At 30.4% G+C, this 288,358-nt stretch overlaps 23 protein-coding genes across 46 annotated transcripts; 7 read left to right on the top strand and 16 right to left on the bottom strand.

Moving 5' to 3' along the window:
- Nucleotides 1-17,978: 17,978 nt before the first annotated feature.
- Nucleotides 17,979-21,635, bottom strand: LOC127266420 (uncharacterized). Its single transcript, XM_051296665.1, has 2 exons — nt 21,207-21,635; nt 17,979-18,574 (listed from the first exon to the last, which is right to left on the bottom strand). The coding sequence occupies exons 1-2, from the start codon at nt 21,396-21,398 to the stop codon at nt 18,215-18,217; spliced, it is 552 nt and encodes a 183-aa protein (XP_051152622.1). The 5' UTR covers nt 21,399-21,635; the 3' UTR covers nt 17,979-18,214.
- A 2,004-nt stretch (nt 21,636-23,639) lies between these two features.
- LOC127266620 (GDP-mannose 3,5-epimerase 2-like) lies at nt 23,640-27,986 on the bottom strand. 3 transcript variants are annotated; one of them, XM_051296934.1, is made up of 7 exons: nt 27,823-27,986; nt 26,419-26,839; nt 26,008-26,101; nt 25,775-25,904; nt 25,088-25,220; nt 24,101-24,308; nt 23,640-24,012 (listed from the first exon to the last, which is right to left on the bottom strand). In XM_051296934.1, the coding sequence occupies exons 2-7, from the start codon at nt 26,826-26,828 to the stop codon at nt 23,857-23,859; spliced, it is 1,131 nt and encodes a 376-aa protein (XP_051152891.1). In that variant the 5' UTR covers nt 26,829-26,839; nt 27,823-27,986; the 3' UTR covers nt 23,640-23,856. The 3 variants fall into 3 exon arrangements, with proteins under 3 accessions (XP_051152891.1, XP_051152893.1, XP_051152892.1); XM_051296936.1 differs by having other exon boundaries at nt 26,419-26,832; XM_051296935.1 differs by having other exon boundaries at nt 26,419-26,829.
- Nucleotides 27,987-37,822: 9,836 nt separating this feature from the next.
- On the bottom strand, nt 37,823-39,022 carry LOC127266424 (2-hydroxyisoflavanone dehydratase-like). The gene has a single exon (XM_051296670.1). The coding sequence runs from the start codon at nt 38,958-38,960 to the stop codon at nt 37,983-37,985; it is 978 nt and encodes a 325-aa protein (XP_051152627.1). The 5' UTR covers nt 38,961-39,022; the 3' UTR covers nt 37,823-37,982.
- Nucleotides 39,023-41,499: 2,477 nt separating this feature from the next.
- LOC127266629 (2-hydroxyisoflavanone dehydratase-like) lies at nt 41,500-42,826 on the bottom strand. Its single transcript, XM_051296948.1, has one exon. It carries the CDS (start codon nt 42,721-42,723, stop codon nt 41,746-41,748), a length of 978 nt encoding a protein of 325 aa, XP_051152905.1. The 5' UTR covers nt 42,724-42,826; the 3' UTR covers nt 41,500-41,745.
- Nucleotides 42,827-44,625: 1,799 nt separating this feature from the next.
- Nucleotides 44,626-48,763, bottom strand: LOC127266593 (uncharacterized). The gene is made up of 6 exons (XM_051296878.1): nt 48,626-48,763; nt 47,647-47,799; nt 45,835-46,287; nt 45,630-45,755; nt 45,423-45,506; nt 44,626-44,738 (listed from the first exon to the last, which is right to left on the bottom strand). The coding sequence occupies exons 1-6, from the start codon at nt 48,750-48,752 to the stop codon at nt 44,653-44,655; spliced, it is 1,029 nt and encodes a 342-aa protein (XP_051152835.1). The 5' UTR covers nt 48,753-48,763; the 3' UTR covers nt 44,626-44,652.
- Nucleotides 48,764-56,307: 7,544 nt separating this feature from the next.
- Nucleotides 56,308-59,014, top strand: LOC127266488 (protein IQ-DOMAIN 23-like). The gene is made up of 2 exons (XM_051296745.1): nt 56,308-56,649; nt 58,316-59,014. The coding sequence occupies exons 1-2, from the start codon at nt 56,308-56,310 to the stop codon at nt 59,012-59,014; spliced, it is 1,041 nt and encodes a 346-aa protein (XP_051152702.1).
- Nucleotides 59,015-59,460: 446 nt separating this feature from the next.
- On the bottom strand, nt 59,461-61,104 carry LOC127266592 (major strawberry allergen Fra a 1-2-like). The gene is made up of 2 exons (XM_051296877.1): nt 60,787-61,104; nt 59,461-59,936 (listed from the first exon to the last, which is right to left on the bottom strand). Exons 1-2 carry the CDS (start codon nt 60,968-60,970, stop codon nt 59,638-59,640), a joined length of 483 nt encoding a protein of 160 aa, XP_051152834.1. The 5' UTR covers nt 60,971-61,104; the 3' UTR covers nt 59,461-59,637.
- A 7,919-nt stretch (nt 61,105-69,023) lies between these two features.
- LOC127266591 (uncharacterized) lies at nt 69,024-74,128 on the top strand. The gene is made up of 12 exons (XM_051296876.1): nt 69,024-69,155; nt 69,261-69,379; nt 70,246-70,275; nt 70,389-70,525; nt 71,203-71,382; nt 71,468-71,531; nt 71,615-71,722; nt 71,930-72,083; nt 72,839-72,928; nt 73,215-73,270; nt 73,476-73,533; nt 73,704-74,128. The coding sequence occupies exons 1-12, from the start codon at nt 69,074-69,076 to the stop codon at nt 73,841-73,843; spliced, it is 1,218 nt and encodes a 405-aa protein (XP_051152833.1). The 5' UTR covers nt 69,024-69,073; the 3' UTR covers nt 73,844-74,128.
- A 3,431-nt stretch (nt 74,129-77,559) lies between these two features.
- LOC127266514 (protein NETWORKED 1A-like) lies at nt 77,560-84,091 on the bottom strand. 3 transcript variants are annotated; one of them, XM_051296771.1, is made up of 5 exons: nt 83,893-84,091; nt 83,698-83,770; nt 82,718-82,966; nt 78,735-82,600; nt 77,560-78,668 (listed from the first exon to the last, which is right to left on the bottom strand). In XM_051296771.1, exons 3-5 carry the CDS (start codon nt 82,818-82,820, stop codon nt 77,721-77,723), a joined length of 4,917 nt encoding a protein of 1,638 aa, XP_051152728.1. In that variant the 5' UTR covers nt 82,821-82,966; nt 83,698-83,770; nt 83,893-84,091; the 3' UTR covers nt 77,560-77,720. The 3 variants fall into 3 exon arrangements, with proteins under 3 accessions (XP_051152728.1, XP_051152727.1, XP_051152729.1); XM_051296770.1 differs by lacking the exon at nt 83,698-83,770; XM_051296772.1 differs by lacking the exon at nt 83,698-83,770 and having other exon boundaries at nt 77,560-78,620.
- Nucleotides 84,092-109,407: 25,316 nt separating this feature from the next.
- On the bottom strand, nt 109,408-110,104 carry LOC127266579 (uncharacterized). The gene has a single exon (XM_051296862.1). It carries the CDS (start codon nt 110,028-110,030, stop codon nt 109,647-109,649), a length of 384 nt encoding a protein of 127 aa, XP_051152819.1. The 5' UTR covers nt 110,031-110,104; the 3' UTR covers nt 109,408-109,646.
- A 28,350-nt stretch (nt 110,105-138,454) lies between these two features.
- Nucleotides 138,455-144,579, bottom strand: LOC127266552 (type IV inositol polyphosphate 5-phosphatase 7-like). 3 transcript variants are annotated; one of them, XM_051296823.1, is made up of 12 exons: nt 144,174-144,579; nt 144,003-144,084; nt 143,756-143,824; nt 142,479-142,590; nt 142,277-142,381; nt 140,920-141,607; nt 140,640-140,836; nt 140,452-140,560; nt 140,221-140,369; nt 139,460-140,144; nt 139,289-139,368; nt 138,455-138,526 (listed from the first exon to the last, which is right to left on the bottom strand). In XM_051296823.1, exons 1-10 carry the CDS (start codon nt 144,201-144,203, stop codon nt 139,928-139,930), a joined length of 1,758 nt encoding a protein of 585 aa, XP_051152780.1. In that variant the 5' UTR covers nt 144,204-144,579; the 3' UTR covers nt 138,455-138,526; nt 139,289-139,368; nt 139,460-139,927. The 3 variants fall into 3 exon arrangements, with proteins under 3 accessions (XP_051152780.1, XP_051152781.1, XP_051152779.1); XM_051296824.1 differs by lacking the exon at nt 138,455-138,526 and having other exon boundaries at nt 139,255-139,368; nt 143,975-144,084; XM_051296822.1 differs by lacking the exon at nt 138,455-138,526 and having other exon boundaries at nt 139,255-139,368.
- A 5,505-nt stretch (nt 144,580-150,084) lies between these two features.
- Nucleotides 150,085-157,731, top strand: LOC127266600 (DExH-box ATP-dependent RNA helicase DExH16, mitochondrial). Of its 2 annotated transcripts, XM_051296887.1 has the most exons (18): nt 150,085-150,321; nt 151,676-151,799; nt 151,884-152,005; nt 152,104-152,294; nt 152,651-152,791; nt 152,923-153,045; nt 153,596-153,673; nt 154,298-154,466; nt 154,878-154,990; nt 155,083-155,163; nt 155,465-155,530; nt 155,633-155,697; nt 155,881-155,926; nt 156,005-156,121; nt 156,234-156,325; nt 156,418-156,609; nt 156,840-156,865; nt 157,656-157,731. In XM_051296887.1, exons 1-16 carry the CDS (start codon nt 150,273-150,275, stop codon nt 156,521-156,523), a joined length of 1,683 nt encoding a protein of 560 aa, XP_051152844.1. In that variant the 5' UTR covers nt 150,085-150,272; the 3' UTR covers nt 156,524-156,609; nt 156,840-156,865; nt 157,656-157,731. The 2 variants fall into 2 exon arrangements, with proteins under 2 accessions (XP_051152844.1, XP_051152845.1); XM_051296888.1 differs by lacking the exons at nt 156,840-156,865; nt 157,656-157,731 and having other exon boundaries at nt 156,438-156,553.
- Nucleotides 150,281-197,510, top strand: LOC127266602 (phosphatidylinositol N-acetylglucosaminyltransferase subunit C). 10 transcript variants are annotated; one of them, XM_051296894.1, is made up of 6 exons: nt 185,363-185,627; nt 185,739-185,791; nt 186,179-186,217; nt 186,362-186,431; nt 187,382-187,400; nt 187,894-189,844. In XM_051296894.1, exons 1-6 carry the CDS (start codon nt 185,586-185,588, stop codon nt 188,649-188,651), a joined length of 981 nt encoding a protein of 326 aa, XP_051152851.1. In that variant the 5' UTR covers nt 185,363-185,585; the 3' UTR covers nt 188,652-189,844. The 10 variants fall into 10 exon arrangements, with proteins under 10 accessions (XP_051152855.1, XP_051152854.1, XP_051152851.1 ...); XM_051296892.1 differs by lacking the exons at nt 187,382-187,400; nt 187,894-189,844 and adding an exon at nt 196,548-197,510 and having other exon boundaries at nt 185,428-185,627; XM_051296898.1 differs by lacking the exons at nt 185,363-185,627; nt 185,739-185,791; nt 187,382-187,400; nt 187,894-189,844 and adding exons at nt 150,281-150,321; nt 196,548-197,510.
- LOC127266601 (uncharacterized) lies at nt 159,140-167,746 on the top strand. 2 transcript variants are annotated; one of them, XM_051296891.1, is made up of 12 exons: nt 159,140-159,392; nt 159,500-159,716; nt 161,157-161,272; nt 161,358-161,477; nt 161,881-161,968; nt 162,446-162,537; nt 162,616-162,720; nt 163,390-163,499; nt 163,836-163,923; nt 164,019-164,054; nt 164,141-164,251; nt 165,872-167,746. In XM_051296891.1, the coding sequence occupies exons 2-11, from the start codon at nt 159,530-159,532 to the stop codon at nt 164,222-164,224; spliced, it is 1,026 nt and encodes a 341-aa protein (XP_051152848.1). In that variant the 5' UTR covers nt 159,140-159,392; nt 159,500-159,529; the 3' UTR covers nt 164,225-164,251; nt 165,872-167,746. The 2 variants fall into 2 exon arrangements, with proteins under 2 accessions (XP_051152848.1, XP_051152846.1); XM_051296889.1 differs by having other exon boundaries at nt 159,140-159,383; nt 165,872-167,743.
- LOC127266604 (uncharacterized) lies at nt 165,095-171,510 on the bottom strand. The gene is made up of 14 exons (XM_051296904.1): nt 171,414-171,510; nt 170,458-170,551; nt 170,257-170,378; nt 169,543-169,596; nt 168,752-168,874; nt 167,834-167,953; nt 167,619-167,754; nt 167,375-167,545; nt 167,141-167,293; nt 166,866-167,063; nt 166,495-166,636; nt 166,099-166,369; nt 165,883-166,009; nt 165,095-165,640 (listed from the first exon to the last, which is right to left on the bottom strand). Exons 1-14 carry the CDS (start codon nt 171,506-171,508, stop codon nt 165,398-165,400), a joined length of 2,049 nt encoding a protein of 682 aa, XP_051152861.1. The 5' UTR covers nt 171,509-171,510; the 3' UTR covers nt 165,095-165,397.
- A 911-nt stretch (nt 197,511-198,421) lies between the features above and the next one.
- On the bottom strand, nt 198,422-201,688 carry LOC127266603 (vacuolar protein sorting-associated protein 55 homolog). Its single transcript, XM_051296903.1, has 5 exons — nt 201,499-201,688; nt 199,730-199,840; nt 199,590-199,629; nt 198,992-199,076; nt 198,422-198,864 (listed from the first exon to the last, which is right to left on the bottom strand). Exons 2-5 carry the CDS (start codon nt 199,826-199,828, stop codon nt 198,672-198,674), a joined length of 417 nt encoding a protein of 138 aa, XP_051152860.1. The 5' UTR covers nt 199,829-199,840; nt 201,499-201,688; the 3' UTR covers nt 198,422-198,671.
- Nucleotides 201,689-205,471: 3,783 nt separating this feature from the next.
- LOC127266422 (pentatricopeptide repeat-containing protein At4g14820) lies at nt 205,472-208,976 on the top strand. The gene is made up of 2 exons (XM_051296668.1): nt 205,472-206,067; nt 207,228-208,976. Exons 1-2 carry the CDS (start codon nt 205,484-205,486, stop codon nt 208,819-208,821), a joined length of 2,178 nt encoding a protein of 725 aa, XP_051152625.1. The 5' UTR covers nt 205,472-205,483; the 3' UTR covers nt 208,822-208,976.
- A 226-nt stretch (nt 208,977-209,202) lies between these two features.
- Nucleotides 209,203-216,914, bottom strand: LOC127266634 (protein OBERON 2). 3 transcript variants are annotated; one of them, XM_051296961.1, is made up of 6 exons: nt 216,822-216,903; nt 215,453-215,918; nt 214,705-215,252; nt 214,541-214,604; nt 212,470-212,926; nt 209,203-209,521 (listed from the first exon to the last, which is right to left on the bottom strand). In XM_051296961.1, exons 2-5 carry the CDS (start codon nt 215,838-215,840, stop codon nt 212,484-212,486), a joined length of 1,443 nt encoding a protein of 480 aa, XP_051152918.1. In that variant the 5' UTR covers nt 215,841-215,918; nt 216,822-216,903; the 3' UTR covers nt 209,203-209,521; nt 212,470-212,483. The 3 variants fall into 3 exon arrangements, with proteins under 3 accessions (XP_051152918.1, XP_051152917.1, XP_051152916.1); XM_051296960.1 differs by lacking the exon at nt 209,203-209,521 and adding an exon at nt 209,594-210,485 and having other exon boundaries at nt 215,453-215,847; nt 216,822-216,914; XM_051296959.1 differs by lacking the exon at nt 209,203-209,521 and adding an exon at nt 209,594-210,485.
- A 10,479-nt stretch (nt 216,915-227,393) lies between these two features.
- LOC127266565 (putative cullin-like protein 2) lies at nt 227,394-232,045 on the bottom strand. Of its 2 annotated transcripts, none has more exons than XM_051296841.1 (8): nt 231,976-232,045; nt 231,072-231,236; nt 230,413-230,512; nt 229,461-229,646; nt 229,324-229,371; nt 228,688-228,891; nt 228,526-228,603; nt 227,394-227,754 (listed from the first exon to the last, which is right to left on the bottom strand). In XM_051296841.1, coding segments are annotated over exons 1-8 (858 nt in total). In that variant the 5' UTR covers nt 231,978-232,045; the 3' UTR covers nt 227,394-227,679. The 2 variants fall into 2 exon arrangements, with proteins under 2 accessions (XP_051152798.1, XP_051152799.1); XM_051296842.1 differs by lacking the exon at nt 231,976-232,045 and adding an exon at nt 231,846-231,935.
- Nucleotides 232,046-241,047: 9,002 nt separating this feature from the next.
- Nucleotides 241,048-244,903, bottom strand: LOC127266528 (cysteine synthase). The gene is made up of 11 exons (XM_051296788.1): nt 244,758-244,903; nt 244,238-244,294; nt 244,024-244,133; nt 243,637-243,694; nt 243,284-243,547; nt 243,054-243,191; nt 242,873-242,924; nt 242,323-242,402; nt 242,170-242,229; nt 241,996-242,076; nt 241,048-241,502 (listed from the first exon to the last, which is right to left on the bottom strand). The coding sequence occupies exons 2-11, from the start codon at nt 244,277-244,279 to the stop codon at nt 241,410-241,412; spliced, it is 978 nt and encodes a 325-aa protein (XP_051152745.1). The 5' UTR covers nt 244,280-244,294; nt 244,758-244,903; the 3' UTR covers nt 241,048-241,409.
- A 3,551-nt stretch (nt 244,904-248,454) lies between these two features.
- Nucleotides 248,455-249,093, top strand: LOC127266538 (ferredoxin C 1, chloroplastic). Its single transcript, XM_051296806.1, has one exon. It carries the CDS (start codon nt 248,494-248,496, stop codon nt 248,938-248,940), a length of 447 nt encoding a protein of 148 aa, XP_051152763.1. The 5' UTR covers nt 248,455-248,493; the 3' UTR covers nt 248,941-249,093.
- A 4,761-nt stretch (nt 249,094-253,854) lies between these two features.
- On the bottom strand, nt 253,855-257,157 carry LOC127266622 (uncharacterized). 4 transcript variants are annotated; one of them, XM_051296941.1, is made up of 3 exons: nt 255,734-257,157; nt 254,670-254,799; nt 253,857-254,583 (listed from the first exon to the last, which is right to left on the bottom strand). In XM_051296941.1, exon 1 carries the CDS (start codon nt 256,971-256,973, stop codon nt 255,891-255,893), a length of 1,083 nt encoding a protein of 360 aa, XP_051152898.1. In that variant the 5' UTR covers nt 256,974-257,157; the 3' UTR covers nt 253,857-254,583; nt 254,670-254,799; nt 255,734-255,890. The 4 variants fall into 4 exon arrangements, with proteins under 4 accessions (XP_051152896.1, XP_051152898.1, XP_051152897.1 ...); XM_051296940.1 differs by having other exon boundaries at nt 253,858-254,592; XM_051296939.1 differs by having other exon boundaries at nt 253,855-254,813.
- A 1,289-nt stretch (nt 257,158-258,446) lies between these two features.
- LOC127266515 (FRIGIDA-like protein 4a) lies at nt 258,447-262,287 on the bottom strand. Its single transcript, XM_051296773.1, has 3 exons — nt 261,313-262,287; nt 260,114-260,289; nt 258,447-259,205 (listed from the first exon to the last, which is right to left on the bottom strand). Exons 1-3 carry the CDS (start codon nt 262,196-262,198, stop codon nt 258,720-258,722), a joined length of 1,548 nt encoding a protein of 515 aa, XP_051152730.1. The 5' UTR covers nt 262,199-262,287; the 3' UTR covers nt 258,447-258,719.
- Between the last annotated feature and the right edge of the window lie 26,071 nt (nt 262,288-288,358).

The following is a 288,358-nucleotide window of genomic DNA, read 5'->3' as shown; positions in this document are numbered from 1 at the left end:
CGAAATAAAAATTAAGAGCTTTTAAATATATATATATATACATCTATAAATATTTTTTATCAATAATAAAATATAAATAATAAAAAAAATGACATTTAGTATTTTTATGCAAAAAATATCAATAATAATAATAAGGCAAGATTGTCTATAATTGTCATGTAATTTTGAAATTTTAACATAAATTTTTCATATACTTTAAAAATTGTGTGGTGTCCTTTATACTTTAATAAACGTCATATGAAATTCACGGAATGAAAAAAAATATATATATAGATGAAAAAACTTCTCATTATCCAAAAATATATAATAAGGAGTTTCATGCAACATTTTTATTTTTTTTAAAAAAATATAAAAGGGCATCATACAATTTTTAAATTAAAAAACAATTTATGTTGAGTTTCGAAATAACAAGAGAATTATTGACAATTTTGCCTAATAATAATAATAATTTTGTTTAATACTTATTTCCTTTTTAATGCAAAAAAATAAAAAAAGAAATTAAAGACCCCTAAATATATATAAATGATATACTTCTTTTTTCTTTTTACCTATAATATAATATAAATAATTAAATAAAATAATTTTTTTAGCATTTTTATATAAAATATCAATAATAATATTAATATTAATTTTATCTAAACAATTTTAAAACAAAAATTATGGTAGTCTAAATATTTATAAATAATATATATTTTATCTATAATAAAATATAAATAATTGAATAGAATAAAATTTCTAACAATTTTAAATACAAAATATCAATAATAATAGTATTAATATTAACTTTGTCTGGTACATGAAAATAAAATAATATATATAAATATTTTGTATATAACATAAATATATAACGAGCTCCTAATTAGTTTATTGTTTATTTAATATATTTATTAAATAAAAATATTTAATTGTACTATAAGAATGTACTTAATGTGGCGTAGGAATGTATTTAATGGCATACTTAATATGCTCAATTCGTCACATATTTATATATTTATTAGCTTTTTGCACGGAGTTTTAGAAACATTAGTATTATATTGAAATAAAGTAGAAATAAAAATAAAAAGACTAAATTAACTCTATTAGTATCGTATGATATAAATGTAATGACATTTGTGTAATATATTGTAAATTGGAAGGATATTTGTAATGTTAGGTAGATAGTACAATTACTGAAAACAACAAATGACTACTTTGTTACGAGACAGACCAAAATAAAAAAAAAAAATAAATAGATTATTAAGGGACGAAGGAAGAGTACGGTGAAATCAACTTTAAATTATATTATTTTTTACTGTAATATATAATATATGTTGCATATTGTGTTGGCCCCAAATTTATTCAAAACAAAATTACAGAATTAAACACTTATAACACATAAGAGACAGCAATAAAATTGTAATACAAAATAATTGTTAATTCAGTTCAGCCTCCAACTCCAACATATATCCTAAATAAATCTCATACAGGTGAGTTATTTTATAGAATTTTACCTAAAGTCTAGTACTCATAAAGAATTTATCTTCTTCAAAATATCAAATTAAATACCTATTTTTTTATTTTATATATTATACTAAAAAATAATTTTATATTTAAAACATTGCATCAACACATATTTATATCACATCATACAACTATTTAAATTCATTTATATCACATCAGACTATTTACAGATAATATCAATCAAAACCTAAAAACTAAAACAGCCTACAATCAACATATTATGTATATCTCTGCAATATATATATATTTTTTTTGTCCTAAACTCATTGAAGTATTTTCAAATTTAAAAATAATTAATAATATTTATATACATATATATTAATATATACTTCACTTTATTTTATCACATCACTCAAATAAAAAAAACAAATAATCATTTCTCTCTCCAATAACATCACTTAATATCCAAATTATCATACTTAATAATGTCCATCTAATTTTTGTGCTGAACACAAATATTGTACAATATTTGAGACGGAGGGAGTATAAACATAAAACAAGCAACCTACATTATACAACATAAAGCTTTTTTTTTTATGACGTGAAAATCCGCAGCTGCTACCCGAAAAATGCTCACTGGGTAAATCTCCGGCCGAATCTAATATCCTGATGCGGGAGTTTGAACATTTTATATATTATTTTTGTTTATACTATATGTTATTTCTGTGATAATGTATACTATATGTTAATTCTTATGCATAAAATGTGCTGAGATAATTCCGTCTTAATGCAATAGTCTTGTTTACCATTTTTGTTCATCCCAAAACAATAATATCATTTTCATAAATAATCATATCACCATAAAACTATTTTTATTTTTTTATTATTATTACACAATTACTACTATTTTTTACGCTAATATACTCATAGGGACAAAAAAATTATTTATTTTTATTTTTTACTAATTACTAATATAATATCAATATTCCTTAAATCTCGTACCCAACAAGATTATACTTTTATGATGAAAAGAGTATATGTTAATTCTTTTTCATAAAATGTGCTCTCCACCACTTATATCATATTAAATAATACTCTTTTAGTCTCAATTAATGCTAAATAATATTATTTGTCTCAATTCAAAATACTCTCCCTTGATGCTAAACAATATTATTTTCATTTCAATTCGAGAGTACCTTGAAAGTATCTACAAAATCAAATCAGATTTTAGAGCAAAAATATCATTTTTCTATTTTAATAAAAAAAATCATACATCACATCAAAACCTCTTATATACTTTTATAGACTAATAAAATACTAATCTCTCTTTCCATCTCATTTACTGTGTCCATTTTTCATTTATTTTTTTCTCATTTATTTTATTATTAAAAAAAATTAAAAAATTACTCTAATCTCATTTTTAATTTTTTAATTTATATTTTTTAATTTAATTAAACTAATTAATTATTCAATATTAATTTATAATTATTTTTTTATAAAATTAACATTATAATTTTAATTATTTATTTATTAAATTTTTTCTATATTACCATGTCTACAATAAAAAAAACCACACTACCCGGAACAAAAAAAAAAAAAAAAAAAAAAAAAAAAAAAAAAAAAGATTATTTTTTAATTTAATATAAAACTCAAAAGAATATATTCGAGTAAAACGGCAATCTCCAATTGAATTCAACATGTTATATCATAAAGCATTAAAATTATTCAACTTTTTTCTTTGAACAAAATTTTTCTAAGAAAATTAATATATTATATATATATATATATATATTTTCTTATATCACCAGTACAATTTTTCAAATAAAAAATATCAAAATACAGAACAAATACATCCTTAGCATTATATTATGTTTCTCCTTTTCAAAAATCAAAATCAATATTCTAACCGCCTTTATGACAATAAAGTCGGCCGGTAAGAAATGACAAAATATTATAAAATCATAAATTAAAAACATAAAAACATTTAAAATTAAAAAAACTAAATAAATAAAATATTTCTAATAGAAAACAAGCCCATCGGACCCCACAACATGAGGGGGCAGATCCGGCTTTCTCCGGCCAGGCTCCGGCTGTGGAAAGGCCTCCGGAGCAGGCGGAGAAGGCACCGGCGGCCGAGGTCCCTCCGGCTTCGGTGGAGACGGATTTGGCGGGCCAGGGAGCTCCGGTCCTGGGTTTGGCCCAGGCGACAAAGGCGGCGGATCAGCCGGCTTTTCCGTCGGAATTGTACAAATGGCCGGCGGCGGGATCCTTACGGGCAGGGTATGGGTCGTCGGGCTGGAATTGAAGATCCGAAAGAGCTTAGGCCACATTTTTTAGATTCGATTATTATGATCGGATTATAAATTAATGCAAATAAAAATATTAATACTTATTTTTTATTTATATATGTATTTTTCTGTGACGACACGTGGCAGTAAAGAAAACACGTGGCGGAAAACTAATGCTTTTCGTTAATAAGGATTCAATTACACGTGTTGATCCTGTGAAGTGGACACCAAATTCACTATTCTCAAAATTTTCTATCTTCTCTCTTTCAATAAATAAAATTGTAGCACAAGAAGGGACCAAAGAGAAAAGTGAAAGGGAGTGGATATAAAAATGATTTAAAATTTATATATTTTTCAAAAAAATATATTTTTATTATTTATTAATTTTTTTTCTTCAAAATTAATTATATTCAAATTAATTTTTTATTTTTTTATTATATTATTTAAAAATATAATTTAGTTTTTTTCATTCAAATTAATTATTATTATTATTTTATTTTATCATAAAAATATAATTTATTTATGTTTTCAAATATTACTGTCAAATATTATTTAAATATAATTTTATAAATAAAATATTATACAAATTACTATTTTAATTATTTTCTATGCAATATTTAAATCTATTTTATTAAATATATATTCAGTATTTTTTAAAAAATAATATAAACAATATAAAAATTTCACTCAAATTTAATTCATATTATTATTTTTAATTTTTTATTATTTTATTATATAAATTGCAAAAATATATTAAATTTGAATAGTATTTCAAGGGTTTATTTTTTATATTTATTTACTTTTCGTTTCGAAGTAATAAAAAATAGTATATTTGTAAAAAAATATTTAGAATTAATTTTTATTTATGTTATTTAATTCTTTTTATTATTTTAATTTTTGTAAAATTATACTTCCTCCGTCTCACAACAGTTATTTTATTTTTTCATTTTCGTTCATCTCAAAACAATTGTGCGGTTCCTTATTTAGTAACCGTGGTTCATACTTTATAACAAAATTATTCATACTTTTTCATATTACCTCTAATTATTAGTCTAATATATTTTTAAAATCTTTTAAAAACTAAAAGTATTTTAGTCTTTTACATTATATTTTATATCAATTTTCAATTAAATATTATTATTCTTAATTCTCGTGTAACTCTCGAGATAGCAAACACTTCACATTAGGATATGTGTTTATGCTAGCAGGAGAGACAATTTTTTGGAAGTCTACTAAACAAATTGTTAGAACTTACTCTACGTAGAATTTATTATTTGTTATGAGACTTCAAATAACGTGATATGACTATGAAACTTTGTCACGGGGTTGCATGTGATTGATGACATTGAGAGACGATCAAAAATATTTTGTGACAATAACTCAACCATGCGTTACTCCAACAATAACTCAAGTGCTACTAAGTAAAAGTTTATTGACATTAAATTTCTTGTTGTCAAAGAAAAAAAAAAATTGCTATTGAATACATATGAACGAATAATATGCTAGTTGATTCACTAACTAAGGCGTTGGCATTTAAGGTGTTTCATGAACACTCTGCTCACATTGATGTTGCTTCTGATGTTGCTCTATAGGTTAGTGAGAGTCGATGTTCTATGTGAAAAACTGTATTGTCCAGTTTTTTTGAAAATAAAGTTGATGGATTTATTAAGGCCGTAATACCAACTGTTCGAATTCTTAATTTCGCATCAAGGAACTCGATGGATCCAGGTATGTTAATAATGTGGTTTTTATCGTATAAATCGTGATAGAACATATGAATTGGAGATATACTGAGTATATTATCAATGAAATTTTTCCATCAAATGGTATCAGAGCCATCTATAAACGATTTATATGATACAAACCATATTATTAACATATCTGGATCCATCGAGTTCATTGATGTGGAATTGAGAACTCGAACGGTTGGTATTAGGGTCTTCCTCAACTAGATCGCCTAACGGGTCTTTCGTAGTCTATTCCGATGGGGAGAATATAGAACAATGATTAATTTAGTGTATTAGGGACCATAACTGAATGTCTTAATTGACTTGTTCTACAATAAGATCACATAATTTAAGTCAATCAAATAAATAATTAGTTGTTTCTATAGACAAATTTTGTATTTAAGTCGATCAAATAAATTATTGATTATTTTTATAATTAAATTACGTAATTTAAGTCAACCAAATAAATCAAAATAGCTAATATAATTGTAAATTGTAAATTATTATTTTTCCATAAAAATATATAAATTTTCTAACAATATATACCCATGAAGTATCTTTTTATTATTGTAATATATTCTTCTATGTATTGGCAAATCAAAGTATGTGCTTCAGATCCCATTAATTATGATTTTTGTGGACTATGTGTCCAGAATTAATTATGATATTATTTTGCATTTTAACAAACAAAAAAATATCATATAGAGAATATATTAAAGGAAAAAAGAATTTAGAGCTTTTGAAATATGCTTATTCTGAAAAGTTAATTTTATTTAAATACTTATTAGTTTCTTTCCGAAACTACTGTTCATCAACGATAAAAGTATACTCAATCCATTTTATTTTAATTATTTATTATTATTATTTTTTTTGTCTTTCCACGGTGATTTGACATTTTTTTATATTATCGTCAAAAAATTGCCACCGACGACGGTTTAATCGGAAAAGTCTGTCGAAATTGATTTAATCGTAGGGTTCCTCGACCTCCTCAAGAAAGGATCCGGGTTATCTCGCGATAACCGAAAAAATTGGAAAAGAAAGAAAAAGATAAGATAGGAATTAAAGCTGAAAATTAAATTGTAATTAATTGAACTAAACTGTAAAAATCTGAAAAGAATGCAGGAATTAAAAATTGCAGAGGAAAAAATTAATGAAAGAAGAAGATGAATTGATCGAATGTGCGTCTATCAGCCTTCTTAGGCTTTTATTTCCCTAATCTTGTTCGGATAAGAATTTTATCCCTTATTTTCCTTCTAACTTCCCAACTTCTTCTTGTTTTCGAATTGTACCTTATCCGGTCACTTGTTGACCGCGGGTCTATTTACTAATTTGGACATTTCTCTGGGCCGTACCCTCTCGGTACTTGGGCTGCGCTCACTTGGGTCGGCCTGGTCGATTTTGGAGTGTACAAATGGCTCCCACAAACTTATTTGGGTAAAATTAACTTGGTATTTGGATAATTTTGTAAAATCCCCACTTCACAAATTTGGGTCTGCGCGTTTAATCATGTCAGCGCCCATCCAGTCTTTCAATCTCTGGTGTTCCCTTTTATGTCTTCTAAGACGCAGTGACCTCACTTCCCCCCACTTAGTCACGAAAAACCCTCGTCTCCTCCTTCTTCACCGTTGTTCCTCGTGTTTCAGCTCCAGCTCGTTGTCGGCGAGTTCATTTCCTCTGTTCCCAAGACAAACCGTGGTGGTTCCCGGGCGTATTTCAGCGAGGCAATCAGGCGACGCTCTTGGCGACCTAGGCGACCAGCGGCGGGGAATAGCTCCAAGGGTCGTCGGCAGCTTTTTTCCACCACGAGGGGAGCTCCGATGTCTAGGTTGAAATCAGGCTCCCAGACCGGCCATCCTCCCCCGACGCGCTCCGGGAGGGCGACCCCGGCGTCCGGCGGGACTCGATTTGGCCTCGCGCCCTTCGCGAAGGACCGAGACGTGTTGCCTGAGGGTTCCTTCGATGCCCACAGCGGGGGTAAGCTCTTGTTAGCCCAATCTTGGTTTAATCTGAACGTTTTCCCTTCCCGTATATTTCGTTTCCCTAGCGCTATTTCAGTATTTAAATCTTGGAAGGCTAGATTAGATCCTTTATTCGGGGCGCAATTGCGAGCTTGGGGCGTTTGGGACATGTCTTTATGTACTGAGTTTAACCCTCGCGATAATCTCATGGTCAAATCCCTTATGTGTTTCTGGAGCCACAACATAAACGCATTTGTATTCCCCTTCGAGATCTTGGCCCCGACTGTGTTGGATGTGGTAGCGATTTTAGGTCTCCCTCCAAAAGGGTAGAGCCTCCTCTGTCCCTGTCGTATAAGCCCGACCGATTACCGATTCACGTTCCCTTTGACAGCAATACCACTGTGAGTCAGTTCCTTGCATCAAACATGCTTTCTGGTTCAGTTGATCCTTTGGAGCACAATGTGTTCCTTATGTATTGGTTTGCAAGTATTTCGTTTGTTGCGCGTCGAAAGGATTCTTCCGGGAAGTGGAACCGATTGTACATGTTCTTATGTCAGGGGCGAAAATAGATTTAGCCTCGTACTTCCTGGATTTTCTATATCATGGTATAAATGAATTTATGGGGAAGCTTTCTGTGGCCTCTTCCCGTGAACAAGTAGGAGCGGGTCCTCTATGGTTTCTTGAGTTGTAGGTGCGGCTATATTTTCCGAATCTAATTAGCCCGCACCCTGAACTCCCCATCGGCCCGCTCACGGTTCTGGGTCCTCATCTGGCGTCGTATCCTCCTGTTCAAGGTGATCTCCATTCGATCACCTACTCCCTCTTACACGAGACTGATCGATCCTTAACCGGATTCTGCTCTTTGTCTGGTTTCTTTGCACCTCTTGATGCTTCCATCTCCGTAACTACCGACTTCCTTGGTTCCATGTGCTGGAACAAGTGTCTGACTGCTCGAATTTTGATTTGAGGTTTGTCCGTGGGATCCCAATATAATCCGTTACTTGGAGAGGTCTATCAGCCTCAGTACTGTGCGCGCCAATTTGGCCTAGTTCAAGGGATCCCCCTGTTCAGTTTTCTCTTACCGCCCCTCCCCCCCCGGCTCGGGCCAAAGTCTAGGGTCGGCCCTTGTTGATGATTGGAGTTTTTATATCTGTGACATAGAAGAACTTCCGCACTCTTCTTATTTTTCTAACCCGAGCACTTTGTCTTCTTTCGATGACTGGTGGGCTGATTTTCTTATTCACTCGAACCAGGCTGCCCTTCGGCGATTTCTAGTCAAACAGGTTGATGGACATTCGAGTGGCGAGGGATCGCTTGACGCTGTCTCCAAGGAAGTAGAGGAAGTTCCCGTGCCCTCGATTATAGGTATTATATTTATTTTCTACTGCGGGACATATAGTCCGGAGACGTATATGACCGATCCATTTTCTTCCTATCACAGGCACACCTCCGCTAACAGGCGTCCGATCCACACCATTTTCTGTCATTCAGCATTCCCAAAGGCTAATCTCAAAACCGGTTGTGCCCAAGTCGCGGCCAAAGCGTCCTGCTAAACGACTAGCTCCGTCGCCACCTTCCCCTCAGGTAGTTTGAAAACGAGTTTCCCTTACGAAAAGAGGTTCTTATCTCGCTAAAATTTTACAGGTTTCTCCCAAGAGGGCCACGCCTGTGTCCTCTATCGTCCCTCCGGCATAATCATCTTCTTGGACATCTCCTGCTCAGGTATGCTTCACCTCTCATTTTTTTGTTCTTGTACTTATGTGCGGGAAGTATCTTGATAGATTCTGCTTTGTAGATTTTCCACGCGGGAATAGGCTCTGAAGCCGCCGTCAAGTTGGCAGAGCAATATGTCTCCCCTCCATTGCCCTTCCAGGTAAGCGTTTAAAGATCGACGCAAGTTTGCTACTGTGAACTGTCCTGATTTGGTGTAAGCATGAAGGTTTCGCACAAAGCTACGACTCCAAAAGAGGCAGTTGAATCGGCCCGGACTCGCTCCCCAGTCTCGATTAGGCCCGAGAACGTCTGGACGTCCACCTCTCAAGCCGCTCCTTCAGTCCCAAGGTAGTCCCTGCCCACATGGAGGCATATTTCGCCCCCAAGGCCTTGTTACCGATGCCTCTGCCCTTTCCAGCCTCGAGGATCTGGGTCCGGATCCCTTTGATGCGTATCAATCTGTTCTGCCGGAGAATTCGATCGTCTTGGACAACCTAAAGGCATCTGTTCTGACCGCAGCCGCTTCCCTATCGTTGAACCTGCCTCGTCGCAGGTAGTTGGAGGATTTTGCTGACCGCCTGGGTGAAACTTTCAGGCGCCTAAAGATGTTGCAGGGTGTCCGCAATACGAATGACAGTAAACTCAAAGAGTTGGCGGCCTTGGAAGCAGAAAAGGCGGCCTGCGCTCAGAGCTTTCTAGATGAGAAACAACGCACTGAAGATGAAACGGCGTGGCCTTCACGCTAAGAAAGAAGCTCTACGAGCCGAATTGAGCAGAATTGAGGAGCGATTGAAGGAGATCCCACCGGAGTCGGCAAGGGTGGCTGCGAGTCTTGCTTCCAGGACTGCTGAGAGAATGGAGATGTATGATCGAGTGAGGGCTCTGGATGAGCCTTTGTTTGGACTCCACGGCCAGAAGCTCGTATTCGAGAAGAACTTCCAACGGGCTGAGAGAGGGTTAGAGGAACTGCGTTCGGCGTGGCCTAGCATGATGGCCCTATGGAGTTCGTTGCGTCCTGATACTTCGGGGCCAGCCAGCCGTCTTCCCCCCATGCTGGTCACTGTGGCTATGAAGTCATGCTCTGGAGAAGAATGGAGCAATTGGATCTCATATTGGGCCGTAAATGCCTTGACCTTCGCGCCCGTAAATGCGGTACCTTGGTCGGTGGTGATCGTCTTCAGGATGTTGAATCCGTGAATAATATTTGTTGTAATGAAGCGTATGATATGACTCTGTTGTACCTTGGTGAGCGGTATGGCCTCCACCCATTTCATAAAGTAGTCGGTTGCAACGAGGATAAACGAATGTCCTTTGGACGATGAGGGGTGGATCTTTCCAATTAGATCCATTGCCCACCCCTTGAAGGGCCATGGCTTGACGATTGAATGAAGTTCCTCCACGGGGATTTGTCGAAGCGGTCCGTAGCGTTGACATGTTGAACATCCGCGTGCATAATCCACGCAGTCTTGCGAGATCCGTGGCCAGAAATAGCCATAGCGGAATATATCGTCCACCTTATTGCGGGCCCGTCCCTGTGTGCACCCCCCAATGCCTTCGTGGACCTCCATGGCCTTCAATGCCTCTTTGTGACCCAGGCAGCGTGCCAGCGTCCCATCCGACCTCCGTTGGTACAACTCCCCATTGATTTAGGTGTATTTCAAGAGCTTATATCGTGTAGCTTTCGAGGCAGCCTTCTCGGGGTCTGCCAGCCCTTCCAGCAAAGGGGTTCACCAGTCTGAGTCTGGTGTGACGACCTGTAAACATTTGAATCCTTGAGGCATATCTCTCCTTCTGAAACCGGAGGCCCACTGTGCTAGGTCGTTTGCCTCCGCATTCTCGTCTTGGGGTATATCCTCTAAGACTACATCCGTGAGCTGCTGCAAGAGGTTGTGAACTTCACGGAGATGGATCTGGAGTTGTGGATCTCTACACCTGAATTCTTTAAGAGTTTGTTGGATAACTAATTGGGAATCCCCTCGGATGACGACCTTCCTGGCGACAAGAAAACGCAAAGCCAAAAGTAGCACTTCGTATTCCGCTTAGTTATTTGTAACACCTTGCGAAAGCTGATGCGTGAAGTGCCATATTCCCCCCTCTGGGCTATATATTATTACGCCTACTCCGGCTGCCCCCGCGGTGTTGGATCCGTCTAAAGCTACCATCCAGGGTTCTAACCACACATAATCTACGGGCATGACCTGAACCATCCCCGAAAGTTCGGCCAAGAAATCAGCAATGGTTAGTCCTTTGACGGCCTTAAGGGGTTGATATGTCAACGCGAAGGATGCTAATTTTAACGTTCATTTAACCAAACGGCCTCGCAGAATTGGCCTATTTAGGAAATAGCATAGGAGATCAACTTTACATACAACTTTAGTTTCGACTGGCATTAAGTAATACTCTAATTTCATGCAGGCATTATATAAGGATAAACAAAGATTTTCAATGCCCGAATAGTGAGTTTCGGCCTCATTTAAGGTCTTACTAAGATAATAAATAGCGCGTTCCCGACCTTCGTTATCGTCTTGGGCCAAAAGACAGTCGTTGTGTCATCCGTCGCGACTATATATAGTTTCAGCCCCCTTCCGAGGATCGGCGGCATTAACACTGACGGAGATGTTAGTGCCCGCTTAATCTGGTCTAGAGCTTCCTGTTGGGCAGTCCCCCATTCGAATGTATTCTTATTCCCGCGCAATAATACCGAAGGCCCTTATCCTCCCTGCCGCGTTCGCGATGAATCTTCTCAAGAAATTGATCTTCCCTATCAGGTTTTGCAACTCCTTGGTGTTGCGGGGAGGTCCGAGGTCTTGGACGGCCTTGGTCTTGTTTTTATCAACTTCGATGCCTTTATGATGCACCAAAAATTCTAAAAAAATTTCCTGTCTGTACTCCGAAAGCGCATTTCGCCCGGTTCATCTTGAGATCATGCCGCCTAATCCGTGTGAAGGCCTTACGAATATCCAACAGGTGATGGTCGAAGGCCCGAGACTTAACAACTACGTCATCTATATATACCTCCATGCAAGCACCAATTAGGTCGTGAAATATTGCGTTCATCGCCCTCTGGTAGGTTGCTCTGGCATTTATTAAGCCGAAAGACATAACTATCCATTCGAAGATTCCGATCGCTCCAGGGCAGCAGAAGACTATTTTATGGGTATCCTCCTCGGCCAGATATATCTGGTTTTACCCGGAGTAGCCATCCATGAAGGATAGGACTTCGTATCCTGCCGTGGAATCTACGAGCATGTCGGCAATTTGCATTATGTACTCGTCTTTTGGTGTCGCCAGATTGAGGTTCCGGAAGTCAATGCAAATACGGATCTTCCCGCTCTTCTTCAATACGGGAACGATGTTAGAAGTCCATTACAGGTACCTGCACGTGCAAATGAAGTTAGCTTTAAGGAGCTTTTCGACCTCTTTTTTTACCTTTGACAGCAATTCTGGGTTGAAACGCCTGGGGGCCTGTTAATGCGGCCGACACGAAGCCTTAATGGGCAATCAATACTCCACCAAACTTTTTGATAACCCAAGCATCTAATGGTAGTCCCATGCGAAGAAGTCTCTGAACTCATGAATCAAAGCAACCATTCGTTCTTTCGCATCGTCGTCCAGTAGGGCGCTGACTCCTGTCATCCGAGGCGCTGCGTCGCCCTCTAGGTTAAATTATTCTAGGGGATCCCGAGCTTCGAAAGGTGGAGCAGCTCTTCGAATTGGTGGTTGAACATCTTCTTCGTTCAAGTCGTAATCAGGCGGTTCGGGGGCCATTTCCGCTTGCTCGTCGGGCGACGAAGCGGCATGGTCTCCTGCCTATATGAATGGGCAGCCAGACTTGCCAGCCCTTGCCTCCGAGTTCTGCACAATCAGGTCGTCAAGCATGATGACCGTCTGTGTCATCAGGCCGTTTGTTGGCCTCCACTTTGATTTCAAACCCTTTCATGGTTAAATTACATTCTCTTCATATCTCAGCGTCCTCTAGCATCATGGACAACGGGTACACCTCGGGGGAATAATACACGGCTTCTGTGGAATGTACTTCCATAATAGAATCGGTCTCGGCTTCCACCATCTCAACTTGATTTCCATTTCAAAACATGACTTTCTGGTGGAGGGTCGAGGGCACACATTGAGTAGTATGGATCCAGTCCCTCCCAAGAATAGCCGAATAGGTTGGCTTTCCCTCGATGACGAAAAAAGCCATCTGATCCGTCCTAGTTGCGACCGTCACTTTTGCCACTAGAACGTCTGCTGCCATATGCGCATTTCCGGTGAAATCGGTCGTCTGTAAGGACGTTGGGACAAGATCATTTCTGCTTTTCCCGATTTTCCGCAAAGTGGACAGTGTCATGACGTTAACGGATGCTCTTCCATTGCCCAGGACTTTGCTGACCGTCTTCCCATCGAGATGGACGGTAAGGAATAATGGCTTCAGGTGACGTGTATTCTCGTCGGATAATTTATGAAAAATCACTGGTTCTGGAACTCCTCCCGGAACGTCAAACTCCTGTTCTCCCCAATACAATGGACCAGTTTCTTCCAGTAGAACATCTCCCTGGAGATAGTCAGGTTGGGACGGAGGCGTTTCAAATTCCCGAGGTAACACGCCCACTGTCCTAACCTCGAGATTGTCTTCATGTTGTTTGAGGTCTTCGTCGCAGGCGATAATGTCTAAGGTGGTCTCCGATGCTCCATTGCAAGTAAGGGTGTCGATCCTTGGTTCGTCCTTAGGAATCTGACCCCCCCAAGCGTCACCGTAAAATGCGGTTCCTTGGGATATTCGACCCTCGAGAGAACTCCTTTCATTCTCCACTCCCTTCGGGCTTGGATGCGATGGCGTAGGTCCTGACGGCCGGGATTCAGTCTTTCGGTGTTAGTCCCTTCTGAGCTCTGGAGTTGTTGTTTATTATCTCAACCTTTGTAGTATGTAGCTTGCTGCCCACCAGCCTGATGTTCCTGGAAGAGGCGAGCGGCCAGGTGCCGTCGCTGCGCCCTCCTTTTTGGATTATGGTGGGGGTTTGGTTCACTTGTTCCTTTTGATTCCTTGTCCAACTTCCGTCATTAGGGGCCTTCGCCGGGAGTTGGGTCTGATGGGGCATGATTATCACTTGGTCCACGGAAGTTACTCGCCAAACCTCCCCTCATTTTTCGAAACTTACTTCCGCGACCGTATTTTTGGGAGAAAGTCTATCCCATACCGAACTTCTCTTTGGCGGTTTGATCGACCTTCCCAGCCTTTCAAACACGGGTTTTTTGAAATCTGCCCCCTATGACCTGTCCGAAAAACTGTACTTGATCTTCCAAATTTAGATGGACGCACTCCAACAATGTTGATCGGCGCCAGAAACGGCTTCGTATCCACTTTCATATCAGATTTTTCGGCCAGCTTAAGGCGGTCTTCTTTGATCGCCTTCTGAACGGCATTTCGGAAAGCAATACAGTTGCCAACCTGATGACCATATACTCCATGTGATTTACAAAATGATTTTTCATTCAGTTCCTCTTCGGTTGGCATCTTGTGACCTTCCTTAAGGCGGAGCTGGTTTTCTTTCAGCAGGTGTTTGAAGATCTGCTCTGTCTTTGCGATATCGAACGAATAAGATATTCGGATTCGTATCTTTTCGTCGAGGCGGCTTAAGAGTTGGACATAGTATGTCTTCCCTTGTGTTATTTATGCCAGGAAGGTGTTCTCTCGTTCTTCATCCTCCTCGGCAGCCTCTTATTGTGCGAAAACACAATGATTTGCACCCCGATACTTCTGATTTCGAACTGCCTGGGCCTCTCTCACGAGCTGATCGGCCTTCACAGCCTTGGACGTCAACTGCCGAAAATCATGATACTCTTAGAGGGCGAGTTTATCCCGTAATTGATGAGTCATGTTGTCGATAGCCATGTTTACCACCTGATTCTCTGGTATACGAACCTGGCACCTGGTTTCCGATCTTTGAAGCGTTCCAAAAATTGCTCAACGGATTGTCCCCTCGCTGACGTAAGTTGGTCAAGTCCAAGACAGTCACTTCTGGGAGCGGGCTGTAAAATTGCTCGTGGAAGGCTCTTTCCATATCCGCCCAAGTGCGGATAGAATTCGGGGGTAATGAAGTATACTAGGAAAATGCAGGGCCTGTAAGGGACAAAGAGAAGAGTTGGAGCTTGTACCAGTCGTTATTCCCGTACTCCCTTCCGCATTGAGCAGTAAATTGGCTAATGTGCTCGATCGTGGAGCAGGAATCCTCCCCTGAGAATAATGCAAACTCGAGGATTCGAGCGTTGCGAGGCAACGGGTGATCCAAAGGGATATATCCTGGAAAAGGTTGCTGGTAATGAGGCCTGGCCGCTAAACGGATAGGATCACCGTAAATCCTCCGTATTGCATCATCGATCACCTAAGGATTCAGGAGTGGCGGCGGCATTACTTCTGCCTGCCCCCCAGGCTGCTCTGGAGGTGCTTGGATAGGCGGCGGATTCCGGATCGCCGGCTACGGAGGGGCCTGAAGAATCGATTCCTGTGGCAGAAAGCGAAATCTAGAGGCTTCTGCGGCTTCTCTTACCGTCGGGGTTTGCTGTACCGGGAAAGTTTTGGGGGCTGCCTGGGCAACGAATTCGAAATTTTGTTGCGTCTCGGAGCCAGCGGAAAATAGACCTTCTGCAGTGCTAGCTTGCCCCCCAGCGCAATGGGATGCGGTTGGGGCAATCCCCCTAGCCCCCAGGCTGTCCCCGAAGAGACTGAAGCAAACGAATGTGTTGGGGTCGCTGACAGTCCTACCCCTCAAGGTTGCTGGTTCCCTGTCCATCCGTTGAATATCCCTGGAGTGCCGGAACGGGAGGCGGAGCGTTTAACGAAACTCCAGTCGATGAAGAACTCGGGTGCCAACACGGGGCAGATGGTACTGACCCGAAGGTCATGCCAAAACCTCATGCTTGGGACGGCCCAGCAAAAGTCTGCCCAGTCGTTGTGCTGGATTCTCCGAGCTTCCGGACGGTGGCCGGGGGTTCTCCAGATCCGTTCTTGCCGAGGATCGTGACGTGACCATAGCTGAGCGCCTGAGGAGCTGCCCCAGAATTAACCGAGAGGATAGGATTCGGCCAGATTTTGGGCGGATTGGGGCCGATTACGGGAGCCTTACCCTTTCGAGTTTCCTTCTCCCAGAGCAGTGCGAATTCCGTTCGTATGGCGGGCTTGAGTACGTCAATGATATATTTAAACAATTCCAGAGCGGATTCGTGGAGAGAATATTGAATTTCTCTGCAAATTTGTTCACGGAGAACACTGGTCAGGAGGCTGATGATAGGATCGGACTTCCCAGCCGCTGCAGAGGCTTTATCTCGTGGAGTAGCCTCCTGTGCGTGAGGCGATGACGAATCGCCGACGGTTTCCTTGTTCTTCGACATCTTCATGGTCGTCGGCGGCGTCAATTTTTTCTTTCGAAGTTGCATGCAAAAAGTCGCGAGACATTGGTATCCCACTGGGCGTGCCAATCTATTGTCGTAAAAAAAAATCATCACCGACGGCTTAATCGGAAAAGCCTGTCGGAATTGATTTAACCGTAGGGTTCTCCGGCCTCCTCAAGAAAGGATCCAAGCTATCTCGCGATAACCGAAAAAATTGGCGAAAAAAGAAGAATGTAAAATAGAAATTAACGCTGAAAATTAAATTGGAATTAATTTAAAAAAAACTATAAAAATCTGAAAAGAATACAAGAATTAAAAATTGCAGAGGAACAAATTAATGAAAAAATAAGATGAATTGATCGAATGTGCGTCTATCAGCCTTCTTAGGCTTTTATTTCCTAATCTTATTCGGATAAGATTCTTGTCCGTTATTTTCCTTCAACCTCCCTAACCTCTTCTTGTTTTCGAATTGCGCCTTATCCGTTTACTTGTTGACCGTGGGCCTATTTACTAATTTGGACCTTTCTCTGGGCGTACCCTCTCGGGACTTGGGTTGTGCTCACTTGGGTCGGCCCGGTCGATTTCGGAGTATACATTTTATTTTGAGTAAAATTTATTAAATCAAAATATATTTAAAAATATTAATCAACTTAATTAATTATGTAGCATATAACATCATGTAAATTCACTCAAAATTTCTTTATTTTACCTCTTCTAAAAAAAATTAATATTTTTATCTACATTTAAAACTCCACTTCTTTTATAAAAGTTACTTTATACTATTAATTATAAATAAATAAATTTATTTTTTATTTAAATTTTATTTTCTACAAAATAATATTTATATTTACATGTTTTTTATTGTGATATATTTTCAAAAATATTTGAATATATTCTAATTTTTTAATCATATATATTAAATTTATTTTAAAATTACTAATATTATTAATTACATAAAAAATAATAAAATAATATCATAACTTATTATTATTAACTAATGATATCATTACTTTAAATACTATATCACTAATAAAATGGGTCGATTAAACCGGGACGGAGGAAGTATATATATATTACTCTCTCTGTCATTCAATTGTGTGTTCAACTGACAGATAACAAATTTTTAAAAAAATGGGTAAAAATTGAAATTTTTAATTTTTTGGATAAAGAAAAAATAAAAAAAAAAAAATTAGTATTTTTTTACTAAAAAATATTTAATCAGCACGGTGCTGATGCTCCCTCCCTCTTGGTCTAAAGCGGTCATTTGAAATTCTTGAAAAATAATAATATTTTATTAATTAATAATGATATTTTTATAATTTAGGTAAAAATTAAAATAAGTATTTTGGTATTGATGAATAATTATTTTAACTAAAATAGGAAAATAATACTTTAAAATTAGACGGATAAAAATGATAAAAAAAATACTTTGAATTGGAAAAAAAAAAAAAAAAATTATTAATATAAGCGCGACTTCAGAGGAATCTGTACAATTTCAAAGATTTTATGCACCAGCAATGATACATACTTCAGGTGTCTCTAAGCACTTCATGTCCCAAATTGTGCATAAAACAGCTGAAATGAAAGCCTCCCTCATTTCAACAAATAAAAGCAAAAATACAACATAATTAAGCTCAAGAAAATTCTCAGGTGATATATTAGTGGTGAATCGAATGCTCTTTTCCAATGCCACAGGTTCTAATTAACTCGGCGCCTTGCCGGAAACTCGCTCGGCGATCCAGCCCAAGCCATCGTACAGGCCTTCTCCGGTGAGCGCCGAGCAGGCTTGGATGTGCCAATCATGGTTCTTGATGCTGTGTAGGGATAGTGCATCAGTTATCTCGGCGGGCGCCATTGCGCCATTTAGGTCCTGTTTGTTGGCAAAGACGAGTACCACTGCATTTTGGAGATCCTCGTGGGGGAGCAAGTTGAATAGCTCGTCTTTCATTACGGAGATCCTAGCCCGGTCAGTGCTGTCTATCACTACTATGACGGCGTGTGTCCCTCGATAATAAGTTGCCCACGATGTTCTTAGTCTGTCTTGCCCGCCGAGATCCCAAACCTTGGAAATGAGAAGAAAGAGTTTAGAATAAGTCATGGATCATAACAATGGATGGTTAGGATTTTGATTAGGCTTAATTAGTATCATGCTCGTTACCTATAAAGAGTATATGTATTATATATATAAAAAAAGAAAAAAAGAAAAAGACAACATATAGTTTCCAAGTGCGAAGCTTGTTGACAATTTAAGGTTGTGTTTTTTTGTGGATTTTATCGAATATTTTTACTATTCAATTTTTTTTTTCCTCCAAAAATATCAAATTAAACGATTACTGTTTTTTTTTTTTTTTCATATTATACTACAAACTTATTTTATATTCAAAACATCGTATCAACTTCTTTTTATATTACATCAAACAACTATTCAAATTCAACTTTTTACTATTCAAAAATTCAAACCCAAAAACTAAAATCCACAAACAAACACACATATTAAGGTGTACTTTATCGATATATCTCGTGGATTGAAATCATTGATAGTGTGTTGTATGAATTATTGTCATGTACTGTCAGTTCATACTGAAAATATTAATCAGCATTGTAAAAAAAATCATCACAACATGAACAAGGGGAACAAATAGAATATTCTCACTCAAAAGTTGAATAAAAACGCAACATTTTACAACGGTTAAATCCTTAACTCTTAGTAAGGGTCTAACTATATATAGTCATTAACAACAGAAATCACACATTCAAGCATACAAGGACATCGGCACAAACAGAGAATGGAAGGGGTGTTTCGATTTATGATCGGTGCTTTAAATAGGGTGTGACAGGACAAGAACAACGATCATCCAGGTCATCCCTGAATTTTTCCAGATTTGATCAAGTTTTCTAAGGATTAACTATCTATAAGCTGGAAATGTTCAAAAATCAAAAGGCCATAACTCGAGAAGAGGAAGAAGAATGTCTACCTTTGCTTAGGTCGAACGGGCTCAAGGATAACGCAAAACATGTACCACGATCAATGCCAAAATAATGATATAAGAATGATAATAACTTATGCATACTGTTCTGTGCTTTATTCTAAACAACATTTGTATGCTACAATGAATGCTCGGGAAAAGCCAAAGGATCCTTGAATGGGAATGAACGATATGGAAGACATGTTTATATAGTCATTAACCAATTACAGATTGGGATCAAATTTAACATCATTGAAAATAACAAAAACATCACACCCTTGTGAACTTTAATTTCTTAATCATCGACTTTTCCTTACTTCATAGTAAGTGTGCTTCAAGTTACAATCAAGTATATAACCAGAAGTTAAAAAATCAGTATTCTATGTGAAGAACACATTCATGTAATATAATTTGAGAATGCAAAAATAAAAATGAACTCGGTCGCCGTCTATTTCAGATCATTCCGATACCAAACATAAAGACATATATACCTTTACCCTTTTCAACATTATGCACATATTACAGCTCTGATTCTCAATCCTATTCAAAACACCCCATCTGTAATTCTTCTACAAAAGATGATGCCAACTTGCTATCGAACAAATTTAACGGATTGACACATAAGTTGCAATCACCAAAAAACAATGAGAAAATAAAGTGTTCAGAGTATCAATTTCAATGGCATGAAAATTCATTGTTGAAAAGAAATACTTCCTCCGTCCGACCCAAAAGTAGACAACTTGACATTTTCATCTATTCTACCCAAATATATACATTTTCTATTATAATAAAAAATTATTATATTAATGTCAAAATAACTTTAACTTTCACATAAAATTACAAATATACTATCATAATATATTATTATTTTATTATGAACGGAAAAATATTAAAACCTTCTTATACACATCTACTAATTAATAATATTATTATTTTTTAATTTACTAAAAAATTATACTTCCTCCGTCCGCCTTTAATGGGACCCCTTAAAGCCGGACGGATGTAGCATATGAATACATATTGGACTAGGAAAAAGAGAGTATTTGTAAAGCCATTGGTTGTTACTGTGCTGACTAATTATAGTCGGCACAGTATCATATGAGGTATAAATCAACCGTACAAGGTATAACAGGTGTGTTCTTTTATAAAATTTTACTATTATTTATACTGTTCATCAAAAAAAATTTTCTTAAAAAACATCGAATCAAATATTTATTTTTAATTTTTTATATCATATTAAAAATTAATTTTACATTCAAAGCAACTCATTAACACCTATTTAGATCGCATCGTATAATTATTAAAATTCAAAACTTTTACTATTCAAATAACATCCTCAGATCCAAACTCCCAAACAAATACACCCTAAACCAATTTTCCGAAACCAATTAGGTAAAACTTAATGCAAGCAATCAATATCATCGCCATTAAAGATGTTTCTTGAAAACAAGACATAACTAAATCATGAAAACTATAAATTAATAAACAAATTACAGAGATAAAAAAAAATCCTATTGTGTATCACAGTTGTTCTTTTAGGTATTTTTCTAACACACACTTCCAACTCAAGATCCAAATACAGAGTTTGCATCTTTAATCTAAGAATCATAATCAAAATTTCAACCTAATTACCGAGTTTGGAAGATTTCCATAGCCAATCTATCAAAAGCTTCGAAAAATTAAACAAGGTTCAAATCTAGAAAAAGACGATAAATAGCAGTAGGGTACCTCGAATCGAATATTCTTATAGACAAGCTCCTCAACATTGCTGCCAATGGTGGGGTGCGTGGTCACAACTTCCCCCAAATGGAGCTTGTAAAGCGTCGTCGTTTTGCCGGCGTTGTCCAGGCCAACTACCACGATCTTGTACTCCGTCGCCGGAAACAACATGAACCAAAACTTAGACATCAGTGCCCCCATCGGATTGGAATTCTATCCTCTTCTATAAGAAAATTCAGAAATTAAGATTTTGTTCGAGCACACAACACAATACAACAAAATCCCCAAATTGATGGAGACGAGTAGATGGAAAATCGTGTAGAATTAAATTCTCCTCTGGAATGAGAAACGAGAATGAATCGGATTCGCGTGCAGGTGAAATTCACTTTAGATGTTAAGTATGGGTTTTACCGATTTTTGGTTATCTTTATTCTTCTCAAAGAGGTCCAAATAGATTTTGTTTTGTTTGAACGGTGGATCGTAAGATACGGAGCGTTTGGTTTAGATTTAAATTTGAATTTAAATTTTATGTAAATTGATATTTTATAAAAATAAATAAAAATTTTTTTTTCAAGAATAAGTTTTATCTTTCACTTTTGCACATGAATTTAAAGTAAATTAATAAAGTGTTAATATTAAAGTAAAAATAATATTAAAAAAATAATACTTCATTCGTCTCATAATTAGGTATTCGTTTATTTTTTGCACGAAATTTTAGAAATGTTAATATTATATTGAAATATAGTAGGAATAAAATAGAAATGACTAAAATAACCTTATTAGTATGAGGTGATACAAAGGTAATGGTATTTCTATAATATATTGTAAATTGTAAGAGTATTTGTACCGTACTACAATCACTAGAAAAGAAATTGATTTTTTGTTTTGATATTTTGTTATGAGACGGACTAAAATGTAAAAATAAATATTTTGTTATGGGATGGAGGGAGTAATCAAAATTAATTAAAAAAAAAATTGATTTATACATATTAAAATACTAATTTAGACTGAGGGAGGAAATAATATATATATATATATGGTGGCCGCTACAAGTTGGCTGCTACCGGACAGCACATAGTATAAGTTAATATAATACAAATATGACATATGATTTAACAACACAATACATGATATAATCTTATACAAAATATTTTTAGCACATAAATATACTCTTATATACGCTGTAATTATGAACAAACAACACATGTATTTATTACATACAACATATGCTATTTGTAATAAAAATATATGCCATTTTTCTATTTTATGTGTGCTGATTTGAAAATTCAACATAGTACTAATTTTTCAATTTCAACATTGTAACATTCCCCTTTTATATATATGTGAGTCTGTGAATTAGAATCCCCACGAACTAATTTTGAATCCTAGTAAAGTTATATATGAAATTTACTTAACATTAAAAAATAATCTTGCAACTTACAATATATTATACAAATGACATTGCTTTTATATTACACAATATTATTTTAATTATTTTTATTTTATTCCTACTATATGACAATATAATATTAATATTTTTAAAATTACGTCCAAAAAGCAAACCGATATGTAGTTATGGAACAGAGTGAGCACATCAAATGCCCTGAGAATCACTTGGGGGTGTATAGTGTATTTTTATTATTATTTTTTATTTTGGATTGAATTTTAAAAATTTAATTTTATATTAAAATAATATTTGATACGGTAAATTATATAGTACTCTTTATTTTAGTTGTAAAATTGGTAAGAAACATATTGTCCAAAACTGATTTTATACCAATAAAAATTGCTAAGTATCTTAAATAATTCTTTTAATAAAATAAATAAATAAATAAATAATTGATAAATTTTTTATTTTATAGTTGATGGAGACAAATTACTATCTAATTTTTATAAAACTATAAAAATAAATAATTGATCAATTAGAAATAAAATAGAAATGACTAAAATAATCTTATTAGTACGTGTGATATAAAAGTAATACATTTGTGTAATATAATGTAAATTGCAAGAGCATTTGTAATGTTTAAAAAAGAAAATAAATATTTTATTATGGGACAGGGGGAGTATTTAAAATATTTTATATTTTTTATTTGTATATATTTTGCATAATTTAGATCTTTATGTTTCATGTAAACTTTACATTAATACAAATGAATTTCACCCAATAAATAAAACATATTATATTTTGTGCATTTTACTATGCATTACATCACTATGCATCACAATGTATAAACTATGCTTAAACGTTTTTAGAGAACACATCACAACATAGAAGTTTTCTTTTTACCATCCAAACCCAAAATTTATATTAATTGAACTATGGTATTTTCCGAAAAATATACACTTTTTCTTCGCACAACTTTCGGCTAGCTACTGCAAATTTCCACGTTATCAAAAATAAAAAATAAAAATTCATCCAATATATAAATAGGTCGAACCAAAACCGCAACCTTTACTCTCCATTTATACTTATCAATGTTCTTATATTGCCACGGCAAACAAATATGTCGATAACCTATAGATTCTGCCGGCAGATTCCTTTATAAATATCGAACAAAAATAAGTGAGCAGGGGCAATAACGAAGGATAAAAAGCATGCATTCTAAGTCTAATGCATAACGGCGCGCGCAGAAAAATTAAATAACTTTCACCTAACTCATTCTTTGTCGTCAGCAGCGCATAGAGAGCCGAGTTGGACTGGAGCTTGAGTTCCCACGACTTTCGAGGAGCCATAGGCAGACACGTCGACACCCTGAGCTCTCTCGGTCTCCAGCTGCTCCTTGATCCAGAAATACGTGATTCTCAGCCCGTCCTGCGCATGTTCGATAGAAAAACATGGTTGGTTACATGTAATGGGAATGTGTAAAAAGGCAATTAAAGGAAGAATGTGTGTGTGGTGCCTTTAGTTTCATCGAAGGGGACCAGCCGAGCTTTTCCTTTATCAGAGTGTTGTCAGAGTTTCGACCACGGACGCCCTCTGGTCCGGGGATGTGATGGATGGGGAGTTTCTTGTCGTCAAAGCTCAGGACAATCTCGACCATCTCATTCATGCTCACCATCTCGTCACTTCCGATGTTGACAGGCTCACGAAAGTCTGATTTTGTTAACCTGTAAGCATTTGTCACTCGTATTGCACAGAAGCGAACTTCTTAAATGATGAGTTCGTATATACTTATTTTGACATTATAAATCACTAGAGAAGCTGTAGAAAGAATTTGGTAGAAAAACATATTACCTCCGTCCAGCTCTAAAAGTCACATTTACTTTTTGCGTATTGATCATTGAATATTACTTATTATATAAAAAACGTAGTAAAAATAAAGAAAAATAATAAAAATATTTTTATTAGTGTTTTATAATACTAATAGAAAGAAATTTGTATAAAATAATTAGGCAAAAGTTTCAAAACTCATCGTAAATCCCCCTTCTACTTTAAAAATTGCATAGCGGCCCTTATACTTTAAAAAAATATTGCATGAAATGAAACCCCTCTATGGTTTCAAAAGTCAGCAAAAATCCCCATTTTACTTTAAATAATTGCATGCCACCCTTTTATACTTTAAAAAATATTGAATAAAAACCCCCCGTCATACAAAAGATATAGATAGAAAATCATCATATGATCACACGATGAAGGTTTCATGCAACGTTTTTTAAAGTATAAAGGAGTGTCATGCAATTTTTAAAGTACAGAGAGATTTTATGCTGAATTTCGAAACCACAAGGGGAGTCATGAGCAATTTTACCAAAAAATTATATAAATATAAGGACATTTTTAATGTTAAGTACAATGACGTAAAATGTAAATGTAAATGTAATCTTTAGAGGCGGACGGAGGAAGTATCATTTATAACGTGAAAATGATACTATTAATTAAGCAAACGTACCTTAGAACACCCTCGACGCATTCATCAATGAAGGTAAATGATCGAGTCTGCAGGCCATCCCCCCACATCTCAAACTTATCGGCAGAGGTAAGGGCTTTCCTACAGAAAGCAGCCGGTGCTTTCTCCCTCCCACCTGCACAATTGATGAGATCGTATCTTCCTTAGATGATTTAAGAAACGAATATCTAATATTCGTTGAAGATGCGCATATAACATAGTTTACATTATGATAGACAACATATAATATGATGATATATAGCATACCACTTATATTAATATAATACAAATACAGTACATAAACTAACATAACAATAGTCTACACAACGTATATTATAATTGATCTCAACACAAGATATATATATATATGTATGTCCAAACAACACTCCTTATAAATATGAATCGACAACACATTTTCTAATAACACATTTTCAAATAACAAGATATATATGTTATGTTATTTGAAACTATGTATCGTTTGTCATATTTCCATCTGCTTATTCGGACAAATCAGCATTGTTTAACATAACGAATTATTTAGTGACAAATAGAATGAGGCAATTACAGATGGAGCTACGGAAAATATATACATATATATATATATAAGAGTGCCGTCATGATATATACAAAAGTAGTACTCCGCCAAGAGAGTTTGACGACAACATATTGGCACAAGATCATTAAATTTACCTTTCCATGTCCCAAAGGGTCCATAAATGTTATGGAACCTTCCTATTCGGCACTCGATTCCAAAATCCTTAGTGTAGTGCTTACATAACTCCTCAGTCATCAGCTTCTCCAGCCCATAAGCATCTTGTGGCTGAAAATAAAAACAGAGCATAAATAAAAAGATACTGCTGACATACAAAGACGTCGTAAACAAAACACTCAAATCAACGTGGAAAGAATAAAAAGATGGAAACCTCAGCTGGCCATGCGTCAGATTCCTTCAAGCTCACGTTTGTATCTAACTGCTTAAATTCAGGGTAGATGCACGCGCTCGATGCATAGAAAAACCTTAAACAACACCAAATACAAATACAACAATGTTAAGAGATTGTCCCGCAAAATATGTACAGAAAGAAAGAAATAATTATGAATATGCAAGACATCGACATACATTTCTGAATGACTGAAAATGGTTTTTAATCATAAAAGATGCAAATAGGAATTTCACAAAACGTGTTTGATTTGTCGAATAGTGAGTTAAATGTCATCAAATTCCAAATATAAGCACACGCATTGCGCCAATGATATCTTATTTCCAAGTCAAAAACACGCATAAATGCACGACATGGAAGCACAGAATCAGATTCGACTTTAAAGATACTAACCGCTTGACGTCATTGATTCTTGCTGCCTCAAGCATACAAAAGCTGATCATTGTATTGTTGTACATAATAACAGAGTGATTTGACTGGATGAAGCCCATCCCTCCCATGTCGGCTGCCAGGTTGAACACGTGATCAACTCCTTCGGTAACTTTGACGCAGTTTTCCATCAACCTAAGATCAACGAGATGGAACTCATGGCAGAACATATCCTCAGCCATGTGCTCGTTTTTCTTGCAGTCCGAAGCAATAATGTAATGTCCCTCGCTCTTCAAACGCCTCGCTATATGAGAAGCAATGAACCCTCCGGCACCTGTGACAGATATCCGGAGCTTTCCTGAGGGCCAGTAGGGCTCTCTCTCGAGGCTTTCATATGTGAACGATCTGTAATTGGCTCCATCTGAGCTTCCCATTCTGCTATACACTTACCAAAAAATCAAAAGAATGAAAAACAATTAAAAGGAGCTAAAGAAAACCGTATTTCATTTCGCAAAGATTACGACAAAATAAGTAGCCATAGTAGCAGAACTTGCCAAATAAGTAAAACTCGACATTCCACCAAACTAATTAAACTTCAAACAAACGCAGGCAATAATGGATACAAGACAAGGTGTATAAATATAAAATCGAATGTATAAACAAACAAGGAACCGTATACTCCAAATCCGGAAATGCGGCGTATGGAATTATATTCACCAAATCTTATAAAATAACAAACAAAAACAGCTATTGCAGAAAGCAAAACAATGCCGAATTTCACATTTTCTCTTCTCTTAGAGATTGAACTGTTCAATAGTAATTCGATCATCACTCTCAGCCCTAACCAATCTGTTCAATTATATCTACAAAACTCACTAACCTACACATTAAAACTAACTATCAATCTAACATTGATTCACTACATATACCAGAATACTATAATCAATTATACACTTCAAAAATCACCTTCTTCATTGTTCAAGTTCACAAACTATAAGCAACTTCAAAAACTCAAAAAACTTCCAAAAATCATCCGAACAAGGCACATCTCTACAAACAAATCAAATGCGAAAAAAACTCAAATAACAATCAAATTCCCCACGGAACATAAAATTGTTCACAAAACACTCTATATGCATGAAAATTGGTAATAAAACCTTCCAAAACGGATAGAACCACAAGCAAGAATTCCAAACAACAGTCGTCAACCTATATTTAAAAAGAAATAAATATATCAAATTGGCCATTTCCGTTAACGCAGAATGTACAAACTAAACCCTACATTTTCACTGCACAACAAATTAGGTAAAAATTATAACAACAAAAAAAAGGAAAATGGATGTATCTCCGAAAGTTGGGGTCACTGTGTTAGAACAGCAAGTAAATTCTAATAACAAAATTAATCGAGACAGAAACTTGTAATATTACCTCTTAGTAGAAGTAGAGCACAAATCTGATTCTTCGGAATTCCGAAAACTGCGAACCCTGATGCTGAATGGAGAGATTTTGCAGTGATTTTTTCTTATAGCTATTTTGGGTTATAAGAAGGAAGGAACTTCATAGATCCCCCTGTCCTCTTTTCTTTTCTTTGCTGACGCTGTAACTGTAAAAGCCTGTAAGTGCCTCGAAGATAACAATTTATTTATTTTTATTTTTTTTGGTTTTTATTTATTTATTTTTTATATTTTTGAAAATTTTATTTCTAATATTTGAAAAGTATTACCTCCAATAAATTGAAAATTAAATGATATAAACAATAAATATTTGTTATTTTTTTATTTGAACAGTGTGATAAAATAAAATAAAATTATTATTTTTTATTTTTTTAAATTAAAAATTGTATTATTACTTTTATAAAAAAATACTACGAGTGTGCTTGGTAAACAGTTTGAAAACTTTTAGTTATTTGATCTGTCAGAAAAGCTAATTTTAAAAAAACTGTATATATCAATATTTTATATTAGCTTTTTCATTTTAATATTTTTTATTTTTTATTTGCCTTTAAAATTAATTAATTCTTTCATATATATTCATATATTTTTCTATTACACTATTTATCAATTATTTAGATATATATTTTTTTAATAACTTATAAATTCATATTTATAAATTTAAAATAATTATTTTTATATATGCCAATTATCTTATTTATAATTATTTATAATTTTTTGAAATAAAGATAATACAAAAATATTAATATTATTGAATCAATTACATATCATTTTTTATCCATACTATTTTTATTAAAAATGAATATATTTATTTAAAATTATAAATTTAATGTAAATATATAATAATTAAAAATTAATCTTATAAAAATACATATGTTAATAATTTTTACTATTTTATATTTATACTAGAAAATGAAAAAATATATATATTTTTCAATGAATTTGCATTATTTCTTTACAATATATTTTTAAAATAATAAAAATAAATATCTTACTAAAAATTTTCTAATTTTTAAAATTAATAATAAAATTATAAAAAAGTCTACATCCGAAAAAATTCAACTAAATATTTTGAAAATAAAATATAAAATATTCTTAATTGTCATTGTATAAACAGCTAATATCAAACCGTTTGTTTTATCAACACTTTAATACAAATAGTTAATCGAATCAGCTAGTCAAACCAACTAATTGAAATAGCTAATCGAATCAGCTAATCAAACCAACTAATTGAAACAGCTAATCGAATCAGCTAAAAGCTATCAACTAATTATCAAACACACCCTACATTTGTCTCGATCAAAAAGACTTATTTAGTTAGACCTTTTGAATAGTGTACGTTAGTGAATTATTAAAAATAAGTTATAATATTCCCTCCCCTCCGTCTCAGTCTCAGGTATCGTATCCCCCTAAATAATTAACAATGTATTCAGCAAAAATAATTATTATTTACTAAAAAAATAATTTTAAATTAAGATGAAGATAACTAATTATAATTATAATTGAAAAAATTAAATTAAAAATTTAAAAATGAGATTAAAGTGTATAATATTTTTTTTTTTAAAAAAAAAGAAAGTACAGAATAAGTGAGATATACCGAAATAGAAAGGTGAACACGATAAGTGGGACGAAGAGAATATTATTTTACTATTTTTTATATAAATAGTATTATTGGTATTTTAAATATTTTTAGCATTATATCTCAATAAAATATATACAATATATTATTTTTAAATTTTATAGAGAATAAAATTTTATATAATACAAATAAGTAAAAAAGAAATTATTTATTTATCTATAATTAACTTAAAGCTAATTTATAAAAAATGAGAAATTTTAAATATATATAAAAATATTACTATTTATTGATGAGAGAGATAAGAATAAAGAGATTTTTAGTGAGTTGTTCATGTGTCAAAGGTTTGAAATTTAATTAAATTAATTTATATTTATTAAATATGTTTAAAATAAATAAATTTACTAAAAAGTATAAATGGCTCATCTTTGATGAAACAAACAAAAAAGTAAAAATAGATCATCTGTCGCGCGGAATGAAGAAGGTATTTTTTAATGTAATAGACAGAAATACTAAGGGGCTGTTTGGTTCAAGATTTGATGGGATTCCATGAGATTTGGATTTTAAAATCCTATGAAATCCATGTTTGGTTAAAAAAAAGAAGGTGGAATTTAAAATGATGGGATTTGAAAAAATGATCTAAAATCCTACAAATAAGGGATTTTTTTGTAATGGGGATACCCCTGTTACTTTTAAATCCTATTCTTGAAATTTTTAATTTTTACATTTATATTCTCTTATAAAAAAAAAAAATAATAGTATTATATTTATATAAAAAATTAAATAATTTTAACATTAATTATTATTTGAATTATATACTTAATTAAATTTATATTATTTTTTATTGTACAATATTTTTTAAATAAATTAATAAATTTATTGTTTAAATTATTATTTATTATAAATTTTATTTGAATTATAAAATTATAGGGACCACCATAAGTCGGATTCAGTCGGAACTGATATTTATCCCAAATATATATTGTTAAATCCAAGATTCAAATTGGATCCGATTATACTAGATCCGACCGAGACTATACCCGGTAAGACTTGATGGATCCGAAAAATCCATTTTTTTTACAATTCTAAAATTTTAATTTAAAATTACATATGTACCAGATCCAATGTATATTAAAATTTATGTGTTTTATTAGAAAAATATTATAATAAAATAATGAATACGTTAAACTAAAAAAAAAATTAATATAATTATATTATTCGAAATTATTTTTTAATATTTATGGTTGATATATTATTATTATATTACCCCGATCATGATCCAGATCCAGGCCTAATACTTAAATAATTGGACTCAACTTCAAATAAATAGGTCGGGCTCGGTCGGGTCTCGAGTTTACGCGAATCTATTGTCATCCTATAAAATTATTGATATATTTTCAATTTATATTAATAATGAATTAGAGGTTTAATTTGTCAAAATGAATAAAATTCACAAGAGAGGACAATTATGTCATTTAGAATATAAAAAATCCAAATCCACGAAATATAAATCCCACCATATTTTACCAACCAAACATAATATGGGATTCCAAATCTAAATATAATAAATCCCATCACATATAAATCCTACTGTGAAATCTCAATCCTACCAAAAAAGTCCATGAACCAAACAGTCCCTAAAAGAATTTTGTTCGAAGGATTTTGGTGGATTTCTACTATTCACACAATTTTTTCCTCTAAAATATATCAAAGCAACACCTATTTTTATTTGTTATATTATATAAAAAATCAATTTTATATTCAAAACATCACATCAATTGTATCATATCATACAACTATTCAATGCAAATTTTTTACTATTTAGATCTCAATACAAAATCCAAACTCCCAAGACAAACATAGCCCAAATAGAGAAAACTACAGTATACGATACGAAGGAATGGAGTAGTATTTTACTTTTATTTTAAAAGTAAAATAAAAAATAAATATTTAGATTATTACTCCCTCCGTTCCACATACCGTGTCTGCTACACTGTAGACACGATATTTTAGGAGGGGTGTAATTAGTAAATAATTAAGAATGTATTAGTAAAAATAATTATCCGATAATATAAATAATTATAAATTAAGATTAAAATAACTAATTAGTTTAATTAAAATCTTAAAAAAATTAAAAAATTTAAAATGAAATTAAAGTGTGTAATCATTTTCCAAAAAAGGAAAGTGACATGATACGTGGGATAGACAGAAACGGCAACATGGACATGATATGTAGGACGGAGAAAGTACTTTTTTAATATAACCAATACAACATATTTAAGTTATTACTTTGATATAAATATATATATTTTGTTACGTTATTTTAATTAAATATATACCTTTTTCATGTTTTTTTTAAAATACTACTTCCGTCATATAAAAGAATATTATTGATTTTTTGTGCGTAGATATTTAAATATTAATTATTATATTAATATATATTATAAATTAAAAAAATAACAAAAAATATCTCTATTAAATTTTTATAATATATACAATGATATTTACGAAGTAAATTATATAAATATAACAATATATTTAATGTTAAATATAATAATACAAAAAAAAATTGATTTTTTTTTTTTTTTTTGTGAAACGGAGATAATATTTTCATTTTTCATGATTATTTTTTCTTTGTCAGCTAATGTTTGTATAATTTATTTGTAGAAAAGAATTTTATCTATAAATGATTTTACTGTATTACTTCTATTTTAACAAATACTTATAGCTAATTTTCTATTTAACTCATTATTTTTAACAATTTTTTAATAATATATTATATTATTATTTTTTAATTTTTATTTCCAAACATACCAATGTAAAAAGTGAAAATAGTATAGGTTTTTTTTTTCAAAAAAAAATCAAAATATTCTTTTGAAAAAATCAATATACTATGTACGTTCATTATTTATATTATTTATACAATTCTCTATATTTTACCATTAAATTTTTTGTTTTTTTCAATCCTCTATATTTAAAATAAAGAAAGCTTTGTTTCAATAAAGATATATTATATCTTATAAATACGAGTTTGTACGGATCTGCCACTTGAAAAGTCTATCTTACCCCTCATTTAAAAAATGACAATTTAGCCCTTAACCTACTTTGTACTTGCTTGAAAAGACGTTTTGGAACCGTCGTCAACCGCCCAAGACGAAACGTTTTGGAACGTCGTCAGGCCAGTTACATCAACCGCCTCGCCAAACGCCTCCACCAGTTCCAGAACTCAAATAGCCCACCCAACCAATCCAGAGACCAATCGGTAGACCAAAAGACTCCTTGGCCGCACCCACCAAGCGACCTGTCTATCCGCCTGCGGACCAGCTGACTTGCCTTTGCGACCGCAGACCAGCCGACCTACTTTATCCGACCGCAGACCATCAGAAATGTCTGTCCGACCTTCTGACCATCAGACCTGTCTGTCCGAACGCTAACCATCCGACCGAGGACCAACCGACCAGATCAACCGACCGAGGACCTTCCGACTTGCCTATCCGACCGCTAACCAACCGACCTGATCATCCGACCGAGGACCAACTGACCAGACCAACCGACCGAGGACCTTCCAACCTGCCTATCCGACCGCTAACCAACCTACCTGACCATCCGACCAACCGACCTGACCAACCGACCTGAGCGCAAATTTTTCTCCTTTTCCACCCGACTTCGTGTCTAACTTCCTTTAAGATCCTGCTATCCTTATTATTATTATTATTATTATTATTATTATTATTATTATTATTATTATTTGTGCGTAACAATTATCAAAGTTAAAATATCATTGCTATTTTTGACATTTCAAAACTCATAAAGAGATGCAGGGTCACCCTTCTTATCTCAGTCTACCCGCCTGCGGACCAGCTGACTTGCCTATCCGACTGCAGACCACCATCAGACCTGTCTGTCCGACCGCTAACCATCCTACCGAGGACCAGCTGACCATACCAACCGACCGAGGACCTTCTGACCTGCCTATCCGACCGCTAACCAACCGACCTGACCAACCGACCGAGGACCTTCCGACCTGAGCGCAAATTTTTCTCCTTTTCTACCCGACTTCGTGTCTAACTTCCTTTAAGATCCTGCTATCCTTATTTTTATTTTTATTATTATTATTTTTTGTACGTAACAATTATCAAAGTTGAAATATCCTTGCTATTTTTGACATTTCAAAACTCATAAAGAGATGCAGAGTCACCTTCTTATCTCAGTCTATCCGCCTGCGGACCAGCTGACTTGCCTATCCGATCGTAGACCAGCCGACCTACTTTATCCGATCGCAGACCATGAGACATGTCTGTCCGACCGCTAACCATCCGACCGAGGACCAACCGACCAAGGACCTTCCGACCTGCCTATCCCACCGCTAACCAACTGACCTGATCATCCGACCGAGGACCTTCCGACTTGCCTATCCGACCGCTAACCAACCCACCTGACCATCCGACCAACCCACCTGACCAACCGACTTAAGCACAAATTTTTCTCCTTTTTCACCCGACTTCATGTCTAACTTCCTTTAAGATCCTGCTATCCTTATTTTTATTATTATTATTATTTTTTTTTGTGCGTAACAATTATCAGAGTTAAAATATCCTTGCTATTTTTGACATTTCAAAACTCATGCAGGGTCACTCTTCTTATCTCAATCTATCCGTCTGCGGACCAGCTGACTTGCCTATCCGACCGCAGACCAGCCGACCTACTTTATCCGACCGCAGACCAGCCGACCTACTTTATCCGACCGCAGATCATCAGACCTGTCTGTCCGACCGCTAACAATCCGACCGAGGACCTTCCAACCTGCCTATCCCACCGCTAACCGACCGACCAGACCAACTGACCGAGGACCTTCCGACCTGCCTATCCGACCGCTAACCAACCCATCTGACCATCCAACCAACCAACCTGAGCGCAAATTTTTCTCCATTTCCACCCGACTTTGTATCTAACTTCCTTTAAGATCCTGCTATCCTTATTATTATTATTATTATTATTATTATTATTATTATTTGTGCGTAACAATTATCAAAGTTGAAATATCTTTGCTATTTTTGACATTTCAAAACTAGAGATGCAGGGTCACCCTTCTTATCTCAATCTATCCGCCTGCGGACCAGCTGACTTGCCTATCCGACCGCAGACCAGCCGACCTACTTTATCCGACCGCAGACCATCAGACCTGTCTGTCCGACCTGCTGACCATCAGACCTGTCTGTCCAACCGCCAACCATCCGACCAGACCAACCAACCGAGGACCTTCCGACCTGTCTATCCCACCGCTAACCAACCGACCGAGGACCAACCGACCAGACCAACCGACCGAGGACCTTCCGACCTGCCTATCCGACAGCTAACCAACCCACCTGACCAACCGACCAGACCAACCGACCGAGGACCAACCGACCTGAGCGCAAATAATTCGATTGTATTTTTGTTTTACAGTTTATATTTCAAATAAATAATGTTTCACTACATTACATTATAGAATAGTCGCGCGGTATACCGCGCAAGAGCGTGTTCTAGTATATATATAGGGTGTGTTTGTTGGGGGGATTGGATTGGATTTATACTATTCATCTCATTTTTATTTCCAAAAATATCAAATCAAATACCTATTTTTCATTTTTTATATTATACTAAAAATCAATTTTATATTCAAAACATCACATCAACACCTATTTATATCACATCATACAACTATTCAAATTCAAAATTTTTACTATTCAAATTGCAACTCAAAATCCAAACCCCCAAACAAACACACCCTTAAAAGATTTTGGAGTTTGAAAAAAAAAATTAAAAAAAATTGCAATTATACGATATTTTGAAATATATATATATATACTCTCTCCGTCTCACCACAATTAATACTCCCTCCGTCCCATTGGAAGGGTGACGTTTGTTTTTTACACGTAGATTTTTTAATATTAGTATTATATTGAATTGTAGTAAAAAAACAAAAATATCCCTATTAGTATGGTGTAATATAAAAGTAATGACATTTGTGTAATATATTATAAGTTGAAAGAGTATTTATTATGTTAAAGTAGGTAGTACAATTACTAAATTAGAAAATGATAACCTTTTAATGGGACGGAGGGAGTATTATTCTTTTTTGTCTATTCCATAACAATTAACATCTTTTTATTCTAGGCAAAATTTACCAAATTAAAATATAATCAACAAATATAAATTAATTTAATTATCTATATAACATATCATTTAGGAACCACTCAAAATCTTTTTATTTCTATCTCCATCCTAAAAAAGTAAATATTTTTATCTATATTTAAAATTTCACCTATTTAATAAAATTAATTTATATTAACTATAAGTATATTATAGAAAATTTTATTTTTTACCAAATGATATCCATATTGCATATATTTTTATTGCGTTATAATTTTTAAAATATTTACAAATACTTTTTTATTTTTTAATTATATATATAATTTATTTCAAAACTATCAACATTATTAATTACATAAAAAATAATAAAATAATATCATAACTCATTATATTAACGGATTAAATATCATTTTATTAAATACTGTGTACCTAATGAAAGGTGTTAAGTTAGGACGGAGGGAGTATGGGTGACAATTCGTGTTTTCGGGTTGTGTTCGTATCGGGTTGAGCCATTGGATAAACAAAAAAAAATGTCAACCTGAACCTAACTCGAACTCGAAATTTGACCTGAAATCCTAGAGCCGAACATGGCACGAATTCTTTCCGGTCGGGTTCAGGTTGACTTGAATTAGTTTCAGGTCACTCAAAATTCGAACAAACCCGATACGAAATAGATCCAAAATTTTTAATAAAATATAAATTAACCTAATAAAAAATTCATTTTTATTTTATTTTTTTTATTGTAATTAAAAAAATAAGAACGGATCGAAAGATTTGTTACGAAATCGAAAAAGTTTTTACTAGATTTGGTTAGGATCACCATAATTATAACATTTTTTACATTTTATTTGGAGATTACTATAGTCTAAATTTTCGGTATTAATTTCAAATTTATCCAAAATAGATTTTCCAGTATTTAAATAGAACATCTTATTTTCATCGAAAATAACATCTCTACTGATAACAGTTTTAAATTCAGTTTATAGTTTAACCACAATCTATACCATTAACTCCCTCCAGATAATCCAAGAAAATACATTTTTCAGCTCTAGGGTCTAATTTGTTATTATTAACATGTATAAAAACACTCAAACATCTGAATATTTGAACAATCAATTTTTCTATCAGTCTACCTAAATTCAGGACAAGCACCATTCAAAGAATTTGAGGATGATCTATTGACTATATAAACGGTTATCATAACAGTTTCCTCCAAATTTTTTTAAATAAATTGGATGAATCCAAAAGACTTCGAATTCTCTCCAAGAGGGTCCGGTTCATCTTCTCAACAACCCTATTCTGTTCGGGTGTGTAGGAGACATTTATATTATCAACCTCAAATACGAAATTCGAAACTTGACTTGATTTTTATATTTCGGGTTATCAGGTCAACCCGAAATACGACTCGAATACCACACAAATTTTTTTTTTCATTTCGGATTTGGATCGATTCGATTTTTTGCAAACCTGAAATGTTCAAACTCGAATCTAAAAAACTTTAGGTGATTCGATTTTTTAAATCGAGTTTAATTTTAACACCTCTGTTATCTGATAGGGTATTTTAAAATATGATTAAAATATATAATTATTATATTAAAAAAATTGACATAATATGAGAAATACACAAAAATAAAAAATATAATATAATATGTGAGACGTAAGATATATATATTATGATAATGTAAAAAATTGTATAGCAATCAATCACAGTGTATAGTCATCAATCACAAGTAAAAATATTTCCTCTATTCTATAAAAAAAGATACTACGAACTTTTAGCATATTAATTTTTTAATATTAATTTCTCCATCTGTCCTCTAAGTATCAATTTATTTTTTTACACAAAATTTAAGATATATTAGTATTATATTGATATATAGTACTCTCTTCGTTCCATATAACATGGGCGTATGTATTACTGTAGATACCGAAATTTAGATAAAATATAATTAATAAGTAATTAAGAAGTGTATTAGTAAAAATCATTATTATTTAGTAAAAATAATTATAGATTAAAATTAAGATAAATAAATAATTTAATTAAAATTAAGAAAATTATAAATTTTAAAATTTAAAATGCGATTAAAGTGCATAATTATATTTCAAAAAATCGAAATGACAAGTAGGGACAAATTATGTAGGACGGAGGGAGTATGAATACAGGAAAAATAACTAAAATAAACCTTATTTTTATTGTATGGTATAAAAATAATAACATTTATATAATATATTGTAACTTATAATAATATTTATAATGTTAGATAGATAATACGATTACTAAAAACTTAAATAGATATTTTGTTATCAGACCTACAAAAATAAAAAAAAAAATTGACAGTTTGTCAAATGGCGGAGAGAGTATTATATCAAAATACATAATACAAATTAAAAGAAAATATAAAAATATTTATAATAGTTTTTTATAATACCTATTCTAATTTGGAAATGAAAGAAGCGATTTTGGTGATAAGCTTGCAGGCATTGTCAGTGTGAGGATCGTACAATTGAAAGCAGTGATCCTCACCGTCGATTTGGACGGTCACGATCTCTCCTTTCCACCCACTGCTCTTCACTTTCTCAGCGTACGTAATCCCCCCATCCCTTAGCGCGTCCTTCTCCGACACACAAATCTGGATCCTGGAGCACCCCAACCCGGACAAATCCGGAGCCCCATCTGCAACCGGGTTAATCATCGGACTGTCAATTCCGCCGCCCGCCGCCGGCCAAACCATCCGCCACATCCTTTCCAGAAACCTCAGCTTCCAATTCTCCTCCGATTCCGAATTCATCAGAAAGTACGGATGCGATAAAATTGCGCCGCGGATTTTGACGTTTCCCGGCAGAGAATCGGAGCCGGCGCGGAGGGCCATGTGGTGGGCGATGTTTCCGCCGGCGCTGTCGCCGGCGATGAACAGACGGGAGAAGTCGCCGTGGTCGGAGATCCATTGGTCTGTGTTTTGGGATTTGGGATGGCCGCTGCCGGCGACGGCGACGGCGTGGGAGCAGACCCAGTTGAGGGCATCCCAGGCGTCGTCGTACGCCGCCGGGAGGGGGTGCTCCGGCGCGAGGCGGTAGTCGACGGAGACGGCGAGGGCGGCGGCGGCGGCGGAGATGGTGTTCATGTACCGGTGATCGAGGAGAGAGAAGGCGGAGCCGATGCAGAATCCGCCGGCATGGTAGTAAACGAGGATGGGGAGCTTCTGGCCGGCGGCGAGTTTTGGGAGGTGAAGTCTGGCGGAGACGGTGGGGGAGATGACGGCGTCTCTGGTGGAGACACCGGTGGCGGAGTCGTCCGGCAACGGCGACGGAGGGACGTAGGGAGAGGACATGAGCCGGTCGACGGTGCCGTCGGTGTAAAGCTTGATGACGGGGGAGAGATCGGTGAGAACTTCCTTGGTGGCGGCCATGGCGCCGGCGGTGGAAGGCGGCGGCGGTATTGATTATTCAATAATGGAGTGAGACTCGAACTTTATACTTATATCAGTTAGATGTAAAAATATAATGTAAAAATTATATTTAAGTTTTTTTTGTTACCAATTAAATTAAAATATAAAATATTAAAATATTTTATACTTATATCAGTTAGATGTAAAAATATAATGTAAAAATTATATTTAAGTTTTTTTTGTTACCAATTAAATTAAAATATAAAATATTAAAATATTTTATACTTATATCAGTTAGATGTAAAAATATAATGTAAAAATTATATTTAAGTTTTTTTTGTTACCAATTAAATTATTATATTAAAATATTATATAAATTAAAAAAATTATAAATTTTTTTATTAATCTCTTATAATATTAATAGATAGATTTATTATAATATATATACAAATTTAAAAATATTTTTAATATAAATTATAATAACGCAAAAATAAATATGATTTTTAAAGGCCAATGATAAAATATAATATATTAGCTTTTCTCAATTTAATATAGTGAGTATATACTATTTTTTATATATTTTTGCCCACAAGCATTATTCGGTTACAGTAAAAAATAATTATATCAAAATATTAAAATTATTAAGAAATTGTATTATGAATGACAAAAATATAAAATCTATTTTATATATTTTTACCGATCAATAAAATAATAATATTTTTTTAATTTATCACAAAAAAATAAAATTATATAAGAAAAAATATCATTTAAAGAATTAAATTTTACAACATGATACTTTGATCTTTTAATATTATTGATATGGTATCTAGTTACTGCTCCATCAGTGCCGGTAAGAACTCTTATACAATCATAAGTCTTTTCTAATTTCTTTTAAAAACTTTTAAAAATTTAAAGGATATAGGACATAAAAAAAACTAGAGCACTTGTTATTATTTTGAAATCAGCCGTCAACTCTTTATATGGGTGAATTCAATCGAATTTGTGAATCGTCCAAAAAATATTTGCAAAGAATTCTTTGAACTTACACATCTTTATTATGATATTATTAATACTTTTACAATATTGTCTCGTAGTAATATCAACACAGAAAAATTCGCGCTTATATACCGAGCCTCATATCTCTCTTACTTTAAAGAATTTTCTCAATCATTTTCTAATAATATATTATATTTCACCAACATTTCATTCAATTTGTGCGGAAACCATCTTCTTATAACAATCATAAATGCATCTCCGAAAGTCAGTTGTAAAATCTTTATGTTCTTAAATTATTCCACCCAAGTGTATTGCAATATTTTGATAAATATATCAAATATATGTGACAAGTTTTAGGCCACTTTGCAGCCAACGCTATAACACGATTTTGATATTTCATAATAGTGATAAGTTTTTTTCACTAATGATGTCTAAGGAAGGTATTAAACAACAATTTAAGTGAAGATATTGTTTCATCATAGAATCGCCAATGATGATTGACACTAATAAATAAACTAAAAAAATGATACCAAAAAATTAGAGTAAAACTATTTTTAAGCTACTTTTAATTGTCCACTTCAATTCAAATACTCCATCCGTCCCATTGAAATGTTACTATTTTTCATTTTCATTTGTTCCAAAACAAGGTTATCATTTCCTAATTTAGTAATTGTACTACCTGCTTTACGTAAAAAATACCCTTTCAACTTACAATATATTACACAAATGCCATTATTTTTATATTATACTATACTAATAGGGATATTTTTGTCTTTTTTACTACAATCCAATATAATATTACTATTCAAAAATCTACGTGCAAAAAGCAAATGCCACCCTTGTTGCGGGACGGAGGGAGTATTACTTTTCTTAAATTTTGCACTAAAAGTAATGTTACTTATGAATTGGATGAAATAGAGTATTTTATAACACTTTTACAATTTTTAATAACTAATAACAAAAATTTTAAAAATTTCCAGACACAAAAGAACTTAATTGAATATTTTAAAAAACAAAATATAAATGTCTTGAATTATCATTTTATTTTAATACAAATAGCTAATCAACTAGCCAAATTCAACCAACTAGCCAAATCAACTGACACATTTTATCTCTGATGTTTTTATATTGTCAGTTAAACTTATTTGTAATCTATTTATAATAAATAATTTTATTCATCACTAATTTTATTACCTTTTATTTTAGCAAATAATAACTAATTTTTACATATATTTTTGTTAATAATTTTTTACAATATTTTTATTTTTTTTTTATTTAATTCCTTTCTTATATATTAAAATATTACTCCATTCGTCCCAGATACTATGTCAACGTTGTCGTTTATGTCCATCCCACGTACCATGTCACTTTCCTTTTTTAGAAAATAATTACACACTTTAATCTCATTTTAAATTTTTTAATTTTATTTTTTTTAAAATTTTAATTAAACTAATTAGTTATCTTAATTTTAATTTATAATTATTTATATTATAAAATAATTATTTTCACTAATACATTCTTAATTATCTATTAATTACACCCTTCTTAAAATACCGTGTCTATAATGTAGCAGACACGGTATCTAAGACCGAGGGAGTATTATTTTTTAGAAGCAAAATTACATAATTTCTTACAATACTTTTACTCTCACTTTGACAACAATCAATAAAATAAAACATACATCATATAATATCAAACTATATTAGATGTGCCGGTGCTAATGAAGCCCTAGTCAACATTCTAATATATCTTTTATTATTATTATTATTATTATTATTATTATTTGATTAGGACTAAGCACCCTACGGCCTCATTTTGATTTGGAGATGAAAGAAGCGAATTTGGCGATAAGCTTCATGGACTCGTCCGTCTGAGGATCATACAAATGAAAGCAGTGATCCTGGCCGTCCACGTGTACACTCTCGATCTTCCCTTTCCAACCACTCCTCTTCACTCCCTCTTCGTACACTATCGCCCCATCCCTCAGCGCGTCCTTCTCCGACGAACATATCAGGATCCGGGAGCACCCCAACCCGGCCAAACTCGGAGCCCCATCTCCAGCCGGGCTGACCCGCGGGTTGTCCAGACCGCCGTCCGCCGCCGGCCAGAACGTCTCCCAGAGTCTCTCGTGAAACCGCAGAAAGTCATTCTTTTCCGATTCAGGATTCGATCCCCACAGGAAGAACGGATGCGACAGAATTACGCCGTCGATTTTCACGTTTCCCGGCAGAGGATCGCCGCCGTCGCCGGCGCGCAGGGCGATGTAGTGGGCGAGGTTGGCGCCGGCGCTTTCGCCGGAGATGAACAGACGGGAGAAGTCGCCGTGGTCGCAGATCCATTGGTCTTTGTTTTGGGAACCGCCGCCGGCGGCGGCGTGGGAGCAGACCCAGTTGAAGGCGTCCCAGGCGTCGTCGTACGCCGCCGGGAGGGGGTGCTCCGGCGCCAGGCGGTACTCGACGGCGACGATGAGAGCGGCGGCCTCGGCGGCGAGGATGGAAATGTAGCGGTTTTCGAGTAAAGAGAAGGCGGAGCCGATGCAGAATCCGCCGCCGTGGTAGTAAACGACGATGGGGAGCTTCTGGGCGGCGGCGGCGCCGGTGAGTTTTGGGAGGTAAAGTCTGGCGGAGATGGAGGAGGAGATGACGGCGTCTTTGGTGGAGACGGCGGCGGCGGAGTCGTCCGGCGACGGAGGGACGTACGGCGTGGATAAGAGTCGCTCGACGGTGCCGTCGGTGTAAATCTTGATGAAGGGGGAGAGGTCGGTGAGAACTTCCTTGGCGGCGTCCATGGCGGCGGGTAGTCGCCGGCGGAATTGGCTACTGTAGGATGAAGCTAGAGCAATTTGAAGCTTATTTTATTTATTTTATTTCACTTTTAATCTTTTATAAAAATATCGGTTCAGTTTTATAGAGGGTGGTGTTTGTTCCCAAAAAAAAAATAAAAAAAATCAAATATTTATGAAAAAACTGTATTTTTAGTTCAGTAAATTTTAGTCTCTCCATCTACGATTAAAGTTTTATTTTTTTATTTGGAATGTATAATAATTATTGTCCTATTTCTTCTTTTAAACACAAATTTTACTTTTTTTACCATTTATTCATTTACTATTTTTAATTTCTGCCATATCATTAAGGACAAATTTGTCTATTTATAAAAAAAAAAAAAAAAAACTACCTAAAAAATTGTTCAAATATACTTTAGAATAATAAAATTTTAATGAAGGGAGTATTATTTTAATTTTGTAACTAGATTGGTATAGAAATTATTTTGTAAGTAAATTTGTTAAACTTTTAGAATATCTATATAAATAGAGTGAATTTGATTAAGGATGTGTGTTCCATTGAAATTTTATAAATAATAAAATTTTAAATTTAAATATTTTTTTATATAAAAATATAAAGACGTTAATAAAATATTTTAAATGTATAGTAACAAAAATTTTGTGAGAAATTAACAATAGAACAAAATCATTATTATTTTACTTTACAAAATTTATGGATTTCAAAAATTATTATAAATATATATATCAACTAACTCAAAATTAAAATATACTAATTTAAAAAAAAAAAAAAAAAAAAAAAAAAAAAAGAGTTGCAAGATATTATTTTGTCCACAAAAATTGTGGACAGAGCTTGGACGAGTGGATTCACATGTTTATTATATGGATTTGTTTGTTGGCAGTTCTTTGTCCCCTAATGCATATGATTATTATGCAAATTTTTAATCCACAAGAAAAAATTATTTTTCTAACAAAATATTTTTGTTTTTAAATTTATTTTTTCCGTTACTAATGACATTAGAGATGGAATTAGGAATGAAATTACGTTAGCTACGTAAACTTTAGGGATGGAATTCCGTTACAAGTATATTATTTTTTTTGTAGTGATCTTCTAAACACTTTTGTGTATATATAATACTCCCTCCGTCCCAAACAAGGTACAACATTTACTTTTAGCACGGGTTTTTAGGTGGGTAGTATTAAGTAGGATAATTTAGAAATTAGGTGACGTGATGGAGAGAGAAATATAAATTTTATTTTTTTATTTGGATGATGTGAGGGGATAAAGTGTAGGGCAGACATTAAGTATAATTAATTATTTTCTATTTTGGAAATATTGCAGGGTGTTTGGGACATATCAAAACAAAAATGTTGCAGGGTGTTTGGGACGGATGGAGTATTATACTCCAAATATTTCATCTTAATTGACATATTTTTTATTTTTCATATTCGTAGTAATTGACATTTTTTATTTAAAATAAAATTTACTCAATAAAAAATACTTATAATACACTCCTGGTTTGAAAAGTATACATAAATCTTTCTCATGATTTAAATATTACACGAGATTATCTTATATTTTCAAAATATTGCACAAAATATTTTTTTAAAAGAAATTTTATACAATTTTTAGAAAATTTTGTGTAATATTTTTTAAAATGCGAGGGAGTTTAATACAATTTTTAAATCATAAGAAAGTATAATGCAAAATTTTTAAATCACAAGTGAATTATAAACAATTTTACCCACGTAAATTTTTATTTTTATTTTTATTTTTTTAAAAAAACTTTGAGTATTGTAGCCAATACATACATAAATACAACTGTTCAAATAAATTTTGAACTCTGGTAAATGAATAGTAAATGATAAAATCAATAAGTAAAATTTTTGTGCATACACATTATATATATATATATATATTAATATATAGTTCAATATTTAAATAAGTTTAAAGATAATATTAGCCAATGTTGTCACTACAGCAACCAAACAACCAACTTCAGCCCCACCTATCAGATCTTCACCTGCAAAAGAATATACACAAAATATCTTAATCCCTCCGTCCACAAATTAATATCCTACTTTTTTTATTTGGGACGTCCAATAACTATTATCCTATTTCCTTTTTTAAACACAAATTTTACATTTTTATCCTTCATTCATTTATTACTTTTAATCTTTACTATACGCTTAAGGACAAATTTGTCCATTCATAAAAAAAAAGACAACCACCTAAAAAATCGTGCAAATATACTTTAGGATAATAAAAATTGGACGGAGGAAGTATAATTTTGTATATGTAACAAATACAAAGTGATTCCAATTTTGTAGTAAAAGAAGTAAAATTATTTCTAACTTTCTTTAGCCGAGTTTCTCCATATTTTATTATTTGGACTCTTCGTTTTTTAAGAAAATATATATTTTTTCTTTTTATAAAACATTCTATCAAACATTATTGTCATATCAAACCCAAACTAATTTTTTTCAAACTCATCAAAAGAAACGCACGACTATTTCATTTTTATCCTTTACTAGAAAAAAAAATGATTTGAAGTGCAAACCAAACAAAATTTTATTATTCTTAAAGAATTCATGATCATTATGGTGATTATTTAAATTCATCTTATTAGAAAGCAAATTTTTATTATTAGTTTCTTGATTTTTCTTTTTTTCTTTTTTTTTTTTTCTATATTATCGATCATTCTTACCATTGTCTTGTAAAACAGGATTTGGGTCGAGGACCGAGGTTGTTGTGTTGATCCGTAAACCAGAACATCCCGCTCCAAAAGCACCTAACAAGGCATTAAAGACTTTGTCTAAGCCCATAGGTTCTAAAAAAATATTGTTGATGAAAATTTTCAAAAATTTCTTCGGATGTACTAACAACAACATTAACAATATTGTAAAATTCTTACATTCTCGGTAACATGGAAATATTGTTGCATTGAACAAATTGTAAAACCCTTCTCTGCAAATACAACTATGTGTGATCGGAGACATTACGCTGCATAGGCCTCCTCCGCAATCGTTAAACGAGCAAGCTGCACGCGGTATATATTTAGTATAAAGGCAAAAATGCATGTGCCTTGTAGTAAAAACTTATAGTTTGATATTACTTACGATTAAAGAAGTTATTAGGTCCATTGTTGTCAGGATCGTTAGGATATTCACGTGGGAATCCTGGATTATTTGGAGGAAACTCTGGATTGTTTGGAAACCTAGGATTGTTTGGAAATCCTGGATTATTTGGGTTGTTTGGAAATTCACGTGGAAATCCTGGATTATTCGGAGGAAACTCTGGATTGTTTGGAAAAAAACCAGGATTGTTTGGAAACCTAGGATTGTTTGGAGATTCTGGATTATTTGGAAAAAAACCAGGATTGTTTGGAGATTCTGGATTATTTGGGAGAAAACCAGGATTGTTTGGATATTCTCGTGGAATGTTCGGACCATTAGGATTTTCATGTGGAAGGTTCGGATTGTAAGGATAATTAGGGAATCCTCGTGGTATGCTTGGATTGTTGGGGTATTCACGTGGATGATCTGTATCTTCGCATGTGTAGTTTAGTGTACCTGAAAAATAAGTATATAAATATATATATACATTAATTAGGCTGCACGGTAGAGGTGTCGATTCGTATTTTTGGGTCGTATTCGTGTCGGGTTGAGTCATGGAGATAACAAAAAAATTGTCAATCCGAACTCGAAATTTAACCTAAAACCTTAGACTTGAACACGACACGAATTCTTTCAGGTCAGGTTCAGGTTGACCTGAATTAGTTTCAGGTCACCCGAAACCCGAACAAACCCGATACGAACCCGACACGAAACAGACCCGAAAATTTTTAAAAAAATTAAATTGACCTAAAAAATATCATTTTTATTTTAATTTTTCTATTATTTTGTATTTAAAATAATATAAATATTATAAATTAAAATAATAATAATAAAAATTTCAGGTCAACCCGAAACACGAAACCCAAAACTTAACCTGATTTTTATATTTCAGGTTATCAGGTCAATCCGAAACACGACACAAATTTTTTTCATTTCAGGTTCGGATCGACCCGATTTTTTTCAAACCCGAAATACCCAAACTCGAACCTGAAAAATTTCAGGTCGAACGGGTTCGATTTTTCGGATCGGATTTACTATTTAACACGGTGCTAATAGTACTTTAAATATGGATGAATAGTACATAAAATATAAATTACACATATGACAACACCCGATAGTAATCTTATATTGATTTTATAAATATCATAACGTGTGTTTGTTTGTGTTTGGGATTTTTGTTGTTGTTAAGGATATCATAAAATTTTTAATAGAAGATAGATTTTGCATGCAATATCTTCAACTAAATATATATAGCGTGTTGATGCAATATTTTAAATAAAAAATAAAATTATATAAGTAATGTATTAAATAGAAAATACATATTATATACGGTATTTCAACATTCCACTAGGAATTTCGGTTAATTTTAATTTTAATGTATTAGATTTCCACTGTTCATTCCATTTTTTCCCCTAAAAAACATCAAATCAAACACCTATTTTTTATTTTTTATATTATACTAGAAATCAATTTTACATTCAAAATATCACATCAATACCTATTTATATCACATCATACAACTATTCAAATTCAAAATTTTTACTATTCAAATCCCAACTCAAAATCCAAACCCCCAAACAAACACACCCTAAATGTACATTCTTTTTAAAACATAAGACCAAAACCTTTCAAGTTTTGAAGCATCATACTAGAGTTAAAATCAAAATAAATTCTTAAAACATGTTGTTATTGTACTAATATAACAAATTAATGGAGGGTTCCATATTTATGATGTAATTAACAAGTATAAATTGAACAAGATAAATATGAAGAGATCGAAAAACTCGAAAATTATTGAATAAAAAGAATGCTTACAATTGGGAATGACACAAGGGAGGAACTTAAGAAAATTAGCGTCGGGAGCTCGAGCTTGCATCCACCCTTCTTCGCATTCACATTCAAACCCTAAAAGCGTATACGTCGAAGGCACACATTTGCCTCTCCCACAAGCCGCTCCATTGCATCCATCTACTCGAAAAACAAGATAGAAATCGATAAAATATATATATATATATTCGAAACGAAATAGAAAATATCAACACAAGATTTACAGAGAACACTTCACATGAAAACAACACAATACTCATGAAAGTTTAATTTCCACGGAAAAAAAATAAAATATAAAAAGTTCTAGGCAAAATTTAAAAAAGGATCCTTAAATATATAATTTTATATTAATATAATATATAATATATTTTAAAATTTAAATTTAATAATGAATTTAGTTCTTTAATATATATAAAATGATAAAAATATAATATTTCGAAAATATCTATTATTTCAAATAAAGTCTTAATATTTTTAATTAAAAAAAAAAACTTGTTTTAATAAAATATTATCAATAAAGATACTACTAGTACATTTAAATATTTTAAATGGTTATTTTAAATTGTTTGGAGTATACATTTTCACATATTTTTCATTTTAATATTTTTAAAATAAAATAATTGATAAATATAATAATTTAAATAAAAAATAAATGTTCATTTTTTTTTCTTTAGAAAAAAAAAATAGAATCAGCAATAAAAAAAAATGAAAAGAAACAATAAATAAATACAAAAAATAGTAAAATTAATTCAAGCAAATTAAATGGATATCAAAATATTTTATTCAAATAATTATATAAAATTCGAAATATATTTTAGAAATAAGTTTACTAATAAAATATTATATTATATATATATATATATATTTTTGGTCTAAGAACTAACATTATATACGATCATAACTATGCTTTCTCGCGACGAAAATGAAGAAATTATTTGTTAAAAAAAAAAAAACGATAATAGCAAACCCGAAACAAAAGGAGGTCGTTGGTTTTCATCGTCGTCGCGATCGGCGGAGGAAATATAGAATTGGAGGAGAATCAAAAGAATAGCCACAAGAAAAGGTGTGTAATGAAATAAATTTGTTCTTGCCATCGAAAAGTAAATAATAAAATTTATGATATATTTGTAAGATATCATTATTTAGGTGAAATGGAGATGTGGTTTTATATTGAAAAGTGTCAATAGTGATGATCAATGGCAAGGGACAGTTAAGTATTATTAAGGTAGGTTTAGACTTAATTAGTTGTCTCAACTACCATTTCCACCCTCTCTCACTCCTATTTAGAACAATATTAGGGTTTTTTTTTTTTTTTTGATATGTAAGGGTGTTTTCGTAATTCGATATTTTCTGTTCATTAAATATATATTTATCGGAGATGGACACATATCGTCAATAAATATATTAGTAGTATTATACTCCCTACGTTCCATACAAGGTGCAATATTTGCTTTAAACATGGATTTTTAGGTGGATGGTATCAAATATGATGTGATGAAGAGAGAAATGTATATAGTTTTTTTTTTTTTTTTGGTGATATGATGAGGTAAAATATGGGGTAGAGATTAAGTATAATTAATTATTTTCTATTTTAGAAATATTTAAGACATACAAAAAAAAATATTGTAGCATAAAGTATGAATATTTGAAAAATTATATGCACGGTTAGTGGTAAAGTTAGAAGGTCGGGGGCAAAAGAAAAATAAAAGGTCCTAAATATATGTATATATATATATATATGTATATCATCAATAATTAAATAAAACAATTTTCTCATACTTTTAGATGTAAAAATATCAATAATAGTATTATTATTAATTTTATCTAATATTTTATTTTTAATGTACAAATAAATCTATAAAAAATAAAATAAAATAAAACAAAACAAAACAAAATAAAAATTAAGCATTAAAAGTTTGAACTTATAACTTGGTGACCATAAATTCACCCCCACAGATCAAGATCAAGCCATATTACTCTCACATATTTTGGACTTTCGGAGGTGATTAGCAGCCCAGTACGAACGAGTAGATGAGCCAGGCCAAAAAAATCCCAATCCAACCCCAGAACAAGAACAAGTTTTTAATATGAAATAAATTAGATAATAAGAGAGTGAGTTAAAGAATTTTTCTAAACAAAAAATAAAAAATTGGAGAAAATGATGGAACAAAAATGAGAAAGTAAGGATATTACGGACAAGACTCATCAAATGCTATTTAAAGGAGAGCCAAGATATGAGAAGAAAATTCATCCAAAAAATAATACATACGATTCAACTTTTATCTATTTTGCTTTCTTGTTTGCTTTTCTTATTTTTGCTCATAAATTCATATTATTTTTCTAATTATACATTTCATAATCTTATTTCTTTTTGTTTCTACTGATTTTTTTTCGATTCTTTCAATTTAATAGTTTAATTTCCCCGTGCAATTACAATCGTTAACTTTCGTTGCGAGACCAAGCCTAGATACTTTCTTAAGTAGTCCAGATTTCGACTAGCATAAACCCGTTGGACTGTCATCGATGAATTTTAGCGATAATAATATAATAATCTTTATTTATATTGAGTCTTGGGCGGACATCCTTCTCGTTCGAACCCAGACTCGACCCTGACCCTGAATATATGAAAAAATTAATAAGATGAGATTTTTTTTATAAATTAAATGTGTATATATACATAAATAAATATCATGTTGAATGATATAAGCTATAGAATATTTAAGATTTTATTATTATTATTTATTATAATATATTTTTATGAATAAATAAAAAATAAATGACATAGTATGGATGATGTGTGTATTATTTAATTATTAGTTAAGTGAATGCTTTCAATGTAATATAATTAATTGAAGAGAGTAACTTAAAAAAAAATAAAAAATAAAAAAATATCACATTTAATATTTAATTTTATATATAAAATATATATATATCATATTCAACAACAATTATAAATACAAATTGCATTGTAAACTAGCTAGGTCAATTAATTAATATGACTAAATAATGATTGAGGATAACTATACGTTTAGGGTTTGAAAAACAACGGTCTTACAGTTACAATGCCACCAATAATGAGACATAAAAGTTGTGTTTACTTATGATTTATTTATTTTTTTTTTACAAGATTTTTATTATTTATAGAATATTTATTTAAAAAATTATCAAATTAAATTCATATTTTTAACTCTCTTCTTACAAAAGTAAATACAGAAAAAGTAAACACATTTTTGTAAAACAAATTAACTACTATCTTCGTCCGGTTCTAAGAGTCTCGTTTATTTTTTACGTGTTGATATTTAAATATTAATTATTATATCATAGTACAAAGTAAGGGAAAAGGGCAAAAATATTTCTATCAGTGTCTTATAATATTATTATAATGACATTTGTGCAAAAAATTATATAAATATAAGGATATTTTTAGTGTTAAGTAAAATGACACAAAAGGTAAATGAGACTCTTAGAGCCAGAAGGAATGAGTATCATTTATATCAAAAAGGGTAAATTGTTTTTTTAGTTTCGTAACTGGACTCCCTTATCATTTTAGTCCCGTAAGTGGAGCCTGTAGCAAACTAGTCCTATAAGTGAAAATTTTTTGCTGTTTTAGTCCTTCGGCGCCGGAGACGCCCACATGGCTCGTCGGAGGTGACGTGTCCGCCGGGTGTCGCTGACCTGGCGGACACATGGATTTTTTTATTTTTTTTTCATTTTTTTAAAAACTTATTTTTAATTTATTTTAAATTTTATTTGTATTTTTTTATTTTTTTTATTTGGTCCAATTTAAAAAAAAATTAAAAAAAAAATCCACATGTCCGTCAGGTGCCGCTAACCTGGCGAACACGTCACCTCCGGCGAGCCACGGGGGCGTCTCCGGCGCTGGAGGACTAAAACAGCGAAAATTTTTCACTTATGGGACTAGTTTGCGACAGGCTCCACTTACGGAACTAAAATGATAAAGAGGTCAGTTACGGAACAAAAGAAACAGTTTATCCTATTAAAAATTAAAAATAAATTATATATATAACTAATTCAATTTGAATTTTTATATTTTCAATTATAATCCCAATTTCCAAACCCACAGACAAATATTGGATGGATTTTTAGATGGTTTTCTAATTTGATTTTTTTCAGTAAAAGAAAATATATTAAATTATTATATTACACTTTTACATTAACATAATTATTATCTATTAAATCAATATAAATCAAAATCTAAAAAACCCAATTTAAACATACAAATTTAAACAACTCATTTTTAAAATTCAAATATAATCTAAACCCGAACCAGTTTTCCTCAAATTTATCCGAAAGAAACACACTCTCATGTATTTTATTTAAAAATATATATAGATTAAATTATAAAAAGTATATTGTTCTAAAATATATATATTTATATAATATATAAATAGATATGCACATCTGATTAATATAAATTTTATAAGAATAAATTTTTTTTATAGTATAATACTCCCTCCGTCCCACATAATTTGTCCATATTTTCTATTTTCGTCTGTCCCACATAATTTGTCACTTCCTTTTTTGGAAAATTAATTATACACTTTAATCATATTTTAAAATTTAAAATTTAATTTTTTTTTTAATTTTAATTAAACTATTTAGTTATCTTAATCTTAATCTATAATTATTTTTACTAATATATTTTTTAATTACTTACTAATTATACTTTACCTAAATTCCTATGTCTATAGTAATACACCCATATTATATGGGACGGAGATAGTAGAATTTATTCAAGAGAGATTTAAAGATATAAAGATATTATATAAGTTAATTCCAAATATTGACTAATATAAGATGGTATATTTCAATGGTATAGTAGGGTAAATTATATAACATATCTTTGTGTTTTATTAAAAATGCACAAAATACTCTATGTTTTATTTATTGCGTGAAACCCCATGTGTTAATGAAAAATTTGCATGAAACATCATCATTGTCTAAAAATGATGTTTGGTTCGAAATAAAGACATAAATTATGTAAGTTTTATACAAATAAAATATGTAAAATATCTTAAATAATTTTTTATGAATAAAATAAATAAATAATAATTGATCAATCATTTATATTTTATAATTTTTATAAAAATCAAACAACAATTTATCTTCAAAACTATAAATGAATGATTAAAAAATTATTTATTTATTTATTTAATATAAAAAAATTCTTTAAAATATTTTGCGTTTTTTATTTGTATAGAACTTGCGTAACTTAGGTATTTATTTAGAACTAAATATCAATTTTGGATCAAAAGGGTATTTCGTTCCAACTTTACATTAACACAAGGGAGTTTCACGCAATAAATAAAATACAAGATGTTTTGTGCATTTTTACTAAAACACAGAGATGTTATATAATTTACCCTTTAAAATATTATATAAAAAAATATATATTTTATAAAATAAAAAAAAATACTTTCAAAATACATCTGAATATAATCCAAATAATTTTAATTTAATAGGATCTTCTTGAAATCTTCTGGCAGTTTTCAAGATATATATGGTCGGATTTATAAGGAATTTAAATTGCAGAAGGGGGAAACTTATAAAATACTAATTCATATAATTAATGGGTTTTTTTTTTTTTTTAGTTTTGATTTGAGTATGAATTTTTAATTCAAGTTTGATGTGTTTTGTGAAAAATATTACTCCCTCCGTCTCATATATCATACCATGTCCACGTTGCCGTTTCTGTACGTCTCACATACTATGTCACTTTCTTTTTTTGGAAAATAATTACACACTTTAATCTCATTTTAAACTTTTTAATTTTATTTTTTTAAAATTTTAATTAAACTAATTAGTTATCTTAATCTTAATTTATAATTATTTATATTTTCGGATAATTATTTTCACTAATACATTCTTAATTATCTACTAATTACATTTATTCTAAAATATCGTGTCTACAGTGTAGCAGACACGGTATGTAGAACGGAGTAATTTTTTTTTTATTACTGAAAATCATACAATATAAATAGTGAAGATTTTGATTTAAAATAGAAACCAAACACACAAAATGATTATTATTGTTTACTTTGCAGTCTTTTTTTCTAAATTTTTAGTTTAATTATATATATGGTTCATTCACTATGCAATTTTAATTTTATTCTTTAATTTTTAGTTTAGTTATATATATGGTTCATTGACTATGCAATTTTATTTAAAAATAAATAATTAAATTGAGGGTTTGTTTGTTTAGTGAAATTGTTTGAAGATATATGTTTTTATGTAAAGTATAAAAAATTATATAAATAATACTATCTCTGTCCCACAATGGGTGTCTTGGTCACTGTAGACACTATAATTTAGGATAGTATAATTAGTAGATAATTAAGAATGTATTAGTGAAAACAATTACTTATAATATAAATTATTACAGATAAAAATTAAGATAACTAATTAGTTTAATTAAAATTTTAAAAATTTAAAATTAAAAAATTCAAAAGAAGATTAAAATGGGTAATTATTTTCCAAAAAAAGAAATTGACATGAGACGTGGGACGGACAGAAATGGCAACATGGACATGGTAAGTGGGACGGAGAGAGTATAAAAATAATGAATATATATATGATATATTATTTATTTTTGAAGAAATATGTTTTTTTGAGAATTGTGTTTTTCAAAAAAGAACAAACCCTAATATTTATTCAATTTTTATAAAATATCACATTCAATCAATATTTAAAAAATAATTTTAGAAAAATCAAAATGCAAAAATAACACAATAATCTCTCTCTCTTTTTCTTTCGAGATTTAGACTATATTTTTTTATCATTTTAAACCAAAATAATACTATTTGAAACTGTTGAGTAAGAAAAAACTAATGTATAAAGTTTATAAATTGGATTGATATATAGTCCAATTAGTCTGATAATGGTAGCAGGGTCTTAACGGAGGTCGATCAAAAGGAGGTCGGACGAAGAAAGATGAGACGGCTGATACGGAGGTCGGTCAAAAGGAGGTCGGACGAAGGAAGGTGAGACGGTCGATAAGGAGGTCGGACAAGATAAGGTCAGGCGAAGAGAGATGAGACGGCCAATACGGAGGTCGGTCAAAAGGAGGTCGGACGAAGGAAGATGAGACGGTCGATAAGGAGGTCGGACAAGATAAGGTCGGGCGAAGAGAGATGAGACGGCCAATACGAAGGTCGGTCAAAAGGAGGTCGGGCGAAGAAAGATGAGATGACAAACACGGAAGTCGGACAAGAGGAAAGGTCTGTTAATTAGTCGGGTGAAAAAAAGTCTATTAATTGGTCGCTTAAAATTAAGCGGCCTGTTAATCGCCTGATCGGTTGGCCGGTCATTTGGTCAAACAGTAGTTCAGTCGCTTGAGAGGGTGGTCAATTGGTCACTTGATTGAGCGATCGATGAGCCGTCTGGACGAATGGTTGATTAGCCAATTGAAGGGACTGGATGGTGGTTGCTTGAGTGGGCAACTGATTAGTCGTTTGGTCTAGCGACCAGTTAGTATCTGGATTGGTCGATTGGTCAAAGTCAGATGGCGGCGGGGCAAGTTGTTACGTACGAAATATGTGGGCCTGTCTTTGGGTCCATCAGGTGGCTAAGGGGTTTCTCGAGGCATTCGGTCGGTCTGCAGTCTGTCTAAAGTTTGCTGGGCGGTTGAGTGATCGTTCGGGACCAGTCATCCATTTAAGGAGGTAAGGTGCCAGGAGGCGGTCGGTCGAGCCAGTTGGGTTCTATAACTGGTGCTAACGGTTGGTAAAACAGTTAAAACACGTGTCAATTGAGGAGGAATTAGCGAGCGGTTGACGGCAGTTGCTATAACCGACCAGGCAACGTTTCCTTAGGGAATATTTAAATATTCAGGTCTCTCTTGGAAAAAGGATCTTCAATCTTGAATATTCAATCTTCAATTGACTTCAAATTCAGTAAATTTCTTTTGAGGATCACCATTTTACTTTTACTGTTTGTAGTATTTATTTTTCTTATTTTATTTATGTGTACGGTGTTTAGGGATTTTTAATCTCAGACATTTATTTTATAAAATTCGAATATAATTTCTATTTTCGGGTTTTACTTTTTATTGTTAAAAATCGGCATCAAGAGACAAAATTTTTGATAAAAATATATTATTTTTTATTACAAATATCACATTAAAAAATATTTAAATAAAAATTGAAAAATCAACTCACCATTTCAAACTCCAACTAAACAAATCAATTTTAAACCACAACCAAACAAATCTTAATTTTATTAATTTGCCAATCATCTAAATTTTGAATATAATTATTGATAGAATTAATTACATAAAAATTTTCAATATTTGTTATAAATTGTAAATGGCAATATAAATTCTAAATGGCAATATAAATTCCAACACTTTAATACACTATCACAGCATCAAAAGCCATATCTCTATTGATAGAAAATTTTGCACAAATAAAATTCATTTAAGAACAATTCTATATATATATATATATATATATATATTCAATCATTTCTTATTATGGTTTCAATTATTGAATCATCAAAACCAATATATTATTTCCTCTTTCAATGGTAAAAATACTTCCCAACGATTTTTTAAATGGAAATACACGAAATCAAAAGTGTCAAAAAGTTGAATCAAATTCTCCATTGTTCTTTGGAAGAGAAAAAAATAAAATGAGAAAGAGTAGCAAATGGATAAAGAATTTCTTGAGTGGGAATTATAAGAAAGACAAAGACAATAATAATAAGGAGAAGCTCCGGCGAGGCTCCGGCCAGCCGTCGCCGGCCGCCGCCACGCCGCGGCTGTCGGCGTCCGTCGAGGGTAGCACTCATGAATGTGATTGTGACTCCAAAAAACATGCATTGGCTGTTGCCGCCGCCACCGTGGCGGCCGCCGATGCTGCGGTGACTGCCGCTAGGGCGGTGATTCGACTGACAGCAGCTTCGGTTCCCGAGAGGACGAACGCCGAGGAATCTGCCGCGATCAAGATTCAATCGATTTTTCGGGCATTTTTGGTATGTCGATATTTTCGAACGTATGTTAGTGTTATAATATTAACATCGTCAGGTGCGTTTGTTTTGTAAGATTATTGAAAATGATTATGTAAAATACAGATAATTGTGTAGAGATTATAATAATAATAATAATAATAATAATAATAATAAATATGTGTATTGAATTAAATTATTTTGGAAAAATGTGTGGAACAAAATAAGTAAAAGAACAAATTTGTGATTTTGTTTTAGTTTAATATTTTGGATTATGATATTTTTATAGGTTAAAATAATTGTAAAAAATATCCTTTTTGTTTTTGAATTAATGAAAAATGAGTGTTAAATGTAATATTTTTTAAAAAATAATTAAATACTATGTAAATAGTATTTTTTATTTAAATATATATATATATCTTTAGTCTTTATGTTGGATCCGTAAATAAAATTTGGTAAAAATAATTTATATCTAATCATGTTCGCTAAACAGGTCATCTAAGTATTTAAAAATATTGTCACGTCTGCTTATATGGATATATGAAACTAATATAAGCTAGGAATATTAACAATTCTTAACACCAAGTATTTAGCAAGTGGTAAAAATAATTATTCAGTACTTGATTCATAGTCTTTAATGTAAATACATGAAATACTCTATATAAATATATGTGACAAAAAACGGTGGCATCGTACTGATTTGATTAAGTTACCAAACTGATTTAAAGTAATTAACAAACCATCACCACACAAATAACATATTATCAAATTAGCACATTAACTTCAAACAATTAGTAAATCATCCCAAAGTATATAATATATGTTGTGTTATATATAAATATGTGTTACGTGGGTTATATTTTATGCTGAAATCAGCATATATTGTGCTACATGCAATTATATAATGTACTACTCCATCTGTTCAACTAGAAAGTATATATATTTTTATTTTGGGACGTCCAATTACAAAGTAAACATTTTATTAAATACCTCACTTTTTTTTTGTCTAGAAATACTCTTTCTTTACATCACATCATTACTTTTACACGAAAAAATAAAGGCAAAAATGTCATTACACTACTTTTAACTATCCACTATAATTAAAATACTATTATTTCTTAAACACCGCGTCAAAAGTAAATGTATACTTTATATGTGGACGGAGGGAGTATATTATATATTTTAATAGGTTATATATTGTGTTGTGTGTATAATCTGTTTATTATACTATTGTGATAAAATAAGAATATGGTGTGCTAAAATCATAATTATATTTTGTTATATATTATTATAATTTGCTATTAAAATATTTGATATATTATATTAATATATGCTACTATCTTTATAAATATTTGTTGAATAGGTCAAATAAGTATCATACTAAAATCATAATTATATTTTGTTATATATAATTATATAATTTGCTATTAAAATATTATATATATATTATATTAATATATGTTATTTTCTTTATAGAAATTTGTTGATTAAGTTAAATCAAACACCATGCTAATTTGAATTAACACGGTAACTGAAGCGATGACAAAAATGCATTATATTTCTAAAATTTATATATGGTGTTTCATGTATTTTTATTGAAATATTCGTCATATATGCATTTAACTATTTTAAAATTAAGGATCTTTAAAACATAATCAGTCTAACTATTTTTATTTTTTTTCTCTTTTTTTAGGCAAGAAAAGCGCTCAAAGCATTGCGAGGATTAGTAAAATTACAAGCGCTTGTAAGAGGACATTTGGTGAGAAAACACACAAGTGCGGCATTTAAGTGTTTACAAGCATTAGTGAAAGTTCAAGCTCGAGCTCGAGTTCAAAAACAACTTCAAATCAAAGGAAGCCACCATGAGAAAATCAAAGTCGTTAAGGCAAATTCAAGCAACCACAAGTTAGTAAAAAATGGTCGAAACATTCGTTCTATCAACTTAAACATAAATAAACCACAACACATAATCGCCATCCAAACTTCATCTAGTGAGAAAAACCAAAACATCATTTTCCAAACACCGTCCTCAGAACCCCCTAAAAGTCCTAAAACGACCCCCAAAAGTCCTAAAACAACCGGCCATTATGTACTCGACAATTCATCCAACCCTAGATTAGTTAGCCCGCGTTGCCCGTTGACCTCAAACAAAACGGATTCAAAATCGAGGCTCCCATTGACCTTATTTATGCCCGAGTGTGGGGAATCACTTAACCATGGTTACAACTTTGGTCCCAACTACATGGCAAAGACGAAGTCCTCACAAGCCAAAGCCCGGTCTCATAGTGCCCCAAAGCTACAAACTCCAGAGACATCTGAGAAGCAAATGTGCCGAGGGAGAAATGTTGCGAAAGAGATAAGGATAAAGAGATCAATTTCTTTTAAAGGGTAGATTGCTCAAAACTTATGTATGATTGATACAAGTAGTTTAAACCGTAGATACATCGAAGATGTATGGAAGAGCAAATAAGGATGTAATGTTAATAAATGCACAATCAAATGTGATTGTGTCCTCAAATGTTCTATACTTGGAATTTGTCGAATTTGTGCTTGTATTATTCTTTTCCGGTATTTTAAAGTATTTTTTATTTTGTTGTTTTATTTAGATGAAATGGTTATCGATGGTCTGTTTAAATACACTTTGAAGTCATTTTTAACTGGAATGTACAATAGTGCAACTCAAGAAAGCTTTTGGGCTCTATATTACGAAAATTAGATCAAACGTGCAATAAAGCAACCAAAAATTTAAAATTAACGCTAAAATAAAACTAAATAAATATCTAAAAAATGCAATCATGAAATGATAAATTACGATTATAATACACATATTTCAAACACATACGATAATTTTATTCAATACACAATAAGTTTATTAGTGATCTCACCACACAGAAGGCAAGTTCGTAGCAACCAGCAAAGACACACAAAACATCAAAAAAAGAGACAACAATAGTATAGTGTGTATATATATATATATATGTGTGTGTGTGTGTGTGCGACGACATCGATGCAAAGTTAAACATAGGCGTCGGGATTTTTGAGGAGATAAGCTTCGACAGCCTTGTACATCGCCAATACCCTTTCCTTGCCCGCCTTGACTTCCTCTTCTTTCAGAGTAAAGTCCCCTTTTGTGTGGTACTTGCTCGTGACCTTAGAAATCGATCCACCATCAGCCGATTGCTCAAACTTAACTTCATAGGATATCTTCTCAAGTTTGTCAACCAACGAGTCGCCTTCCACCAATGTGTACTTGTAGGTGAATGTCTTCTCGTCGAGCTCATCTATACGGTACTTGATAGACTTCAAAGGACTTTCTACAAGGTTCGTGAATCGTATTCAATATTTCAAACATATTATCATTTTTTGTATTGAAATTTCAATTATAACTGAAGTTGTTAACGAGACAAATTAAACTGAAATCTTCATAGCAAAGCTTGGCTCCTTAATGGCTTGAATTAGGATTGTGTTAATTCATTAAGATGATAAACTAAAAATGATGTTCAAGTTTTGCTTATTAAATCTTTTTTTTTTTTATGAGCTCAACTCGGCTCGTTAAGTAATTTTTTTAATTAATTTATTTATTTGTTCAAATTAAAACTCAATTCTTGAACTATCTATTTTTATTTTTATTTTTTTTCCTTTATAAACTTTCTCTAAAATTCAAAAACAAGTCTAATTAATATCATGAGATTAATATAAATTTAGCTATAGAAACTACAACAAATATAATCAAATACTTATAAATTCGTTATGCATTATTTTATATTAAATTGTTGACTTTTTATGAATGGATATAATAATTTATTGTATAATGTTAACGTGTAAATATATTGTATTTTTATAATATTCATAGAGAACCATATCACCAAAAATTATTGGGTGAACAAATATATATTATAATTATTGGATTTGTATTATATTCCATTTATTTAGTTTATCAAATTTGTTTTTATCTGAGTTTAAACAAGTTAAACCAAATCGAGTCTGCAAGTAACTTATCTATTTTACAACTTTAATCGTCACTAATTAGTGAAAAAAAAAATTAAAAATTAAAAATCATATGCCCAAAGCTCTACGTGGCGAATAACATATAACTTACCTACGCAAGTAGATCATATTCACACATTTGGTATTTGTCGAACTATTTTTTACTAATTAATTTACCTTCAGCGAAGTTGATCTCCTTAACTGTTCCAGCTCCGCCGTCGCCCTCCAAAATATTTATGCTCTTAATTGCTTGGGGCATGAGCTTCGGGATCAAATTGTGCGAGTCGACGATCGATGCCTTGAAGATCCTCGCCGGAGCGATGGATGAAATATTTTCGTCGGTGAAAATTGCTACGCCCATATTAATTCTTGAATAATAATTGATAATAGTAAAGATTAGATTTTTATGGCTAGAGGAATTCGATTTTGAGTAAATAGGAAGAAGGATTGAAGCAATTTATAGGAAGAATTATATTGTCGTTCATGGAAAGATTATTACAAACTTTGGCGGAAGGAAGACGGCCAACTTATTCTATTTTAATTTCTTGATTTTATGTGTGTGTTTGTTACTAGTTTGTTAGCCGGAAGGTACACACAAATATCTATGGATTTATTTATTTATTTTTATTCGGGATTGAATTTGAAAATTTGAAATTTTTAATTAAATTAATATTTAATACTCCCTCCGTCCCGTGAGCCCTTTTGTTAGGACACAGTATTTTAGGTAGTGTAGGTTATTAAGTTATGATAGTATTTTATTATTTTTTTATATGTGTAGCGTTGTTGGTATTTTAAATATTTTTAGAATTATATCTCAATAAAATATATGCAACATGGATGGATATCATTTGGTAGACAATAAAATTTTATATAATACAAATGAATAAAGAAATTTATTTATTTATTTATCATTACCATAAATTAGTTTTATAAAAAAAATGAGGAATTTTAAAGGTAGATAAAAATATTTGTTAATTGAATAGAGAGATAGAAATAAAAGGGTTTTGTGTGGGTCATAAGTGTATGATGTTAGAAGTTTAATTAAATTGATTTATATTTGTTAAATATGTTTAAGATTGATAAACTTACCAAAAATAAAAAGAAGCAATCTTCTGCGAGATATAAAAAAAAAATGGGGTCATCTGTGGCGGGACGGAGGAAGTATTATATTGTGCAGAAAAATATATAGGGTGTTATTGTTTGGGAGTTTGGATTTGGGATTTAGGATTTAATAGTATACATTTTGAATTAAAATAATTGTACGATGTGATATAAATAGATGTGATATTTTGAATCTAAAATTAATTTATAATATAATATAGAAAATTAAAAAAAAAATAGTTATTTAATTTGATATTTTTGAAAAAGAAAAATTAGGAATAATAAATTTTGAGCAAAATTCTCAAAAAAAGAACACACTCTAATTTTTTTTTTAAGGAATATGAAGTCTAAATAGTAAAAAAATATTCAAAACAAACTAACACGTATTACTCTTAGATAATTATTTTGTGATTTTCAATTGTGTAACCATTAAATATCAATTTTTCTTTTAAGTAATATAAACTAAAATATATATTTAAGATCGAGTTTATATTTATTTATATCGATATTATTACACAACATAAAATAAAATACATGGGCAAAATAATTTTTATATTAAAAAAGTACTCCCTCCGTCTCACATACTGTGTCTGCTACACCGTAGACACGGTATTTTAGGAGGGGTGCAATTAGTAGATAATTAAAAATGTATTAGTGAAAATAATTATCCTATAATATAAATAATTATAAATTAAGATTAAGATAACTAATTAGTTTAATTAAAATTTTAAAAAAATAAAATTAAAAAGTTTAAAATGAGATTAAAGTGTATAATCATTTTCCAAAAAAGGAAAGTGACATGGTATGTAGGACGGACAGAAACGACAACGTGGACATGGTATATGGGACGGAAGGAGTAATAGTTTTGATATATGAAAAATATATAATAAATTTGTGTTTTTTAAAATAAAAGTAAATAGATTAAATTGAAAATTATTAATGTGCATTTGTTTTTTGAAATGAAAATATTTTTTTCATATGAAATATAGAAAATTGTGTATATAATATAAAAATAATAAATATGTGTAATGTATTAATTTTTTTAAAAAAATATGTGTAAAAAAAACAAAAAGGACACATTATTTAAGCTAAAACACAAATATACGTGTTAGTTTTTTTTTATATTTTTGGATGGATGTATTTATTTATTTATTTTTTATTTTTTATGCCAGACATAAGAGAATTATGTTAAAAATATAGAAAATAATATTTTGTATTGAATTATTGACTTTTTATATGCGAATAAAATGTATGCATTACGTTAACATATATATTAGATTTTTTAAATAATATATAAGTCTATCGTAAAATTTTATTTTTTATATTGTAAACCCTCAAATCCTGCCAATGATGTGGTAACGGGGATGGAGACGGAGAGAAGATTTAAATAAAAAATAATAAAAATACAATTTTTTTACATAAAAAAATAAAAAAAGAAATTGATATAAATTATATATAATTTTTTCTATCACAAATTCAAGTTTCTTTTATTTCTTTGTATACGAGAGAATTGAAAAAGAATAAAATAATAAATTATTTCTTAATTTTAATTTTCAAGAACAAATAAATAAAAAAATAAATAAATTCATTTCTATTTCGAACACGTCTTAAATGAATAAAGTCACTTACTGGAGATTCTCTCCCAAATACACTATTCATCCTATTTTTTTTAAAAAAAAATATTAAATCAAACACTTGTTTTTTATTTTTTATATTATACTAAAAATTAATTTTACGTTCAAAACATCACATTAATTTCTATTTATATCACATCATACAACTATTTAAATTCAGAAATTTTATTATTCAAATCTCAACTCAAAATCCAAACCCCAGAACAAACACACCCTAAGTATCATGCATGGTTGTGATGTAAATTGAAACAGCTTGTTTAGTTATTACTCCCTCCGTCCCAAATACCATATCCACGTTGCCGTTTCTGTCCGTCCCACATACCATGTCACTTTTCTTTTTTTGGAAAATGATTACACACTTTAATTTCATTCTAAATTTTTTAATTTTATTTTTTTAATTTTAATTAAACTAATTAGTTATCTTAATTTTAATTTATAATTATTTATATTATAGGATAATTATTTTCACTAATACATTATTAATTATCTACTAATTACACCCCTCCTAAAATACCGTGTCTACAGTGTAGCAGACACGGTATCTGAGACGGAGGGAGTATTATTATTATTATTATTATTATTTTATTTCGTGAATCCCAATTTTTTAAGTGATTTAGGGAACAGATAAGAAAGAGAATATCTTTTAGTGATTCGACGATTTCAACTTAGAAGAGTTAATTACATTATCATATCAGCATAGAGCAAACAAAAAATGGAATAAATTTGTATGTAATCAACAAATCTTTGTGTGTATTATATTTAATTTTTATTTTGTAAATAAAAGGTATATTATATACTCTCCGTTCCATAAATATAATTTTAATTAGGTTGAACACGCGATCCGTTTGTTATCGAAGAACGGATTATTTAAAGAATATTGATATTATATTGATAGTTAGTAAAAAGTATGAGTAAAAGACTTTTTTGCCCTTGTGAGTGTATTAGTGTAAATGGCAGTGGCAATTGTGTAATAAAAATAAAAAGTAGGAGTAGTTTTACGATGATATGATTATTTATAAAAAATAAGACTATTGTTTTGGAACGGACAAAAATGATAAATAAAAATATTGTATTGAATTGAATATTAATAGAAGAGGGGCAAAATATTTAAATTTACAAAATAATTTTTTTATTTGTAAAATAATACTATTATTATCTACTTAATAATTTTATATTTATTTTTTGCATACTAATATTAAATATTAATTATTACATCAAATATAGTCCAAATTAAAAAGAAAAAAACAATCTTTTTTATTAGTAAATGTTGATATACTATAGTTTGAAAAAAAAAAAGCTAATGCATTTTCTTATTAAAAAAAATTAAAACTTTGATATTTTTATTATTTTTTATTTATTTTAAATATTTTCTAAAAATGATATATATATTATTCTTTTAAAAATTAAAAAAAATAAATAAAATATGATAAAAGTAGGGTTGGGGTGGAACAAGGGTGGGCTGCCCCTTAATAGGTCCCGCCACTGGAGACGGACGAAGTATTTTATTTTTGAAATTTATTAAGAATAGTGTACATTAAAATCACACTTTGTAGGATAATATTACAGTTCTTAATACTTCGTCCGTACTATTCGAACATATCTCAATAAAAGTATGTAAGAAATTTTTGACATTTTTGTATTTTGACTTTATATGTAAAATAATTGTATATGTAATATATTTATAATTTAGATAATAAAAAATTAATGGTATTTTGATATTAATATATATTTACTAATACTTAAATAAAAAAAAAATTAAATAAGACATACAAAGATGATAAAATTAATAATTTGACTTAGAATGAAATAAGTATTATTTTAATAAATTATATATTTATAAAAATAATTAATATTGTATTTATTGTAGTATGATACAAAATTTTAGTTTAAATATTACTTAAAATAAATTAATTTGTCATACGAAAAAAAATAAAAATTGTGCTTGACCTGGTAGTACAAATGGTGAACCATGCCAGACAGACCAATAGGCCGGACTGTGTTTGGCTTGACTTATTTTATTGAAATTAAATAAATATGTTTAAAATTAAATAATTTTATAAATGTATTAATAAATAGTTATATATATATATATAATGAAATTTACACAAACATGAACACACCCTTAAAAAAATAAAAAATAATAATAAAAAAAAAACGATAATATTGAAATTAAATGAAATGAATTTTTTTAATACTAAGATAACCTATTAGTTTAAAATTTCATTCTAATTGCATTTTAATTTTTACCTTTGTACTGTCTTACCTAAAATAAATTTTCCGTTTGGTTAGCGGTTGAATTATTAAGTGAAAAGTTGGATTGAAAGTGATTTATTAATTAATATTTGATTTATGATATAATATATATAAGATTAAAAAGTTTGAAAATATGTATTTAATTATTTTAATAAAATATATATCATATAAATATTATTTTATAGAGAATAAAATTTTATATAATACAAATAAATAAGAAAATATAAATTTTTTTATTAATGAATAATATAAATTAATTTGCAAATAAATAGAGAGTTTTGAATGAATATAAATATATTTGTTTACTGAAGAAAGAAATAGAAATGAATAATTTTGAATAAATTTTGAATGAGTCACATATTATATATATTTATATTTAAATTATATTTTTTTTCTTCCCAAAATAATAGAGACATTTGAGATAGAATAATTGTATTATATTGATAGTGTGTAAAAATATTTCTAAAAGATTAAAATGTCCATACTTTATATAATTATTGTGAAAAAAAATGAGAATAATTTTGTAAAAAAGTTGGGAGATAGTTACTAAAAATTGAAATGTGACTATTGTTTTGAAACGAACATAAATAGCAAAATTAGACTATTATTTGGGGCGAAGAGAGTATTTCATTGGTTTTATAAAACTATGATATTTTATTTGAAATATTACTACAAAATACATATATTTATTTATAATCATTAATTTTGTTTATATTTAATTATATTACTAATGATATTTAAATAAATTAATAATTCAAAAATTGTTTTATTGGTATGTTAGTTTTTGGTGTGCTTGTTTTGTGAAATTACGATAAACAAATTTATTTTATGTAAAGTATAAAGAATTGCGTGGAAAATATAAAAAAAAATAAATGAATGTGTGTAAACAAAGTTTTTGTATTTTTAGTTTGAGGTATTTTTTATATTAAATCTAAAAAATAATCTAAAAAATATTTCATTCATTGCACTTATCGTGTCTATTTTTTCGTTTTTGCATGTTCATTTTTTTTATTTTCGCATGTCCACTTATCCTGTCACACGTTATTTTTTTTTTTTGAAAAGAATTATATCCTTTAATTTTATTTTAAAATTTTTAAGTTTTAATTATTTAATTTTAATAAGATTAATTAATTATCTTAATTATAAGTTAAAATTATTTTTATCATATAAGAATTATTTTCATTAATATATTTTTAATTATTTACTAATTATATTCCTCCCTAAATTCCTGTGTTACAGTAAAAGGGACACTGTAGCCGGAACGGATGAGTAATATTTTATATTGAATGATTGTATTTTTAAGTGTAAAGATTAAATATTATATATTTTGTATGAATTTATATATCTTATATTTTTTTTAATATTAGGAAACTGTATTAAAACTTTTTTATTATAATACATCCTATTTGGTAAAAATAAATAAATAAAATTTAAAAAGAAAATAGATATTCGAGTTTAATTTATTATAATAAATAAAATTGACAATTATGTCATTTAAAATAATTTACCAAGTATACATCGACAAGATTCTAAATCTTAAATATAATAATAAATTCTATATCACATAAATCTTACGTATAAGATCTCAATTTCATAAAAAAATAAAATTCGTAACCCCTAAATCAAACAGTTCCTAAAATCAGGAAAAAAAAGACAAAAAAAAAAAAACTCTTTTAATTTTTTTTTCCAATAAAAATATATAAACATCATATTTATGTTTTATTAATGAAAAATATGGAAGAATTTTTATACTCCATCCTTTTGCCCCATTTCAATTGTCTCATTTTTTTTTTTTTTTTATCTGTCCAACTTCAATTGGCACATAGGACCATTAAAACTATTTTATTTTTATCTTTCTTCAACAAATAAATATTTAATAAAATAAGTTTTATCTTAATTATAAATAAATAAATATGTATTTTTTTTAGTTGTATTATTTAAAATTTTATTCTCTACAAAATGACATTGATATTACATATATTTTATTAAAATATAATATTTACAATATTTAAATACGTATTTTAAATTTATTTTAATTATATATATTCAAACTATCAATAATATTACTCCATAAAAATATAATAAAATAATATCATAATTTAATATTATTAACCATTTACCTTAAACAACATGTCCCACATCAAATGAACCATTTGATTTAAGAGCGGAGAGACTAATATATGATTTATTTATTTGTTTAGTTATTATTATAATTTTGACTTTTTTGATCCAATTAGATTCACATTCCCACACCAATTATGCAGCTCAAATTGACCCTGGCCCTGACCCGCAATCCACACCCGCTATGTACCGCCTGAACCGCTTCTTCTCTACTATGATCCGGGACCCGTGTCCCTACTTTATCCTGTGTTCACACACCTTATATTTACTTGGTCGCTTGACCCGACTCACCGTTGGATCTGCGTTTTTTTGTGAGGCGCATCTCTGACCATTCGATCTAGGTCTTTAATCTTGATCGTTGGCGCATTTTTGACCCTGAGTGTATATAGATAGAGACAGAGGGGCTCACTTCCTTTCTCACCATTCGAAGGCGTTTTACGGCAGTTTTTGGCGGTTCTCGCCGGTGTTTTACCTCCTATATATTTTTGGAGGCCATTAGATACATAAATACCCATGTTTGTTGTTGTTCATAGCCGAAAGAGGCTTGTTCAACTGTGTAGGCTTCTTTAAGCTTTGATGTGTTGTCTGTGGGGTTATTTTATTTTGTAGTTCATTAGTTTTGGGCCGGCCGTTTATGTTAGTCGCTAATAGGTGTGTTTTTTTGAGTGTCGATGTTTGTTTCAAGTTGGTTAGGGGCTCGAGTTGGTTAAGGGCTGAGCCTAACAAAAACTAGTTCAATACTTTTATTTTTACTCGATTTCGTTAATAAAATTTTTAGATCATTTCATATATTTTTATAACAATTATTATTATTATTATTATTATTATTATTTGTCAATCGTCCTTATAACTAATAAGTAAGCTGGCAATGGATCGATTCGTCCGGATTCGTGTTGACCCGTTTATTATCGTGTCGGATTTGGGTTGATTCGTGTTGACCCGTATAAATAATTAAGTCGAAATTCTTAATTCAAATAAAATTATATGTTGTCGTGTTGTCGTCTTATATTATTTTTTATTGATTTGAGCGTAAATTATGTTGAATTATTTAAAATTGAAATTTGTTTTAATTAATTTATAAAGAATTATTAAATTATAATTATTATATATATATATAATAAATATATTAATCAACATTAATATATTATAATTAGTCGAGTAGGATTTTCTAGTCAATTTATTTGCATAATTGGATTTAAATTTTTTTATTCAAACCCAATTATTTTGTGTCGGATCAATTTTTACTGGATCTGGATATAAATAAGTTTGGAGCCCAATGGGCTAAGTACTCCCTCTCTCTATATATCGAATATATATTCGCCAAAAGAGAGGGAAAGCTCGACGCCGCCGACAACATGCCACGAACGACGACGGTGGCCGCCCCTGGTTGCCCTACCCTGCGCGCTGTGACCTTCGATACTCTTGGCCTCGTCAAAGGTAGGAACGAAGTCTTCAATGGAGTTTCTACTTTGCAAACAAAGTTTATCGATACATGTGGAGAGTTTTAATTCGTGTGCTCTTACATATTTGTTTTTTGGGCAGTTGTTGAAGCACGAGAAGGACAGGATGGAGGAGCTGCAAAGGTGGTGGAGAGGTGGGGCGAACCGGATTCGTCCAAGTGCGTACTCGCTGCTTCGATTTTTGATCGAGAATCCGACCCGGTAAACTTAAAACTCTACAGCTCTTTTATGCTCGTTTTGGTTGTATCAGAAAAAATTTAGTGTCGGATTTGTAATTTTGTTTATCGTATTGTTTGTTAGGGTTTATAAGGCATACTTGCTTTCTGGTGCCTCCTTGCCTAATTAATTTGTAGTTACTGAAGAATTAGTAAGCTATTTTGGTGAATTAAGCATAGTGCAAATTGTATTTAGCATCGAAATTCTGCTGATTACTGTTAAAGAATCTGTAGTTCATCTTGAAGTATTTGTGGGAGAATTTTAGTGAAATAAAGGAAAGTACCTAATTGATAATTGGACTGGAATTTTTCTTTTGTTTTGTCATGAAGGTAGTTTAGTTTTCAAATTGATGCATCGAAGCTAACAGTAAGTATTTCTGTGTTGATGAGTAATACAGTCTTAACATATTTTAGATGACGTGATACAAAAAAATGTGTTGCACGAATATATACTTCGAATGTGAATTCTAATGTTGAAATTACATTAATATTACATATAATATTGATGATTAGCAAGCTTATAGTATGTGCTGGGATCCTAACTATACCTGTTTGTTATGGAATTATTTCTATTTGCAAAGAGCTTAAAATTTTGGCCAGAGAGGCTTTTTATATATGCGGCATGTATTATAGATTCAGAGAAATATGATATAGAAAAATAAATAAATAAATAAAAAGAATCATTGATTCAGTATTGCAATGCCCGATTGAATTGTAGTTCCCTTTTAAGTTCATTGTTTTGGATGATATGTGATTGATCTTTTAGAAACTTTTTCTTGCACAATTATTAGTTCATAAGTTGTCTTTGACATGTTTGTTATTTATGTTGCATGGAATGTTTGAATGTTGCAGCTGATCGGCATTGCGAGGAAGTGTGGTTCGGTATGTCATTCTATTGCTTGTAAACATCAAATGAGCATGCCTATGGTTTTTTATGTGCATATTAATCGTTTTGTTTTAAGCAAACATTTTTGTAATTGTACTATGTTTCACAGATTGAGGTGATGAGTGCTATTACTGGGGATCTACGTTTTCACAGTCCGACTCTTTATGAAGCTTCAGAATGTCTCGAGAACGAAGCTGTGATAGGATTGCATATGTTTCAAAAAAAGCTATCCGAGTCATCTCCGAGGTATCAAAACAATTTATCTGTGTTTTAAACTTTGGAATTCGGTTTAATCTAGATCTGTGCATTCTTATGGTTGGCTTGCTCATGTTGGTAGAATTTAAGAAGATAATAATTGTAATTTTACTATGTTTATTTGTTGAACATTCAACATTGTATAAACTATAAATAACACTTTGTTTGATAGGTAGAGTTGGCAAGATACATTTTTGGTATTGGAAAAAGTCTTAAAGCATCTTTTCTTTTTAAAAGTGATAGATTTCTTATCATGCACATGTTATACTTTTGTATATAACCACTTTAGTTTCCGGCTTAGTTTGCCCTCTTAGTTTCTTGTCAAAATAATAATAATAATAATAATAATAATAATAATAATAATGATAATATTAAACAGAATATGCAATTTGTTCAATGACATTTTGTGTTTATTATGTAAACTGTTAAATTATTGCCGTGCCACCTGAAGGATATTACATTAAGTTGCAATGCCATATCAACTGACATGTTTGTAGTTGTTTTCCTTTTTTTATCTATATGCCTTTTTTTGGCATTGGATCATTATTGCACATGTCTAGCTACACATCTTCATTACTTCTTTACCATTAACCTTGATGATACACTATTACAGTGTAGTAATGATTTTCGAGTGTAATAGTTTTAGTTTTCTAAACTTCTTAATTTAGATCATGTAAATTGCTTACCTGCACAAATAAAGGACGTGCAAGTGTGGAATCTGTCAAGTTAGGGCAAACTCCAGCTGAATCTGTTCGCGATCCATCTCCAACAGTGTGGAAGGTTTGTGGGTCCGGTAATATTTTGTGTTCAAAGGTGGATGATAGTGAGAACTACGCTTTGTTTGGAGGGTGAGTTTCTGCAATCACTAAATTTGCTGATTCAAAATTGATAGTAGTTTATGGTGTTGATATCGTGTCATCTTGTTTCCATCAGGAAGGGTGTTGAAGCTAATGTTTGGGATCTTCAAAAGGGCAGTAAGATCTGGGCTGCAAAATCTGTAAGCAATTCATTTTCCATACCAATGTAGAAGTTTGTTAGCTATCTGTTTAAGCATTTTATTTGTGGAATTTATCTGTGTAGCCTGTGAAAAACACTCTTGGAATATTCACCCCAACTTGGTTCACATCAGCAACCTTCTTGAATAAAGATGATCACCGTAAACTTGTTGCTGGAACCAATTCTCATCAGGTGCGTTTCTGACGACAACCTGCTTTGTCTATAGTCAATGATTTGGAAAGTAATCCATGTGTTGGCTAAGTTTGGTTAAACCTTCTTCGATTAGTTTTTGTAATGTGCTTTTGAGTTCAGTGGTAAACAGGTGACTGTAATTAGTATTTTCATTTGTATTTATTTTCATGGTGATTTGTAGCTGAGCAAACCTAATTATTTTGGTAGGTTCGCCTCTACGATATTTCTGCTCAGAGAAGGCCAGTCATATCAATTGATTTTAGAGAAATGCCTATTACAGCTGTTTCGGAGGATGGTGATGGACATACAATATATGTAGGAAATGGCTCTGGTGACCTTGCTTCCATTGACATCCGCACAGGTATAGTTATAGTAATGTATCTTTTACAGGTTAATTAATTGTTTTCCGTTAGAACTTTACATATGCTATTTAGTTGTGATGCTCAACATGAAACCTTTTGTGAAATAGCACAGTTCATGAGGTATGGATGATGAATATTCTTGTAGTTTAGACTTGGGCTTTACATGACTATTGCCTATGTAGATTGCTAATAAGATGTGAGATTTGCATTGATAAATTTATGTATTCGAATTTTTTAGAAGCTCGTTGTGTGCACTCAATTCGACATCCAAAAGAAACTAACTATATCCAATGATATCTTCTCCTGTATCTGATTTACAAAATTGTGTGATTTATGATGCATTGGTCTTATTATTGTAGTTGTAATTTCAAATTAATCTAAATTATTTATCGATTACTGTAAATAGATTATATATATACATACAAAGGAGATAGAGAGCCATTAGAATCCTAAATGTGTAACAACCTATAATTATGTTTATGTCTACAAAAATCTATTTCTAAATGCCTAGGCAACACTTCCCTCAAGTTGGAGTGGATATATATATTATTCATTCCCAGTCTGTTTTATATGTAATTGCTATATATATATATTTTTATTTTTTTTCAATCAATGCCTTGGTTAATATGTCTCCTTAATAGAGACACTTATACAGAGGCGAATGTTTCATTGAAGAAGAGGCATGAAAGACTTGCTATGATTGTAATCCGTCAAAGTTGTTTGTTTTAATCTATTCCCTGCTTGTGCATCGTAGGTAAACTCCTGGGATGCTTTATTGGAAAATGTTCTGGAAGTATAAAATCCATAGTCAAACACCATAAACTTCCAGTAGTCGCCTCATGCGGTGAGTTCATTCAACAGGATCGTAGCACAATTTGTATGACGTTTCAGTTAAGCAATATAGCACAATGGATGAATGAAATTTTAATCGTTTAAGATTTTTTTTCCTCCTGTGTGTTATGATTTGTTGAAAACAATGCCTAATACATAAGCACTGGATTATACTCCGACTTTATTTGTGTTGGTTATTGATTATGATATTATGTTGTGTTCTATCGTAAACATATTAGGTCAAATTTTCTATATATCTTATGCTTCTACTGATATGAATTTTTGGGTTCTTTTATTAGGACTTGATAGTTACTTGCGGATTTGGGATGTACATTCACGGCAACTTCTGTCAGCGGTATGTTTCTTTGAAGTTTGAAGCTGATTTGGTCAATATTTTGTGGCACTACATCCTCTGTAATGTGATTTTATAGTGTTCTGTTTTTTCCAGCCTTTGAATAAAGGCATCTCTTTTGAATCCAAATCCGCCCACATATATTAGCTCTACGTCCGCACAATAGATTTTGGCATTGGCTAACAGTTCCATACCTTTTCGCATGCAGATTTTCTTAAAACAACACCTTACTGGGGTGGTTTTTGATTCACATTTCAGTACAGAAGGTACATATATATATATATATGTATGTATATATGCATACTGGACTTAATTAATTATTCTACGCTTTATTTCAAAAGAATTGCTGGATGCAGCATAATAATACTTATGATTATTGTTTTTATTTCTAGAGCAGCAACATCTGATAATTTTGGTTGACATTTACTCCTTACAGATTCTGCTCCCAAACCGAATATTGACAGTGCTGAGGTAGAAGCAATACCTTCAAAACGAAAACATGGATCTAAAGAAAAGCGTGGAAGTAAGAAGATGAAGTCGAAGACAGATGACAAGAGATTCGAAGGAGAAGATTAACACGCGGCATTATATGGGTAAATCTAATCTATTTATCCAGTTTTGCCGTTGTGTTATCTAGCTTTTGTGTTTTTACTTTTATCTTATGAGTAATCGATCTTAAGGCAAGATATTGACAATAGTATCAGAAAAGCTGCAAAGCGAAAGCTCCTTCGCTTGTGTCGAACTTTATTTTTGTTATGAGAAAATTGTGTTTGGTGGTTGTAATATTTGATCTCTTTAGGCAAAGAAATGTTTCTAATGTTTATGGTATGTTTCAGCAGCTATTGCTGAGTTTTTGTCATATATATATATATATATACAACAAAATGAGATGTTTCGAATTAAATTATGTTTATTTTGTCTAGGGGATTGGATTTTGGGTTTAAAATTTTAACAGTTGTATAATGTGACATAATAGGTGTAATGTGATGTTCTTAATGTAATTTTTTTTTTTTTTTTTTTTTTTTTTTTTTTGGTGAAATTTGATAAATAATAAAAATTTAGCCAACTGTTCAGGTTATGTGTGACATAGTTTTGCCTTACTGCATTGTTGATTTAGCCACCCCACCCCTTGCAGGTTGTTTTGTGGTTTCTTTGTTGTTGTAAGAGCTTATTTATTTGCTTGAAATTGTTGGCTTGGTTTTTTTGGTATTTTGGAAATAGCAATAATTAAACCATGTCATCCAATCTATAAATTATCCTTCTATAGAGTATAATACTACCTCCATCCGCCTAGGGATGTCGTCAATGGACGGGATTTTTTTTGCAGGCTCTGGACCTGCCTGTTATAAAATATTAAAACTCAAGATCCGCTCTACTTCGCTTCAATCAGGCTAATCTAGCAAATCTGCTTTTTTTTAAAAAAGAAAAAGAATAAAATAAAATTTTTTAGGCCCGATGAGAATTGTAAAGATAAATTTGATTTCGAATTAAGGTTCTATTTTATATTTAAAATTTTTAAAATAAATAAATAATATAATTTATATGGTATAAAAATATAAATAAATTATAATAATAATTAAAATATTCGGGTCCGGGGTGAGGCAGGTTTATAGTAAAATCCGTAATCCGCCCCGAACCAAATTTTTTAGACCCGAATCCGTCTCATTAAGATCGGGTCTGGGGCGGATCTGAGGCTAATCCGCCCTATTTGACATCCCTGCCTCTGGCTTTAAGTACAATAATGGGTAAATACGACCTTAGAACGGAGGAAATATATAATTTACATAACAATTATTATTACAATAATATAGTATATTATATGATTCTATGTAATGTAGCATAGTTTAAGTTAGTGTGTATGGTACTGACTTGATCAAATCGGCACTCTAACCGTGTATGAATTTCACTACATATTATAAAAATTATTTCATTTATATTTATTTATAGGGAAAAAATCAAAACTAGTTCTGTTGAGAATATAATTAATCAATTTTAGTCTCATTATCAATTTTAGTCTCATTATAAATCAGGTTCCACCTCATATTTTATTATGTGCACGTCAGCGATTATTATTAATTTTGTAAAGTTGAGACCCAAATTGATTAAATTTGTTTGTAATTGGACTAAAATTGATGGTTTATATATATATAATGGAACCAAAATTGATTAATTATATTATTAATGGGACTAATTTTGATTTTTTCCCTTATTTATATTAATATCTTCACATTAAATTTACACATTATTTGTGAGTAGAGGAAGTGATAAGAAAACATAACCCTATAGATAGAAAATTTAGATGGATCACCGAATACTCCCTATGTTTCTTAATAATTTTATCTATTTTTTCATTTTGATTTGTCTCATAGCAAAATATTCAATTTTTTTTTTAGTAACTGTACTATCTACCTAACATTACAAATATCATTTCAATTTACAATATATTACACAAATATTAATAAGGTTAGTTTAGTATTTTCATTTTTATTTCTATTATATTCCAATATAATACTAATATTTTTAAAATTATGTATACAGAAAACAAACGGATATTTAGATATTTTTTAAATTTTGTGTGTGATAATGTAAAAACAATTATTTTAGAAGTAAACAAGAATATTAGGACAGTGTATAATTTCAAAAATAATAAGAATTTAGGGTCTGTTTGTTTGTAAACTTTCACCAAAATATTACTATATACCAATTTTATTTTTTTCAAAAATATTAAATCAAACAGTGATTTAAGTAATTATTTATTTATTTTTGAATATTAAACTTTAAATATTAATATTATATACGTACAGAGTACAAATTAAAAAAAAAATACTAAGGGTGTGTTTGGCAATTAGTTGATAGCTTTTAGCGTTTAGCTGATTCAATTAGCTGGTTTCACTAGCTGATTCAATTAGCGATTTGTATTAAAGACATTAGCTGTTTATACATAAAATGACTATTAAGGACATTGATATTTTTATTTTTTAAAATATTTAATTTTGTTCACTTTAGTTTGAAATTTATGAGAATTTTTGTTATTAATTATTAAAAATTATAAAAATATTATAAAATATTTATTTTTATTTTTATTATTTAAATGTGAAAAAATTATTTTTATTAAAAAATAATAATTTTTTATTATAATTATATAAAATATAAAATAATAAATCTTTCATATATATTTTTATTATGTTAATTATTATTTTAATATATATAAATAAATTAATAACCTTTGTTTTTTTATTTGATTTAGTTTTAAAAATGATATTTTACAAATAAAATAATTTATATGTCATAATTAATAATAGTAATTATTTTAAATTTACAAAAAGAAAAATATAATTTAATAAATTAAATATATTAAAAATAATTAATAAATACTGCTATAAAAATATATTTATATGTATAAAATAAATAATTAAGTTTTAAAAGTAAATAAGGAATAATCAAAATTAAAATGAAAAAATTGTTTCAAGACATTGGATAGATAAGTTTTTCAAAAATAAACTTTTTTGGTCCAAAAAGCTCTTTAAAAAAGCTAATTTGTCAAACATCTAAATTAGCTAAACTGTTCAATAAACTAAAAGCTCTTCAAAAAGTTGTTTCCCAACCACCCTCTAAGTAATAAAAATATAATAATACTCCTGCAATATTTCTAAATTTAGAAATAATTATTACTCTCTCTCCGTCCACTTACAATGTTTACATATTTTTATTTTGGGACGTCCAATTACAAAGTTAATATTTCATTAAATACCCTATTTTTTTCCACAAATACCCTTACTTTACATCACATCGTTACTTTTACACAAAAGTAAAAGTAAAAATGTCATTACACTACTTTTAACTACTCACTCTAATTAAAATACTATTATTTCTTAAGCACAGCTCCAAAAGCAAACGTCAACATTGTAAGCGGACGGAGAGAGTAATATTTATATATATATATTAACATACATTTCACTTTGTTTCATCAGATCACTCAAATAAAAAAAATAAATAAATAATTATTTTTCTCTCCAATCACATCACTTAATATCGAAATTATCTCAAATTACTATATTTAATACTCTCTACCTAAATTTTTGTGTCAAACACAAATTTTCACAATGTTTGTAAGAAGGATGGAAGGAGTATTAAATACAATTATCCAAAAATGCATAAATTATCAAGGGTTTGAGGAACTATAAAATATTTAAGAAACATGCATAGTGTCACGGACCCGGGAAGTGGCTAGGCCACACGGAAAGTGTTCGAGGAACAACTAGGCGGTCCGTGACAATAGTAACAAAGCCATATACAGACATAAAAGATAGATAACATTAGATAGTCCTTGTCCGAATTAATCATACATAAAGATGAGCTACATAAATATATATATCAGTCTTTCGAAGAGTTGTACCATCCCAACATAATCTTTCATTACGGCTACGGCAATAAAAAAAAAAAAACAAACAACTTACACGCTGTTAACTTTGCCGCTAGTCGACTGTCTGAAGCACGCGCAGTTCGCGCTCTTCTTCCGCCGCCGGCTGCTCCTCCTCCCGCCGCTCACAAAGTCCCTCAGAACAATGCTCCGGCTCCGGAAAAACCTCCCCCGGCCCCCCTTCGACTTCCCGTTCCCGTCGCCGACGAGCTTCGACAACCCGAACTGAATCCTCTGCAGCTCCATCTGTAATCGCCCGATCCTCTCAGCGCCCTTGTCCGCCTGCTCCATCACCTTCATCATCCACGTGTTCACCGTCTCCTTCATGCGCGGCGACGCCGTCTCGTCGCGCGGGCACAGCTCGATGTGGGTCACCAGCTGGGTGTTCAAATCGACGAGCTGTATCAGCGTGTCCTCCGCCTCCGATAATTGCTCGTCGACCGCTTCCGATTCATCGATTTTCTTCCTACCCTTCTTGCTCTTGCTGCTGTCCCACTTCTCGCGTAGGTTGTCCAACGTCGATTGAAGGATCTCGAGACGCTTCGCGTCGGAGGCTAGCCGCTCGAGGATCTTCCGGTCAGACTGCTCTTGAACGGGTTCGGGTTTTATTGTGGGGAAGTCGAGCATGCGGTCGACGGAGAGATCGACTGATTTGACGTCGCCGGCAGCTTCCCACAGCTCGAGCATCAGATCGTCGGATCCCGCCATGCCGCCTCGCTTGCGGATTCCGTGCTCCGAGACGTGGTCGAGCGGGATGTCTTTCATCCGTAGCTCGGAGATTTTGCTTTTGCTTTTCATTAACCTCGGTGAATCGTAGACGCCTTTCCTCCGATTGCTCCGCTCGTTATTATCTCCACCGAAGCTCTGGTGGGGTGGCGTCATCGCAGGATCTTCCAGCATCTTTGGAACGGAATTAACAAGCGTTTTCGATTCCTTCAAGCAGATAAGGTACGGATCATCAGAAAGTTCAGCATCTGAAAACTGCGTAGACAAGTAAATATAATCATTACGTAAATTTCGAGCAAATTACTTAAAAAAAGTCTTTACCTTCGACTCGGGAGTGTCGAATCCTTTAAGCTTAGCTTGTGCCGTAACACTACTCTCGAGAACGGTAATATCGTCTCGAAGTGAAGCGATGATCGGAGCGTACTCGGAGAGCTGCGATTTCAAGCTAATAATTACATCGTCCTTTGACTTTAGCTCGCCTTTCATTTCTTCAAGCTCCGACGATTTCGAATCCCGATCATTCTCGAGAATCTGGCAGGCTGCGGTAAGTTCTTTCACTTTATTCTTTAACAAAACTTCCTGAATCGAAGAGACTTGGAGATCGAAGCAAAATGTCGACGCTTCGGCTTCGTAGACTTCGAATTCGTTGTTCATTTCCTGAAGCTCAGTATTTAGAGTCAGCTCCCTCATCGTATTCTCTTCTATCTCTTGACGAAGCTTCCTGAGTTCCGACTCCAAGTTCTTGTTCGCCATTTCAAGGCCCTCGATTTCATCCTTCTGCGTCGCGTTTTCTTCCGAAAAAACGAGTAAATCGGTTTCCAGAGCTTCTCTTATCTCCCGCGAATGGAGGATGTCGTTTTTCAGATCAGCCACAAGTTTGCATAATGTCGAGTTCAGCTCTTCGGCAGCTTCAAGCTTCATTTCCGTATCCAAAAGCTTCGCCTCTCGATTTTCCAAGTCGGCGTTCATCTGAACTTCGCATTCTCTCATCTCTTCTAACTCATTTTCAAGGCTTCGAACGGTGTCTCTAAAGAGTAGACTCTCGGCATTTTGCAAATCGAGCTTTTTTCTCAATACCGTCACTTCCTTTTCGAGGCCGCGATTGATCTCTCGTTGCCGGTTCAAATCCTCGACGAGTAACTTCAGTTCTGCTATTTTCTCTTCCCCGAAATTCTTTAGAACTTCCGCCATCACAGCATCAGTAATCTTCTGTTCCTCGAATTTAGAACACTTATTCAGTAAAGAATCGTTTTCCCGATTCACCTGAAAGTATACTTCCCGCAGTTCGTCGTAATCTCTTTGCAAATCAGTGTTCTTAGCAGCAAACTTTTCCGCCATAACTTCGAACTCCTGCTCCAAATGTAGTTTCTGCTTCACAATATCGGTGCCCTTTGATTCCAATTGTTTAAGTAGAGCTAGAAGTACCGAGTTCTCAACTACGAGCTGCTGCTTCTCATCCTCCTGTTCGGAAATGGAGTTTTTCATATCTTCGATACTTTCAAGAATATGATGCACAAAAGCTCGCTCGTTTTCGACCTTCCCCGTAGAAGCATACTCAGTTTCCAGGCTCCGGAATATATCGTAGATTCCCAACCTTAGTCGTTCGATTTCATCCAACAGAAGTTCAGCCTCGACCTGCTGTTCAAGGCTTTCACTCTCCAGCTCTGAAATCACTTTCTCCGCCAATCTCGAAGCCTCGACGTGTTTCTGGCACTCGATGATAAGAGAATAGTTCTTTTCTTCCATGTCTTTAATGAATTTCTGCAAGACGGAGAGCTCGAACTGAGCTTTTAGAGATTTCTCGAGCTCCTCTTCGGATTCTTTCTTCTTCCATTTATTCTCTTCTTGCAGAAGATGAATCTGGCTTTCGAGCCCCGCCAACCTCGTCTCGCTTCTGTCCTGAGAACTCGTTCGTTCTTGCTTCTCGATGCCCAACGCCATCTCGAGCTTATCGACTTGACAATGCATCGCTTCCTTCTCCTTCTGTAGGCTTGCGTATTTTTCTTCCAATCCCATGTATCTTTTCTCCATGTTTTCGAGCTTTTGTTCAACATGTCGGAGTTTAGAAACCAAGGAGTCGCGTTCGGACAAAAGATACGATCTTTCATTCTTGAGAAATTCACAGATTTCTTCCAATCCCTTTGCTTTTTCCCTCAGACCTTCGAGCTCAACTTTAGCACTCAAAAGAGAACTCTCCAGAACAGCATTCTTTTCTATCAAACTGTGCATATTCTCGGTTACGGATTGTAACTGAAATAAAAGAGACGTCTTTTCCCCAACGAGCACAGCCTTCTCCCCCTGAAGAATCCGGCAAGATTCTTGCAATGCCTTCGACTTTTGATGTGAGGTTTCTAACTCGGCATTCAGCTCCGACAGAGAGCTTTCTACAACCATTGTTTTGGTCAAAACTTCCCCCATTTCTTCTAGCTTCTTCATCAGAACTTCTTTCTCGTTGCTGCCATGCTCGCATTTTTCCCTCAGCCTCGTGTTTTCATCGTGCAAGCTCTTCACAGAAGTTGTAATGCATTCGGCATTCAGACCTGCTGCTTCCACTTGCTCGAGTAATGTCTGGTAGCTCCTATTCAAGATGGTGATTTCCTCTTTCAAATGTAAAATGTCCTGCTGAAGAGACATGCTTACGCCTATGTGACGTGAAACTTCTTTTTCAAGTTTCTCTTTAATCTCCTTCAGACCTACGATTTCAGTTTGCATAATCTCCATAGAAGCAGCTGATAATGAGTTCATTTGGCCCAGACTTTCATTTTCATTCCTGACCTGTTGAAGATCTTTCTCCAGAATAGTTTTACTCGATTCTATGTCTTTAAGCATTTGAAGAATACTTTCAAGTTCCGACGCCAGACCCTTCTGGTCATTCTGAGATTGAGAATGCAAATCTTGCAGTGTCTGGAGAGTGGCTTCGACTTGCGCATGATGCATTTGCTCGTCTTGCAGACAATTCTGAAGTTTCTCCAGATCCTCTTGCTTCTTCGTAAGCTCTTGATCTTTAATCGCAATCTTCTTTGCCAAATTCTCTGCCTCAACGCGCAAAGTTTGGTTAGACAAATCCAACCGAGCACACTTCCCTTCAACCGTCACGAGTTTAGCATTTCCAACCAAGACCTCATTGTTAAGGCGTTTGACTTCTTCTTGGGCACCAGCTAGATCTTTCTCGAGCTTCGAAATGGTTTCCAAGCAGCAATTGTACTGTTTGGCCGAAGCTTCTTTTTCTTCGTTAAGATCAGCTAAAGCTTTTCTTAGATCAACGACTTCAGCTTCTGCAATCTCTGCTTGCTTCTTGAGCAGTCTGGCCTCATCTTCCATAACAGAGACGATGTTTTCTAAGTTCGATAGTTTAGAAAGACATTGATTGTACTGATAAAACACCTCTTCCTTCTCAAGCTCCAACCTCGACATTTCATCTTTCAAATTTCGAGATTGACCTTCTGCTTCAGCTGCTCTATTGTCAAGCCCCTTCATATCTTCCTGAAGGCGGGAAGCCATGGCCTCCAGATCGGATATTTTATCCAAATAGCATTTGCTTTCTAATGATCTAGCACTCTTCTCTGTCTCTAACTGAATAAGGGCTTCCTTTAAACTCTGGATTTCGATATCAGCCACACTGACTTTTTCATTAAAACTTTCGGAATCGACCTGTGCTTTCTTCAGCGATTCCTCCATCTCAGAAAGCTTTTGAAGACATTTTTGATATTGTAGGAGAACATCTTCCTTTTCTGCTTGCACATCGGCGAGAGCTTTCTTTAAGCAATGCACCTCATTCAAACTCCTTAGTTTCAAGCCTGATTCGGAATCTTCACGATCGAGGTCAATTCCTTTTTCATCGTGTACATCCAATCCAGAAAGGCCCTGAAAATTCTGAAATAACTCATCCACATATTGCATCGACCGCTCCCTTTCTTGTGCTGAAGATTCTGATGGAGAATCCTCGATAAGTTCAGAATCACAATGTACTTGATCGGGAAATGCCTTTGCTAAGGTGCGATGCGCGTGGCGAAGCTCCCCTGTTGCATGATCATACCTTTCTGCCAATGCACGGTACGCCCGGTAGAACTCCTCCACAAATCTCATTAACTCCGGCCGTTTCTCATAGTACATTTCAGCTTTCCTTCTAAATGAATCGGCATCTTCTTCAATGAGCTTAATCATTGTTTTAACCTTGCCATCCATATCTTGTAAAACAAAAAAATCACAATCACAATCACAATCACAATCACAATCACAATCACAATCACAATCGCAAAATAGTATTATATCAAAAGATAAAAGAACAGGAAATATGTATCCACCTGTAAGGTTTTCGTAAAGCCATTTCGAGTTCTTTGGGGTATTGTGGCTATCCCACCACCAGGAATACATACGTCTCGATTCAGAACTTAGTAAGCCCGCCATAACTCCTGTAAGAACAAGAAACAAACGTCCCTTTGGTTTTCTATAAACTAGCTCTTTAAAAAAGCTTCTACGGTGCTGCGACCCGTGGTACAGAAGGTTGCGGACCCAATCCAGTCTTCAAACACCAGAATGATGCTAAGAACTTCCTGGAAAATACAAACAAAGTGAATCAAATATGAATCATCCTTTACCAGGTTCAGAATCATACCAAGATCTACACGAAACGAATTTTTGCATGATCCATGAACCAAGCTAACGTATAATCAAATTAAACTTAATGGTGGTAAGAAATATATATGAATTTATGAATCTATTCAGCCTTCACAATTCAAAATTATCATTTGCTTGTTTATTTGCTATTCAATCTCTCAATCTTGATCCGAATACATTGTTGTGAACACATATTTCTTCAATTTCACAGAAAAACACAACAAAAACTCAACCAAAAGTGCTTCAGTCATTCAAGGCCTAAATTTGAATTCAGTGAAAAAAAAAAACACCATTTCTTGTTTCAGAAAATCAGAAGAAAACATCATACATCAAGGGGGAATGTTCATCGGTTCATGATGCACATCTTATAAAATTTTCCAGCCATAAGATCCGTTCAAACGGTAACCAAAAAGGAAAGCGGATAGAAATTTGAAGACAAAAAAAAAAAAAAAAAAAAAAAATCTCGTTGCGAAATTCGACAAAACCATAAAACATCAAAAAGAAATCAAGTAGTCCAAATTTCCGCCTCCCAGAGGAAGATATGCATCATCTATCGGAACACGCGACGAACGATTTTAAAGCAGATGTTCTCAGATAAACAACTAGATCATGAACCGAATAGCTCAACAACATTCTACTCAACACAACGACGAAAAATCATTTGAACCTGTGTCAACACCAATCCGCTGCAAAAATTCAGATCGACAGCCTCGAAGACGAACAAAAACACTTAACAAAAACTGCAAACCCCAAAAAACACAAAACACAAAATCAACACAACACAAAACTCTCAAAAATAACAAAAATCACAAAATCAAACGACAAATCAACGCTGAGACGCAAACTCTTTCTCAAAACTTACCGGTTGAAAAGGCATAGTAATAATCAGCAGCAACCATTTCTTGAAACACCACTGCAGCTGCTAAATCCTCACGTTCCATTCACCCCATTGTTCTCTCTCCAACGCTCTCCGGAATGGATCTTTTCCGTGTTTTCTCCTCGGGTGCTGCAATCGTGTTGGCACAGAGCACTGTCTCACAATGAATGGCAAACCTGTCGAAAGTTCACTATTTGACCTCTCTCTCTCTCCTCAGACCTGTCAGTCAGTCTCTCTCACTATACGTATACATATATACATACATATTTCTGTATCTATAGAATTATACACATACGAGAGAGAATACAGTCACCGGTCCGTATCCGTATGGTGTAAATGAATCTGAAAAATTATTACCTTTTATTTTTTTAGTTTTAATTTAAAATGCTATTAAATGAAAAATAGAAATTTTTATTTAAAATAAAAAATAAATACACCTTAAAGTCTTATACTACATTTATCTCTAATTAAATTTTCATAATATAAAATGATAGATTTTATTTAATATATATGAATAATAGCATTTATATTTCAAATTACGTTAGTATTAAGAAATATATTAATGAATTACTTATATGTTCAATATAATAATAATAATATTATTATTATTATTATTGGAAAAGTGAAGGAAAACTTTCAAAAAAATGAGGATCAAATTTCGTATATATAAATATCTATTTATTAAAAAAATAATAATAACTTTTATTTTCAGAAAGAATAATAATGTGCTTGCTTATGATCTTTTGGGGTATCTTTATGGTATAAATTTTACTCCCTTCATTTCAAAAAGAATTATTTATTTGCTTTTTCACGTCATTTTAGAAATATTAGTATTATATTGAGATATAGTAGGAATATGTGATATAAAAGTAATGGCATTTATGTAATATATTGTAAATTGTAAGGGTATTTGTAATATTAAGTAGATAGTACAGTTACTAAAAAAAATGAATACTTTGTTATATAACGGACTAAAATGGAAAAATAGATACTTTGTTATAGGACGGATGGAGTATTTTATTTATAAAATTATACTTCATCCATCCCATAAATATAATCTTAATTTGATTGAGTACGGAATTTAAAAAATATTGATTTTATATTGATAGTTGGTAAAAAATATGGATAAAAATTTTTTTGCCCTTGTGAGTGTGTAGTGGTAATTGTGCAATAAAAATGAAAATATATTGATAATTTTATAGTGATATGGTTATTTATGGAAATAAGACGAACAAAAATGATAAATAAGACTATTGTATTGGGACGGAGGGAGTATTAATTTTTTTAAATACATTGAGGGTGTGTTTGTCTGGTGGTTTGGATTTTGAATTGAGATTTGAATAGTAAAAATTTTGAATTCGAATAGTTGTATGATGTGATATAAATAGGCGTTGATGTGATGTTTTGAATGTAAAATTGATTTTTAATATAATATAAAAAATAAAAAATAAGTATTTGATTTAATTTTTTGGGAGAAAAACTGTAATGAATAGTATATTTAAAATCCAATCCACCAAACAAACACACCTTAATAGTTATATGGTTGTAATTTTAAGTAAAATTATAATAATAATTTATTAGTATATATAGATTATATTACTAAATAAAAGAAATCAATAATTTGATTGTAGACAATTTTTAAAAGATACTCCCTCCGTCCCAACGGGAATTAAACCCTTTGATTAGGGACACGGTATTTAAGGTAAGGATATTTAATTAGTTAATAACAGTTAGTTATGATATTATTATATTATTTTTTGTATAATTAATAATATTTATAGTTTTAAAATAAATTTAATATATATGATTAAAAAAAATTTAATATATGTTTAAATATTTTAAAATTATATAGCAATTAAAAAATATATGCAATATGAATATCATTTTGTAGAGAATAAAATCTTCTATAATACAAGTAAATAAAAAAACATTTTTGTTTATTTATAATTAACATAAATTAATTTTATAAAAGATGTGTAGTTTTAAATATTGATAAAAATATTTATTTTTTTTAGGAGAGTGACAGAAATAAAGGGGTTTTGAGTGGGTCCTACGTCATTTACGATATTGTATGTTATGTAGTTAATTAATTTGATTTATATTTGTTAAATATATTTTGGTTTAATAATTTTTACCAAAAATAGAAAAATGTCAATTGTTACGGGACAGACAAAAATGGAAATAGTGTCAATTGTAGTGGGACGGAGGGAGTATAATATAAGCAAAAATTAATATGATATATAGTATATATTTTATTTATTAAAAAATAATAATTCAATATAAACAAACTTTAAAATTACAATATTTCACGTAAAATGCCGACCAAAATAATTATGAAAAAAAATAATAATAATCATTAAATGAATTTAACATTTTTTAATGTTAAAACAATTTCCCATTCTTATTTATGACAGCACAAAAAGGGAAACATTAATGTCCTACTTTTTCCAATATTAGCCAAAAATAAAATAAAATAATTATAAAATAAAAATAAATAAATAAATGAGATGTAACGAATTGAGCAAAATTAGGTGAACATTGACTTCTCTTACCTACTCATATTATTTATGAGTTCCGGACCTCATTTCTTAGGGAGTATTTGTCTGAATAATAAAAAGTTAAATTTGAATAATTATCGGATGTGATATAAATAAAAGTGATATAAGATTTTGAATATAAAATAAATTTATAGTATAATATTGAAAAAAAAATAATTATTTGATATGATATTTTTGAAAAAAATAAAGAATTTGAATACTAAAAATCTGCGGTAAAATCACAAAAAACACAACCTTGCATTCTACATGCATTTTACATTAAAGTTATGCATGAATGATTTAGGGTGTGTGTTTTTTTTAATAATAAAAAAAAAAGTGTACACTTTTTTTTTTTAAATATTAATATATCATATATATATTCATTATTTTTATATTTTTTACACAATTATTTATACATCACATCAAAAATTTTTCTTCAAATTATCTCACAAAATAAACACACCGTTAATGGTGTGGGGTAAACTCGTAATTGTCAGATAATAGATTCAAATCTTGTGCACTTTTAGATTTTATTTATAGCATATGGTTTGAGTAATATACTTTTGTTTTGTCGGCCAAGAATCGATTAATATTAACTCTGAGAACACTCGAAGAAGAGGGAATTTTCACGTTATAAAAAAAAATAAAAAATCAAATTAAATATATTTTTTATTTAAAATATTATATCAAATATTTATTTATATTGCATTAAAACTTGTTTGAATTTTTATTATTTTCAAACTACAAATCCAGACTCAAGCCTTAAAAGAATGCATTCTTATTACTTTGTTTTATTATTTTATTTCAAATTTTTTAGAGTTTTTTATTTTTATTTTTATTTTTTTCAATGATCTAGATAAGATTGAAAATAAAAATATAGTGCCAAATAATACAAATTATTTTAATATATATATATATTAAACAAACACACCTAAAAAATGAATGCAAATTACCTTCACTTAGTAGTGTGGGTGTGCTTAGTTATTTTTTTAATGATAATTTAGATATAGGTAAATATATTTTTAGTATTTTTTATTCACTAATATGTCAATTTTATTTTTCTTTTATTTTTAAAAATAATAATTTTGGGCTCTTATTATTAAATTTAGTTCAATTTTAGTCTTTAATCACCGTTTCATTAGAAATTAATAAATATGATTATTATTATCTCTATCGCATAAAGATATAAAACATTTCATTTTTAACCACAAAAAATATTTTTTCTTAAAAATGTATACACAACATTAAAATTTATTCTCAAAAGTTATAAGTCTATTTTTTTTATAAAAAATATAGTGTATAATTCATCCAAAAATATCATTCTTATTCATTATTTACATTGACTTATATACATATATATATATATATATATTTCAAATATCGTCACCGCAAATATTTTATTTCAAGCAAGGACTTAAAAACAAATTTAAATACTCTCAATCTAAAAGCATTTGTCTAAAACAACATAATTGATAGCTAGTTGTTTGTTTTAATTAAATTATGGGTAAACTGTTTTTTTAGTTCAGTAACTGGACCTTCTTATCATTTTAGTTTCGTAAGTGGAGCATGTCGCAAACTAGTTCAATAAGTGAAAAATTTTCGTTGTTTTAATCTTCCGGCGCCAGAGATGCCCGCATAGCTCACCGGAGGTGACGTGTCCGCCAGGTGTCGTTGACCCGGCGGACACGTGGATTTTTTTTTTTTTCATTTTTTTAATTTTTTTAAAAACTTATTTTTAATTTATTTTAAATTTTATTTGTATTTTATTTGGTACAATTAAAAAATAATAAAAATAATAAAAAAATAAAATAAATCCACGTGTCCGCCATGTGTCGTTGACCTGGCGGGACACCTGACGGACACTTCACCTCCGGCGAGCCACGCGGGTGTCTCCGGCGCCGGAGGACTAAAACAGCAAAAAAAATTTACTTATGGGACTAGTTTGCGACATGCTCCACTTACAGCACTAAAATGATAAAGGGGTCCAATTACGGAACTAAAAAAATAATTTACCCTTAAATTATTGGTATAAGAAAATGAAATATTTTTTTTTTTTTTCTTTTCGCGGATAAGAGCATGATATTAAATATAGTGGATATATACATCTTTTGTTAATAGATACTGTAAGAATAATAAGTTATGTAAAACAATCTTTTGACGATAATCTATTTGTATGACAATGTATATAATTAGGATATCTATTATATATATGTATATTTTATTTTATTTTTTTAAAAAAAAGATAATTAAATATTAAATATGAACTATATTAATGGATAAATAATCAAAACTAAATTTTCGAAATTAAGAGACTAAAAATTGACCCATATATACGAATAAAAGGGATTAAAATCATTAATTTAATAATATAAGAACTAAAATTGACACAAATATAAATAAAGGGGACCAAAAACTTATTTTACCATTTATATATAATATTTCGTAAAGAAATATAATATTTTTATAAATTATTATAATAATTAATAGTAGTTAAAAATAAAATAAATATTGTGTTATATAAACATTAAATAAAAATTAATAATAGTAGTGCTTTCCGTTGTATTTAAAAATTTTGAAATAATTTTACTATTTCAATTTTTGATTAAAAAAATATCAAATCAAATATTTATTTTTTATTTATTATATTATATTAAAATTTAATTTTATTATTAAAATATTATATTAATACATCACATTAAACAATTATTTCAATTTAAAAATTTTATTATTCGTAATCAAAACTCAAACCAAAATCTCACAAAAGTTATTACACAACTTAATACAGTAATAATTAGTAAATAATCATTCAAATAAAATTTTTAATTACATTTAATTAAGTTATTAATATCTATAAGTTTATTATTTGTTTATGGTAAATTTGAATTGGACTATAATTGTAAATAGTCCCTCCGTCCCGCATACCATGTCCACGTTGCCGTTTCTGTCCGTCCTACGTACCATGTCACTTCCCTTTTTTGGAAAATGATTACACACTTTAATTTCATTTAAAAATTTTTAATTTATTTTTTTTAATTTTAATTAAACTAATTAGTTATCTTAATCTTAATTTATAATTATTTATATTATAGGATAATTATTTTCACTAATACATTATTAATTATTTACTAATTACACCCCTCCTAAAATAGTCTACAGTGTAGCAGACACGGTATATGGGACGGAGGGAGTAATAAAACTAAAAAAATATTTAATTTAATATAAATAGATATTTATGTAATATTTAAAATTTTAAATTAATTTTTAATGTAATATTAAAAAATTAGTGTTTAATTTGATATTTTATAATTGGAAATTTTGTTAATAGTGAAATTTGATTTAAATTTATTTTTTCTTTATTAAAAAAGATTTAAAAAAAATAAAACACATTTATCACGCAAAATCATAAAATTACTTGCATTTTAGTATTTCGGCGTAAAATATTATATTTTGTTATTGTATACACAATTTAGTTATGGATGGTTTATGATGGTATACGAAAATTTTTAGTTTGTTTATCGATATTGTAAAAAAAAGTTCAGTATATATATATCGAAATACCATTTTTTTATTTTCTATATATTTTAAAAATATCAAATTGTATGTTGTTACAATAACGAAAAAACTCGGTATGGTATCATATCATACCGAAAATTTGGAAAAGTTCATTCATTATATATATATATATCGAAATACCATTTTTTTTTATTTTCTATATATTTTTAAAATATGAAATTGTATGTTGTTACAATACTGAAAAAACTCGGTATGGTATGGTATCATATCATACCGAAAATTTGAAATTTTTCATTATTTTTTTTTATACAGTATGCGCGCTATTTCGATAATTCATTATATTTTCATCTATAAACTATGTATACCAAATTATTGATATGGTATTGGTGATGATAAAATATCAAACCAAATCTTTTGATACGGTATACGATATAAAGTATAAATTTGATATGTCATAATGAATTATTTATGTATATATAATAAAATTGATGTATTGGTTACTTTAAATTTTTTTTTAGTTACCGAATTTTTATTGTATTAATTGCATTTAAATTAATAAACTCAATTTCTTTTTTTATATTATTATAATTACACATATTAATTGACAATCGATACAATATTTTCTTAGAAAAAAAATTTGAAGTACATAAAATATTCAATATTGAAAAAGTTTGAATAAAAATATTTTAACATTTATTTGATTAATCTATCAAATAAAAAACATTTAAAGTAATACTTATTATAAACACTACATCACCTAATTAAACCAATTAATTACATAATACAATATTTCTTAATATGCGTGCTCATATAAAAGATGATAATTTCATCTGACGGAGAAAATATATATATTTAAATTTTTTTTACTTTTAATTATTTATATATTTCTTCATCTGAAATTAATATACAATTTAATTATTTTTAATAATTGTGATTCTCATTATAAAAAAAAACATTATAAGTTATTATTATAAAAATAATCACTTATTTCAATTAATTCATGAGTAAAATTGTTTATTCAGCCTACTATAAACATATAAAATATTAATATTAAAAAATTATGTTAAAAAATTGAATATATTGATTTTGAATGAAGGAAATATAGAAATATTATTTAATACTCTTTCGGTCTATCACAATTTTATTATTAATACTTAAATAAATAACCATTAATTTGTCATTATTTTTTCAATATTAGTTTTTAATGAAAAAATTTATCATACTTCATATAATTTTTACTTATCTTATTCTTATATTAAAATATTATATTTTTATATTAAAATATTATTTTTCTTAATTTATGTGGCCAAGAAAAATAAATTAAACATTTTAGATAAGGGAGTACTAATAATTTTTTAAAATATCAACAATGTATTTTTTTTTAAAAATTTGTTTAATTTTTTTTTTTTTATATTTTAATTATGCAAATTTACAATCTTTTTAAAAAACATCAAATTATATTCATTAATTATATCAGTTCAAAATACAACAAAACTCAAGTCCAACTACTATAATATAAACAGAAAGATAATAAATAAGAAAAAATCACACAGACACACAAATAAATAAATTCTACAGATGATTAAATATAAATAATAAAAGAATTTGCTATTAAATATTAAATTTTTACTATTTATTAATAAAAAAAAATCAAAAAAAACATCCGGAATCAAACCCACAACTAAATTTGAATAAAATATAAAGTTTACCATCAAGCTATAACTTGATTTGTATTACTCTCTGTCGTAAGACAGATATGTATATCTATTTTTGGGACGGTATTTAAGAAATAATAATATTTTAATTATAATATGTATGTAAAAACAGTGTAATGATATTTTTGTCCTTATTTTTTGTATAAAAGTAATAATGTGATGTAAAATAAGAATATTTTTGACGTATTTAATGAAATAGTTACTTTGTAATTGGACGTACCAAACAGAGATATGTATACTTTCTAACTGGACGGAGGAAATATTATTTTATTAGTTAATATACATATAAATATATTAGATGTAAAAAAGTTAATTATAAAATGTTCAGGCCTATTTTTTAAAGCCTAAGCACGATTTTTCGTGTTGGATTCCGATTGAATTTTCTAACTGTCCCTATTTTTATCAACTTTAACATCAATATCTATTTATATTATATTATACAATTATTTTAATTCAATATTTTTATTATTTATAATTCAAATTTAAAATCCAAACCTTCAAAAGAAAAACACGTGTCTCACGAAAGGGTGTGATTTTTTTTTTTAAAGAATAAAATATATATATATATATATTTATAGAGAATAATAATTAAAAAAAAAAATGTTTGCATTTCATATGATCGCTTATGACTTAATTCTAACATTTAAATAGTTGATTTATTGAATAACTTTTGAAAAATAGAATAATTAAGGTTCCATTTGGTTGCCATTTTAAGTTAGGGTGACACTATACTTTTTTTCCCAAATATTTATTTTTAATTTTTTTTTTTATAAAATATAATTTACTTATAATTTTTTATTTCCATCTCGTTTGTGTATATTATTTATGTATGTATACATTCAAAATCCAATCCAAATATCATAGAAAAAAATGCACCCTAAATTTCCACTTCAATTTTAACTTATTTATATATCTTTTAATATGTAACAGAATATTCTCAATAATTTGTGCCATGCCACTTTTTGAATATACATATATAAATAATTAAAAAATATATATATATTTGATTGGATCAAATCAAATATTGGTTACATTAAAAAGGTTTTGGGTCTTTTAAATTGAAGACTATTTCAATATTTGACTTTTTTTTTTTTTTCCAAATGTCACAAATATTGCAAAAATCAATTTATATATAAATATATTTTCTGCCCCCTACCAATGAAATCCTTGTTTTGAAATTAATTAATTAATTTATTTATTTATGGGATAATTATTGTGTAATAATTGAGTGGTATTTTGGAATGTGGAGTGGATTCGAAAGGTTTTTTTTTTTTGGGACTTAATAATAATAATAAAAATAATTATTTAGATTAGATGTAGAATGTAGTGCATTATTTGCGGCGAAATTGGCGGGAAAGATGATGCGTGTGGGCCCTATTAAATAATGGGTGCGCAAAATCAAAATCTGTTGTGACCGATTCTTCATCTGTCTTTGTTTGTTGGCAATATTGAAGGTCAATGGTCTCTAGTTTTTTTTTTTTTTTTTTTTTTTTTTTTTTTTTTTTTTAAATATATATAAAAACAAAATATTATTTTAATTAGAGTATAAGTTACAATTATCTTTATTATTACCAGTCTCACAAAAAGAGTAACATTTAATTTTTACGAGTAGACCTTTGAATATTAGGGCAACTCCATGCAGTGGGTTGTGCAAAAATTGGGGGAGGGGACAGTGGAATTTTTTGAGTGGTGTTTTGCTGTGTTTATGTATTTTTATTATTTTTTTGGAATATATTGTGTAATTTTATTTTTTTAGAAAATGATATATAATTTTATTTTTTAAAAAATTATGTATAATTTTATTTTTTGGATATAATTTTATTTTTTTTAAAAGTGATATATAATTTTACCTTTCGAAAAATGATATATAATTATATAGTTTTTTTTAAAATAATGTGTAATTAAATATATTTGGGTTATATTGTAAAAATAAATTAAAGTTGGAGTGTAATTCATAAATATAAAAAAATTATATAAAATAATATAAAAGAGGAATATATAGGGAATATACTTTTTAGAGTGAAAAATTTAAGTTTATGGTTGGAGTACAATTATTGTAGATCAACTGCATTTTTACTGTAGCTATTGCAAAAATAAAGGAATGAGTTGGAAATGGTCTTAGTATTATACTTCCTCCATCCAATAACAAAGTATCCATTTTTCCATTTTAGTTCGTCCCATAACAAAGTATCTATTTTCTTTTTTAGTAACTGTACTATCTAAAATAGATGCAGTGGTAAGAACCTGGATTATCAATTCCATCTATGTTGACCTACAAGGTGCATTTATATTTTTGTTCCTACTTCTAAGGATATATGGGATAGCCTAAAAGAAAATTTTGGCCAATCCAACAGATCATTAATTTACCAACTCAAATGCTCCCTCACCTCCTTAAAGTAGGGGAGTGACACCATTACTGCTTATGCTACAAAACTTCAGAAAATATGGGCAGAGCTTTTTACCATTGAGCGACCAATTGAGTGCTCTCGTGGTACGAATCATAAGCTTCAAGCAAGGATGGAACGAGATCTTTTAATTCAGTTTTTTATAGGTCTGAATAATCAATATGAAAATGTCAGATGACAGATTTTGTTGATGGAACCACTGTCTACCATGAGCAAAGCCTATGCTCTTATCTTGCAAGTTGAAAAACAAAAGGAAATACATATTTCTGTATAACACAATGCATTTATGGTTGGGAGCAAAAGTGGATCGAGCAAAAAAGGATTAGACAGAAGGAAACATCAAGTTGCAGATAAAAGGAACATGATATGTGATTACTGCGAGAAGAAAGGTCACTCTAAAGACGCATGCTTGTCTCTGCATGGGGTTCTTGATTGGTATAAAAACTTGCAGAATAAGAAAAATACATTTGTATGTGTTGCCGTGACCAATGAATTTGGGAAGAACAAAAGCTCTGGAAATCCAGACCTGAGCGCTCTCATAAAGGCCGAAGTACAAAAGCTTCTGCTACAACACACTTCTGACTCACCTGCTACAACAACAAATTCAATTGTGGAATTGTCAGGTAACCTATTACCTACCAGTTCTGTTCATTTAGGGTATAATTCCTGGTTAATTGATAGCGGTGCAACATGCCATATTTGTGTTGAAAAAAGATTGTTTACCTTCCTAGCTCATTTGAAAACAATTCATCGTATTATGCTTCCAAATGAAACTTACCACACAACCAACCTTGCTGGTTCTGTCACAATTACACTATAAATCACTTTACTATTTGTCTACTATATCCCTACATTTAAATATAATTTGTTGTTTGTTAGCTTGTTTCTTAAACACTCCCCTCTAAAACTTGTCTTCACTTATAATGATTATGTGATATAGGACCAGAAATGTGAGACAATTTTGGCTACTGAAAAACAAATTCAGAACCTTTATATCCTCTCTGTTAGAAATTTTGGGGGAAAATAATGAGATTGTGTTCTTAATCATCAAAATAAGGAGCCTATATATAGACAATACAAAAAAGACTCTATAGACTCAAATCTAAGTAATCTAATCTATGAATAAGATCAAATCTAGATATAAATCTACTAAATCTAAAACTGAATATCTAAAATATCTCAACATCCCCCCTCAAACTCAAGTGGTATAACAGAAACCAACTTGAGTTTGATGAGAAATTTGAATATAAATGCAAAAAGAAAACATAAATAAAATTAGCAGTTGACTCTCCACGCACCGGAATAAAAAATGAGATGACTCTCCATCGGAGTCGAAAACGAGATGACTCTCCACCGGAACAAAAAACGAGATGACTCCACCGGAGCCGAAAACAATATGACTCCATTGGAGCCGAAAACGACATGACTCCACCGAAGCCGAACACGAGATGACTCTCCACCGGAGCCGAAAAAAAGCCGAAAAAGAGATGACTCCACTAGAGCCGAAAACAACATGACTCCATCGGAGCCGAAAACGACAGAACTCCACCGGAACCTAAAACGAGATGACTCCACCGGAGCCGAAAACGACATGACTCCATTGGAGCCGTCGAAAATGAGATGACTCCACCGGAGCCAAAAACGAGATGACTCTACTTGAGTCGAAAATCACATGACTCCACCGGAGCCAAAAACCACATAACTCCACCGGAGGCGAAAACGAGATGACTCCACCGGAGGCGAAAACGAGATGACTCCACCGGAGCCGAAAAATGAGATGACTCCACCAGAGCCTAAAAAGACATGACTCCACTGAAGCCGAAAACGACATGACTCCACCGGAGCCGAAAATAGACAAATCGCAAACATCGGACAGATCAGATTGCACGCAGGCAACATACAAACAACGGACATATGGCAGATCATAGACATATTTCCGGCAACAAATAAGCAACGAAAGATGGCAGATCGCATGCAGACAACAGACAGGCAACGACATATTGCAGATCGCACACAACAACAGACAAACAATGACAGATGGTAGATCGCACGCAGCAACAGACATACAATGGACATATGGCAGATCGTTTCAGATCGCTCACAGGCAACAGATAAGCAGCGAAGATTTCAGATTGCACACAGACAACAGACAAGCAGCGGACAGATAACAGATCGGAGACGAGACGAGACAGATTTGCAAAAAGACAACTTGCAAAGGCATGATCTGAAAATTACAAGACCTCCGGGTACAATCCAGGTTGAATGTACCCGGAGAAACACGGGTTGATAGGCTATATCTACAGCATGAGAAAAATAGGCTCTGATACCATGTTAGAAATTTTGGGGGAAAATAATGAGATTGTGTTCTTAATCATCAAAATAGGGAGCCTATATATAGGCAATACAAAACAGACTCAATAGACTCAAATCTAAGTAATCTAATCTATGAATAAGATCAAATCTAGATATAAATCTACTAAATCTAAAACTAAATATCTAAAATATCTCAACACTCTCCAGCACCTTTGTCCCTACCATCGAGCTAACCTTGGCCATTTCTCATTAACCTTCTCTATGACATCATACTTCATTTGAAACTTTGAAGCATTTACCATTTTTTACAGCAAGTCCTTGTACTCCTTGTGAAATATGTCACAAAGCAAAACAAACAAGATTACCATTCAATAAAAGTCCTTCTTGTTCATCTCACGTGTTTGATCTTGTTTATATGGATACATGACGCCTTATAAAACTCCAATACAAAATAAAATAAACAATTCCATTAAATTATATAAAAATGAGTTAAATCGTTCATTTTAAATGCAAATAAACTAGAATAAATTTATTAAAACAAATATATTCCTTAAATAAATAAATAGATAAATAACACATGTCTATTGTGTTTACACATACATTACTCTCTCCAATAATGTGAATTGATATGTGGAAACTAGAAATTCTATTGTACATAAATTAAATAAATAAAAAAATGGACCCCTTACGACTTAGGATTCTCATATTTCACACACACAATATATATATATATATATAATATTTATTGATGGTGGGTTCATTTCAATTTTCTTTGTTGTAAGATTGTTGTTGGAAGTAGATAAGATGTTGGTTGAATTTCAATAAATAGACTATCAATAAATAAATAAATAAAATATATAAATGTGGACATTTTCCTTTAATTCATTTCATTCAATTCATCCACTCTATCATACAGAGACGTGACATGACATATTTATTTATTGTTCATATTAATAACATAGTATTTTTTTTTAAATACTTTTACTTTCCTAGGTAAATTGTATGTATATATATATATTTGATTTAACTTAGTTGAAAATTATTTTGTAACTAGATAGACACATCATTCATATATAATATGGACGTGACATTCATGTCACATGTTATTTATTTATTGATAAAATAAAATAAAAATAAGATGGGACTTAAATTAGTTCATTCAATTGTGTATTAAAAATCATCTATTTCTTAATCCATTATGTTCAACTATTCTATACTTCAATGTATTTTTTTTACAAGTATAAAAATATTGAATTTGTATCCTCGAAAAGATGTTCGAAAGTGGCTAATGTATCGATCTTCTATTACAATAGTTATTTTGGAATTTTTATTTTTATTTTTTTTTTTTGTGTTTGTTGTATCGATTATCTGTAAATTAATTACTTACCGATCCTATTCATTTGTCCATTCAAAATATTTTTAAGTTGTATCGAAGGCCGAAATGGATTAAAAAAAATTGGTATTTGATTTATTTTATAGTTTTTACATATTTTATTATTTGATTCATATATTATTCGAACTACTAATGGACAACCATATATGACCATGAGTAAATTTTTGATGTTTGCTTTAACATTATTTGGGACCACAAAAAAAAAGTATAAAAATAGTAAAAAAAATATTAATATAATAGTTTTTACATATTTTATTATTTTTTATTTAACTTTTTACTAGTAAAAAAAAAGTATATTTTTTAATTAAAAAAGAAAATAAAATATTTTGAGAAGACAAATAAAAAAGAAAAATGAATACATTTCTAGAAGACTTATGTAACAATATTAATATAAATACTTGGTCAATTATAAAAAAAAGAAGAAATGATCACTTATCATTTTTGATACATATATAGACAATCATAGTAATATTCCACATATTAAAAACTTTTGTTAATAAAAATTGAGGTTATTTGTAAATAAACTCATTTAAATTTTATACACTTATTTAATATACTCTCTTATCAAGTATTATATTTATTTAGTTATTTATTTTTTTAAAAAATCAAATTCGAACAAATTTATTAATGAGCTAGCTAGATGGGGTGTAACAAAAAAAAGTAGGTGGCCATACATATGTCTCCAAATTGTGTTTTTGTTTTCTTATATATTGGATATATATATATATATACATATATATAAATATAGATATACATACATATATATACACATGCATGCATGTGTGTGTGGGGTGTAGTGAGAGAGAGAGAGGAATGTAGTTGAGTTTTGTCATGTCCTTATTTGGACAACCAATCTCCATGTGAACAACTCCGCATATTCCATATATATATATATATATATAAATATAGTCGTACATTTGGGTAGCGGCTGCGGATTTTCACGTCATAAAAAAAAAATATATAGTGGGAGAGTCAGAAATTTTTTTGATGGGGTTGATTTTTTTTTTTTAAATATATAATATGATAAAAAAATTTTAAAATAATATATGATGAGATGTTTTGTGAAAAAAAATATATATATATATTTTCTCGGAAAACACAAAGTCAAAATAGTAGAAATTTGAAATTTTTTGTAAAAGAAATAAACCCTCAAATTTTTATTTATATTACTCATTTCATCTTTATCGGATGCGGAAAAAAAAAAAAAAAGTTTTTAAAGTAAATATATTTGAACAGTTAAATTGAATATTAATAATAATGTTTTATTAAATAAATAAAGATAACCAATTATTTAAATTTTAAAACTTATTCTCTCTTCTACTCGGATAAATTGCTTATGTTACTATAAATATGAGAATTTTTAAGTAAAATATAATTACAATTAATTATTATATAATATAAATAATTATAAATTAAAATTAAAATAATTAAATTGTTTAATATGTCAAACCCAAAAGGAGTGCTTTATATATATATATATAAATTAAAATAAATAGGAGGGCCCAACACATTTGGACCCGTTCCTTGGCTACGGCCCTATATATATAAATCAAATTTTAGTATTCATTTAGTCAAACTAGTGCATTTTTATAAACACCTGATTATTATTTTCTCTGTCCCATATTTATATATTCATTTGCTTTTTACATAAAATTTTAAAAATATTAGTATTATATTGAGATAAAGTAGAAATAAAAGTAAAAAGACTAAATTATCTCTATTAGTATTGTATGTTAGGTAGATGATACAATTACTTAAAAAAAGAAATAGATACTTTGTTATGAGACGGACTAAAATAAAAAAATAAATAAATTGTTAAGGGACGGACGGAGGGAATATTATTTTGCTTTTAGGGGGAAGGAATTATAATATTAATTTTTTTATTATTTTTTTATTATTTATTATTATTTTTATCATTTATGGAGAAAAGGTTAAAAATCTTAATTGATTTAATGTAAAGACAGTCGAAAGTAACATTTTCTTTGGATATTTGGTTTTGGGTTTAGAAATAGAAAGTACTAAAAAAACACCCAATGTAGGATGATTTTAATAAAAATATATTTTAAGTTAAAATATCAAATAAATACACTCAATGTATTATGATATTAAGAATAACTCGGAATACATGATTCGCGTAGTGTGACTTATTTTATTAGTTTTAGTTTGCAGATATTAGATTCGATCGAAAATTTATACAAGAGTACACTCGATGAGTAGCGGCCGCGAATTCTTACATTATAAATAATAATAATAAAAAAATAGCTCGGCCCAATATATTAGAAAAAAGTTAGCACAATGGAGAAGGGGACGACAACATACACGATCGAAAATTAATTGATGAACCAAGATATAAGAGTATATAGTAAATTTATTTATTTTAAATATAGTTAATGAATGTAAATTAGTTTAATTAAATTTTTAATTTCGTACATATAGGATTCATTTAAAAAAAAATTTTAATTCTACGTTGTCTTCAATAAAAAATATTTTTATCTATATTTAAAACTTTTTATTTTTTATAAAATTAATTTTAAATTAATTATAAATAAATGTATATATATATTTTTTTATTTATTTGTATTATATAAAATTTTATTATTACAAATGATATTCATATGGTATATATTTTATTAAAATGTAATTCTAAAAATATTTAAAATACTAATAATACCTTTCATATAAAAAATAATAAAATAATATAATAACTTATTATTAATACTCCTAATTTATTAATTTACACTATTTAAAATACCGTGTCCCAAACCCAAGAGATCATTGTTGTTGGGACGGAAGGAGTATAATATTACACACCATATATGATTCACTCAAAACTATTTTATTTATATATTTTTCTCCCCAATAAAGAAATATTTATATTTATATTATATTTCAAACCTCCTCCTTTTTATAAAATTAATTTTTCTTAATTATAAAAATATATATATATCTTTTATCTATTTATATTATTTAAAATTTTATATGAAATAATATCCATATTACATATATTTTATTGAGATATATATAATTTAAATTATTTAAACACATATTTCGAATTTATTTAAATTATACATATTAATTCTTATGTTAAAATTACTAACAATGTTACTTATATAAAAATATAATAAAATGAAAATTAAATTCATGTTACTGTAACATTACTGTACAAGTTATATACTATTAATCAAGACATATACTGTGTAATTACATTCAGGGTGTGTTTGTTTGTAGGATTTAGACAAAATTCTACTATTCATCCAGAATTTTTTCTTAAAAAACATCAAATCAAACACCTGTTTTTTATTTTTTATATTATATTAAAAATCAATTTTACATTCAAAACATCACATCAACACTTATTTATATCACATCATACAACTATTCAAATTCAAAATTTTTACAATTCAAATCCCAACTCAAAATCCAAACGCCCAGACAAACACACCCTCGGTATAAATGTAAAGATTAAAAAATATTGGTTATCATTTGATAATTTAATTGGAAAATTGATTTACTATTTTGATTAAATATTGTTTATTAATGTTTAAGGTATGGTATTGTATATATTTAATTAATAGAATTTAAATAACTTTAAAATATTTTAAAATTTTATGCCTTAATAAAAACATGGATTTAATTAACAATGTTCTTTAATACCTAGAAATTGCAATTGGGCATAAAATGTAATCAGTCCAATACGTTTTACTCCCTCTGTCAGGAAAGTATAATCTTACTGTATTAGATACGAAATTTAAGGAATATTGATATTATATTGGTAGTTGATAAATAGTAAGAATAAATGACTTTTTTGCCCTTACGAGTATATTAGTGTAAAAAATAGTGAGAATTGTGTAATAATAATGAAAAAATAGGGATAATTTTATGGTGATATGATTATTTATGGAAATGAGACTATTGTTTTGGGACGGATCAAAATAGTAAACAAAATTATTGTATTGGGACGGAGTGGAGGGAGTATTTGAATTTGTCCAATAAGTTTTTCAAATAAATTAGCGCGCACATTTATCAGCTTCAATTTCAATTTCAGTCCACTTTTATTTTTATTTTTATAAAAATCGTAAAAAACAAAAAAAAAAAATGTAAATAAAATTTAATTTTACTTTAGATTATATATATATATATTTATATAATTATCATTTAACGGTTGAAATCATGTTTTTCGTTTTGTTTAAAAACCACAAATAATTAAGTGGATGGAAGGAATAGTTATTTGTATTTTTAAAAATGACAAAAAACTATAAAATAAAATTTTATTATTCAATTTGTTTCAATTGAAAATATTATTTTTATTATTTTTGTCTGTCTTGTCAAGAGTATTTATTTATAATATAATATAAAATAATCACGCATCAATATTAAAGTATTTTTAATTTTTATATAAACTACAAATATATATCATTGTATATACAATTATTTTACAAATAAAATATAACGGCCAAAATTATCAAAACCATGATACTTTAAGTAGGTGGGCTTTTTTTCTTTTGTTTTTTTTCTTAAAGATTATTGATTTTCATAAAATAATACGGAACGAAAGTGCGGTTCGAGCACAACACGAAGAAAACTTGCTTACGTCTCTATAAATAGGCCCAAAAATTTTCGGGTTATGTTTGGCCCAACTCGGTTTTTAAAATTAATATTTAAATAATAAATTTATATATTAATTTTTAAAATAAAGATAAAAATTACAATATGACTTAAATAGTAAAGGTCTTAGCTTGTATATGTTTGGTTGTAGATTTAATTCCCCACTTATATTATTAAAATATGTTTTGTTTTAAATCAATTCAAAGCTGAAAAAATAAACAAAAGAATTTAATTTTTTTTTAAAGAAAAGCGGCTCGGCACGGCCTGGTTTTAAACCGGGTTGTGTTTGGGCCGGCCTTTCAGGCCCAATTGAAATCGGGTCGTGCTGGGGCAATACAATTTGGAATCGGGTCGAGTCGAGTTGGTACGAAAAAAAATTGAGCCAGCCCGAATTGCCACCTCTAATCTATCAAAAACCTCTAATTTGTGCGTGGTTATTGCATCATACAGAAATATATTGCTGATCTTTTAAAATTAGTTAGAAAAAGAAAATATTATTATCATATAAAAATCGAGTAAAATGTGTTATTATATGTTAGAGAAATTTTTTTTTTTTTTTTTTTTTTTTTTTTTTTTTTTTTTTTCATTTGAAGCTTAATCCAACTAATCCATTGATAATACAATAATTTGCCCACTTCTTAGTTCGGCCCATCGTATATGGCCTAACCTTTTAACCCAAACCCATATCCATATCCCCAAATCCAAGCCCATAACCTTAGCCATTAATTCACAACATTATATATAATAATATAATAATGTAATAATAAAAAAAAATCATTAATATCCAATTTAATTAAGAAATTGTGCATGTATTTTGTAAAAGTTACACAGTTAATACATTTTGGAATAAAACAAGCTTTACAAGCTAGGAACATGATTGCAATGTGTATGTGCTCAATTATCATTTTTATTCCATATATTTCCTTGGACTATTTAGGTTTTTAAAAGAAAATTTTCGTAGGTAAAAAAAAAGAAGATTTTTTTTGTAAAATATAAGACAAAAACCCAATCGAAAAAAAATTATCATATAAGACAAAAATGATAATTAATGAAAATAAATTAATGTAATTCTACATTAATATGATATTGCTCTGCTAGGCTTCTTAAAAAAAACTTATAATTAACCAATGACAAATCTAGGAATTTTTTTTATTGGTATCACAAAAATAAAATAAATTAAAAGACCTGATTTATTGAAAATGATAATAATATATACTCAATTCGTCTCAATGCAATAGTCTTGTTTACCATTTTTGTCCGTCCCAAAATAATAGTCTTATTTCCATGAATAACCATATCACCATAAAACTATCCATACTTTTTTATTTTTATTACACAATTGCCACTACTTTTTACACTAATACACTCACAAAGGACAAAAAAAAAAAAAAAAAAAAAATCTTTTATCCATACTTTTTACCCACTGCCAATGTAATATTAATAATTTTTAAATCTCGTGCCCAAAGACTATATTTATGGGATGGAGGGAATATTATTTTTGTATATTTATATTTTAAAATTTAATTAATTACTTTAGTTGGATTAAATTTTAATTATTTGAGTATTTGTGGCATTCTAAACTTTAAATAGTCCACCTAAAATTTTTGAATAATGGTGCAATTTTAAATTTTTAATAGGGAAACTACAATTCTTTTTTTTTTTTTTTTTTTTTAATAATAGCACAATTATTAAATCATAGAAAATTCTTTCGGTTGAATAAAATCACTGGTGACGCGTATACGTCCATCTGTCTCCCAATCTTTCAATTTTTTTTTTTCTTCGACGCGAAACTTGAGTATATTCTACAGTGTATAATGGATAAGGTGTGTAGGTGATCTTCAAGTAACAATGTATATTGTCTGTAGTTGATCTTCTACACCCTTTGATTTGATCCATCGAAGGAACCAATTAAGACCTTTTAGAATATATATATATATATATATGTGGCAAATATAATGTAATGTTATAACATGGGCCATACATAATTAACTCAATGTATTTCTCATGTCTGATTCTTGACAAACACTAAATTAAATAGGCTACATAATGTGTCCTTTCACGTATCAAACAAACACTCAAAAAATTATCGATATGTTTGGTGTATCGCATTTCATTCCTATGAATTTTCTTTAAGAATGTCGGGAGAATCTCTTTCGCCGTGTGGCGCTGTGTCAGCCGTTGGATCGTTGTTTAGGGCTTGTTTATCGACATAATTACACCTCTTGTGCTTTCTTGATTTTAGGCATGTGTCAATATGGCTGTCTGTTGCTCGAGTTTTCGAGCAGTTTGACCTGTCCAAAACAAAATTGTGAATTATTTTCGAACAAATCTTTTATCATACGATATTAATTAAGGATTTTTTTTTTTTTTTCCTTTTTTGTGAAATCATTTGGCAAGTTAAGTGAACCTAACACTATCTTTTGTCGGCTACTCGCTTATGAGAATAACGATACTTATGGAGTAATTTTGTGAAAAGTTATGTTGATCCGAAGAAATCATCGATGGAATATTAATTAATGTTATTTATGTTTAGGGTTTACTTTCGAATTTCAGTATGATTTTCAAAACATTACGAAAATTTGACATTAATTCAAAGGGAATTCTCTCAAAATATTTGTAACATTGATTGAATTTGAATTATTACTAATTTACTAATAATCTCTTTCTCTTTTACTTCAATTCTGAAAACTTTTGTAGATGTAAATAATCCCTCTAGAAATTTGATAAGAGTTAAATTACATGGATTTAATCCTAATTGATTTGATCAATATATTAATTAGTTAGAGTATAGTATGGCTTTCGATAATATTCGTCTAGGAGTATTATAATCGATAATGTAATTAAACATTTTTAATGTAAGAAAAATGCCTAAGGAAGAATTGTGGGTTGTGTTTGTTTGAGGGTTTTGTTTCATATTTTTATTTTTCATAGAAATATATATTTTAAAAATTAAATCAAATATATATTTTTTATATTTTCTATATTCAAAATATTAGATCAGTTATCTATTTATATCATATCAAAAAAAATATTCTAATTTAAAATTTTACAATTCAGAACCCAAAACTCAAACCCAAATAACTTTATTAAATTTATGTCCCGACTCAATTAAAATTGTCGTATAGATTTCCCATTTATATACGTGTTTGTGTGGGAAAAAATTGTTCGGTGTGTACGTACTCTTTCTTGTTTTACTGAACCTTGTGTAGATTTGGTGTTTGGATTGAATGCTTATTTAGGGAAATTCCTAAGATTTCATATTTCTTAATGGATTTATTGTATTTGGAGAAAAGAATAAAATGATTTCTTTGTGTTGCCTATGTTGATTGTCAATTTTAGTTTGCTACTATTAATTTCCCAAACAAACAAATTTGCATGCTCAAAATAAACGCCCTGAAATGTTTAAGTGAAGTTGGGAAAAATTGGTGACAATAAAATGTCACTAAGATTCTCTATGTTTTCAATAATTGGTGATAATTAATTTAATCTACTTTTCCTAATTAAACACACACACATGTATATATATCCATCATTCATGCATACTACATATGAACAAAATTATGCAATTCAAGATATATATTTTAATTTTTTAGTGGTAAACTTGTTATGATAAATCGTAACCAAGAAATAAAGGGCATGAAACATAAGATAGGATTTAATTATAAAGTTCGATTTTTCTATGTTTGGGCACTACGAAGCCAACTTTTTATTTTTTTAAATGAGAATGAAAAAAAAAAGTTGGTTAAGTATGTAAGTGAGATTAAAAAGTGTTAAATAAAACATTACACTATTACTTGTTTTGGCATATGATCAAAACTCTCCTCTTTGCTGTTGTCGTTGTCAGGAACCAAATGCAACAATGTCGACCCATCAGGTTGCTGCAACAATATGTGAGCAACCATGTTCTTGCCTTATTTCTTCTCGGTTTGGTGGATGCATAAGACAAAGAGGATAAATTGGAGTTGTCAACTTATCATTAGAATTTTGCAGAAACACTTCATGTCATTTGTGGATTTGAGATTTTGGGTTTGAATTTTTGAATAGTAAAAAGTTGAATTTGAATAGTTGTTTGATGTTATATAAATAGGTGTTGATATGATGTTTTGGATGTAAAATAAATTTATAGTATAATATAAAAAAAGAAAAGTAATTGTTTGATTTGATATTTTTGGAGGAAAAAAAATAATCTGAATAATAAAAACTCGTGATAAAATCTACAAAAGAACACAACCTTAATGACTTTGTTGTGTTTTGGTTGTAAGTAAGGTATAAGAGATTTGTTTAGAGCGAGAAAGTGTGATTCGATGCTCTCAACCTTGCCCTTTCTATTCTCCATGTACTGAATGAGTATTTAGCACTGCAACTTGTCAAAGAGTTCATCAGAGATTGAAGTTATTTTTTCCTATTCTAAAATTTTGGAGTTTGTTTGAGCAATGTAAATGCATATATAAAGGGTATTGTAAAAGTAGAAATGTTGCTAGGCACATAAAATTGCATTAAGGTTAGCTATGTTGTAAGGAGATTCGATAATATGTAAAAATACAAATTGAATACAATATGAATAATTAATTAAAGTAGTTCTTAATGTATTGTGAAACTCAAGTTGAAGTTAGAGAGGTACTGTACATCCAGTCCTTTTTGGGCCGTCTGTACAATTCATTGGGCTGCGTGTTAGGATTTTGACCTACACTTGTATATATATAATTGATATATTCTCTTTTTAATTTACACATAAAATTACTTGTGAAATTACCTCGTTGGTCGTTCCAAACATAGATCATCTTAATCGAATTCAGTTAACAAATTTTTCTATTCTTGTTTACTAATCTTGATTTTCTAATCTCCGCAAAAATTCTCGATATTTCTATAAGTGATTCGAAAAATTGCTTCCATTTTGCCCTCTAATCCACAAAATCGACAAGAAACTTTAAATTTTTATTTCTAAATCCCTCGTGATTTATTGGTGATCTCTTGGAGAAGAACCATGATATGTGTCAAACTTTCCTCCAAACCCTTGTTGGACATTAAAGGAATGAAATGATCAAACACATTTAATGTAGTATATAATGTCAAAACATGTGAACCTTATCCGATACAAGCAAGTTAGTACTTCCTATATATTATTCAAATTGTAAAACAAATTATGAACTATATAACAAACTTGATTTAATTCTACTAGTTGATGAAACTCACTAAAATTTAATTTGTTTACTTGAATGTATTTGGTTTAGACTTAATTTCAAGCCAGTGATGCTCAATGATTTATTATTTACTAATGTTTAATAACATTTTAAAAGAAAAAGTATAATTATATTTTTCTCTCTATTTGAATTTTTATATATTTATTTCATAAATTATTTGGAACTATACGAGTTTGTTTGGATATGATTTGAGAATTATTTGAAATAAAATGTTTTTTGAGTTTTTATTTAAATAGTTTTTTAATATTCTATTTTTTGAAAAAATAATATGTTTTTGTTAAAAATCTTATATAGTAAATAATATTAATTTCAGTTTGAAATTATAAAAAATATAAAACCTTCAATTGTTAGAAACTTTATTAGTTAAAAATAATTATAATATTATTTAAAGTGACTATTGAAAAAAAAAAAAAAATGTTCAATGCCAAACAAAAATATATCAAACTCATTTCTCTTAATAAATAAGCACGAGCAAATCTCAACTTGTAAAAGGGTAGAATTCAACTACAAAAAAACTTAGCTAAATTTGATTCAATAACTTCTATCGACATTGGAATGCTTGTTCGAATAATTAAAAGAATAATGTGAAACTCTAAATTTGACGCACCGTTTAATATAAGTTCTTACGGTTTTGAAACTTAAAAAAAAAAAAAAAAAAAAAAAATTGAGAGTATTTAATGTAATATCTTATAAGATAAATTATATATTTGATGTGATATATATTTTTAAGATAATCGTAAATAAATAGATTCGAAACCTACAAAAAGTAGGTATATAAATGAAGTTTTAATCATCGATTTTCAATCGATTACAAGTGCAACAATACAAAAAAGTTGATACGAACCTCAACCTCCCGACCAAACAACATTTTCGACATATATATTTCAAGATTTTATTAATATTTGACTTCGACAAAAGTAAGATTAAATAAGCATATGGTGATGGCATTTTTTTCTTTGACTTTGCTTCCATGAAATATTGATTGATTAATTAAATCATGAATCAAGATTATGAATTAGTTGAGTTTGTTGATATATATATATATATATATTTAATATTTAATATTAATTAATACTCCCTTTTTGACCATAACTAAACTAATCACTTCGAAAGTAAAAAAAAGTTTCTAATTAATTAATTAAATCTTATCTGAATCTTGTTGAACAGAGATGAGTTGGATTATTCATACAGGTGTATCAGATTGTCAACCATTAACTCATCCAACGGCTGTCATTGCTTCAAAATCTGTTTGACTAATTAGGCACACACGATCATAAGCACTATTGGATTAAGTAAACCTTATAATAAAATTAAAAACAACATTCTTAATTACCTCCTTTTGGTTTAAGTGAAAAGTTGACCCCTTTTAAAATATAATAATAATAATAATAATAATTTAAAATAATAAAAAGTCAATCCAAAGAATTGTATAGCATCACCTTTACACTCAAGTAATATTGTTGACACCAACTTGAATTTTTCGAGATTGAAGATTATGTAGACAGGACAAAGTTAGAGTAAAAAAAATCGGATTTTCAATATCGTTAGAGTTGAAAATAGAACTGTTAGAAGAAAGTTAATCAACACTTGTTCATATATATTTAGGCATTTAGAGATCTTAAATTAGGTGATTGGGTATGATTCATCATATATTTTAATTTTGTGTTCTAATCTTGATTAGGGATGATCAATTTCCACAATAATAATCATCGAATTATCGAAACATAATCCCATCGAAGAACAAAGAACCCCGTTTCGACAAAATTTAATCACTCCATTTCTTACAAAAAGAAGATTAATTACATCATCAATCCCACAAAAAAAAAAAAAAAAAACCATGTAGATCATAAGATATACCTTAATTAATTTGCTGTAATAACTCATGTTGTGTGTATCTGTGTGTCTATATACATACAAACATACACTTGTATGTATATACATATACATACATGCATATATATATATATATATCTATAACAAACTACAACCAAAATAAAACAAACAATAACGATCGAATCAAGACAACTAATCGATCGATTTTTCCTCCTCGGCATCGGCTAATTAACTAATAGGACACTTGAATTGGCAGCAGACCTTGTATACTTCTTGTCGATATTCTTGCCGGAGTGTCGCCGGAGGAGCTGCTTCATGCCGTCGGCGACCTGTACGGCGGGGCTGAGGAGCTTGTGCTGGCGGCAGAAGGACATGTGGGAGAGGAGAGCTTCGTGGAGTCCGAGGTGCAGATGATTATGGTTATTACCATTGTTGTTGTTGTTGTTGTTGTTCTTGATGAGCTCATCCCTGACGGCTTCTGAGCAGAGGCCACAGAGCCATTTGCCATGGAAGCTGTTCTTGACCTTGGCGATGTAGTCGTGAGTGCAGTCTTCTTTCAATCCGCAGCACTCGCAGTTGGCGAGTTCGATCGTTTCTGCCATATCCATTAATTTCTTAGCTAATTAGGGTTTTGTTTTGTTTGGATTTGATGATTGAAGATTTGTATAGTTGTGATGGAGAATTGAATAGAACTGAATTGGATTGGGGGGATTTATATATAGGTAGGGGGCGTTGTATTGAGGGGTGGGGTGGGGTTGGGGTATGGGGATTTTTGTGGGTGTGGATTTGTGTTGGTGACGGATGAGGGTTGGGACAAGAAGACAAGGGTAGGGTTGTGGGGGGGCCAGCATGATCATGGCTTATTTTCTCTCTCTCTCTCTCTCTCTCTCTCTCTCTCTCTATGTATATATATATGTATGTATTGTTTCTCACTCTAGTAAAGGGAAAGGGGGTTATGAATTGGATTTTGTAGTAATCTTAATTTGTCATCTTCTTTGCCCTCTTTATTTTGGCTGTCTGTTTGGGGCAGATTTTCTAATTGTTGTTTGGCACTTGGCATATTACAATTGCCTCTCTCTCTCTCTTTCTCTCTCTCTCTCTATCTCTATAAAAATATATATATATATATATATAATAACAAACTATGGATGTGACTCACCAGTCCAAAACCAGTCGACTCGATGCATCTTAGTCTTGTCTATCACATTTAATTTATTTTGATGATATATTTTACATACTATTTTGCTAATGGAGTTTACCTAGTGCATACAATATTTTGAATGGAGAAATTGTTATCTTTTAAGAATTTAAATTTAAATTTTTTTGTTTTTGTTTTATTATGCAATTATCAACTATTTTAATATATATATTCTTTAATTTCATCCGTCTTTTAACTTAAATTAAAATATCTTTCTATCATTTTCATTTGTCCTACTTCAAGGTATCACTTTTCTATTTTAGAAAAAATAATTACACACTAGTACCAAAATACCGTTAATATTTATTTAAATTACAAACATATACCCCCGTCCGCCTCCAAAGTTCACGTTACCTTTTGCGTCATTGTATTAACATTAAAAATATCCTTATATTTATATATATATTTTTTTTGTACAAATATCCTTCTATTAATATTATAAGACACTAATAGAAGTATTTTTGTTTTTGTTTTTTTTAATTTGTACTACATTTTGATATAATATTTAATATTAAGATCAACACGTAAAAAATAAAAAATAAAACTTTTAGAACCGGGACAAATTAGTATAAAAAAAATCATACACAAACCAAACTCACTATGATTGACATGAAAAAAAAAAAAAAAAAAAAAAGGATTTTCATCCTATAGCTAATTAAGACAAAAATATTAAAATAATTTTATGCAATAAATAAAATATAAGATACTTTATATATTTATAATAACAGATATGTAATTGTTAGAAAATTTACCCAAAACTTTATAATGCGTTGAAAAGGCCGTTAAATGCAAATCATCTGAAACCAACATGGACGTAATTAACATTTCTTCCGTCTCCTATAATTTGTTCATATATTTTATTTTGTTTGTTTTCCATTATTATTTTTTAATAATTATATATTTTAATCATATTTTAAATTTCATAATATTTATTTTTAATTTTAATTAAATTAATTAGTTATTTAATTTTAATATATAATTAGTTATACTATACAATAATTATTTTTACTAATATAATTTTTAATTATTACTAATTATATTTTTATCTAAATTTTTGTATCTACCGAAATTGGACAGTTAAAATGGGATAGAGAGAATAATATATATATATATATATAACTTATAACATGAAAATGGGATAGAGAGAATAATATATATATATATATATATATAACTTACAACGTGTGCATGCATGCATGCATGGACCATTCTAACAAAGTAATGTTGACAATAGTATATATATATATATATATATATTTGTGTAGTAATTAATCTCGCAGTGATCGAAGAAGTCAAAATTTATATATTTTCAATTTAAATAATCATGGGGCGTTGATGTAGGGATATATTTATATATTTTATTGTACGATTTGATTCAATCAGTATATTTGATAAAATAAATAAGTATATATATATATATATATATGCATTACCTGATAATATGCATGTTGTGACAATATATGATATAATTCTACATAGTCAATATATTATTCATTATAATACAAATCAATACGCTTTAGAGAGAATAATATTAAATTATTTAGAATATTGCTTTAAATTAATCAATATTGTACTGATATTTTTTAAATTAGTAGAGGGGGTCTATATTTTAAAATATTATTCACTATCATTATTAAATTTTAAGTTTTAGTCTATATATATATTTTTTTCTTTGTAATTATCCTATTTAAATTTTAAATTAAATTTTAAACTAATCATATATATATATATATATATTTTTCCATCTCTTTTTTCCTAACCACTTCTCACCCCATCTTTTCAAATTTAAATTTAATCGTCGTCTACACTTCTTTATCTCACACCCTGTCGCATTGCGCCTACCAACTCAGACCAAATTTGCCACACATTCTCTCATCTTTCACACTCCTTCAGTTCTTTTTGCTTTTCGAATTTCCAAACATACCGTCTTTCGTCTTTTTTTTTTTTTTCAAATTAAATTAACTTTGTTGTGACGGTCACGTTCAACTTCTTGTCCAATCGATATCAATCAGTGATATTATTTTAAAAGTACATTTTAATCATATGTTTATAGAGTTTATAATTTATTTTCACTCAAAACCCAAAAAAAATCCGAGACGGCCCTATATATATTTAGATAATATTCGGTGGGAGACATGTTAAACTGCCACCTCATTAATTGTAATTTGTAATATAGCTTAACTACTACCTCCATTATAACACATTTTAAATAGAATATTCATCTCATTTTTTTCTCCAAAAAATATTAAATCAAATTTTATTTTTTATTTTTTATATTATATTAAAAATTAATTTTACATTCAAAATATCACATCAATGTCTATTTATATCACATTATACAACTATTCAAATCCCAACTCAAAATCCAAACCCCAAACAAACACACCCTAAGAAATACTCCCTCCGTCCCATATACCGTGTCTGCTACACTGTAGACACGGTATTTTAGGAGGAGTGTAATTAATAGATAATTAAGAATGTATTGGTGAAAATAATTATCCTATAATATAAATAATTATAAATTAAGATTAAAATAACTAATTAATTTAATTAACATTAAAAAAATAAATTAAAAAATTTAAAATGAGATTAAAGTTTGTAATCATTTTTCAAAAAAGGAAAGTGACATAGAATATGGGACGGACAGAAACGGCAACGTTGACATGATATATGGGACGGAGGGAGTATTATAGTGTATATATATATATATATATATATAATGTTATTGTTATTGATTACAGCCTTTCACGTGGAAAAGATTTGCTCCAATTATGCCATAAAATCATCTAATATTTCTCTCTTTATTTTTATTTGAAATTTTCCTTTCTACTGACTCTGGAAATTTGAGTTCAAAATCATTTTTTTTTTTTTAAATTATGGTGAAAAAAATAGAGCTATATACAAAATAGGGTTTTTTTTTTTTTTTGGGTTCAAATTTCCAAAATTTTAAATTATATTTATCCAAAAACCAGACTCTTTATGTTTTCGAGTCGATTTTCGCACTACTATATTTGAAATTTAATTTTTATCTAAAATATTATTAAAAAAATTATTTTCTATTCAAAGTATTACATTTTAGTTTAAGTCATTATTTATACGACATCAAATACTTATTATTTTCTATTCAATTTTTTATTATTTAAAAAAAAATAAATCCAAATCTCCAAAATATATGTAAACTATTTAACTTGGTGAACAGTGACAATGATTTGTTTGGTTGTATATTTTTCAATCTTCTCACGGTTTTCATAATTCATCTCATATATATATATATATATATATATTTTCACAAAATATTAAATTGCATATTTATTTACATTTTAATATATTACATATAAACAAAAAATTACTCGAAACACCATATTAAATACTTGTTTATATCTTATTGAATAATTATTTGTAATTAATTTTTTTTTTTACAATTCTAAAAATATCATTAAAATACATCAAACAAAAAATTCTAACAAACATTAAAAAATAAATATTTTGCATTACCCGTTGACTTTTGTAAATGAATAAAAATAAATAATATATTGTATTTTTTTTATAATATTAATTAAAAAATACGTCAAGAAATTTTGTTCGATAAAAACACCCAATAAGAAAAAATATATATATATATATATATATTTTGGCAAAATTGTAAAATGTAAAGTGCAACCAATAACATGATATTGTCTTATTGTTCAAAGGCAAAAATAGACAACTCAATTTCTATACGCCTACAAATTTTAATTTAACTTATCATCAGCTTCTTTTCTTTTGCCTAAGGATCATATGAAAATGATGCATGCCCAATGAAATCTAACCTTGTCTGGAGGTAGTTTTTAATTCGACTTTATTATTCATAATTTTTCATTTTTTATTTTTCAAAATATCAAATTTGATATTTATTTTTTAAAATTAAATTAAAAATTAAATTAATTCAAAACATACCATTAATATTTGCTATAATTCAAAATTCAACTCTCAAATCTACAACTAAATTGGTAGCCTAGGTAAATATATATATATATATATATAAAAGGTGTTTTTTTTTTTGTATTTTTTGAATTTTGTGTTCGAATTTAAGTTTAAATAATATTTTTGATACGATATTTTATGAGATGAAATAATTCATTTTTGTTGAAAATTATATGAGTTGAATAGTAAAAACAATAATAAGTGAAACTATTTTATTGTTTTCAGACAAAACTGCACATATTGATTTCACGAAATTACATCAAATTTCTCGTGCTTCTAAAACTGCGTCAGACTCTTTTGTGATTTCAAAAAAGTGTGATACAATTTTAAAAGGATGAAAAATTCGACGCAATTTCAAATAATTCATTGTGAATTTTGTGCAGTTTTATCTTGTTCTAAATATTGTATGCTAAATGGTTGAATTTACACCATTACATTCGACATAATTTAGTTCACTAAAAAAATTAATTGATCGTTATAATTTTGATCATATTTGTCCGCTAAAATATTCATATGCCAATTTCATAGACGATGAGAATCTCTTTCTCTCTAGTGAATTTTTATAACTCATTATAGAGCTGAGAACACATCATTAAGGTAATACAAATTTAATATATGAACTAACAATATATAAATATTATGCATATAATATATGAGAAATGTTAGGGCATTGAATATAAAAACATCACATGTTTTTATTATGTACAACATGTGTTGTTTGTAATAAAAGTACGTGCTGTTAGTCATAATTATAGTGTGTATTGTTTGTAATAAAAGTATGTGCTGTTAGTCATAATTATAGCGTGTGTTATATGAGAGTATGTTTATGTGCTGAAATCAAGTATTATATGTATTGTCGTGTGAGACTATATCATGTGCTGTTAGGTTATGTGGTGTATATGCATTATATTAAAATATATTGTGTGTTGTATATGCATTATATTAAAATATATTGTGTGTTGTTTATGGTAACACTGTGTATTGTCTTGTAGCACACGGTGTATTCAGCACTGTAGCCGCCGCCATAATATATACATAGTCGGCTCTTAGCCGGAGTAAGGTGAGCAACTTCAGGGTTCATAACTAAAAGGGACCTATATTTTAAGATATTAGCATATTATTATTATTATTAAATTTAAAATTTTAGTATATATTTTTTCTTCTTCGTAATTATTCAATTCAATTTTAATTTTAAAATCTAATTATATATTTTTCTTATCTCTTCTCTCCATCTTCTTAAATTTGCTGTGCCGCGGTGACCCAGATCAAATCCGTCTCACCTTCTCTCTTTCTCCATTCTTCAATCATCTCTCTCTTTCTCCCTTCTTCTATCATCTCTCTCTTTGAACCTCCGGACACTACGGTGAAGCACCGTCGGTGCCCCTTCCATTTTTTTTCTCCCGAATCGATACCGTCAAATAGCTGCCTTCAATCTCTTATCCAACTGACACTGACGTCGGCGATATTATTTTAAGAATACATTTAATCATATATTTATATGACCTATAATTCGTTTTTGTTCGGAGCCCCAAAAAACATCCGATACCGCTCTGAGTACATACTATTATTGATTTTAACACAAGAAATGTTCATACAACACTCCATAAATATGATATCTAAACACATGATTTCAATTAGCACAATAATTAACACCCCAATCTTTCATATATATATATATATATATATATTTTTGATTTGGTTGAAAAATTAAATGGAGATACATGTGGGGTTCTTGAGCATATATAGATATGCACAAATATGAAGTACTCCATATTTATATAAATATGATGTGATTCTACAGAAAATATGTTGGCAATGATTGTGTGAGTTTTGAGAATAAGTGATATTCTTGTCAAGTGGGCAGCAGGCAATTTCAGTTTTGTGGCCTAATTAAACTCCCCTACAGCTACAATTACATTTCATTTCATTTCATTTATTTTTAAATAAATCAATAAAGAATATTAGTATATTATATATTACACTCTTTAATATAAATGTGTACAAATTAATATTAATATTAATATTAATATTATATCCTCATTATTTCCACATCAATAATAGAAATATTGTATAATCTATTCCTTCTTCGATAGCTTGCCAACTATCCAATTTAAATTAAATGCATATGCATGTACCCAAACCCACAATATATATATATATATATATCTTAAATAAATAGTAAATTATATAACACTCTCTTGTATTTTCGTAAAAATGTACAAAACACTATGTGTTTTATCTGTTACGTGAGCCTCTTGTGTTAATGTAAAGTTTGCACGAAACACCCCCTTATCCAAAACTGATATTTGACTCTGAATAAAAACCTAAATTACACAAGTTTCATACAAATAAAAAAAACAAAATATTTTAAATAATTTTTTGAATAAAATAAATACATAAATAATTGATTAATCCTTCATTTTATAATTTTTGGAGATAAATTGTTATCTGATTTATATAAAAACTATGAAAATAAATGATTGATCAATTATTTATTTATTTATATTTTAAAAAAAATTATTTAAGATATTTTACGTTTTTCATTTGTATAAAATTATTTAGGAGGGTGTTTCATAAATTTTTTTTTTCTTTTTAACACAAGGGGTTTCACTCAATAAATAAAACACAAAGTGTTTTGTGCATTTTTACTAAAATACAAAGGAATGTTATATAATTTACCCTAAAATAAATTTTGGTTGGAAGTTTACGGTGTATTCTTTTTATAAAAAATAATACACATATTTTTCCAAAAAAATTTAATATATTACATACATTTATTATGTTTATATTATGTATACAATTTCTTATACTTTACAAAAAAATATTTCTTCAATTGAAATAGTTGTATAATATAATATAAAAAAATATTAATATAATATTTTGAATGTAAATTAATTTTTAGTGTAATATAAAAAAAAGAATAAGCGTTTGTTTTGACATTTTTAAATGATAAAAATTGGAGGGATAGTAAAAATTTTCAAGAATCATCCATAAAAACACTCATTTTTATTAATAATTTTTATAAATACATATATATATGGTGTATATATATATATATATAGATAGATAGAGGTGTGTTACATTTTGTGTATGTATTTTTTATTTTGAATTTAGATGGGTATGATGTTTTTTAGGAAAAAAAAGAGTTTATTTACATATGAAATTGTATAGTAAAAAATAAAAATAAAAAATTGAACATTTGGTTTTGAATACACGAAATAGTACGTAGATTAGATCAGTAAATTTGTCAAATATTTTATTTAAAATTTATCATATATAGTTTATTATAATATAGTAAAACTAGTAGGTAAAATTTTATATTTGTATACCAAACTCTAATATACTAGAATAAATTATTTTTTGTAAGTTTATATTAATATAGATAAAACATTGAGTTTGTTCACTCTATTTTTTTTGTGACATAATTTTTTTATAAATATTACTAAAAAAATAAAATATATATGGACAATAATGAAATATATAATATATATTAATTTATTGACTTACAAAAAATTAACAATTCAATATAATTTTTTTTTTTTTATATTACCAACAATTTGTCAAATTTAATATAAAAATAAAAAATACATCAATCCAAAAACACAGAGTGAACAAAATCATTGTATACCTCTTTATATTATTTATTTACTTTGCACAAACTTCTTCATTTATTTTTATTCTCTATAATATTTAATACGTGAGTTATTTGTGTTACAATTGAGGACCACGAGCTATTGAACTTTAGACCTTTTTTCAGGTTCTATTTGATCGTATTTCAAGTTATTATTATTATTATTATTATTATTATTATTATTATTTAAGGTAAAAACATATATACATAAGGCATGTTTTGACATGAGCCCATGGAATATTGTGTATAAAATTTATTATATAATTTACTTCAAAATTAACTAAAATTATGTACATAGAACCCTTATTATGCATAAAAAAAAAAAAAAAAAAAAGACCGAAAGAACAGAGAGAATAATTGTTTAGTGTTTTTTAGTTTGAGGTACTTTTTATGTAACGTATAAATAATTGTGTCGATAATATAAAAATTTATATTTTATATTACATTATTGACTTTTTGTGAGAGAATAAAAAATATATATTCTTTATATTATATGGATAGGGATATATTGTATTTTTTTTTTTGTTATTAATATTCATTAAAAATCACGTAATATATATATATATATATATTGGGTGAAGAAACCCTAATAATATCATCAAATTGGGTGTGTTTGCATGAGTAGGGAAGGATCTTAACTGTTGAAATGATTAGAGAGGAATGGTAGTTGACATGTATTTTCAAGGGCCTTATTTAGCTTATCAGATATATATATATTCAATTCAAATAAAATTCGTACACATCAATCGTTGTTTGTGTTTTTGATGATATATATATATAAATAGAAATAGTTGGGTAATAAATGCATTGCTTAAGAAGTCACGTACATGGGGTCTTGCTTTGTTCTTCCATTATCGTGTAATAAGGATTTTGTACATTCAATGCTTCTTCACACATGGCACTCTATCGATTTCGACACCTAGCTAGCTAGTACCTGTTTCATTCATTCATTTCTACTACAATCATCCACCATTACACACACATATATATATACATATATATATACACATACTATACGGGAAATATTACGATGCTGATTTAAAAAAATTAGTACGGTGCATCCATAAAATACAAAAATAGCATAATTTTTTTTATTAAAAATAGCACGTGTTATTTGTAATAATGATATATGTTATTTGTTTATAATTACGCGTATGTTGTATAAGTGTATGTCATGTGCTGAAATCAACTGCTGCATGTACTGTACGTGTGATGCTATATCATGTGTTATTAATTCATTTGTAGTGTTTGTATTATATGAGTATAAATTATATGCTATCACTAACATTACTATGTGTTGTTTGCTAGTTGTTTGTGTGTTGTTAGTTCACGTGTTGTGTTTGTATTATATTAATATAAATAATATGTTGTCACTAACATTACCGTATATTATTTGCTAGCTATCTGTGTGTTGTTAAATTTAGCACTATAGCCGCCTATGTGTATATATATATATATATATATTGGCGATTGTTATTATACTGAATTATAAAATTCAGCTCAAATACTGATAGCACATCAGTACGATAGACAAGACACTATATAACGATAGAAACATACAATTTATATTAATATAATATTAATACAAAACATAAACTGACAGTAATACATGACAATCATCCATACAATACATACTATAATTGATTTCAACACAAAAGTATGTCCATGAACACAAAATGTTGTATCCCTATGTTACAAAAAATATATATATTTAAACTTCTGAGTACAGATTTTAATATGATGTGTACTTTTTGTTCTTTTTAGTAAATAAATGAATAATATTAGTATAGTTGCTTACCAAAAAAATAAAATAAAATAAGAATATTTTTAGGTAAAAGAAAAAAACTAAGTACAAATTTAAGTGATAAAAGGAGTATTATATATTACTAGAACATTATTTGCTCTTTGGGCTTTACTTTTTAATCCAATAACATATGTTGTCCTCTATTTTATTTAATTAATATTTTTGTTCAATATGAATTAGTTCTTAGCATTTCTTTTCAAACCCTTTTTTACTATTCTACACTTCAATTTGCTTTTAAAAGTGTGTTTCAATCATACATTTTTGTTAAATATGAATGTGTGTATATATATATATATATAAAAGATTCAAACACAATCTATATAATATATACTTATAAGATAAAAATAAAAATTTATCATATGTATAAAAACAAAATCTATTATTATTATTATTATTATTATTATTATTATTATATTTAGCTAAGGTTTTATAGGAGGAATTGAACCAAGTCGATAGCAACAAGGCATTCGAATTATTAATGCAAATACCAATAAACAACCAACATATATATATATATATATATATATATATATAAGATGACTCAAGGCCCATTTTCTAAATTAATTGAGAAACCAACTAACCAAAATGTAATTTCATTTTCGAATAATTTCAAATTAAATAATAAACAAGAGTATGCTCAAAACATGAAATTGAAGCAATAATTATCGCCAAAATATGTCATTATATGTGGAGTTATATTCTAACTTGTAATCGATTATTTTTTTATTTTATTTTATTTATTTACTTATTTTTTTTATATGACTTATGTTGAGATATGTTAGAGATATTTTAAATATTCGATTTTAAATTTAGTATATTTATATTTAGATTTGGTCTTATCCATATATTAGATTACTTAGATTTGAGTCTATCGAGTTTGTTTTGTATTGTCTGTATATATATAAGCCCTTTATTTTGAGGATTAATAAGACAATTTCATTATTTTTTCCCAAAATTTCTAATATGGTATCACAGTCCAATTCTTCAAAATCAAACTAGCCGCCGCCGCCACTGTTCGTGTCCATCCCCGCTCTCCGGTCGACACCGCCCATACCGTTGGAATCGCCGTCGTCTGGCGACCTTGCCACCGAAAAATCAAATCGCGGAGGAAAATACTTTCGCCGCCGCCGCTTCCTACTTTGGTTCCCTAAGTTGTGGTGTAGTTGGTTTTGTCATTGGAGTTGATTTTGCTTTACGATTGTTGCCGGTTGGATTGTTGTGGTGATTGGTTTTGTCATCGGAGTTGATTTTTCATGGCTTCCTCAGTCCAGAATCTCGTGGCTCTCTTGCATCAAGTTTTTGCTTTCAATTCCCTTTTCTTATGAAAAATTCGTGGTTTTTTTTATTCTGGTTGTTGCCATCATATGACACCTACACTTGGCCTCTTGATTGATGCACATCATGTCTCTTTCATTGCCTATACATCTGTTAATGGAAGTCGCATGGATATCACTAATTCGGGATCTATATACCATTTATATTTCTTCCTGATACTTATTGTATTCCTCAATTAACTTTAAATTTTGTGTCAGTTGGCCAACTAGTTGAGCAAAGACTTACTATTACCTTTTCTTCTTCTGGTGTGCAGGTTCATGATCCACGTACAGGTCAAATTCTTGGGTCAAATCGAAAAGTGGGTTATATATTTGATGTACAATCTTTGAAAATTCCTCCAAGTAATTTATCTGTTGTTACTATTCATACTCCTCTTAGGGTGTGTTTGTTTGGGGGATTGGATTTTATTTCCATTATTTATCCCATTTTTTCCTCCAAAAACATCAAATCAAACACCTATTTTTTATTTTTATATTATACTAAAAATCAATTTTACATTCAAAACATCACATCAACACCTATTTATATCACATCACACAACTATTCAAATTCAAAATTTTTACTATTCAAATCCAAACTCAAAATCCAAACCCCAAAACAAACACACCCTTAATATATTTTCTTTCCCTAGTCTTCAATGGCACCTTCATCTTGGTCATGCGTCTTCCTCTAAAATTCAGTCTCTCGTTAGTAGGGGTCATTAAGGTCCTACTCGTTTTGAGTCATTTGATTGCTTACACTGTCATTTGGGAAAACAATCAGCTTTATTTTTTTCAAAAAATATGTCATTCGCAAGTAAACTGTTTTCCTTAGTTAATTCTGATATTTGAGGTCCTTCCCCTATTCCCTATGTTGGTGGGTATCGTTATAATGTCATTTTCATAGATGATTACTCCCATTTTACATGGATATATTTTTTGAAACACCGTTCAGAATTACCTCAAACATATATTCAATTTGCTCAAATGGTTCGAACTCAATTTTCTTGTCCTATACAGACCCTCTGTACTGATAAAGCCCTTAAGTATAGAGATTCTACCTTATTAAGTTTTTTTTTTCTCTGCTCAAGGTAGATTGATTCAACGTTCTTGTCCATACACCTCTCAATAGAATGGTCGCGCTGAGCGCAAACATCGTCACATTCTAGATATTGTTCGTGCATCCCTTTTTTCTGCTTCCTGTCTTGATAGGTTCTGGGGAGGAGCCGCCCTCACTGCTTTCTATATCATAAATCGTATTCCATCATCTATCCTCCATAATAGCACCAATTTCAAGTGTCTATACGGTCAGTCGCCCGATTATAGTACCCTTCGTCCTTTCGGTTTTGTCGGTTTTGTCGCTATCCCTCTGCATGAACATTCCAAATTTGAGCCCCATACGCATGTATGATGTCTTTTTGGTTATGGGTCAGAGCATAAAGGTTATAGCTTTGGGTCCGGTTTCTAAACGGTTGCTTATATCTCGTCATGTTACCTTTTGGGAGAGTGTCATATTTTCCACCATGTCTAAATTTCATGTCCCATCTATTCCTGGTTTACCTTCCTTCCTATCGGCATGTCATCCCTTGTTTTCTGATCCTGATCCTACGGCTCCATCACCACCTCTGGATCCCGTTCCAATTGAGGCTTCTGATCCACCTTTAGTTGAGGCTTCTAATTCACATCCTACCTTGTATTCAGATGATGATCCATCTGCGGTCCCTGAACCTGTCATACCTCGTTGATCATATAGAGTGAGTCACCCTCCTCCTCACTTGCGTGATTATCATTGTTACTCTGCCATATTATCTCATCATGAGCCTAGGTCATTTCTTGATGCGTGTGTTGATCCATTATGGCAGCAAGCTATGACTGAGGAATTGGAGGCTCTAGCAAAAACTCACACTTGAGATTTAGGGGATTTGCCTTCTGGCAAGAAACCTATTGGTTGCAAGTGGGTTTTCAAAATCAAGACTAATTTTGATGGTTCCATTGAGCAATACAAGGCTCGTCCAGTGGCCAAAGATTATTCCCATAAGTATGGAGTTGACTATGATGAGACTTTTGCTCTCGTTGCTTGTCTCACTATTGTTCGTTTTTTTTTTCCGTTGTTGCTGCTCGTCAATGGTCTCTTCTTCAGTTAGATGTCAACAATGCATTCTTACATGGCGCACTTTCTGAAGAAGTTTATATGACTCCTCCTCTAGGTTTCTCGTCCTCTAGAAAGGTTTATTGCTTACGTCGTGCTTTATATGGGTTGAAGCAGGCCCCTCGGGTTGGTATGCCTGATTTAGTGTTGCACTATTGGAGTTTGGTTTTACCACATGCGCTTACAACTCTGGCCTATTTCTTTGTTGTTCTTCATCTGGGATAATTGTACTCCTGCTTTATGTTGATGATATGATTATCACGGAAGATAATGCGTCTGGTATTTCTGATATACAGATATATCTTAGCCAGCAGTTTGAGATGAAGAGTTTGGGTCCCCTTCGTTACTTCTTGGGGCTTGAACTCTCTAATTCTTCCGATGGTCTCTTTATCTCTCAGGCTAAGTATGCCTTCGATCTCCTTGCTCAAGCTAGTCTCACAGACTGTCAGGTAGCCTTTACACCACTTGTCTACGACGTTCGACTTACTCCGCATGATGGCTCTCTTCTTGATGACCCTACCCTCTATCGTCAACTTGTTGGGAGCTTGATCTACTTGACTATCACTCGGCCAAATATCGTTCATGCAGTTCATATTGTGAGTCAGTTCATGGCCGCTCCGAGAACCTCTCACCACTCTCCCGTCTTACATATTCTTCGTTATGTGAAAGGTACTCTCCTGCATGGTTTATACTTTTCCTTTCACTCATCTTTGACTTTCAGTGGTTACTCTGATGCTGATTGGGCTGGTGATCCTACTGATCTTCGTTCAACTACTGGGTTCTGCTTCTTCCTGGGTGATTATTTCGTCTCTTGGCGCAGCAAAAATCAAACTTTAGTTTCTCGATCGAGTGCCGAGTCGGAGTATCGTGCCCTTGCTGACTCTACGTCTGAACTTTTATGGCTTCGTCGATTACCCAATGATCTTGGTGTTCCTTAGTTATCTTCTACGGCTCTTCATTGCGACAGTCAGAGTGCTATAAAAATGGCTCACAATGATACATTTCACGAGCGCACCAAGCATATTGAGCTTGAATATCACTTCATTCAACAGCGTGTCATCGGTGGTGTTGTCCATCTCGTTTCGGTCTCCTCCGCAGATCAAACAACAGATATTTTCACCAAGTCTCTTCTTCCCAGCCGCTTCCGATTGCTCTTGGACAAACTCAAGTTGGTTTCTACTGCACCCACTTGAGTTTGAGGAGGGATGTTGAGATATGTTAGAAATATTTTAAATATTCGGTTTTAGATTTAGTAGATTTATATTTAGATACGGTCTTATCTATACATTAGATTACTTAGATTTAAATCTATCGAGTTTGTTTTGTATTGCCTATATATAGGTCATTTATTTTGATAATCAATAAGAAAATTTTATTATTTTCTCCAAAAATTTCTAACAACTTGTTTGTTTATTTTGTTTGTTTTTTCTTTTTAACATACTACATTTGTGGCTCTATGCTCTTTAGGTATAAAATTCGTAATTCTTATTTGAATAGTTCATTTTTGGTATAAATTCAATGGTACACTGATCTTATATCGAATTTTTTGGTATTATATTATTATTTTTACATGCCAAAAAATTCAATTTAATATATAATTTTATATTTTTGGTATAATGCAGTGGATTAGTCTAATAGGCCAATTCCCTTAGTATAGCAGTAGAAACCAATAGCTTTGATGTTATGTAAGAGCAAACAATGACATGTAAAAGTCAAATTGAACAAACAATGACATAAAGAAACAAAATTTTTATAGTGTCTTAAATAGTTATTTGATATAATATAAATATATGTTGATATTATATTTTAAATATAAAATTAAATTTTAATATAATATATATCTCTATATATATATACACACAGTGTTTTGATTTAAAAATTTTTAATTTTTTTTTTCAAGAATAATAAAATCCTGCAACAAATATATCCTATATAACACTAAAAATAAAATTAAAACAGAATAAATAAAAATGGTTATTTCGTGAATTTGACCATTGACTTTGCAAGAGAAGGGAATAAGTGAAGTGGTATGTGACTGCAAATTAGGCGTCAGCATCCCCTCATTTTTCATAGTATTTTCTTTAAATATATTAAAATTAAATAAAACTAAAAATAAGCTTAAATATATATATATGTTTCCCTTGTCTTGTCTGCGTATAAGAGTTACAGTTATCTTTAATTTTTTTTTTATAAATATTATTTTATTAGTATTATAAGACACTAATGGAAGTATTTTTGTAATTTTTTTTAATTTGCACTACGTTTTGATATAATAATTAATATTTAAAGATCAATTCGTAAAAAGCAAATGAGACACTTAGAATCGGACGGAAGTAGTATTAATTTATAAAGAATAAAATTTTATAAAAACATAATACTCCCTCCGTTCCATAAATATAGTCTTAATTGAGTTGGACACGAGATTTAAAGAATATTGATATTAAATTGGTAATGGATAAAAAATATGGATAAAAAACATTTTTGCCCTTGTGAGTGTATTAATGTAAAAAGTAGAGGCATTTGTGTAATAAAAATGAAAAAGTAAGAATAGTTTTATGGTGATATGATTATTTATGGAAATAAGACAATTGTTTTGAGACGAAAAAAAATGATAAACAAGACTATTGTATTGGGACGAATGGAGTATGTAAAAACAGATTGAAGTAATATAAAAATATAATAGTGAAAATAATAATTTGAGAGGAGATTGATTAGGATGTCAAACGGGGCGGGTTAGCCCCGGACCCGCTCTTAATGGGGCGAGTTCGGGTCTAAATAATATGTTTAGGGGCGGGTTGTGGATTTAAAATTTTAAATCCGGCCGGGTTCGGGGCGGGTTACGGATTTTACTAAAAACCCGCCCCAACCCGGACCCAAACCCGGATATTTTTTAAAATTATTATAACTAATATATATGTACATTTATATAATAAAATATATTATTTATTTACTTAAATAATTTTAAATATAAAATTTAATTAGTCGTCTTAAAATTATTATACCTAATATATGTATATTTATATAATAAAAATATATTATTTATTTATTTATCTTATTTTTATGGATCAATATTTGATTGTTTTTAGATTTATTTTTGTACTTTTAATGCTATTTGTTTTAGTATTCGATTGTTAAAAAAATATTTATTATTATATATTTTAAAAAAAAAAAACGGGTTTGCCAGGTTGACCCCGAACCCAAACGGGGCGGACCCTGAAGCCGGGTGGAAGCGGGCGGGGCAGGTCTCGGAGCCTAATATTTTCTAACGGGTCCTAAAATTGATTGTGCTTTTCATATAATTTGATTATGATTAGATTTTTTATTTGATCAATGGTTTGGATGTAATAGTTAGGGGGCTGATCACCCTTGGGCCTCCTTGCCTATAATGTTGGGTATTTTCATTAGTGTTTTAAGTTGTGTATTTTTGTGGATATTACCACTTATTTTTACTATTTAATTTTATTTTTTTTAAAAAAAAAAATTAAATTAAATAATTACTTTTTATATTATATTACAAATTTATTTTACATTCAAAATATAGCATCAATATTTATTTATATCGCATCAAACAACTATTCAAATTTAATTTTTTACTATTAAGAAACCCACAAATTAACAAAAGCACCCTTAAGTGTTTATTTTTTATTTTTTATTTTTGATGACGTGAGAACCCGCGGCTGCTATCCGAAAGTGCGTAATGGGTAAATCCTTAAGTGTTTATTTGAGAACACATTATATAATAGAGATACCCAAGTCAAAACTTTAGCATACAACTCTATAAACTGTAAGGTTAAACCCTAATCGTAGTTCGACCGACGCTCGAAGGGCTAATTGAGTGCATAGTTACTTCTCTAGGTTTCAACTTGAGTCACAATATAATACTTGTATTTCTAAAACTCCGTACAAATTATTCATTTTTTTTTTCATTTTTTAATTTTGTTCAATCTCATAACAAATTATTCATTTGTTTTTTTCAGTAACTATACTATATACCTAACATTACAAATACTCTTCCAATTTACAATATATCACACAAATATCATTACCTTTATATCATTTCATACTTATAAAGCTAGTTTAGTATTCTTACATTTATTTTTACTATATCTCAATATAATACTAATATTTCTAAAACTCCGTACAAAAAGCAAACGGATAGACATAAAACGGATGGAATATATAGCCATATCATGTTGAAAGTGTGTTTTTTAAATGATTGAGCTCTCTCTTGACATGGTTGATGTTAAAAATCGATTTCTGTCGAGTGTGTGAATATATAGAAAAAAAAAAAAGGTTCCCATATCATTAACATTAAAAAAATAATAATAATGAAAAAAATAATAATATAAAGAGAAAGAAAAGAAGAAGCAAGTTGTGGATGACTTGAGTAGGTTTAGACATGCCAAAGCCACCCTCTAACGTGCAAAAGGAATGTCTTTGATTCATATGATTAAATAAATCCCCATCTTAACACATCTCCATGGCCATATTAATTAATCAATATCACGATCAATCAATATAATATATCCATATATGGAGATCAAATTAGGGTTTCTTCGTTTATATTTCTTGATGGTTTCGACCACGGCGCTTCTATCGCCCGTAAATCCCCAAATTGACGGATGTAATTTGCTCGCGAGCGCCATAGATATGCAGCAATATTGCTTGGATCCAAACAGCACAATTTCAATCAAGTCGTGCTGCACGACTTTGAATCGAGCCGTTGAAACAGGATATTATTGCCTTTGCGCGCTCTTAGCTCTCGGAACTTTTAATTATCCCATCTTTAGTGCCCGTCTTGAAGTCTCCTTCTCGACTTGTTTTGTTTCGATGCCTTCGCTTGCTCGTTGCCGCGGTAAGGAGTTAAATTTAAAGGAACTGTTCATGCAAATTAATTCAATCGAAGATATTATGGATTTGTTTGGTTGCGTTTATTCCTACACTTTGTTTTTACTATACATCTATGGTAACTTACTTATTTTCCTTCTAATTCATATTGTATATATATATTTATTGTATATAACATGTATGTATTGTTCAAAAGATTAAGCCAAATACTTATTTATATAGTATATAAAAAAAATAATTCAATTCAAAAGAATTTCATGGACATGTCTTTTTTTTTTTCTCTCTTTCTTTCTTTTTTTTTTTTATTATTTTTTTTATACTACATTGAAATTATAACTTTTATTTTCAAGTATTTTGTGAGGCTAATAGCATGGAGGAATGAAATCTACATAATCTGAATTATGATGTCTCAGAAACATAGAATAAAATTGCTAATGAGATATATGCACGATAATAATAATAATAACTTTCATATGTATATATATAAGTAATAGGATGATGTTCTTAATTAAGAATTAGGGTTTTTTTTTTTCCCTTGAATCTTTCATTAGAATATTTTGAAACTTAAGCTTAGGAACATTAATTTTAATGATGCCAATAAGTGAATATTATAATTGTATTGTAAATTTTATCTGTTAATAAGAAATTTATGTCTTCAGCACAAAATGGTTAGAGTTAATTATAAAGATATATATGAGCCTCATGAAGAACACAAAGCGTTGTTCTTTTTTCTTTTTCTTTCTTATTTTACCACGTGGGAATCTGCAGCTGTTATTCGACGAGTGCATTTTGAATAAATTTTCAGTTGAACCTAATAACCTGCAAACTAAATCCGAAAAAGTAAATCATATTAGGCGAACCATGTTTGACAGACAAAATCTAGACAAAGTGTATCTTTAATAGTAGGTTTGGGAGTAGTTACGTTCTCTGGGTAGTAAAATTTTAAATTAGGATAATTGTTTGATATCATATAAATGTGGTAATTAAAGTACTGTTGACGGGTCTAAAACAATAACATATCATCACAAAACAAATAATATATGACTAAGTTAGCACATTAATTTGAATCAATTAATATTTTATCACGACAGATAGCATATCTTGTGCTATATAGGAACATGTATTGTATGTTATATATTATATTGTAAGGATTGTGCTACATAAAATTATATAATGTATTAATGTTTATTATGTAAGTTATATATTGTGTTGGGCTACTGATCATGCGCTGATTCGGCCAAATTAGCATGTTGTTGATTTGACCGGATTAACCTATGTAATATGGGTGACCAGCATATATTTATGCATATCTCAACACATATTATGTTATAAAATAACATATGTTGTGATAGATATAAATATATATTATATTATAAATATATGTTAATTATTCGCTCTTATAACATATGTTAATCATGTTGACTTGACCGGATCAGCAGTTGATCCATGTCCATTGTGTTGTGACATGTGATCTGTTTATTGTATTGAAATTAAAATATATTGTTAAATATAATTATATAAATATGATATATATATATAAATATTAAAATAATATTTTAAAATAAAAGTAATTTCTAATCTAACATAAAATAGATTAGAAAAATATATATTTAATTTAATTTTTTAGAGAATTTTTTAAATTATTAATTTTAAAAACTAATAGAAAAGAGTAAAGAAACTCAAATTTCACATAATATATATGCATAAATAAAATATCATTAGTTATAGAATAATATCCGAAAAATTTTAGTGTATTTGTTTTTGGAATGATAATTTTTACGTGAAATATAGAGAATTGTGTAGATAATATAAAAATAATGAATATGCATAATATATTAATATGTTTAAGAAAATGTATTGATTCATTTTGACAAAAAAAACATCCTAAAGCAAATCAATGTGCCTTCTATTGAAGATTTTTTTTGTCAACATTAATAGCATTCATTATTCCATGCTAACTTGACCATGGTAATATTAGAACTACGACATCGTCGGGTAATTGCGCCGCCAATAGCCACCTTTCCACCACCACCATTCCCATCGGTGTTGCCATTGCCTTCAAAAGTGAGCGAAGCGCCATTGAATTCAATGGGAAGAGATTCTTCGACAAATGACAGTTTTGATCGCCCGAAGCTCAGTATCCCTCGACACTGGGATTGTGCGTCATCTTGTGGAGTTAATCGAAAACTATTGTTGCTTCAAATATGCTTATTGTTCTTTGTTTCACGTTTATTGTCATTAATTGTGATATCATGAATAGTGAACGAAAAATATTCACTATGACTTAAAGTGAAAACATTCCTCGATTCTATTTATGTGCAAAATTGCTCATAATTTATTTGTAGTTTATAAAGTTTGTATAATTCTTTTTTATGATTTAAAAACTGTGTTAAACTTCTTTGTGTTTGAAAAATATTGTACAAATTTTGCTTTTTAGGTGTTTCCTTGCAATTATTTTCCCTGTAACGAATGAAATGTGTTTGTTTGGATGAGTTGATTTATTTTTCATTATTTATAAATGTAATGAAATATAAAGTACCCAAACTTGATTTTATTAAAGAAAAAATCAACGAAAATACAAAGCAAAGTTTGAACTATGATTTGGTTTAAGCTCAGCCCCCAAATCACCCACCAAAATACAAAATCGACATAAGCACACATAAAGCGCGACATACACAATCAACCCGGTCTGAAACCCTCAACCTAAACCAAAAAAACCCCCCACAAGTAAGGAAAAACAAAGCAATGGCAAAGCAGCGGCCAAATAAGAAGGAACCACACAAACTGAAGGTTAAACTCGATGTCGAACCCCTTGTAGTTCAAATCGAGACAGGGGTACTGAAAGCACCTCTAATCTTCATAGTAAACAAGAGAAAGAAGCTCGTCGAAAGTCGCCGGAGAAGAAACTGTAATCGCAAGCTTGGATTTAGTGAGAGGCGAGAGAGAAATATCTATAGTGAGAGGTGAGTAAGGAGAGTGGTGAAAGTAAATATATTATAAAAGGGTAAGAAGAGATCAAGGGCTCAAAATCAAGCCCTACATCCGACGGTCCAAGAACAATGCAAAAGGTAGACGCGGGTCAACAATTCACGGGTCACGGATCGTGGGTCGCAGAGGTGGATCAAGGATATGGGTTAGGGCCATGATTCAATTGGGCCACAAATTATGCATGCTTGTGTTTGGATCCAATAATGGTTTCCATAAAAATTTCAATGACCAAAATTTTATGACAATAATTTCATAATATCTATTAAATCAAATATCTATTTTTTATTTATTATATTACACTAAACTTTAATTTTACATTCAGAATACAACATCAATTTTTATTTATATCACATCAAACAATTATTCAAATTTAAAATTTTGTATTCATAACTAATCTCACCCAAACAAACACACCCCAATTTCTTCAAATTTTCACATAAGAAATGTCTATGATCCTAACTCATTCAAAACCAATAATAAAAAAAAAAAAAAACAACAACAACAACAAAAAAAATTGAACTCAAATTCCATAAATTTTTTTCTAAAGGTAATGATTTCTTTTTTTTTTTTTTTTTTTTTTTCCCTCAAGCTGTAAGATAACCACTGTACCATAATTTTCAATTTAATTTGCAAATGTCGAAAGTTGTATAGTTATTAAAATAATTTTACGTCAACTTAGATATCTATTTTAAAGTGTTTATTTTTATTTTTTCTATATTATAACTATATAAATATTATTGGTTATAAATTTATTTATTAATATTATATGCATACTTATTTAATATTTTATCACAAATTTTTATCAAAAAATTGATCTTGTATATTTAATATAAAAAATATTAAATTTATTTAACATATATTATTTTATTCTTTTTTTTGGTGTTGCAAATGAGTTCTTGAATTTCATTGATTGCCCATCAATTATTTTAATTTTTATTTTTTAAACTCAATCTTTTATTTTTATAAATATATCACATAAAATTCAAAGTTAACAATACAATTACTAAATCTATTATCCACACCGTAAATATAAATATTTAAATAATATATTATATTAATATATGTAATAAATTAAATTAAATTATTTAGTATGTAATTGTACGTAATTAAAAATTTTATATAAAAATAAATGTAAAATTAAGATTTTGGAAATATTTAAGTACTTATATTTTCATTCTAAATAGTTATGAATACTTGCAAAAATTTATTCAATTACATTACCGGTAAAAAAAAAAATAAAAATATTGAAAGTATTCTAATAATTTTTTTATTACTTTAAATAACTAGTAATGATAATTAAAAAACAAATGTGGTTGTTTTTGTTACTTATGTCATAATTTTAAAAAATCAAGGAAATTTTACCGTGTTAATATTTGTGACAAAATAGTCAAAAGACACGTAATAAAAATATTTTAAACATTTTCGTTACATAAATCATTATTTTAAATAGTCACGAAAAATTACTTACGACGTTTTCTACAAATATAACCCACAGAATAGCAAACTAAAAAATTGTAACATAAATTTATCATGAAATTTGCCTCCGTAATTTTTAATTATCGCAAATTAAATATACAATAAATTTTTGCAACTATCAATTTTTATTTATTTATTTTTTCTAATAGTGTGGATTTCAATTTAATATTTTAGATAAGTAAAACCAACCAATTCTTAATTAAATTTATAGGCATTGCAAGCATGCATCATGCGATCGCCTCGCCTCATTCACTATTGCTCAATGTAATAATTATTACTGTTTTTTGTCAGTGCGTGCACTCCATATTTCTTTGCCCACTTTTTTCCTGTACTGCAAAAGGAATTTGTAAAATTACCACTGCACATAGTAAAAAAATAGTAAAAAATTGGTTCAAGGATTTTGATATAATTTTGATATTAACTATTTTTTTTTTTAAATATTAAAATTAAATATTATTTTTTATATTATATTATATTAAAAATTAATTTTATATATAAATATTTATTTATATCATATCATATAACAATTTAAATTCAAATTCAAATTTTTTATTTTCTCCGTCTCACGTATCATATCATTTCTAAAAATATATATATATACATTTTAATTATATTTTAAATTTTATAATATATAATTTATTATTTTTATCGTACTAATTAGTTATCTTCATAATAATATTATAGTTATTTTATTATATTATAATAATTATTTTTATTAATATTTTTTTTTATTATTTACTAATCACACACATCCTAAGTTCTCGTATCTACGGTTACTTTAGCATTATATCAGGGACAGTGACGGAACCAGCTTTGCGGCTCCGGGGACAAAGTTGTCAATTTTATTTTATTTTATTTTATTTTTACTGTTTATTTTTAGTTTCAACTTATTTCAAGCATATTTTTTATTGAGCAAAAATTATTTTTGGTCTAATTCAATATCATAATTATCAATTTTGATCTCATTCAAAAAAAATTATCAATTTTGGTCCCACTCAAATGAAAATTTATCAATTTTAGTCCCAAGATGGTTGACTGGGACTGAACACGACCGTGTTGGCTTGAACACGGCCGTGTTGGATGACTCAGAAGGTGATTGGGCGTCCCAGGAAGCCAACACGGCCGTGTTGAAATTACTCTGCACTTCTGAACACGGCTGTGTTCCTGCCCGTGTTCTGAACACAACCATATTCCTGCTCATTTTCTCAACAACACAACCATGTTCTAGGTCATGCTTTTGTCCATGTTCTCAATACAACCATGTTCTAAGCTATGTTGACGACCATGTTTTCAATATAATCACTGTAGGTCATATTTATTATTATTTTTACTTTTTCGTTAAAATTATTTGATATAAATATATATATATATTTATAATTCAACAAAAATATTTTTTTACAATTATTTCATAATATAAAAAATAATCAATTTTTAATATTTTAAAAATACATAAAATTAATAATATATTAATATATATATTTAATAATCATTATATATATTTTTAAAAATTTATAGTAAAAATTTTAAAATATTATTTTTAATTAATTATTTCTATAAATTATAAATTAAATTTATTATTCAAACTAATATTTTAAAATAATACTCTCTCCGTCCCACGTTAGATGTCTGGGTCACTGTAGATACGATAATTAAAAATAAGTATAATTAGTAGATAATTAAAAATATATTAGCGAAAATAATTATCATATAATATAAATAATTATAAATTAAAATTAAGATAACTAATTAAAATTTTTAAAAAAAATTAAATTAAAAAATAGTGTATAATTATTTTTCAAAAAAGGAAAGTGACATGTGATGTGGGACGGATAAAAACGGCAATATGGACATGGTAAGTGAGACGGAGGGATTATTATTAAAAATATATATTAATATATTATTATTTTTATATATTTTTAAAATATTAAAAATTTATTATTTTTTATATTATGAAATAATTGTAAAAATATTTTTGTTGCATTATAAATACTCCCTTCATCCTAGAAGTAAATATTCATTCGTTTTTTGCACGTAATTTTAGAAATATTAGTATTATATTGGGATATAGTAATAAAGTAGAAATGACTAAAATAACCTTATTAGTATGTGTGATATAAAAGTAATGGCATTTGTGTAATATATTGTAAGTTGTAAGGGTATTTATAATGTTAGGTAGATAGTACAATTACTAAAAAAAGAAATTGATACTTTGTTATGGGACGGACTAAAATAGAAAAATGGATACTTTATTATGAGACGGAAGGAGTGTATATATTTATATCAAATAATTTTAACCAAAAAGTGAAAATAATAATAAATATGACCTACAATATGATTATATTGAAAACATGGTCGTGAACATATCCTAGAATATGGCTATGTTGAGAACATAACAAAGAAGATGGCTTAGAACATGGTTGTGTTGAGGACATTGACAGAAATATGGTTGTGTTCAGAACACGGCCGTGTTCAGAAGTGCAGGGTAATCAACACGGCCGTGTTGGCTGCCTGGGACGCCCAGTCACCTTATGAGTCATCCAACACGGCCATGTTCAAGCCAGCACGGCCGTGTTCAGTCTCAATCAACCATCTTGGAACTAAAATTGATAAATTTTCATTTGAGTAAAACCAAAATTGATAATTTTTTTTAATTGGACCAAAATTGATAATTATGATATTGAATGAGATAAAAAAAAAATGATTTTTACTCTTTTTTATTTAAAACAGTCATTCGATTGTTTGTGTGTATACAAAAATTAATATAAAAACTTTCTCGATTCATTTCTTAATTTTTTAAATTTTCATTAACACTATAATGTTGTTGTAAAAAAGAAAAAAAAATGAACGGAACAAAATAAATTGTATTGCATTACAAAATATAATAATATTTAAGATAAAATATTTTATTTTTTATATAATATATTTATAAATAAAAATATTATATATTATTATAAATTAAAATAATAATAATGATAATAATAATAATAATAATATAGAAATTTATGTAGAGTATTAATCCTAAATTAAAAGGAATTGAGCAAATTTGATGACTAAATAAAAAATTAGACAAAAAATTGGAAAGGACTTGGGCGTCCTTTGCTGATCGGGACAGATACCATTCAAAAATTCAAATTCAAAATTCAAAATATTCGTTCAAATATATGTGTTTGTTTGGGGGTTTGGATTTTGAGTTGGAATTTGAATAGTAAAAATTTTGAACTTGAATAGTTGTATGATGTGATATATATAGGTGTTGATGTGATGTTTTGAATGTAAAATTGATTTTTAGTATAATATAAAAAATAAAAAATAGGTGTTTGATTTGATATTTTTGTGAAAAAAAAAAAAAAAATTGGATGAATAGTGTAAATTCAATTTAATCTCCCAAACAAACACATGTTTCCATTGGAATTTGGGGTTTGGATCAATAAGATTTCCTTTAGACAAGTCCGTTTTTTTTTTTTTCTTTTTTTTTTTAACTTCAAAATTTTTTAGAAATAATATAAAATTAAATATTTGATATGATATTTTACGAAAAAATATACTATATAGGTATGTATTAGGTTTTTTTTTTTTTTTTTAAAAAAAGAGCTTATTATCCAAAACTTTAAGAAATGTGTACATAAACATATTATTATTATTATTATTTTGTTAATAATGTAATATAAATAGGTGTTTTAATTTTTTTTATGTAATAATTAAATGAAAAGGTAGAGATTTGTTTATTTAATATTTCAAACTAATAGTATTTTTTTACTCTACATTTCAGATTATTCCCACTAAAAAATAAATAATTTCTTACAAAATACTACTCATTTCATCCCAAATGATTCTTTTTTTTTTTTTTTCATCTCATAAAAGATCACAATTTTCTATTTTGAAAATAAATTTATTTTTTTAAAATACATTTAACAAATATAAATTAATTAAATTAAATTTTTAATCCACTCAAAATCCTTTCATTTTTATCTCTTTAATAAATAAATATTTTTATTTATTTGTACTATAAAATTTTATTATATATAAAATAATATTTCTATTATATATATTTTATTGAAATATAATACTAAATATATTCAAAAATCAACAACACTAATCATATAAAAAATAATAAATAATATCATAATTTATTATTAATAATTTATTAATCTCTATTACATAAAAATTCATTCAAAATAGGTCATCCTAGCAGCATGGGAGGGAGTATCATACTTTGCATGTTATCAAAAGAAATAAATTTATTCATTTATATTATAAATTTTAATATATTATGCACTTTTTGTTATTTTATATCTTTAATTAAAAAAATAAATTGTTTGAAAGTAATTTTTTTTTTTTTTCGTCTCAACACATAATATCACTTCTACCGTTTTTTTTCTCTCTCATTCAAAATTATTTTCATAATTTTAGTAAATGTAATTATAAATTAATATTAAATACCTTTAATTTTATTTAAATTATAAATATATTATTACACATACAATTATTTTATAATAAAATAAAATAACAAAAATATAAAAATCTTTTATATACTTTTACTCACTAATAAAATAGTACTGCAGTATTATTTATTATTTTTTCTAATTTACTAGAAAACTTAAAAAAAGGTAGTACATTAGAGTGGGACAGAGCATAGCGGATATATATTGTACTTCCTTTGTTTTTTAAATTTATTTACAATTTTTTTTTTTTTTTGTGATTATCTAAATTTATTTCAATTTCATTTTTTTACTAAAAATATTCTATTTTTTTTCATTTTTTTTACCATAATAATAAGAAAGAGTTTTTATTTCTATTTTTTCAAAAACCTATAGTCCGTTGATTGGATATATATATATATATTTTTTTTTTTATGACGAAAAGAGTATAATTTTTTAGTAAATAATAGTAATAGATTTTTCTTTTATTTTGAAGTTAACGTTAGAAAAATGAAAATTAGGAAAATTGTGTTCTTTTGTTGAAAATATAGAATATATATTTTTTAAAAGAAGAAATTATACTTCCTTCGTCCTAAAACTATAGTTTAGGTTGTGTTTGCTACATGATTTAAAAAATATTGATATTATATTAATACTTGGTGGAAAAATAGGGATAAAAATTTTTTTTGTTCTTGTGAGTGTTAGTATAAAAAAATAGTGACAATTGTATAATAATAATGAAAAAGTAAATGTAGTTTTATAGTGATATAATTATTTATGAAAATGAGACTATTATTTTGAAACGGATAAAAATAGTAAACAAGACTATTTTATTGGGACGGATGGAGTATTATACCATTCATTATTTCATACTCCCTTCGTCCCAATACAATAGTCTTGTTTACCATTTTTGTCCGTTCCAAAATAATAGTATCATTTCTATAAATAATCATATCATTATAAAACTACTCTTACTTTTTCATTATTATTACACAATTATCGCTGTTTTTTACATTAATACACTTACAAAGATAAAAATATTCTTTATCCATATTTTTTACTCACTATCAATATAATATCAATATTTTTAAAGACGAAAATACAAAACAAACAAAGCGAGGCATTCCCACAAATTCACCTGCAGGGCAGTCAGGTCTTGTCTTTACTCTTTTTACAACTGTAGATCCATGGGAACTCCCTGTACCGCTGCGCCAGTTGAGTTTATAGTACGTCATGCAATCTTTGTTTGGTGCTGGGGTCCTGGGACTTTCTAAGAATCACTCGATCGTGTTCATTCCACATTCTTTTCTTTTGCCCTGTTTTAATAATAATAGACTGAGAATGACTTTTTGCAGTAAGAATCATTGGCAAAATGCAGACTTTTATACATTAATTTTAATTAACATAAATTATTATATTTTTCTTACTTATTTATTTTAAAAATATTACTCTTTTCCTCTATTTAAACTTCTCCATTAAAACAAATACTCCCTCCGCCGGAGTGAAATGGCATTTTTGCCCTTACTTTTTATATAAAAATAATGATGCGATGTAAAGTAGGGGTATTTGTGAAAAAAATAGGGTATTTAATGAAATGGTTACTTTGTAATTGGACATCCCAAAATAAAAATATCTATACTTTCTAGCTGAACGAAAAGAGTATATTTTAAAAATAGGCGGAAGGAGTATATGAATTGAATAAAATATTTTTATAAGAGAATTAAATAATAAAAAAGTAAATATATATATATATATATATATAATCGTAAGGTTTAATGTGCTTATTTGGAAAATCATTGCAGTCAAAATATGCACATCTGGTTATATACTATAGGATTATGTCATATGTTGAAATAGAACACTCCCTAAGTCATAACAAAACATACTTATTTGACAAGTGGCTGTTAAGAAAATTAGATAAAAATATAAACTTTTTTAAAATTAAAAAAAAAAAAAATTGAAAAACTGATATATATTTTTATTAAAAAATTACTTTTAAAATTTAAATGACAAAAAAAAAAAAAAACATAAAAAAATTGAATGACTGAGGTAATAAATCAAATTTCACAACAGATAACTTTGACATATCCGCTCCATAATAGTCTTCTTCTTCTTCTCTATTCCTACTGCTTTGGCATCATCTTCACCTTATTACATCCTGCAATAAAATCGAAACATTTTTACCATGTAAGAATTTCATCAAGCTGAGTACACCATAAAGATACAACATAGTTAAAAATTATCGATACCCAAAAATGTCGAGTCCGAGAAATCCATCGCCCTTACTCGATCGCCGAGATCATCGAACTCTACGAATGGGACCGTTCGAATCCGACCCAACCCAAGAAAGCGAAAGTGTGTACCGATCGAGTGGGTGTATTCGGACCACATAGTAATCTCTAGCAATTCTTGAGGTTGTAATTCCCCGGACGAGTTCAGTTACCCTACCTCAATGAATTGTGCCCCTATGTACCGATTACACATGGCAGATGGTGATTGGTCGGTACATAGGGGCACAATTCATTGGGGTAGGATAATTGAATACACATGGCAGATGGTAAATGGTCGGTACATAGGGGTATAATTCATTGGGGTAGGGTAACTGAACACGTTCTTCTTTGACTCCTTCGCAAAAAATTCGACACGGCATTTGGAATGTCGAACTTGAAAAGATTACGATCGAGATTACGACGCGAGATACCGTCTCGACCGATCGTTTAGAAGAAGCAAAGTTCGGTGTAGCCATTCGAGTGCGAATTTGGCAATAGCTCTTCGACCTCGACTTTCGATTCCAAACTATTCGTGTTTTTCCTTACAACCTCGATCTCGACCGAGAACTCGCTCGAAACCGGTCTATGGTCCGAAAACCGGGATTCTCCTCGAGTGTACGATAATTGTCGGAGGCCCCGCCCAAACCAAAGAATCCGATCGCACCTTCACATGCAAAAAAAACAGTCAGGCGAAAATTTCGTGCGGAAAATGTAATAAACAAGGAATGAGTCGTTCTTACCACGCCGGTGTCCTTCGCTTCTCCTTGAGATGAATGTTGTCGCCGGCGTACTTGTCTGAATTATGCAAGTATTTGTACGTAGGCGGGAAATAGATCTTCCCTTCTTCCCACCCGTCGAAAACTCGGCCTCGTCTCTGCTCGGTAAGAAGCTGTCGAAAAAACATCGAAAGGGTCATTCTTACATCGCAAATCTAGTAATTCTCGACAGGATATGTAAGAAGTTAAAGTTACTTGATCCTTCTCCAACAAGGCTCTCCAGTTCTGCATTTCGATTAGCGCTTTCACCGTCCGGTACGGCAAATCGATTCGATAGTTCAGGTCGCCGAGCCAAATGATTCGACTGCATTCACGAGCAAAAAAAATCAATACTTTCGATCGATACGTTCATCGTTATTTCGAAGCAAACGAATTGTTCTTACTCGTGCTCGACGACCGTCTCGGGGGACTTTTCGTCGACATTCGAACCATCAATTTTCGGAAATCTTGTTTTTCTTAAAATCTCCGTAACGTCGGCGTTTCTCCGGAGTTCGTCGCCGTCCTTTTGACCCGACGTTAAGTGACTGCAAACGACGCAAAGGCTCGTTCGATGAACCAACATGCTGATCGCTATCGATCCCTGCAGCAAAACGATATTGAGACATCGTAATGTAATGGCGAAAAACTTATCCTAAGGATCGAACCGGGATAAATCAAACGTACCTTGTTCCCGAGATAGCCCATGAGGCCTCGACCGACACAAGAGACTTTTACGTTCTGAATGTGTTCCCTCAGCTCGCTCCGAACCCAAACCGTTAAAAAAATCCCGACCATTTGCTTGCTCACGACCAACGAGTATCTAGAACCTTCCGGGAGTGCGGCATTTGCATCATCGATTTGGACATACGTCGCATACGACGTCGGCGAGTGCGACATTGCATCGTCGGTAAGAAAATCCTCGTCCGAGCCCCATTTTGAAAAATCGCTCGGTCGCCGGCTCGACGAATAGTCGCTCGGCCGATGACTAGAAGAACAATCACTTGGCCTATACGATCTCGTGTTCGGGTCGAAGTCGCTTTGTCGTCTACCGCCGAAAATTGCGCGGTCACAAACGCTGAATCGCCTATCGAGACACGGTTGTGGGATTGACGCGGTATTCCAGCATTCGGGCGTTTGGAAGGATCGACGGTGAAAGAAATTCGAGGCTTTGTGCCTCGTCGATCCCTCGAAATCGTCGTTCCATTCGACGACGGGATTAATGACAGGCGACGGGATGTAGCACCCGACGGGATTGCGATCTCCCGGAGCATCGTGTAGCGTCCTTTTGATAAGTGCGAGCCACTTTTTCGCCGGGCCGTTATCCTCGGCGCCGAGAATATTACCGGCGTTTAAAGGAACAATTTCTTGGAACCTACGTGGTTGTAAGAAATCCGTTGAGCGGAAATCTCAACTAAAGGTTTAATTTTGGCTATGCTCAAACATGAGACGTTCTTACTCTGATATCATATTAAATAGGCTAAATTGCATAAAATTCACTCGTGATTTTAGCGCAAAAATCCCTATATTTTCAAAACTGCGACCAACTTCCTTGTGATTTCATAAACTTTGCGTCTAACCCCTTCAGTCGTTCTTATTTAACGATGTTTGACGAGTACGAGCCCAAATTGCGAATAATTTTTAGAATATTCATTTCTAAACCCTTAAAATTACAAATATACTCGTTATTCTTATTATTTAATTTCAATAAAGTAAATATACTAAAAAATAGTTGTTTTTTTTTTTTCTGAAGTTAAAATTTTTTAATGTTTTATGAGGCACGTGTAGATTAGACACCGTTAAATAATAACGAACGAGGGGATTTGATGCAGAGTTTATGAAACTACGAGGGAGTTTGACGCAATTTTGAAAGTACAGAGATTTCGCCCCCTCGTAAATTTTGTGCAATTTAGCCTATTAAATATGACCAATTCACCTAAAAATTTAAAATTTTAAAATTTGGTAATTTAGCATAATCGAAACACCATCGAAGTCCATTGTAATGTCTAAATGTGAAAGAAAAAATTGTAATGAATATACATACCCGAGCACGTAAATGTCTGAAGGAGGCGACAAATGCAGCCAGTCGTCTAAGTTCATATTGCTGTGCGGCGACCTGCCTCCGAGGTTCCATGTCGACACAAAGACACTATGCTCGAAAAAAAAAAAAAGGCGTATAGCGTTGTAAGAACTTCGATCAACAACGTTAAAGGTTGCAAATTAATGATGTCTACCATCGGACAAACCTGTAATTTTGGATGTTCAATATCTGAGGGTGATCGAGAGAGCCTCGACTCTGCCTCGACAACGAATGCAGTCGGGAAAACGATCGATCGACGCTCCTTGCTGGCTTTTCTTCTGCAGAAACAACAAAATTAACGGCTATATTCTCTTACAAATTCTTTGTACTATGCTAATTTATACTCTTCGAATTTATGTAAGTAAAAAAATTTATCCATCTATAATTTTATTATTCGTGCTCATGTAATAACTATTTTGCCGCTACAATTAAATCACATACTTTCTTAATAAATTTTTTATTATACCTTCAACCTACTTTTTTCTTATCTATTTTTATATTATTTCCGTTCAATTTTAATAGTCAAACTTTTCATTTAAAGTTTTTTTTAAATAACTTGATTTTATTTTTTATTTTTTTATAATAACGTGGGAATTTGCAGTCATTATTTCTGATCAAACCTAATAATTTGCAATCCAAATTCGATAAAACAAGTTACACTAGACAAATAAATAAGCTAACAGATAAAGAACTCATTTTCATTTGTAGTTCATATAGTCTACTACACTTTTACCCCTTTTTACAAAAATAAAATTACACTTATGTACTTTCTCCGTTCCACATGATTTGTTCATATTTTTTATTTCGTTCGTCTCACATAATTTGTCCCTATTTTCTATTTTCGTCCGTCCCACATAATTTGTCATTTCTTTTTTTAGAAATATAATTATACACTTTAATCACATTTTAAATTTTAAATTTTTTTAATGTCAATTAAACTAGTTAGGTATTTTCATCTTAATCTAAATCTATAATTATTTTTACAATACAATAATTATTTATACTAACATACTTCTTAATTATTTACCAATTATATTTTACTTAAATTCTCGTGTTTATAGTAATGCGCTTATATTACGTGAGACTGAGGGAGTATAAATCAAGGGTATTATTGATTTTCTATTTTACACAAATTCATTCATCAATATAGTAGTATTACTCTCTCAGGATATCATGCTCCTTTATCGTAGATACAAAAATTTAAAAGAGATATAATTATTTTTTTAAAAATAAAAGAAAAATCGCAAAATAAATAGGAAGGACGAAAATATAAATATGCACGTAGGACGCAAAAATATTATTAATGAATTACATTTTTTTTTTTCCCCGAGATTGTTTAAGAAGAAACAAGTTTTAAATTTACAAATAAAAGATTACATTTAAGAACAAAGTCGAATCTTCATATATAAAAACAGAAGTGTAAGAACATTACAATGCTCTAACCTGTTCTGCTTTTCTTGATCGTCCAAGGCTCCCTTTCACTGAAGCTACTTCGCCATTCCCTTTCATTATCTGCTTCGTAGCTCAAAAATAAAATAAAATAATAAACAAATAAAGAAGAAGAAGAAGAAGAAGAATAATAGTACAGTGTACAATGGTTTCTTTTCTTACAATGAAAATTAAATTTGATTTAAAAAAGAAAACAGCCAAATATTTTCTTACCAAATATTGGTCGAAATCTTACACTCACCTCCATTGACAACATCATGAAACTCTTCATTTTTGCACTTGCTATTGAACCATTTTCTCACCAGTTTCTTTGACCATGAAAGCTAATTATTGTAAATGAAAAATGTATTTTAGCCCAAAAAAAAAAAAAAAAATGAAAAAAATACTAATAATAAAATAAATAATATCAAACCTTGCCCTTCTTGGATTGTTCATCTCTCATTTTATTGTCTGAGCTGTAATGGCTTCTACACGTACAAGGTACAACTCCTTAATGCACAAACAAGAACCTCTAAAATGGCCATTTCTATAACTTCCTTAAAGATCAAACTATCGATCCAAGATGGGATTTTTTTTTTTAAAAAAAAAAAAATTGATGATCGAAATGTAGGCAATGGGAGAAAAAGAGAGAAAGAGACTTTGCCCAATTTTAGAAGCCCCAAAATGCAAAAGATCCTTAAAATGGACAAGACTGTTAGGGAAGTGTAGTAAGAGCTAGACAATCCAATCCAATCCAATTATGAGTGAGAAAGAGAGAGAAATAGTAGAGAGAGAGAGAGAGGGATTGTTTTTTTCTTTTTGTTGAACCACTGCTTCGTTCTAAGCAGCAAACAGTAAAGTATCGAATTTGATGAACACAGGCAGAATAAAGAAGCAGACAGCCCAGAAGAGTGATTCTTGCGAGCAATCCTGACCCTTCATTTTATGGGGCCCACACCAATGGACGGTGCAGATCCATCTTCTCCATTAAACAGCAGACGTACGACGTCGTTTTTTGACCCACGGTCAGCTGACCCGGTCAGCAAAGGGTAGTGCAGAAGCATATTTGGGTAGAGAGAGTAAAAATATCCTAAGTATAGAAAATGAGAATTAAAAAATAATAATATTATTATATTATATTAATAATGAGTATTAGAAATATATTTCAACAATGAATATAAAAATATTTTTAAAAGATTAAGATGTTACTTTTTCGTCTTAAATATTATGCAATATTTATATTTGACACGAAAATTTAAGTGATGTGATCAGAGAGAAATGATTATTTGTTTTTTATTTGAGTGATGTTATGATATAAAGTGAAGTGTATATTAATGTATACTCTCTTCGTCCAATACAGTAGTCTTGTTTATCATTGTTGTCCGTCTCTGAACAATAGTCTTATTTTCATAAATAATCATATCACCATAAAACTACACCTATTTTTTTATTTTTATTACATAATTGTCACTCCTTTTTACACTAATACACTCACAAGGGCAAAAAAATATTTTTTTTACCAACTACTATCAATATATTATCAATATTCCTTAAATCTCGTATCCAACCCAATTAAGATTATAGTTCTTAGACGGAGAAAGTATATATATTATTAATTATTTCTAAATTTAAAAATATTGCAGTGAGTTTGAGACAAATAATTACAGGGTATTTGAGACGAAAAGAGAGAGTACTATTTTATATATTTATTGGGAAAAAATATAGATAGTTTTGTAAAAAAAATGAAGAGCAAATTATTAAAAATAAAAATGAGATTATTATTTTGAGATGGTGATTAAATTAAATTAAATATATATATATAGATACATATGTATATGTACGTATGTATAGTGTTTATTGTTTGGCATTTGGTGTTACAGAGAGACAAAGCTGAAAGCAGTTAAAGATGCGTATGTATAAAGGGAAAGAAAGCTTGGCTATATATATATATATCAATATTTTATTTATTTATTTATTTTTTAAATCTTATATGGGATTGCTTATTTTAATACTTTCTTCGTCTTATCTAATTTGTTCTTATTTTCTATTTTTGTTTATCTCACGTAACTTGTCTTTTCCTTTTTTTTTAGAAATATAATTATACACTTTAATTATATTTTATATTTTATATTTTATAATTTTTTTAATTTTAATTAAATTATTTAGTTATCTTAATCTTAATCTATAATTATTTTGACTATATCATAATTATTTTTACTAATATACTTCTTAATTAGTTACTAAGCATACTTTATCTAAATTTTCGTATCTACATTAACACGTCCAAATTAATTTAGGACGGAGCTAGTATTATATATATATATAAATATATATATATTTGTGTGTTGTTGCTTTCTTCTTCTTACATTGTTTCTTTTTCTTGCTTTATTGATTGTGGCGTTTGTTGTCTGCAAGAATTTAGGAATGAATGAATGTTAGATTAGATGTGATGTTAGTGATTCTCTCTTGCTATTTAAAAAAATAAATAAAATCATATTTTTATAGTCTGTATCTTATTCTCTTTTAACTTAATAATTTATTTATTTTTTAATTTATAATATATTATTCAGATATTATTATTTTTATAAGAAAAAACTTTATTTTTGATCAATTCATCAATTTTGATCTCAATATACAATTTTATTAATTTTGATTCCAATATAATCAAAACTCATTATTTTTTGTCTCAATATAAATTTTTTTATCAATTTTACTCCAAATATAATTAAAACTCATCATTTTTTTGTCACAATATAATCAAACATTATATTTTCTGGTCCCACCGTCAACAAACTGGATACGAATATGCAAGAAGACTTGCAACAGATTGAACTATTGTCTGCCGCAAACTTTATGAAAAAATTGCACAATTTTGCAAGTCCACGCAGCATTTTTCGTCGATTTGTTGATGGTGGGACAAAAAAATAATGTTTGTTTATATTTGGACCAAATATGATGAGTTTTGGTTATATTGAAACTAAAATTGATAAAAAATTTATATTTGGACAAAAAATGATGAATTTTAGTTATATTAAGACCAAATATAATAAGTTTTGATTATATTGAGACCAAAATTAATAAAATTTTTATATTGGGACCAAAATTGATGAATTTTGGTTATATTGGCTTTTGTACTATTTTAAAATATAATATAATTTATTAATTAGTGAAAATGTAAAATAATTTTTAACATTTTTATTCTTGAAAGTACAAAAGAAATTAATATTTTTATAAAATTTAAAAATATATTAATATGTAAATTTAATTACTTTTATTATAATAAAAAAAAAATAGTAAAAAAAAAACATTATCCAACAAACTTAAGTGTGTTTGTTGGGTAGTTTTGTAGTTGGTTTCAACGTTTAAATAGTAAAATTTTGAAATTAGAATAATTGTCTATTAATATAATATTTTAAATAAAAATTTAGTTTTTTTATATATTATAATAAAAGAAAAAAATATTTTGATATATATTTAAAAAGTACTCTCTTCGTCCCATATAATATGGGTGTATTACTATAGATATGAGAATTTAGGTAAAGTATAATTAGTAAGTAATTAAGAAGTGTATTAGGAAAAATAATTATTATTTAGTAAAAATAATTATAGATTAAAATTAAGATAAGTAAATAGTTTAATTAAAATTTAAAAAATTATAAAATTTAAAATTTAAAATGCGATTAAAGTACATAATTATATTTCTAAAAATAGAAATGATAAGTTACATGGGATAGACGAAAATAAAAAATATGAACAAATTATGTGGGACAGAGGGAGTAATAAATTTTTTTTTTTTTGTTTCAATACAAAGTATTTTTTTTATTTTTTTTTATTTGTTTTACTCAATTTTTAAAAAAAATTATGAATATATTATTACATATATAATTATTTTTTTATAAAATAAAAAAATAAAATTATCAAAACCTCTTATACAATCTCACTAGCCAATAAATTATTATTATATTATAATCGTAATATAAAATCTCAAAGATCTCTTTTCAAATGGGATGAAAGGTATAATAAATTCATATTAGAAATCCAAGAACAAATAGAGCAAATATGTCGTGTTACATTAAATTCGACGGTCCATTATTATTAGTTTTAAAATTATTATCATAAGAACCGACAATGTGTCGGTTCGTGTCGGGTTGAATACTTAAAACGGGTTAAAATACTCAATTTTAATCCGATCTGTTTATAATCGTATCGAGTTCGTGTTGACCCGTTTATTATCGTGTCGGGTTCCGATTGACTCGTGTTGACCCGTATACATAATTAAGTAGAATTTCTTAATTCAAATTAAATAATTTTTTGTTATGTTGTCGTGTTATGCTAGTTTTTATTGGTTTGAGCTTGAATTATTTAAAATTGAACTTAGTTTAAATTAATTTATGAGAAAATTATTAAATTATAATTATTTATGAGAAAATTATTAAATTATAATTATTTTACATATATAATAAATATATTAATCAATATTAATATATTATAATCTAGTTGTCGTGTCGAGTTCGAATTGAGAGCCACAACCCTAATCCGACCTGTTTATTATCGTGTCGGATTCGTGTCAACCCGTATACATAATCGGGTTAAAATTTTTGACCCAAACCCAATTATTTCGTATCCAATTATTATGTCGGATCAGTTTTTGTCAGCTCTAATTATTCTTATTATTGTAAGTCGAAAAACTAATGATGATGTTTGGATTGAATAACATGAACACTATTGTTTTAATTGGGGTAATATCTTGTCATGGAAATCAACATCAAACATGCACTTCAAGTGGTTTGAATCTTCCAATAAGGAGGTCTGTTTGTTTGGGGGATTAGATTGGATTGGATTTACGCTGTTCATCCAATTTTTTTTTTTCCAAAAATATAAAATTAAACACCTATTTTTTTTTTTATATTATACTCCCTCCGTCCCAGATATCGTGTCCGCTGCACTGTAGACATTGTATTTTAGGAGGGATGTGATTAGTAGATAATTAAGAATGTATTAGTGAAAATAATTATCCTATAATATAAATAATTATAAATTAAGATTAAGATAACTAATTAGTTTAATTAAAATTAAAAAAATAAAATTTAAAAATTTAAAATGAGATTAAAGTGTGTAATCATTTCCAAAAAAAGGAAAGTGACATGGTATGTGGGACGGACATAAACGGCAACGTGGACATGATATCTGGGAAGGAGGGAGTACTAAAAATCAATTTTATATTCAAAACATCATATCAACATCTATTTATATCACATCATACAACTATTCAAATTCAAAATTTTTACTATTCAAATCTCAATTTAAAATCCAAACCCCAAACAAACACACCCTAAAGTATTTTCCAAAAAAATAATTTAAGAAATAAGAAACTCTAAAAATTAATTCAAAACAGGGAACAAATGTGTGCAACTCATTATATTAATCGAAGGATCGGTAAGTTAGACCAAAATCAAAATTTTCAAACAAATGTAACGAGGTATATCTAACTATTTGGATACAATCGTGTTCTATATAATAAAATGTGTTCGATCCTTGATATAGATATATAAATACATTCCCTTGAAACGGTGGAAAGAAAATGATGATTTATATTACGTGTGTAACTAATTTTGATAATTATCTTTGAATGAGATTAAAAATAAAAAAATATAAAATTGATTCCAACTAATATTAATTTTTGCTCTTTTTTGTTTGTTATATAAAAAAATAAGCATGCCTCTATTTTTGTAAAAACGATAAAAAAATATACTTCATTTTGTCCGTCTCTAAGGATTACATTTACCTTTTGGGTAATTGTATTTAACATTAAAAATATCTTTATATTTGTATAATTTTTTATATAAATGTCATTTAATTAGTATTATAAGACACTAGTGAAAATATTTTTGCAATTTTTTCTTAATTTGTGCTATATTTTAATATAATAGTTAATATTTAAAAATCAGAAAACAAAAAATAAATGAGACATTTAGAACTGAAAGTAGTATACTGTATTAATATTAATATATGAGTCAAAAGCATATTAAGGAGACTATTTTTAGCTGATAAAAGAAGTGTTATTTATCAAAAGTAATTTTTTTTTAAAACAACAATCATATAAATATTTTTTTATTCACATAAAATATTATACTCCATAAAATATTAAAATTTTTATTATTACCAAAATTAAAAGATAAAAGTTCCCAAATTTCTATGAACTACTATTATTCTTGCACCCAAGACTGTCTTGGGCCAAATAGGCATTTTTACTGTTTCCGAGGACTATAGTGATATTATAATCCCTTTTGGGCTAAGATGATATTACTTATAATCTTCGTGCTGGAATGAAAACCTCGAAATATAGATACACACATACGGAATATCGTTCGGTGTCGGCGGTGGAGAGCTCCGCCATTGACGCCGAGAATGTTAAGCTCCGCGGAAACCACTCATTCGGATTTCTCTATATTTAGATATTACTCGACTCTATTATTATGCTCCTTGGAAATCTCCATGTCAATCTCCAGTTGATTTCGCTTTGAACAATAGAATGGGCTATCTGCTTTTCCGTCGCACGCTTTCACGTACTCTGCCATTTGGTAATGATCTTATGAATATTTTTTATGCTTTATGTATATATATATATATATGTATTGAAATTTTGTGGTTTAGTATTTACTTGCCTTTTTGTTAATTCGTGCGGAAATTTGCATTTCAATGGAAGTATCGAGTTTGTAGTTTTGGACTAAATTTATTGTTGCTATTTTGGTGATAATTGAAGGGGCATTTTGCATCTCTGTTGAATTATGCTAGTGGAAAGGATGAATTATAGATAGCATTTCTTGATTTTGTTCGTCAGAATATGGAGTTGGAAATTGTATATACAATTTGAGTGCCTTTGAGCGAGTGGCTGTTTGCTCTTTATATTGTGAAATAGTTTTGGTGACTGCAGTTTCTTTATTGGTGAGATTAAGTTATTGACATTGTTGGAATGCATACTGGATTCTTATATTCAAACCTGCTTATTCACTCCTACCTGACCTGCAGATTTTTATGATTCTCATTTCTGTTGCCTTATATTCATTTTGTATTATCAAGTCACAAATGATGCCAATAATGCTTATACATAGTTAGGAATTAGAATTCTGTTGTCATTACCCAATGTTATTTGATCAGAATTTCGACGTAGTAAAGTGCTGCCTACATGATTTTCAACTCATTGATTTTCAGTCTGAGAAATCATATGGGCATAATGATCCTATGAAGGATGTCAACAGACTGTACTACAAAACTTAACAATCAAAACATTATAGATTCTGAAATAAATGATAAGTATATTTAACTACTGTAAAACCTAATCTATTATGGTATGAGCATTTGAATATCATTACTAATGGGCCTGTGCTACATTACAGCCTAATCCTTATTGGGAGAGCAAATCCATATGGAGAAGGCTAATGCAATCTAACTAATAAATCTTGCATTTTTACTGTAATACTATATTTCTTTCTTGCTTAATCACCTGCTTCTGAGATCTTGCCCAATTCAGAGCCCTTTACAAGTGTAGCACTATAAGCTTCTTAAATCATTACACTGAAAAGAAACTGCAGGGTCACAATTGATGAGGGTCACCTACTGGGATTGAATATTGTTATTTTTGTTAAGATTAACAGTGCCACGTTTATTGGAGTGAGTACAGGAGTATATCTTACTATCTGTTTCTCATAACATGGAAGTGTATGCTTGCACATTGAAGCACTGTCTTCTGTAACTGAGGTGGTTTTCTCATGTAGTATTTTCTAACTCGTACGTGCGAGTGCAAATCTCAGCAAGTGTATTGATTATACTAATTTGTAATAAATAGAAGCATTTTGTGCCTGATAACTGTGATTTTATTATGGTCTTGATTTTCCTGTATTTGATTTATATCCCATCTCCTACTTTGCTGGTCAGGCAATGCAGATTTCTGTCACTCAACCTCAAAGTCAATGTTTGGAACTTCACACAGTGTTTTTCAGTGCATAAGGATGATCGGTAGTTCCATTCATACCAAAAAATTTGATTTTACAGACCTCAAGTAAGAGAAAGTGTTTACATGAATTCGTAGTGCTATAATGCATTTCAACCTTTTTTTGTTACTAGTGTTTTTTCTTCATATCAGGCACCCACATACATGGTATCCTATTGCACGGAGGCGAAAAAGGAAAGTAATATTGCATGTTGGTCCAACAAATAGTGGTAAAACATATCATGCTCTGAAGCGATTGGCATCCTGTTCTTCAGGTATTTGGAATCTTGTCAAGTTTCTTCTGTAATTCTTTAATCTTTTTGGTACATCCAATGTTGCTGATTTAACAGTAGATTTAATAATTATGCCACAGGTATCTACTGTGGACCATTGAGACTGCTGGCATGGGAAGTTGCTCAACGGATGAATAAGGCTGGAGTTCCATGTGATTTAATAACCGGACAAGAGAGAGAAGAAGTTGATGGAGCAAAACATAAGTCAGTTACCGTAGAAATGGCAGATGTTACATCTGAGTATAAATGTGCAGTTGTTGATGAAATTCAGGTGTGCTTACCTGAGGTTTTATATGTTGCAAAATAATGAAAGTTAAGAAAATGAATTTGTGCTGTGTTAATATCAAGCAATAGGTGCTTTGTTTTATTTATATCTATAATGTTTCATTTCTATTTTTGGCCTGATGGTTAGACACTGTAAAATAGCAATTTGGTAGAGAATACTGGAGTCTTACGATCCAAAAAATAAAAAATAAAAGACCCCTACCGAAGGAAAACAATCTAGAAAACAGGATCGCTTTAAGTTTTATTTTATTTATTTATATATATATGCTTTCGTTTATTTTCAGATGGTACATTATATATAAGGGATAGATATATTTTGTGCTCTCTGTCATGTATTCACAGATGTTGGGATGTAGAACGCGAGGTTTTTCGTTTACACGGGCTTTACTAGGGTTAGCAGCTGAAGAACTACACTTGTGTGGGGATGCTGCCGTAGTCCCTCTAATACAAGAAATACTTAAAGTTACTGATGATGATGTCAAGGTATTAATGTTTTAGATTCTCAACATATTTTCTTCTGCAAGCATTCAAATTTTAACATAAAGAGAATAAGTTCAGATAATCTCTTGGTGTAGATCAAAATTTTCTCTCATTGTCTACCTCATCTTATTTAGGTTCAATCCTATGAGAGGCTTTCTCCTCTTTCTCCATTAAAGGTTCCTCTGGGATCCTTTTCCAACATACGGACAGGGGACTGCATCGTCACATTTTCACGAAAGGGGATATACACGATAAAGGTTAGGAAGTGCTTTTGATAAATTTCTGTATCATCTAACTTATCTTGATGATGCTTTAGCATTTCTAAATAAAATAAATTCTGCAGGAAAATAGTATACGGCAAATTTAGTTATGTTGTGAAATTAATTTGTCTCTTAATCTCTTAGCGTCTGAGTTACTTGTGACTTAAAAAACAACTCAAATTATTGATTCCATTGTGGCCAGCATTTGTGACCTAGTGAAAAACTGATTAATTGCATTACATTATTATATTAGTAGGTAATCATACAAGTATAAGCAAGATACTTGATGTTTATTTGTGCAATCAACATCAAGAAACCAAAGTTGTGTTACACTCTAGACCTCTTTTTCTCTAGGCCATACTCGTATAAAAGGATCTGATGAGATTATTTTACCCATTGGACGCTATAGTTGAATTTTAGCAAAAATATACTAAAATTTAATTTTGTCAGCTTGAGAACATAATTATTTAATCCAATGATTGAAAGTAAACATATTCTAAGTTCTATGTATAACCTTTTCTGATTGAAGATCTCCATTAATTGACAGAGGGAAATTGAAAGCAGAGGGAAGCATCTTTGCTCTGTTATTTATGGCTCACTACCTCCGGAGACTCGAAGCAGACAGGTAGTTATGATTTCATTTGTTTTGGCCTGTAACTTATTTATCTGAACAGTCAAATGGATTGGGATCCTTGTTGATTCTGTGAGCTTTCTGTTTTCTGGCCTCCTTTTAACGTGTGAACAATTATCACTTCAACAAACATTCTCCAACATACAACATTGCAAACTCTCTCTGTACCTGCACCCTATCTAGAAATATGTATGCATGCATATTTGAATATTCATAATACACCACACCATTAAATTATATATATATATATATATGATATCTTGAAAATGCTATAATAAAAATTTAATCAAATTTTTCTATACATCTCATAACATAAACTGAGCACGCTAACCAGCAAAGTGTATTGTTCCAGAAGGATGAAGCACTTGAAAGGGTCCTTTACCAAATAGTTCCCCACTATATCTTCTTCACTACACATTCTGTTATTTTTTCTACTATTTCAATGTCATGCCATGATTTAAGTAGTCAGAGATTATGTTTTGTAATTTAACTGAGTTGACATTGTTTCTGCGGGAGTTCTCATATTAAGGATTTCTTATTTCTATATGTTTTAACATTTTGATCTCTTGACCTGATGCTGCAGAAATTTCTGAATTGATTAATTCCTCAAGCTTGCAGGCAACAATGTTCAATGATGCAAACAATGGTTTTGATGTCCTCGTTGCTAGTGATGCTATTGGAATGGGTCTGAACCTTAACATATCTAGAATTATATTTTCGACATTGAGGAAATTTGATGGAGTGGAAACAAGGGATCTTTATATTTCCGAGATTAAACAAATTGCTGGTAAGATATAGTGCTTATATAGATATTTGATTCACCAGAATGATAGATTGTGAAGAAAGCAAATAGTTTACTTTTGACTATTTAAATTGGTATTAGTTACAATTGGGTAGAACTCCAAATTAACGTCCTCTTCTTATTACAATTTCTGGTGTTTGATAGTGATGCTTAGTAATATTTTATGTACCTTGTGTCTTTCCAGTCACTATAGATGGATAACTAAATTTCTGTGACTAATGAAATTGAGCTTAGATTTTGGTGAATGTGTGCTGTTATAGATGTATCTTTTTGCTTATATTATAATTATTTTTCACTGCTCATTTCGGCATGTATTGCCTCTCTGAAATCAATTGGAAACTTCTTTAGATTAGCGCATTTGGTACCAAATGGATCTTTTTATGAATTTACTTGTAGGAAGAGCTGGCAGGTACAAATCTAAGTTTCCCACGGGTGAAGTGACCTGTCTAAGTGCTGCTGATCTACCATTACTTCACTCAGCTTTAAGTTCTCCATCTCCTGTCATACAAGTAATAGAAAAAGTCAACAATTTCAGCTGACTGATTACATTCTTGATTTGTCTTTTCTTAAAATTAATGATATTGCATGTTCTGTGGTGCAGCAAGCTGGACTTTTTCCTAACTTCGATCTTTTGTTCATGTATTCACGCTTACACCCAACTTATAGCCTTCACCAAATACTGGTACTCTCTCTCTCTCTCTGTGTCGTATGACATGTCTTTCTTATGTTGTTATAACCAAAAACAATGTAAAACAGTAACTCTTTTTATGCTGTGGTCTAAAATGTACTCAATTTGCGTCACTTTCAGTAGAGATCAGGTACTTTATTTTGCAGTGGATATATTGTCTAGTTTTGATGTTTGTAGCTATTATTTATGGCTGTGATGCTGAACTTTTTTTTTTCTTTTTTTTATATACTATTATTAATAATAAAAAGCAGTGAATGAATTTCAATATACTTTGCTTTGCCACATTCATGTACAGGAGCACTTTATTGCGAATGCCAAGTTGTCAGAAAACTTTTTCATCTCAGATTGTGAGGAAATATTGGTATGTCACATCATTGGTCCCATTGAAGACTTTCTATTATCAATCTTTCCTTGCATTTTTGTTCGTGGTTTTAGTTACCAATTCAGAGTTGTTTGAGAACAGAAAGTCGCAGCAGTTGTAGATGAGCTACCTCTCAATTTGCAAGATAAATATCTCTTTGCAATGAGGCAAGACTCTTCACCCTTTACCGATCAGAAATCAGTTTTACCCTTTTAAAAGAACTATATGATCACGTGCATCCCTTGTCTTGGCATCACTGTCTTAACATTCTTATTGTTGCCAAATGTTACTCTTTATTATTTCATACGACTTGCATTTTTTCTGTTACTCACTTGTGTTTCTGAATGCAGTCCTGTTGAAATGGATGATGACATTTCGTCGCAGGGGCTGACCCAGGTTTGGTCTACTTCTAACCTTAAGGTGTTTGTCTGCATGTATATTTGAGTTGAGACATTCTCTCTTGTTTGCTGGCAGTTTGCAATGAGTTATGCCAGAAATAAGGTTGTTCGGCTTAAGGAAATTTTCACTCCTGGAACACTCAAGATTCCAAAATCACATAACGCTCTTAAGGAGCTTGAATCAATCCATAAGGTCCGGATAATATCTTTCTGAGTGTAGTAATCTGTGTTGCTACTATTTATGGATATGTAATTTCTCCGACATCATTTGAGGATGTAATTTTACACATATTTCTTTGAATTAGGTTCTGGATCTGTACGTTTGGCTGGGTTTTCACATGGATGACTGCTTCCCGGACCGTGAATTAGCAGCTTCTCAAAAGGCTATTTGTGCCATGTAAGTACATACAAACGGTGCCTTGTGTTCTGCATATAACTACAATATATCATGCTACTTTCCTTCGTCATTGAACTTTTCGTTTCCTTAAGGTTAATTGAGGAGTTTTTAGGGAGGGATAGCTGGCGGACACCTGCTCATAAAAGAATTACATCTTTACAAGCATCTAGTTCTCTTATTCGACGGCCTTCAAAATGACCTTTGCAATTCTTCTGCATTCCTTCCCTTGGTTCAATATTTCTGTTTCCAGCAGCTGGCGATGAAAATCCACATTGCTTACTCAGGTAGATTTTTAGATTCCGTTGTTTGTTTGTCAGCAATCTGCTTTACAGAGATTTCAATCTTAATTAATCATATGAAGATTTGTGTCTCTTTTTGAATGCTGACACCTGATTTTATTAGCAACTTCCATATGTAAATGGTATCTATTTGCATATTCGATACATTGATCATTTGATTTTCATTGAGACTCAAAAAACATACATTAATGAACTCTTCCCTTTTATGTTTACAGGGCAAATGCTCTTACAATATATGAAGGTACGAATATTGTTTTATTAAATTTGTGCAGCTCAGTTCATGTAATTTTTGTGGCCATGGATTCCCTATTTAAGCTCTACCTCTATCGCGGAAATTGCCATAAACTTTGGGCTTCTCTGCTTTTGCCCGACTTTAGTTTCCTGATGAAACCCATGAGTTTGTTTTGTTGTTTTTTGAAATTGATTTGAAATGGGGTGTTTGATTTGAATTTTTATTTAAATAGTATTTTAATTTGATATTTTACGTGAGAAAATAATATATTTTCATTGAAAAGTATACATAGTAAATAGTGTTGATTTCAATTCGAAATCACAACAAGAACAAACTCCATGATGTTAGATCAAATTTACCACTGATTTTACAAAAACATGAACTTATATTGGTTTTCAACACCTTGCACAAGTAGATGTCCAGTAAGCTACAGGTGAAATTTTGTTATGCAAACGGCTATCTTTGTGTTGATTTGAGTTACTTAGTTCACAAATAATATTTCCTCATACAGGGTGGGCTTTATCTAAAGGTGTGTTTGTTCAGGGGTTTGGATTTTGAGTTGGGTTTTGAATAGTAAAAATTTTAAATTTGAATAGTTGTATGATGTGATATAAATAGGTGTTGATGTGATATTCTGAATGTAAAATTGATTTTTAGTATAATATAAATAATAAAAAATAGGTGTTTGATTTGATATTTTTTGGGGGAAAAAATAGGATGAATAGTAAATTTAAAATCCAATCCTCCAAACAAACACGTGCATCTCTTTATTTAAGTAAATGTTTTTTGTTGGATGCAGGGGACTCATTCGCGCCGAAAATGTGAAACAACAGGCTGGCGGATTATACGGGTTTGTGACTACAATGTGTGTCAAAGTATAAAAACAGAGTAAAGAGCACAAAACTTGTCGTCCGGTTTGATTCTAAAATCTACATCCGGAGATTCTAATTCGGGAGCTAATAGTTAATAAACCTCTTACTCTTAGCATGTTATTAATTATCCCGATATTGACAAAATATAGGCATCTCTTTATGGAGTAATTTTTACGACTTTTATAACATACATCATTCTCAAAGAATGTGGATGTCGAGAGGCACAACTCAAGAAAGAGTGCAGGACATCAATACATCCTTAGGTGTGTCACGTCTAGCAATTGTTGTTGTCATACCACAGTTTGTTCTCATTTTGTTTTGTTTTTTTTGGAACTCTTTTCTTTTTTCATTACTCTTTCCCTCCCACAGAATGTCTTGATTATCGTAGACACGAGAATTTAGGATAAAAATAATTTATAAATAATTAAGAATATATTAGTAAAAGTAAACAATTTATATTGTTATTATAAATTAAGATTAAAATAATTAATTAGTTTAATTAAAATTTAAAAAAATTAAATTAAAAAATTTAAAATGAGATTAAGATGCGTATGCAATATTTTATGTGAAAAAAATAGTACTTTCTCTTTTTGGCTTAAAGTTTTTATTTACTTGTTGTAATTAACATTAAAAATATTTGTATATTTGTATTATATTTTTTTACAAATATCATTATTATAATAGTATTGTAAAATATTATTTTTGTCATTTTTTTTTTTTATTTCTACTACGTTTTATATAATAATTAATATTTAAAGATTACTAAAAAAAAAAATATAGGATCTTTAAGAGGCTTTTATGAACAATTATTTGAAGTATAAGTTCTAATTAATTAAAGTTTTACATATAATTATTACTTTATTTGTCATCCAACAAAAATGTGAAAGTTATCTTATTAAAATATTATGAGTGTTTACTAACAAGATATGATTTTAAATTTTGATTTTAAAAAATAAAATTTTAAATTAAAATAACTATTTGTTATAATATAAATATCTATAAAATTATAATACTAAAATAAGTACAAAATCTTATACATAAACCCATTCATTATCTTTTTATTTACTATAAAAATTTAAAGAGATTCTGGATTTTGAATCCTTATTAAAATTTTTTTTATATAATATTTGGTCAAAATTATAATATTAAAAGTATTTAATTTTTATAAAAAAAATAATTATATATTAATATAAAATTATTTATTATAAATAAATAAATACAATTAAGCTATACAAAGGATAAAATTGTTGAAATACGAATTTTTATTTTAAAATTTTACATAATAAATAAATACTATTACAATAATATAATCTTTAATATTCAATATTATTTTTTTATAAAAAAGTATTTCGAAAAAGAAAATAAAAAATAATAATATATACTAGTATATTGTACAAAAACAAACCAACCCTAACGTCAGTGTCTGCTGTCGCTCTGGCGGGCTTCATCGCCGTCGTCTTCCCCGCCGTACCGCCGTCTTCCTTCTCTATCTTCAACTTCGTCTTCTTCTCACTTGCTTTACCTGTTGTATCCAACAGTAAACGGTGGTCTTAACAGTATCCCCACTTGGCGTCACTGGGATGGGTTTCCGCGGTGGCTACTGGGAGGGATACAACAATGGCAAACCTTCCCCAACCTCCAATCCCAACAAATTGGTATTTTAGGTTCCAAAAATGTTCTATCAATTACATATGTATATATATATATATATTTTATATGTGTTTGTCTTTTAATTGGTAATAAAGTTCATTTTCCTCTTGTGTTCTATCAGAAGGTTGAGAAGAAGAAAAATTCTTTGGTAATGAGAAAAGATCTTACCCTGAGTAAGCATGCTGTTGATTATGTTAAGAAAGCCTCCAAAAAAAGGGATGACGGCAAAAGAAGCTTAGCTGCTGACGATTCTGATGTGATGAAGGCGAAGAAGAAGAAGAAAAAACGAGTTATTCGGATAGATCCATATGATACATCCAACAAGAGATTGGACGATGGTAAGAATGGTTGGCATCATTTCTCATAGCCACAGGCTGATTTTCTGTTAATTTTGCTGGGCATGATAGCTAGGGATCTTTTATATATTTTTAACTTTGGATTCAGGATTATCATAATGGTAGATCCTCGTACATTTGTTGTAGTGATATTCTAAAACACCATTCTGATCAGCACTAGTGTTGAATTTTGAGTTTGGATTTTTTAATAGTAAAATTTTGAATTCAAATAGTTGTTTGATATGATATAAATAAATAGGTGTTCATGTGATGTTTTGAATATAAAATTGATTTTTTTATAATATAAAAATGAAAAATGTTTCTGATGTGATGTTTTGGCATGAAAAATTAAATGAATAGAGAAAAATCTTGAAAAATCTGCAAAAGAATACAGCCATAATTCTCCCAGGTTTGTATGTAGATAGTATTTCCTCCGCCCCACCTAGCATGTCCGGGTTACCGTAGACATGATAATTTAGGACAAATATAATTAGTAAATAATTATAAATTAAGATTAAGATAACTAATTAGTTTAATTATAATTAAAAAAAATTATAAATTAGAAATTTTTTAATAAGATTAAAGTGTGTAATCATTTTCCGAAAAAAGAAAGTGACATGAGATGTGGGATGGACAGAAACGGCAATGTGGACACTGTAGGTGGGACGAAGGGAGTATATCTTAGTCCTATTTTGATAAGAAGATGATAAATTTCTGTATGTCATATAATAGTCACTGCTCTTCCACTAAAAAACAAGGGTGTGTTTGTTTGGGGTTTTTTAATTGAGTAGTAAAATTTTAAATTTAATAGTTTTGATATGATATAAATAAGAATTGATGTGATGTTTTGAATGTAAAATTGATTTTAAGTGTAATATAAAAAAAAATAAAAATAGATATTTGGTGTTTTGGCTTTTGTAGTTTCAAGCATTTTTTATATATGAAATGAGATATTGATGACTTGAAAATGAAGGAAGATTTTTTCTCCAAACTATCTCTTTTCAATGATCATTTGTATTACCGTTATCTAAATGTTTTATACATAAAAAGTTCGGTTAAGTTTAGTGACTTCATGATGTATAAATATTTGTGAGATGTGATTGCATTCAGCATTTGACGTGCACTATGTCACCAGCCTGCAGTAATGTCTTGATGCCATTTTCTTGTCCAACAAATGATTTCTAAATTTTGAAACAGGTCTTTCCCGACTTTCTTTTCTTGTATTTTCTGTTTTGGAGAATATTCTGGTGAAATGAGAGGAGCAGCACAGAAAATTAATGGCAGTCAATAAATTTATTACGCAACGGAATAGATTGTGTCAAAACTGAGCATGTTCAGGCTCTTCAATTATATTTTATTTTAGTTTCCTTGAAATCTAAGGATAAAGTGGTTGCATTGATTTTTATCTTCTTTTTTGTAACTTTTTTGTGCTTAATTCATTAGGTAATAGTCAAATGGAGAAAGATTCGGAAGAAAATGAAAGTGTTGAGATGTCAAAGAATGCACAATTTCGTGCCATACGCCCTAGCACTTCTATCCTTACTTTTGTGGAGGACAATGTAAAATCCTTTCTAGTTCATCAGTGTTTAATCACTGTAACTTCAAATATGTAGCTATTGATTGATGGTAATTGATTTTTTTCAGTTATTAGGACGCAGAAGGGATATTGAATTTAGAAGGGCGGGCTACAACACTGAATTATCTGCCCTGTTAGACAACATTCCCTTCTCAACGGCTTCAGAAAGAGAACGGATTGAGATACCTGTATGAAGCTTATACCTTTAGAGATGTTTGCACTTTTATTTATCTCTACACTTTGTTGCACAGAATTGACCGTATGATGTAATATGGAATATGGATCTGAAAGAATTTGCAGAGAGTTACTGGAGCATGAGGCCTTAACATGCATCTATACTTGATTTGTTGTTCTGTTTCGGTATCTAATTCACTTAATATGAAGGGTCTTCCTTTTTTAAGAGAGTTGTATTGTAAGTAGATGTATTAATTATCTTTTGCTTTTCATGGTCATAGTTTGATATGTGAAATGTGATTCATTTACAAACTTCTACGATTACTTGTATTGCATTGAGCAAATATGAAACCTGAGGTCATCAACTATATGATAACCATGTTTTTTCTTACTAGATACATGTAATTTGTGTTGAAGGTATTCAGGAATAAATTAGAGTTCTTTGCCGCCGCAAAAGTTTCATCATCATTTCCCCCTCCCGACCTTCCTGAGATTGCATTTGCAGGTATTTTAAGAAATAAATGTTAGCTAGCCTATTAGGTTTATACACCCACCCCCTTTTCTATTATTAATTAATCTTGAGATTGATTTCAGTGGGGATTTTTTCTTTGGTCTTTTAGACAATCTGCCTCTTTAGTGAATCCGTTTTTAAAGGTTTTTTTTTTATTTTTTATTTTTCTTCATATTATAAGTTAAGGGTTCTTTAAGCTCACTCACACACAAAATACACATATGATATATGCGCTTTCTCTAATGTTGGAATTAAATTATTTTAGTTAGTGTGAAGAATGAGCATAAACTCCTCATTGGAAGTGAAGCTAATTGAAGGTTTTATGCTTGTATTATTTGTGTCTTCTTTTAACGGTGATCTGATATTTTCTTCCTGAAAACTAAAACTTATGATCATCCTGGTAGAGATTATGTAGACCATAGTAGCATAAGCAACATTTATTATCATTATGACTATGAATCTTTTGAGTAGGTCGGTCTAATGTTGGCAAGTCATCGTTGCTCAATGCTCTAACAAGGCAATGGGGTGTTGTGCGAACATCAGACAAGCCTGGCCTTACACAGGTGTTGTATTTGTTGTTACAGCTGAGTTACGAATGTGCAACTGTTTTTAATTAACAATGTATTACAATCCTTTTACAGACCATCAATTTTTTTAAGCTTGGGCCAAAGCTATCTTTAGTAGATTTGCCTGGATACGGTTTTGCTTACGCCAAAGATGAAGTTAAAGAATCTTGGGAAGAACTTGTAAGTATTCTATCACTAGAACTTCATATACGTGTGTGTGTGTGTTTGTTTGTTACTTATCAATAATAAGTTTGGTTACAGGGTGAAGTAATTTGACTACTTTTGACTATAGCAAAACAAAGTTTTTTTTTTTTTTTTCATTTAATAAAAAGAAATTTTTCATGAATACCGATTAAACTTAAATTGTAAATTTTTGGTAGGCCATTAGCATCAAGCATGTTTACCATTGTCAATATAGTGGTGCAAAGAAAATCACAATTCATGTAAAGTTAAATAGCTCTATTTACATGGTATGGGATCATCATTCTTACTAGAACAGAGAATGAAGTTCACTAATGGAACACATAGAATAGAGTTTTGTCGGAACAAGAGCCCCTTGTCATTATAGCTCAGTTGAAGAATTCTCATTCTTTTTAAAGGTCACTCCACAATCAACTTATAATATTTCAAAGGTTTTAGGCAATATTACATTCAGTAAATTGCATTCTATGCTTTATTCAAACAATAATCTAACATCCCATATAGTCTATACTCGATAATCAGTTATATGTTACTGGTTAATTTATTTTAAATTATCTGCTACTATTCTATGTAGGGTCCCTTGCATACTATTTAGTTTTACATGTTCTTGTGCATTTCAATATTTATCCCTCCATATGCACTTTGTAGGTGAAAGAGTATGTTAGCAGTCGGGCTAGTCTAAAGCGAGTATGCCTTCTCATTGACACAAAATGGGGCATGAAACCAAGGGATAATGAATTCATTGACTTGATGGAAAGGTGCATCTATTTCATAGTTCATACAATATGTTTTGTGGGTGTTTTGAGTGTTATTCTTTGACGAATTGTATTTGTTAGCTATTCAGTGCGTTTGTTCTAACATTATTGTGAAAGCATTTGAACGGCCACTTTTTTCATCTAAACATAATTAAGCTCCCAGGAGAATACATCATTTCATACAGATTTCAGTTTACTACTACGATATTGGCTTCATGGACATGGTGTTAATTTTATATATGTCTATTGTTATCCATTTACTAAACAATTTCTATCTCTTTTTTCGTTTGTCCCTGACTTGAAAACTGTGGTTACTGATGCTTTGACATTTGATCCAAGGTACCAAACCAAGTACCAAATTGTATTAACAAAAACGGATTTGGTCTTTCCCATTGATGTGGCACGACGGGCAATGCAGATCGAAGAGGTAAGCCTGGCATTTTGAACCAAGTAACAGGTTCCTTTTTATCTTTTTATAATTCTTCTTTGCTCACTGGATTCACAATTTCTTTGATATCTCAGAACCTCAAATTGAAGAAATCTGCAGTTCAGCCATTGGTATATCTACACTAATGATTGACTTGTTTTACTTGAGATTCATTGTTCTGCAACACAATTAATAAGCTATTCCTGGACCATTGCAGATGATGGTAAGCTCAAAAACAGGGGCAGGCATCAGAAGTTTGAGGACTGTTCTTGCTAGCGTTGCTCGGATGTTGAGGCGCTGACTAGAGGACACTATTGGTTCTCTGGAGGTATGTACCCTCGCATTCTCATTTTTTTTTTTCTTGGTTATCAAGAAAGTGATGATGACATGGTAATTTTTAGATGTAATATCAAGAAACCGATGAGGAAGTACTTTTTTCAGTTTATATGTTAAGTGTTTGAGGAAGTATTAGTTCGACTTGCCCTTTTCCTTGACTTTGACTCATTTCATATAAACAAACTTGACTTTGAAGATAATATTAAATATAACATATATATGAGGAAAATGAGATATTGAATAGTAAAAAATAGATTTAAAAAATAATAACACAGACCTTTAATATGTATATACGAGGAAGATGAGATATTGAATAGTAAAAGAATAGATTTGAATAGATAATAACACAGACCTTTAATATGTATATAAAATAGATGTAGCAGTATTTAGTATACAATGAGTTGTTGTAGGTATATCCCAACAGACAGCATACACAACATCACAAAAATCTCTCTTTAAAAGTAAGACAAATGATTTTGTTCTCTCCTAGGACAAGAATCCTTGGGTGTGTGTAGTAGGCGGCGATTACTATGTTGACTGCAATTACTTAGGACAGTAAATATAAACCGATAGCACAAGATATATGTTAACATAGTACAAATACAGTACATGGAGTGACATCACATAACAATAGGAAACACGATATATATTACAATTGTTCTCAACATATGAGGTATATTCATACAACAAACAACACATGCTAATAATTTATACTACACACGTAGTATTAATTTAAGCCATGTTCTGCAAATTAGCCCAATCAATACTCTAACTATCCTTGAGTCGTACCTTCATTTAATTTTTGTTGTCATACATTGTTAGACCATAACTTATTGCCATTTTATGCTCAAAATAGAACATTTTTCGTCCACATGAAAGGGAATAGCTTTAATGGTGTATTGTGCTGGATTTGTAAGACCGGTTTCGGAATCTTATGCCTAGAACACTTTTTCCTGACAATTTCTATTTCTCATGAATGTCATTTTAGTATAATACATTGTTATTCATCAACTCATGTCTTAGAAGTTTTCTATGTAAAGAGTGTAATGACATGAAAACTAATGTCTAACATTGAACTAGATTGATGTAAAAGAAAGGGGGAAAAAATGGAAAAACAAAGTTGGACAATGCCTAATCGTTAACCTTCTGATGGTCCTTCCAATCGAATATAATCATAGAGAACTCCGTTGAAAGGGCTGTAGTCCGTTTTCACTTGCGATAGATATAGCTTATTTTCTCCATTGACGAGCCGGCATCCACATATGTCAATATTGAATAACCAATATTCTCCACGAATGCCATGTCTTGATATCGCATTATCCTTGCCTATTTTTCCTGTCCAAAAATGGGGCCAGGCGACATTTGGGTTGTTGATTCGTACCTAGAATGAGAACATAATTGTTGTTTTAAGCTTAAAAGACTAGAAGCTTAGATGTACTAAACATGGCAAAAATATTGGAAAAGTTTTGAAGTTCTGGAAAATTTTGAGAAGAGCAACGATTGGGATTTGTTACGATGTTTTCTCTAGAAAAAATATATATTTGATGTAATATATTGAAAAGTTATTGTTGATAAATAATATCAAAAATTCTAAAATTATTTATGTAAACAGGCAATGCATACTTGTATATGCGCGACGGTTGCAGCTGCCAATGCTAGTCGAAGAGTGTAACTTCCATTTGTAGCGATATTTTTTAGTTCAAATGAGACTTCCCAAGTGGTCGGTATGTAGCTGCCGTTTCCAATCTTCCTGTATTGAAGCAATTAATTACAATGTGGGTTGACATTAGCTCATTGCAAATTATGATTGAGAAACAAAAACATTGGCTAATATTTCACCTATTTACATGAGCAAAGAACCAATCTTTCCGGTAGTCACTTTCTCCGACCTTGTACTTCAAATCTTGCTTCGGATAATTGTCTGTATATCTATCCCATAATCCATATTGTCTATACTTGTCTTTGTTGAGGAACAACTTGTTCACAAGGTTTGGGTCGGGATCAGGTATGTAGAATTCAGCTGCGCTACGATCAGGAATCCCTATTTCCCAAAGAGTCGGACCATTTCTCGGAGGTTTGTGTATCAAATTTCCCATTTGAACTTGGTTTCCTGATAAAATATACACACACACACAAACAAATTGATTACCACGCGAACACTTATTTATGAAGCGAGGGCATTGTTCTCTTTACACTTTGTTTTGCAATTTCTTTTACTATTCAACTCTCACAAACCTGGTTGAATGATCAGAATATCACGGTTCTTATAGTCTCCAATGATCCCTGGAACCCAAGCATACAAATTATATTTGTCTGCTCGGATGTTTTTTATGGTGAAGTAGCCTGTCTTGTTTGTACGTGTCCAAAATTGGTAACCCTGTCCAGAACATAGGATGTGTTTCTTTTCAGTCTAGATTGATTTTTGAGCTTTTTCACATAATAATATTTGATGCGATGTTTGTAGAGTAAAAGTATTTTGGATTTATAGAAGCCGGAGATCAAATAGTAAAAAACTAAGTAGAAATTGAAAGGAAACACAGAAGATAAAGCAAAGGTAAGTATAATGTTTGAAATTCAATTACGATTGCGAAGCTAATAAATTTCACCTTCACATCGTTTTGCCAGGATTTCTTACTTCCAGGAGGAGCCAATCCGATGTATGCAAATTTTGCAGGTACGAGTTTTGTGTCAATGTATTTGTCTCTAACTAGCAATCGACCACAAATTGCCCCACGTTGGTTGGCACGAGGAAAGTCGCTCGATACAGGGAAGTCGTAAGGCCATTTACTCGTCTCCTTCAACATCTGATAAGCATAAGGTATTGACAAAACCATCAAGTTAAGTTCAAACCGTATGATTTTAATTACTTCATTATATTAACCTGTTCTTTAGCATCGTTCCATAGTGTAGTTGTTGAATTGGTCGAATCCGAGTTTAGATACATGAAAATTGGGCCGAAGACCTTCTTCCATGGCTCCCCTTTGCGTAATTTTAGTCCAAAATCTTCTCCAGCGTAATGTCTACTATGAAACATCTGTAGAATATCGATGATCATTCTTTTGTCTAATTAGAAGTTACGATATTTGGTAGACGATGCCTTGGTGATGATACTCACAACTAAACTAGTAGGGCCGACATGGGATGTAAGGTCGGGTTTGATAGGTCCACCCCCCCGAAACTCATCGCTCGGTGTTATCACCCAAAATCCCACTTGTTTTTCAGTGCTAATCCATCCGTGGACACGGTTATCCTTGTTATCTACGGAGTATTGATACTTATCATCGACCTGGAAAAGATATTTAAAAGGGTTATGTATATGTGGTTAGACTATTAGTTTGTTTCGATTTATCGTTTATTACCTCTCCTTTAAGGTTTGGATTTCGGGGATTTGTAATCACCTTGGCTTCCCTGTATATAAGCGGTCGACCTGATCGCCTATTTCGCTCCGTTGGCATGATTCTTTGCATGTCGTCGGATATAGCCATGTAATGAAATCTGAGGATTGCGTAACTTTAATATGGATTCGTATGTTTTTTTTTTTTTTTTCTATTGATCAGAATATGGTAAATCTTACATGTCGCTATTAAGCTTGATAGCGATTCTAGCCTCGACAATGTTGAGATCGGGCCATCCTTCTTGGTGCTCGAATATAGCGTATGTGTAGAAACCGGACACCCCGCGAAGAACCATGAATCTATAGACAGAAAAGGAGCCAAACACGCCCAACTCATAATTGACGAATTCGTGTGTTCACTATAAAAAAGAAATAGTAATATAGTGTAAACATAAACATTCAAGTTTCTGATTAGAGCTGTTAAAATAGGTTGAATCGATTGTTCTACCCATTTTAAAGATGGGTTGGCTGTGTCATTTTTAACGTTAGGTAATGGATTGTGGATGATTTGGCGATTTGTGTGCGGTCATGTTAATGTTTTCTGTATCGTTCCAATTTTATAGAATGTCTCTGAAGGGATTTTTCTCGGCAGTCCGTTTTGATAGCTCTATGTTTTTATTATTTTTTTAAGTAATCATTAGAGCTGTTAAACGAATCGAGCCGTTCGTGAACTCGGCTCGGTTCGGCTCGGTTAAAACTCGTTCGCGAATGTTAACGAGCTGAGCCGAACAATATAAACAGGCTCGTTTAGTTAACGAACGAGCCCGAATTTTGTTCACGAATGTTATATTTATTATAAATATTATATATACATATAAAATTATATATAAATAAAATATTAATTTAAAATATATAAATAAAACAATTTTAAATTTTCTTTATAATTTATATATAAATTTAAAAAAATAAGACAAACGAGGTCGAATGAGCTTAATCGAGTCTAAACGAGTCGAACACAAACACGAACTCAAACAACAAAAAGCTTAACGAACGAACACGAATTTTGTTCGCAAACGTTAATAAACATTTAAAATTTGGCTCGACTCGGATCGTTGACGGCTCTGGTAATAATACAAGGAGTAAGTAGTAGGTAAGTACCTCTTGTCGACTTTGAGGGGAGCCATATCTTTTGGAGAGGAAACATTATTCCACGTACTTGTGAAAGAAACCTCTACGTATTCTTTTGTATTTGCTATTACTCTAAACTTTTTACTTTGGAATCTGATGAACAGTAGATTAGATTATGGCAAAGATTCATTAATAATAATAATAATATGAATGAGCTTAAAATTAAAAGGGGTTGAATATATTTTTAGCAAAGTAAAATTTATATGAAAATAGTTTTATATTTAATTCATAATTGTTGAAAAGATCTGTTTGTTTTGTGTTTTGTGTTTTGGTTTAAAAGAAATTTCTTGATATGATCTATTAGGAATTGTGTAGGTAATATAAAAATAATAAATATGTGTAAGTATATTAATTGTTAGAATTGACTTGGATTAGCCAAATAGTCTAAAATGAGTTCAATTTTATAAATTTATTAAAATATAGTAATATAAATTGTCATATGGCTAGTTCACTGACTATGGCTCTATTTATACATACAATTTTGAAATATTTGACACTATTTACTTATGGTATTTTTTTGAAATTGTCTCATTAAATATATTTTTTTCTTGTAGAACATCAAATTAGATATTAAATTTTTACAATCACAATTTTTTTTTTCAAAATTCCAAAACTTAAAAAAATATAATGAATGTCACATATATATATATAACTAAAAGTACATTTATCCTGAATTAAAAATGAATATTTATTTATGGGACTAAGTATCGAATTTTGTTTTATGTATTGATGAGTTATTTGAGGAAGAGTGTTTAACTTACGGTTCAAAATTTCCTATGTTTATATCTGGTCTGTACCAAACTATATCCCAATACCTGCATTCGTTACAAAAATTAAGTTAAGTACGTAAGTTACAACATGATGATATATATTAGAAGTAATTTATACTTATATATATAGCATAATTTGACTATGTTATCTTCGAGTTCCTTTTATTTTTTTAATCTTTTACAATGAAATTTTTACTGCTTTTCGATCTTCTTTGTCCCACCTAAATAGACTCAAAAAATTTTTTAGTAGGTTAAAAAATAATAATACTTATATTAGTGTATAAGTTTGTATTAGAGAGGAAAGCCAATAATACCTTTGAATTTATGTATTATATGATGGTATTTTTGTAAACAGAGATAAAAGTGAGTATTAAATGAATATTTCACCTAAAAATTTAACTTTGAAGAAATACATATAATTTGTTTATTTGTATATTATGAATTCAATCAATACGTTCTTTCATACAATGTGAATTTACATTGAATCTTGCATGTGAAAAATGACTAATGAAGACAGTGGAACAATGAGAATAATTGATAATTGAGTGGAGACCATGTAAATTGTAAATGAAAATTGACATTAACGTGAGATAATTTTAAAAGGTAAAAATGAGTTTATTCAGATGAGACGAAAATAGTATAAAATATTACATCCAATAACTATGTATTTATAAACAAAAATTACCAAGTGAATCAATAACCTACCCTCGTTGAGTTAGTTTATTACGAGGTTCAAGCACGTTGTTGATTCCTTTGTAACTGACCGCTGAGATCATGCCGTGTGGATTCAACAAAACGAGTTTGATGATGCCGTTGTCTATCTCCACCTGCAATAAAAAATATCGATCTTTCATGAATATACATATAATTATGTATACACGTGCATATTTGCGTGCGTATTCTTACATTTTTCTGAGATATATTGAGCTTGACGAGAGATGGTGAAGATGAAGACTCTTGATATTCTCTTTGCTTTCTAACTCTTCTTATGTCAACTCTACTTGATATATATATATATATATTATTGATTAGAAATATATGATAACAAAAAAAATATCACACTATAAAAATCTAGCATCAACAAATTGGTATTTTAGATTTCAAACACGTTCCTTCGATTATACATATTTATTCGAACTCAATGGAAAATACTATTTATTTTCTTTGAGTTCAATTTTTTGATTAAACATCTAATGTTAAAAAAAATGTTGATAGAGATTCTATTCACGCAGCGTTTTTAGATCGATTGATTTTTTGTGTATGACATAGAGAATTGCGTCAAAAGTATAAAATATATTATTTTAAATTATTTAACTTTCTGACTTTTTGTAATGAGTACTTGATTTTTTATTTTTTTTTTTAACTTTTATAAAAAGTTCTTTTTTATATTATTATTATTTTTAAAAAATAGCAATTAAAAAAATAGTGTTGGAATAACATAATAAAAAATACCTTGAATTTGAATGAATTCCAAAGATCTCCAAAACCAATCATAAACTTAAATGAAAAAATTCAATCAATTTGGGTCTTTCTACCCAAAATACACACACACATATGAATTGGAATTCTTTCTATCCAAATTTCTCATGAAACAATATATATATATATATTTTAGGTAACAGTAATTACTACTCCCTTCGTCATGCAAACGTGTGCTTATTTGGTCGGGCACGAATTTTAATAAAAATTAGTAATAATTGTTATTTTTTTCTTTTTATAGTAAAAAAAGTACAAAAATATAATATTTTTTTACTTAAAAAAGAAACAAGAATATTTTTCAATGACAGTCCAAAAAGAAAGTGAACATAGATTTGAACGACGAAGAAGTATTATTTATCCATACATATAATTTAGATACATACATATACCTGGAGAATCTATGGTTGATTATAAGCAGCAGCAGCAGCAACAACAAAAACTGGATCAAAACTACATGAGGCTGCTGCTTTTTCGACATTATTACCACCTTTGATCTCTCCAAATAATGATCCAAATTGGGATAATAAATATATATATATATATATATAAATTCTTAGAGGCAAGAACGTGCCTGAATGATCAAGAGAATATATATATATATATATGTGTAAGATTTACAAAGTAGCTGTACTTAGTGGTATAATAATAATAAATAAATAAAATAATATGGATCCCAATTTGACCACAATTAGAAATTTAGCTGTACAGTGTGTTTGTTTGAGGGTTTGGATTTTGAGTTGAGATTTGAATAGTAAAAATTTTGAATTTAAATAGTTGTATGTGGTATAAATAGGTGTTGATGTGATGTTTTGAATGTAAAATTGATTTTTAGTATAATATAAAAAATAAAAAATAGATGTTTGATTTGATATTTTTGAAGAGAAAAAATGAAATAAATAGTGAATTTAAAATCCAATATCTCAGTGTGTTTTGAAGATCTTTACTACAAATAGGACGTGAAATAAGAGTGTATGCTATCTGATTATTTTTGAAATTTTGCCGTATAAAATTATATTGGGTTACTTATAAAAGTATATTTGATTTTTATATAGTGTATAGATTGTTAGTATATGTGTTTTCTATTTTTTTTACAAGTTTGTTGTCACACTATGCTAATTATAATTAGTAAAATAACAATTGTCATATATATATATATATATATTAGTTAATTCATAGGATAGATGAATGGAGAATCTTTTGGGCAAGATACAATTTTTTCAAGAGCACGTTCTTTCAATTTTATAAAATTTGAGAATAATAAAAAATTAAATATTTAATACATGTGGATGTTATGAGACAAAATAAATATTTGATCTCATTGATTTTTGATAAAATAAAAAATAAAAAAAATATATTGTTGATTAACAGTTCCAAAACTTTATAAAAAAATAAAAATATATGAGTATGTTTAACTGTGATTTCAAATCGAAATTAATACTATTTACTCTGATTTCGAATAAAAATAAATTTTTTTTTTTTTTCACAAAGTATAACATCACAATACTAATTATTATTTTTTTAAAAAAAAAATAAATAAATTAAATCAATATACTATTTCAATTCACTCTTAAATCAATCGAAAAAACTAAATAGAGGCAAACATGGGAATGACACCAATGAATAAATATCTTAGTAGTAGAGTCAATTAAGCCTACGATTAGTTTAAATCAGTTTTAACGTGGGGCGACGTGTTTTAATGCATATTGTATCAAAAATACAAGTTGTACAATTAATTAGAGATTGAGCCCAATAGGATGTTTTGGCAAATAATTTTTATTGGGCATGTTTTGGCAAATAAGTTTTTTAAAAGGTTTAGCTTATAGAATACTTTTAGTTGTTTTGATCAGTAAATCAGCTAATTCTGGTGTTTGATAGATTAATATTTTTAATTAATTTATTGAGCGAAAAAAGTTTTTTTTTTTTTTTTACGAAATATTTAAATAATAATAATAATAAATACTCTATCCGTCTCTCCATCCGTCCACAAACTAATGCTCTATTTTCTTATTTGGGACACCCAATAATTATTGTCATGTTTCCTTTTTAAAACACAAATTTTACTTTTTTACCATTAATTTATTTATTATTTTTAATTTCTACCTTATCATTAAGGATAAGTTTGTCAATTCATACCAAAAAGACAATTATCTAAAAAATCATACAAATATACTTTATGACAATTATAAGTGGACGGGGATGAATATAAAGTAGAATGTAAAAGACTATATTATCCTTTCTTTTTGAAGGGTTTTAAAAAGTAAGTTAGAGTAATAATTAGGGATAATTGTGAAAAAATAAGAATAATTTTGATGTAAAGTGGAGATCGCGGTTACTAATAATGAAATAAGATTATTGTTTTAAAACGGACGAATGAAAAAACAAAACAACTCTTTTGGGATGGAAGAGTATTTTAATAAAATTTTCCTAATTTTTAATAATTTATAATATTATATTAAAAAAGTCTAACCCACGGAAAAAACTAACTAAATATTAATATATATAATGTCATTAATTGATATTTTACATAAAACCAACTAATACAAAACTAATATTTTATCAAACATTTTAGCCCAAACAACTAATATATTCAGCTAGTAAAACCATCCAATCAAATCAATTAACAACTAATCAAATAAGCTAACAGTTAAAAACTAACAATTAATTGTCAAACACCCCAAGAATTTAGGTTCGATTTTAAGAAAAATATACTTGATTTAATATTTTATTATAGAAAAATGTATTGGTTTAATGTTTTTTTTAAAAAACATTATTAATTATTATAAATGAATAGTGTCAAAAAATTTAAAAAAAAAAAATTGTGTAAATAAAATTTTGAAATTGTTCTTTTATCATTTCAAACTTAAATCAACATTACATCATTTTTAAAAATACAGTATATTTTTTTTTCACAAAACATCACATAAAAAATACTACTCCCTCCGTTCCAATACAATAGTGTTGTTACCATTTTTGTCCGTCCCAAAACAATAGTCTCATTTCCATAAATAATCATATCACTATAAAACTACAATTACTATTTCATTATTATTACACAATTGCCACTACTTTTTACACTAATACACTCACAATGGCGAAAAAGTCTTTTACTCGTATTTTTTACCCTACTAATATAATATCAATATTTTAAAAATTCCGTATCAAACACAATTCAGACTATAGTTTTGGAACGTTTAATTCAAATTAACGTTTTATTTCAAATCAATGTGAAATTGTAACCAAACAAACTTTAATTATTTATGATACAATTTTAAAAGTTTTAATGCTATTTATTAACTATTTCTTAAATTTTCAAAAACTCTAAACTTAAAAAAAATTCAAGATATATAGCTTAGGCCATCTCCAACCGAGGAGGTTTTCCTTTATTTTTGCAGGGTGGGGAGAGAAAAAATTGCTTCGACCCACTATGCAGTTTTGCAGAATTCATCCGCTGGAATCAGCGGGTGCTACAGTATTCCGCTGGTCTTATTTGTAATTTTAAAAATTATGTAAAATAAAATATAAAGAGAATCCTATTTGTAATTTTAAAAATTATGTAAAATAAAATATAAAGAAAATATTTTTTAACCCTACAAAACTAGAGGAGAGGGTATGGTTGGAGATGAGTTATGTAGCTGTTGTGAAAAATGGGTTGGCCCCACACGATCGGCAAAATATCGTACCCAATTAATACCGAAGAAAATTCCCAGGTAATTGGAGGAGACACGAGACTCACTTAAAACTCAATTTCCTTGGATCTTTTATAGTCCTTTTGACAGAATTTTCTTAGCAAAATTAAAGCATAATAAATAACCGCAAAATAACCAACACACCAGAGCAAAATAAAGAACATCAAATTTAACGAGGTTCGGCAAAATTTTGCCCACGTCCTCGGACCCCAACCAAACTTATATTATGAGAGAAGATAAGAAATACAATACAATTAGAATACGAGGATTGTGCTGCGGGATTATTGTAACAAAGGGTAGGGGGTGTATTTATAGGAAACTTCCCCCCCCCTACACAATTTAGGCGACGTGGGATTGAGGAAGGAGCCACAATGTTTGACTTTTCCAACAAATCTCCACCTTGGCAACCTTCAAATCTCATCCAAAGTATCTTCTCCAAAATTCTCCTATCATACAGATTGATCGGGCCTTCAAATGCTTCAAACTCTTAGAACATTTATCAAGTTCAAACAATGTTCAAACTTGATACCTGTTACACTCTTTGTCAACATATCAGCAGGATTCTCAGTGGTTTCAATCTTTTGCACTCTGACTCCACCTTCTTCAATTATTTTCCGCACAAAATGGTACCGCACATCTATATGCTTTGTTCTGGCATGATATACTTGGTTTTTTGCTAAATGAATAGCACTTTGGCTGTTACAAAACACCGTAACGTATTTTTGGCAGACTCCCAAGTCATCCAGTAATCCCTGTAACCAGATTGCCTCCTTAACAGCCTCAGTTATGGCCATGTATTCTGCCTCTGTTGTTGACAGAGCTACGGTAGACTGTAAGGTTGACTTCCAACTAACTGGTACATTTGCAAGAGTGAATACATAACCAATAGTTGATCGTCGCTTATCTAGTTCTCCTGCATAGTCTGAATCGCAGTACCCAACTATATATTGACCAATATCGTTACTTTGTTAAAACATCAATCCAATATCTAAGGTTTTCAGAATATACTTTAAAATCCATTTCACAGCTTGCCAATGTTCTTTGCCTGGAACATGCATATACCTGCTCACAATCCCAAATGCATGTGAAATGTCAGGCCTTGTACACACACCATCGCATACATCAAGCTACTAACCATATTTGAATAAGGAACCTTTGACATGTAACCACATTCATCAAGCTACTAACCACATCATATCAACATCTATTTATATCACATCATACAACTATTCAAATTCAAAATTTTTACTATTCAAATCTCAATTTAAAATCCAAACCCCAAACAAACACACCCTAAAGTATTTTCCAAAAAAATAATTTAAAAAATAAGAAACTCTAAAAATTAATTCAAAACAGGGAACAAATGTGTGCAACTCATTATATTAACCGAAGGATCGGTTAAGTTAGACCAAAATCAAAATTTTCAAACAAATGTAACGAGGTATATCTAACTATTTGGATACAATCGTGTTCTATATAATAAAATGTGTTCCATCCGAACCAGATGTCATCTCAACTTTTGATATAGATATATAAATACATTCCCTTGAAACGGTGGAAAGAAAATGATGATTTATATTACGTGTGTAACTAATTTTGATAATTATCTTTGAATGAGATTAAAAATAAAAAAATATAAAATTGATTCCGACTAATATTAATTTTTGCTCTTTTTTGTTTGTTATATTATTATATCTTATAAACACGAGTTTGTACGGATCTGCCACTTGAAAAGTCTATCATGCCCCTAATTTCGAAAATGATAATTTAGTCCTTAACCTATCTTTGTACTGGCTTGAAAAGACGACATTGTACGGATCTGCCACTTGAAAAGTCTATCATGCCCCTCATTTCGAAAATGACAATTTAGCCCTTAATCTACCTGAAACATCGTCTGGTCGGTTACATCAACCGCCTCGCCAAATGCCTCCACCAGTTCCAGAACTCAAATAGCCCAACCGACCAATCCAGAGACCAATCGCTACACCAAAAGACTTCTTGGCCACACCAACCAAGCGACCCGTCTATCCACCTGCGGACCAACTGACTTGCCTATCCGACCGCAGACCAGCCGACCTACTTTATCCGACCGCAGACCATCAGACCTGTCTGTCCGACCTGCTGACCATCAGACCTGTCTGTCCGACCGCTAACCATCCGAACGAGGACCAACCGACCATACCAACCGACCGAGGACTTTCCGACCTGCCAATCCGACCGCTAACCAACCGACCTGATCATCCGACCCACCAGACCAACCGACCGAGGATCTTCCGACCTGCCTATCCGACTGCTAACCAACGCACCTGACCATCCGACCGAGGACCAACCGACCTGAGGCAAATTTTTTTCTTTTTCCACCCGACTTCGTGTCTATCTTCCTTTAAGATCCTGCTATCCTTATTTTTATTATTATTATTATTTTTTGTGCGTAACAATGATCAAAGTTGAAATATCCTTCCTATTTTTGACATTTCAAAACTCATAAAGAGATGCAGGTCACCCTTCTTATCTCAAACATTTCATCTACATTCTCCTCTATTTTATTTTTTATTGTTGTTGATGCAATTTTTCAACAATAAAAAGTAAAATATGAAAATAAAGTGTTGATGTATTTTTTCAACAGACAAAAAGTAAAATTCAAAGATATGGAAAATATCCTTAAATTTGATTAATTAGCGCCTGAGATTAGGAATCTCTAATTCCTCCTTTATTGACACGTGCCTTGCACCGTCTAGCCAAACGCTTCTACCAGTTCCCGAACTCAACTTGTCCGACCGACCATTCCAGAGACCAATTGCTAGACCAGCCGACCTACTTTATCCGACCTACTGACCATCAGACCTGTCTGTCCGACCTGCTGACCATCCGACCTGTCTGTCCGACCTGCAGACTTCTCGACCTGACCACTTTTCGTCTTGACGACCTCCCGACCTAAGGACTTCCCAACCTGACCACTTTCCGTCTTGAGGACCTCCCGACCTGAGGACTTCCCGACCTAAGGACTTCCCGTCCTAACCACTTTCTGTCTTGAGGACCTCCCGACCTGAGGACTTCCGGACCTGACCACTTTCCGTCTTGAGGAACTCCCAACCTGAGGACGTCCCGACTTGAGGACTTCCCAACCTGACCACTTTCCATCTTGAGGACCTCCCGACCTGAGGACTTCCCGACCTGACCAACCGACCTGAGGGCAAATTTTTCTACTTTTCTGCCCGACTTCGAGTTCTACCTTCGTTCAAGACCCTGCTACCATTATTTTTATTATTATTATTATTTTTGTACGTAACACCTTAAATTTGATTTTTTAGCGTCTGAGATTAGGGATCTCTAAACACTGTACGGTACATAAAAGGAAATTGACTGAAAAATTAAAATGCTGAAAATTTAAAGTGGTGATCCCCAAATCTGACTTTGCTTTGTTGAAGTTGATTGAAGATGCTTGAAAATAAAAATCTAAATCCTTAAATATTACTTGAAAAGACGTTTTGGAACCGTCGCCAGCAACCGCCGTCAACCGCCCAAGACGAAACGCTTTGAAACGTCGTTTGATCGGTTACATCAACTGCCCACTAATTCCTCCTTTATTGACACGTGTCTTGCACCGTTTCGCCAAACGCTTCCACCAGTTCCAGAACTCAACTGGCCCGACCGACCATTCAAGAGACCAATTGCTAGACCAGCCGACCTACTTTATCCGACCGCAGACCATCAGACTTGTTTGTCCAACCTGCTGACCATCAGACCTGTCTGTCCGACCTGCTGACCATCAGACCTGCAGACTTTCCGACCTATGGATCATCCGACCCGCTAACCAACCAACCTGACTACCCGACCGCAGACCTTCTGACATGTCTGTCCGACCTGCTGACCATCAGACCTACAGACTTTCCGACCCGCTAACCAACCGACCTGACTACCCGACCTGAGGACTTTCCTTCCTCATGACTTTCCGTCTTGAGGACCTCCCGACCTGAGGACTTTCCTTCTTGATGACTTTCCGTCTTGAGGACCTCCCGACCTGACCAACCGACCTGACCAACCGACCTGAGCGCAAATTTTTCTACTTTTCTGCCCGACTTCGGGTCCTACCTTCCTTCAAGACACTGCTACCATTATTTTTATTATTATTATTATTTTTGTACGTAACAAGACCTTATGTATTAGTTGATTTTGGTATTAAAACTTGTATGTTGTTATACACGAGACTGTACGGATCTGTCACTTGAAAAGTCTATCATGCCCCTCATTTCGAAAATGACAATTTAGCTCTTAACTTACCTTTGTACTGGCTTGAAAAGACGTTTTGGAACCGTCGCCAGCAACCGCCGTCAACCGCCCAAGACGAAACATTTTGAAACGTCGTCTGGTCGGTTACATCAACCGCCTCGCCAAACGCCTCCACCAGTTCCAGAACTCAAATAGTCCAACCAACCAATCCAAAGACCAATCGCTAGACCAAAAGACTCCTTGGCCGCACCCACTAAGCAACCTGTCTATCCGCCTGCGGACCAGCTGACTTGCCTATCCGACCGCAGACCATCAGACTTGTCTGTCCGACCGAGGACCAACCGACCGAGGACTTTCCGACCTGCCCATCCGATCGCTAACCAACCGACCTGATCATCCGGCCGAGGACCAACCGACCAGACCAACCGACCGAGGACCTTCCGACCTGCCTATCCGACCGCTAACCAACCGACCAAACCAAACGACCTGATCCACCAACCTGAGCGCAAATAATTCGATTGTATTTTTGTTTTACAGTTTATATTTCAAATAAATAATATTTCACTACATTACATTATAGAATAGTCGCGCGGTATACCGCGCAAGAGCGTGTTCTAGTAAAAAAATAAGCATGCCTCTATTTTTGTAAAAACGATAAAAAAATATACTTCATTTTGTCCGTCTCTAAGGATTACATTTACCTTTTGGGTAATTGTATTTAACATTAAAAATATCTTTATATTTGTATAATTTTTTATATAAATGTCATTTAATTAGTATTATAAGACACTAGTGAAAATATTTTTGCAATTTTTTCTTAATTTGTGCTATATTTTGATATAATAATTAATATTTAAAAATCAGAAAATAAAAAATAAATGAGACATTTAGAACTGAAAGTAGTATACTGTATTAATATTAATATATGAGTCAAAAGCATATTAAGGAGACTATTTTTAGGTGATAAAAGAAGTGTTATTTATCAAAAGTAATTTTTTTTTAAAACAACAATCATATAAATATTTTTTTATTCACATAAAATTTTATACTCCATAAAATATTAAAATTTTTATTATTACCAAAATTAAAAGATAAAAGTTCCCAAATTTCTATGAACTACTATTATTCTTGCACCCAAGACTGTCTTGGGCCAAATAGGCATTTTTACTGTTTCCGAGGACTATAGCGATATTATAATCCCTTTTGGGCTAAGATGATATTACTTATAATCTTCGTGCTGGAATGAAAACCTCGAAATATAGATACACACATACGGAATATCGTTCGGTGTCGGCGGTGGAGAGCTCCGCCATTGACGCCGAGAATGTTAAGCTCCGCGGAAACCACTCATTCGGATTTCTCTATATTTAGATATTACTCGACTCTATTATTATGCTCCTTGGAAATCTCCATGTCAATCTCCAGTTGATTTCGCTTTGAACAATAGAACGGGCTATCTGCTTTTCCGTCGCACGCTTTCACGTACTCTGCCATTTGGTAATGATCTTATGAATATTTTTTATGCTTTATGTATATATATATATGTATTGAAATTTTGTGGTTTAGTATTTACTTCCCTTTTTGTTAATTCGTGTGGAAATTTGCATTTCAATGGAAGTATCGAGTTTGTAGTTTTGGACTAAATTTATTGTTGCTATTTTGGTGATAATTGAAGGGGCATTTTGCATCTCTGTTGAATTATGCTAGTGGAAAGGATGAATTATAGATAGCATTTCTTGATTTTGTTCGTCAGAATATGGAGTTGGAAATTGTATATACAATTTGAGTGCCTTTGAGCGAGTGGCTGTTTGCTCTTTATATTGTGAAATAGTTTTGGTGACTGCAGTTTCTTTATTGGTGAGATTAAGTTATTCACATTGTTGGAATGCATACTGGATTCTTATATTCAAACCTGCTTATTCGCTCCTACCTGACCTGCAGATTTTTATGATTCTCATTTCTGTTGCCTTATATTCATTTTGTATTATCAAGTCACAAATGATGCCAATAATGCTTATACATAGTTAGGAATTAGAATTCTGTTGTCATTACCCAATGTTATTTGATCAGAATTTCGATGTAGTAAAGTGCTGCCTACATGATTTTCAACTCATTGATTTTCAGTCTGAGAAATCATATGGGCATAATGATCCTATGAAGGATGGCAACAGACTGTACTACAAAACTTAACAATCAAAACATTATAGATTCTGAAATAAATGATAAGTATATTTAACTACTGTAAAACCTAATCTATTATGGTATGAGCATTTGAATACCATTACTAATGGGCCTGTGCTACATTACAGCCTAATCCTTATTGGGAGAGCAAATCCATATGGAGAAGGCTAATGCAATCTAACTAATAAATCTTGCATTTTTACTGTAATACTATATTTCTTTCTTGCTTAATCACCTGCTTCTGAGATCTTGCCCAATTCAGAGCCCTTTACAAGTGTAGCACTATAAGCTTCTTAAATCATTACACTGAAAAGAAACTGCAGGGTCACAATTGATGAGGGTCACCTACTGGGATTGAATATTGTTATTTTTGTTAAGATTAACAGTGCCACGTTTATTGGAGTGAGTACAGGAGTATATCTTACTATCTGTTTCTCATAACATGGAAGTGTATGCTTGCACATTGAAGCACTGTCTTCTTTGTAATTTTAAGAATTCATCCGCTGGAATCAGCGGGTGCTACAGTATTCCGCTGGTCTTATTTGTAATTTTAAAAATTATGTAAAATAAAATATAAAGAGAATCCTATTTGTAATTTTAAAAATTATGTAAAATAAAATATAAAGAAAATATTTTTTAACCCTACAAAACTAGAGGAGAGGGTATGGTTGGAGATGAGTTATGTAGCTGTTGCGAAAAATGGGTTGGCCCCACACGATCGGCAAAATATCGTACCCAATTAATACCGAAGAAAATTCCCAGGTAATTGGAGGAGACACGAGACTCACTTAAAACTCAATTTCCTTGGACCTTTTATAGTCCTTTTGACAGAATTTTCTTAGCAAAATTAAAGCATAATAAATAACCGCAAAATAACCAACACACCAGAGCAAAATAAAGAACATCAAATTTAACGAGGTTCGGCAAAATTTTGCCCACGTCCTCGGACCCCAACCAAACTTATATTATGAGAGAAGATAAGAAATACAATACAATTAGAATACGAGGATTGTGCTGCGGGATTATTGTAACAAAGGGTAGGGGGTGTATTTATAGGAAACTTCCCCCCCCTACACAATTTAGGCGACGTGGGATTGAGGAAGGAGCCACAATGTTTGACTTTTCCAACAAATCTCCACCTTGGCAACCTTCAAATCTCATCCAAAGTATCTTCTCCAAAATTCTCCTATCATACAGATTGATCGGGCCTTCAAATGCTTCAAACTCTTAGAACATTTATCAAGTTCAAACAATGTTCAAACTTGATACCTGTTACACTCTTTGTCAACATATCAGCAGGATTCTCAGTGGTTTCAATCTTTTGCACTCTGACTCCACCTTCTTCAATTATTTTCCGCACAAAATGGTACCGCACATCTATATGCTTTGTTCTGGCATGATATACTTGGTTTTTTGCTAAATGAATAGCACTTTGGCTGTTACAAAACACCGTAACGTATTTTTGGCAGACTCCCAAGTCATCCAGTAATCCCTGTAACCAGATTGCCTCCTTAACAGCCTCAGTTATGGCCATGTATTCTGCCTCTGTTGTTGACAGAGCTACGGTAGACTGTAAGGTTGACTTCCAACTAACTGGTACATTTGCAAGAGTGAATACATAACCAATAGTTGATCGTCGCTTATCTAGTTCTCCTGCATAGTCTGAATCGCAGTACCCAACTATATATTGACCAATATCGTTACTTTGTTAAAACATCAATCCAATATCTAAGGTTTTCAGAATATACTTTAAAATCCATTTCACAGCTTGCCAATGTTCTTTGCCTGGAACATGCATATACCTGCTCACAATCCCAAATGCATGTGAAATGTCAGGCCTTGTACACACACCATCGCATACATCAAGCTACTAACCATATTTGAATAAGGAACCTTTGACATGTAACCACATTCATCTTTGGGACACTGTGAAGCGCTAAGTTTGAAATGATAAGCAAGTGGTGTACTCACAGGTTTGGTTTTGTCAGTCATGCCAAATCAATGTAGTACTTTCTTCAAATATTGCTTCTGGTTCAAGAACAATGTGCCTCTCTTTCTGTCTCTCGTTATTTCCATGCCAAGAATCTTCTTTGCTTCACCAAGATCTTTTATTTCGAACTCTTTGCTGAGTTGGGACTTCAACCTGCTTATCTCTCCTCTATTTTTCGAAGCAATTAACATATCATCGACATAGAGAAGAAGATAAATGAAAGATCTATCATGTAGCTTACGAAAATACACGCAATGATCAAAGTTGCTCTAGTGTACTTCTGGCCGGTCATGAATTGATCAAATCGTCTGTACCACTGCCTTGGAGATTGTTTCAATCCATACAACGATTTGCTCAACTTGCATACCCAATCTTCTTTTGCAGCAACTTTAAATCCTTCGGGTTGAATCATATAGATTTCCTCCTCCAAATCACCGTGTAAGAATGCCGTCTTTACATCCATTTGAACTAGTTCTAAATCATATTGCGCTACCAAGACCAATAAAATACGAATAGAGGAATGTTTTACAATAGGAGAAAATACCTCATTGAAATCAATTCCTTCATTTTGAGCATAGCCTTTGGCTACCAATCTTGCCTTGTAGCGAACATCGTTACAATTGGGAAATCCTTCTTTCCGAGTATAGACCCACTTGCAACCAATTGTCTTCTTTTCTTTCGGTAGCTCAGCTAGCTTCCATATGTGATTTTCTTCAAGGGAATGCATTTCCTCGTCCATGGCTTTGTTCTATGGTATACCTTCTTCAATAATCGGAAGTGCATAGGCCACCATAGTTTGGAATCGAGCAGGTTTCTGAATTTCTCTTCTTGGCCTCCTAACTGCAATTGGTAAATCTTGTTGCTGTTGAGGTTCTTGGGTTAAAACCTCTATTTCTCCGGGCTCTTCTTTAGTACAAGAACCATCATCGTCAGTTGGTTGATCATCTACAAGTTTAGTCATAGATGTCTGGAACTCCACCTCCTTGGAAGAACACTCCACCTGTGGGGGGTATTATCTGTCTGCTGCTTGGTTACTTTCTTCAACATCTCTGAGTTGAAAGTAACATCCCTGCTAAAGATCATCTTTTTCATCTCCGGGCACTATAAACGATATCCTTTTACTCCAGATGATATCCTTATGAAGATAGCTTTTCTCGCCCTTGGAAATTTCCATTCTTCCAGGGAAATTCTGTCAAAAGGACTATAAAAGGTCTAAGGAAATTGGGTTTTAAGTGAGCCTCGTGTCTTCTCGAGTTACCTGGGAATTTTCTTCGGTATTAATTGAGTACGATATTTCTCCGAAATTTCCATTCTTCCAGGGAAATTCTGTCAAAAGGACTATAAAAGGTCTAAGGAAATTGGGTTTTAAGTGAGCCTTGTGTCTTCTCCAATTACCTGAGAATTTTCTTCGGTATTAATTGAATACGATATTTCTCCGAAATTTCCATTCTTTCTCTTCCCGCGGCCGCCCAAACAGCGGCAGCAAATGCTATTCGTACAGTAGTCGGTCAAGGTATGCAACGAGCAGACACCAGACTCTTTCCTAAATCTTTTTCAGATGGGACAGCGCGAAGAGAGCCCAAGAGCCGTAGTAGCCCAATGGCTGTCCAACAACGAAACACAACTGCCAAGGGGGCCTCTTAGAGATCAATGGAAAAATCTTCAGATCAAGCTTGCTTTTAGGAGTGATCTTTCCCGCGCGGACGAGATCCAAATCTGTGATTGGCTCTGCGTGAATGTAATTCATAATGCCTTCAGTGTTATGGATTGTTATTCCAAACTCCACCCGCGTTTGCTTTCCCAAAACACAGTGCTCGCAAAAATCAAGTTTGCATCCAATGATGTGCATGCATGAATTGTGTCCAGTTTTCCTTCTCTTGAATGAAGCTCGATCAATTTATAATATACATATACTGCTTGCAGTATTATTTATTTGTGTGCTCTTATGTTGTTTGATGATATCGGCCTCAGCTTGACTGTTGGTAAGATCCTTACACACTTCAATATTCAATTCAAACAATACGATATAATATAGTTAATAGAAAATAACATATCGTATATTTATTTTTTTCTATAAAATATAATACTAGACTAGTAGAAGCAAATCGAAGCCTCGACCAAAACATTGAGATCTTGACCATTGGACTACTTTGTGGTTCCCAAATCAAATACAAACCTTATAAAACCAGTCCCATTTTGTTTTCTTAAATAAATAATCCGAATTATATTGAGCGTCGATTTCGTATAGCGTGGACGGTTAGGATCTATCAGTTTCACCATATAAATATCTCCTAGTAGGGTAGGGCTGTATTTGTTTGTTGACTTTATTTCGCTTCCATTTAGGGTTTTGCAGCAGCAGCGCATAAACCCTTTATACGGTACGCCTGCTTATAGATCGTAATTGCATAATTGTAGACCTCAATTACTGCGTTTGTTTAGTTACATTGGTTCTCTCGGCTTCGGATCTAATGGCTCCGAGCAACGGCCCGTCTGCCGCTGAGAGAGATCAGGTTTTCTTCTATGCTTTCTGGCGAGACACGCTGATTCAGGATTTGGGATGAATGTACTTATCTTATATGGGGGATTGTAACTCGTAATGTTTTGTTTTTGGCACTCTGTAGCTTATTGGGATGATGGAGGGGGAGATGGAGTATAGGGTTGAAATGTTTAACAAGTGGGTAGTCGTTCTTTGTGTTTGGATACTAGGTTGTGTTGATGTGATACTGTTTATGCAATGCGATTCAGATGACGTTAAGGTTTTTTCAATCATTGAAAAGGGAATGGCTTGCCCTCGGGAATTTACCTAGCCCCGTGCTCGATTCTTCTTCTGTTTAGTTTTCCGTGGTTAATTTCAGTGCGTGTTGGTTTTATTCGTGGGTGTAGTATTAAATGAATCCTAAAATCATCAATCTGCCTTTTCTATTTATTATTGCCTGTTCGAGAACCCGGAATTGTTGTCTCCGACTGTATGAGTTACTGCTACTACCTAGTTGTACATTGAGAATTAAAATGCTTCAGGAGTTTCATGTGTTAATTTGATTGTACCTCTGTTCTGCTACAGGCTTACTCACACATGTTTCAACAAATGCATTGAGAACAAGTACGTACTGCAGATCCAACTGGTTGACTGGATCATAAGAAACCCAACAGCATGGATCTCTCATACACACACACGCGCGTATATTATCCTATGAGGATTATCTAAAATATGCTTTTCATGATTTTGAATCTCTCATGTTATTAGGTATAAGGACTCAGAGTTAAACATGGGTGAAAACAGTTGCATTGACCGCTGCGTAGCAAAATATAGGCAGGTGAGTAGTTCATATTGTCGCTCACAATGCACCAATATTTTCATTGATCAGTGGTTCTTTTTCATAACAAGCTTCTGAGGTCATAAATCGTACAATTAGAGCCAGCAGATTATTAGAGAAGAACCCAAATGACTAGTAAGTAAACACACAGTATTAGCCCAAACATACTCACACAAATTTAAGTACACAAACATGAATAACAAAAACACTTTCATACATTTCAATAATGGCTTCAATCTCTTACTTCATCTTCCAATCACTTAAAAAAAAAGCAATTCTAAGTTACAAAGAGGAATACTTTTTAACCCTAACAACGCATTTCCATTAATCATTAAGAAATATTATCTTTTCATAAATCTCCGAAATTGTTCCTACAATAACTCCACTTACTTACAGATGATTAATCCTGATTATAAATTTTTTAGAAAAAATCTGATAAACACTCACTCATGTAAAATGTGGAATGAAATAACGCATTATCAACCAGCAACAATCATTTAACCCAGATAGAAAACCTAAACAAAATCAAAATTCCGATGAACATAAGCAACCGAAACTAACTCTTCAGCAAATTAAAAACAAATTAAGACGGGAACACCGGAATTAGTGATAAAAATTAAGCAATAGCTGATCAATCAACAAGCAGCACATACCGGCACAAGATTTAATATTGTGAATCTTGAGGTGCAAAACAAGAACGCTCGCAAAATGAATCATATACCAATCTAAGCTAGAAACTATCCCCTCGCCAGTCGCCAATCTCCCGGACCGCATAACATATCTGCGCGCTGCCCTGCGAACTCTGGGGATTATTTATTTGGGTATTTGAATTGTAAATATGGTAGGGTCATGGATTTGGGTTATTTGATTATCGGACCTAAAACCATCTCCAACCAATAATTCTATTTTTCTAATATTACAGTATATTTTTCTATTTTTTCATTTTTCAGGTCAGCTACTGTTGGAAAGGTCAAACATTGTGGCTCCTTCCTCAATCCCACATCCCCTTCCCTTTGTTCTAATTGTGTTGTATTTCTTATCTTCTCTCATAATATAAATTTGGCTGGAGTCCGAGGACGTAGGCAAAATTTTGCCGAACCTCGTTAAATTTGGTGTTCTTTATTTTGCTCTGGTGTGTTGGTTATTTTGCGATTATTTATTATGCTTTAATTTTGCCGGGAAAATTCTGTCAAAATGACTATAAAAAGTCTAAGGAAATTGGGTTTTAAGTGAGCCTCGTGTCTCCTCCAATTACCTGGGAATTTTCTTCGTTATTAATTGGGTACGATATTTCGCCGATCGTGTGGGACTAACCCGTTTTTCGCAACAATTGGTATCAGAGCCTTGGTTGCTTAGTATGCTCTGTGGTTGCAGTTAATCTGATCTTCCACATTAGAAAAGCGTCTTGGTTAAGCTGCCCTTATTGTGTAATTTTTTTATTGGTAATCAAACTCTGGAGCAGGAATGGCGGAAAAGTCCGGTGAAAAATCAACTTCAGATTCAAAGTCGGTGACGTCGTCATCAAGAACGATGGTCACGAATGCCAAATTCGACTTAAAAAAATTCGACAGTACCAATAATTTTGGTATGTGGCAATGCGAGTTGTTGGACATCTTGTTCCAACAAGAGCTGGACGAAGCACTCGCAGACAACAAACCGGAGGATGTTGATGATAAAGACTGGACGAGAATCAACCGTCTGACGTGTGGTACAATCCGGCTATGTCTCTCAAAGGAGCAGAAGTATCCATTTATGAGAGAGACGATGGTGCACAAATTATGGAACGAATTGGAGGACAAATTCATGAAAAAGAGCACAGAAAATAAGCTCTACATGATGACGAAGTTATATCGCTTCCAGTATTTGTCAGGTACCATCATGAACGAACACATAACTAGATTTGATTATCTAGTTACTGATTTGCTGAATCTGGATGAGAAGATAAATGATATTGATAAGGCGCTGCTAGCATCACTTCCCGATGAATATGAACATATAATTGTTAGTATGCTGACGGAGAAAGAAACAATTTCCTTTAAAGAAGTTACTACTAACGAGATCAGGAAAAATGATAAGTTAGAACATAGGAGTTCGACTGGTGAAGCCCACTATGCCTGGGGTCGTAACAAAAAATACAAGTCGACGAGAAGAGGCAGATCCCAGTCAAGAGGCAGAGTAGCAAAAGATGAATGTGTCTTTTGCTACGAGAAAGGACACTGAAAGAAAGACTGTCTCAAGCTACAAAAGAAAAAGGAAAAAACAGTAGCTGAAACATGTGTTGCTGATAATAATTAATTAGATTATTCATTTGCATGTGCCTCATCGGTGGCCTGCAGTGACGACTGGCTGCTGGACTCAGGATGCTCATTCCACATGTGTTCCAAGAAGGAGTGATTTGTCAATTTTGAAAACGTTGACGGCGGAATTGTCTATCTAGCTGACAATCAACTTTTCCAGATAACTGGAGTTGGTTCGGTTTATCTGAAGAACCACGATGGAACAGTTAAAGTGCTGACAAAGGTTCCATACATACCGAAATTTGCCAAAAACCTCATTTCAATGGGAGTCTTGGAATCTAAAGGCCATTCTATCAACATTCAGAATGGGATTCTTAAAGTGATCTCAAGAGCACTTGTCGTCATGAAAGGTAAAAGAAAAAATAACTTGTATCACTTTTAGGGCAACACAGTGGTTGGCGTAGCAGCAACAGAGAATGAGATGATCAAGCTGGCATGTAGGTGAAAAATCCTTGCAGACTCTAGCAAAGCAAGGATTATTAAAGGGTACAAAGACTTGCAAACTTGATTTTTGCGAACACTGTGTTATGGGAAAGCAAACGCAGGTGAAGTTTGGAACAACAATCCATAACACTAAAGGCATTATGAATTACATTCACGCAGAGCCAATCACAAATTTGGATCTCGTCCCCGCGGGAAAGATCACTCCTAAAAGCAAGCTTGATCTGGAGATTTTTCCATTGATCTCTAAGAGGCCCCCTTGGCAGTTGTGTTTCGTTGTTGGACAGCCATTGGGCTACTATGGCTCTTGGGCTCTCTTTAAGCTGTCCCATCTGAAAAAGATTTAGGAAAGAGTCTGGTGCCTGCTCGTTGCATACCTTGATCGACTACTGTACGAATAGCATTTGCTGCCGCTGTTTGGGCGGCCGCGGGAAGAGGAAGAATGGAAATTTCGGCGAAATATCGTACTCAATTAATACTGAAGAAAATTCCCAGGTAATTGGAGAAGACACGAGGCTCACTTAAAACCCAATTTCCTTAGACCTTTTATAGTCCTTTTGACAGAATTTCTCCGGCAAAATTAAAGCATAATAAATAACCGCAAAATAACCAACACACCAGAGCAAAATAAAGAACACCAAATTTAACGAGGTTCGGCAAAATTTTGCCTATGTCCTCGGACCCCAACCAAACTTATATTATGAGAGAAGATAAGAAATACAACACAATTAGAATACGAGGATTGTGCTGCGGGATTATTGTAACAAAGGGAAGGGGGTGTATTTATAGGAAACTTCGCCCCCCATTACACAAAATGGTACCGCACATCTATATGCTTTGTTCTGGCATGATATACTTGGTTTTTTGCTAAATGAATAGCACTTTGGCTGTTACAAAACACCGTAATGTATTTTTGACAGACTCCCAAGTCATCCAGTAATCCCTGTAACCAGATTGCCTCCTTAACAGCCTCAGTTATGGCCATGTATTCTGCCTCTGTTGTTGACAGAGCTACGGTAGACTGTAAGGTTGACTTCCAACTAACCGGTACATTTGCAAGAGTGAATACATAACCAATAGTTGATCGTCGCTTATCCAGTTCTCCTGCATAGTCTGAATCGCAGTACCCAACTATATATTGACCAATATCGTTACTTCGTTTAAACATCAATCCAATATCTAAGGTTTTCAGAATATACCTTATAATCCATTTCACGGCTTGCCAATGTTCTTTGCCTGGATCATGCATATACCTGCTCACAATCCCAAATGCATGTGAAATGTCAGGCCTCATACACACCATCGCATACATCAAGCTACCAACCACATTTGAATAAGGAACCTTTGACATGTAATCACGTTCCTCTTTCGGACATTGTGAAATGCTAAGTTTGAAATGAAAAGCAAGTGGTGTACTCACAGGTTTGGTTTTGTTAGTCATGCCAAATCGATGTAGTACTTTCTTCAAATATTGCTTCTGGTTCAAAAACAATGTGCCTCTCTTTCTGTCTCTCGTTATTTCCATGCCAAAAATCTTCTTTGCTTTCACCAAGATCTTTCATTTTGAACTCTTTGCTGAGTTTGGACTTCAACCTGCTTATCTCTCTCCTCTATCTTTCGAAGCAATTAACATATCATCGACATAAAGAAGAAGATAAATGAAAGATCTATCATGTAGCTTACGAAAATACACGCAATGATCAAAGTTGCTTCTGGTGTACTTCTGGCCGGTCATGAATTGATCAAATCGTCTGTACCACTGCCTTGGAGATTGTTTCAATCTATACAACGATTTGCTCAACTTGCATACCCAATCTTCTTTTGCAGCAACTTTAAATCCTTCGGGTTGAATCATATAGATTTCCTCCTTCAAATCACTGTGTAAGAACGCCGTCTTTACATCCATTTGAACTAGTTCTAAATCTATACTGCGCTACCAAGACCAATAAAATACGAATAGAGGAATGTTTTACATCAGGAGAAAATACCTCATTGAAATCAATTCCTTCCTTTTGAGCATAGCCTTTGGCTACCAATCTTGCCTTGTAGCGAACATCATTACAATTGGGAAATCCTTCTTTCCGAGTATAGACCCACTTGCAACCAATTGTCTTCTTTCCCTTCGGTAGCTCAGCTAGCTTCCATGTGTGATTTGCTTCAAGGGAATGCATTTCCTCGTCCATGGCTTTCTTCCACTTTTTTTTTTCAGAACAATGCACTGCATCAAGAAAAGTTTGTGGTATACCTTTTTTAATAATAGGAAGTGCATAGGCCACCATACTTTGGAATCAAGCAGGTTTCTGAATTTCTCTTCTTGGCCTCCTAACTGCAATTGGTAAATCTTGTTGCTGTTGAGGTTCTTGGGTTAAAACCTCTCTTTCTCCGGGCTCTTCTTCAGTACAAGAACCATCATCGTCAGTTGGTTGATCATCTACAAGTTTAGTCATAGATGTCTGGAACTCCACCTCCTTGGAAGAACACTCCACCGGCGGGGGTATTATCTGTCTGCTGCTTGGTTACTTTCTTCAACATCTTTGATTCGTTGAAAGTAACATCCCTGCTAAAGATCATCTTTTCATCTCCGGGCACCATAAGCGATATCCTTTTACTTCAGATGATATCCCTATGAAGATAGTTTTTCTCGCCCTTGGATTTAGCTTTGATTCTCTTACGTGATCATATGTAATAGATCCAAACACACGTAAAGAATCATAATCATTTGTAGGTTTGCCAAACCATACCTCCAAAGGTGTTTTGCCTTTAAGTGCAGTTAATGGTAGTTGATTGATCAGATGACTTGCATATGTGACTGCTTCAGCCCAGAATTGTTTGCCCAAATTAGCATTAGACATCATACACCGAACTTTCTTCAGCAAGGTTCGGTTCATGCGTTCAGCCACCCTACTTTGTTGTGGCGTGTCCCGTACTGTGAAATGTCGGGAGATGCATTCTTTCTTGCAAATATCGAAAAAGGGTCATTTCGATATTCCGTATCATTGTCAGTTCGAAGCACTTTAATCTTCCTCCCGGTCTGGTTCTCCATCGTTCTCTTCCAATCGAGGAATTTGCTGAAAGCTTCGTCTTTAGTTCGCATTGGATATACCTATATTCTTCTGGAAAAATAATCAACAAACGTTATAAAATAATGGTTTCCTCCCAAAGAAGCTGTCTTGATTGGTCTCCATACGTCTGAGTGAATGTAATCCATAATGCCTTTAGTGTTATGGATTGTTGTTCCAAACTTCATCCGCGTTTGCTTTCCCATAACACAGTGCTAGCAAAAATTTGCAAGTCTTTGTACCCTTTAATAATCATTGCTTTGCTAGAGTCTGCAAGGATTTTCCACCTGCATGCCCAAGTCTTATATGCCAGTCTTATATGCCAGAGCTTGGTCATCTCATCCTCTTTATCTAGTGCTGATACTACTGCTGCTACGCCAACCATTGTGTTGCCCTAAAAGTGATACATGTTATTTTTTCTTTTACCTTTCATGACGACAAGTGCTCTTGACATCACTTTAAGAATCTCGTTCTGAATGCTGATAGAATGACCTTTAGATTCCAAGACTCCCACTGAAATGAGGTTTTTGGCAAATTTCAGTATGTACCGAACCTCTGTCATCACTTTAACTATTCAATCGTGGTTCTTCAGATAAACCGAACCAACTCCAGTTATCTGGCAAGGTTGATTGTCAGCTAGATACATGTTATTTTTTCTTTTACCTTTCATGACGACAAGTGCTCTTGAGATCACTTTAAGAATCTCATTCTGAATGCCGATAGAATGACCTTTAGATTCCAAGACTCCCACTGAAATGAGGTTTTTGGCAAATTTCAGTATGTACCGGAACTCTCTCATCACTTTAACTGTTCAATCGTGGTTCTTCAGATAAACCGAACCAACTCCAGTTATCTGGCAAGGTTGATTGTCAGCTAGATAGACAATTCCGCCGTCAATGTTTTCAAAATTGACAAACCACTCCTTCCTGGAACACATGTGGAATGAGCATCCTGAGTCCAACAGCCAGTCGTCACTGCAGGCCACCGATGAGGCACATGCTAATGAATAATCTGATTCATTATTATCAGCAACACATGCTTCAGCTTCAGCTACTGCTTTTCTCTTTTTCTTTTGTAGCTTGGGACAGTCTTTCTTCCAGTGTCCTTTCTCATGGCAAAAGATACATTCATCTTTTGCTACTTTGCCTCTTGACTGGGATCTGCCTCTTCTCGTCGGCTTGTATTTTTTGGTTACGATCCCAGGCATGGTGGGCTTCACCAGTCGAACTCCTATGTTCTAACTTATCATTTTTCCTGATCTCGTTAGAATACAAAGCAGTAGTAACTTCTTTAAAGGAAATTGTTAGTATGCTAACAATTATATATTCATATTCATCAGGAAGTGATGCTAGCAGTATCAGCGCCTTATCAATATCATTTATCTTCTCATCCAGATTCAACAAATCAGTAACTAGAAAATCAAATCTAGTTATGTGTTCGTTCATGGTGGTACCTGACAAATACTGAAAGGAATATAACTTCGTCTTCATGTAGAGCTTATTTTATGTGCTCTTTTTCATGAATTTGTCCTCCAATTCGTTCCATAATTTGTGCGTCATCGTCTCTCTCATAAATGGATGCTTCTGCTCCTTTGAGAGACATAGCTGGATTGTACCACACGCCAGACAGTTAATTCTCGTCCAGTTTTTATCATCAACATCCTCCGGTTTGTTGTTTGCGAGTGCTCCGTCCAGCTTTTGTTGGAACAAGATGTCCAACATCTCGCATTGCCACATACCAAAATTATTGGTACCGTCAAATTTTTTTACGTCGAATTTGGCATTCGTGACCATCGTTCTTGATGACGACGTCACCAATGACTTTGAATCTGAAGTTGATTTTTCACCGGACTTTTCCGCCATTCCTGCTCCAGATTTTGATTACCAACAAAAAAAATTACACAATAAGGGCAGCTTAACCAAGACACTTTTCTGATGTGGAAGATCAGATTAACTGCGACCACAGAGCATACTAAGCAACCAAGGCTCTGATACCAATTGTTGCGAAAAACAGGTTAGCCCCACACGATCGGCGAAATATCGTACCCAATTAATACCGAAAAAAATTCCCAGGTAATTGGAGGAGACACGAGGCTCACTTAAAACCCAATTTCCTTGGACCTTCTATAGTCCTTTTGACAGAATTTTCTCGGCAAAATTAAAGCATAATAAATAACCGCAAAATAATCAACACACCAGAGCAAAATAAAGAACATCAAATTTAACGAGGTTCGGCAAAATTTTGCCCACGTCCTCGGACCCCAACCAAACTTGTATTATGAGAGAAGATAAGAAATACAATACAATTAGAATACGAGGATTGTGCTGCGGGATTATTGTAACAAAGGGAAGGGGGTGTATTTATAGGAAACTTCCCCCCCATTACACAATTTAGGCGACGTGGGATTGAGGAAGGAGCCACAATGTTTGACTTTTCCAACCGTAGCAGACCTGTAAAATGAAAAAATAGAAAAATGTACTGTAGTCTTGGAAAAATAAAGTTAATGATTGGAAATGGTTTTAGGTCCTATAATCAAATAACCCAAATCCATGACCCTACCATATTTACGATTCAAATACCCAAATAAATAATCCCCAGAGTTTGCAGAGCAGCGCGCGGATATGTTATGCCGTCCGGGAGATTGGCGACTGGCGAGGGAATAGTTTCTAGCTTAGATCGGTATATGATTCATTTTGCGAGCGTTCTTGTTTTGCACCTCAAGATTAACAATATTAAATCCTGTGCCGGTATGTGCTGCTTGTCGATTGATCAGCTATTGCTTAATTTTTATCACTAATTCTGGTGTTCCCGTCTTAATTTGTTTTTAATTTGCTGAAGAGTTAGTTTCGGTTGCTTATGAATTTTGATTTTGTTTAGGTTTTCTATCTGGGTTAAATGATTGTTGCTGGTTGATAATGTGTTATTTCATTCCACATTTTACATGAGTACGTGTTTATCAGATTTTTTTTTTTTAAATTTATAATCAGAATTAATTATCTGTAAGCAAGTGTAGTTTTTGTAAGAACAATTTCGGGGATTTGTGAAAAGATAATATATCTTAATGATTAATGGAAATGCGTTGTTAGGGTTAAAAGGTATTCCTCTTTGTAGCTTAGAATTGCTTTTTTAAGTGATTGGAAGATGAGATTGAAGCCATTATTGAAATGCATTTTTACTAGTATGAAAGTGTTTTTGTTATTCATGTTTGTGCACTTAAATTTGTGTTAGTATGTTTGGGTTAATACTGTGTGTTTACTTACTAGTCATTTGGGTTCTAAAACTGTCAAGGTGAAAATCGTTGTTTGACGCAGTGTTTTGAATAGAAAATAGGCGTCGGATATGCTGTTTTTTAGAGGGAAATTGAAATTTGTAGACTACGTAGTGATGTCTTTATTTAGATTACTATAACTAATATATTTTTTAGTCTTGTTGTTTGAGAGTTGTGGTGTTTGTATTGTGTGTGGGTTTGGTGGCTTTTAGGCATAGTCGTGGATGGAGTTATATGTGTTCGTTAGCCTCTATTATTTCATTATGGATGAAAATGCCGATGGGTTGAGTATAAGTGAAGCATTTTCATCATTTTGCACGCCTTGCGTCACAGGGATATGTTTCTTTTCAGTATTAATTGGGTTTTGACGTTTGAGTTTTTTTATTTAAATAATGTTTGATGAGATATTTATGAAACTATATATTTTTTCAGAAAATTTAGAGTTCAAATAATAACAAGTTGGATAAAACCTCAAAAGAAACACACATACGACATCCTGAAATCGACAATAGTGGGAATTCCATTTCTTATGCACATATATATGTACTTATATAGACATGATCTCGGCCCTTATGCTTATTGGCTAGTATATACTTCCTCCGTCCGCCTCTAAGGGTCACATTTACCTTTTGCGTAATTGTACTTAACATTAAAAATATCTTTATATTTGTATAATATTTTGTACAAATGTCCTTCTATTAGTATTATAAGACATTAATGAAAGTATTTTTGCAATTTTTTCTTAATTTGTACTATATTTTGATATAATAATTAATATTTAAAAATCAACACGCAAAAAGTAAATGAAACCCTTAGAGCCGGACGGAGAGGTAGTAAATAATAAGTAAACTTTTAGTTTAGGGAGCTCTGGTATAAAAGTAACTCACCATTAGAGTTTATTTCTCCCATTTAGTAGTTTTTTGTGGTCTGATTTTAGTTTAGGTAGTACTATTTGACATTGTTTGGTGTCATTTTTCTTGTATGAATTTTGCGAGAATCATTGCTACTGCTGTGTAGGTTCGGGTTCAATATGTTTACGTTATTTATACAGGTTGTTGCAGCGACAATGGAGCCCCAAATGCCTGGAAGTATATCTCCAACCTTTCCGAAGTGGAGAAAAGTTGCTTACGGAGGAATGCAACCAGGCTTCGACGACAACCACATTGACGAGTCTTTTCTGGAAGACATGATCATGAACACCAACGTCGTGAAACGAGACTTGGCCAAGGTAATCCTCGACTCAATTTGCATCTCACAATATTTGTGCATTGTTGCTCTCGTGGTTTTGGTCTGGACTTATACCCTGAGATCTCTTTTCTCCGAGAGATCTCTTGTCCTAATCGACATTGGCCTTCTCGGGGCAGGATTTTTAGTCGTTCTTTTAACAGAAGAAATGCTTTCGTTCGATTTACTTCTCAATTATGTCCTAAAAACCTCGTTCTTCATAACGGGCTTATACGCCCTGTCTCCCATTTATCACACCCTCACCCAATCGATCAGCTCCGACTCCATTTGGGCGCTGACGGCTTTTCTTGTCATAGTTCATCTCTTTCTACACAACTATTCGGGTTCTCTCGAATGTTCGACATTTGCGAGCAACATATCGCTTAACGCCTCCATTGTTGCTTCCCTTTTGATCGCCTCTCGACTTCCTTCTCGGCTTCTTGTCTTCGCCATTGTCCTCTTCTCCCTGCAAGTTTTCTTGTTTGCTCCTTTTGTGTGCCACTGTGTAAAAAAGTATTCTTTTCGGCTGCATCTGTTTGTTTCGATGGGATTGATTGCGGCGACGCTGTTTTTCGTGTATCGATTTCATGGAATGCTGTTTGTTGTGCTGGTGAGTACACTTGTTTTTGTGAATTTGGTGTGTCCGTACTGGCTGATTAGAGTTCAAGAGTATAAATTTGAGATCAATGGTCCTTGGGATGAGGCAAAGCTCTGTTTTAACATAACTGAGTGAGTGAGTGAAACTATTATTCATTTTCATATTTTTGTATCACATATTTGTATTTGTCTTGGATGTGTTTCTTTTCAATTAAGGTCTTAAGAAATTGTGTAGAAAATGAAAAGAAATACATGCAGTTCTTTTTTGTTTTCGATTATTTGACTTAGAAATTTTTTTTAGGAGAAAATAGTAGGGTTGTGTTTGGTCTGTGATATAGTTTGATGAAATATATATATACTGTTTTGCTTTTATGTGAAATATATAAAAATATGTATATGATATAAAAATGATGAGTGCATTTAATATATATATATATATATATTTTTGGAGGAAATGCGAGAAAAAAACACAAAATCACACCTTAGGTTCTGATAAACTTGCCCAGAATGGCTGCATATTGTTGATCAGAAGGTTCAAGTTTTAATAAAAATACTATTATTTCTTTTTAAAAACATATACTTTAGTAATATTTTTTATTTTAAATAACTAACCATAAAAATTCAAAATATTACTTCATTCGTTTAAAGTATTATTTTTTTTATATTTTTTAGTAGATTAAAAAATAATCGCCAATGAATTAGGCCAATTTTTGGAGTTATGGTTGGAGTAAAATTACTGTAGCAATTATATATTTAGAGTTAAAACTGGATAAATAGAGTTGATAGGTTGGAATAGCAATGGTATATTTAGAGTTAAAACTGAATAAATAGAATTAATGGGTTGGAGATGGGCATGGCCTTCGTACCTTACACTTACATATAGTTTACTTTCAAGAATTGTCCACCAATGAGTGTTCTAACTGCGAGTAATCATTCTTAGAAAATTCAAAAGACAAAAATTTTGAAACATATGCAAAAGATAAAATTGAAAACTTTTGAGAGTAAATTTAAATCCACCTTACAAGAAAAAAGGTTATAATTATATTAAAACATGCATCAATTTCACATAACACAAAAAAAAAAAAAAAAAAAAAAAAATGCAAATTACAAAATGAATCAAATTAATTAATGTTTAGAAATAATCCAAATTCCCTGTGGTGTTTTTCACACCATTTCAACACAAGAAGATGATGTCATGTGCCACAAATGTATATATACATTTCTGTCACACCTCAGAGCAGAACAAAAAAAAGGCACAGATAAGATCTCCACACAAGAAGAAAACACACACCGGCACCGACTGATTGCGCAATAGCCGAATAAGGCAGGCGCAAGCCTCGTCAACCTCCAAATTTTAGAACATACTATAGGCATCATCCCCATTTGTACCAAGGTAACATAAAATGGCCATAGCAAAGATAAAAAAAGATGAAAGCTCCATTGCCAATGCTCCCCAACCAATTACACCCGCGTGCTTGAGAATGACCGGAATAGCAATACTACCAACTACTGAAGCACCTGTTAGAAACTTTGTTGCATCTATCCAACTGCATAAACGGTAGGAACCCATATGTATGTGTATATATGTTTTTAATAATAGAATTGTGTCGAAAAATTGAAATGAAGGGGAGCAGATATAGATAATGTTAAACATACTGCAAAGGAAGACATTACCCACTGGATGATTCGGAATAGAGAGAAGAGCTATCAAATCCGGCAAAGAAGATTAAAGGCATTGGTAGAACCACATACATTAATACTGCAGAAAAAAAAAGAAAAGAAAAGAAAATACAAATTTTAGAACCCGACACAGAAAGGGTGAAAAGTGCTAGCCCTCTAATGATGATCAATCGCACGATTATTTTTAAGGTCCCAAAGTTTCTGAAATGCAGGTACAAGTTCGAATTATGCTAGAAACCTACACACACATTTTCAATTTGGTGCAATTCTTTCTACTTGAACAGCATAACTTGCCTGACTTCCAAAATCCACTTTTTACGACCCGGAAAGGCGAATGAACAGCAAAATCTTTGGATGCTTTTCCAGATTTGCTAAACAATATCAATTCAGTTGATGTTTCATATTTTAATCATACTAAGGACAAAGTTAACTATCAAGATTCTCTAGGTGACACATGAATGCTAGTGAAATATTCACAAATAGACAGGTAAAACTGAAAAAAAGTTACGGTGTGATTTCAATGTATATATATATATATATATAGAGGTAAAAAGGTTGAATCTTAACAAAAATTTAAGCAAATATATAGCACCTGTTAACATGGGCCACCAATTATTGTACAGAGCGCATGCCTGAAATATCATCACAGACACCGGATAAAAGAACATAGTGAGAACACAAGAATCAACCACAAGCAAAGAACTAAAGCTAAAACAAGGTCTAGAATAGAACCAGTATTTGCAAAACAATTCCCCCGGACACAAGAATTGCTAACATGGCGAGTTTTCCAGATTGCAAGCAAGTTCGCATATAACCAGTCACATCTGCCATCCCGGCCTTGGTCTAAGAAAGAAGGCCAGAGGAAAGATAACAGGTAACATTTCCAATTGAAAGTTTAAAATATATAAATACAAACTAATAAAGGAAGCCACACACCGTACTTTATAGATGATATCACTATATGCCTTCAAAGAGCTATAAAAGAGGACAGACAAATTCCAAAAATCCCACATGTTATTTATAAGAGACGATCTTTAACTCTTTCAGTTAAGTGGAGCTAATAGACTAAATTTTAGAAACATTTGAAGCTATTTGAGGAAAAATGACGATCCAAAGATTGATGGGTATTGCAACTGGAACTAGCACCCCAATAGTAAGTAGATATTAATGCATATGCTTATCATGTTTGGCGGCGCTTCATAAAATGGGTAATGGACATAAAACTGTATAATAATTATAAGGGACCAATTTACCATTATGCTTGAATACATTTCCAATCCATGCTTCCAAACAATCAGGGTAGACTTGCCTACTTAATGAATAGTTTTAGAAGGAACTCGACTGAAGAGAGATTTGAAATGTCTCACTTTAAAGCAGCAACACAGTGAGCAATTAACTAATATATGAACATTAAGCTTTGCTCAGAAGGGCTCTTTCTCGGTTACATGGCCTTTTTGATCTCATTTGTAATTATGATGAAATACTATTTTAGGGTAACTCTGATATTGATTGATCCTAATTCATTTTTCTTTTTTTTTTTCTCAGTATTCTGCCAATAACCAGATACTAATGAGTATTATAGTGGCACTTAAAAAAAAAAACCAATGATTATACTCCCAAATACTTAACAGCAAAGACAGACATAAATGACAAGAAAACAGCAAAGAATAGTTTGTGAGAGTGTGTGTGTTTTCCAGAATGATTTAATTCTTCCTTTTTGTGGAGCACATATTGTAGGGGTAGCAACATGTATTGTCAACGACGCAGTTGTCCATCTCCTCAAACTTAGTCCTACTGCAAGTAGCTACCATGCTGAAAGCACAAGCAACTTAAGCCTTAAGACCGTTCAGGTTAAACTGCTGAGAATTGGATTCAACTAAGCTTAGCTCAATTAATTTCGATCAAAAGATCCCCGAGTATTGTATGACTTGAAAGTGTGGGCCTGTTGCTTAGTCGCACGTCGCGAAAAGAGGCACTGTAAGATTATGGTTAGAAATACTAACAACTGAAGGTCTAATTTCCACTTTTAGGTGGCTCTGCAACAGGTACAAGAACAGTAATCTTGTTACCCAAGCCACAGTCACTCCAATCATCATCCAGTAACCATTATCAGTTGGACAATCCCTTGGCCTATAGTTATCAAGTAATCTTAAAGTAAAAGGATACATAATTTCACCCAGCCTCATGATCCTTCAAAAAAAACCTCCTCCACTGAACATAATTAGACAGAAATCCTTTAAATATAATAGATTCATAAGCTGTCTGTATCCAAAGAAATTGAAATCAGAACAGGTCATTCAGTGGCAAAGCACGGAAGTTCTTAATCCTCTGCTGCAGCCAAACAAACTTGATCATACTTGTGCTACAGGATTTATATATATATATATCTTCTGGATACGAAATTAAAAAATCGAGATCATGATGAATACACTTGAGCAGTTAGAGAAAAAATCAATGGATTTGTACTATTATTCGTAGCTGGGTTTCGAAAGAAAGCATACCAGTTCAACTCAAGGGATCAGAATTCGTAGGGTTTCGGAGATTTTTTTGATCGCCAGCTATGAATCCTTCGATTGGAAGGGCCGAATTGCTCCTGGATTCGTACGCATCGAATGCTTTTCAGGAGAGAGAGAGAGAGAGAAGCCGGTGGTAGCAGATGGTGTAGAGGAGGGTTCTAGCGCGGAGTGGTGACAACGAAGTTCTATAAAAAATATGTAATTAATTTTTTTTTATTTTTTTTAATTGTTCATAAACTGGCAAAACTTGACCCGATACACTCACAAAATAATTAGATTTGGATCAAAAATTTCAATCCGATTATGTATACGGATTGACACTAACCCGACACGATAGTAAACGGGTCGGGTTATGGTTGAGGCTCTCAAGTCGAACCCGACACGACAACCCGATTATAATATATTAATAATTTAATAATTTTCTCATAAAGTAATTTAAACTAAGTTTAATTTTAAATAATTCATCATAATTTAATAACAATTAATTTAACACGACAACACAACAAAAAATTATTTAATTTGAATTAAGAAATTCGATTTAATTATGTATATTATGTATACGGGTCAACACGAATCAACTCGATCTCGACACGATAATAAACAGTAATTTAACCCTTTAAAATATTTAATCCGGCAGGAATGGACCAATGCCAGAGCTAGGATTCACTAATCCGGTTTGGGTTTGGACGTAATTTTCATTTTATTTTATTTTATTATTTCCTTTTTTGATTTGATGATTTTATTTTTTCTTTTTTTGAGGGAGGGGGTTTGAGAGTTAATTTTAAGAAAGTTTTTGAATTTTATTATTTAGGAGCATTATTTATTTATTTAGTAAAAAATAATATTCTTTTTATCCATAAAATTCTTTTTTCTTACACCCAATACTAATTCAAAACTTCTTAATTTTTATCTTTTTTTTCAATAGTATATATTTTTATTTATATTTAAAATTTCACATTTTTCATAAAATTAATTTTAAATTAATTATAAATAAATAAATAAATAATTTATTTGTATTATAATATTCATATTGTATACTCTATATTATATTGAGATATAATGCTAAATATATTTAAAATATCAACAATACTATATCATTTGGTGTCATCTGAGTCGGGACGAACGAGGTATTACTTACATATATATATTATTATAAATGATACTTTCTTAGTCATTCAATTGTGTGCTTAAGCACGAGTTTTTTTTTTTTAAAAAAGAAGATAATTCTTTTTTTTTTACTTTTTAGGGTAAAAAGAATGGTATTTTTTTTACTAAAAACTAAAGTGAAAATAAATTTAAATGACAACAAAAAAAGTAAAGTAAAAATAAATTTAGATGACATATGATTTCTTTTTATATTTATGCCAATATTGTTAATTAGGTTCATATTTTAAAATTAATAAAGTTTGTTTATACAGTGTCATTTTATTTTTGTAGATGTATATATAGATTCTTTACTTGAGATGTGATATATCTCAAATAATATAAAAAATATTTTTTTTTTATAAATTATTGATTTTTTGTGAGTTGATGTAATATATTATTAAAAATAATTCTTATGTTTCGAAAAATATATATATGTAGTATTTGAAATTGCATTAGAATAGGCACTTCATGATATTGTAGTGGAGTAGAGCTACGTTGATATCCAAATACATAAGATCGAAAGACATGTCAATAATATCGCAACAAGGAAAAGAAAGCAACATTGTTCCTGTCCAATCTCCTATGTTAATCCCGACGAATTATACTACATGAGTAATAAAGATGGAAATCATCGTGGATGTTCAAGGAATTTAGGAGTCCATCGAACCACGGGCCAAAGTGGATGTGGATGATAAGAAGGACAAGGTTGTTCGGGCTTCTATCTTTCAGGCAGTGCTAGAGAATATTCTTCTGCAAGTATCGAAGAAAAAAAATAACAAAGAAAATTTGGGATGCATTAAAAAATGAAGTATTTGAGAGTCAATTGAGTGCAAAAAGTGAGACTGCATACGTTGAAGGGTGAACTTGAAAGGTTACGAGTGACTGATGGGAAAACAGTAGATGACTTTGCTGGGAAATTGAGTGGTATGACATCGAAATTCAGAAACCTCGATGCTATGCTTGATGACAATGCACTTGTTCAAAAAAATTTGATTCGGTTCCAGACAAGTATCTTCAATTGGTTGTTTCAATTGAACAATATTAAGATATGAACAAAATGTCATTCGAATAAGTTTTTGGTCATTTCAAAGCTTATGAAGACCGATTGAAACTTCGCAATGAAAATACGAGTAATAAAGGGGGCTTAATGCTTGTTAAGACGCACAACTAGTCGAATAGGAAAACTTCAGGAGGAAGATTGTCATCGACGGGAAGAGGACGTGGTTTTTACCATCACGATAGAGGTAGTCGGAATGGAAGTGGTCATGGCAGAGGTATCGGACAAGCCCGAGGTGGTCGTCAGAATTTCACAATATCTCAAGGCTATGGAAATGACCATCATCGGGGTCGAGACAAACAACATATAAAATGTTTCAGTTGTGAGAAATATGGATATTATATTGGAAATGTATATTGTAATATTGCCCAAGGAGAAAAACAATGAAGCAAATTTAAACCTAGATTGAAGAGGAAGAATCAATGCTGCTTCTTAATGTTTATGGAGAAAATTCACAACCGTTGTTCGATGAATATACTCTGGGTAAATTTTGGGTCGAACTTAAAGACTGAAAGGATATCTTTCCTTTCTTTCTTTAATTTTTTGTCCTCATGTTTTTTTTTTTTTTTTTTTTTTTCTAATTTTAAATTTTAGTACTAAAACTTATATTTCATTCGTCTTAATTCAATATACTTATTTTTATTATTTTTGTTCTTCTCATTTAAAAGTATATATATATATTTTATAATATTAAAAGTAATTTTTACAAAAATATTATTTCTTTTGTGCTTATTAAGGTAAAATTGTTAAAATTATTTTACATATTTTCACTGACCAATAAGGTACTCATATTTTTTAATTTACTACATAAATAAATAAATAAATATACACCTTCAATTTGAACGGAGAAGTATATTATATACATTGCATTAGTATATATATTATATTTTTTTAGTACTTTCTCTCTCATGTAAACTTATACACATTTGATCGGACACAATTTTAAGAAAAATAAGTAAAAATAACTTTTTTTTCTTTTTATGGCAAAAAATAAGTAGAAAAAATGGTATTATTTTATTAAAAAAAACGAGAATAAATTAGGATGACAACTAAAAAGAATTAGAATAAATTTGGATGACAGATATAGTAATATTCACCGAGACTTCTATAAATATATATATATATATTTGGTGAATACATATATATATTAGTTAAGAAAGTTATGAAAAATAATTTAGTATAAAACTTAATATTTGGTATTCCTTCAGTCTAACTAAAAAGTATATATATTTTTATTTTGAACAATCTAATTAAAAAGTAACTATGTAATATAATATTTAACTTTTTTTCATAAATACTCATAAGTAAGTTAAAAATATCATTACACTATATTTAACTACTCGCTAAAATTAAAGTATTATTATTTATTAAACTCCGCTTCAAAAATAAATGTATATATTTTGTAATTGGACGGTCATCGATTTATTTATTTTTTGCACAAAATTTTAAAAATATTAATATTATATAATGCATAAATAAAAATTAAAAAACTAAAATGTTTTCAAAATAAAAATTTATTATACAATGTAAGTTTAAAAGTAATTTTAATATCAGATAAATATTAAAATTACTAAACAAATAAATTGATATTTTATTTTAAAAAAGAATCAAAATAGAAAAATATATAAATAGTTACTAGATGGAAGAAAGTATTTTTTCAAAAAAACAAACATATGTATACATAATGTGATTTTTTAATAAAAAAATATTATTAATAAATAGTGTAGAAATATATGTATACCGTCCTAAGCGCTTTTCACCCTCCCCATGGCGCAGCCACTCCTCACCACTCCCATCCCCCCCACCGCGGCGGCGCCGCCCCTCCGCCACCAGCCCAACTTCACCCACCTCATCTCCACCGCCACATCCCTACCTCACCTCAAACAAATCCACGCTCAACTCCTCAGACACCCCCACCATCATCAACACCTCATCCACCTCCTCCTTCCCTCCCTCTCCTTCCCATCCTACGCCCTCTCCCTCCTCTCCGCCATCCCCGCCGCCACCGCTCCGCCGCCGCCGAAGCTCTCGAACAAAATCCTCAAGCATCTCTCGCGCTCGAACGACCCCTACTACACGCTATTGTTCCACCAGAAAATGCAGGCCAAAGCCTTCCCCATCGACAGGTTCACCTTTCCTCCATTGCTGAAGGCGGCGTCGAAGTCCATGGCGATTAATGAAGGGAAAATGATACACAGCTTGTGCGCGAAGCTTGGATACGCGTCGGATCCTTTTGTGGAAACTGCATTGGTGGGAATGTATGCTGCCTGTGGAATGGTTTCTGAGGCACGCCAAGTGTTCGATAAAATGTCCCATAGAGATGTCGTCACTTGGCACATCATGATCGATGGGTGAGTACTTCTTCTATAAATAAGCTCGAAAAAAATCTTACTCCATAACGAATTTGGCTATATAACTCTTTGATTTTTTGTGGTGAACAAATTATGCTCATTGAATTTTACCATGGTTAACATTTTTTTTTTTTTTTGGTTTTTCAATTAGTTGATTGTGAAAATGTGCTGAGAAATCGACGAACATCGACTTAATCGACATTCTTGTGATAAATGTAGCTTTTGATTGTTGATTGATATTTGAAAAATTGATCTTATTAGATGGTTTTGCAAAGTATGCTTTTATTTGTAGAGTTTGGTTTTAGTTTCTTTATTTTGTACATTATGTTGGATGTGAAATTTTGAATGAAGAACAGTTCTTTTTTTTTTTTTTTTTTTTTTTTAATATTTGAAATGAAAATGAAAAATAGTTTCCAAATGCTATGTTTTTTAAGGGGGAAATTTTTATAATAGTGAATAAATAATACTACCTTCGTTCTACTTAAATATAGATTAAGAAAATATAGTAACCATTATATCGGTGAGTATTGTATAAGATGAAAAAGTTTAAAGTATTGTATAAGATGAAAAAGTTTAAAGTATGTTTAATTTTATGTAATATTTTAAAGACAAAATTATCTATAACTCCCCCGTGGTGTCAAAACTTTAATATAAATTCTCCTATACTTTAAAAATGGTATGACGTTCCGTTATACTTCCAAAAATATTGCATGAAACTCGTAGATATGAAATCATCTTCTCATCGCAAAAAAAATGTACAAAGAGATTTCATGCAACGTTTTTAAAATATAAGGGGCCATGCAATTTTTAAAGTATATGAAAGATTTACACTAGGTTTCAAAACCCCTTGAGAGTTATGGGTAATTTTGCCTATTTTAAATGAAAAATGTATATTAGATGTGATATTTATAGAGAAAAATTTCGATGAATAATATGAAAACAAAGTTGAAAATATAAATATACATAAGTATGAATCAAAGGAATTATGGGCAATTTTTCGGTTTCTTAAAAGGAGGGAATAAGAGGAATAATTTGGTGTTCAAAAGTTAATATGTTTGATCATCTTTCGACACTCCTTGTGTGTTCGCGCGCACGCCGTATGCGTGCTATAGATTAAATTTTGTGTTTTCTGATTATAGTTCTGTGAAATGTTGCCATAGATATTGCCAAAGTCAGAGGTTTGATGATGTTCAAGCTCTGATCACAGAGATGAAGCGCTCCGATATAAATCCAGATGCAAGGCTTTACACGACTATTCTTTCTGCTTGTGGCCGCGCCGGGAATTTGGAACTCGGGAAGCTCATGCACAGCCTCATATCCGAAAATGGAATTGTGATCGATTCCCATTTGCAGAGTGCGCTTCTAAACATGTATATAACTTCCGGGGCGATGGACATTGCGCAACGCATGTACGATAGCTTTTCAAAAAAGAATGTCGTGGCGTCAACTGCCATGATCTCCGGACACTCGAAGAACGGTAATGTTGAAGCTGCTCGGATAGTTTTCAATCAAATTGATGATAAGGACTTGGTTTGTTGGAGTGCGATGATTTCCGGTTACGCGGAGAGTAATAGGCCCCAAGAAGCTCTAAAAATATTCGATGATATGCAACGGCGCGGAGTTAAGCCGGACCAAGTGACGATGCTGAGTGTTATTTCGGCGTGCGCTTCTCTCGGCGCGTTGAATCAAGGGAAAAAAATCCATTCGATTGTCGACGATAAAGGATTTGGAAAGGCTTTGCCGATAAACAATGCTCTGATCGATATGTACGCCAAATGCGGGAGTCTAGAGGACGCGAAAAGGGTTTTTGCTCGGATGCGTAGGAGAAATGTGATATCTTGGACGAGCATGATCAGCGCGCTCGCAACCCACGGAGATGTCGATGACGCCCTAACCCATTTTCATCAAATGAAAAATGAAAACGTCGAGCCGAATTGGGTTACATTCGTCGGCGTTCTTTACGCTTGTAGCCATGCCGGATTGGTTCAAGAGGGACGGAAAATGTTCGAAGCTATGGTTAACGAGTACGCGATTACGCCTAAGCTAGAACATTATGGTTGCATGGTCGACCTCTACGGTCGAGCTAATCTTCTTGCTGATGCACTCGAGATCGTCGAGCAAATGCCAATGGCGCCGAATGTTATCATCTGGGGTTCTTTAATGGCCGCTTGTCGGATTCACGGCGCATTCGAATTGGGCGAATTTGCCGCGAAAAGCCTTCTTGAGCTCGACCCGGATCACGACGGCGCACATGTGTTTTTGTCGAACGTTTACGCGAAAGAGAAAAGATGGAAAAACGTCGGGGAAGTGAGACACTATATGAAGAAGAAAGGCATAACGAAGGAGCGCGGATGTAGTAGGATTGAAGACGACGACGGGATCCACGAGTTTTTGACGGCGGATAAAAGCCATCGAAGAACGGGTGAGATTTACGCGAAGCTAGAAGAGGTACGGGACGAGGTGGAAAAGATTGGTTACGCGCCAAATACGAATTGCGTATTGTTGGATATAGAAGAAGTGGAGAAGAAAGAGATAGTTCTTTGGCACAGCGAGAAGCTCGCGCTGTGTTACGGTCTGATAAGCTGCGAGCGACGCTCTTGTATTCATATTATAAAAAACCTTAGGATCTGCGAGGATTGCCACAGTTTTATGAAATTAGCGTCGAGGGCGATGGATAGGGAAATTGTTGTAAGAGATAGGACGCGATTTCATCATTTTAGGCACGGTTCTTGTTCGTGTAAGGATTATTGGTAAGCGCCGCGGCTAGTACCCGTGCGCTCTTGTATACAAAGACATGATTCGATTCAGTTCGGTTCGGTTTAGTACAAACTTTGTACTTCTTCGGCCATGGATTTGTATATAATGCATTTTGAATATATCAAGTCATTTTGTAATTGTAGACAAAACTGTACAAAATGTATTTGTATTTTACTAAATTGCGTCAAATTTTATGTACTTTTAAAATTGTGTCAAATTTTCTCAAGATTTTATAAATTTTGCTTCGATTGTCCCTATTTAATGGTATTTGACTTTCGTGCCTAAAATGCGAATGAGTTCAAAAATATTGAAATTACAAATATATTTATTCTAAACATAAAAATTTTGAAATTCATTCAGCAGACAGAAGTAGTAAAAACCACTGAGCAGTTAAGCGGTTGACCTTCCTTATTTGCCTGACGTGGCTGGAGGGAATCGGTGCAGCTCAAGAGGTGTTGTCATCGCTTGATGTCAATAGAATGGCATGACCGCTTAGAGATGAACATTTAGCCAATTTTGGACTAATCCAGTCTTGCTTGATTAGCGGTGGATGTCCGGTCACTGGCGCTAGCGCAAGCGGTAAAAGCATCTCTTGCCTTCTCAGAAACGCATTCGCTTGCCTTCAATACTTAGCTTTTTGGGGCCAGAAATATCGCTCATAAAGGTTGAAAACATCAATAATATTAACAAATGGACTCTGGATCATGTCAAGCAAAACAAAACCATAAAGTAGGCCATAAATCAAATATTGCGATAATTTTCCCATAAAATTCAAGTAATACACGGTTTTATCAAGTAAAAAAAGTATGTTATTATTTGAAATTACAAATATATTCATTTTAGTAATAAAATTTTGAAATTCATTCACAATTTGGGCGGGTTTAATACCTTTAAATAAAGATGGCCGAAGACGTTATATGCAGAATTTATAAAACAACGGACGAAATTTGAAACAGTTTTGAAAATATAAAGATTTAACACAATTTCGTGAAACCACAAATTAATTTTGTGCGGTCTTGCCGTAATAGTATCGAAACTTCAGATAAGATCGAAGAATTGAAAGCTTTCCGTATAGAATCAGAAGAAGTGCAGCTGTAAACAACATCAACAAGCCTTTCCAACTCATTCTCCAAGAAAAGAAATCTTTCATTCAAGCTCAAAAAATCCTTCAATTTCTCCCTCAACTTTTCGACAACATTTGCCGGAATTTTCATTGCAAGAACACTGGAAACCATCCAAGAAATCACATACACCAGAGATAGAGCCAAAATCAAGCCACTAATAAATCTCACCACATGAACCCTAATTCCCAAATCCCCCTTTCTCCTCTTCACCTTCTCCTTAAAACCTAAATTTTCAATTAAACCGAGAGGCAAAGAAGGCGTCGCCTCCTCGAAATTATCGGCGAGAATTTTGTGAGAGAACTCCGACGACTACTCTGCTGCATCAAATCGAGAGTCTCGCATTTGCAATCGGCGTCCTTTCTGCAACCTGGAAACTAAGAGGAGCTGTCTCGCGAGGATTCTGATGGATTGGTGCTTGCTGTGAGGCTGGATATCATTTGGATCTGTGCTTTAATGGATTTCCTCTGAATAATTTTTCCGATGGTAATAGATGGATGCTTTTGCTTCTCTTCTCTGCATCCGCGTGGTTTTCCACTTCTGCGGAATTTTTAAAAATATTAAATCTAACGGTCAACTTGCAGGAGTTCGTTTTAAATTTGGAACGGAGCGGGAAGATGACTCAGGATTGAAATGACTATAATGACCCTGATCTTTTAGGGTGTATTTGTTTTTTTGTTTTTTCTTTTACCATACACGTCTTTGGGATCGAACTCGGGTATATAAATAGTAGAAAATATTTTGTGAAATACAAATAATACTATATCCTGTGTTTATTTGTGAGTAGAGATAACATAGCGTATTTAACCAAAAAAATTTGAACTATACCGCATATCATACTGAAAAATTCGATATAGTAAAAATATATACTGGTACCATATCGAAACATTTGATATACTCAATTTCAGTATACCTAAATTTTTTATACTGCACAGTTATATTCTATTTATACCGAAAATTTCATATTTTAATAGTATTTTGTATCAAATAATGTGATGTTTTTGGGTCAACGAGGCCCAGTAGTTCACAACCCGAACCCGCCCATTATGCAACTGGATCCTGTAACCCGCGGGTCCAACCTTGTCTATTGCGAAGCGTAATCTCTGCCGTTGGATTGAGGGTTTGATTCTCAACCCTTGTATAAGTCTTTGATATAAATCTTAATACATCCTCAGTCTCATTCATCGCGATTTTTCTCTCTAAAAAGCCCTAGCATCCCGACGTTGCATTCGATCAATCTTCTGTTGAGTTTTCCGGTGATCTTGTCCGGCGAAGCTGTGGAACCGATTATTGCCTTTGATGTTCGACTTGTTCTGAGGTTGTTCATCGATTTGGTTTCTCGATTTTCTGCCTACTTTGATTGTGTGATGTATTTCTTTCTTCTCTCTGAAGTTAAGCTTGAATCGTTAATGTTTCCATAGATTTGAGTTCGATTCGTGTGTTTGTTGTGTTTCCTTGGCTTAGCTAGTGTGGTTAGGGTTCGGTTGTATGTGATAGTTGGTTTCGCTTGTTATAGTTTGGATAAACTAAGTCTGAGTTCCTTTGCTTTCGAATATATAAAAGATTCTTAAGAATTTTGTAATGCTTTGTTCGATTATCTTGTAAATAACATGTTTGATCCAGCCTTAAGTAACAACAAATAGATATATACCGGTTATATCGAAACTTTTTTAAAAAATTCAAAGAAAACCTTACCCTACTCAGCAAAAAACGACAAAATAACGGCGGTGACGACCACAGATATTATAGCAAGTACCGCAACGTAGAAATAATAAGAGGGGAGAAAGAGGAAGAGAAGAAAAAAGATAGAAGTAGGTGAAAGAAATCGAAGAAATAAGAAAGAATGATAGAGAAAAAAAAGAACCAAAGGAAAGAAAAAAGTTGAAGAAAGAAGAAGGAAAAATGGAGAAGTAAAGAACCAAAAGAGGCAAAAAAGTTGAAGAAAAAAAAGAAATAAAGGGAAAATGTAAAACGGAAGAATTAGAGTATTTTTTATTGCTTATTTGTGGAGTGGTTTAGGTGTTTTTTTTTTAATTTTATTTTTGTTAAAATACTGAAATATCGAACTTTCTAAAAATTTATACTGATACCGTACCGAAATTTACGTTACGGTACCAATACCATACCGAAAAATTTGGTATTTTCGGTATGATATGGTGTGGTAAATCGATATTTGGGTATTTTTGGTAGATTTATCCATCCATCCCTATTTGTAAGATTTTTTATAATCATTTGATGTAATATAAATAAATACTAAAGTTTTGGATGTAAAATAGATTTTTAGTATGATATAAAAAAAGAAATTAATTATATGATTAAATACTTTTGAAAGAAAAAAATAATATAAATAGTAAAATTGTGTGGTAAAATCCAAAAAAGAACACAAAAGTGTTTTATGGAGCCTTGGCATTCACATGTTTTAAAGAAATTTCAAGTACAATTTTTATCATCAAATTTATATCAGCAATTTGAAAGAAGTATCATATTTTTCTCGACCACTACAAAATTGTGATATCGAAAATACCTGTGCAAAGTCGATCAATCCTCTACATCCAGATCGAATTTTTCCTTAAGAATCCGTTTCGGAACTCTACCAAATCCCTTTGCAGCTTTCGCCATGTCCCTCAGACTAGAGACTTCCTGTTTTATCGAATCGATCCTGTCCTGGACAACATCAAGCAACGATTTACAATCATTGTACGACGTATGCTTTGAGAGTGCACACTTATCTGTTTCAAGCTGTTGGTAGAGATTTAGGATGTAGTTCTTCCGAGCTGAAAGCTTTTCCTCTGCAAGCCTGTATTCGATCTCTTGTGATTTCCTTAATGCCTCCAGAATGCGATCGATTTTATCCTCAAGTTTGAGAGATTCGACTCGATAATCAAAGTTTGAAGAGAACGGCTGAGGCGAACTTGTTTCACAGACCTGCGGCTCCTCATTCCTTGGGACCTTCGAAGAACCATTGGCATTTGGCGACAACCCTGTAATGTTTTATGTATAAATTATTGTAAATAAGATAAAAGTGATCGAATATGCTTACAAGAAAACAAAGTATACTTGAATGTCTTAAAAAAATTGTCGTACACTATGCAACTCATATATTTATCAATATTTTCTCAAGTACGACTCACTTGTAATCTTACATTTCTATTTCATAAATAGATAAATATATATATTTGCATACATTCAAATTTTCCTATTTTCATAAAACTAATAAAATCATACAATTTTTTTTACACCTAACATAAAAAAAATAATAAAAGAAAAAAAAAACACCTTAAACTAATAACTCAAACAAGCACATCCGCTACGACAAAATATCACATCATAATACTATTTAAATTAAACTCAAATCCAAAACACAAATTAATGTTCAAGGAGAACACACTATAAAATGACTATGTTTGGGTGATGATTGGTTCCATGGTTACAAGTTTGGTTGGATAATATCTATTTATAATGTAAAATATGTATGATTAAAGATAAATTTAAAATATGCATTTAATTGTTTTAAAAATTATATGTCAATAAAAATATATTCAATATAGATAAATATAGATATCATTACGTAGAAAATAAAATTTTATGTAATACAAATTATATAATTAACAAATCATTTTTTCTAAACTTAAGGATCTTTGAATGCAACAAATATAGTTTTTTTTTTATTGAAGAGCCATAGAAGATTATAAGTGGTCCAAGCTTATGAAATATTTGAAAAAAAAAAAAAAAAAAAAAAAGAAAATTGGAGCAAGTGCAAACCAAAGATGGGAGGTTAAGCAAACAAACCCAATTTTTTATGCCAAAATAGCTACTAATTTTTTAAAAATTATTTAGATATTTCAAATCATAAGTTTACATATTTTTCAAATCACTTTTAGCACCTATCTTTTAAAAAACATCATATTAAATATTTTTTTTTTCATTTAAAATATTACAACTAAATCTATTTCCAATACAAAATATCACATCTAACTCATATTTATATCACATCAAATATCTATTTTTAATTTAACTTTTTACTATTTTCAAAAGTCTCCAAAACACTTCCAAAACAAAGTTTTTTTTAAAAAAATATGGCTATGAAATGGGATCAAAGAAAAAAAAATATCATGAGTAATAATCCTTTAAAAGAAAGCATGCAAGTTCAACAAAACCCAAAAGAAGTCAAGACTCTCTTATACAAACAATTTTTTGAACTTTTGACACTATTCATTAATATAATTTTTTTTAAAAAAAATATAAGATCAAATATTTTTTTCTTCTCACAAAACATCATATCAAATATTAACTTTTTACATTTTCAAAATTTTCCAAAATTCTAACTAAAGATTCGGGGAAGCTACTTTTTTCAATTTCACCAAAAGTTTATAGGGTTCATATAGCTCTCAAATGGCATATAAGTCCTTTTTAAATGCAAACAGGCTCTAAATATTCCTACATTATATTAAATGGTGCAAGACTTTTACCTTTTGTCTTCAGATGTTTAATAAGCATTTGCATTTTAAACTTATCAACTATGTTGCATAAAACGGCAAGCTATCAACTACTAAATGATAATGGTTAAAGGAAAAGAATTTCGAAGGAATGTTTACCTCTAGTCTCCGCAGAGATGTTTCCTTTCTTCCAAATATCTTCAAGGAGTGCTCCATCATTAAGCTGATGTAATATATATCAGATCAGTTAATGTTTCCAGTATTATAAATCTAGGGAGAAAAATAAAAAATAAAAACCAGTAGATACCATTTCGTCGGGGTACCTTTGACATAGCCGACTCAATATGATGCAGCAGCTGCATTGCAGATGTTCTCTTTGATCCCCGCAGAACACAAATACCAACTTTAAGAAATTTCTCAATGGCATCTCGTGAATCAAGTGATTCATAGGTTTCTAGAAGTCTTCTAACATGAGAAATCAGATCAGTTCTTGAGTCACAACGACGGCAATAGAACTCTGCATCCAAATTAGTGCTTCCTCCAACTGTGCCAGCCATATACGCTCGAAGAGCACACTCTATATGGCAATGATGTCCACAGATGAAACCCTCGACATTAGCTTCACATCGAATGTAACTATGGGTACAAGCTTTATCAATTGTTTGACAGCATAAAATACAACAACATTCTCTGCAGAAACCAGGCTCGTCACAACAAATATCACAATACATCAGTTCAGAAACAGAATCTGCTCCTTTGGACAAGCTGCTGCAAGACCTGTTTCCAGCCTTACATTGCTCTTCGGAAATTGGGGTACCAGATCCCAGATCTTCCACACTCTTCTTCGGACATTTGAATCTCCCTTTACTATCTACATCAGAAAAATAAAACTGGAAAATCAACAACTCTGTACATCAAACATGTCCCTCAAGTATAATTAACATTTCCTTCAGCACAACAACCTCAGTTGTACAACCATATCAATACAAGGAGTACACTCGCCCCAAGAAGTGATACGGCGCAAAAAAACTGATTCAGCCAACATTAAAAAAAGTTGGGAGTGGCATTGACCTCTTACAAAAACTGTGGACGGGATCCTCCAACTAAAAGATGCAAAAAAGGCACCAACATCAGCATTGGGGAATTTTTTCTTAATAAATTGTTCGACTGCGAGCCTGCTTGCGAAAGGCTTAACAGGTCCAGCACTAGAAAGCCTTTTAGGAAGATACAGATATCTATCCAAAAAGTGACCCGAACTCGAAACTCTTTTCCCAGTTTTCCAACCCCACTTATCTCCTGGATTAGGCCAATCTTCAGGGGCATACGGAAGCCCCGCACCCGAATGATTAGCTGATACTGGATATAGAACTAAAGCTTTCTCATCCAGAAGAGAAGTGTCTGCTTCACTTCCTCCAGGATTGTCAATTTCCATAGACTCTGTCTCCAACTCACGAATCATTTAAGATCTGCATCGTGTGCAAGAATGATCTCAGTGATGGGGCCAGTCTTATAACATCGCATCAATTCAGATTCACACCTTTTTACATTCAAAACAACCATACAAATCATGAAGAGATGTTAAAACAACTTCCATCACTATAATCTAAATCATAATTTATACACGTAATCAAATATACATTTAAATCATATGAATACCATTTCGACATAGGAGATCTAATTATGAATTCACAATTAACAATTAACAATTAACTATAATCTAAATCATAATTTATACACATGATTAAATATACATTTAAATCGTATGAATACCATTTCAACATAGGAGATCTAATTATGAATTCACAATTAACAATTATCGATAAATCGTTCTTCTGGACTACACTTAAAATCTAATGTTCAAAATGATCTCCCTTATAGTTCATAACTCAGACCTTCGCAGAATGGCTAAAACTAATCAATTTTCAAACTGAATCACCAGAAACTCATGCAAAACAGGCTGAGATTCAGTAATTCCATCTACACACCTAAATTTCAAGAAATAGTTCCAATTCCAAATTGAACACAATTGGTGACAAGCACAAATGCACCACCCCCAACCATTTCTTCACCTTGATAAGATCCATATCACCGGTTCAAAAACGCTGGAAAAGCGTGAAACGTGCATACTTATGGACGTGGCTGCTGACTTGGTGCAACCTCAATATGCAGCATTGCAGTTTTGTTTTTAAATAATCATAATAAAAATATTGATAATAATAGAAGAATAGCAAACTTACTTCAAACCAAAATAACTTAAAGAGTTCAAAATTAACCAATAAACAGAAAGTAAATTTTACAGCCAAATTAAAGCTCATCCAATAAATCAGCAAAAAATTGGAATTGAAATGAACAGCCACAAACTCCTTCAAACTCAATAATGATAATTCGATCAAGTTTCATCAGATACGTAAGACAAAGAAACGAATGTGTGTCAGCTTACAGGTCTTTGGGTCGGAAGAGGACGAAACCCTAGAGTCGAGAGGAGGACGAAGAACTTGGCCAAGTTTCTAATTAAACATGATACTATTATTTTTTTTAAAAAAATAAAAAATCATATAAATTGCCTAATGGTTTTAAAGCCATAAGAAAATTACAATTTTAGTCATGTATCTATATGGACTAGCCACTGTTGAAAAGGGTATTTTAGTATTTTTACATGTAAGTGATTTGTCTTCCTTAAATTCGATATCAACTCAAACGAATAACTAAGTTTGAGTTAAGAGTTTCGATTTAATTATATATACGAACACCACAAATCCGATACTATAATAAATGTGTCGGACTTAAAATCGAGGCTCTTAATTTAAATCTGATATGACAATTCGATTATAATTATAGTATATTAATATTAATTAATTATATATAATACATTTTATAAGTAACATGACTTATCTTATTTTAATCTCTTTTTTTTTTCTAAAAATAAACAAGTTTGAGAATTTTAATCGTTGATAGTCTTATTCATCATGCCCCTCTATAATTATTAAATTGGTCGATTCCATAATCCAATCCGTCGAATTCAAACCAAATCAAACCCTTATTCACTTTCATCCTAACCCTAACCCTAACCCTAACCCTAACGATTAGCCTATTTGCAATATACATATTCTACCATTGTGTTTGACAGTTAGAGGCACAGATCTCAGGTTGATTCAGTCGTATCAAAATGATATTAAGTTGACCAGATCAGTATATATATATATATATGATACATATACATAACATAAATTATATATATTGTAAAATATTTATAATACAATATATATTATATTATAATATAACATATTAATTTGATCAGATCATTATAAGACCCACTCTCAGAGATTTATTAACAGGATTAAAACTGTGAGTAAATTTCGTGAAATTATAATACATGTGATTTTAGAGGTCGAGAGTCTCGTTAGTAGAGAGAAGTTATAACCCACGAGGGAAGATGTAGAGTGGGAGAGGAGAGAGCAGTCCGGCAAGTTTTTCCAATGAATCTCGAGTGAGTTTTTTATTTTATGAGGGATTGATGGTTCGAACTGCCTGTTTGAATCAAATGTAAATTTACATAGTTTTATTACTTTGGTTATCGTATTGATTAGGTCAAATCACCTTAGTACTGATATGATCTAATTAGCAAATATCTATAAGGAATATAACAAATAATAATATACTCCCTCCGTCCACTCACAATGTTTATATATTTCTATTTTGGAACGTCCAATTACAAAGTTAACATTTCATTAAATACCCTTACTTTACATCACATCGTTACTTTTACACAAAAAAATAAGGTCAAAAATGTCATTACACTACTTTTAACTACTCACTATAATTAAAATACTATTATTTCTTAAACACCGCGCCAAAAGTAAATGTAAACTTTCAAAGCGGACGGAGGAAGTAATATATAATACATATTCGATTAATATATTATATATTATATGTAACAAAATATATCTTGATTCCAGCAAATAATATTATTATTTCAGTACATTAGTAATTTGATCTAATCATCAAATGTTTATAAAGAAAATAACAAATATTAATATAATATATAACACATTATATAACACAATATATGATATCTTTCTCGTGACAATTTGCTAATTGTTTCAGTGCTAAAGTGGTAATACGTTATCCGTCGTTTGATGATTTGCTAATTATTTCATATTAATTTGCTAATCTAATCAAATTATGATGTTGATTTAACTTTAACTACAACCATAGTTTTATTTAATTATTATTATTTTAAATTAACATATGAGTTCTTGTAACAATCCGAAGTTGACTTACGATATTTAATAATATGGGCTAAAATTGACAGCTAAATCAAAACAATCAAAATGAAAATGGGGTAATATTGTAAAAAATAAATTTTAAAAAGAAAGGGAAAAAAAATAGCAAAAAACTAATCAACCAATTGCAATTGAAAAAAATAAATAAAAATCAATTGAATGAAAAATAAATAAATAAATAAATAAAAATCAATTGAATGAAGTTATGATCCTATGTTAGAAACTTAGAATCAAATCCTAGGGGCGTAGAAATTACTAACACAAGTAACCCTATCAACTAACTACAATGAGTAAATAAATTAACATTCCTATGTATATATTATAAAATCCATATCCAATATAGAATAAATGTTACGAATATACGACATATTTTCGAAGAATATAGATAGTTGTCATCCTTATAGTTCTTCGCGGCCATCTTTCTCAAGTGACTCGTAAATAGAACAAAAAATTGTACTTTTCGTGTCCACTTTTAATGTATTTCTATTCCCATATGTCCAATTCAAAGATTTATATATTTTATTTTTTTAGTAATTGTGAACTTTACCACTAATTATTAATACTTTTTTTTTTTATGTTTATTTATCATTTTATCATTACTTTATTATACAGTTATATCTGAAAATAAGAACAATTTAGTCTTTACACTATTAGATATATTCACTACTATTAAAATACTAATATTCCTTAATTTGCATGCAAAAGATAAATGTAAATATTAAATCCCTAACAATCGTTCTTGTAAAATGGTGATTAGCGAATGTTTTGTGACTAGATTGTTTAATCCTTGCTTATATTTAATCGCATATAGAAAAGTATTAATAAAGGCGACCCAATCTTACATGTTGCTCGTTGAGTTGTTAATGACTCTAAGGGTGTGTTTGTTTGAAGGATTTTGGAGGATTTCCACTATTCATCCAATTTTTTCCCCCCAAAAACATCAAATCAAACACCTATTTTTTATTTTTTATATTATACTAAAAATCAATTTTACATTCAAAACATCACATCAAACCCTATTTATATCACATCATACAACTATTCAAATTCAAAATTTTTACTATTCAAATCCCAATCCAAAATCCAAACCCCCAAACAAACACGTTTATTTGACTTATAGTTCGTATAAATTACAAACTCTTTTAGGCAAACATAGTGAAGTCATAATTTGAGACAAATTATACATTTCCTTATCATAGATAGAGTAATTGAAAACGGAGTCTCCCAACTTGTGTGACACTAAATTTCGAATTTAATTCCATAGGTTTTTATCAAAATAAAGTAAAACTAAAATAAGTGGATTAGTGAGAAATCAGTTAAGGTTAACAAATACTTCTTAATTTGCTTTTTATTTTTTATTTTTTATTTTTAAAAAAAAATTCTCCATCTATTTTAATTTTTTGTAATTTTTTAGTATTTGTAAAATTATTTATTTTGTATATTTATATTTTAATTTGTAAATAATATTTGTAGTAAATTGTAGAGAGTGATTACTGTGCTAACTATGAGAAATCTGTGTATATAGTGGTAATTTTTCCCATCAGCACATCATAAATAGAAAGATAATATATTATTAATTTCAATTAACACAACATTAATTGAATTTTATACATAGAGTGTGTTTATGAAGATCAATGAAGGTATGTATTGTGTTGACAATTATCATGTAATATCAGTTTACAAGGTGGATCACATGTTGAATTTATTAATTTAACATTGCTGAAATCACCACCCTTAATAATTAAATAAGGTGGATAGCATGCTGAATTTCTTAATTCAATATTTTTGAAATTAATCACCGTCCTTAATATAATTAATGTGCTATCTTTTGCTATATCATATATTGTTTGTTGTTATATATTAAAATTTAGCATATAACTATAACCTAAATTGTATATTTACATATATATATATATATATTGTATAATCAAATAATATTATATATTTGTATCTATATTTTGTATAAATATTATTCAATAATATTAATATTTTTTATTTAAAAAAATAAATAAATATTTGTTACTTTTTATAATTAAATAAGAAATTTAATTTATTGATATTATTTATTTTCGATTGATAGATAATATATTTTGTAAGTATGCCATTTACTGAATATATAATTAAAATAATTTTTAGTTTTGTGAAATTTATTATTATATTTGTTAGTAATATTATTTTAAAATATTATATTTTACAATTTTATTTTTACCCAGAGCTTAAAAAAGTGTCAGAAATATTTATTAATACTAATCCTTTTGAAATTTTATATAAATAATATAATATAATTAAAACAAAACTATACAATAACTTTTTTATGTTAAAGCAAAAAAAATCTTTTTGTATAAGTTTGAAAAAATAATAAATAGTAAATATGTGCAATTTTTTTATCAAGATGCTTTAATATTATTGTTAAAGTTTTAAATTAAGAAAATTTTGAATCAAATACTTTGAATCGAATCGGATAAGATGAATCACATCTCGATACAAATATCTAAATAATATTAAAATCGAATCGAATCGAATAATTTAAAATTTATTTCAAATTGAATACATATATCATTTTAAAATTTGAAATGAATCAAACAGTCGAATATTTTCGCGAATTGAATCAAATACTGCAGTATTCATTTCAATTCGATTCATATACAACCCATTGAAAGTATGCCACGTCTCATTCCCAAGTAAAATAGGGGACAGAGATGATTGGCTTGTAGTTTTTACGGTTAACTCACGCCGTTGAATTGAAGATGAAAAAAGAGCCATTTATTCAATTGTGCATTAATGAAACAAATAAGTTGGGGTTGTGATTAAAATGAGATACAAAAAAGATATTCTAGAAGTCTTCATTGTCTGAGGTGATTAGGGTGATGAGCACTGTGATGTTGCACAAACTCATCCAAAATATGATTCAAGTATTTATGAAGTAAATATGATTGGATCTATTTTTTTTTTTTTTTTTGTTTCAGAAAAATAATAAGTTTGTGTTATACGGTAGGCTCACCCATTTTTTTCCTTCAAACTGCTAGTTTAAATAAATATTGCAAGAATTAAAGGTACCGTGAAATCGACTTGAGAATAAATCCTCTCTCTAAAAATTGGATACGCCCCGGTAGTATCTCTGGTAGCCGACGTTCTAATCCAAAGATAAAACAGTTTCCGTCTCCGATTTGAGTGACACCTCAGATCGTCGAAGCTCCGACAAATAAAGACAATGGAGGAACTAATTAGTTGGAGAGGTTTTCGGAAATTTAGAAGAGAAGAGATGACGAGGAGATGATGTTGTTGGTGTGTTTGAATGAATGAGAGAGGTCTTCCTTTTATAGGCACACCACCCGGGGGAAATAAAACAACCTTTGTCATGAAAGACAATGATATTATTTCCGTAAATTACAATTGCGATTAAGGTAGTGATATTGTTACCATAAATTACAATAACGATTAAGGAATGATTTGATCACGATTGTGATTGCGATTTACGGTCAACTTACCAGATAAAACATCATCCGGATCTTGGAATCTCAATATTTGAGCTCATCTTGAACTCCAAGACTTGGGTTTGTCTCAAGACAAAAAATTAAGTGTTTAAGATTTGGGCTCGATTATTAGGTTGTGGTACAAAACTTGGCCTTGCCAAGCCAAGCATTTACCAAGCCCCACGACCCATGACCCCGGCCCTAGCCCGTGTATGTCTACATCTTGTGTCTAGTCTGGGTGGGAGGGGCGTGTGGCTTACCAGTACTCTTGTACCCCGTTTATACTTCTTGTCATCTTTATTATACAACTTATTATATATGTACATCATTAGCGACACAATCAGTAAATGGGAAACAACTTTCCACTTTTACCCAGAGCCCATAATAATGTTTATCCCACGACTTTTAATTATATTTTAGTCCAAACAATTGAAAAAATCTTAATTAATTTACATGTTGACCTAAAGCATTTCTACTCACCGAAAATCGGTTTCGAGAAATTTTGAATTTAATTTTTATATAATTAATTGCATCGGCTATTTAACTAATTTATTCTACACAAGCTCATAAATATGTGTTATACTCTAGGCTCAGTTCACATGAATGCAGGAACTTTCCATAAGTAGCAAACGTAATTAATATAATTTAGTAATGTTTACTGATATTAATTCTTTATATGTTTATTCTAGGTTCCGCCTCACCTCCAACTCCTTTCACTATTGGAACGCGGTCTTCAATCATCATTCAAAAAGACAACAAAATTAAGATTATTTGAATTAAATGAAAAAAAATATATTATTTGATTTAAAAGTATTCTTGTAAATTTAATATAATTATCTTTGCAATATTTCAGCATTTTGTGGCCTCACGACGCTTCTAGTAAATTTTGTAGTGTTTCATTCGAATGTGCACGAGGACAAGATAACTTGTAAGCATAATATTTTAATGTCCTCCCTTTGTGGGAGGTCAGGTCGAGCAACACATCGATTCAAAGGCCCAAGGCACATACAATAAATGTTTCTATGATATTAGAGCGAGCCGGGAAGAAAGGGGAGGAGGAGATTGACTAGACATTATTGGCCGACTGGCGGAGATGTTGGTTGTCTAAATAAGTTAGATATAGTGAAAAATGAATAGAGGTTGGAGGCATCTGACTAGTCCTGATGCGTTGATGCATACCGGAAGCTTGTCACTGCTAGAAAAATGGTTAAATGTTTCGGAATATTTGTCGTGGTTGAATATATTGTCACAACATAATACTATAAATAAAGATAAATTAAATATACACTTTTATTATCGCAGATATTTGCAACAAATATTTATACCATTAAAAATATTATCTTCTTATATTTTTGTCACAAAATTCCGCAACGAATATAAATTTCATTAAGTTTTGTTGCAAATGCCCACGACAATGTATTAAATTAAATAATCACAAAAGTGATTCCTAAGTTTGCAACAATTTTTTTTTTTTTTTTGTCGCGAATTTGTGCCACAAATATATGAATTTAAGTAATAAATCATATGTGTTTGTGACAATTTTTGAAAAATAAATAATATAAAATTTGTTTTAGAAATTTGTGACAATTTAAAAACTAAATATTTTCTTCCAAATTTGTTACAATTATATGAAATTACTTTTTAAAAGAGTCATGAAAGAAATTCATACATAACATTTGTTGCAATAATGGTCACAACACTTAGTAATTGTCACAACACTTCATGCCAATTAAAACCTATAATGTTTAAACAATTGTAACATATGTGTATGACTATGATTCAAAACAATCAAATAATTGACACAAAATTAAAACTAACAGAATTGTTACAGAACTCCATAATAATTAATGATAACTAATTTTTTAAAGTTATTATCGCGAGTGCCTGCAACAACTTTTTGAACAAAATAATAAAAACCTTGTCGCAGTAATCCCTAATAAATTGACAACCAAATATGACTATAAACTTATAAAAAAAAAAAAAAATCCCGAAAAAAAGTCACTCAAATGAGATTTTATGAGTAAGTAAAATTGTGTAAGAGATCCCACTCAATACCATTCGTAGTTTTGTAGTAGATTAATAAATAATAATATTTTATCCGTTAGTAAAAATGTAAGAGATTTTAACATTTTTGTCATTGGATTTTATGTATAAAAAAATTGTATGTATAATAGTATATTTGTAATTTAAAAAAAAAATTAAAAGTATTTTTGTATAATACTAGCGGAAAGCCCATACTACGGTGTAATCAACGAAAAAGACTTGCAATGTATATGAACTTTTGTCATTTATTTCAAAATACACTATTCAAAATTTTTATTGATTTTATGTTTTATTTTTTTCAAATATTTTAATAGTTTCATAATTTTAAGAATTAAACTTTTTTATAAAATAATGATAATTAAATAAATAACAATGACTATAATTTTTATTGAACACAAATAAAATAATCTATTCAAATTTATAATAATAATGTTAAAACTATTTTATCATAAAATTAAACAAACATAAATTAAATTAAACTAATACTCTCTTCTTTCCTATCTAATTTTCTTTTATTAGTTTTGTATGTGACATTTAAAATTATTAGAATAAAAGAAATTATATGCTAAAGGATAAAATATTTTTAATTATTATATAAATAATAAATATACAATTACACATACAATTAATTTATATATAAAATATAAATAACAAATATATCATAATTTTTTTACACATTTCTACTAACAAAAGCATTATAAGTAATATTTTATAATCCGTTATAAAAAATAAATAAATAAATAATTACATTAAATACGAATGGAGGGAGTATTGAATTTTAAGATATCTTTTAACTTATTAATTTTTAAAAACATATATCAAACTTATCACAATTTTTTGACAAATTATATATATATATATTATGAAATATGTATATATAAATATTGTGTTTAATGTTCAGTATAAATTAATTTTAAAATTATTAAATTGGTCATTTTCAAAATATCTTTTTTTATACTTTCCGTTTATTTAATTTTTATCTACTCATATATTTTTTACTTTTAATAATATTTTATGAAATATGTTTATCAATATCAACTTTAACTACATCAAATAATTAAAAAAAAAAAAAAAACAACAACAACAAACTTCAATTCCATATTTGCTAACATTTTTTTCTATTTACATCTAACACATTTAAATTCAATTTAATATTTCTTCTTTCAACTTACCTTTTAATCGTTATCTTTTTTCTTATTTTTCTATTTATCTTTGTTTTTCACATTTCTTTTATTTCTTCTCATATCATTGCTTCTTTTATAATCTTCTCTCATCGCCCATACGAAAATGTCATCCCTACAAATATAATCAAAGATGTCGAAAGAGGACATCCTACATTTGGGAGACTTCATCAGCCACAAACTTTGAAATTACAATATGCAATTCACTGCATTAGTCTCATATTCGTCTTTAAATTTGCAAACGAATTCAATGTAATGTACATGAAATAATAACGCCTTCAACTATACATTTTCCAAATATATTAACACAAACTTCATTTTTTTAGGTATCCGAACACCATACATAAATCAAATCATACACCTATCCATTAAACTGCCACCGTCATCATTTTAGCCCCTGCTTCCCACTTCTGCATGTCATTATTGTCTGTTCAGACTCAGAGTTCCCACCGTTTCTGTATTACAGCCAATTGGCCACACTCAGATATTTTAGTGTAAATGTAAAAAAGATCCAACGGTAAGAAGTTTAAGGTAATAAGTTTGTACCCTAACTTAAACTGCATCTCAATTTCAAATTGCAAGCAATTTTCCTACCACTACAAAAATATATATATATATATATCAATTTTATAACGAGATTTTTTCGTTCTTAAATACACTTTTTCCGTTACTAATGATATTAGAGACGGAATTAGAGATGAAATTACGTTAGCTACGTGAACTTTAAGAACGAAATTCCATTACAAATATACTATTTTTTTATTTTATTTTTTTGTAGTGTACCAGAAATTGCTCTATTGCATCATATTTTTTACTAGCAAGAAACTTCTGCAGTAAGCAATGGAAATGCAGTGGGGCATTTTGAATCAAAGAGAGTTGTAGTATTTATAATTATTTAATAAATTTTAAAAGTACATAGAGATAATCTTGTAAGGTCTCTTCAACTACAACTTCTAACTTTTCATAAAACAAATTTTTAAATAAATATATTTATTTAAAATATATATACTGTTATGCTCAAACTTTTTTGTTACATAATCCTACGTTTTAGTAATTTTAATTTCAAATAAAAATTAAATTTAATATTTTATTTTCAACATAAAAATAAAATTATAATAAAATTATCAACAACAGCATGAAAAATAAATAAATTATATATTCTTATAGAATTATAATAATTATCTAAAAACTTTAATACATGTCAAATTAAATAAATAAGTTGTTTCTAAAACATTAATAAATATACATGAACTATTAATAATAATTAAAAACATATACACAATACATTTTTATAAATCATAATATTATTATTTTAAATTTTGTTGAATGGAATTGAAGATTAAAAATAAAAAATAGGATTTGATTGGAATCAATTTTAATGTTTTCTCTAGGATATACTATTATACTACTTTTCACTTACATATATAATATTCTTACTTATTAAATGATAAATCATATTTAATTTTATGATGATAGATCTACAATAGAAAAAATAAAAATTTAGAATACAATTACATTACATAAAAAAAATTAAAAATACAATTACATTACATACAAACTTTTATGTATTGTAAAATAAATTTATTATATAAGTACGAAACAAACAATTTTAAAAATATATATGCAATAATTATTATAGATGACTTAGAATTGCAATACCCAATCATATATCAAAATCAATCAAAATAAAAAATAAATATATATACATAAAATTGCTCAAAATTTAAGGTTTACATTTAATGGACTCACACTGCTTTGAAACATAAGAAAAGCACCCGTGGCCACTACATGGATAATTTATATTTTTTATATTAAAAATAAAAAAATATACTAATATATAAATTAAAAATTTTCATGAGACTAAAAAAGTCAATTTACCCTAATAATTATTATGTATCATCTACCTCTCATATAACCAATCAAAATTTTCTACCAATAAAAAAATTAAAAAAAAAATTCAAAAATTGTTAGAAATTCTTGCTTTTCATTTAGTGGGACCCATAATAAGTTCAAATATTGAGTTGAGGCGAGAGAATATAAGGTTTAGTAACCTCCACCAATTGTCAAACAAATCATCCTTCTTGTTGCTTTCAGCTACTTCATGTTGTTCAACCACAGACAGCAGCCATAAGGGACAACATAGTAAATAGTTTCAAAAAAAAACATTTCAACGATAGCCAAAAACAAAAAATAATGTCGAATTCTGGTAAATACCCTCCAAGAAGTTGTAACCTTCAGCCTTAATTGGCCATGGTCCAGATTTATTAGCATCATCACAGTCACAGAACTGAAGAACTCAAACACAAAATTAAGTCGAACTACTTGAGGTTGGCGGACGACAGCATGCGCGGAAGATCATCCTTTTCGACAGCCATTAGTACATCATGTACCCTCTGCAAGAACACAGGACTTAGATCATACACTAGCTCAAGAATATAAGTGAATCGCATTCAAGAAAAAAGTCGATCATCGGAATATAAATTTTAAAATTTAAATAATAGAAACACCCTTATAGTTTTAATTAAAAAAGGCAAAATTGCCCATAACTCCCTTGTGGTTTTGAAACTCAGCGTAAATTCCCCTCTCCTTTAAAAATTGCATGGTACCCCCTTATACTTTAAAAAATATTGCATGAAACCACTTTGTGGTTTCAAAACTCAGCATAAATCCCCATTTTACTTTAAAAAATTGCATGACGCTCACTTATACTTTCAAAAATATTGCATAAAACCCCCTGCCATGCAAAACATATAGATAGGAAATCATTTTTTTATCACATGAGGAAAGTTTCATGGTGGTGGGGTTTCATGCAATGTTTTTTAAAGTATAAGGGGGTACCATGCAATTTTTAAAGTAGAGGGGGAATTTACGCTGAGTTTCGAAACCACAAGGGGATTTATGGGCAATTTTGCCTTAAAAAAAATATTATTATTACACATTTAATTCAAACACTCCAAATATTTAGAAATATTTGAAAAGGCTAAAACGAGATAAAACCAACTAAAAGGTTGTCTATAATTGTTTTTTAAAATATATTATATATAATTTTAAAATTATTTTATATTATATATAAAAGGAAAAGTTTCGGCCCTTCGCCAAAACATTTTTCTAACTTCACCACTGATTGGTATGGTAGAAAAAAGACATTAGATCCGAGAACTTACCTTCAACAACAAAGACTCGCTAGTTGGATGGAGATAATCTCTAGCAATCTGCCTTTCAAGAAGCAAATGTGTCTGAACCTGGATTTGCCGAAATAAATGTTACTAATTCATGATGCGCACGTGCAAGTTCAATGTTGTTTATCGAGAAATATGCTTAATTACCTTCGCCATATAGGCACGGGTGTCATCCCTACAAATCCAGCCTGAAGCATTCCACTTATAGTAGGCAGCCACATTGTCGAGCATCGGTGTTTCAAAGTCATGCTTATATACAAACAAGGATCCCATTCCAAACTCAACAAAAATCTCAACAACATTCTTCATTAATTCGTGATCTATTAATTGTCCTTGTCGTAATCTACCAAGCTGATCGAAAAAAAAAAAAAAAAAAAAAAAAAAAAAACGTTAGCTCTAATAGAAATTATAGAAGTTTTGGAGTAATAGCAAAATATTGGGTATTTGACAAAAAAAATTACTGATAACAAATAGTACCAAAAGTTATAGGGTAAATTATATACACCTGTTTGTATTTTAGTAAAAATGTATAAAATACCCTGTGTTTTATTTATTGCATGAAACCACATTGTATTAATATAAAGTTTTCACGAAATACCATTTTCATCCAAAATTGATATTTGATTGCAAACATGAACTCAATAATGCAAGTTTTATACAAATAAAAGAAATACAAGATCTTAAATAATTTTTTTAAATAAAATAAATAAATAAATAATCCTTCATTTTATAAGAGTAATCTAAAACCTCGCAGAAATGAGAGTAATAAAATGCAAGGCGTACCAAAGCTATAGCAGCATTAACTATTTCCACTTTATTCGTCTTGTAAACCTGAAATCAGAATCCGATTGGGTTAATATAGATTAGGGACGAGTAAAGAAATTAAATAATACCATAATCGAGTTGTTAAATGAGGCTACCAGGTCATAGAAGCATATCACAGCCAGCTCCCCAAGTGCTGGAGACTTATGTCGATGTACAAAGTAGCGGTCAAGATATCTAAAGATTCTACCAAGCGAATTCGCCATAGATTGATGATTCTTCCACCTTTTAACAAGCTCCTTCAAAAGGTTTTCGTCGCACTTTCCCATCAAAGAAGGCTGGACCTGAAAAAGGAGAGGAGTAAATTCGACATCAATGTAAAGGATAATAATAATATAGGTGTGAAAGAATAAAATTTATTCGAAATTATTAAGCTTAAAACATGCCATAATCATAAAATTCATGTAAACTTTCAACTACTCATATAACTACTAATTACATGTGATTCTATAAATGAATACCGAATCCTATAACCTTATTTATCAAAATAAATGACCTCGGACAATTAAAACATGTAACTATAGCAACCGGTAATAATAATCCTACTCATAATTATATTCTATAAAGAATATAATGAATACAAAAATCATTGGCCATGCCTTCACTTAGTGCGCCACTGACAACTATGATCAATAATGAATACAACCAATTTCAATGCATCGATCAAAAGCAACAACTGAGATAATTAACCCTTTCGGGTTTCAACTAAAATATTGGACATGTACTTTTCGAGTGTTGTTCAAGAAGATCTAAAAAAAACACAGCTGAGATGAGTAAGGCGTCAAATTAATGTCATCCTCGAATTCGATAACACATAAATATTCAGTTATTACAAACACATGGACATAGTAGAGGGCTTATAAAGTCATGCCATTAAATGGGAAAACACTGTGTGTTTGTTTTGTGAGTTTTTGGAAAATAATTTTTTTTATGTGAAGTATAAAGAATTGTGTATGAAATATAAAAATAATGAATGTGTATAGTGTATTAATTTTTTGGAGAAAACGTGTAGAAAAAAACTTTAAAAGAACAAAGCAGACATGTTCTTACCGTTAATACGAGGTATTCTTTGATAGACTTCCCGTAATGCTCATACAATTTTGGAGCACAATCATATGGACCATTTTGGTTACACATCATATATGCCAACCTGCGGATAAATATGAATGATAATGATTAATAATCGACACTTTCGCAATCTTAAAGTCATAGTTGTAAATGGGGCACGCGCTAAGGCTTGAAACCATTAGTATACTTTTAGTATGCATAATACATATATAGTATCGAACAAAAATGAACTTCAATATACACAGTATAAAATATCAAATAGAAACATAAAAGGGAAATAAAACAATTTATGCATAAGCAGTGACACAAACCCTAAACTAAAAAAAACATAAGATAAAAGTTTATGAGAAAAAAAGAGACAGCCATTGCTTTACACGGCGCAATGGAAGGCGAAAGAAAGTGATTAGATCAAAGAAGAAGATTTAAGCCTAATCAAGAAAACAAAAAACCCTAACCCTAATTAACCCTAATCAACATAACTAAATAACAAAACCATTGCACCTTGCGCCGCGGCAATGAAGCATAAGCCGTGCGCATTGCCATATCAATTGCAAATGGCAGACGGCGACGTATACAACTATTCTTAAATTTATACAATATATACTTATCTATATTTGAAATTCAAAGCATTAAAGCAATACGTATAGAGACTGAAGACTTCGGATGGGTTTATAAGTGGCGTCGATCCTTGATCAAGATTATTAATAATCTTTGTAATCCCTTCTTGTAGGTATGGCCATCCTTCCTCGAAAGAAATCGGCCCCTTCCCCTTCCAACTCATTGTCAGCTCTAGCAAATTCAAAGCCCTGAATAATAGAAAGTCACAAATTAACGCAGCTTGAAATAAATGGCGCGGACTTAAGGAGAAAGAAAACAACAAGAAGCTAGGATCATCAAACTCAACATTCATAAAAACCAAAAATTATCTATAGCAGTAGAATTATATCCTAACACCTAAATCCATAATTAATTTTACATTACAGTATGAGTTCATCATTATAATCAAACATAGAGACGACTAAATATCCTCTTTAGAAGATTAACTCTACAAGAAATCCGTACAGGCCTAATTAACTACATAACTGCAAATTAAATGAAAATGAAAATCCTCATAAAGTTAACAGCTACCAGTGGCTATGGATTAATCATCATATATAACAAAAAACTAACAATCAAAACAAGAATCAGCTACAATACTACCAAAACCATCAATTAAATATCACAAATCTACGTATCCACCAAATGAAAATAACAAAAAAACCCCAGGAACACTGAATGCCAAAAAATAATTCTCCTGAAAGCGTAATTAGGCGAAATACAAACCGTTTACCAAAATCAAGATGAAATTAATTAACTAAGAAAGAAACGAAGCCCAATCGAAATCTTGGGCATAAAACCGCCGCAATTAACCGTACCATTTCAACGATTATCAACAAGCACAACGCTGATCGATCGCACAATAAAAACAACTACGATTACAGAATCAGAATAACGCTTAAACCCCGTAAAATCGAATCGGAGGAGATGAGAAGAAGGTAAACGTACATGGAGAGAGAGGTTTCTTGCGATTAATAAGTTGAGAGTGAGAGCGAGAGTGAGAATGCATTCGTGCAGTGTATGGATGGCAGTCTCGAGCGATATTTACAGCAGGGTTTTACTGGGCTTTTTCAAGATATTTACAGCTGAGTTTTACTGGGCTTTTTGAAAAAATTGGCTAAGTCAAAGTATCATTAAGTCAAAGTATTATTTAAAAATTTAGCTTTCAAACGAACTTTTAAAATTACTATATTTATAAATTATAAGAGTTTTCAAAAACTACTATAAGTAAAATAATATTTCAAAGTATCTATTTTTTAATTTTAATCTGTCTAAAGCATTTTTAGTAGTACGATTTTTACAATTTACAATATATTATACAAATATCGTTACTTTTATATCACACGATACTGATAAGGTTATTTTAGTTATTTTTATTTTATTTTTACTTATATCTCAATATAATACTAATATTTCATGCAAAAAGCAAACGGATACATAGTTATGGGACGAAGATAGTAGAAGTTTTGAAAACACCCGAAATATTAAATATAGGGATATTCAAACATTTTATTTTCTCTTCCAACCTCGTACCGTCACATTAAATATCATCAATATAGGATAATTATAAGATTTCTCAAAACTTGTGGTGATTTAGAAGTTTTGAAAACACCTGAAATATTAAATATAGGGATATTCAAACATTTTATTTTCTCTTCCAACCTCGTACCGTCACATTAAATGTCATCAATATAGGAGAATTATAAGATTTCTCAAAACTCGTGGTGATTTAGAAGTTTTGAAAACACCTGAAATATTAAATATAGGGATATTCAAAAATTTTATTTTCTCTTCCAACCTCGTACCGTCGCATTAAATATCATCAATATAGGAGAACTATAAGATTTCTCAAAACTCATGGTGATTTAGAAGTTTTAAAAAAATTCATATAAAGTACTTGTGAGAACCCTTATATATTTTACGGCCCACGGTGCCATTAATAAAAAAAAAAATTACTCCATATCATTTATCTCAAAATAAATTATTATAGAATTTTTTTTATTAATTTTATATTTATTTTCAAATGTTTTAATAAATTTAAGAATCATAATATTTTATAATAAAATAATAATAATAAAATAAATAACAATGAAATAACTTTTTTAAGAAAAATAATATTATTTAAAATAAATTTAAATAATTCAAATGAATATCTAATAATAAAATTATAATTTGCTTTATTTACTTGGAATAAAAAATGTAATATAAATTAGGTTGTGTAAACAAAATTATACTTACTAAAATATAATTATATATAATACCATGATAGTAAATAAATATAAAATATAAATATTATATCATTGATAATTACTAAAAAAAATATTATATTTTTTTTTTATTATAAGGCGAGAATTGCATTTTTTTTCTTGTTATAATATTAGTGTTTTCAAAATAAAAATTAATATACTATATAATTAAAAAAATAAAATATGTATTTTAATAGTTTAAATACTATTTTTTCAATAAAATATATAATATGAATTAAATTTGGTAGAAAATAAAATTTTATATTTTAATACAATGAAAGAAATATTAAACTATCAATTTATAATTTGCAAAAAAAAACTGGATAATTTATTGTAATATAAAAAATATATATATAATTATTTATATACATAATAAAAATTATAAAAATATATATATAATATTATCAATAAAAAAAATATTATCAATAAAAAAATTATCAAAAAGTATTTGGATTCCAACTTTATGGCTGTGCAGAAAAAACACAACAAAATTTAAAAAAAACCAAAAAAAATCTAAAAATTATAAAAATATTATCAATAAAACACAAATATTATCAATAAAAAAATTTTATCAATAAAAAAAATATTATCAAAAAAGTTTTGTGATTCCAATTTTATGACTGCGCAGGAAAAACACAACAAAATAAACAATTTAGAAAAACCAAAAAATCTAAAAATTATAAAAATATATATATATATAAATATTATCAATAAAGAATAATAACAAAATAACTCAATATTATCAATAAAAACAATATTATCAATAAAAAAAATTATCAAAAAAGTATTTGAGATTCCAAGCTGCTTAGAAAAAACACAACAAAATAAAAATAATATAAAATCTAAAAATTATAAAAATAAAAATATTATAAAAAAATTATAAAAATAAAAAACACAACAAAATAAACAATTTAGAAAAAACCAAAAAAAATCTAAAAAATTATAAAAATATATAAAAAAAAATATCAAAACAACTCAATATTATCAATAAAAAAATATTATCAATAAAAAAAAAAACTATCAAAAAAGTAACAGCATCAATAATAATAAATGTCAATATTTTTATTCTCACCTTTTAGCCGCATTACCCTTCCCTCAGATGTCTTCTGTTTTTTCTTTTAACAGAAATAGATGAACGGTGTTCAATGCATATCTATATATATATATATATAAATAAATAAATAAGCAGTTTTCCTCCACTAACATTAAAACCACTGTCTCACTATTTTAAAATGGTCATTCACATCCTCTATAATTTATTTTGATAATTAAAAATAATAATAAACTCTAAATCTAAGAATAAAAATTAAAAAACTTGTAATTAAAAAAAAAACCAAAAAAATCTCAAAATTCTGAGATGGCATAATTACAGAATTTTACAAAAAAAAAAATGGGATCCACGCTTGAGCTCTTATATATATATATAATATGATATGATATATGATTATAGAAGTTTTGATAATTTCTATATTTTTTAATTTTAATTCTTAAACTACTGTATTCCAAATTTTGTATATGATGTCTTTGTTTCTTAAACAAATTTTCTCTTTAAATATCCATTTTTCAAGTATTAATTTTATTTATTTTTTTTGACTAAATTACTTTATAGTTTTTATACAATATTTTGTTTTATATTATTTGTAAGCAATATTTTGTTTTCTATTGTATATAAAATAAATAATTAATACAAAAAAAAACAATATATGAAAGTAATACTATTATAAAAAATAATAATAATAATCCACATAAATGCATTATACATTTAAATAATACAATAAATATAAACTTAGAAATTACACCAAAATAAACAATTACATACTCCATCCGTCCCATTGAAATGTTATCATTTTCGATTTTCGTCCGTCCCAAAACAAGGTTACCATTTTCTAATTTAGTAATTGTACTATCTACTTAACATAATAAATACCCTTTCATCTTACAATATAGTACACAAATATCATTACTTTTATATTACACCGTACTAATAGGGGTATTTTTGTCTTTTTAACTATAGTCAAATATAATATTAATATTCAAAAATCTACGTATAAAAAGAAAACGCCACCCTTCCAATGAGACGGAGGGAATATGACAAAATACAATGCACAACCACTAAACAACTAACTTATTAAAGCTAATGCCAAAATAAATATCATATAAAAATAATATTGTAATCAAACAAAAAATATACATTATATTAAAAAAATAGCTTATTAACAATATAAAATAAAATATTGTACTTCCTCTGTTCCGGTGCAAGATTGTCGTTTACTTTTTGCACGTAGATTTTTTAATATCAGTATTATAATGGATTGTAGTGAAAAAGACGAAAATACCTATATTAGTATTGTGTAATATAAAAGTAATGACATTTGTGTAATATAGTGTAAGATGGAAGAATATTTATTATGTTAGATAGGTGGTACAATTACTAAATTAGGAAATGGTAACCTTATTTTGGGACGAACGAAAATGGAAAATGATAACATTTCAATAGGACGGAGGGAGTATAAAGATTATAAATAATTTAGTCCAAAAAATAATATCCTGATATAGAATTTTTTGAAAAGAAATTTTACTTAGGAAATGAAAGACACGCCACATACAAATATTCAAAATACAACAAAATTATTTAAGAAAATTTAAAGGGTAACTTATATAAAACTCCATTGTATTTTAGTTAAAAGGCATAAAACACATCGTATTTTATTTATTGCATGAAATTCCCTTGTGTTAATGTAAAATTTGCACGAAACACCATTTTCGTCCAAAACTGATATTTGATTGTAAATATGAACTTAATAATGCAATACAAATAAAAATGATAAAATATCTTAAATATTTTTTTGAATAAAATAAATATATAAATAATTTATTAATCTTTCATTTTATAATTTTTTGGAAACAAATTGCTATCTCATTTTTACAAAATTATAAAAATAAATAATTGATCAATTATTCATTTATTTATTTTATTCAAAAAAAAATATATTTAAGATATTTTAGGTATTTTATTTGTATAAAACTTGCATAATTTAGTTATTTATTTAGAACTTTGGATAAGGAGAATGTTTTATACAAATTTTAAAATAATATAAGAAAATTTCATGCAATAAATAAAATACAAAATATTTTATGCATTTTTACTAAAAACACATAGAGTGTTATATAATTTACTGAAGTTTAAATTAAAATTAAAAGTGTGGAGTTCTCAAAACTCCTGTAATTAAAAATACAAAAGTTTTTAGAACTACTTTAAATAAAAAGGTTTTCTATTACGGTATATAGTTAGAAGAGAAAATAAAAGTTCTAAAAATTCATATCTTTAATATTTTAAGTGTTTTTTCAGAACTTTTATGTTTTTATATTTAAGAGTTTTGAAAATTCTTAGGTTGTGTTCTTTTGTAAGTTTTACCACATATGTTTACTATTGAGATTCTTTTCTTTTTTCAAAAATATTACATCAAGCAATTAATTTTTTTATATTATACTATAAATTTATTTTACATTCAAAACATCATATCAATATTTATTTATATCACATCAAATAATTATTCAAATACAACTTTTTACTGTTCAAAAATCAAAACCCAAAATCTCAAACCCACAAACAAACACACCCTTACATTTTATAAATATATGAGTTTCCAAAACTCCTTTCAAGACTAAATCTTTACAACAATGTTTGACTTGGGTCATTATTTTAAAAAACCTCATTTTACTTGCTTGTTTAAGCGTGTGTTATTTTATACTCCCTTCGTCCAGCTAGAAAGTATACATGTTTCTATTTTGGGATGTCTAGTTACAAAGTAAACATTTCATTAAATACTTTGCTTTTTTCCACAAATACCCTTACTTTACATCACATCATTACTTTTACACTAAAAAAGCAAGGGCAAAAATATCATTACACTACTTTTAACTACCCACTATAATTAAAATACTATTATTTCTTAAACACCGCGCCGAAAGTAATTGAATACTTTTCTTGTGGACGGAGGGAGTAAAATTTTACCAAATTTTTATTATTTATTACTCTTTCTTCCACGGTCTACGCTTTCTATTTTCATATAATTATTTTCACTAATACATTTCTTACTTACTTACTAATTACTCAATACCTAAAACTCTATGCCTAAGCTAAGGTGAATAATTTTAAGTGGGACGGGGCTGTAGTATATTTTTCTAACAATATCAAATTGAATATTTATTTTTAAATTTTTATATTATACTAAAAATTAATTTTATATTCAAAACTTCGTACAACTATTCAAATTTAAGAGGTAAACTATTCAAATTTCAAATTAAAATCCAAATTTCCAAACAAACACACCCTAAATTTTCATCTGAAAATATTGATTCTATAACTTTTATTTAAATATATTTTTATTTACGTGCTTAATTATTATTATGTAAAATATTACTTCTTCTGTCTCATGTATATGCCTTTTTTCCACTCTGGTCCGTCCATCTACATACAATATTTTTTAAATAAAAAATAATTAATAGTATATTTTATATTATCACACTATTCAAATAAAATAAATAAATAAATATATACTCTCTCCATTCTAATACAATAGTTGTGTTTACCTTGTTCGTCTCAAAATAATAATCTCATTTTCATAAATAATCATATCACTATAAAATTATTCTTACTTTTTCATTATTATTATACAATTATCACTACTTTTTACACTAATGCACTCAAAAGGACAAAAAAGTATTTTACCCGTACTTTTTACTCACTATCAATATAATATCAATATTTTTAAATTCTATGTCAAACACAACTCAAACTATTCTGGGACGGAGGGAGTATATATTGTAAAATTTTTATTATTTTTAAATCATACAAAATATTAAAATACAAGTAAATATGTTTCTTTGAATTTGATTTTATTTTTAAATTTTTAAATTTTTTATTTAAATAATATTTTGATATGATATTTTATGAGAAAAAATAATACTATACTAAAATTAAGCCGTGGGAGTTCTAAATATTCTCGAGATAAATAGTGGTGTCTCCTATTTTATTCATTATAAATGAAAGTATCAACGTAATTTGATAGTCATTTGGTCTAAATGAATCGTATGACTGAATAGTTATTTTTATTTGAAAAGTTTATTTATTTATTTTTTTATTTCAAATCCAAAAAGTATTATTCAATTTTTATGATTTTTTAAAATATATATTATTTTATCTTATTAAATACATATTATAAATATTAAATTTAAATAGTTTATTCTCTTAATAATTTTTTATTGCATTATTCTCATGTGTATTGCCAAAAATAAAATATATATACACATCAATATAATATACTATTTTTTCCGTCTCAACTACCGTGTCCCTTTGTAAACACAGGAATTTAGGATGATATAATAAGTAAATAATTAAAAATATATTATTGAAAACAATAATAGTATAATAAAAATAATTCTAAATTAATATTAATATTAATATAACTAATTACTCTAATTAAAATTAAAAAAATTATAAATTAAAAAACTTAAAATGTAATTAAATTGTATAATTCTTTTCCAAAAACGCAAAGTGACAGAATAAGTGGGATCAACGAAAATGAAAATGTGAACATGGTAAATAAAACGGAAATAGTATATAATATATAATTTATCCATTCACAAAAGTAATAATAATTCAATAAAAACATACTTCCTCCGTCCCATAACAAAGTATCCATTTTTTCATTTTAGTCTGTTCTATAACAAAGTATCCATTTTCTTTTTTAGTAACTGTACTATCTACCTAACATTACAAATACCCTTACAACTTACAATATATTACACAAATGTCATTACTTTTATATCACACGTACTAATAAGGTTATTTTAGTCATTTCTACTTTATTCCTACTATATCCCAATATAATACTAATATTTCTAAAACTACGTATAAAAAGCAAATAGACACTTATTTCTGGGTTGGATGGAGTATTATTTTAATTCTTTATTATATAATTATTATAATTGTTTATAAAAATATATTTTCTTCCTAGGATTATTTATGTTATAATATCCTCCATAAAGACTAAAAATAATAATATTTTAATAAAAAAGTGAAATAAATAAAAAATAAAATAAACATATAATGAAAATTTATTAAAGTGTTAATAATAAGATAGTATGATAATAAATAAAAAAAAAATGAAGTGATAAATTAATTATTATTTTATTAATCATATTGTAACGAAATAAAATTATTAACTTAAGTGATTAATTATTGGTGAATCTCATTTTTCATTCTAAAAGTTGTATTGAACAATTATTTTTATTATTATAAAACTTAGAGACACTCCCTCCCTGGCTTTTGATATAAACTTCTAACCCTTAATTTCATTTACCTTTGTGTAATTATAATTATTAGATATCAAATTAGTTTTATCAAATTAGTTTCCTACTCTGTTTACTTAGTAAGATTTTATCTCTAATTTTACTTTTGATTTTATTATTCCAATTGTCTTTTTTCTCCAACATCAAATCAAACATCAAATAGGATACGTTAGCTCTGGACCCGCTCCAGGTCTGGTCTTAATGGACGGGTTCGGGTATAAAATATTTGGTTTGGATCGGGTTGTAGATTTTGCATTTTAGATCTGGCTGGGTTCCGGGCGGCTTACGGGTTTTACTATAAATACTCTGCACCCCGGATCTGGACCCGAACCCAGATATTTTAATAATGATTATAATTTATTTATATTTTTATACAATATAAATTATAGTATATATTTATTTAAAAAAATTTAAATATAAAATAGAACTTTAATTCTAAATCAAATTTATTTTCGCATTTATTTCTCTTACAATTCTCTTTATAGTCGAGACTACTGCTGACCGCTATCACTACGGACTATCGTCAATATTTGATTGTTCTTATTTTTAAAACTATAATTTTTTGGTACTTTGACACATACTTGTTTTAGTATTAAATTAATTTTTAAAAATTATTTTATTCTTTTATTTAAAAAAAAAAAAAAAAAAACGGGTTTTTCGTGTTGGCCCGGACCCAGAGGGTTCGGAGCTGGACGGATTCTAAGACCGGGTTGAAGCTAGGCGGGACAGGTATTGGGCTCTAATATTTTATAGCGGAGCGGGTCTCAGGGCCTGCAAAATCCGTCCCGAACCCGGCCCGTTGACATCCCTATTGTAAGTAAGGATGTCGATGACCCGAGACCCGAACACTTCTTGTTGGACCAAAGATCCAAATTGGATTCGACTATATCGGAATCCGATTCAAACAATACCCGACAAGATCCGATGGATCCAAAAATTTAATTACAATTCTTAAAATTTAACTCAAAATTAGATCCAAACCCGGACCCAATATATATTAAAATTTATGTATTTTATTCAAAAATATTATAACAAGATAATTAATTAAGTAATTAAACTAAACATATTTTTGAATTTAATTTATATTATTAAAAATTATTTTTTCAAGTATATAATTATATATTATTTGGGTTTGGATCCGGGTAAGATCCACCCTTGGATCCGTGACCTGATAAAAGTATAATATACCCAACTGAAACCCAATACCCGAAAAATTGACCCGACTCCAAATAAATATTTCAAATCCGAATCGAATCGGGTCTCCCCTGATCCATCGTCATCCCTAATTGTAAGACTATAGATTATATGAACTTATATTTTAATTCAGCATTGCTGAATATAATTTTAGGCACTAACTTTATATTTAATATTTATAATCCCAAGACGCACTAATAAACTAATTCGATATCAATGTGATCTATTGCTGCGAAGATAAATTCGTAGTTGTCACGTCGTCATAAATTCAAACTTACAACGTATATCAACGTATAGTTCGCTTAGTGTAAATTATCGGGCCTAGATTTTGCAAGCCCAAATTTACCCAGAGCCCATACAAAGAGTAGACTTAGGAAAATCTAAAAGTAACTCCGTTGATTTATCTAGAAAAAAACAAACAAACAAACAAACTCTGAGTGAAAAGCAAATCTATTGAGATAAAACAACTCAAGTTTCAGATTCAGATTCACATTCAGGAATCATTTCCAAAAACAAGAACTATCACACACACCTGTTTATTTCGTTGCATTCACGGACAAACTTCCGAAGGTATCCATCCAGCCGGTCTCATGCCTCGAACGTCATGCTTTCTGCCTCCTTCCTTACGGATTCAAACAGCACAGACGAGAGGTATCGCTCCCCAAAGCTTGGGAATATCACCTGCAAGAATCGAATATCAATGCCAAATTACGAACAAATATCATATGGTTGGTTACACAGAAAATGAGTTCCTATTTGTTGTCATCCTCGCGCATATCAAAGCCATGAAAAGGCGAAAGTATACATTTTCTCGAAAAATACAAGAAACCATTCCTCATCTACGGCAGAAACCTTTTCTTTTTTGTTTTTGGGAATGTGGATTTGAGCAAAGGCGGAATTGAAGTGAAAGAAACATCTGCTTTGAAATAATGTAGACTGACTTAGTGTTATGCATAGAAGGTCTGGAATTTTGAAAAATTTTGGAAATAGTAAAAAAATTGAGTATTTAATATACGAGAAAGAAAAAATATATTTAATGTAATAGTGTTTTGAAAAAATTATTGGTCATGAATAATACCAAAAGTTTCAAAAATATCCATATAAACAGATCGTGAATTTGGAACAACTTGAGCCTTTTGTCAAAGAAGAAACAGAAATAGTTCTATGAACTTACCACGATGAGTTTTCCAGCATTTTCAGGTCGCTTCGCAATCTTAACTGCAGCTGCTGCCGCGGCGCCAGATGATATTCCAACCTGCAAAAACATTTTCAATTGGAGAGACTGAAAATGGAGAAACAAGATATCTTACTATGTTGTGTGTGTATGAACCGAGACAATCGAACTTACCAATAAACCCTCTTTCAATGCAAGGAGCTTTGCAGTCTCTATAGCCTCGTCGCTTGAAATCTGTCGGAGATACAGCAGAAATAATACATGAATTACAGGTTATTTCTAAAATCGATCAAAACCTGACAGAAAAGTTAAGAAACATTGTCTCACTTGAACAACTTCATCAATGAGATCAACTTCCAGAACACCAGGGATAAAACCAGCACCGATTCCTTGGATCTTATGCGGACCTTTCGAATTAAGTAAAATATAATGATTAACAAGTTCGATAACTTTATCGCTCAACATAACCCATTTATTGGAGTCATTTATAATATTAGAACTCAAAAGTTTTTTGTTTACTTGTGTTTTCAAGTTTATTTTCGCACTATTAGTTGAAAATTCTCTAAAAAAAAATGGCATAACATTCGATGCATCCGTTACAGCTATTATATATCACAAAAACCTGTTCCAATTTAAAACACAACATTCAACACCTATTTACATTACACCCAACACCTATTTTCTATTCAACTTTCTATTATTCTCGAAAAAATCCAAAACACCAAAATACTTTTAAACCGAAAGAAGAACAAATAAATAAATAAACAAAGGCCAATAGGAACAAACCCATAATCAATACTAAGAAAAAGGCTACATACATTGCAAGTAAAAAAAACACAAGACAAGTATCAGATGAAAATCTATCGAAGAGACTAACCGGGTTTTCCTCCAGAAAGAACAGGGCTTTCAACCGGCTCCACGCCAATTAACTAAAAGACCAATAGACATAAAAGAAGGGAAAAATGAGAAAATCACAAGACAATAAAAAACAACAAATAATAATTTGCCGAACATTGCTGAGAACTCTAATGCAAATCTAATCGAAAGGATTACCGAACCTTTATGTTAGGATTCTGTTCTTTAAGATACTTCCCAGCTCCCGTGATAGTGCCTCCCGTCCCAATTCCAGATATAAAGAAATCAATTTTCCCATCTGTTCCTTTCCAAATCTCAGGTCCCGTTGTTTCATAGTGTATCTATACGTACATAACATTCAATTTGATTAAATTCAATCTCTCAAACAAGAAGCAATCTCACTTAAAATAAATACGGAAATACAGCTCAGTACCTTAGGATTTGCGGAGTTTTCAAACTGCTGAAGGATGTAGGAATTCGGCGTCTTCTCCCGTATCTCTTCAGCCTTCTGAACAGCACCTTTCATTCCCTTGGCAGGATCGGTTAGCACCAACTCTGCCCCAAAAGCACGGAGAATGATTCTGCGCTCGAGGCTCATAGAAGAAGGCATAGTTATTATAAGTTTGTAGCCCTTCGCAGCAGCCATGAATGCCAAGCCTATGCCCGTGTTCCCGCTCGTAGGTTCAATGAGCACACTCTTAATTTTATCAAATAAATTCGACAAAAAAGTTAAAAACTATCAATCAAATATACTACAGTTAATAAACCAAACTTCATGCTAATTACCTCCCCCGGTTTAATGAGCCCTTGTGCCTCAGCATCCTTAATCATACTATAGCCGATTCTGCACCAAACATGACCACCGAAATCACAATATATTTACCTAAATACAATCCTTCCCGCATCTACAATCATTTAGTTGTATTCTTTTGTGAATTTTTCAAGATTTTTTACTATTCAATTAAGTTTTTCTCAAGAAATATCAAATTAAACCACTTTTCTTATATTACACTAAAAATTAATTTTACATTCAACATATCACATTCGTATTTTTTTTATCGGACACCAACACTTGTTCATATCACGTCAAAGAATAGTTCAAATTCAAACTTTTACTATTCAAAAAATCCAAACCCACAAACACATATGCCAAGTTATTACGAAAGGTAATACCTATCTTTGACACTGGAGCACGGCTCCATCGATTCCAGCTTGGCCGCAACACGCCCAACACAACCATCGACGATATTGTTCAAGTAAACCAGTGGAGTTCTACCAATTAACTACAAATATTACTCAGAAAATTTACCATTAGCCATTGAATCACATAGCAAGATGAAAAGAAAGGTAACAGATCGATTTACAGTGTGCAGCAGCAAATACTAACCTCAGTAACATCCTTTGCAATTCCACTCTTTCCCTCAGCCATTTCTGTTTATCGAATCTGCAGACAAAATCGCAAGGAACTTTAGCCAATTAAAAATGTGAATTAACTCAACTCAATTAACAACTTATCATAGCAAAATGTAAAACAACAATCGGTAATAAAAATCCCCAAATAAGAACTAACACTGTCAGATCTATCACCAATCTATCAACAAATTCAAGTAAATTTATTGGAAATAGAAAACCACAGTTCTATTCATAAGCTGCCGCCTTCACCAACTACAACAACAATATTAAGCAGATAAATTTGAAATCAAACCCTAATAAAAGCACGCATCAATTAAACTGCATCTCAACAAATTCAGATAAAAATTTTCCCAATATTCGATCAAATTTCCCTTTTCTTCTGATGTATGCAATTTGAAGCAGAAATTCAAAAAATAAAACATAAAATCGGCCGTTTCAAAGCACTCGAATATTGATGAGCTCAACAGTATTTGAGATCAGAAAAAGTAAACCACCTCTTAATCGAAAACCCGTTTATGGTCGTCTGCAAGAACGCGAATTGGAATTATCCGTGGAATGGGGTTTATGGTTTGATAAGATAAATGAAATGAACGATGATGGCTAGGTTGTGTTTTTCTCTGTTTTTTGTGTTTGTTGTTTTTTCTTTTTTCTTTTTTTAATATATTAAAATAATTTAAGTCGGCTTGAAAAGTATAATTGGAATTTGAAAGTCTAAAGTTGATTGTAAATAATGTTCGAAAAAAAATTGGTTTGAGTTTGGTATGAAAGTAATTTTTGATGAAATATTTTGTAAAGAGAAAAATATATTTTTTTTTAAAAATACAGAATTCAAATAGTAAAATTTGGAAAAACTCGACTAAAGAAAAATACTCTAAATTATGGTTCAAAATTCTTAGTATACAATATAAAATTTAAAATATTACTCCCTCTGTCCCGCACTAGGGATAAATCCACGCTTTTTTTATAGGCAGTGTAAATTAGTAACTTATTAATAATAAATTATTATTATTTTTTATATGTATAATATTATTAGTATTTTAAAAAAATTTAAGATTATATCTCGAAAAATATGCAATATGAATATCATTTGTAGATAAGATGTTAGAAGTTTAATTAAATTGATTTATATTTGTTAAGTATATTTAAGAATGATAAAGTTACCGAAAATAGAAAGAGGTCATCTTTTGTTGACGTATAAAAAAAATGGGTCATCTGTAACCAGACGGAGGAAGTATTATCTAGTAATTTGATATAAGTGTAATATAAATAACATATATTCACACTTTATACTATTAGTAAGGTGCATGTTTTGTAAAATAATTAAAATGATTTTGAATTTGTTTGTACAATTTTTTTTATATACAACTTTTAATATATATATTATTTTTTTTACAAAAAAATCAACTTTATATTATTGAGATAATTTTTTATATTTTATATAAAAAAATCAAATGAAAATATCAAGCAAACAAACTTTTTTATTTAGAATTGTTATTAAAATAAAGTTTTAAATCATATGTTGATTTAATAGATCACACCTTTTATTTCAGATAAATGATCTTCAAATAAAGCTTAAGATTAAAATTAAGAGCAAAGTCAGCTTTGCTGAATTAATAATTAAGCATGTGAACTAATTTGTTAAAATAATACTTGATAAAATATTTTATAAGAAAAAAAAAAATCTATTATATAATCAAAATAGTAAAATTTTAAAAGTTTTGGTATGTTTATTTTTTTTATTTAATTTGACATTTCAAAAAATTAAAAATTAAAACCACAACAACAAACATCCCCTTTATTTGATTTGTAACTAAAATAAAAATAAAAATAAAAAAATTAATATTAAATTTACCCAATTTTTAATAAAAATATGTAATATTGTTTAATTAAAAAATAATATTTTTTTTAATGATGATTAATCTTATTCTTTTTTATAAATATTTTTCTTTTATTATCTTATTGTTATTTTTACACAAGAATCAAAGATAAAAATATACTATTGTTATCCTAAAATTTTATTTGGGATAAAATATTATTTAATTTTGGATAATTTATTATCAGACTTTGGATAAATTAAATCTTAGCTAAATCTAGATTTGGTAGGCTGTAAGTAGTATAAATTGAATTAAGGAGACTACCTCAAAGCTCCGGACTTCTTTACACATTTTCTTTTTTTTTTTTTTTCGTAATTTTAATTTTTATGCAATTTATTTATTTTTTCTTCAATTTACTTTCCTTCATGCTTTTATTTTTCTTTTAGTTTCTTTTAATTTCTTGTCACATTCCTCAACTTTTCTTGTTTTCTTCTCCTTTTATCATTGTCTCTTTTTATCTATTTTGTGATTTTTTACTATTGTGAACACGGTTCCGGATCCTTTTTGGAGGGAAACGGAGGACTCACCCGATTTTTTACTGGCTCGTTCCGATAAGCCGTCGAAAAATATTAATTATTATATCAAAACATAGTACAAATTAAAAAAAATAAATTAAAAAGTATTTTCATATATTTGTACAAAAAGTTTATAAATATTTTTAATATTAAGTACAATAACGCAAAAAAAAATAAATGTGAACCAGGCTGACGTAGAGAGTATTAAACTATTTTTAACTATTCACAAATAAATATATTTTCAAAATAAACGAAGATGGTATTCTTTATTATAAAATACTACTATGAAAATTAAAATTCTTTTTAAATAAATTTGATTCGAAACAAGAGCTAAACCCGAATCAACCCGCTATATATTATTAATTATTTTTTGTCTCAATTTAAAATATATTTTTACTATTTCCGTTCGGTTTTACTCAAAGTATCAATTTTTTTAGTAAAAGTAATTATATACTAATATCAAAATACTTCTAATTTTTATTTAAATTACAAGCATACCATTAAGCATACAATTACTTTCTATATAAAGTCAAATAGCAAAAAATATGAAAATCTCTTGCATACTTTCACTAACAAAAAATATCAAAAATTTGTGCACACTTGTACTAACTAATAAAATACTATCTCCGTCCACAATAAATCTACTTATTTACTTTTTACATGTTAATATTTGAATATTAATTATTTTATCCAAACGTATTACAAATGTAATACCTGGAGTTCAGTCAACGCTAGACCAACTCCCGTGAATGAGCCGATGTCAGGTTATCCAATACTAAATAGACTACTTATGTCAACGTACACATTCTTTTTTGGAATCCTTGTTCATTTGTAGAACTAGTCTAATTCAGATACACGACTTTTTGTGACTTACGGATCGAAATATCATGATAAATCAACAGAAAATAACAAAAATTATTTTATTAGTATTTTATAATATTAATGTAAATAATATAATTTCTTAATTTATTACAAAAACGACAGGGAATATAAAATATGCATCACCGCCGTAGTGCATTTCCATCTCTTCAAAACTCTCTCTCCATTTCCGCCGGCCATCGATTACAAATTTTCTCTCTTCAAAACAATTTTAATGTAAATTATTAAAAGTATATTTAATTATGACTATTAAAAATATAAATTAATATACTATTATTTTTTATTTTTTTTACAATTATATATTAAAATATTAAAATAAATTATATTTAATATTGTTAAATAATTATAAAAAAATATTTTTATTAAATTATAAACATATATCAAATAATTTGATTAAAAAAAATGTAAAAACAATAGTTAATACTCCAATCCATTTTTTCGTTTTAGTCCGTTCCATAACAAAGTATTCATTTTTTTTAGTAATCTACTTAACATTACAAATACCCTTACAACTTACAATATATTACATAAACGTCGTTACTTTTATATCACACGTACTAATAAAGTTATTTTAGTTATTTCTACTTTATTTTTACTATATCCCAATATAATACTAATATTTCTAAAATTACTTGTAAAAAGCAAATAAATATTTAGTTTCGAAACAGAGAGAGTATATTTATGATTGCTTAAAATATTACTGTACTAAGAATAAGAGCAGCAACGTAACTGTATCCACGAGATAGAACAAAACCATAAGAACAATTAATAAATTTTTATTTGAATTAAAAAAATTTAAATAAAAAAATTTCAATAGGTCAAAATTAATAAATTTTTATTCGAATAAGAATAATATAAATAAAAAAAATAGAACAAAAATATTTTTTTGCTCTAAAAATAATAAGCATTTTATTTATCCTCCTCAGTCACTTACGACCACACACACTCCGCCCCACCCCAAAATGGCGACACCTCTCCTCCAATTATCCCCTCTTCTCCTCCTCCCTCCCAAAAACCCTAATTATCTCATCCCCAAATCCCCACCGACTCTCCCCCTCCGCCGGAAAAGCAAGCGCTCGTCCGCCGTCGCCGCCGCCTATAAGGTGGTGATCGAGGAGGCGTCGGGGAAGACGACGGAGGTGGAAGTGGAGGAGGATGAGACGATCCTATCGAAGGCTGTGGAGATCGGGCTGGATGTGCCGCACGACTGCAAGATGGGCGTGTGCATGACCTGCCCCGCCCGGCTCGTCGCCGGCGCCGTCGACCAGAGCGAGGGAATGCTCAGCGACGACGTGGTGGAAAGAGGATACGCTCTGCTCTGCTCCTCCTACCCCAAATCCGACTGCCACATCAAAATTATTCCCGAGGAGGAACTTCTCTCGCTCCAGCTGGCCACCGCCAACGATTGATTCATTATGTTATACATTTTCAATTTCGATTTTGATTTTGTGTATTATTGCCTCATCCATTTCATGGTAGAAAGAAAGAAAGAAAGAAAGAGAAAGGAAGGTACCACCGTTTGCAAATATATCTTATATCCTACTTCGATTTTGTTTACACAACTTTTGGATATTCAAAATTTTCAAAAATATTATTATTCCTACAATTTATTCCTATTTCTTTCTTTAACAATTTATCAATTTTTCAAATATTTATTTTTTTTTTTATAATAGGATTGGCTAATTAATATTACAAATATTCTTATAATTGTCCACACACAAAATAAATGTTTACTTTTGGTGCAGTGTTTAAGAAATAATAGTATTTTAATTATAAAGAGTAGTTAAAAGTAATGTAATGACATTTTTGCCTTTGGTTTTTTTTTTGTGTAAAAGTAATAATGTGATATAAAGTAAGGGTAAAAGTAAGGTATTTAATAAAATATTTACTTTGAAATTGGACATTTCAAAATAGAAATATATATACTTTCTATCTGAACAGAAAAAATAATATATTACACAAATATCATTATATTTATATCATACAATATTAATAGAATTAATTTAGTCATTTTACCTTTATTTTTAGTTTAATCCTGACAGAGAGAGTATAGATATTCACAAAATATATATTATCCGACTCGGCTCAAAGATTTGAATTAAAAAAAAAAAATTATAAAGATACGTGAGTCTTAGAGGCGCCGACAGACAGACGAAGTATATTTTTATTTTTATAATTATCTATTACAATTAAAATTTTATTATTTTTTAAATTTTACATAATAAGTATTTTTTTAATTCAAAATATTTTTTTTTATATTTTTATTTGTTTCATTCAATTTTTTTTATTTAAAAAAAATAATTATTATACTTCTTACAGTAGAAAGGTTATTATTTATTTTTTACACGTGAATTTTTTAATATTGATATTATAATAGGTTATAGTGAAAATGATAAAAATATTATATTAGTGTTACGCACAAAAAATAATAATAATAATAATAATAATAATAATAATAATAAGGTATCCAGAGTCCGTCGGTGGGTTCTCAGTCGGTTGGTTCTCAATCAGATAAGCAAGTCAGATGGTCCGCGGTCGGGCAAGCAGGTCGGATTATCCGCAGTCGGATAAATGGGTCGGTTGATACAAAGGTTGGCTGCTATGGGGGTTGGTCGAAAAAGGAAGTCGGGCGAAGAAAGGTCTGTTGATAGGTCAGACGATTGAAGAGACCAAATAGTGGTCGTTTGATGGGGCGACCAGTGAGTCTTTTGATCTGGCGACCAATTATGTATCTAGATTGGTCGGTTGGTCGGTCGTTGGGTTATGCGGTTGGCGAGGCGGTTAAAGACATGTGTCAATGAAAGAGGCAGTTCTGAGTTCTGTAAGTGGTGGGAACGGTTGGTGAAACAGTGCGACGGTTCTGAACGTTTTCTTCAAAGAATATTTAAGGATTTGGATCATCATTTGGCAAGGCATCTTCAATCAACTTCAACAAAGCAAAGTCAGATTTGAGGATCACCACTTTAAATTTCATTTTTTTATTTTTCAGTTTATTTTCTGTACCATACAGTGTTTAGAGATTCCTAATCTCAGGCACTAATTAATCAAGTTTAAGGATATTTTCTATATCTTTGAATTTTACTTTATTTTTGTTGAAAAATTACATCAACAAATTAGCGACCACAGTGGGAGAAAATTGCTGATCCATATGGCAAATTTTCAATTCCACAGTACAGCCGTTGGCTTTATCACGGCAGAAGAAGCTTCCCAACTACGGGCCGAATTGACAGCAGGTTTTCGGCAAATGTACGACCAGCAGATAGCAAATCTGCAGGCAATACATGACGCAATGCAAAACTTGATGGAGCAATCAAAATTCATGTTGAATTCGGTTCCTGCACCGCCAGAAATGTCATGCCCCCAAACGGACAACGCCATTCCTGAGCATATACCCAGTCAGACAGACTGGAGACAGGACCAAACAGGAGGACAGGCCCGACCAGGGACGACCGAATGGACGGAGACAGGTCGGCAGGATCACAACGCCTGGACGGACCATAGTCGAAAAGACCACACCGACTGGACGGACCATGGTCGGGAGGACCACACCGAATGGACGGACCGTAGTCGGGACAACCACATCGACTGGATGGACAAAGGTCGGGAGGACCACGCCGACTGGACGAATACAGATCGGGAAGACCACGTCGACTGGACGGACAAAAATCGGGAGGACTACGTAACCTGGACGGATACAGGTCAGGAGGACCCCGCCGAATGGACGGATACAGGTCAGGAGGACCCCGCCGAATGGACGGATACAGGTCAGGAGGACCCCGCCGAATGGACGGACACGGGTCAGGTCGCCGACCATAACTTTTCAGGCGAGCAAAAGAATGACAGAACAACAGTGGCCGAAAGGAGGAATAAGTCGGACGGGAGTCTGAATACAATGGTAGTGCAAGATCGACCAACGTCCAGGCCAGCACCAGTCCGCGATAAATGGAGGTCGGGTCCAACGTAGCCTCAAAGGATGGAGGTCGGATCTGAGGCTGACGTAGCCTCGGATGCTAACCTACTAACTCCTAAAACATCATAAGAAATGATGCTTAGGAGTCTTGAGGAGGAGGCATGTTGTTACGCACAAAAAATAATAATAATAATAATAATAATAATAATAATAATAATAATAATAATAATAATAATAAGGTATCCAGAGTCCGTCGGTGGGTTCTCAGTCGGTTGGTTCTCAATCAGATAAGCAAGTCAGATGGTCCGCGGTCGGGCAAGCAGGTCGGATTATCCGCAGTCGGATAAATGGGTCGGTTGATACAAAGGTTGGCTGCTATGGGGGTCGGTCGAAAAAGGAAGTCGGGCGAAGAAAGGTCTGTTGATAGGTCAGACGATTGAAGAGACCAAATAGTGGTCGTTTGATGGGGCGACCAGTGAGTCTTTTGATCTGGCGACCAATTATGTATCTAGATTGGTCGGTTGGTCGGTCGTTGGGTTATGCGGTTGGCGAGGCGGTTAAAGACATGTGTCAATGAAAGAGGCAGTTCTGAGTTCTGTAACTGGTGGGAACGGTTGGTGAAACAGTGCGACGGTTCTGAACGTTTTCTTCAAAGAATATTTAAGGATTTGGATCATCATTTGGCAAGGCATCTTCAATCAACTTCAACAAAGCAAAGTCAGATTTGAGGATCACCACTTTAAATTTCAGTTTTTTATTTTCCAGTTTATTTTCTGTACCATACAGTGTTTAGAGATTCCTAATCTCAGGCACTAATTAATCAAGTTTAAGGATATTTTCTATATCTTTGAATTTTACTTTATTTTTGTTGAAAAATTACATCAACAATTAGTATTGGGTAATATAAAAGTAATGATATTTGTGTAATATAGTGTAAGTTGAAGAGTATTTATTATGTTAGGTCGACATTACAGTTATTAGATTAGGAAATTATAATCTGGTTTGGGACGGACAAAAATAGAAAGTGACAATCTTTCAATGGGACGAAAAGAGTACACTAATATCAAGCTATTTTTAATTTTTATTTAAATTATAAATATATCATTTTAAAAAAAACAAAAATATCAAAAAATTTCACATATTTTTAATAATTAATAAAATATTATTATTTTTTAATTTATTTCAAAATTTCACCAGACCTTTTGATTGAAGACTGAGAGTATTTATTTTAAAAATGAACACCAAGAGTATATAATTATATAGTCCCCCCGTCCCACATAATTTGTCTCTATTTTCTATTTTCTTCCGTCTCACGTAACTTGTCCTTTCTATTTTTGAAAATATAATTATACACTTTAATCGCATTTTAAATTTTAAATTTTATAATTTAATTTTAAATAAACTATTTACTTATATTAATCTTAATCTATAATTATTTTTACTAAATAATTATTATTTTTACTAATATACTTCTTAATTACTTACTAATTATATTTTACCTAAATTCTCGTGTCTACGGTAATACACTCATGTTACATAGGACCGGGGGTAAATTACAATTCTTTTTCCATTCCGTAATAGGAAAAGAGCTTCCTACCATGCACAATCACATTAGGGTGTGTTTGTTTGGGGGTTTGGATTTTGAGTTGGAATTTGAATAGTAAAAATTTTGAATTTGAATAGTTGTATGATGTGATATAAATAGGGGTTGACGTGATGTTTTGAATGTAAAATTGATTTTTAGTATAATATAAAAAATAAGAAATAGGTGTTTGATTTGATGTTTTTGGAGAAAAAAATTAGATGAATAGTGTAAATCCAATTCAATCCCCCAAACAAACACACCCTACGGATCCATATGCCATCCATTCGTAGGGGTGCTAATTCATATTTCCGAATTGTGTCCATGTCGGATTAAGCTTTGGGTATAATAAAAGATCTGTCAACCGAAATCCGACCTAAACTCAAAATTTAACCCAAAATCCTAGACCTAAACACATACGATTTTTTTTTTTGTTTCGAGCTCGGATTGACCCGATCTTTTGAAACCCAAAACACCCAAAGCCAAATTTAAAAATTTTCAAATCGAACAAGCTTGATTTTTCAGGTCGAATTTAATTTTGACACCCATATACAAATGTATCTTAGAAACACAATCCAAGAAACTTTAAAAAAAAATTTCATGCAATATAATTTCAATAGATTTTTTCTTTAATTTTTACTATATCTTTTTATATAATGATTTTATAAATTATACATAGTAATATAGCAATACATTAGAAATTTTTTGAGATATCCTAAATTTAAGAAAATTATATATGTATATCCATATATATTATGTAGACGGCAGCTACAGTGCTCAGCACTGTGCTGAACAGCACACACATAGCTAGCAAATAGCACAAGTTAATGTTAGTAACAACACATCGTTTATATTAATATAATACAAGCACAACATACACAGATAGTTGACAAACAACACACGGTAATGTTAGTGACAAGACATCATTTATATTTATATAATACAAACACAACACATGAATTAACAATACATCGTATAATCTCGTACAACACATGCAGTAGTTCATTTCAACACATGATATACACTTATACAACACACGTATAATTATAAACAAACAGTACATGTCATTGTTACAAACAACACATGATGTTTTTAGGCCATCTCTAATCCATCAACTCCATTTATCCATGTTTAATTCTAAATATGCAGTTGCTACCGTAATTTTAATCCAACCATAAATCTATTTTTCACTATTATTATTCAAATATTCAATTTTTCCTATTATTTTAAACTTTTTATTTTTATAATTTAAAATATTTCTTTTTAAATTTAGAAAAATAAAAAATAAATTTAAATATAAAAAAAAAATTTAAAAAAAAAGGAGCAACACCACCAAAATTGGCGTTGCATTGTAGCAACACCAAAAGATAGCGCACGAAGCCAAATCTGGCAACCCAGCGCCATTAATGGCGCTGGATTGGAGATGGCCTTAATAAAAGACTTGTATTGTTTTTGTATTTTATGGATGCCACGGTACTGAACCTTCCCCTATTATGTATGTTGGGCTGAGAATCCCCTGGCGGATACCCCATCAACTTCAAGGTTGTCAAATGTTAAAACCTAAACATACTGTGCAGATACCTTAATACACACAACATTAAAGTAAATGGTATTTTGTCTGAGGAATACTGAAACTAAATACTCACCGCACAGAACCTTGGCCTATATGTAGGGATCCTCCAAAGTTCAAAATGGCAGCAATCTTTTGCATCCTTTACAAGAAAAGCTTTCAATCATTGATGTCTTGCACAAGAGCCATTCAGGTCCTAAGATATTCTGTGAAGAAAAAACTGTCCATGTGTTTAGAATATGTCTGAATCAATATATTGTAATAGCACATAACAAATAAACAGATGATATCAAATTTATATTAGTCCACACAACGCATCACAATTGATTTCAGTACATATTATATGTTATTACAGTACAACACAGACAGCATATATTATGTTGTTTCAACAACAATGGTGCCGATTAGCCCCGATCATCACCATAACCAATGACGGCCATTGTTGGCATGAAGATCATATACTATAGAACAACAAACGACCGAAAGTGCTGACATAGGACAATAGAAAACATATAAATGAATCTACCAAATGCAACAATATAATCTGTCATTGAATTCAAAATACAATCCGTAGATGTGAATTAAATCAAAAGAACATGCATCCAAGCAAGACAAAAATTCAAGATGAGCAAAGGTAGAAACTTCCTATAGTTAGAAATTACACAATCCAAGCATGAACCTATACAATAGATATCTCCCGGTTTTTAAGTTTTAACCATTACAGCCTACAGCTTCCAAATGATCGTGCCGATAAACAATATTCAAAAATAAGATGCCGCAATAATAACTTGCACACAAGACAGTAAAACGAAATACAGATTATATAAGTTACTGAACCATATGAGATCACAATATAACAATAAGATCCAGGAAGGCATTACAAAGTCCTAAAATCATCAAAATCATTTTCGCTCTTCGACTCATCAAGAAAAAGTGTTGAAATGTTCTCATGAGCTTATGTAAAGTGACAATTCCAAATTATATACAGTCACCATTAGTTGCTGAACTTAAAAACCAGTTACAGTAAAAATATCAACAATGGCAACAAATTAGTACAAACGAGAAGAAAATCAAGTGCAATATTCCAGAACCGAAAGACAAAATTAACTTTACCAAGCATCTTACTGCCTAGGCATTTACCTTAATGGTAAGAATCACCGGCATCTTCTCCTTAAGGTCAACCCAAATTGTAATGGTTGCTAGCCATTCTAAACAGAAAAACCTTAAAAATTGCTTCCAAAACAGATTGCAGTCGATTGCCACTGTTTACCTCAAGATCATTTATTATACCAATAATTCAATCTCCAGATCGCCTTCGGGTAAGGCCCTTAGCTTTTCGCAATTTAATTTGCTTAAGTTTCACCTTAACACAAATCCCTCCATCAATAATCGACTTAAGAACAACTTGCAGCTTGCCCTCCAATTTCTCCCCTCTTCGTGGCGTGTACACGGCATTGTGGATGTCATCTTCCAAGGCTCTCCGAGCCAAAACTTCCCCGACTGCGACGCAAGCGCTCCTATTCTTGCAAGAACTCATGTCGAATTTCATGTCCTTGGAAATTGAATGCGCCACAGCCACAACTTTGCTCGTTGCACGATGGATTATGCTGGCTCGCACCGAGCCCTTTGTTATGTGAATATCCAAACAAAACGGTTCGTGGTAGGGTGCTGTTAGTTGATTAAACGTCGGAACTCTTTGCTTCTTTTCAACACAAGAATCCTCCTCTTCGTGTATTTGAGAATTCCATTTGTTATCCCTATCAATTGGCAATGACTCCATTTTACTTCTCTTGATTGCTGTAGTATGATCCTTCTTTGACGATATCTCATCCATTACCTTCGATTTTGCTGTACTTTCTTTCGAAAGTTCTGTAGATTTTGCTGTACTTTGTTTCGGAACTCTTTCATTTCTTGAGGATTTCTTCCCATGGAAATCAAACTTGTATTCTTCATACTCTTTGGAATCCTTATCAAGCTTGTAAAACAAATTTCCACGAATTCGCATATCCTCAATGGAATCAAAATCAAAATCAGCACCCGAATTAACAAAACTTTTATCACTGCAGCCGTGATTCAACGATGAACTCGTTTTCAATGATTTATCCTCGTTTCTGCCTCTCCAAGCATCAGCTAATGCCGACGAGACGCGCCAAGTCTCATAATCAACTAATTCAATTTTGCAATCAATTAAATCACACTTTGGGAGATCCGTAATTAATGGCGATAAGTGAAGCCTATTGCCGACAGAACGCTGCTCCCTACCCTGTTCGATAGATGTCGAAGCCTTTGAAGAAGAAAACTTACAGAGTAGTCGCGACGATAGAAGCGGATTTGTGATTGAAGTGAAGAAAACGGTCCTTCTGAGCAAAGAAAACGCCATGCCGATGGATTGAAAGGGGTTTTGATTTTGCAGTGCGGAATTTCATTGAAGAGTAGTTCGCCGGAATAGCAGTCTGTCTTCACCGTCTACTCTTATTGTTTGAGGAGACATAATTCATCGGCGGGGTGAAGAAGAAAGGAAAGAAGAAGAAGAAATGAAAGAAGAATGAATAGAACGCAGCGGCTTTATTGTTGTTGAGGTAGAGGCTTGTATTCTTTGTAATAATTTATTTATAACTAAATTACATACATAATTAATAATGGTGCAATTGTATCTTACAATTATTTTATTCTTTTTTACTATTTTAAATAATTAAAAAATATATATATTTTTTTTGTTAAATTATAAATATATTAAATAATTTGAACAAGTAAATTAACATATACTCCCTCAGTCCAGTTAAAAAATATACATATTTCTATTTTGGGACGTCTAATTACAAAGTAACCATTTCATTAAATACCCCATTTTTTCACAGATACCCCTACTTTACATCACATCATTACTTTTATACCAAAAAAGTAAAAGGCAAAAATGTCATTTCACTACTTTTACCTGCACAGTATAATTAAAATACTATTATTCATTAATCTCCGCTCCAAAAATAAATGTATACTTTTAACTTAGACGGAGGGAGTATAATAAATATGTAAATTTTATACAAATAAAAATGATAACGACACAACTACAATATTAAATTTAAAATTTAACACAATCTTTGTGTTGTTTGAATATAGTAAGCTCATACTATAATCTTACAAACACATGACATTCTAATATTAGTATTATATTAAGTTGTAGTATAAAGACAAAAATACCCAATTAGTATGAAATTTGTGCAATATATTATGGTATTTATTATATTATATAGATAGTACAATTAAAAAATGATAATTTTGTTTTGAAATCGACCAAAATAGAAAATAGTAATTCTTTCAATAATGGAACTTTTTTTTAATTAAAACATAGCTAAATAATGAATCAACCATTTTACTTTGTATAAAACTTAAATAATTAAATGAATGTTTATAACTAAAAATTAACTTTAAATAAAAAATATGTTTTTTTTTTTTTTTTTTTTGCATATTTTAATTTAACCCATAAATTTTACGTAATAAATAAAACACAAACAAATACTATGCAATTTACCCAATAAAAACACAAAACAAAACAAATCAAATCCTGAAAAACAGTATTTGTAACTCGAATTTCTGAATAGTAACCATTCTAATTTAAATCCAACATCCAAATTGAGCACAAATATTTCATGACACAAACCTAAATCCCCACCCAAATTGATGATTATAATGATGAAGATGATCAAAATGCTAAATACTTAAAATGTAGATGATGCCCATACCCAATAATGTTTCTTTTACTTAATTAGTAGCCCTTTCCTTATATCTCTATCTATCTAGCCATCGATCACCACTCTTAAAATAGCTTTTCACAACCACCTAATACACACTCCTCTACTACAAGTCTTTCAACAATCAGAAAACGAAAAATACAGCCTGCCCATGTCAAGGTACTCGTAGCAGTAGTCGTAGTAGTAATTAAAGAGTATAAGGATTAACACACAAGTGGGGGGGGGGGGGGGGGTTCGGGGTTGGCGGGGGGCGTAAAACCGCTACCGTTAAAAGGTTAGTACAACGTCGAATATTACAGACCCAGAAACCACATTTTACCGTAATCAGTAAGTAGAGTTACCTTCGAAGCAATCGACCCATTGTCATCCCGTCTCTATCAGTAGTAAGCTTGCTGGTAAGCCGGCGCCATTCCATTGCTGTACCCTCCGTAGGGGGCGGGGAAGCTGACCGGAGACACAGGGTAGGACCCGACCATGGGGGGCGGGGGAGGGGGGGCCTCGGGGGAGTAGGCGAAGGGGGGGCTCCGGCTGCCATGGCCGTACACAGCTGGGACTGCAGGGTATGCGGGGACAGGGGTGGGGGGGTACTGGGGGGATCTCATGTAGGTGGGGGGCGACGGGAAGGACGAGACGTAGGCGTTGGTCGAACGGCCGGCCTTGGCCGGGGGCATGGGGCCGCCGTTGTTGGCGCGTGTTCTTTTTGCGGCCGGGCTCGCCGGTTTCTTCTTCTCAATCTTGGCCTTCTCTAATTGGTCAAGGCGTTTCTTGAGGTTGTCCGGGGGGAATTCGGCCTCGAGCTTGTACTCTTCGATGCACTTGAGAACTGCGCGGATTGCTGATTGCTCCTTCTTGGCCGCCATGTGCTGATCAAGACATTTGGAATAAGCAAAAGTTAATGAACAATTACGAAGTGCATAGTCAGCCATTTTGGTAATGCGGGCAAGAAGAAAACATCGAAATTCCATCAACTACGTGGGTCTCCCAACCGAAAGGGGTCAGTAGATTGGGGGTGGGGTGGGGGGTGGGGGGGTCCATTTTTCAGGAAAAGCAATCACATGGAATGATTTAATTCTGTAAATGTTTAAGAGATGGGATAGAAAGTAAGCACAGAAACTCAAGAAGAGTGAATACCCCCCTCGACTTCGAGGGTGCCAAAATACCTTAAAACATAAACGGTAAAATTGCTCATAACTCCCTCGTAATTTCGAAATTCAGCGTAAAATCTACCTGTAGTTTAAAAATTGCATAGCGCCCCTTTACTTTAAAAAACATAGCATGAAACCCACCGCCATAAAACCTCCTTTGTGTGATGAGAAGATTTCCTATCTATATTTTTGCATTGCGGGTTTCATGCAACACTTTTTAAAGTATAAGAAGGCGAAATGCAATTTTTAAAGTAAAGTAGGGGATTACGCAGAGTTTCGAAACCACATAAGGGTTTCATGCAACGTTTTAGAACGTACAAGGAGACATTATACAAATTTCAAAGTAAAGTAAAATTTATGCTGAATTTCGAAACCACAAGGGAGTTATAAACAATTTTGTCAAACATAAACATGCTACTATACTGCAAAGATTAAGGGTCGGAATTTATTTTTTTTTTTTTTACTTCGAAATCTCACGATTCTCTATAAAATGTATTATGTTTCCTCACAAAATATAGTATAATTCATTGCTTAAGCATAAAAGACAGACAAACCAAACACACCCTAAGTATATGCAACCTTAGCATAAATGATATGCATCACCAATATAGAGTTCAAAAACTCACTGCAGCACGGCCTGAATTGTTGGGATCCTCCAAAATCGAAGTGGCGGCTTTTTTTGCATCCTTGAGAAAGGCTTTCAGCAGTGGGACAGGCGGGAATCGGTCGGTGAGGCCAACTTCATACGTAAAATGTACAGCATCAACCTGTTGTCCTCTTCCAATTAATTCCTCAATCATATCTGCACCAGAAGGCATCGAAGTACTGAGACAATCTTGCGAACTGATGTATTAGGTATTACATTATTGGCACAAAGATCGTATACTATAAAACAACTAAGACGGAAAGATAAGACAAAGACACTAGAGAACATATACATGAAAGATAGGACTACATTGAATCAGAAGAGCATGCATCCGAAGACATTAGAAAATTATGGTCGCACAGCTATAACCTTCCGATAAATGAGGATAAACCTAGCATTAAACTTAACACAACATCTCTCTTGTTGTCGAATTTAACCATGTCCATCTAGAGCTTCTAAAGAATCATACCGTTAAATAATATTAAAAAAATAAGATGCCATAATAAATTGCACAAGGGCTTTAAGAAAAACCAAACATTAAATGAAATACACCTAGTGTCGTCACAATTACTAGTCATCAGATTTCCTGCAGAAAAGAGAAAGTGTAAAAAATTCCTAATTACGCAAGTCGTGGAGAAATTAGCAAATAGTTCTGCTGACCAATCAAAGAAAAGAAATGAGAGCCCTCGAATCCCGAATTATCACAATTGTTTCCCATGCTGGTCACTAAAGATTAATCAACTCTGGACATAAACTGAAGGGTCAACTCTAATCCTCATCTTGGAAGCTCCTACAATGCAACTCACTAAGTTGCAGCCTACTGATCTTCAGAAAAATGCTTATCTAGAACTAGTTTGTGAACCTCATTATAAACTGTTGTTCACAAATTTCAGATAATGTTAAGTTACTAAACCTTAGGAGACCACAAATTACACATAAGATGCAGGAAAGTAATCTAAATCTGTAAAATCATCATTATCAATGTTTTGTTTCTCGACGCAGCCAAAGAAGTGTGATGTGATCATTCATTCCAAAATCAATCTACTGTAAAAATTATTATTCGCCATACCTCAAAAGCCAATTACCATAGAAACATCATCAAATGCAAGAAATTAGGGCAAACAATCAAGAAATTGGCAAGAGCAATTTTCCAGAACCGAAGCCAAGAAATAACTTTACCGGGCATGGTATCGCCTAGGCCAAGTGAAACAGCAAGCTTCGGCATTTGCTTCCTCCACGCTGAGGCTACAACAAGCTTCCTATACAAATCCACATCGTCGTCCTTTACAATTCCAAAAGTCACCAAATGCTGCAGGAAAGTATGGACATCAGGCGTTTTTACATTCTCAATTCCTCCCCTCTCCTCCAGGCTCTTCTTCCACGTTTCAGCAATCTCCTCAGCCTTCACCTTAATGGTCGGAGTCACCAGCATCCTCTCCTTCCCCAGTACGGGATCCACCATGACCGGAATCAGGGACTCCAACAACAACACGCAAGCCCAACCCAAATCGTAACTGTTGCTAGCACTGCTAAGAGGAAAAACCTCGGAAATTGCTTCCAAAACGAATCGCGGAGGATCGATGCACTCAGCCAAAGCCTTGGGCAGTTCCGATCTGAACAGCTCCAGTTCCTTCTTCCGAGAGGTAACGAAGATCCAGAACTTCTTCGCAGCCATTTTATGGCAGAAACTCTTCAATTTCATCAACAATCCTTCAGAATCATCGACCTCCGGCTCCTCAGTTTGGCTCTCGGACATGGACCTCTTGGTCGTCCTCTCCAGCGCTTCGAAAGCAATTGACATAGATTTAGAAATGGATGACTCGCGAGTGTCGAGAGCCTTGAGAGAGAGCTGAGTCTCGCTGTTCAGAGCCTGGAATTTGGCCTTGAGCGCATCCGATTTCCTGATGAGGTCCTGCTCCAGAGAGGAGAAATGATCGGACAATTCCTTCCAGAGCAGAGTACAGCTCGTCATCAGAGATGTCTGGCGCTGGAAATCGTCGAAGCTCGGCGGCGGCGGCGGCGACGGCGGATTAGTCACCTCGCCTGGATCAGGCAGCGAACCCATGGTGGAAGGAGGGGAGGAATTGAGAGTCTGGTCTGGCAACTCGGACCAAAATTAAACCCTAGAGAGAGGGGGGGTGGGGTGAGGGGGGAGGGAAGGGGAGGCGAGAAAGTGACGGTGGTGGGGGGCGATAAATTAAATGGCAAGGGAATGGGCTGGGACTAACGTGCGCCGGGGTGCGCAGTGTAAGAAAACAGGTATTATTATTGCATCACACTGTGTGACTGTGCAGTACATACCACTGCACTGCATTATTATGGTGGCGTTCAAAGTAGAACCTTTGTTCTGTACTTTTTTTTTTTTTTTTTTTTTTTTTTTTTTTTATGTAACAAAATATTTTTGGAATTTGGGTGAGTTTTTTGGTAAAAAAAAAATATTTTTTTATTATTAAAAATTTATATAATCGGCATGCCGAATCAATATATGCTATAGGAGTAACCAATATACTCTCTCCGTCTCATAACAAAGTATCCATTTTTTCATTTTAATCCGTATCATAACAAAATATCTATTTCATTTTTTAGTAACGGTACTATCTAACTAACATTACAAATATCCTTACAATTTACAATATATTACACAAATATCATTACTTTTATATCACACATATTAATAAGGTTATTTTAGTCATTTCTATTTTATTCCTACTATATCCCAATATAATACTAATATTTCTAAAACTACGTGCAAAAAGCAAATGGATATTTATTTATGGGACGGAGAGAGTATATCCATATATACTTCAACATCTTTGTACTACAGTATATATTATATTATAATTCAATATATGCTATCACAACATAGTTAAAATATACTCCCTAGTCCCTATGTCTCATATCTATATATCAATTTGCTTTTTGTAAGGAGTTTTAGAAATATTAGTATTATATTATGATAAAGTAGAAATAAAGGTAAAAAGACTAAATTAACCATATTAGTATTGTATGATATAAATGTAATGACATTTGTGTAATATATTGTAAATTAGAAGAGTATTTGTAATATTAGGCAGATAGTACAATTACTAAAAAAAAAAAAAAATATTTTGTCATGAGACAGAACAAAATAAAAAAAAATAAATAAATTATTAAGGAGCGAATGAATATATATATATATATATACATTGATCACTCATGTGACAGAGGACCAGGAGTACCATACTAACCAGATCATTGCATGATCTATCATGCAGCCTTAAAAATTAGTATTTTTTGCATCGCCAAATTTATTTACATTTTTTGTTTTTTTACAAAGTCAAATATTTAATATTTAACTATTATGTTTCACTCGACATTTATTTATCATAATTGTCACTGCTGTTATTATATTCCCCCTCTTTATTTCATTTAATTATTAACTATATTTTCAAAAATATCTTAATTATTTTTTACTTTTTTTAATTTTTTCAATAAAATATTTTTTTTTAATCTTCATGTCAACTTTAAATGTACTCATTTTTGCGGATGGATAGAACATTTCTTTTATCTCAACTTAATAGTATTATTTTTATCATTTTTTTATTATACATTTCTATTATAGTAATCATTTATTACCATTATAATATCCTTAGTTTTAATATAAATTACAAATATATCATTATATATACAATTAATTTATATATAAAATACAAAAAATAAAATTATCAAAATTATCTTACATATTTTAACTAACTAATAATCCATACATTAGATCGAATAGGGTGCATTATACTTTTTAATTTACCCTATAAGTAATAAAAATTAACAAATAAAAGTTACGTTCATATTAAAAATATGCCAAAAAGTATACAACAATTGGATAACAACGAGCCATTACAAAAACTATATTTGAGATAGTCTTAAATATAATACTTTTTCCGGCTTAATACAATAGTCTTATTTATTGTTTTTGTCTGTCTCAAAACAATAGTCTTATTTCCATAAATAACCATATCACTATAAAATTACCCTTACTCTTTCATTATTATTACACAATTGTCACTACCTTTTATACTAATACACTCACAAAGGCAAAAATGTTTTTTACCTATACTTTTTACCCACTATCAATATAATACAAATATTCCTTAAATCTCGTATCCAATACAATTAAGACTATAATTCCGAAATAGAGGGAGTACTATCTTTTTATAAGTGCATCTCCAAATCCAACTGATGCAATGCCAAATTTTGGCATTGTTTTATTTTTTATTTTTACTTTTTTTTAATTTTTAAAATTTTATTTTAAATTATAAAAATATTGAATATTTGAAGAATAATAGTGAAAAATAGAGTTATAGTTGGAGTAAAATTATTGATAATTGGAGTTGATGGGTTAAAGATAGGGATGGAAATAGGCCAAAAGGCTTGGCCTGTTTGAAAAATATATAGCCTGAGCCTGGCCTAAAGCCTGAAAAAAAAATAAAAATTTAAAGCCTAAACCTGGCCTAAAGCCTGAAAAAAAAAGAAATTTAAAAGCATAAACCTGACCTTTTTGAAAGCTTGGTCTGGCCTACGAGCCTATTTAAAAGGCTAAATAATAATTTTTTATTATATTTTTGTAAATTTAATATTATAACAAAAAAAATAAAAAAGATACAATTATTTACATTATATATATAAAAAAAAATTAAAATTATATTTTTTCAATGACAAAAATAATAATTTTAGTTTGTCCTATAAAGTAAAATATATTATAGTAATAGTTTGCAAAAAATATATATATATATATTACAATTCATAAAAAATAAATAAAAATCATTATTTAGAATTGCAAGTGTGTATACACCAAACGAAAGCTAATAGAAATCACTGAATAATGACATTAAAAAAATATGTATTTTACATCAATTTATTTTCATTGAGTTGATTATTATCACAAAAAAAGACACACAACAATTAACTAAAAAGTAATTTTGAAAAATTCTACAAAATATTTAGAAATTAATAACATAGCTCCACCAAGCACAAGAATTGAGACTATTTCAATTAGGGTAAATAAAACAAAAAAATTACAGTGGGAAGCAATATGTGTGCAACAATCGTTCATATATTGAAATTTTAAATTAGCATAAAAATTGTTTTTTTTTTTGTTTTTGTTTTTTTTATAATAAATTTATAATTAATTTTTTTTAAAAAATATTATAATATTTTTATATATTATTATTAGATATAAAACTATTCTTAATTAATAATAAAGAGAAAATATTTTTTTATAATAATAATAATATTATTATTAAACAGGCCGGCCTGTTTGATAAAAATGTTTTTTTTTTTTAACATAAGCCTATTCTATTTAAATAAAAAAGCTTTAATGAAAATTTGAACCTGGCATTTTTTATAAATAGATCAGATCAGACCAGACTTTGTACAAGTCCTAGGCCCCTGACAGACAAGGTGGCCTATTTCCATCCTTAGTAGGAGATGGCCTAATCACTTATATATTTTACACAAAATGGTAATATGTAATTAATAAAATAATTAAAATGAACAAAATACTATTATATTAAAAGAAAAAAAAATGTTCTACTAATTTAAAGTTTGATTTAAATCTTTTATTTTATGTTTTTAATAAAAATAAATTATGTTTTTTTATAAAACATTATATTCAAACCGTTACCAAATAAAAATGAAAAATCAAACTCCAAATGAACTCTTTAATGTGATTAATCATATCATAACATTTTATTTGTAAATTATTAAGGGTGTGTTTGTTTCGTAAAATAATTTGAAGAAATATTTTTTATATGGGGTATAGAAAATTGTTCAGAGAATGTAAAAATAATGAATATGTATAATATATTACTCCCTCCATTCCACTTACCGTGTCCAACTTTTCATTTCCGCATATCCAACTTTTTCCGTCACTTTTCTTTTTGGAAAAGATTTATACACTTTAATTGCATATTAAATTTTTAATTTATAATTTTTAAAATTTTAATTAGAGTAATTAGTTCTATTAATTTTAATCTAAAATTATTTTTATTATACGGTAATTATTTCAACTAGTACATTCTTAATTATTTACTAATTATACTTATCGTAAATTCTCGTGTCTACGATAAAGGGGACACAAAAGTTGGGATGGAGGGAGTAGTAATTTTGAAAAAATGTGTCAAAAAAAATTAAAAAGAACAAACCCTTATTAGTGTTTTAAAAAAATATATATAGTATACAATTCTCTAAAAACACATTTCTCAAAAAAAAAAAAAAAAAAAGCTAATATATTACAGATGTATTTATTTTTTATATTACTTATATACAATTTTTTTATATCTCAAATAAAAAATATTTTTAAAATTATTTTACTAAATAAACAAAAATTATACTGTTCAAAATGCACTTTCTTTTCAAGTTGATTTAATTTGGAAATTTAATTTTTTTTATGTAAATAAATTTGATAGCCCCTCGGTCTATTTTAACTGATATATTTATTTTTGATGCAAAATTTAAGAAATAATAATATTTTAATTATAAAAAATAGTTGAAAGTAATATAAAAATAATTTTACTTTTATTTTTTTTATATAAAAATAACTGATTGATAGTTACGTAAGAATATTTGTATAAAAAAGAAGTTTATAGTTAATAAAAAAATAATTATTATTTTGTAATTGAACAACCCAAAATCAAAAAATATATATATTATGAGTGGATAAAAATATATCATATATTTTGGAAAATGAAAAAAAAAATATTTGTTTCAAATAACATATAGTTCATATGATAAAAATATATAAGATTAAAAGAAATACACCTCTTTGACTCTTACTATTAATCTTCGGAAAAAATAGTTCAACCACTTAAGTTACAATCTCTTCAAACAAAACTTCATACATAAAATGTACTAAAATCTCCATAGGGTGTCAAAATCTCTAGGTTTTAGTTTTATTGATGTAATATTTTTGCGAATCTGTATAGTTTTTTATACTCTCTTCGTTCTCTAACAAATTATTCATTTTTCCATTTAAGTCCGTCTCATAACAAAGTATCCATTTCTTTTTTTAGTAACTGTACTATCTACCTAACATTACAAATACCCTTACAACTTATAATATATAACATAAATATCATTATTTTTATATCACACATACTAATAAAGTTATTTTTTAGTCATTTCTACTACATCCAAATATAATACTAATATTTCTAAAACTACCTGCAAAAAGCAAATGGATATTTATTTATGGGACGGAGGGAGTATTATTTTTCGACATTATATACAATTGTTTGTGGTGTCTTATGCTTAAACGGTCTTTTATACGAACCCGCCAAAACAACCCTTGATTTAATTTGTGTCCATAAAGATTTTGCATTTTTAACATTCATATTGCATATACAATTTTGTTTCTAATTTTGAATTCTAATTCAAAACTCTCAATTGGTTGTTCATCTTTATTGCATTCATACTTTTTAATTTCCTTTTCCTCGTCGAACATATGTTCTTGTTTTTTCATTTTTTACAAGTCATACGATTCTTGTAAAAGGGATGATATAGTTTTGAATGACTTTTTGAACAAACGAACACGGTAAGATCTTCATCAAATACATTTAACGATATTTCCTCTTCTAGTTAGATACTTGTATACTACCAAACATTTGTTCACCTCATTACTATAGTCGACCTTGTAATTAAAATGAAAACGAAAAATATGTTATCGACTTGTTCTATATTATTTTTCTTCGAACAAATGATATGAATCTTGAAATCATTGTCCATGCCCCCACCCCACCTCATCACTTTTTTTTTTCTTTGTTTTTTTTTATATACTTCATTGTCTTGTACGATATTATCGATAGACAATCAACTCTCGTTTAAATTCTCGATGAAAACTTTTTTTAAAATTCTAATTAAACCAATCATTCGTAATTTCAATATATTTCATTTTACCAGGGACGGCTTATAGCAGGAGCAGGGTGAACAACTGCTAAGGACCCTAGTCAACAGAGGGTTTATATTTTAAATATTATTTATTATTATTAAATTTTAAAGTTAAATTTTAACTTTTAATTTATATTTTTTTTTTCTTCATAATTATCCTATTTAATTTTAAAATTAAATTGTAATTTCTAATCATATATATATTTATTTATTCTAATAGTCTACACTACTTTACCTTACACCCTATCGCATTGTCCTCGGCAATTTGGTCAAACCTGTCTCACCTTTTCTCGTATATCTTTCACCTTCTTTCAGTCCTTGTTGCTTTTCGAATTTTCAGATAGACCGTCTTTCATCTTCTTTTCTCAAATTGACATTATCTAAACGGTCATGTTCAACCTATTGTCTAATCAACGCCATCAGTAATATTATTAAAAAAATATATTTTAATTATATATTTGTAAAACCTATAATTTATTTTTGATCAGAGCATAAGAAAAGTCATACACACCCTACATTTTACCTACAATGCCAATAACAAATTACATAGTTTTATTTTACAATGATGAAATTCAACAATGATTAAAGTTTTTTTTTTTTTTTAAGAAGTAGATGAAATCATAATAATATTATAATAGAGGTTATAATCTTCACTTAAAAACAAAAAAAAAAAAAAAAAAACAGCCAACACTTTAGGATCTCCCTAGGGTGTACTTGTTTGGGAGTTTGGATTTTGAGTTGGGATTTGAATAGTAAAAATTTTAAATTTGAATAGTTGTATGATGTGATATAAATAGGTGTTGATGTGATGTTTTGAATATAAAATTAATTTTTAGTATAATATAAAAAATAAAAATAGGTGTTTGATTTGATGTTTTTTGGGGAAAAAATTAAATGAATAGTGTAAATCCAATCCAATCCCCCAAACAAACACACCCTTAGTTATCAATTGACACTATATTTATTATTATAATTATTTAAATTTTGACTATTTAGTCAAAGTGTGTTTTTATTTTTTTGGGTGGATTTGGAAAAAATTAATCTTAATTAGATTTGAATTTTAAAATGAATTTGAATTCGTGTGTACCTTCTATCCCATTTTTGCAGTTGCTACAGTAAAAATGCAGTTGATCTACAGTAATTTTACTTTAACCATAAACTTCAATTTTTATTCTAAAAAGTATATTCTCTATATATTCCTCTTTTATATTAATTTATATAACTTTTCATATTTATAAATTACACCTCAATTTTAATTTATTTTTACATTAGATCCATACACATATAATTTATATTTTATTTAAAAATTACATATATAAAAATTAACATTTATAATTAATAACTATTACAAATAAAATTAAACATTATTTTTAAAAAAATAAAAATTATATATCAAACAGTAAAATTATATATCAATTAAAAAACTAAAATTATACATTATTTTTTTAAAAAAATAAAATTATATATTACTTTCCAAAACTAAAATTATATCACTTTTAAAAAATAAAATTATACATTATTTTTCAAAAAAAATAAAATCACATACAAATTTTTAAAATATAAAATTATATATCATCTACTAAAAAATTAAAATTATACAATACATCAAAAAAATACCAAAAATATAAAAAATACCACAAAAACTCCACTCCAAAAATGGAGTGGAGTAAGAGTTGGAGATGATCTTAGTAGGTTTGATTTGAGTTTTCGAGATTTTTAATGTATATTGATTTGGTAGGTGATAATTGTGTTGGTATAAGATTAAATTGTTTTTCTAAATACAGTATAATTTATGAAATAAAAAGTTTCTTTATTCAATTTTTTTTAAATTTTACTATTTATTTGTTTTTTTGTTTTATAAAATATCACATATAATACTTCATTCGTCCCATAACAAAGTTTTTATTTTTTCATTTTAATATGTCCCGTAACAAAGTATCCATTTCATTTTTTTAGTAACTGTACTATCTACCTAATATTACAAATACTCTTACAACTAACAATTATAAAAATGTCATTACCTTTATATCACACAATACTAATAAAGTTGTTTTAGTCATTTATACTTTATTCCTATTACATCCCAATATAATACTAATATTTCTAAAACTCCGTACAAAAAGCAAACAGATACATAGTTATGAGACGGAAGAAGTATTATTTAAATACAAAATCTAAACCAAAATTTCCAAAATTATACTCAAAGAATTAGACCCGATATTTTATGGAAAATTTTTCTAATTGAAATAATACATTTATGAAAAAAAAAATTAAAATAGGAAATGGGATGTGTCACTTGTGTGGGTAAGTCATAAGTGTGTGGGTTACAAATACACCCACCTATCCACAATTAATTAAAAGAACAAACTCATAGAATTTGTTTGATTACAATTTCATATATAATCATTTAACTTACTATTATTCACATCCTATGATTTTTCAATAAAAATATTATATTACAACACTATTTAAACAAATACTTAAACTCAACATTTAATTTCAAATTAAAGAAACTCATAATATTCAAATAAAAAATTATAGTTAAAGTTCAAAAGAAATAAGAACAAATGAAAGAATGCATAATAGGATCTTAAAAATATTTAGAATTTTTTTTGTTTTGTGTGTTTGTTTGGGAGATTGGATTTTAAATCTACTATTTATTCCATTCCTCCTCCCTCAAAAATATTAAATCAAACACCTATTTTTTATTTTTTATATTATACTAAAAATTAATTTTCCATTCAAAACATAACATCAACACCTATTTATATCACATCATACAACCATTCAAATTCCAAATTTTTTACTATTCAAATCCCAACTCAAAATTCAAACCCCAAAACAAATATATGGCATAGATGAATATTATTAAATGGGAATTCGCACTTACACGATCTTACTGTTATAAGTTCAACAAATCTTAATATTCTCTCCGTCTCATTGCAAAGTTGTCATTTTTCATTTTCATCCGTTCCAAAACAAAGTTATTATTTTCTAATTTAGTGATTGTACTACCTACCTAACGTAATAAATATCCTTCAAACTGACACTATATTACACAAATACCATTAATTTTATATTACATAATACTAATAGAAATATTTTTGTCTTTTTTCACTACAATCCATTATAATACTAATGTTAAAAAATCTACGTGCAAAAAGTAAACGACAACTTTGTATCGGAACGAATGAAGTAATTCATTCCTTTATGAAAGTAAAGATTTTTTTGTTTAATATTTTGATTTAAACTTTTTACAAACAATCGTGTCGATATTATTGATAAATAATATTTTATATTAAACATAATCTTTTATAATTGTTGAAACGTGAATTGGATTTAGCTGTTTATTCGACCCAAAACCAAAGCGAAAAAGTTGTTTCAATTAGCAGGGTTCCTTTTGGGCTTATTCTAATTAATAGCAAATAGACCTAGGGTTTAGGGTGTTTTGGAGTGCTTATAAATAGATAGCTATGGTTCTTAGTCATATGACATGAGTGTAACTCTCTGAATCAATATAATAAAATCTCTCTGGTTCCTGCCCGTGAACGTAGGTTGACACACCGTCACCGAACCACGTAAAACCTATGTGTTTTTTATTTGCTTTCTTTCTCGTTTTCTCATAACAAGTGGTACCAGAGTCATATCTGATTGATTGAAGATGTCCTTGTATAAGTTTGATTTGGAGAAATTTAATGGGTCGAATGACTTCACGTTCTGGAAGGTCAAGATGAGAGCACTTCTGGTTCAACAAGGATGTGCGGCTGCGTTGGAGGGAGAAGACAAGTTTCCTAAAGATACGAATGAGAAGATAAATAAGAAGATTTTGGCAAGGGCTCATTCCGCGATCTTGATGTCAGTTATTGATGAGGTATTACAGGAGGTTGTAGATCATACGACGACTTTTAGGCTATGGAATAAATTGTGTTGAGCAAAGGTTGTATAAAAGGGACAAATTTTTGGCACCGTCAATTAGGTCACATGAGTGAGCAAGGGTTGTCTGTGTTGAGCAAACAGAGTTTATTTGGTAGGGATGTGACATGTAAAATTCAATTATGTGAGGCTTGTGTAAAAGGGAAGCAACACAGGGTGAGGTTTAGTACCGGTCATCACACTTCAAAAGAAATTCTAGAGTATATTCATTCAGATTTATGGGGTCCCTCTCCGTGAAATCGCAGGGCGATTGTTCTTACTTTGTCGTTTTCATAGATGATTATTCGAGAAAAGTCTGGTTGTACTTTCTGAAGACTAAAGATGAGGTGTTTGGGAAGTTCAAGGAGCGGAAGATCATGTTGAAAAATAGACGGGTAAACAGGTCAAGACTCTAAGAACTGATAATGGGTTGAAGTTCTGCAACACTCCATTTGATGACTTCTGCAAGAAAAAAGGTATAGTGAGGCACCGCACTGTACGACACACACACCACAACAAAATGGGGTTGCAGCGCGAATGAACCAAACCCTCATGGCGCGTGCTAGGTGTATGCACATATTTGTTGGCTTATCTAAGCAATTCTGGGTTAAAGCAGTTAACACTGCTAGCTATCTGGTTAATAGATCTCCATCAACTGCAATTGACTTAAAGACTCCTCAAGAGTATGGTCCAGTAAACCCTTTTATTACTCTAATCTATGAATATTTGGATGCCCTACATACGTTCATGTGAATGATGGTAAGCTAGAGCCGAGGGCGGTAAAATGCATATTTCTAGGGTATGCAACATGAGTCAAAGGTTATCGATTGTGGTGTACAGAAGGTAAAAATCCTAATAAGTATCTTATTAGCAGAGATGTAACATTTGATGAATCTGCTATGCATGATCAAAGTAGAGGTTGTAAAAGTATTGCAGGTACAAAAGATTGTGTTGCTGACCAGAATGTGGATTTTGAGACTCCTTACAGAGTTGTGTTAGAGGAAGAGCAGCAGGATAATACTATTGATCAATCTGATCAACTAGATCAGTCAAAACCTCAAGGAAAACCGTTTGAGGGGGAAGCTGATAACGCTGGTACTGGGGTTGAAGATTCCATAGCAGGAAGAAAGGGAAAGAGAAATATTCAGAAACTAGCTAGGTTTGTAGGATGTGTCAATACATGTGACATGAATTTTGTGGCTTATGCATTGGCGGTTGGTGATAATCTTGGCTCTGATGAGCCAAAGACATATAAAAAAGTTGTGGCGAGTAAAGATGCAGAAAACTGGATTATAGCAATGAATGAAGAGATGCAGTCTTTGAAAAGAACAAGACTTGAGATCTTACTGAACTACCAAAAGAGGTGAAGCCAGTGGGATGCAAGTGGGTTTTAAAAGAAATAAAGGAATTCCTGGTGTTGAACCTGTTAGGTTCAAGGCGAGACTGGTGGCAAAAGGGTTCTCACAGAATGAAGGAATCGATTACCATGAAGTCTTTTCTTTTGTGGTGAAACACAAAACCATCCGGGTTCTTTTGGCAATGGTGGGTGCTTTTGATCTGGAGTGGAGCAGCTTGATGTAAAAACAACATTCTTTCATAGTAATCTAGAAGAACGGATTTACATGTCTCAACATGAGGGGTTCGACAGTTCTAAAGGGGACCGGGTATGCTTGTTAAAGAAATCTCTATATGGTTTGAAGTAGTCTCCGAGGCAGTGGTATAAGAGATTTGATTCTTTCATGGTGTCTAATGGTTATACTCGTAATCAATTTGATAATTGTGTTTACTCGAAGAAAGTTTCTAGTGATTCTTTTGTGTATCTGTTGTTGTATGTGGATGATATGTTAATTGCAATAAAAAATATGGCTGTAATTAATGACTTGAAGGCTCTACTAAAGGGCGAGTTTGAGATGAAGGATTTGGGTGCGGTAAAGAAAATATTTGGTATGGAAATCTGACGTGATAGAGAAGCAGGATGGCTGTAATGCCCCGATTTTGGAGTGTATAAAATAATATTATTATAGAAAATAAATATATTTATAATATTTTGGGATCAAGAAAATTAATATTTCGGAATAAATTTTATTCCTATTTTATATGTTGAATATGATTGAAAAGACTATTAAACGGATAAATATCAATAAAGATAAATATAAAATATAATATAATATAATATAATATAATAATAATAATAATAATAATAATAATAATAATAATAAATGTCAATGATGATAACGTTAATAAAATAATAATATTATAATAATAACGATAAATATCACCACAAACTGATCGAGGTATAGTTGAAAATTCGATTCATGAATTCCATAAACGTAGCCGGGGCGTTGGTCAAGCCAAAGGATATAACCGTAAATTCATAATGACCGTATCTAGTGCAAAAAGTTGTTTTAGGAATATCATGCTCTGCAACACTTAGTTGATAATATACAAACCTCAAGTCAATCTTGGAGAATATACTTGCACCTCTCAGTTGATCAAATAGATCATCAATTCTCGGAAGAGGATATTTGTTATTTACCGTTATTTTATTCAGTCCACGGTAGTCAATACACAATCTCAAGCTTCCATATTTTTTTTCACAAATAAAACTGGAGCTAACATCCAAGGTGACATACTTGGATAAATGTATCAATTGTCTAACGATTCATGAAATGACAACTTAACCATAGGGAGTTTAAGGATACCATATGATGTAGGGTTCTTATCACTTCACCATACTTAAAACATATCAATGGGACTTAATCACAACGGGTACCTGAATGACTTGTTTCACAACATCGACAAACAACCCCTGATTGTTGAAACCTCTATTGACTCGGTTCTTTAATCAGAATCCCTTTATACGATGGCCCAGACCTGAATATTTGCCACCATTTATTTTTACCCTTTGGTTCGTCCTCCACCTTAGCTTTTCCTTTATCTCGAAATTGATGTTGATACCCCATTTCCTTCTCACTGTCCTTCTGTCTGACTTCCTGCTTCTGATAGAATCGAGCAGCACGCTCGTAAGCCTCATACAAAAAAATGATATCCAACACAGCTAAAGCTTCTTGAATCCTCTGCTGCAACCCATCTACAAAATGATCAACTCTATCTCACTCGCAAGAAAAGTAGTTAGGAACATACATCTCTAGCTCATTGAACTTTACAAAATAGTCCTCGACTGACATCGAACCCTGCTTCAAGTCCAGCAGCTCTTGCTTATTTGCTTTTCAAACATGTGACGGTATAAACCTAGCTTTTAATTTTGCTTTGAACTCATCCCAAGTCATATCCACTTGGTCCACTCCCGCAGCTTCCTCACCTAACCACCATCGATTTGCTCGACCTTCCAAGAAATAAGCCCCGATATTGGCTCGTTGATCTGATGGAACCTGAACAACATGAAATATTTTTAAAGACTTGAAGGCTCTACCAAAGGGCGAGTTTGAGATGAAGGATTTGGATGCGGCAAAGAAAATATTTGGTATGAAAATCTGACGTGATAGAGAAGCAGGACGGCTGTAATGCTCCGATTTTGAAGTGTATAAAATAATATTATTATAGAAAATAAATATATTTATAATATTTTGGGATAAAAAAAATTAATATTTTGGAATAAATTTTATTCATAGTTTATATGTTGAATATGATTGAAAAAATTATTAAACGAATAAATATCAATAAAAGTAAATATAAAATATAATAATAATAATAATAATAAATGTCAATGATGATAACGTTAATAAAATAATAATATTATAATAAAAACGATAAAGATGATAACTAAATAATATATATATATATATATATATAATCAAATGTTATCAAACAAACTAAATCCTTGATTCGAACGAAACATCAAGAAGGTAGAGAAGAAGATAGGAGGAAGAAGAAAAAAAGAAACAAAAAGATCTAGCTGTTGGATTTTAATTTCGACTTGGGTATTGTATTTATTGTTATACGTATAATTTAATTATGGATTTTAATATAAATTTATATATTGAAGATATTAAATTAGAAATTTTTCAAAAATTCATAACCGGCTATTTGGCTATTTAATTGACGAATTTCTTTAGCTAATAGCCTATTCGTAGTCCTAGCATTATATTTTGAGAATTTCGTATCGATCAGAGCCGAATCGAAAACGGCAGTGCACCTGCCTGTTTATTCATATCTTTAAATATTTTTATTTAATAATTGGGCGATATAAATATTATAAGGTATAAGAGTTTTATAGTTAGAATATCGTATTCTACTAAATATAAAAGTTTGAAACCCAATGAGCTAATTATAGAAATTAGCTTTTGAATAAGCAGGTAGCTCCTATGAAAAAGCATATAACTCAACTGATTTGAGTAAATAATGGGGCAGGTGTACATTGGAAGAGATTTGGGTGAGATTGCGAAAGCTGGGGAGTGTCGATAAGAGGTAAACAGTAAGGAATTAAATCTAATTTTAAGAAATTAGGTATGCATGTTGTATGCGATTTTGATTAATATGTTAATGTGATATTATGTGAATCATTTTGTCAGTGCATGTATATATTTATATATATGTGTGCGTATGCATGTGGGAGACTTCACGGTTCATGATATTTGATATACATATTTGATCGCGTAGGTGAATTTATGAAAAGGAGGATAGGTGAGCTGACTCACCAGCCTTTTTCGGTAAATTCACTTATTTGGCATGTTGCACACATATTGCACGGTTTATCGGATATGTTTTATGGATCTATCGTTTAGTCGTCGTGTGCGGTAGTACCAGGCGAGGGCATCATCTGGGCTTAGGATATTCGACCCCAATGTACCGTAACACTTTGGCGATAGTGGACGATAGTAGTCAGACAACTGGGTGACTTAGTCGCACGGTCATTCAGGGATTAGACTCATTGTAGTTGAGACGTATTCGGTCTAATCATTCGTGTTCGGTGTTGTTCCACTAATTGGAGTAGCTACTAGTGAGGTCTACCAGTAATTTAGGATCATATGCCAAACTCTAAACGTGATCCCATTAGGGCGCGCGAGGAGGAGTAGAGTTTCTGGGTTTCCCTTGGGTGATTCCAGGTTGCATGGATTCTACTATTGGCATGACATGACACGTATTTTATGATTAACGGGAATTAGACTTTATTTTAAAAAGGTATGAAATGACATATTTCACGTTAGTTCTTAAAATGAATTTAATTCTAAACTGCTTTTAAGAAAATATTTGTTTCAGGTATGCATGGCACATCCGAGAGAGGGGACGTCTCGGGATATAGGAAGACGGGCTGAGTGAGTGAACTTATGTCTATTGTATTATATGTAAATTTTTAACCGGAAAAACCTCTTGTTAAGGGTTGTGTTTTGTAAATATTTATAAATTAGATTCTATTATAAAATAATGCACTTTTATAGTTAATTTTAGCCTTAACACTGTATTGTGGGGCCCGAAGTAGAATGTGACGACCTTATGATGCAGTGTGGCGGTAGCATTTCCAGTATGAGCCAACTGGGGATGCTACAACGGCTATGGGTTTCTCAAGAAAAGTACATTGAGAAAGTTTTGCAGCCATTCTCTATTGATCAGTCCAAACCGGTAAGTTACCCTTTGGCGGCATACTTTAAACTTGATCAAAGCACTATAACGGCTACAGATGAAGAGGTTAGCTACATGGAGATGGTTCTATATTCAAGTGCAGTTGGAAGTCTTATGTATGCGATGGTATGTACGAGACCGGATCTCGCTTATGCGGTTAATGTGGTGAGCAAGTTTATGGCTAATCCGGGTAAAGCTCACTGGGGAGCTGTAAAGTGGATCTTGAGATATTTGAAAAGAGCATCTGATATTTGTCTGGTATATGATGATAAAGGTCATAGTGATGGTCTGGTTGGCTATGCAAACTCTGATTACGGGGGTGACTTGGTGAAACGAAGATCACTGACTTGTTTTATCTTCACTCTGTTTGAATGTGTTGTCGGTTGGAAGTCTATTTTACAACCTACTGTTGCACTGTCAACGACTGAGGCGGAATACATGTCAATGACTGAAGGTATTAAAGAGGGTATCTGGTTACACGATATGGTGAAGAGTTTGGATCTGAAGGTGGAGAAACCAGTGTTATTCTGTGATAGTCAGAGTGCTTTGAGTTTGGCTAAAAATCCAGTGTACCATGAGAGAACCAAGCATATTGATGTGAGGTTGAGTTTTAGTCGTTATGTTCTGGAGGAAGACTGTTTTCTATTCAGAAAATAGCTACAACACACAATCCAGTTGATATGTTGACAAATGCGCTACCGACGGAGAAGTTCGAGCACTGCTTGAACTTGGTGAATATTCGCATGAGGTAAAGTCCTTTCGGGGCATCTGGCAGAAAGGAGACGACTGAGAGATACTGACGAACCTTTGACAGTTGGAGAAACTCCAAGTCAATGTAGAAATTGTTGAAACGTGACTTGTATTTAGCTGTCTACCCGACCCGAAACCAAAGTGAAACGGCTGTTTCAATTGACAGGGTTCATTTTGAATTTTTCCTAATTAATAACAAATAGGCTTTGGGTTTATGGTGTTTTTGGGTGTTTATATATAAATAGCTATGATTTCTAGTCGTATGACATGATTGTAATTATCTGAATCAGTATAATAAAATCTCTCCAGTTTCTACCCGTGTGAACGTAAATTGACACACCGTCACCGAACCACATAAAATTTACATATTCTTTATTTGCTTTCTTTCACATTTTCTCGTAACAATAATAAAATATAAATTAAAATTGTGGCACCAGAATTTTTTGATATATATGCAAACATCACACTAATTTTTTACCGAAGCTGTAATGAAATTAAATGAAATAAATTGATAATAACTTTACATTCTAATTTTTTTTATTATAATTTAAAATTTAAAATTTTATTTAAAATTTTTATAATTATTTTATAATATTACACATATAAAAAATAAAAATAAATATATTAAAATATAATTAATAATTTTAAAATTTATTTCTATTAAATATTATATTTTATAAAAATATTAAATATATTATAATACTCTCTCTGTTCAAAGCAAATTTTCTATTTTACTTTTTTTAGTTTATCCAATTTAAAACTTTTTATTTTATTTTTAGAAAAATTTAACGTTTAATTAAATATTAAAATATTTTTATTTTTTAATTTTTTATGTTACTTTTATTTTAATAGCAACAGTAAAATGAATATTACACTAATTTATTATATTATATATCTATAAATACTAATTTATTTTAGCCCACTTGCAAAAAATAAGTAACAAGCTTACTTAATTGGATTGGACACGAAATTTAAAGAATATTAATACTCCCCTCGTCTCATTGAAAGATTGTCATTTTTTATTTTCGTCCGTCCCAAAATAAGATTACTATTTTCTAATTTAGTAATTGTACTACTTACCTAACATAATAAATACTCTTCCAACTTACAATATATTACACAAATATCATTACTTTTATATTACTATACTAATATGGATATTTTTGTCCTTTTTACTACAATCTAATATATTACTAATATTCAAAAATCTACGTGCCAAAAGCAAACGTCACTTTTACACCGGGACGGGGGAGTATTATATTAGTAGTTGGTAAAAATTATAGATAAAAGACTTTTTTGCCCTTGTGAGTGTATTAGTGTAAAAAATAGTTGCAATTGTGTAATAAAAATGAAAAAGTAGGGATAGTTTTATGGTGATATTGTTATTTATGAAAATAAGACTATTATTTTGAAACAGACAAAAATGGTAAACAAGACTATTATATTGGGACGAAAAGACTATTGAATTTCTGATCGATTCAAATTTTTATTATACCGATTCAAATCGACCCAAAATTCAAACTTTATAAAAAATTTAATTTGAATTAATTCAAAAAATCCAAACTAAATTTTAAATTAAATTTAAAATTCCAAATTACGGATATTTTATTAACTCCTACAAACAACCTCGAATTGGAACAAGAAGTTTTCCCCCAAATAGTTAATACCCTCAAACGGACGGTAAAGATAAGGTAAGGGGTGTTTGGATAAGGAAGAAATCAAATTAATTAATTAATTATTTATTTATTTAATATTGAAATTATGTAGGAAGGAAGTAGGAGGAGGGCTTTCGCGGCAACCGAGAAGAAGTTGAAGAAAAAGTAAAAGTAGGAGTGGGTGTGGGCGTGGGGCAAGGGGGTGGGCCCCACCACCACATGCTTGCAGTCAGATAAAGTAAAAGCCATCACCCCAGCCCCCCCTCGCCCCCTTCACTATAGGCTCTGTTTGTTTCCTTGGTTTTTTTAATTATTATGTTGTCTGCGTCATTGTACTTTTTAACATAAAAATATTTTTATATTTGTATAAATTTTTATAAAAAAATATCGCTATAGTAATATTATAAGATATTAATAAAAATATTTTTTTAATTTTTTTTTTAATTTATACTAAATTTTGATATAATGATTAATATTCAAATATCAATATACAAAAAGTAAATGAGACCTTAGAGCCGGACGGAGGTAGCATAATTTTTTCTATTTGACATAATTGTGTTTTTTTTAAAAATATAATTATACATTTTAAATTTTATAATTTATAATTATTTTAATTTTAATTAAATTATTTAGTTAACTTAATTTTAATTTATAATTATTTTTACTAATAAATTTTTTAATTACTTAAAATTTATATTTTATCTAAATTTTCATATTTACAGTAACATATATACTTTTTTGAACGAAAAAAATATATTATATGTGAGAGTTGCTTAAAATTTATTCAAAATTTTTTATTTTTATATTCATTTAAAATTTTATATTTAATTACATATTAATTTATATTAATTATAAATATAAATATAAATGTATATTTTTTGATTTATTTGTTTCATATAAAAAATTTTCTCTACAAAATAATATCTATATTATATATATTTTATTAAAATATATTCCTTCCGTCCTACATACCATGTCCACGTTGCCGTTTCTGTCCGTCCCATATTCCATGTCACTTTCATTTTTTGAAAACTGATTACACACTTTAATTTCATTTCAAACTTTTTAATTTATTTTTTTAATTTTAAGTAAACTAATTAATTATCTTAATTTAATTTATAATTATTTATATTATAGGATAATTATTTTCACTAATATATTCTTAATTATCTACTAATTACACTCCTCCTAAAATACCGTGTCTACAGTGTAGTAGATACGATATATGAGACGGATGGAGTAATTATTAAAGTAATTAAATACATATTTTTATTTTTTAATCACACATATATATATATATATTACATTATAAATCAAATATTAATTAAGCAAATCACTTTCAACTCAACTTCCGACTCAATAATCAAATCGGTAACAACCACACCCTATATTTTTCATACATGACATAAATATTACTTTCTCTATTCTTACTAGATAAGAAAATTAAAAAAAATAAATAAATTTACTCCCCCCATCCCAACTTAATTAATACTTTTTCATTTTTAGTTGTCTTATTTTTTTTTTTTAAAGAAATTACTAAATCAAAATATAATTAATAAATTTAAATTAATTTAATTAACTATCTAATATATAAACCCACTCAAAATTTCTTTATTTCCATCTCTTCTAAAAAAACAAATATTTTTATCTATATAAGAGGCGGATCCAGTGCTGATAGGTGTATCCATCAACACTATGCTAATAAAATATTGATCGTTCATAATATTAAATTAAAATCTGATGATCTAAATTGAAAAATGATAGAATTGTCATTTTGACTTTTAACAAGTTACTGGATTTGCTAAATTTCATTCATTCTTTCTCTTCTTCGTTACTTACTTTCAGCTAGGGTAAAAATCTTCCGTCGTTCCCATTCTTCAAACCTTCGTCTTAAAATCGTTTTCTTCAACGGTATGTGGTCTTGTTCAACTCTCCATCGTTGTTCTTCATATCAACGAGCCCAAATGCATTTGTGGATGCGACATTCAATCTCATTGCTCTTCGTAATTAAGTTTCGATAAATTTTCTCCTTCATATTCGCCTCCTTCAAACATAACATAGTTTAAATTTTTTTCTCACTCCATCCTATTTTAGTTAAATTGTTGTTCTTCTTCTTGTAGTTTGTGGAGAAGCCCGACTTTGATTTCATTATTTGTTTCCTTCGAAGCCCTAGTTCAATTCAACCGAAGTCCGTCGATGCTGTGTACCGTGTACCAAGATGTTGATGTATAGAATTGGAAATGCTGAGTAATGGAAGATAAAATGCTGGTTATATACAGAGAATTACACAGTAAATTTACCTATTGACATGTAGTTCTAATTTGTTTTTATTTGAATGCTGGAATATGTTTAACAAAATGCTGAGTGTTGTATTATAAAATATTTTTTTTTATAAATAATAAGCTGTTGAGTTCGGTATTTAAGTCTATCAAATATTGTGTTGTGTAATATAATGCAAGATGCTATTTCATTCATAGGTAAATACTGAAGTCAATTGAATGATATGCTAATTTATTTTACTTAACAATGATTTTGGTGATATAATTGATGTTTCCACTTCTTGTTGAGTGATTAATTGGGGTTGGAATAATAGATAGTTTATTTTGCTCGTCTCCGTCGATCTCACCCATTAATTATGTTAGAAACAACGCGTTTGTTTTTTTAATCGAATAATGTTGCATCTAAGGATGAAGAGAATAGATCTTGAGGTAGTTATGTAACTGGGGTATATAAAATTACTATTGAATCCTTAATTTAATATTAGTCGTTGGGTTAAAAATTATAATCTAATAGCTAATATTCAATCACCATAATCATGTAAGGGGTGTTTGGCAAATAGTTTTTGAAGAGCTTTTAGCTTATTGAACAGCTTTTAGTTGTTTGACCAGTCAAAAAGCTAATTTAGGTGTTTGGTAAATTAGCTTTTTGGTCCCAAAAAGCTAATTTCTGAAAAGCTAACTTACCCAGCGTTTTGAAATAGCTTTTTTTGTAAAAAATTTTTTATTCCTTATATGCCCTTAAAAATTTATTATACATTTTACACAAATAAATATATTTTGATTATTTATTAATTATATTAGAATATTTTATTATATTATAGTTTTACTTTTTATAAATTTAAAATAATTAATTTTTATATAAAAATTATTTTAATTGTAAAATATATAAATTTATTAAAATCAACATAAAATAAAAAATATAAATATTAATAATTTATTTTTTTATTAAAATTACATTATATAAATTTTATACTAAAAATAAATTAAATAAATTAAATTTATTGAAAATTATAAATATAATGAACTAATCGATAACTAACATAATAATTATATACACGAAAAATTTATTATTTTATATTTTACATCATTTTCAATAAAAAAGACTATTTAAATATATTTTAATAAAAATATATTATTTTTTAAATCTAACTGTAATAAAAATAAATACTTTTATAACACTTTTACAATTTTCAATAACTAATAACAAAAAATTTTAAACATTCTAAACTCAAAAAAACATAATTGAATATACTAAAAACAAGAATAAAATAGAAATGTCCTCAATTGTCATTTTACGTATAAACAACTAATATCAAACAGTTGTTTTACAAAACATTTTAATACAAACAGCTAATCGAATCAGCTAGTCTGTAACACCCCCAGTTGGCTCATACTGGAAATGCTACCGCCACACTGCATCATGAGGTCATCACCTCCTACTTCAGGCCCCACAATACAGTGTTAAGGCTAAATTAACCATAAAAGCGCATTATTATATATACCAAAATCTGATTTATAAATATTTACAAAACACACCCCTTAACAAGAGGTTTTTCCGGTTAAAAATTTACATATAATACAATATACGTAAGTTCACTCACTCAGCCCATCTTTTTATGTCTCGAGACGTCTCCTGTCTCGGATGTGCCATGCATACCTGAACCAAATATTTTCTTAAAAGCAGTCCAGAATTAAATCCATTTTAAGAACTAACGTGAAATATGTCATTTCACACCTTTTTAAAATAAAGTCTAATTCCCGTTAATCATAAAATATGTGTCATGTCATACCAATAGTGAAATGATGCAATACAGATATCAAACTCGACAACAATGCACACTCACATATATATATATCCGCCAAAGTGAGCAGCCGGAATAACCTCGGCTCCATAATCATAGGCTCACTACATCTGTCTAAGTGAGCAGCCGGAATACCCTCGGCCCCCTAATAACAAGCTCACTAGACCATCATTAATAAATAGCCGGAAAATCCTCGGTTCAAAGAAGGACCTGATAAACCCATAATAATATAACGGTCATCCGGTCACTTCCATATACCCACCATACCACTCCCACAATCAATACATGGATAGCCGAACGTTGTCACCATTAACCACAAGACGTCCCATAGTCTGTGATAGCGAAGATAGGACCCCCACTGACTAGCCCTATCCCGTGTAATGTAGTAGAATCCGTGCAACCTGGAATCACCCAAGGGAAACCCGGAAACTCTACATCAAAATCATCTTATTCACTTCTACTAAGGGTGTGTTTGTTTTGGAGTTTGGATTTTAAGTTGAGATTTGAATAGTAAAAATTTTGAATTTAAATAGTTGTATGATGTGATATAAATAGGTGTTGATGTGATACTTTGAATGTAAAATTGATTTTTAGTATAATATAAAAAATGAAAAATAAGTGTTTGATTTGATATTTTTGGAGAAAAAAATTAGATGAATAGTGAATTTAAAATCTAATCCCCCAAACAAACACACCTTAAAAAAAAATAAATAGAAAATTACCTTTAATTGTGGACATATAAATTATTTAATAATTTTATATTAAATTGTTGATTTTTCGTCAGATGATAAAATATAATATATTATATTAATATATATATATGTATTATTTTTTGTAATATTTATAAAAAATTATACCATAGAAAATTGAATGAACAAACACATAGTTGATGGTATTTGGTGATTTGAAAATATATGTAAATTCATTGTTATTGGTGTGTTTGTTCGGGGGTTTGGATTTTGAGTTGAGATTAGAATAATAAAAATTTTGAATTTGAATAGTTGTATGATGTGATATAAATAGGTGTTGATGTGATGTTTTGAATGTAAAATTAATTTTTAGTATAATATAAAAAATAAAAAATAGGTGTTATGATTTGATATTTTTTGGGAAAAATTTTTGAATGAATAGTAGGATTTTGGTAAAATCCTTCAAACAAACAAACCCCTAATTGACTATCTCGCTTTCTACCCAAAAGTTTGTGTGCATAAAAAATTGGTATCATAAAAAATTGGTATTCACGTAATTGACTTTTCCGTCGGGTCTGGTTTGTATAATATTATGTTCGGTTGGAGGTTATTCAGTGCGCACTTTCGGATAGCGGCTGCAGATTTTCACATCATAAAAAATAAATAAATAAATTAATTAATTAAAAAAAATATTAGTATCATTATAAAATTTTGGCATTGGAAAGAATTTGATAGTACAAGTTTTAGTATATAAAAATTTTCAATGTGATATCAATATAAAATTTGATATATCGATTTATATATATATATATATATACACAATATAGAGTACATCGTAAATTTGTAGATGTTCAGAAACATATGCATATTGTTGATTTTATTATTATGATTTAGAGAATTATTTTCGGATAAATAATTCTTTTATTAAGACAGTTGTATTTTAATGAATATTTAGATTGTCGTGGTCGAGTGAAGTTGGAAATTTTTTCGTTGTATTTACATATATTTATTATTTTTATATTATTATATCATTTTTTATAATTTATATCATTTTATTTACATATATTTATTATTTTTATATTATTATATCATTTTTTATAATTTACGATAAAAAAAATTTATTTTAAACCAAAACACAAAACAAACAAACCCTTTAAAATTATCTTTTTAATTACTACTGATTATATTTTGCCTAAATTCTTGTATCTACATTAATGTCAATAATTTAGGCGAAACGAATGAAATAATTTTTTGTAAATTTATAAAAAAAATGGCATAATTATGTTAGACGGAAAAAATATATGATATAATACAATAAATATTTATTATAATATTTTAAATAAAAATAAATGTTATAGGTAATATACTCTCTCGGTCCTACCGGAATTGAACCACTTGATTAGGGACACCTTATTTAAGGTGATGATGTTTAATTAGTTAATAATAATTAATTATGATATTATTATATTATTTTTTTTATAATTAATAATATTTATATTTTTAAAGTAAATTTAATATATATAATTAAAAAAAAAATTAAAAATATATATTTAAATATTTAAAAATTATATAGAAATTAAAAAATATATGCAATATGGATATCATTTTGTAGAGAATAAAATTTTCTAAAATATAAGTAAATAAAAAATACTTTTGTTTATTTATAATTAACATAAATCAATTTTATAAAAGATATATAGTTTTAAATATACATAAAAATATTTGGGTGTTTGGAAAACAGCTTTTTGAAGAGCTTTTAACTTATTGAACAACTTTTAGCTGTTTGACCAGTCAAAAAGCTAATTTAGGTGTTTGGTAAATTAGCGTTTTGAAAGAATTTTTTCATTTTAATTTTGGTTATTCTTTATTTACCCTTAAAGTTTAATTATTTATTTTATACATATAAATATATTTTTATAGCAGTATTTATTAATTATTTTTAATATATTTAATTTATTAAATTATATTTTTATTTTTTAAATTTTAAAATAATTACTATTATTAATTATTACATATAAATTATTTTATTTGTAAAATATATAAATTTTTAAAACTAAATCAAATAAAAAAATTATTTATTTATTTATATATACTAAAACAATAATTAATATAATAAAATTATATATACAAATTATTTTATATTTTATATAATTTCAATAAAAAAATATTATTTTTTTAAGTAAAAATAATTTTATCAAATCTAAATAATAAAAATAAATATTTTATAATATTTTTATAATTTTCAATAATTAATAACAAAAAATTCTCATAAATTTCAAATCAAAATGAACAAAATTAAATATTTTAGAAAATAACATATCAATGTCCTTAATAGTCATTTTATTTTATGTATAAACAGCTAATGTCAAACAGTTGTTTTACCAAACACTTTAATACAAACCGCTGATTGAATCAACTAGTCAAACCAGCTAATTGAATTAGCTAATAGTTAAAAGCTATTAGCTAATTGTCAAACGCACTCTTATTTTTTTTAGAAGAGAAAGGTAGAAATAAAAGGGATTTGAGTTGTATGTTATGTAGTTAATTAAATTGATTTATATTTGTTAAATATATTTTGATTTAATAAATTTTACCAAAAATAAAAATGTGTCAATTGTTACGAAAAAAAAAATGAAAATAATGTCAATTGTGGTGGGACAGATGGAGTATTAAATAAAAATAAATATATATTATAATTATTTTGGATAAAAATATAATGAAAATGCACGTGTTCATTTACAATAAAACAAAGTTCTCCTCTAACTTTCCATGCATTAATAATAATATTTATTATTATTATTATTATTATTATTATTATTTAATGCAAATTTAAATAAGGGTGTAATTTCTATATTGGGAAGCGAGTGTTTGACGGAGACTGCAATCGGTGGCTTTCAATTTAATGAAATTGATAGTTTGTTAGATTTTTGTTTAAATTTAATTTATATAGATTTTAATAAAAGTATTTTTTTTTTAATTTTATACAAATATATTTAAATTAAAATTTAAATACTCAGTATAATATTTAAATTCAAATACAAATCCAACAAATTGAGGATGTGTTTGGTTGGACATTTTGAGTTTATATTTTGAATTGTAAACATTTTGAATTAAAATAATTATTTGAAATAATATAAATAAATATTAATTTATTTTTTTGAATGTACATTTTTTAAGATAATATAAAAAATTTTAAATATTGTTTTAAAGATGAAAAATTGATGAATAATAAAACAATTGTATTTGATTTTATTATTCTTCCAAAAATATCATATCAATCACTTCTTTTTAATTTATATAATAATTTTGAATTGACATGATAAGATAAGCTTTAGTTTTTATTATATATACTAAAATTTAAGAAAAAATATAATTATAAAAATAATCACCAAGTATATTAATAAAAATAATTATAAATTGATATTAAAATAATTAAATAATTTAATTATAATTAAAAAATTATAGATATAAAATTTAAAATATATAATTTTTTTTTGTAAACGAGATAAATTTTATAAAACTACCTGAAATTGAAAAAATGAGCATTTGATGTAGAACATAAAAAATACTCCATCCGTCTCAGTACAATAGTTTTGTTTATCATTTTTGTCTGTTCTAAAACAAAAGTCTCATTTTCA

The sequence above is a fragment of the Andrographis paniculata genome, unplaced genomic scaffold, assembly GCF_009805555.1.
Source record: "Andrographis paniculata isolate CXL003 unplaced genomic scaffold, ASM980555v1 Contig76END, whole genome shotgun sequence".
In the NCBI taxonomy this organism is placed as follows: Eukaryota; Viridiplantae; Streptophyta; class Magnoliopsida; order Lamiales; family Acanthaceae; genus Andrographis; species Andrographis paniculata.
The sequence above is the reverse complement of the archived record's forward strand: the minus strand, read 5'-3'. Positions and strand labels throughout refer to the sequence as shown.

Excerpts from the sequence above, each read along its gene's own strand:
- LOC127266604 (XM_051296904.1), bottom strand. The coding sequence starts at position 171,508 with ATGTCGAAAAAGCAGCAGCCTCATGTAGTTTTGATCCAGTTTTTGTTG. Across the intron at positions 169,597-170,256 it reads AATAAACTAACTCAACGAGG|GTATTGGGATATAGTTTGGT; the intron begins GTAGGTTATTGA and ends TAACGAATGCAG. Across the intron at positions 165,641-165,882 it reads CAACCGTCGCGCATATACAA|GTACGAATCAACAACCCAAA; the intron begins GTATGCATTGCC and ends TTCTCATTCTAG.
- LOC127266634 (XM_051296960.1), bottom strand. The coding sequence starts at position 215,840 with ATGATTCGTGAGTTGGAGACAGAGTCTATGGAAATTGACAATCCTGGA. Across the intron at positions 215,253-215,452 it reads GTCCACAGTTTTTGTAAGAG|ATAGTAAAGGGAGATTCAAA; the intron begins GTCAATGCCACT and ends TTTCTGATGTAG. Across the intron at positions 214,605-214,704 it reads TTGAGTCGGCTATGTCAAAG|CTTAATGATGGAGCACTCCT; the intron begins GTACCCCGACGA and ends ATATTACATCAG.
- LOC127266515 (XM_051296773.1), bottom strand. The coding sequence starts at position 262,198 with ATGGGTTCGCTGCCTGATCCAGGCGAGGTGACTAATCCGCCGTCGCCG. Across the intron at positions 260,290-261,312 it reads CCTAGGCGATACCATGCCCG|ATATGATTGAGGAATTAATT; the intron begins GTAAAGTTATTT and ends CTTCTGGTGCAG. Across the intron at positions 259,206-260,113 it reads ACAATTCAGGCCGTGCTGCA|CACATGGCGGCCAAGAAGGA; the intron begins GTGAGTTTTTGA and ends TGTCTTGATCAG.
- LOC127266538 (XM_051296806.1), top strand. The coding sequence starts at position 248,494 with ATGGCGACACCTCTCCTCCAATTATCCCCTCTTCTCCTCCTCCCTCCC.
- LOC127266591 (XM_051296876.1), top strand. The coding sequence starts at position 69,074 with ATGCCACGAACGACGACGGTGGCCGCCCCTGGTTGCCCTACCCTGCGC. Across the intron at positions 69,380-70,245 it reads TTGATCGAGAATCCGACCCG|CTGATCGGCATTGCGAGGAA; the intron begins GTAAACTTAAAA and ends TGAATGTTGCAG. Across the intron at positions 71,532-71,614 it reads AGATCTGGGCTGCAAAATCT|CCTGTGAAAAACACTCTTGG; the intron begins GTAAGCAATTCA and ends TTATCTGTGTAG.
- LOC127266603 (XM_051296903.1), bottom strand. The coding sequence starts at position 199,828 with ATGGCAGATGTGACTGGTTATATGCGAACTTGCTTGCAATCTGGAAAA. Across the intron at positions 199,630-199,729 it reads GAATTGTTTTGCAAATACTG|GCATGCGCTCTGTACAATAA; the intron begins GTTCTATTCTAG and ends ATGATATTTCAG. Across the intron at positions 198,865-198,991 it reads TATTCCGAATCATCCAGTGG|TTGGATAGATGCAACAAAGT; the intron begins GTAATGTCTTCC and ends CCGTTTATGCAG.
- LOC127266602 (XM_051296892.1), top strand. The coding sequence starts at position 185,586 with ATGGCTCCGAGCAACGGCCCGTCTGCCGCTGAGAGAGATCAG. Across the intron at positions 185,628-185,738 it reads CTGCCGCTGAGAGAGATCAG|CTTATTGGGATGATGGAGGG; the intron begins GTTTTCTTCTAT and ends GGCACTCTGTAG. Across the intron at positions 186,432-196,547 it reads GCGTAGCAAAATATAGGCAG|GTTGTTGCAGCGACAATGGA; the intron begins GTGAGTAGTTCA and ends TTATTTATACAG.
- LOC127266488 (XM_051296745.1), top strand. The coding sequence starts at position 56,308 with ATGAGAAAGAGTAGCAAATGGATAAAGAATTTCTTGAGTGGGAATTAT. Across the intron at positions 56,650-58,315 it reads CGATTTTTCGGGCATTTTTG|GCAAGAAAAGCGCTCAAAGC; the intron begins GTATGTCGATAT and ends CTCTTTTTTTAG.
- LOC127266424 (XM_051296670.1), bottom strand. The coding sequence starts at position 38,960 with ATGGCCGCCACCAAGGAAGTTCTCACCGATCTCTCCCCCGTCATCAAG.
- LOC127266601 (XM_051296889.1), top strand. The coding sequence starts at position 159,309 with ATGGGTTTCCGCGGTGGCTACTGGGAGGGATACAACAATGGCAAACCT. Across the intron at positions 161,478-161,880 it reads GAGAACGGATTGAGATACCT|GTATTCAGGAATAAATTAGA; the intron begins GTATGAAGCTTA and ends TTTGTGTTGAAG. Across the intron at positions 164,055-164,140 it reads AATCTGCAGTTCAGCCATTG|ATGATGGTAAGCTCAAAAAC; the intron begins GTATATCTACAC and ends GGACCATTGCAG.
- LOC127266422 (XM_051296668.1), top strand. The coding sequence starts at position 205,484 with ATGGCGCAGCCACTCCTCACCACTCCCATCCCCCCCACCGCGGCGGCG. Across the intron at positions 206,068-207,227 it reads TGGCACATCATGATCGATGG|ATATTGCCAAAGTCAGAGGT; the intron begins GTGAGTACTTCT and ends ATGTTGCCATAG.
- LOC127266593 (XM_051296878.1), bottom strand. The coding sequence starts at position 48,752 with ATGGCAAGAACAAATTTATTTCATTACACACCTTTTCTTGTGGCTATT. Across the intron at positions 45,756-45,834 it reads ACCTAATAACTTCTTTAATC|CTTGCTCGTTTAACGATTGC; the intron begins GTAAGTAATATC and ends TACCGCGTGCAG. Across the intron at positions 44,739-45,422 it reads TCCTGTTTTACAAGACAATG|GTGAAGATCTGATAGGTGGG; the intron begins GTAAGAATGATC and ends ATTCTTTTGCAG.
- LOC127266592 (XM_051296877.1), bottom strand. The coding sequence starts at position 60,970 with ATGGGCGTAGCAATTTTCACCGACGAAAATATTTCATCCATCGCTCCG. Across the intron at positions 59,937-60,786 it reads GGAGATCAACTTCGCTGAAG|AAAGTCCTTTGAAGTCTATC; the intron begins GTAAATTAATTA and ends CGAACCTTGTAG.
- LOC127266620 (XM_051296934.1), bottom strand. The coding sequence starts at position 26,828 with ATGGGAAGCTCAGATGGAGCCAATTACAGATCGTTCACATATGAAAGC. Across the intron at positions 24,309-25,087 it reads TGCGTCGAGGGTGTTCTAAG|GTTAACAAAATCAGACTTTC; the intron begins GTACGTTTGCTT and ends AAATGCTTACAG. Across the intron at positions 24,013-24,100 it reads CCCCTTCGATGAAACTAAAG|GACGGGCTGAGAATCACGTA; the intron begins GCACCACACACA and ends GAACATGCGCAG.
- LOC127266420 (XM_051296665.1), bottom strand. The coding sequence starts at position 21,398 with ATGGGGGCACTGATGTCTAAGTTTTGGTTCATGTTGTTTCCGGCGACG. Across the intron at positions 18,575-21,206 it reads ATAAGAATATTCGATTCGAG|GTTTGGGATCTCGGCGGGCA; the intron begins GTACCCTACTGC and ends CTCATTTCCAAG.
- LOC127266600 (XM_051296887.1), top strand. The coding sequence starts at position 150,273 with ATGGGCTATCTGCTTTTCCGTCGCACGCTTTCACGTACTCTGCCATTT. Across the intron at positions 150,322-151,675 it reads TTCACGTACTCTGCCATTTG|GCAATGCAGATTTCTGTCAC; the intron begins GTAATGATCTTA and ends TTTGCTGGTCAG. Across the intron at positions 156,326-156,417 it reads CAAAAGGCTATTTGTGCCAT|GTTAATTGAGGAGTTTTTAG; the intron begins GTAAGTACATAC and ends CGTTTCCTTAAG.
- LOC127266622 (XM_051296939.1), bottom strand. The coding sequence starts at position 256,973 with ATGGCGTTTTCTTTGCTCAGAAGGACCGTTTTCTTCACTTCAATCACA.
- LOC127266528 (XM_051296788.1), bottom strand. The coding sequence starts at position 244,279 with ATGGCTGAGGGAAAGAGTGGAATTGCAAAGGATGTTACTGAG. Across the intron at positions 243,695-244,023 it reads TGCTCCAGTGTCAAAGATAG|AATCGGCTATAGTATGATTA; the intron begins GTATTACCTTTC and ends TGTTTGGTGCAG. Across the intron at positions 243,192-243,283 it reads AAAACTCCGCAAATCCTAAG|ATACACTATGAAACAACGGG; the intron begins GTACTGAGCTGT and ends ATGTACGTATAG.
- LOC127266629 (XM_051296948.1), bottom strand. The coding sequence starts at position 42,723 with ATGGACGCCGCCAAGGAAGTTCTCACCGACCTCTCCCCCTTCATCAAG.
- LOC127266514 (XM_051296771.1), bottom strand. The coding sequence starts at position 82,820 with ATGGCGGGCTTACTAAGTTCTGAATCGAGACGTATGTATTCCTGGTGG. Across the intron at positions 82,601-82,717 it reads GCTTTACGAAAACCTTACAG|ATATGGATGGCAAGGTTAAA; the intron begins GTGGATACATAT and ends TTGTTTTACAAG. Across the intron at positions 78,669-78,734 it reads TCGACACTCCCGAGTCGAAG|TTTTCAGATGCTGAACTTTC; the intron begins GTAAAGACTTTT and ends TTGTCTACGCAG.
- LOC127266565 (XM_051296841.1), bottom strand. Across the intron at positions 229,647-230,412 it reads AAGAATACCTCGTATTAACG|GTCCAGCCTTCTTTGATGGG; the intron begins GTAAGAACATGT and ends CTCCTTTTTCAG. Across the intron at positions 227,755-228,525 it reads GCGAGTCTTTGTTGTTGAAG|AGGGTACATGATGTACTAAT; the intron begins GTAAGTTCTCGG and ends GTGTTCTTGCAG.
- LOC127266552 (XM_051296823.1), bottom strand. The coding sequence starts at position 144,203 with ATGAGAGATGAACAATCCAAGAAGGGCAAG. Across the intron at positions 140,837-140,919 it reads TGGGCTATCTCGGGAACAAG|GGATCGATAGCGATCAGCAT; the intron begins GTACGTTTGATT and ends GTTTTGCTGCAG. Across the intron at positions 140,370-140,451 it reads CCTTGTTGGAGAAGGATCAA|CTTCTTACCGAGCAGAGACG; the intron begins GTAACTTTAACT and ends TTTTTTCGACAG.
- LOC127266579 (XM_051296862.1), bottom strand. The coding sequence starts at position 110,030 with ATGGATATGGCAGAAACGATCGAACTCGCCAACTGCGAGTGCTGCGGA.